At 38.3% G+C, this 260,759-nt stretch overlaps 9 protein-coding genes and 4 long non-coding RNA genes across 25 annotated transcripts in view; 10 read left to right on the forward strand and 3 right to left on the reverse strand.

Moving 5' to 3' along the window:
• The window catches only part of myo1ea (myosin IEa), a 54,195-nt gene extending 48,042 nt beyond the window's left edge, over window positions 1-6,153 (reverse strand). Inside the window, exon 1 of one of the 2 annotated variants that reach the window (XM_053229342.1) lies at window positions 5,874-6,153. In XM_053229342.1, coding sequence (XP_053085317.1) covers window positions 5,874-5,876 — 3 coding nt within the window. In that variant the 5' untranslated portion in view covers window positions 5,877-6,153. The remainder of the gene's footprint in view (window positions 1-5,873) is intronic. The other variant, XM_053229340.1, reaches the window with a different exon arrangement.
• A 7,153-nt stretch (window positions 6,154-13,306) lies between these two features.
• On the forward strand, window positions 13,307-39,115 carry LOC113540816 (uncharacterized). 8 transcript variants are annotated; one of them, XM_053229583.1, is made up of 8 exons: window positions 13,312-13,489; window positions 13,748-14,071; window positions 14,153-14,584; window positions 14,720-14,752; window positions 16,770-16,862; window positions 16,948-16,972; window positions 38,559-38,605; window positions 38,927-39,115. In XM_053229583.1, the coding sequence occupies exons 1-8, from the start codon at window positions 13,438-13,440 to the stop codon at window positions 39,040-39,042; spliced, it is 1,122 nt and encodes a 373-aa protein (XP_053085558.1). In that variant the 5' UTR covers window positions 13,312-13,437; the 3' UTR covers window positions 39,043-39,115. The 8 variants fall into 8 exon arrangements, with proteins under 8 accessions (XP_053085559.1, XP_034155634.2, XP_053085558.1 ...); XM_053229581.1 differs by lacking the exons at window positions 38,559-38,605; window positions 38,927-39,115 and adding exons at window positions 17,074-17,120; window positions 17,442-19,205 and having other exon boundaries at window positions 13,317-13,489; XM_053229582.1 differs by lacking the exons at window positions 38,559-38,605; window positions 38,927-39,115 and adding exons at window positions 17,077-17,120; window positions 17,442-19,204 and having other exon boundaries at window positions 13,317-13,489.
• On the forward strand, window positions 29,269-31,158 carry LOC128317476 (uncharacterized). The gene is made up of 3 exons (XR_008300999.1): window positions 29,269-29,368; window positions 30,169-30,492; window positions 30,573-31,158. It is a non-coding gene; the product is annotated as an uncharacterized LOC128317476 (long non-coding RNA).
• LOC128317477 (uncharacterized) lies at window positions 32,276-32,924 on the forward strand. Its single transcript, XR_008301000.1, has 3 exons — window positions 32,276-32,576; window positions 32,655-32,679; window positions 32,785-32,924. It is a non-coding gene; the product is annotated as an uncharacterized LOC128317477 (long non-coding RNA).
• An 11,289-nt stretch (window positions 39,116-50,404) lies between the features above and the next one.
• LOC113545458 (uncharacterized) lies at window positions 50,405-52,308 on the forward strand. Its single transcript, XR_004577666.2, has 4 exons — window positions 50,405-51,450; window positions 51,524-51,632; window positions 51,717-52,138; window positions 52,267-52,308. It is a non-coding gene; the product is annotated as an uncharacterized LOC113545458 (long non-coding RNA).
• A 4,196-nt stretch (window positions 52,309-56,504) lies between these two features.
• LOC128317475 (uncharacterized) lies at window positions 56,505-60,359 on the forward strand. Its single transcript, XM_053229586.1, has 7 exons — window positions 56,505-56,827; window positions 57,627-57,950; window positions 58,031-58,462; window positions 58,599-58,631; window positions 59,774-59,878; window positions 59,959-59,983; window positions 60,089-60,359. The coding sequence occupies exons 1-7, from the start codon at window positions 56,776-56,778 to the stop codon at window positions 60,099-60,101; spliced, it is 984 nt and encodes a 327-aa protein (XP_053085561.1). The 5' UTR covers window positions 56,505-56,775; the 3' UTR covers window positions 60,102-60,359.
• Window positions 60,360-64,402: 4,043 nt separating this feature from the next.
• LOC128317467 (uncharacterized) lies at window positions 64,403-66,602 on the forward strand. Its single transcript, XR_008300991.1, has 3 exons — window positions 64,403-64,841; window positions 64,922-65,886; window positions 66,208-66,602. It is a non-coding gene; the product is annotated as an uncharacterized LOC128317467 (long non-coding RNA).
• Window positions 66,603-95,721: 29,119 nt separating this feature from the next.
• On the forward strand, window positions 95,722-127,170 carry mtmr10 (myotubularin related protein 10). The gene is made up of 16 exons (XM_026946729.3): window positions 95,722-96,540; window positions 97,050-97,110; window positions 106,189-106,325; window positions 109,606-109,678; window positions 112,533-112,675; window positions 117,665-117,758; window positions 117,897-118,044; window positions 118,859-118,946; window positions 119,260-119,348; window positions 119,719-119,849; window positions 121,739-121,808; window positions 122,317-122,387; window positions 122,528-122,700; window positions 123,203-123,373; window positions 123,555-123,743; window positions 124,495-127,170. Exons 1-16 carry the CDS (start codon window positions 96,484-96,486, stop codon window positions 125,104-125,106), a joined length of 2,307 nt encoding a protein of 768 aa, XP_026802530.1. The 5' UTR covers window positions 95,722-96,483; the 3' UTR covers window positions 125,107-127,170.
• Window positions 127,171-127,431: 261 nt separating this feature from the next.
• On the reverse strand, window positions 127,432-135,066 carry mphosph10 (M-phase phosphoprotein 10 (U3 small nucleolar ribonucleoprotein)). The gene is made up of 11 exons (XM_026946763.3): window positions 134,964-135,066; window positions 133,803-134,481; window positions 133,549-133,697; window positions 133,296-133,458; window positions 131,537-131,678; window positions 131,113-131,180; window positions 130,883-131,020; window positions 129,707-129,817; window positions 129,513-129,620; window positions 129,100-129,330; window positions 127,432-128,530 (listed from the first exon to the last, which is right to left on the reverse strand). The coding sequence occupies exons 1-11, from the start codon at window positions 135,047-135,049 to the stop codon at window positions 128,381-128,383; spliced, it is 2,025 nt and encodes a 674-aa protein (XP_026802564.3). The 5' UTR covers window positions 135,050-135,066; the 3' UTR covers window positions 127,432-128,380.
• An 88-nt stretch (window positions 135,067-135,154) lies between these two features.
• Window positions 135,155-137,618, forward strand: mcee (methylmalonyl CoA epimerase). Its single transcript, XM_026946764.3, has 3 exons — window positions 135,155-135,357; window positions 136,043-136,389; window positions 136,967-137,618. Exons 1-3 carry the CDS (start codon window positions 135,330-135,332, stop codon window positions 137,117-137,119), a joined length of 528 nt encoding a protein of 175 aa, XP_026802565.1. The 5' UTR covers window positions 135,155-135,329; the 3' UTR covers window positions 137,120-137,618.
• A 6,168-nt stretch (window positions 137,619-143,786) lies between these two features.
• On the forward strand, window positions 143,787-239,583 carry apba2b (amyloid beta (A4) precursor protein-binding, family A, member 2b). Of its 5 annotated transcripts, XM_034299800.2 has the most exons (14): window positions 143,787-143,978; window positions 171,898-171,942; window positions 204,257-205,372; window positions 212,146-212,226; window positions 216,231-216,270; window positions 217,066-217,211; window positions 223,547-223,582; window positions 225,431-225,517; window positions 229,550-229,735; window positions 232,643-232,822; window positions 236,533-236,745; window positions 237,618-237,737; window positions 238,295-238,435; window positions 239,222-239,583. In XM_034299800.2, the coding sequence occupies exons 3-14, from the start codon at window positions 204,302-204,304 to the stop codon at window positions 239,291-239,293; spliced, it is 2,373 nt and encodes a 790-aa protein (XP_034155691.2). In that variant the 5' UTR covers window positions 143,787-143,978; window positions 171,898-171,942; window positions 204,257-204,301; the 3' UTR covers window positions 239,294-239,583. The 5 variants fall into 5 exon arrangements, with proteins under 5 accessions (XP_034155691.2, XP_034155694.2, XP_034155695.2 ...); XM_034299803.2 differs by lacking the exon at window positions 223,547-223,582; XM_034299804.2 differs by lacking the exon at window positions 212,146-212,226.
• Window positions 239,584-243,896: 4,313 nt separating this feature from the next.
• sord (sorbitol dehydrogenase) lies at window positions 243,897-250,521 on the reverse strand. Its single transcript, XM_026946808.3, has 9 exons — window positions 250,370-250,521; window positions 250,197-250,230; window positions 248,936-249,100; window positions 248,376-248,535; window positions 248,090-248,208; window positions 247,396-247,461; window positions 246,949-247,127; window positions 246,395-246,516; window positions 243,897-244,418 (listed from the first exon to the last, which is right to left on the reverse strand). Exons 1-9 carry the CDS (start codon window positions 250,421-250,423, stop codon window positions 244,253-244,255), a joined length of 1,065 nt encoding a protein of 354 aa, XP_026802609.1. The 5' UTR covers window positions 250,424-250,521; the 3' UTR covers window positions 243,897-244,252.
• A 4,993-nt stretch (window positions 250,522-255,514) lies between these two features.
• Window positions 255,515-258,438, forward strand: si:dkey-1h4.4 (leucine-rich repeat protein SHOC-2). The gene is made up of 4 exons (XM_053229325.1): window positions 255,515-255,816; window positions 257,335-257,755; window positions 258,060-258,199; window positions 258,354-258,438. Exons 1-4 carry the CDS (start codon window positions 255,655-255,657, stop codon window positions 258,405-258,407), a joined length of 777 nt encoding a protein of 258 aa, XP_053085300.1. The 5' UTR covers window positions 255,515-255,654; the 3' UTR covers window positions 258,408-258,438.
• The last annotated feature ends 2,321 nt before the right edge of the window (window positions 258,439-260,759 follow it).

Here is a 260,759-nt window from a genome sequence, read left to right on the forward strand (position 1 = left end):
GACATTTCATGTTTGGCTATTGTAGTAAGCTCTAAATCTGCTCCAATCTGTCACACAGCCCTATGATCAGACTTCCTAAGGGAAGTGATGCAGGATGACCATTGTCGGTGTGACTCACAATGAGCTGTCCAGAGGTGGCCTGGTGATTAAGACACATTAAGGAACTGCACAAATGTGGAACAAGACTCAGACACCAAGCTCAGGGGCCACAAGTTCACTCGGCTTAACATTACATTACATTACACAGCAACAGATCAGTTATTTAAATTAGTCCCAGATATGCAAACACATCACAAAATCATTTGTAGAAGCATTAAAAACCAAGACTCTGAGTAATCCTGTATTCCTGGAGGTTGAACATTTTCAGGTATTTGGCATTAGTCTACAAACTTTTCTGCTCAACAAATGAACCCTTATAAACGACACAGGGTATTTATAAAATACGTTAAATATCCTGGCCTCCCACTTTCTTGGAAAGCTGCTTCTTCTACTTGATAGATGTGTTAACATAAGTCAGCGCATGCAAATCCAGGCCTGATGTGCTTTTGTGATTGAGGTCAGGACGTGAAACGTGCAAAAACATGAAAACAGTAGTTTTATGTCTTTGGGTGGAAATAAACAGAATGAGGATTTGTTCTGTAGCATACACAGGCTGGATTCTCCCTCGAGACATAACCACAATATTTTCCTTCTTAGTGCTAACAAAGAACAATGATCATTACGTTGTCTGGTGTTCAGAGGTTAAAGACACAACAGCAAGATCTCATCTAATTTTTAGTTTAAGTAAGGTCAGAAGTAGTAAGTCAGATACAATTTTATTATATTAACAATATAGAGTATAATATCATATATTGTTGCATCACTAACCAGAATTTACGTGAAATATATTAATAATTGTCATTATAATTCATATATATTCTCCCACATAAGACAGAAGCAATAATCTGTATATTATGTAAGAAATACAACATAAGGCATGCTGTTATAGGGGAGAAAAAAAATCAACAACAGGGTGGTGTGATACAGTCTGACACAAAGAATACTTACTGTTAACACCACGAAGTTGATTATTTTCCAGTTTTTTAATCTGTTTATTACTAGTTATGTGGAGCATTCACCAGAGAAGTCCCTGTGAATTAGCTGTTAACACAGAATCAAGATTTAATATAAACTGGTGATTTGAATTACAGCTGTCAGAGCTGCTGTTACAGAAAATTAATCAACAATTTCTGACCAGTCGGATTTGAGAACAACACTATGGTATAACTTGGTACAATATCATACAAGGGACTGTTAGCCACTTGAGTTCTTTGGTTAAGTGCTCCTTTAAAAAAAAAAAAAGCAATTTGTCATTTCAAATCTGTGCTTTGTTTCACTCTCAAGAAATTTTGGTGACATTTTTCACATATTTATGGCAATGCAAAGCCATTTTTCCCCTCAACCTCGCCAACCTTGTCTAGGTTTTCCGCAACCGCTGTAGAAAACTGCATTCAAAATTTTCTACCAATTGACAACCAAAACACCAAAACTCTCAAACCAAACTAAACCAAACAATGACAATTTCTATACATAGGAGAGGGAAGGGGGATGGTACAAAGGAACCTTGCAGCTTTCCTTGCAGATGAATCTCTAAAATATCTGGATTTCTGTAGTGCAACCTAATCACAGGCAGAGTTCTTCTGGTCAAGTTTGCCTGGAATGATGTAAATAATGAAGGCTGCAATCCATTATGGGCAGAATCAAACGGTCACATGACTAGTAGTATCTTAGCAGACATTTAACATCAAGAGTGCAACCTTTAATATGGAATCATAGTTTAATCCAAGTGATCTTCTACATATCTGGGACCATACTTGGGACTGGACAGTCTGGCTTTTAGGATGATGATGCATTTCATTTCTGCTCTGAAGGATTACTGCAAGTGTGCAATCTAAAATAGAAACCATGATGCACCAAAACAAGGTGGAGATGCAAGTGGAGATGCAAATCACATGTTGGTACAACACTTCCCAGTATGTCAAAGTGGTGTGTCACAAGAAAACCTGTTAATCAATCATGACTGTGGTTCACTGCGGTCCCTGTGTGGTTTGAAAGCAGGATAATTTGAGGTATTTCAGGTACAAGATTGTCCAACTGTGGATAAGCGGGACAGATTATTTTGCTTATTGCAGGCCAAGACAGAGAATAACCACAATAAATGTTGCAACAAATTGAGTTAGCCACAAAGTTCTGGCTGGTTGAAGATCCAGAGCTGCGTTCCTCCAAGAGAAACACCTTTCCCTGAAGAAAAGCTCCTCTACAGGACACATTCAAAAGCCTACATTGTGTTTTTTTTTTTATTTTTCCATTTGAGACAAGGATATGCCAACCTTTGTTACAAATCAAGAACTACAGTGCAGTAAATAAAACAGTTGTAAGGTCACTGCTTTAACTTCTCTGTCTCTAGAGGAGCACTAAGGCTGTATCTCTGTCCAAAATGAGAGAGAGAGAATACAGACCATATACCGTTTCTGCTATTCCATTATGAAACATGGGGTTTTATGGTTTGGCTAGAAGGAATGCAACCATAATCTCTTCCAGAATATGGCTAGCTTGTCTTAAAAGAGAAGTAGAGCAGCAGAGTAAAAGCTGTGGAGCAAAAAGCCATGAAATAAGAATCTCTATGTTAGGACAGAGCACATAAACATTATGGATACACAGTGTGGAACTATATGTAGCATGTAGCACAGAGTACGCAGGGGAAAGGTTACTGGCTTTACATCAGAAAAGAACTAAAAATGCACACTTAAATACTTAAGGATTTGTTTTAGTTTGTATGAGGTTTTATTTTAAAAAATAAGTTTGAAAATACAGTAGGACTGAGAGAAATGTTATTCTATTCCTTTGGTCATTGAACAATAATGATTTGGCTCCAAAAAAGAAAAACTCTAGGTTTGAATTCAGTCTGATTCATCAGATATCCAGCAAGCTCACTGAAGCCTGGAACTGTTTTAGGGAAGAAGACCAAGAAAAACTTACATACTTGGTCAAAAAATGGTCGCAAAAAAATATGGCATCTCAGCTCCAGTGCTTCATGAATGCCACAGCTCAGACACAGAGGCTGAATTCCTCTTTAGCCCATTGGCAGAATGAGTCAGAATGCAAAAACTGAGTTTTGAAAGTGTGTGTGTGTGTGTTGTGGGGAGATGGGGGAGCCCTCCCCACTGGAGCTCTTAATGCTAAACATATGCTGCCATACTGACCTACTATTCAGCATCCGGAGAAAGACACAGAGAAGGAGAAAAAGAAGACTTAAAAGACAGAATGTGCAAACCTTCTGGTTGTCGTCTCAGACAGCACATGTGACTACTTTTTTCACACACCAAACAGTAAATCTATCTCAGTTTGGCCCACATTTGCCTTTTATGCAGAAAGAGAAAGGACAGGAAGACTGTCAGTTGATTGGTTAGTGCTGGTGAAAGTGTGTAACCTTCACGCATGGTTTTCTGCACCCCTGTGAAGGTCATATTAGTCTTAAGCTCTGTACATAGATGTGGATCCCATCTCTCAATGACGCATCACTGTATCCAAGGACTACTTCTGGTTTTGTAAAACAAAGCAAAATGAACGAATACAATGTGCTGCGTTGAACGTCTAGACGTCTTGTGTTTGGAGAAACTCTGCTCGTCAGTTTGTCACAGACTCAGGAGATTCAGTCACTGATGTGGGAGCTGTATTTATACTAGACATGGACGTTAAGCATTACAGCCGAGTTGGAAACCTATTCCACTTCCTTTGGGTTTCTATCATCAGAATGAGGAGGCTTGTTGAGGAGACGCCAACGCAAAACTGTAGTCAAAACAATACTATCTCAAGACTCTTCTGAGTTAGCGAATTCTGGAGAAGTCCCTGACTGCCATTTTTACACTGTAGCAAAGAAGTGTAGCTCTCTGAATGGACTCTACAAACCTGACTATCCTCTTTGAGGAAAAAAAAATTCTTTCGTTCACCAGGCAGACAAGAACACTCACTTTCATTTTTTTTTGCCATGTCATTCAATACGTTCTAACAAACACTAACCTACGACACATATACAGAAAGGCAGAGATGTTAAATAAGATTACGTACACGGTTCACACCTAGACAGGGGTAGAGCGCATTAGTGATGCATTACCTAACATGTTTTATGAGCGCAGGCCTGAAGGAAAAACCAGTTCTGCAAGTGGCCGAGCTCTTAAAGCAACTGTTGAACTGTATGGATGAGACGGATAGACTGGCTTAACCTGCTCTGTGGTAGGTGCAAAGAGACCAAATGTGAAATATAGCAGCGATGGACAGGAAGAGCGCAATGTGACACTCTGGAGCTGGAGTCATTTGTAACAGTGACATGATCAGAAAGAATAAAGACTATATCCAAAATGGATATTATGCAACCATACGGTCTGGGGATAAGCTATAAACCAGCCATCTCGCATTAAGCCTAGATATACGTTCCTAAAACATGCCTAGAAGCAAATGCAGATGTTCTGTGAATAAATCGATTCCACGTAGCTTTGCACATGGAACAGAAATCCAAAGTCTGTATAGCCTACCCTGTTACCAGAACTAGACACAAGAACTGACGTCATCGTCCACTCATCTATCTATCTATCCATCCATCTGTAAACAAAAAGCAAACAAAACAAAAAGCATGCGAGCAAAAAGCATGGTGTACAAGTTATGGTCTTATAGCCACATTCATTCTGATGTTCCATCTGTGAGATTTGAACTTGATACGATAGCTTATAGTTATAGATCCACATCATCATGGACTGACTTAAAAGCGATTTATATGAGAAATGTGAATTTGTGAATTTTTACAATTATTTTGCAGTGTTGTTATAAGTGTTATTTGCTGTTGTTAGCCTGTGTCTGAATGTTGTCTTTGGGTAACTATTGTGCTGCCCTCTTATTGTCTCAAAATGATTATCGTTAAACATAAACAAACAAACAAACAAAGGAAGGAAGGCAGAAGCAGCAGGAAACTGGACTTGAATACTGCTATAAGACATTTTTAATTAAAAAATTACACACACACACTCACACACACACACATTATATATATATATATATATATATATATATATATATATATATATATATATATATATGTACACACACACACACATATCACATATACATATATGTATGTATATATATATATATATATATATACATACACATATACATATACACACATATATATATGTATATATATGAAAGATTTATTTATTTATACCAGTGTCCCATCAGAGTCTGATCTGTTAGAAAGAAGGAGCCTGTTCAGGTCAACAGGAAAAAAAGAGAAGAGAAGAGAAGAGAAGAGAAGAGAAGGCACAACAGTAGCAAACCTGACACCAAGTCTAAGGCTTTTTTTTTTTTCCTCCACAGAACTGGGTACTGAATTCAGTAAGACACCTGAATAGTCCATTCAGTGATCCTGAAACCCTCAGGCCCCATCCTCACTCCCAAACAGTATCCCACTTTCCCTCAACTGTGGTCCTGATAGTCATTCAGACAGTAAAACTAGTGGCAAAATAAAGTCTGTTTTGTTCCAGAAGGTCAGGCATTTCTTTTTAACCTGTTTATTTAATTTATTATTCTTATATCATAGTAAAACAATTATATAGGTTATATAGGTAGTTCAATCTTCATCTAATGTGGCTAATAAATAAATGTAAGAATAATGGCACTGGGCATTTTTAATGTACAGAGAAATATATATATTTTTTTAAATTGGCGTGTAGGAATTTTTACCAGGAACAGGAACAGATTAATGTGTCAGATGTTTCCTGGCCAGATTCCGAGCACAAAGCCAAAGACACACCAGCAGGTGAGTGGTAAAGGTAACTCACCATAGTTACAGCTGTGACGGATAGACACCTTCCACCAGTCCGGTTCACTGCTTTAACTTCACAGAGTATCCTTTGTCTGTGTCCCTGTCGCAGAAACACAACTCCTCTACGTGTGTGTGTGTGTGTGTGTGTGTGAAGCACAAGCTGTACGAAAGTCCTCTAAAAACCGTCAAAATGCGTCTGAGTTTGTCCTCAGAGGTCCATGTCGAGCAGCAGGTTAGCTGTTGCTAAGGCTGCGCTGTATCTCAGTGAGCACAGCCGCTGGGGAGAGCTCACTTCACCGCGCTGCTGACGGAATCCACATGACGCGACCACTCCATAAATGGTAAAAGCGCTGCAACCGACTGACCAATAGGAGGAGCTGTTGGGTTGTTGTTGTTTTAAGCCTGACTCTAATAAAACACTGAACGGGAGCAATTTATATGTGGATAATTAAAGCAAGACTCTATATAGGTGGGAAAAAAATCATTATTTTTTTAAACAGTAGATTTTATAAAGAAGAATCACAATAAATATTTGCCATTTGATATTCTGATATCTGCTAGCTGATATTCTTACAAGTATCTTTAATATATCTATATCTATCTATCTATTTACATATATATATGTGTGTGTAATATACTATGTATATATATATATATATATATATATATATATATATATATGTAGATAGATAGATAGATAGATATAGATATAGATATACACACATACACACATTTATTTGAATAATTAATAAAACCAAAAATCTAGACTTGTTTTGTTGTTAGAATTAAAACATTTTTCACTGGGAAGACAGTGTAAAAAATAAAGTATAGTAAAAAATTATCTGTCTATCTATCTATCTATTTATATATCTATCTGCTGTCTGTCTTAGACTTTTCTCACCTTTAATGTGCAATTACAACATACACAAATAAAGTGAAACATAATTAGACACTTTTATAGGGAAAAAAGAAAAGTAAAAAACTTGCAATGACCTAGTTGCGTAAGTGTGCACACCCCTAAACTAATCCTCTGTTGAAGCATCTTTTGATTATATTACACTACTCAGTCTTTTTGTAAGAGTCTATCAGTTTGGAACATCTTGACTTGGCAATATTTTCTCATTCTTTCTTGCAAAAACATTATAGATCCATCAAATTGTAAGGGCATCCCATGTGCACAGCCCGCTTCAGGTCACCCCACAGATTTTTAGTGGATTCTGGTCTGGGCTCTGGCTAGGTCATTCAAAAACACTGATCTTCTTTTGGTTTAGCCATTCCTTTGTTGATTTGGATGTATGCTTTGGGTCATTGCCATGCTGAAAGGTGAAATTCCTTTTCATCTTCAGCTTACTAGCAGACACCTGAATGTTTTGCATTAAAATCGGCTGGTATTTGTAGCTATTCATGATTCCCTCCACCTTGAAAAAAGCCCCAGTGTGCAGTGTTCACACTTATGCAGCAAGGTTATTGCAACTTCTTTATTTTTCCTATTTTCCCCCAAAATGTTTCTGATTGTTTTTCACTTCATTTTTTCACGTTGTAATTTCACAGGGTGGGAAAAGTTCTGACATGATTTATCTTGGTTTAATTTTTTTCGTCGCAAAAACTTGCCATTTTAACAAGAGTGTGTAGACTTTTTATATCCACTTTATCTATCTATCTATCTACCTATCTATCTATCTATCTATCTGTCTGTCTGTCTATCTATCTTTCTTACACACAGTATGTCTTTCTATCTGTCTTACACACAGTATGTCTTTCTGTCTCTTACACACAGTATGCCTATCTATCTTTCTTACACACAGTATGTCTTCCATCTATCTGTCTTACACACAGTATGTCTATCTATCTGTCTTACACACAGTATGTCTTTCTGTCTCTTACACACAGTATGCCTATCTATCTTTCTTACACACAGTATGTCTTCCATCTATCTGTCTTACACACAGTATGTCTATCTATCTGTCTTACACACAGTATGTCTTTCTGTCTCTTACACACAGTATGTCTATCTATCTTTCTTACATACAGTATGTCTTCCATCTATCTGTCTTACACACAGTATGTCTATCTATCTTTCTTACACACAGTATGTCTTCCATCTATCTGTCTTACACACAGTATGTCTATCTATCTGTCTTACACACAGTGTGTCTATCTATCTGTCTTATACACAGTATGTCTATCTATCTGTCTTACACACAGTGTGTCTATCTATCGTGTCTTACACACGTTTATTGTCATGTCACATCTACTACTGGAAAACAATGAAATACAAGGCAGAGAAACACTGGCTGAAAATGTTTCAAGAATAAAAAAAATGTATCAAGAATAAAACAGCCAATTATGAGACCTATTAACCTTATGGTCAAGGAAAGTGTGAACACATAAAATGAAGACATTTACAAAGTTTACCACTGAATGGATGTTATATGACTTAAGAAGATTCATAGGTAATGTATTGTCCTGGGTTTCCAGGAATAAGTCCTACTAAAACATTTAATTATGTAGGTAATAATTTCTGGACATTGCCTGTTTGTCCCCATACCATTAGGGAACCACTACAGGTCCATCCACACACTCACAACAAGCTTCTTCCCCAGAACTGATGCTGGTGTATATGGCCCATGTGCTCCCCCAAACACCACCATCCCTGAGGCTGAAGACAAAGACTACTAAACACCCAGTGCAGTACGACTCAGGTGATACATACCTTGGTTCTATTCTCATTGTTTACATGACTTTTGCACACCTGACATTGATGCAGCATCTACACAGTGGTATTTGCACTAATCCACCATCTGTACTCTATGCTTGCTGTTAATTTGAAGTGGAACTGCTACTACATACATGTACTACTGCACAACATGTAAACATGATTCTACAAACATCAGTACTATATCTACTAACTACCTCATCTTCATACTGTTGTTGTATGCACTATGAACTGTATATCGTACGCTTGTACACCATTTCTTCTTCTTTGTATTATATAGTGCATTTTAATTTTATTTTCCTTTGTAATACATGTGGCATCACGTTGTAACTGCTGCTAAACTAAATTTCATTTCCTGTGCAGTCACAATAAAATATCTTATTGCCTGCTAATGGAAAAGCCTTCAAACTCTTCAGCCAACTGAATGTGAATATAAATATTGATATAATAAATCTGAGGCAGGATCTGATTTTAATGAAACACTACAAAACCATGGCAGTGAAAGGAATAAAACTAGCAAAATAACAGCAAAGAATTAGACTAAGGCAAGGCTAGACTAGACTAGACTAGGCTTGGGCTAGGCTGGGCTAGGCTGGGCTGGGCTAGGCTAAAAAACATCAACAGGAATACACACTACTAACAGTAACACAAATATAACAACTTAATGCTCAGGAACAGGGGGAGACATGAAGAGTTTATATGGGGGAACTAATTAGGGGGAACACAAAACAGGTGCACACAAACACAGGAAGTGAGACAGAAACAAAGGAAGAAATTCAAAAATGTGAGTGAGGGTGACCTCTGGCAGTCTGTGTGGGAATTGTCCATGGTGGATGTGACATGATTAAGGCATCTGAATGGATTCCATTTCACATGATTTATTTCCAGTATTACTCACTTCTTTTTATTTTGAGCTCTATGCATAAAGAGAAATAATGATGTTTTTGTCTTTGTCCTTAGTAAATGCCATGGTGAGTAATTTTCACAGTTCCTTTTGCGCATTAGAATGTTATAGTTGTTTAGACTACAGGTATACGTGGCAGGAAAGAGGTTCCTTCATAGGGTTACTGGGTTTACTTTCTGTGACAGGGTGATGAGCTCAGCAATCTGGGAGAACGTCGGAGTAGAGACCAATCAACATGAGCTGAGGTGGTTTGGGTATCTTACAAGGACGACTCCTGGTCGCCTCCCACTAGAGCTCACTGGACAGAGACCTTGGGACAGATCCAGGACTGGCTGGAGAGATTATATCACACAGCTGGCTTGAGAACATCTGGTGATCCCCCTGGAACCAGGAATAGAGATGTCTGGGCTGAATTTCTCAGCCTGATCACTCTCCCCAGGGAAAGTAGCAGGTAAATGAGTAAATGTTTTTTTTAGACACAGTGTTCTTCGCAATATTGTCTTACATGTAAACACTGATACTCATCTGAAATCAGAAACTCTTTTGAAAGACAATATACTCTAAGCTTGTATTAGTCATATAGTCATATATCCTTTCAGAAGGATATAACTGGATAACATTTTAGTGTACTGGATTAAGACAACAATAAGAGTAGTACCTGTGTATATTCCTTTGATTTTAACTTATATGATGGTATAATGTACAATCACCACTGCATTATGCACAAAGAACTGCCTTATACCTTATATGTGGACACAAGTGATAAAAAGAGAAGGAGACAGTATGTTGATAAAAACCTTATAGTGAGTGTGCATAAAACTGAAGTACCTAAATAGCTGAAAAAAGCTCTGGTCAGTTTCAAAAGCATGTGACTGAATGTCCTTGTTTGTATTCGTGGGGGATAAATAAAAGAAGTCACTATATCATTTTAGACTAATTAACTACTGATAGCAGGTAAGCACTCTGTGAAGTGAAATATATATATATATTTTAAATCTCCACATAGCCATTTAATGAAATGATAATATATTTAAAACATTTTAATAATGTTTTTATTTTTATTTATTTATTTATTTACAGCATATAGGGCTATGCACCTACAAAAGTTGGGAATTCATTCATATTTTTGCCTTTTAAAGTTTACGAAGGTCGAAAAAAATTGCTTAAATGAATGATTTGTGTTACTTAATATTACTTATGTCTACTGAAAAATAATCAGTATAAAGTTAATGCATGATGAGTTATTATCCTTGTTAAAGTCAAATTGATGATTTATTCAGAAATTTAAGACTAATTAATGCTGCTATCTACTGCTTACTGTTACCTACTTCTTTTAGGATTATACCCACATTTTGTGACTTGGAGACTGAGGCAGAGCCACCGTCACTGCTGCATGTGGAAAACAATTCCATTTACCTGATCAGGACACTGCTGAACTCCAAGGATCTGTTGGGAGCTGTACAGTGTAGAGAAATGCTCTTGGTTCTCCTCCTGTAACCAGTTTACCATAGACCGGTTTATTATGTATACCCCATACTCTCACACTTGCTGATCACCAGTGAGTTACGACATTGTTATTTACATTTTTGGATTATTATATTATTATTTTTTTTTTTTTTTAACCATAGACTCTTTTTTTTTATAGTTGCATACAAAGTTCCATCTTTGTCATTGGTTGAGTTTTTTTTGTTACTTTAGAATGTTTTTGACAAATATTTATTTATATTATTTAAAAAAAAATAAACCCCATGCTTTAAAATCTTCACGTCACGTCATTGTTGTTATAAGTGCCTGAAAAGTTTGTATTGTCCTACAAAAATACCAAAGAGTTTAGACAATTTAGAAAGTGCAGTCCTGCTGAAATCACGTGCAGTTTACAGTCTGGCATGCTGAAGTTGCAACAGATTTTGTGTAGCAATATGTTCAAGTTATGGGCACAAAACAGTTGTGATCCACCAGATGGCTCTAGCGCTTAAAAAATATTCATTTATTCTCAGTCTTGTCCAGCAGTTGGAGCTTCTCTCATTTTAGGATCCACCTGTGAATGAATTTAGCAATTTATTCAAGGACATGCCAATAAATCCTACAGATATAAATGATGAGGCTGATTTGTTAGGAGAACTCAGTGTGTAAAAATATTTCTGCGTTATGACAAGTTAAAGATGTGTAATAAATAAATAAATAAATAAATAAATAAATAGAAAGGTTATGATATTGTCTCCTCATGATTTGCTTGAGAAACCAAACTTTTCCTTTACCTTGGTTTACTTGGTGAACATCTTGCACAGTTTTTGCTCTATATGTGGCAGTGTACAATTTTTGGCTAATATTCTAATGCTTTCAAACATGAAATACAAAATACTAAATGAAATACTAAAGTAAATAAAATTAAAATTCACTTTTCATTCAATGATTGGGCTAAACGCAGATAATGCTATGCACATTAACAACATTTTACAGAGGAGAGGTATCTGTTACATATGATATACTGTAAGTAACATATACAAATGATATACTCAAAAGAGAGTTCAGTTCACTTTCTAGACATTTTAACATTTGTGAGCTCTCAGACCATTTGTCGTTCAGAATTTCTTCAGAATTTCTGTGTAATTTCTCAAGTATTATGTAAATACATATGCATATCTCTTTATTTATACAGCTGTATATAGAGTAACTAATGCACAAATCTGTACATAAATCTTCTGTTCCAGATTCATACACATTATTATTTTTTATTTTTATTTTTTTATTGTTAAGTCTTATTATTTAAATGTTTTTTGTTCTCATGTAAGATATGTATGTATGTACCAAGAGCACCTTAAAGAAAACCACAACAAATTCCTTGTGTGTCTGCGTGCACACTTGGCGAATAAAGCTGATTCTGATTCTGATTCTGAGAATTGTGATCCCAGCTGTAACGATAAATTATGGATTATATAATTGAAAATGGTTAAGAAACAGAATTGTAGTGAAACCAACTCATGCTTCTTGTCTCAGAGGTAATTGTGATGCTCATGTACTGTAAGTGGTTGGTAAAGACAGAATACATGCATAGACTACATAAATTTCAATAATAATATACAGGAAATATATGTGCTACGACGTGTCTATTAGCCTTTTCTCTGTGAAATGACATAAAATTGCAGCTATGCATGGACAGCAAGCTCTTCAGCCATGAAGCAAAGATAAAGCAGAGTGGCACCACTTTGTTTTCACAAGACACAAATCACATGAATCACATGAATTTTTTTAAAATGAACCACAAATGAACACAAATGTACTGTAATCTGTACTCACACCATCTCTACAGCTGAACCACTGACATAAGACCACATATAGACTACCAGATTGCTAAAACGGACCTAAAATGGGCTTCTTTGTCCATCAAGTGAGAGGGAATTGTGTTACTATTTGTTCCAGAAAGAATTAGATCTGTTACAGGAGACTCTGTATATACTATACAACCCACACCTGGGGATTTGATGGATTTCTTTGTCACACCATTCACCTCAGGAGTAGCAGTGGTTGCATATACAAGTGCACATCAGAGAGGAAAAGGGAGTTAGGAAGTCTACTCAGTTGTCAATGTGCTGGTCAAAATCTATCATTTCATTCTTCTTTAAAGTCATAGTCAAGCAGTGTATCCATTTACAAAAATTAATAAAGTAAAAACTGCTCCACCACAGCACCAATTCACTTATCTGTATTACTACTGTTAGCATAACACACAAGATACACACACACGCACATGCACACACATGCACTCCACGAACGGATGCACACACACACACACACACACACACACACACACTTGCAGCGTGAGATGGAATATATGAGTCAGTTAACAAGTAAACTCACATGCAATGACTTCCGCCTTCTGGGGACCATAAAAAAACTTGCAAAATTTCCAAAATTTCTCACTTCTGTTTTTTTTTTTTCTACACAATGTAAAGCGTAGTAATGGCGTTGCAGTGTTTCATCCTCCTGCTTATTTTTCTTAGTAAATGCCTTGGTAAGTGGATTTCTTACTTTCTTTGTGTATTATCATATTAGCCTATTTTAGATATTGTTATATTCTTTTGTACAAGTTTTAATAATCATTTGAAATAAAATAGACAAGTCATACTCTAGCACGAGAGTCATTTTTTTAAAGAAAATCTTTCTTTCTAAAACATTTTGGGAAATTAAATTTGTCTGAGACATATAGACTGATGTTAATCACCATGTTATGCTAATAAACTTTAATGACATCTTTTTCCTCTTCCCTAAGGACATACTGAATTGATTTATACAGCAAAGGAAGAAGTAAAATTGTTTTGCAGAACCAACACATGGCAAATAAGCACAGAGTCTAACAACAGCATTGATGTGAATTGCACAGTGGAGTGTGTTCATGGTGAACCACTCAAACTTAATAATAACCTGAAGTCCTGCTCAAATAAACATTCAGACAAAGTTGGTGAAAAATGTCCGCTAATAGCAAGCAGTGGATTTTTTCGATGTGTTACTGCTCTGGATTCTGGTTTCTTGTTTCCATTCAAACCGTCTCCCAACACTGTCACCTCATACATAGTCGCTACTGCAAATGAAGAAAGTGAGTATGTTTTTACTTTCTGTATTTTCTCAAAGACAATTCTGTTTTTCAGAATAATCAGCAAAACTGTTTTTCCTTCAGTGACAACCAAGTCTGAGGAAAGATCTTCAGTCGAGCTAACTGTAGGTGAAGAAATACTTTTAAACTGCAGTGTCATCTTTACAGAAGAATATAACAGCAGGGATTTTGTCGTGTACTGGATCAAGACCATTGAAAAGAACAGTAACTGTGTGTATTCTTATGATTTTGACACCGATACTGCTATAAAGTACAATCACCACTGCAATGTGCAAGAAGAACTGCTTTCCAGGATCTCAAACCAAACTGAAGGACAGAACAGAAACATCCATAACATCAGGATCAGAAACGTAACAGAGTCAGATGCTGGACAATATCTTTGTGCCTTACAAATGCACACAAATGATAAAACAAAAGGAATGTGGAAGATCATAAATAATATTACAGTCAGTGTACATAAAGACAAAGCATCTGAAATAGCTGCAAACAGCGCTGGTGAGTTTCAACTACATTTGGCTATACGTGTGTGTGTGTGTGTGTGTATTTAGGGGATGGAAAGAGATAGACATAAGAACCCAGCATGTTGTTGTAGACTATTTTTCCTAATGATATTTAATTGTTTTTACACAGATGACGAATCTTATGGAGACAAAAACAGTACTAGTGAGTTTCAGCTGCATATGATATTACATCTGTGTGTGTGTGTGTGTGTGTGTATATATATATATATATATATATATATATATATATATATATATATATATATATATATCAGGGGCGTTTCCTCTGAGGAGGCAAGGGAGGCAGTGTCTCCTCAAAAAATTGGATGAGAAAGTAATCGATATTGCAAAAATAAAACGACGCAAATATTACTAAAAATGACATTACAAGTATAAAAAAAGTCACTCGTTTTTATAAAGTAACGCTGTCCAACAGCGACACCCGCAGGTAAAGTTACAGCGGAGGCTTGTCTTCCCTCAGCCCACTGACTTATAACAGAGACCCCATAACGCGCCGTGGGTTTAGTGGGGGGTCACTGAGAATGAAAGTCACGTGAGAGGAGGCAACGCCTCCATCGCGCTATGATTGGATATGATCGGTTATGATTGGATATGATCGGTTATGATTGGATGTGATCGGTTATGATTGGTTGTGATAGATTATGATTGGATGTGATAGGTTATGATTGGATATGATCTTTTATGATTGGATGTGATCGGTTATGATTGGATATGATAGATTATGATTGGATGTGATAGATTATGATTGGATGTGATAGATTATGATTGGATGTGATAGGTTATGATTGGATATGATCTTTTATGATTGGATGTGATCGGTTATGATTGGATATGATACATTATGATTGGATGTGATAGATTATGATTGGATATGATTGGTTATGATTGGATGTGATCGGTTATGATTGGATGTGATAGATTATGATTGGATATGATTGGTTATGATTGGATGTGATCGGTTATGATTGGATGTGATAGGTTATGATTGGATATGATTGGTTATGATTGGATGTGATCAGTTATGATTGGATGTGATAGGTTCGTTCGATAAATCCCGCCTCTTGTTTTCGTGCGAGCTCTCGGCCTGAATGGACAAAATGATGACGTTACTGACTAATTATAAAGTAAGTAAACAACTGACCCGCTTAGATATCACTGCTTTGTGTCACATCAAAAATGAAAACTTGATATGGCCTGAAAACGTGATGACTGTTAGTTTTTAGTGAGCATTCAGCTTGATGAAATGAAAGATATATCTTCGTGTCTGTGTTTGTGTTTACAGAGCTTTTATGACGATGACCCGGAAATAAGTTGACTATTAAAAAGAATAGCTGAACATCAGTTCACAAATAAAATAATATTAGTAACACTTTACAATAAGGTGTCATTTGTTAACATTAGTTAATGTGTTAACTAACATGAACAAACAATGAACATTTATTACAGTATTTATGAATCTTTGTTAACGTTAGTTAATAAAATACAGTTGTTCATTGTTAGTTCATGTTAGTTCACAGTGCATTAACTAATGTTAACAGACACGTTTGATTTTAATAATGCATTAGTAAATGTTGAAAATAATATTAAATAAGATTAATAAATGCTGTAGAAGTATTGTTCATTCTTAGTTCATGTTAACTAAAGTAGTTAACTAACGTTAACTAATGAAACCTTATTGTAAAGTGTTTCCAAAATATTGTTGAAATTGTTACTGCAATAATTGTTACTTTAGTTATTATTTTGGAATAAATGTAAAAATGCATAAAAACACTATGAAATGTATAATTAGTATTAAGAATATTAAATAATAATAAAAAAAATAAAATACAAAATAGAATTATATTTGTTGTCTCTTTTTTATGTAATGTTTATATATATATATATATATATATATATATATATATATATATATATATATATATGTATATATACATACTGCCTCCTCATTTTAATACACCACCACACGCCACTGATATATATATATATATATATATATATATATATATATATATATATATATATATGTTTAGGGGTTCAAAAGAAATAGATTTAAGAACATGTTGTAGACTATTTTTCCATAAAACATAGTGTGTGTGTGTGTGTGTGTGTGCCTTCAGTCATTTCTGCCTACCTACATTTTAATTAATGTTTATACACAGATTCCACGGCCTTATATGCTACAATTCCCATATTACTGGCTCTTGCCCTAGTTACTGTGGGGTTTATCTGGAAAAAGATTAAAACCTCACCAGGTAAGAATCTTGTGAAACTACAAAGCCATTTAATCAGATGCTAATACCTATACTTAACAACGCCAACATTTTTTTTTCTTTACAGGATCTCAGGCAGTAGAGCTACAAAGGTAAGCAATGGCATTCATAACCATGTGTTTTGAGTGAACATGACCTCTTCTATTACCTCTGTTGTAACTTATTCCTGCTTCATCATGTTTTCTCCAACCAGCAGAAACCAAAATGGGGATGATACGGAAGACACTGCTGATATGGAATGTAAGTCTTTAGAATTTTATGCCTCGTCTTTTTTTCATAATCATTGTTGAAAGGCAGCATGGTGACGTTCGACTGGGTTTCCTCCCACCTCCCAGAAACATGCCAGTAGGTGGATTGACTCTGCTAAATTGGCTGTAGGTGTGAATGGGTGTGCAAATGTGTCTGCGTGATGGACTGGTGTGTATTCCTGACTTGCACTTAATGTTTCTGAGATTAGAGATCTCCAGATCCAGTGACAACCCTGATCAGGATAAAGCCCTGAAGATGCATGAATGATCACATTTGAATTTTTTAAATGTGTAATCTTCATGTTATATGCAGGTTCTCCGTATGCTGTGGGGAGTGGAGAAGAGGAGATTAAGTTCAGATCCAAGCAGGATACTTTAAAGCAGGAAGCCCAAGAAAAGTCCACAGACATCTATTCAGTTGTGAAGGAGAATGACTTGTATGAACCCGGGGCGTGAGAGGACACTGTAACATTTATGCCAAAAAGGATTTTTGAAGGTATTTACATACATGTGACTTTTTTCTTTACTGGCCTAAAACTGAACACATTTTACTGAAGTGAAAATGGTTTTGATGTTGATAGCATGTGTGGATTACAGTTTAGCAAGCAAAAGTCAGTACAGAAGTTTTAGGCATAAGATCACTGTGATCCACCAGAATGATCTTATAAGTATTCTTTCATCTGGTGGTCTTCCATCTTATTTTATATATATATATACTATATCTTTCATATTTTAAGATTTTTCTAGTGATGTACTGTATGCATTGCCATTGATTTCTGGATTGTCCACTGTTCCAGAATTGTGCTGTTTTTTTGTTTTTTTTTACATTATGAGAACGTTTCACTCATTTGATTCTCATCCCTCAGTGATGTAAATATCATTGCTGTGTGATATTTATGTTTATGAATAATATATGTAGAATGTGTATGTGTATGTATACTGTATATGTTGCTGTGGTCTGAAAGAGAATTTCTGCATTCCTCTTCTGTTAATAAGCTATAAATGTATAATGTTAATGTCTATAAAAGCAATAAAATTAATATGGTGTTACAATGAATTGTGCGTAGACTACAATGTGGTTCTTGTGTGAGAGTGAACGGGATCTAAGAAAGGGGTCATGCTTGTGGTGAAAAGTCACCACAAAACTGTTTTCTTGTTCCTGGAGTGTTACGTCCCGTAATATTGTGGGAGGTTTGTTTTTTTTCTATCCCTTGTTTCGACCATTACCACCTTTAGATCCTGGGATTGGACAACCGACCAGTCGATCTTCCCTGTTAACATGATGACGACACCCACCTCTCTGAACCAATCAGGGACCCTCAGTGTACTATAAGGACGCGGAAATGACGCAAGAGGAGGGCGCGTTTTTCCTGATAGCTCTTGTTTGATTGTCACGCTGTCCATCCTTCCCGAGTTGTTGCAATTGTGATTTGTTAGCTTACTTTGAGTTATTTCTGATCGATCCCTTACTTTACATGTTGTAATTACCTGCCTCTGACTTGACTCTGGCTGTTTGCCCGATTAAGCTGTGATTTGATTCCCTTTCTCTCTTTAAGAGTTGGTGGTTGAATTTATCTCTTGACTCATCGTGTTGAGACAAGGATAGTATGTCACGTGACCTACATAAAGCAACATGTAGAATATTGCTTGTATAAAAACACTAGGATAGGAGCGGGAGCTAATGCTTGTATTTATGTTTTGTTAGTGAGCGTAGTTAGATTCGTTTTGTTTTCTTTTTCTTTGTTTAGAATAGTGTTGATTTGGTTGGAGTTAGTATGTGTTTTGTTTCAATAATTTCTTTGCTTTCAGCTCCGCTCACGTCTCACACGGTGGAGTTTTTTTTTTATGTATATAATTTGTAAATATCATCTCCCTTACTCTTTGACGTTCTATCATCACTGTAAATATGCAAAGCAACCGATTGTTTTGATGGACACAATTCCTCACTAAAGTTTTCCTGATAAGCATTTTCTGGTTTCTGTTTGATTCATTACTCCACACATCTCATTCCTTTAGTAACAGACAGCCTCCCCAATTCTAAAAACATCTTTAATTCTTTTTTTTTATTAATTTATTCTTTGTGTTGACTTCCTACATTCCTAGATGCTAATTTCAACAACAGCAGCCAATTAGGAAGTCGTAACATGGAGGAATAACAGAAAAACACTGAAGACTGAAAAAGTCAGGTCATCAAAAACTCCCAGGATTCTGTGAAGCTAGATAGATAACTGATGTTAAAATAGCATTTTGATTTTACATGACAGAAGGAAAAAATGTTCTGATATCATATTGCCATGTCAATTAGTCAATTAAGCTAATGTGATAACTGAGAATGACTGTCCTTCAAATGGAAAAAAAGTGACAAAATGGCCTTTAGGGTTACTGCTACTTGTGAGAAATCATGATGAAATATACTCTAGAATGCCCTTCCAGTGGAGAATATGTGATGCTGTGATGAGTGAGGTAACATGATGAGGTGCCCTTCTGGTGTTGAAAACAAGACGCAGTGCCCTACTGGTTGCCCTGCATGCAATAAATAAAATGAGAAAATGTGCCTTCTAGAGTGCCTCTGTACAAGTTAATGCCCCAGATACCCCTGTTTTTTTCCCCTCACTGCATGTAGGAGATACCTCTTTAATTTTTTTTGCCCCTGCCCCTTAGACAGCCTGTATCTGCCCCTGCCAAGTTACCTGTAGGTGTGCATCAGTGTTTGAATGTGTGTATGTGTGCATGGTGCAGGGTGTATCCCTGCCTCACCCAAAGTTTCTTGGGATAGTCTCTGCATCCACTGCAATCCTGATCAGGATTCATAAATCAATCACTAAATATTAATAAAAACAGATCAATAAATATATAAATGAAAGAATGAATGAATGAGTACATCCAGTAGTGCCGGTAGAGGTGGTGTGCCATGACTGCACCAGATCTCTGTGAATCTCTGTGAAGTACCAGCAGACAAACATGTAGGATGCTGCTTATGATATCACGACCAAGAGGCCTCATCGAATACTCTTATGATATCTTACATTCACTGCACTGTAATGATTCTGTTCACACAATTGTGTTCACATCAGTGGCCTGGAGCATGTACACTCACAAACTCACACACAAACACACACAGAGTCTATGAAACTATTAACAAGAAGCCCACAAGTTGTGACATCCACTACTAAACTGTGTGTTTGTTGCCTTTATTTTCCGATCAATTGCTCTAAAGGGTATTTACTGCAGGAGCCAAGATGTTGTTCACCACACTTCTTAATTCTTTGTAATTCAAGATCTTTTCACAGAGAAAATCTGAAACATTTTCAACATTACTCACTTCTGTTTTTTTCTTTTTTTTTTTTGCTCAGTGCAGAAAGTCTAATAATAGCGTTGCAATGTTTCACCCTTCTGGTCTTCTTCCTCTTCTGCCTCAGTGATTGCCATGGTGAGTGACTTTTACATTTTCTTTTGTTTATTAATGTTATTATGGTTTAGAAATGATGTTTTATATACAGCTGTATGTATGCAAAAGTTTGGGCACCCTGGCGAAATTACATATTGGATTGATTTTTGAAGTGAAAAGAAGTAAACACAAGCTCTACAGCAAACAATTTAAAAATAATGCTAATGCACAGTTACTTTAAATTTGATGAATTTAATAAGAACAAAATAGTAATTTTGGTAAGTGCAGTTGTAAAGTCTAAGAACTCATTAAGAAATTAACTTGTTAATTGACTCAGACCTTCGGCTGACACACAATAGCCATAGGCTCTTCAAAGCAGCTGGCTGAGGATCTGAAAATGAAGCTTCTTGATGCCTACAAGGCAGGGGAAGGCTTTAAAAACATATCCTAAAAGCTTACCATTTCTATTGTCTAAAATGTAATTAAAATGGCAGTTAAGGGGAACTTTGAAAGTCAAGGCAAGAGTTGGAAGACCAGGAAAACTCTCAGATAGAACTGTCCACATTTTGGACAGAAAGGCAAAGCAAAACCCCCATATGACACTAAGAACCTTCAGGAAGATTCAGCTTACACAGGAGTGGTGGTGCACTGTTCTACTGTGCAGCATTACTTCCACAAAAATGATCTGCATGGAAGAGTCATCAGAAGAAAACCTTAACCGTGACCTCATCACAGATGTGAGCATCTGATGCATGCAAAACAATATCTAGATAAGCCAGAGGAACTGGAAACAAGTGCTATTGACTGATGGAGTAAAAATTTACCTCTTTGGCGACAATCACCCAAGGAGTTTTTGGAGAAAAAAAGAGTGTGACCTTGCCAACTGTTAAGCATACAGATCGATCTACTATGCTTTAGGGTTGTGTGGCAGCCAGTGGCATAGGAAACATTGCACAGGTAGATGGTAGAATGGATTCCAATAAATTTCAGATCTAGAAAATTCTGCAAGAAAATGTGATGCAGTCAGTCAAGAAACTGAAGCTGAAAAGAGATTAGCTTCTACAACAGTGCAAAACATACCTCAAAATTCACTATTCAATAAGAACTACTTCAAAAAAAATGCAAGCTGAAGTTTTTGGAATGGCTCTCACAGTCCCCTGAATGAATATCATTGAAAATATATAGGTAGATCATAAACCTGCTTGTGAAATGTAATTCATGTGGTATTGATTTTCTCTTCAGAACCCAACACGTAGAAGAAGCTCCTGATATGTTGACATGAGGGCAAACTGCGTCTAGAGCACAGGGGAAGTTCTGCTTTTATGAAAATAATGAATAATCTTGTAATACTGCTCTTAAAAATTTCTCATAAATATTTATTTTAAAAACAGCCTATGGAAAAATATGAATTTATTACAGAACATTTGATTTAGCAGTGCTGGCAGGAAGGGGCGTGGTTTAATGGGAGTGTAGAGGAATGAACAAACACTTCACCGCTCAAGGACACAGGGGACTCAGGGTGAGATGACTGGAGAGTGTTATGTTTTGTCTGTGCCCCTGCACCGGAAACAAGGCAACAACCACAAGGAGTCAAACAGGAAATTGGTCACTTTACAACCACACTGTTCAGTTCAGTTCAGCTCTGCTGTCACACTCACATCGGCCTCACTGACTGAGAGGGAGAGAGCAAGAAAAAGAATATTAAATAAGCATTTACAAATGAGTGAGTGCCACGTTGTGCCACGTTCACTTGCTCATTCCCCCAGATGCCCTCTAAACCCCGCCCTGACTTGCCACAGTACAATACAATAAAAATGATAATATCTTACGTTATTGGAGCAAGAGTGTTGTATATAGTGTTAATAAGTTAGGCCATTTCCTTACAAAAATCTTTTTCTCTGCCATAAGGGCATACTGAATTCATTTATTGAGTAAAGTAAGTCCACGAAAGCAACAAACCCCAAATTAGCACAGCAGAGTTTAGCAAGACTATTTATTTAAACTGTACAGGAAAAAATGTGTTCTGATTTAACTGCTGAAACTTGATTATAATTATGATAGTCTAGATTTCTGCACAAATAAATCTGTCAATAAATAATGCCAGTGGACAGTAAAGACTGGATGTTTTTTTTGTCAAGTAAGTTTTTTATTCAGTCATCGAATAACCTTCCAATAATCACAAGTTCCAGTATTAATTTTCTTATATGCACAAAAACTTCCAAAAAAAACAAACAAACAAACAAAAAAAACACATATTAAATGTAACACTCCTTCCCCAGCCTGTTAATATAAAATACAGTGACATTCAAAACAACTTTTAAGTTACAATACACTGCATTAAGGAATAGAATTCCTCTTGAGGTAACAGAAGAAAGGGTCCCAAATCTTGTGAAACTGTCCAATGTTGCCTTTTAAAAGATATCTGATTCGCTCCAAGTGCAGAGTAGATATCAGTTCCTCAAGCCATAGTTTGGCAGCAGGAGGATTAACCTTTTCCCAGAACAGTAATAATAGTTTCTTGGCTGTTATCAAACAATATGTAAGGAATTTCTGTTGAGCGCTGTTCATTGAATATGTATAACTAGAATGTCCTAATATGATGAGCACTGGGTCTGGATCCAAGTTTACATTCAGGACATGTGAAAGCACTTTAAAAACCTCACACCAGAATCCCTGTATTTTATGACAGAATATAAAACTATGAGCTAAATCAGCATTCTCTGATTTGCACTTATCACAAATAGGAGTGACACTGGGGAAAGTCCTATGTAATTTCTTTTTAGAGAAGTGGAATCTATGTAGGACCTTAAATTGAATGAGGCATAATCTAGTGTTGACCGATTGCTTATCAATATCCTCCAAGCCACTCTGCCAAATCTCCTGAGAGATTCCAATTCCAGTCTCTCGCTCCCATTCCTCTCTGATCAACTTTGTAGAGGGGGAAGACTGGATGTTTAAAATGTGTTACTGCTCTATATTATGGGTTCTTTTTTAATTTAAAAACACTGTCACATTCTTTGTCTTTGTTATTTTAAATGTACAAAATGGGGAAATTTTGAATTTTTAACCTGAATTTGGGTAAAATTTAATGGTTTTAAATCTTCTGTCTAAGCCAGAACAATGTTCTATTTTTTAATAAGTAGCAATATATATATTTATATAACAGTGTTGTTAACATGTTATTGACATTCGATAAAGCAAAAGCTACCAGAGTCACTGGAAGGCAACACTAGAAAAGTTTTCAGCACAAGATCACTGTGGTCTACCATTAACCCACCTGAGGCCTCCATCATAAGCCCCAAACTTCAGTTTATTCAAAACAATTTATTCTACAGTGTCAAAAAAATCTGTTACATTTATGGTAAAAACTGGCAGTTATGTTTGCCAGAACTTTACTGTAAAAAAAATAAAAAATAAAAGTCGTAGTGTTTCACTTGAAGCACTTGAACACTTTTGAAGTCTTAAATTCACTTCCCTCTAACGCCATCACTCATAGTTCCCACATCAGCATTCTGGATCATGTACTCTCTCTCTCTCTCTCTCTCTCTCTCTCTCTCTCTTTCTTTCTTTCTCACACACACACATACACACAAGCAGAGACTATTTGTGTAGTAACAAGAAAACCCACAAGTTGTGACATCCACCACTAAACTGGATATGTGTGACTGTTTGTCACTTTATTTTCTGATCAATTGCTTAAAAAGTCTTACAACGTCTTTAAGGTATTTACTGCAAGCTGCTTAATTCAGTTTAATTCTATACGTTTTCATGGGGAAAAGCTGAAACAACATTACTCACTTCTGTCTTTGCTTTTTAATTTTTTCATTTTTATTTTTATTATTTAATTATTTATTTATTTTGATCAGTGGAAAAAGGTGTAATAATGGTGTTGCAGTGTTTTGCCCTTCTGGTTTTTTTCCTCAGTAGGAGCCATGGTGAGTGATTTTCTACATTTTCTTTTGTTTATTAACGTTATTGTGGGTTAACATGACGACACTATGAGATGTACAGTACTGTGCAAAAGTCTTAGGCACCTTATTTTTTTAGTACAAACTTTGTTATAGATTTTTATTTTATGAATTCTACATTATGGAGTTAGTACAAAATCATTTTAGATTTCCAAACATTAGTTTTCCACCACAAAATTAAATGTTACAGTAAAATGTTTGTATGTCAGTAAAGAAAGCAGGATATTATGTAATGAAGGCTGCTGGGTTTCGCTGCAAAAATAAGAAGCAAATGCGACAGTCAAAGTCTCCAGAAGAACTGTGACTGCTTCTGCTAGATCCTTATATAACTGCACAAATAGTCACCTCATTTTTCTTTTAACAGTGAAAGTGTGTTGATTACAATGATATATTACAAATTGTTTATATATTACAACTTGCCCAAAATGCTAAAACCTAATTTACTGCATGTCTTCAGTAAGTTCAGTTTTATTGGCTTCCTGAAAATAATCTGATATTTTAATTAGTGACATTATAGATATGATTTGCTGAGGCAGTTACTTGGTACTGTATATGGTTGAAATTGCATGATATGTGATATGTTATTATTGGTGAAAAAATATAAAATTCTGTTCTCAAAAAAAAAAATAAATAAATAAGAAAAATCTGTTACACTGATGCTGGCCAAGTGACATTATTGAAATGTTATTAATGAAATACTTTTAGTACAAAAGTACTTGCTGAATGATGAAGCTCTTCACACTAAGGCCTTTTCCTCTTCCCTAAGGACATACTGAATTCATTTATACAGCAAAGGAAGAAGTAAAATTGTTTTGCAGAACCAACACATGGCAAATAAGCACAAAGTCTGACCACATCATTGATGTGAATTGCACAGTGGAGTGTGTTCATGGTGAACCACTCAAACTTAATAATACCCTGAAGTCCTGCTCAAATAAACATTCAGACAAAGTTGGTGAAAAATGTCCGCTAATAGCGAGCAGTGGATTTTTTCGATGTGTTACTGCTCTGGATTCTGGTTTCTTGTTTCCATTCAAACCGTCTCCCAACACTGTCACCTCATACATAGTCGCTACTGCAAATGAAGAAAGTGAGTACGTTTTTACTTTCTGTATTTTCTCAAAGACAATTCTGTTTTTCAGAATAATCAGCAAAACTGTTTTTCCTTCAGTGACAACCAAGTCTGAGGAAAGATCTTCAGTCGAGCTAACTGTAGGTGAAGAAATACTTTTAAACTGCAGTGTCATCTTTACAGAAGAATATAACAGCAGGGATTTTGTCGTGTACTGGATCAAGACCATTGAAAAGAACAGTAACTGTGTGTATTCTTATGAATTTGACACCCATATTGCTATAAAGTACAATCACCACTGCAATGTGCAAGAAGAACTGCTTTCCAGGATCTCAAACCAAACTGAAGGACAGAACAGAAACATCCATAACATCAGGATCAGTAACGTAACAGAGTCAGATGCTGGACAATATCTTTGTGCCTTACAAATGCACACAAATGATAAAACAAAAGGAATGTGGAAGATCATAAATAATATTACAGTCAGTGTACATAAAGACAAAGCATCTGAAATAGCTGCAAACAGCGCTGGTGAGTTTCAACTGCATTTGGCTATACGTGTGTGTGTGTGTGTGTGTGTGTGTGTGTGTGTGTGTGTGTGTATTTAGGGGATGGAAAGAGATCGACATAAGAACCCAGCATGTTGTTGTAGACTATTTTTTCCTAATGATATTTAATTGTTTTTACACAGATGACGAATCTTATGGAGACAAAAGCAGTACTAGTGAGTTTCATACATATATATATATATATATATATATATATATATATATATATATATATGTATATATATATACAGTATATATACAGTTGAGGTCAAAAGTTTACATCCCCCTTTCAGTATCTGCAAAATGTTTATTATTTTACCAAAATAAGAGGGATCATACAAAATGCATGTTATTGTTTATTTAGTGCTGACCTGAATAAGATATTTCACATAAAAGATGTTTACATATAGTCCACAAGAGAAAATAATAGTTGAATTTATAAAAATGACCCCGTTCAAAAGTTTACATCCCCTTGATTCTTAATACTGTGTTGTTACCTGAATGATCCACAGCTGTGTTTTTTTGTTTAGTGATAGTTGTTCAAGAGTCCCTTGTTTGTCCTGAACAGTTAAACTGCCTGCTGTTCTTCAGAAAAATCCTTCAGGTCCCACAAATTCTTTGGTTTTCCAGCATTTTTTGTGTATTTGAACCCTTTCCAACAATGACTGTATGATTTTGAGATCCATCTTTTCACACTGAGGACAACTGAGGGACTCATATGCAACTATTACAGAAGGTTCAAACGCACACTGATGCTCAAGAAGGAAAAAACATGCATTAAGAGCCGGGGGGTGAAAACTTTTTGAATTTGAAGATCAGGGTAAATTTAACCTGTAGCCTCTGAAGGGCAGTACTAATTGAAAAAATACGATATTTAGGCAAAATAAGAAAAATGTACACATCTACATTCTGTTCAAAAGTTATCACCCCCTGGCTCTTTCACACATTAAGAATCAAGGGGATGTAAACTTTTGAACAGGGTCATTTTGATAAATTCAGCTATTATTTTCTCTTGTGGACTATATGTAAACATCTTATTCAGGTCAGCACTAAATAAACAATAACATGGTAAAATAATAAACATTTTGCAGATTCTGAAAGGGGGATGTAAACTTTATATATACTATATATATATAAATAGCTGGAAACAGTTTCAACTGCATTTGGCTATGTGTGTGTGTGTGTGTGTATGTGTATGTGTGTTTAGGGGATGGAAAGAAATCAGCATAAGAGCCCAGCATGTTGTTGTAGACTATTTTTCCCTAACAATATTTAATTGTTTTTACACAGATGTTGAGTCTCTCATCCGCTTATGTGTTACACTGCCAATAATACTGGGTGTTCCGATAACTGTTATCGTGGTATATTTACGGAAAAAGTTTAAAACTTCACCAAGTAAGTGTCTTCTTATATAATAATATGTTAAAATCACTATGTTCTGTACATAGGCTAATATAATTGTTATTTTTTTTACAGGATCTCAGGCCATGGAACTGCAAATGTAGGCTACTGCATTCATAATTATATTTGGTTTAAATGAACATGACCTCCATTAATGTCTCTGTTGTCCTAATTCCTGTGATATTTATGTTTCTTCCCTTTGCAGAATGCAACAGTGAACAATGAAACTCCTGATATGAACTTTGAGGCATGAGAGCAGCACAGGTGTCCACAAACTTTTGGCCATATAGTGTATTTATCTTTATTCATGTCCAAGGTTCTTTTGGTGTAACACATGGAAAAGTGTCGCTGTTTTTGTAACTTTTGTAACTTTAACCTTTTGTAATAAAGTTTACATCCAGTTAATTTACGTGTCTGAGTTAAATCTTTGAATCAGCTCTGTTCAGTTTAACATCCTTATGCTTAGAATATAACCCTTATATAACCTTTACAATATGTATATCCACTCACTGAACACTTCATTTAATTATTTTCAGTGTGGTCATCTGCTAGAATGTATGACTCAAACACTGAGAATTTTACAAAGGAAAATACACACTGATGTGCTAACACCCTTCTAGTGTCAAGTCATCACGTGGCTTTATTGTCATTTCAACCATATACAGCTTGTCAGTACACAGTGAAACGAAACACGCTTCCTCCAGGACCATGGTGCTACGTAAAACAACACAGAACAACACAAAACTACAAGAGACTACATACTTTTTACATAAAGTGCATGTGCAGACATGTGTATACAGCACAAAACAGTACAATGACTACCAAAACAAGGACAATAGGCACAGTAAGGTACAGTGCAGCGCTGACTAGTACACAGTTCTAGTAAGAGAGCTGACATCATTCATTGAGCCTTATAAAGAAGTTTTCTGAGTCCTTCAAACTGTGCAAAGTCGCTGTTTCAATCCCAATTAGTACTACTTCTTGTGAGTGGAGTTTTTCTGCACTAGAGTTAGTGAAGACCTCTCTCAGGTCCACTATGGCAGATGAAAGACTGAGCAATTTGGTGTATTAAGTATTGAGTCAAGCCGACAAAGTCATTGAACCTGGATGAATTTGTTGATCTGTCTGCAAGAAAGCATAAAAACCATAGAATACAGTTGATTTAACAAAAATTCAATATAAAACTGAAAAAGATGAATAGCAAAGGCCTTGAATGGTGATCATTTTTGAACTTCTTGTATAAAACATGAAAAAATGTAGAATACAGTGAAAATGTAACTGAAAAACAAAACTGCATAAATAAAATGTTGAATGATATAGAACATTCACTTTTGCCTCTTACTACCCACAATGCACTGAGTCAGACAGCTTAGTGTTGGAGAACAATAAGGTAGAAAGTAACTGACCCCTCTAACAGAGCCACTGGCCCCAGCCTGGACCCACCAGGTCAAATGGTCTCTCTTTCTCTCTCTCTCTCTCTCTCTCTCTCTCTCTCACACACACACACACACACACACACACACACATACACACAAGCAGAGACTATGTGTCTAGTAACAAGAAAACCCACAAGTTGTTACATCAGTCACTAAACTGGATATGTGTGACTGTTTGTCACTTTATTTTCTGATCAGTTGCTTAAAAAGTCTTACAACGTCTTCAAGGTATTTACTCCAAGAGCCAAGATTCTGTTTGCTGCTTAATTCAGTCTAATTCTATACGTTTTCATGGGGAAAAGCTGAAACATTTCCAACATTACTCACTTCTGTCTTTGGTTTTTTTTTTTTTGGTCAGTGGAAAAAGGTGTAATAATGGTGTTGCAGTGTTTTGCCCTTCTGGTTTTTTTCCTCAGTAGGAGCCATGGTGAGTGATTTTCTACATTTTCTTTTGTTTATTAACGTTATTATGGGTTAACATGATGACACTATGAGATGTACAGTACTGTGCAAAAGTCTTAGGTACCTTATTTTTTTAGTACAAACTTTGTTATAGATTTTTATTTTATGAATTCTACATTATGGAGTCAGTACAAAATCATTTTAGATTTCCAAACATTAGTTTTCCAGCACAAAATTAAATGTTACAGTAAAATGTTTGTATGTCAGTAAAGAAAGCAGGATATTATGTAATGAAGACTGCTGGGTTTCGCTGCAAAAATAAGAAGCAAATGCGACAGTCAAAGTCTCCAGAAGAACTGTGACTGGTTCTGCTAGATCCTTATATAACTGCACAAATAGTCACCTCATTTTTCTTTTAACAGTGAAAGTGTGTTGATTACAATGATATATTACAAATTGTTTATATATTACAACTTGCCCAAATTGCTAAAACCTAATTTACTGCATGTCTTCAGTAAGTTCAGTTTTATTGGCTTCCTGAAAATAATCTGATATTTTAATTAGTGACATTATAGATGTGATTTGCTGAGGCAGTTACTTGGTACTGTATATGGTTGAAATTGCATGATATGTGATATGTTATTATTGGTGAAAAAATATAAAATTCTGTTCTCAAAAAAAAAAAAAAAAAAAATAAGAAAAATCTGTTACACTGATGCTGGCCAAGTGACATTAGTGAAATGTTATTAATGAAATACTTTTAGTACAAAAGTACTTGCTGAATGATGAAGCTCTTCACACTAAGGCCTTTTCCTCTTCCCTAAGGACATACTGAATTCATTTATACAGCAAAGGAAGAAGTAAAATTGTTTTGCAGAACCAACACATGGCAAATAAGCACAGAGTCTGACAACAGCATTGATGTGAATTGCACAGTGGAGTGTGTTCATGGTGAACCACTCAAACTTAATAATAACCTGAAATCCTGCTCAAATAAACATTCAGACAAAGTTGGTGAAAAATGTCCGCTAATAGCAAGCAGTGGATTTTTTCGATGTGTTACTGCTCTGGATTCTGGTTTCTTGTTTCCATTCAAACCGTCTCCCAACACTGTCACCTCATACATAGTCGCTACTGCAAATGAAGAAAGTGAGTATGTTTTTACTTTCTGTATTTTCTCAAGACAATTCTGTTTTTCAGAATAATCAGCAAAACTGTTTTTCCTTCAGTGACAACCAAGTCTGAGGAAAGATCTTCAGTCGAGCTAACTGAAGGTGAAGAAATACTTTTAAACTGCAGTGTCATCTTTACAGAAGAATATAACTACAGGAATTTTGTCCTGTACTGGATCAAGACCATTGAAAAGAACAGTAACTGTGTGTATTCTTATGATTTTGACACCGATACTGGTATAAAGTACAATCACCACTGCAATGTGCAAGAAGAACTGCTTTCCAGGATCTCAAACCAAAATGAAGGACAGAACAGAAACATCCATAACATCAGGATCAGTAACGTAACAGAGTCAGATGCTGGACAATATCTTTGTGCCTTACAAATGCACACAAAAGATAAAACAAAAGGAATGTGGAAGATCATAAATAATATTACAGTCAGTGTACATAAAGACAAAGCATCTGAAATAGCTGCAAACAGCACTGGTGAGTTTCAACTACATTTGGCTATACGTGTGTGTGTGTGTGTGTGTGTGTGTATTTAGGGGATGGAAAGAGATCGACATAAGAACCCAGCATGTTGTTGTAGACTATTTTTCCCTAATGATATTTAACTGTTTTTACACAGATGACGAATCTTATGGAGACAAAAACAGTACTAGTGAGTTTCAACTGCACATGATATTACATCAAATACACAAAAAATGCTGGAAAACCAAAGAATTTGGTTTGTGTGTGTGTGTGTGTGTGTATATATATATATATATATATATATATATATATATATATATATATATATATATATATATATACATATATATATATACATTATATATATATATATAATGTATATATACAGTATATATACAGTTGAGGTCAAAAGTTTACATCCCCCTTTCAGAATCTGCAAAATGTTTATTATTTTACCAAAATAAGAGGGATCATACAAAATGCATGTTATTGTTTATTTATTGCTTACCTGAATAAGATATTTCACATAAAAGATGTTTACATATAGTCCACAAGAGAAAATAATAGTTGAATTTATAAAAATGACCCCATTCAAAAGTTTACATCCCCTTGATTCTTAATACTGTGTTGTTACCTGAATGATCCACAGCTGTGTTTTTTTGTTTAGTGATAGTTGTTCAAGAGTCCCTTGTTTGTCCTGAACAGTTAAACTGCCTGCTGTTCTTCAGAAAAATCTTTCAGGTCCCACAAATTCTTTGGTTTTCCAGCATTTTTTGTGTATTTGAACCCTTTCCAACAATGACTGTATGATTTTGAGATCCATCTTTTCACACTGAGGACAACTGAGGGACTCATATGCAACTATTACAGAAGGTTCAAACGCTCACTGATGCTCAAGAAGGAAAAAACATGCATTAAGAGCCAGGGGGTGAAAACTTTTTGAATTTGAAGATCAGGGTAAATTTAACCTGTAGCCTCTGAAGGGCAGTACTAATTGAAAAAATACGATATTTAGACAAAATAAGAAAAATGTACACATCTCCATTCTGTTCAAAAGTTTTCACCCCCCGGCTCTTTCACACATTAAGAATCAAGGGGATGAAAACTTTTGAACGGGGTCATTTTGATAAATTCAACTTTATTTTTATTTTTATAAAATTATTTTCTCTTGTGGACTATATGTAAACATCTTTTATGTGAAATATCTTATTCAGGTCAGCACTAAAAAAACAATAACATGGTAAAATAATAAACATTTTGCAGATTCTGAAAGGGGGATGTAAACTTTTGACTGCAACTGTATATATATATATATATAGCTGGAAACAGTGCTGGTGAGTTTCAACTGCATTTGGCTATGTGTGTGTGTGTGTGTGTGTGTATGTGTATGTGTGTTTAGGGGATGGAAAGAAATCAGCATAAGAGCCCAGCATGTTGTTGTAGACTATTTTTCCCTAACAATATTTAATTGTTTTTACACAGATGTTGAGTCTCTCATCCGCTTATGTGTTACACTGCCAATAATACTGGGTGTTCCGATAACTGTTATCGTGGTATATTTACGGAAAAAGTTTAAAACTTCACCAAGTAAGTGTCTTCTTATATAATAATATGTTAAAATCACTATGTTCTGTACATAGGCTAATTAATTGTTTTTTTTTACAGGATCTCAGGCCATGGAACTGCAAATGTAGGCTACTGCATTCATAATTATATTTGGTTTAAATGAACATGACCTCCATTAATGTCTCTGTTGTCCTAATTCCTGTGATATTTATGTTTCTTCCCTTTGCAGAATGCAACAGTGAACAATGAAACTCCTGATATGAACTTTGAGGCATGAGAGCAGCACAGGTGTCCACAAACTTTTGGCCATATAGTGCATTTATCTTTATTCATGTCCAAGGTTCTTTTGGTGTAACACATGGAAAAGTGTCGCTGTTCGCTGTTTTTGTAACTTTTGTAACTTTAACCTTTTGTAATAAAGTTTACATCCAGTTAATTTACGTGTCTGAGTTAAATCTTTGAATCAGCTCTGTTCAGTTTAACATCCTTATGCTTAGAATATAACCCTTATATAATCCTTACAATATGTATATCCACTCACTGAACACTTTATTTAATTATTTTCAGTGTGGTCATCTGCTAGAATGTATGACTCAAACAGTGAGAATTTTACAAAGGAAAATACACACTAGTGTGCTAACACCCTTCTAGTGTCAAGTCGTCACGTGGCTTTATTGTCATTTCATACAGCTTGTCAGTACACAGTGAAACGAAACACGCTTCCTCCAGGACCATGGTGCTACGTAAAACAACACAGAACAACACAAAACTACAAGAGACTACATACTTTTTACATAAAGTGCATGTGCAGACGTGTGTATACAGCACAAAACAGTACAATGACTACCAAAACAAGGACAATAGGCACAGTAAGGTACAGTGCAGCGCTGACTAGTACACAGTTCTAGTAAGAGAGCTGACATCATTCACTGAGCCTTATAAAGAAGTTTTCTGAGTCCTTCAAACTGTGCAAAGTCGCTGTTTCAATCCCAATTAGTAGTACTTCTTGTGAGTGGAGTTCTTCTGCACTAGAGTTAGTGAAGACCTCTCTCAGGTCCACTATGGCAGATGAAAGACTGAGCAATTTGGTGTACTAAGTATTGAGTCAAGCCGACAAAGTCATTGAACCTGGATGAATTTGTTTGTATGTTTGCAAGAAAGCATAAAAACCATAGAATACAGTTGATTTAACAAAAATTCAATATAAAACTGAAAAAAAAATGGAATAAATAACAAGAGCAAAGGCCTTGAATGGTGAACATTTTTGAACTTCTTGTATAAAACATGAAAAAATGTAGAATACAGTGAAAATGTAACTGAAAAACAAAACTGCATAAATAAAATGTTGAATGATATAGAACATTCACTTTTGCCTCTTAATACCCACAATGCACTGAGTCAGACAGCTTAGTGTTGGAGAACAATAAGGTAGAAAGTAACTGACCCCTCTAACAGAGCCACTGGCCCCAGCCTGGACCCACCAGGTCAAATGGTCTAGAACCGTCACTGTCTCCACTGCATGAAGGAGGTGCGCTTTCTATGTTTCCATACCTGCTATATTGCCTGTAGGTGTGAATGAGTGTGTGTGTGTGTGTGTGTGTGTGTGTGTGTGTGTGTGTGCGCGCGATGCCCTGCAACAGACTGTTTTCCCATCCAGGGTGCATTCCTCAGCCAAAGAGTCCCTGATAGGCTCCAGATGCACCCTGACCCTGTTCAGGATACGAGACTTTAGATGAATGAATGAATGAATGAATGAATGAAACACAGCTGTATAGTTGTTACATGAAATTGCTTTATTGATGTTACTGACTTGGAAAAGCAAAGGAATAATGAGATGAGGTGAAAAGCATTCTGTCCACTACTCTGGGCCAGAGGTGTTGTGCCACGACTGCACCAAATCTCTGGGAATCACCAGAACCAGCATTCAGACAAACTGCTGTAGTAACGTTTCACTCGAAGCACTCGAACATCAGCTGCTGCTCACATCATTTCCCACATCAGCATTCTGGAGCATGTACACTGTCTCTCTGTCTCTGTCTCTCTCTCTCTCTCTCTCACACACACACACACACACACACACACACACACATAATAACTGATGAAAATTCTTGTCATACACCAAAAAAATTCTCATAAAACTTTATCCTGAAAAATAGGCTTATGGAGATATATGAATTTATTACAGAACATGTTATTTAGCACTGTGGCGTGTTGATTTTGTGCTTCAATGTAAAACTCGTCTTTTTATTTACATATAATACATATTTACAAATAATGGTGGTGTTGTAGTAATTATTTTGTCATATGTAAGTGTCTGTCATACTGACAGAAGTTCAAAACTATTGCCTAAATCATCTCCTTACACAAATCTTTTTCTCTTCCATAAGGGCATACTGAATTCATTTATACAGCAAAAGAAGTTTGCAAGAGTAGCACATGCCAAATTAGCACAATTAAAAACCAACAACATTTTATATAAACACTGTTATCTTTCTAATAATACTTAGGCCTCACGTCTCATATCATTTTTACAGAGATCTGCTCATATCATGTTCTTCAGAGGTTTGCCAGACTGACAAGGAAAACTGCTCAGAGAGGGTTTCACACAATCAGGAACATACTATAGCTAGCTACAAGATATAAACACAACTTTATACTGCTACAGGTATCTTCAGGTATGTGTAAATATTATAAAACTAACGCAATGACGTCATTTGTATTTGCAAACACTATTTTCCAGAGAAATACTAGAAAATGCTCACTAAAAAAAAGAAAGAGCCAGTGGTAGAAATGTCAGCATGGTGTTTGAACTCTGGCACAAACTTTACATTACTCGAGTTAATTGATCTCAACTAGAGATGTGCACAATACTGTTTTATTAAATTTATTTTTTGTTAAATCTCACTCACACTGTGAATTTACCTTCTGTCCTCTACTGAGGGCCAGAGGTGGTGTGCCATGATTACACTAAATCTCTGTGAATCCCAAGTATCAGCAGTCAGACAAACATGTAGGGTTCTGCTGTCGTAATGTTTCACTCGAAGCACTTGAACACTTTTGAAGTCTTAAATTCACTTCCCTCTAACGCCTTCGCTCATAGTTCCCACATCAGCATTCTGGATCATGAATTCTCTCTCTCTCTCTCTCTTTCTTTCTCACACACACATACACACAAGCAGAGACTATGTGTCTAGTAACAAGAAAACCCACAAGTTGTGACATCAGTCACTAAAATGGATATGTGTGACTGTTTGTCACTTTAATTTCTGATCAGTTGCTTAAAACATCTTACAATCTTCGAGGTATTTACTGCAAGATGTTGTTCATGGGGAAAAGCTGAAACATTTCCAACATTACTCACTTCTGTCTTTGCTTTTTTATTTTTTCATTTTTATTTTTATTATTTAATTATTTATTTATTTTGATCACTGGAAAAAGGTATAATAATGGTGTTGCAGTGTTTTGCCCTTCTGGTTTTTTCCTCAGTAGGAGCCATGGTGAGTGATTTTCTACATTTTCTTTTGTTTATTAACGTTATTGTGGGTTAACATGACGACACTATGAGATGTACAGTACTGTGCAAAAGTCTTAGGCACTTTATTTTTTAGTACAAACTTTTTTATAGATTTTTATTTTATGAATTCTACATTATGGAGTTAGTACAAAATCATTTTAGATTTCCAAACATTAGTTTTCCAGCACAAAATTAAATGTTACAGTAAAATGTTTGTATGTCAGTAAAGAAAGCAGGATATTATGTAATGAAGGCTGCTGGGTTTTGCTGCAAAAATAAGAAACAAGTGCGACAGTCAAAGTCTCCAGAAGAACTGTGACTGCTTCTGCAAGATGCTCAGTAAAATTTACAGCTCATTTCCTTATAAAACTGCACAAACTGTACCTGAGACTAGTAATTTTTTTAAAGCAAAGGGTCGTCACACCAAATATTGACTTTGTTTCATTTATTACTGTTTCCTGCTCTTTATAGTATTTTTTAAATGTAGAAACATTTAATTTCATTATTTCTGAAGGCATCTTTGTTCTGAAGCATTTCTTTGCATGTGCCTAAGACTTTTGCAAAGTACTGTATGTATATATATATATATATATATATATATATATATATATATATATATATATATTAGGAATGTGCTTAAAATAAATGATACTCTGTCATTAGAAAAGCAGGGACACAAGAAGACATTTTACACTCTGGCTGCTGGAATTTTAAGCAGCATACATGTGATATTTGCATCACACCAAATGATATTCGCCTCATTTTTCTTTTAACAGTGAAAGTGTGTTGATTACAATGATATATTACAAGTTATTTATATATTACAACTTGCCCAAATTGCTAAAACCTAATTTACTGCATGTCTTCAGTAAGTTCAGTTTTATTGGCTTCCTGAAAAAATCTAATATTTTTATTTGACATTATAGATGTGATTTGCTTAGGCATTTATGGGGTACTGTATATGGTTGACTTTAAAATTGCATGATATGTGATATGTTATTATTGGTGAAAAAATATAAAATTCTCTTCTCTGAAAAAAAAAAAATCTGTGACACTGATGCTGGCCAAGTGACATTAGTGAAATGTTATTAATGAAATACTTTTAGTACAAAAGTACTTGCTGAATGACCAAGCTCTTCACACTAAGGCCTTTTCCTCTTCCCTAAGGACATACTGAATTCATTTATACAGCAAAGGAAGAAGTAAAATTGTTTTGCAGAACCAACACATGGCAAATAAGCACAGAGTCTGACAACAGCATTGATGTGACTTGCACAGTGGAGTGTGTTCATGGTGAACCACTCAAACTTAATAATACCCTGAAGCCCTGCTCAAATAAACATTCAGACAAAGTTGGTGAAAAATGTCCGCTAATAGCAAGCAGTGGATTTTTTCGATGTGTTACTGCTCTGGATTCTGGTTTCTTGTTTCCATTCAAACCGTCTCCCAACACTGTCACCTCATACATAGTCGCTACTGCAAATGAAGAAAGTGAGTACGTTTTTACTTTCTGTATTTTCCCAAGACAATTCTGTTTTTCAGAATAATCAGCAAAACTGTTTTTCCTTCAGTGACAACCAAGTCTGAGGAAAGATCTTCAGTCGAGCTAACTGAAGGTGAAGAAATACTTTTAAACTGCAGTGTCATCTTTACAGAAGAATATAACAGCAGGGATTTTGTCGTGTACTGGATCAAGACCATTGAAAAGAACAGTAACTGTGTGTATTCTTATGATTTTGACCTTACTGCTAATAAAGTACAATCACCACTGCAATGTGCAAGAAGAACTGCTTTCCAGGATCTCAAACCAAAACGAAGGCAGAAACATCCATAACATCAGGATCAGTAATGTAACAGAGTCAGATGCTGGACAGTATCTTTGTGCCTTACAAATGCACACAAATAATAAAACAAAAGGAATCTGGAAGATCATAAATAATATTACAGTCAGTGTACATAAAGACAAAGCATCTGAAATAGCTGCAAACAGCGCTGGTGAGTTTCAACTGCATTTGGCTATACGTGTGTGTGTGTGTGTGTGTGTGTGTGTATTTAGGGGATGGAAAGGAATAGATTTAAGAACCCAGCATGACGTTGTAGACTATTTTTCCATAAAAAATTGTGTGTGTGTGTGTGCGCCTTCAGTCATTTCTCCGTATCTACGTTTTAATTAATGTTTATACACAGTTTTCATCGCCTTATATGCTACAATTCCCATATTACTGGCTCTTGCCCTAGTTACTGTGGGGTTTATCTAGAAAAAGATTAAAATCTCACCAGGTAAGGATCTTGTGAAACTACATAGCCATTTAATCAGATGCTAATACCTATACTTAACAAAGCCAAATTAATTTTTTTTACAGGATCTCAGGCAATAGAGCTACACAGGTAAGCAATGGCATTCATAACCATGTGTTTTGAGTGAACATGACCTCTTCTATTACCTCTGTTGTAACTTATTCCTGCTTCATCATGTTTTCTCCAACCAGCAGAAACCAAAATGGGGATGATACGGAAGAAACTGCTGATATGGAATGTAAGTCTTTAGAATTTTATGCCTTGTCTTTTTTTCATAATCATTGTTGAAAGGCAGCATGGTGATGTTCGACTGGGTTTCCTCCCACCTTCCAGAAACATGCCAGTAGGTGGATTGACTCTGCTAAATTGGCTGTAGGTGTGAATGAGTGTGCAAATGTGTCTGCATGATGGACTGGTGTGTATTCCTGACTTGCACTTAATGTTTCTGAGATTAGAGATCTCCAGATCCAGTGACAATCCTGATCAGGATAAAGCGCTGAAGATACATGAATGATTATATTTGAATTTTTTAAATGTGTAATCTTCATGTTATATGCAGGTTCTCCGTATGCTGTGGGGAGTGGAGAAGAGGAGATTAAGTTCAGATCCAAGCAGGATACTTTAAAGCAGGAAGACCAAGAAAAATCCACAGACGTCTATTCAGATGTGATATAGAATGACTTGTATGAACCCGGGGCATGAGAGGACACTGTAACATTTATGCCAAAAAGGATTTTTGAAGGTGTTTACATGCATGTGACTTGATCACTGTGATCCACCAGAATGATCTTATAAGTATTCTTTCATCTGGTGGTCTTCCATCTGGTCTAGCACTCGAAGCTCATATATATATATATATATATATATATATGGGTTATTGCTATTATTCAGTGCCATTTGAGTCCCCAAGACATAATATGGTATATTTTATTTAAAAATCGGATTATACTAATTTCTTTAAGCTTGTTGTATATGATTAACCCCCCTCCATCATGGAACACAATGATATTGTAACCTAGGTGTAGATAGCCATAAATTAACATATAGTGATTACATAAGAAAAATATTGAGCAGAATTTCTGCGTCAATTCTGTCGTGGGTGCTGGGACAATCCACTGATAGCTGACCTCCAGCTTGAGCGTAAGAGAGACAACCCCCCTCGTTTCACTGAGTTACTGTTGCAGCTTCGTGTTGAAGAAGATAAGCAGAGTGCAAAAGAATCTCGTAAGAAGAAGCACCTTGGCGCAGTGAAGCAGAAAGCCAGTACACACGTGTTAGCTGTCAGCTCAATTGAAAGTAACCCATCAGTGGGGAATGACATCACTGAAATGAGAAAGCTAGTCACCGAGCTGCAGAGTCAACTCATTCAGCTAAAGACACAGAAAACTGAGTCAAATGAGCCATCCAGTGATGCTGTTGTCACTGATTTAAAAAAACAAGTTGCCAAACTTCAGAGCCAGCTCACAGGCAGAAAAGCACCACCAAAGATAAAGACTAATGCATCAAAGCTTGGTGCGAAGCGTTCACCAAAGACCAAAGAGCCTGGCAGTCCCTCAGTTGCAGACCAGAAGCCTAGTAACAGACCAAGGCCATGGTACTGTTTTCAGTGTGGCGAAGACGGCCATATTGCCTCTCTGTGTGATAATGAGCCGAACCCGTCAGTAGTAGCTGCAAAGAAGACGCAGCTAAAAGAGAAACAGTCTCTTTGGGACAGTCAGAATGATTCACCCTCTTCTCAACGTTTAAACTGAAGTCAGCCCTCATTGTGGGACAAATGAGAGCTGAAAACAGTGATGGCAGTCCCACCTCTAACATTAAAGACTGGAAAAGTAGAAGATCTTTATCCACAAGATCTAGTGATGTAAGAGTTCCAAAGGGATTGATTGGAGCTAAATACACTGCTCAGATACTCATTGATGGACAGTCTTGTAACTGCCTACTTGACACAGGATCTCAAGTAACTACGGTGTCACAATCGTTTTATGAGAGCAACCTCTCTCACTTGAAGATCCACCCCTTGAATGAACTGTTGGAGGTAGAGGCTGCGAACGGTCACACGGTACCTTATTTAGGTTTTGTAGAGGTTGACATCACCTTTCCAAAATCCTGCTTTGGCTCTGAAATCCCTGTGTCCACCCTTGCATTAGTGGTCCCAAACACAAGATCAAATGAACAATCCAAACTCTTGATTGGCACCAACACCTTGGACTTAGTGTATGAGGACTGCTGCAATGCGAACACAGACCTTCAAGCCCTTCCATATGGTAACAGAGTTGTCCTGAAAGTAATGCAGCAGAGAAACAAGCAGAAAGAAGACAGTAGCTTGGGTCTAGTTATGCTGCCAGGAAAGGAACCAAGGGTTGTCCCTGCTGGACAAAGCTGTGTTATAGAAGGGCTGGCTCATGTCAACAGCCCAGCTTTAGACCGGTGGATTGTGATCGAACCCCCTTCATTGTCTTCCTTGCCTGGAGGCATGCTAGCCACAAGCTGCTTACTGGCAATTTCTGATGATCTCCCTAGAAAACTACCAATTATGATGCGCAATGAGAGTAAGCATGACATCATCATTCCAGCAAAGAGTGTCATAGCTGAAATTCATGCCCTACAGGAAGTAGTTTCACGTAAGCAAAGACCTGATCAACCAGCATGTTCTGACAGTCTCTCAGAGTCTACTGACAAAGTAAAGCTGAACTTAAACTTTGATGGCTCTCCACTTTCAGCTGAATGGAAGGAGAGAATAGAGAAGAAGCTGTGTGCTATGCCCGAAGTGTTCGCTCTACATGATTCAGACTTTGGTCGGACAGATAAAGTCAAGCATCAGATTAGACTGAGTGATGAGACCCCCTTTAAGCACCGACCACGACCGATTCGTCCACAAGATCTTGACGCAGTGCGGAGACACCTACAAGAACTAAGTGAGGCAGGAGTAATCCGTGAGTCAGAGTCGCCCTTCTCCTCACCCATAGTGGTGGTTAGAAAGAAGAATGGAGAAGTGAGACTTTGCATCGATTATCGTAAGCTAAATCTCCAAACCATCAAGGATGCATACGCGTTACCTAATATGGAAGAAGCTTTTTCTGCACTCACAGGTTCAAAATGGTTCTCCGTTCTGGATCTAAAATCAGGCTACTATCAGATTGAAGTGGAGGAAGCCGATAAATCGAAAACAGCCTTTGTATGTCCTTTGGGCTTTTGGGAGTTTAATAGATGCCTCAGGGTGTGACAAACGCTCCCAGTACTTTCCAAAGGCTAATGGAAAGGTGCATGGGGAATATCAACCTGAAGGAAGTCATCGTATTTTTAGATGATCTGATAGTCTTCTCAGACACTGTTGAAGAACATGAGACCCGCCTTCTTCATGTCCTTAACCGTTTAAAGGATTATGGCTTGAAGCTGTCCTTGAGAAATGTAAATTTTTCCAAACGTCAGTTAGGTACTTAGGACACATAGTGTCACAAAACGGTGTCGAAACAGACCCAGAAAAAATTGAGGCCCTAAAGACCTGGCCTAGCCCAAAGAACCTGAAAGAGTTACGCTCATTTTTAGGATTCGCTGGATATTACCGGCAGTTTATCCAGGATTATTCAAAGATAGTAAAGCCGCTGAACGACCTCACTGCTGGGTACCCGCCACTTAGAAAAAGTAATAAGCCTAGAGGGAACAGTGGTGAGTACTTCAAGCCGAGAGAACCCTTTCGAAAAAGGTGGACAGATATCTGTCAAAAAGCTTTTGAAACCATCATTGACAAGCTCACTACTGCCCCTGTATTAGGATTCGCCGACCCCAAGCTACCATATGTATTGCATACAGATGCAAGCACAACTGGGCTAGGGGCAGCGCTCTACCAGGAGCAGGAGGGAGTTATGCGCGTTATAGCCTACGCTAGTCGTGGAATATCGAAGAGTGAATCCCGTTACCCAGCCCACAAACTTGAATTCCTGGCGCTCAAATGGGCTGTATCAGAGAAGTTTGCCGATTACCTGTATGGTGTCTCTTTCACAGTGGTTACAGATAGTAATCCATTAACTTACTTGCTCACTACAGCCAAGTTGGATGCGACTAGCTATCGCTGGCTGTCTGCCCTTTCCACCTTCAGATTTCAGCTTCAGTACCGAGCAGGAAAACGCAATCTCGACGCTGATGGCCTCTCACGGCGCCCCCATGCTGAACCTGTCAATGACTTATTGTCTCAGAAAGAAGAGGAGAGAATTCGTCAGTTTATACACCATCACTTACCTGAGTCTGATGAGTTCACTCGTCTCTCCTCTAAAACTGTTAGTGCAGTTTGTGAGAAGCATCTAGTCTGCTTTCCGGTGAACACCTGCGAAAGGGTTCCCGCGATCCCTCTTGTTGCATCTCTTGCTATGTCAACTACAGCTATTCGAGACAGTTTGGAGAGCTGCAATGGTTTCCCTGTCATTCCCAGTGTGTCAGAGGGAGATTTAAGACAGCAACAGAGAGCAGATCCTGCCATCTGTGAAATCCTCCATCTGATGGAGACAGGGGAGACCCCTACCCCAGCTGTCAAGAAAGAGCTGTCTGATATTCCCATCTACCTGCGAGAGATGAACAAACTTGAGGTGAGGGATAAAATGCTCTACAGAAAAAGGCAGATTGGAAATGAAACTCACTACCAAATAGTCTTGCCTGAGAAGTTCAGAAACATGGTTATGACGAGCCTTCATAACGACATGGGTCATTTAGATTTTGACCGGACCCTTGATCTTACCCGCTCCAGATTGTTCTGCCCAAGAATGGCAAATGATGTCGAGAAATGGATAAAGAGTTGCAGCCGCTGTGTTTGTCGAAAAGCACTGCCAGAGAAGGCAGCGCCTTTAGTGAACATTCAGGTATCCAGACCTTTAGAGTTAGTTTGCATGGACTTTCTCTCAATTGAACCAGACCGAAGTAACACCAAGGATGTGCTTGTGATAACTGATTTCTTCACTAAATATGCTGTAGCAATTCCAACTCCGAACCAGAAAGCTCGAACAGTAGCCAAGTGTCTTTGGGAAAATTTCATAGTACACTATGGCTTCCCTGAAAAATTACACAGCGACCAGGGCCCAGACTTCGAGTCGAAAACAATTAAAGAACTTTGTGATCTCGCTGGCATACACAAAGTTAGGACGACACCATATCATCCCAGGGGAAACCCTGTTGAGAGATTTAATAGGACAATTTTAAGCATGCTGGGTACACTCAAAGCTCAGGAAAAAACACACTGGCGAGACTTTGTGAAGCCGTTAGTGCACGCTTATAATTGCACTAAACATGAGACAACTGGGTTTACACCCTACGAGTTAATGTTTGGGTGGCAGCCTAGGTTGCCTATTGATCTTGCTTTTAATGTTCCATTGAACCAGAGTAAACAGAAGTCTTACTCCCAGTATGTACGAGCTCTGAAAGACCACCTTCAGGAGAGTTATCAGCTTGCTAGGAAGAATGCTGCTAAAGCAGCTGAAAGAAGCAAAGTCAGGTTTGACAGACGTGTTACGGAATCTACCTTAGGTGTGGGTGACCGGGTACTAGTCAGAAGTGTACGCCTAAGAGGGAAACACAAGTTAGCTGACAAGTGGGAGGAAACTGTGCATGTCGTTGTGAGTAGGAAGGGAGACCTCCCAGTGTACACTGTCAAGCCAGAGAATAAAGACGGTCCTCTCAGAACACTGCACAGGGACCTCTTGCTACCCTGTGGGTTCTTGTCAGTCCCTGAAGAAGAACCTTCTGCTGTGGCAAAACCTCAAAGGCCCAGTACCCGTCAGCGTCCACACCCTGACCCTGATGAGCGACAGTCAGAGTTTAACTCTGATGAAGAAGATGACTTTGTCTACTCTTTTCAAGATCCAGTGTTCAGAACCGGAAGGTCCACCCAGGAATTTGTTGTGCCTGTGCCTCCCAGAGAAGAGAATTCTGTTGAGCCTACCTGTCTGGATCCTGTAGTTTCTAGTGGTGCTCCAGGGGAAGCAGGTCAAGCCTTACTTGAAAGCTCACCTTCACCTTCACAACACGCATCTGAGGTGAAACCCATGACTACGAGTGACCGACCTGAAAGAGACAGACCTGTGGAAGAAACAGAATCTGAAACAGTTATAGCTGATGCTGGAAACTTACCTGAAGTTCAGGATGGAGAAAGCACACAGGAACTTAATGATTCTGAAACTCTAGAAAGTAGTGAAACCACACATCAGAATGACACAGAGATTGATGAACGAAGAAATGACCAAGATGAAAATGAAACCCAGAGTGAGGTGCGAAGGCCCTCAAGACGAAGAGACCCCCCCAAAAAACTGACATATCCTGAGTTAGGGAATGCCTTAGTGACGATTGTCCAAAACTTATTCCAAAGTTTAAGTTCAGCCATCACTAATTCCCTTGTAGAACCTAGCTTAACTCCACTACCCGAGCCTCAAGTAGTGTAATCTTTTAATTTATGCAAAGGGACTTGCATAGATTTAAGCAGGGAGGGTGTAACCTAGGTGTAGATAGCCATAAATTAACATATAGTGATTACATAAGAAAAATATTGAGCAGAATTTCATCATTTAAGAAAAAAAATCATAGTAGTGATTAAAAGCAACCTTAAACTAGATAAAAAGGATAAAAACAGTATTTCATCAGATGATAAATTATTTGTCAGTTTGGTTTAATAGTTCTGTTACTTTAAGGAATTGCATATCTGTTAGCCAATCGGAAAGCTGCTAATATTTTTTTTTTTAGAAAAAGAAGCGGCCGACAGAGGGTTGCATGGCGTGTTAAATCCTTGAGCAAATTGAAAGAAAGAAACATAGAGTATTGCTGATAATTATTTTGTGTTTTGAAGTGTTTTATTTAGCGTTCTGTCTATGCTGATAGACTGTGGTTATTTTGAACATTTTCTTGTTAAGCTGACTAATTTTCCGGGAAGAATCGCGAACTGCTGAAGCCCATGCGTCGAGCACATGGACGTGGATGTTCGATGGCGAGCCACCCGCTTGAAGAACCTAGACCGTGAGTTACACTGGGAGAAATCTTCTGCTTATTGAGAGCGTGGACTCTGAACAGTAAGCCGATTGCTTACCGACTTTCGTTGAGCTGACAGTGAATCTCCGCATCGCGGTAAGCGTGTCCTCACCTAAACTGAATTTTCCCTTGGATCATGTGAACACTGTATGGAGTGCCCGGAGCTGTCGCTAGCAAGGCTACCGCGTACTCCCTGCTAACGGACTGATTGAATAGAACTTTAAAATTTTGATGATTGTGACTTCATTCACTACAATGTTGTATGTTACATGTTGAATTATTGAATTGTGACTGGATTTGATATTGCATTTTGAAGTGTTACTTTCCAGCTGTTTTGATGTCGAGATGCTGACTGTAGCTCAAGGGTTGAGGTTGAAATAGCCTAAAATTTGCCAGTAGGAAAGTAGCCTAATACAAACGCTAATTTCATGATTCTAAAGTAGGCCTATGTTGATTTAAAAGAGAAATAAACAGGTAAACCAAAATAGCTTAATATTTAAAAGTAGGAACTAAATAAAAACCTGCAATAGATAAAAATTAAAATTAAAATTGAGCTCAGATAACAATTAGACATTGTAACCAAATAGGTTAAGTGGATGGATAATAAGAAATTCATATTTGTTTTCTTTATAAAAAAAGGGAAAGGTTTGAACTGAAACTATGCATTTCTATGCAAAGGTTTGTGTATTTTATGTTATGTTGTGTGAATGTCTATCTGGTACCAAATTATAGTTACCCCTACCCCTGAGTAATTCTTTTGATAAACAAGCCGGCATTTAAACTTATTCTTGGTCTGTGGTGTTTCTTGTTTATTTAGCCATTAGTAACTGCTCTTCCTTCGAACCTAGTACTGGTCCAACAAACTTATATGTAGTAAGTGCTACAATATGTACCCAGAATGTACTTCCACAAAAACATGACTATCAGGAAGTAGTATCCAATTTTGGAGGGAAATCATCTACAAGAAGCAGAGTAAGCATCACTCTTTCATCAACCTTTTTTCCTAAAATAGTGCACTGATGCGGGAAAGCATAACATGTCCCCTGTTATGTCTCTAAAATGTCACTCCTGTTACTGTCCACCCTGTCACTGTTTTGCTTAGTATTTCTTATTAATTTGTTGTGTATTTATTTGTTTTATACTTTTAAAGAAGATTAGTTTAAACAATATGAATGTAGTTGTGAGGGAATGGCGCCGTTGTCTGCTGCAGAAAAGCAGAGACGCTACAGGGTACGTCGTGATGCAGAGCTGGAAAGAAGGCAGAATATCAGGTGTCTTACTCTTGTTTCTGCACCATAAGACCATTTTGGGTTGTGGTGCCCACTGAGGCTGATCGTGAAACCTGTCAGTGTAGAACTCACGAGAACTTACAGTTCATAGCCAACACCCTGTACAGTCACGGTCTGTTAGCAACAAAAAACCTTGAGGAAATGGTAGATGTGACAATGTGCAATCCCAAATCCAAACTCTGTGCATATGATGAGTGCAAACACTGTGTCACCTCAACAAAAACAATGTTGAGACCTCCTGAAAACACAGATGTAGCCCTTACCCAATGGTCTTTGGAAGGCAATGCCAACATGAATGATGGAGAGGAATTTGGGAAAAGGTCAACAATCGCTGTGAAGAAAAATGTGATGATAACTGAGGATGCACTTGTAAGTGAATTCCATGAGAGGCTGTTCAGATTTAGGCGACACATCTTTAACATTCGATGGCAGTATGGGGCCTACAGACAGCTTAAAGAAAACTTGAGGAACAATGAATGTCTACTACGTGTAGATTTCAGTGAGAACTATTCCTGTAAATATTCTCAAGAAATTCAATCGGCCCATTTCGGAGGGTCACATCAGCAAGCAACCCTACATACTGGAGTGCTGTACACTGCAGATGAACAGTCACCAGTGACCTTCTGCTCCATCTCACCTTCAAGGCAGCATGATCCCCCAGCTATCTGGGCCCATTTCAGCCCTGTTTTAGACATGGTGAGGGAGAGATACCCTCTGATCAATCGCCTCCATGTGTTCAGTGATGGCCCAGCTACTCAGTACACACAGAAGGGCAACCTTTACTTTCTATCAGAAGAGCTTTTCAAGAAAGGCTTCAAAGATATTAGCTGGCACTTCTTTGAGGCCAGACACAGCAAGGGGGCTCCAGATGGTGTTGGCGGTACCCTTAAAAGATCAGCTGACAAAATTGTCCAGCATGGAGGAGATATTCAGAATGCAGATGCCATGTTCCATAAGCTAAGGAAGATGGGCTCTTCAGTGGAACTTTTTCCTGTTGGAGAAGGAGATGTTCAGAGAAAAGTGCAGGAAATGATGGATGCACCCCAGCTTGTGCCTGTCAAAGGAACAATGAAAATCCATCAAGCCATTAGTATCTCTCCAGGGACAATTAAATACTGTGATATAACTTGTCTTTGCCGGGCAGACAGAGGTGTTCTCGACTGTTCATGCTATGGGCTGAAACAGGTGAGCCTGGGAGAACAAGCAAGCCCGTGTAGCAGATCCGATTCTGCACATAAGAGAACTCACACTGGAAACAGTGGGTCAGCCTTAAACGTCTCTATTTATTGCATCTGGAAACACATGGGACACTTCACTAGTAACATTCACCGTGCTGTCCTCCTCCCGCACACTCGTTTTGAACTGGGAGAAGAGAAGAGGAACTCAAGTGTCTTGCCTCGCCAGCGTCTAATCGTGGTCTGAGGCTGACGTAACTCCCGCGCTCTCTCGGAAGGTATAGCACGCAACACAGATAAGTGTCCCACTTGAAAGAAACACCTTAATTAATAGTTCCTAGCCCAAAAAGGAAGTTTTGGGAAGTTCATCACACACACACATATATAAAAAAATAATATTTCTTTCTTCTCAACCGGCTACACCCACATTCCACTGAAGAACCATCACGGCCTGAAGTCATCATGAAAGAAAACATTGGGCAGTGAATCCCAGGAATCATCCCGGAGTGAAATGCATGCATAAGAATGGGACAAACAAGTTCCATTGGCCAAGTCCACGAGAGGATATTAGCTGGTATAGGGATGATCAAATTATATGTCTGATGAAAGAACCACAAGCTTTAAATAGGAGGTCCGTCCAGCTAGAGAAGACAGTGTGGAATTTTCTTGAGAAACACCTAGGTTCCTGGTTTGTTACATAGTTTACTGCTGAAACATCTGTGGGATCTGAGACTGAAAAATGTTGCTGATATTTCTTTTCGGTGCTCAGTGGTTGAAACTGGGGGCTAAATGAGCTGGCTTTCTTTTCTGAAATTGTTGTTGAATTGTTCTGAAACTGATGTGATGTCTGAGATAAGACATTGAAAAATGTTCCTGGTATTTCTTTTGGATTCTTAGTACATTTGGTGGTTGAAGATGGGGGTTAAAGGGTAAAGGAGTTGCCCTTCTTTACAGAGATGTGTTGTTGTTCACTGCTGATGTGATGTCTGAGATCAGACAATGAAAACTGTTCCTGATATTTCCTTTGGGTGCTCTGTACATTTTATTGTTGAAGGCGGAGTGAGGTTGGGGTAAATGAATGACCTTTCTATAATGAAATATTTTGTTGTTCACTGTTGTGATGTCCACCCTGTTACGTTGTGTCCACCCTGTTTCTGCTCTCTCCACCCTGTGTCCTGTGTATTTTTTTTATATTAATTCAATAAAATCAACAAATATTATGCATATATTTCTGGTTACTTGCAAGGAATGAATTGACAAAATGAAATCACTTAAAAATGGGGCTTAATTGTATTGACATCCCTTTTTATTCTAAATGAAATGCGTTAAAATTACATCGTGTCATAAAACATATCATATCTTTTTTTAGATAATGCTTGTTTATTAATGCTTTATTAAAATACAGCTGGAGGGTCAAGTGAGGGACATTTTAGCACTTAGAAAATGTAAATATTACTGCAACTATTTATTTTAATCACTTATTAAAAGAGATGAGAATGTTCAGTAACAGGGGGGACATTTGGCCTATGTCATATGTGAAAAAGTTGGTAAAAATGATTACATCATAATATCCTGAGCTGGACCAATATGTTTTTCCTATAGTTCAATAAGAAAATTTGGCATTTTTTCATGGAATGTTACCACCCCAAAATGGCACCGAATAGTAGGAATGACCCATATACTATATCTTTCATATTTTAAGATTTTTCTAGTGATGTACTGTATGCATTGCCATTGATTTCTGGATTGTCCACTATTCCAGAATTGTGCTGGGTTTTTTTTTACATTATGAGAATATTTCACTCATTTGATTCTTATCCCTCAGTGATGTAAATATCATTGCTGTGTGATATTTATGTTTATGAATAATATATGTAGAATGTGTATGTGTATGTATACTGTACATGTTGCTGTGGTCTGAAAGAGAATTTCTGCATTCCTCTTCTGTTAATAAGCTATAAATGTATAATGTATAATGTTAATGTCTATAAAAGCAATAAAATTAATATGGTGTTACAATGAATTGTGTGTAGACTCATCTTTTGAGAGTGATCAGGATCTAAGAAAGAGGGGTCATGCTTGTGGTGAAAAGTCACCACAAAACTGTTTTCAGAAAAACACTGAAGACTGAAAAAGTCAGGTCATCAAAAACTCCCAGGAGTCTGTGAAGATAGATAGATAGATAGATAGATAACTGATGTTAAAATAGCATTTTGATTTTACATAACAGAAGGCAAAAATGTTCTAATATCATATTGCCATGTCAATTAGTCAGTTAGTTAAGATAATTTGTTGATAGCAAATATATATATAAATATATATATAGAACTTTCTGTTAGCTGTTATCAGCTGTTAGCAAATCACATAGCAAAGAAGAAAAGTAGTTTTACATCTACATTGTTATCTTTTAAAATAAGACTTCCTCCCCTTCCCACTTCCTCCATGGTTGAAAAAACATTATGGTGAAGGTGCCCTTTGGTAGACAAAATTTAATAAAAGAGCCATATAGTGTGCCCTTACACTCGGGAAAACATTTGCCCTAATGACTGTCCTTCACATGGAAAAAAAAAGTGACAAAATGCCCTTTAGAGTTACTGCTACTTGTGAGAAATCATGATGAAATATACTCTAGAATGCCCTTCCAGTGGAGAATATGTGATGCTGTGCCCTACAGGGTTCCCCTATGAGTGAGGAAACATGATGAGGTGCCCTTCCGGTGTTGAAAACAAGATGCAGTGCCCTACGGGTTGCCCTGCATGCAATAAATAAAATGAGATGACGTGCCATCTAAGTGCTCCTATGTGCGAGAAAATATGCCCTCTAGGGTGCCTCTATACAAGTTAATGCCCCAGATACCCCTGTTTTTTTCTCTCACTGCATGTATGAGATACCTCACCCCACAGGCTCTTCAAAGCAGCTGGCTGAGGATCTGAAAATGAAGCTTCTTGATGCCTACAAGGCAGGGGAAGGCTTTAAAAACATATCCTAAAAGCTTACCATTTCTATTGTCTAAAATGTAATTAAAATGGCAGTTAAGGGGAACTTTGAAAGTCAAGGCAAGAGTTGGAAGACCAGGAAAACTCTCAGATAGAACTGCCCACATTCTGGACAGAAAGGCAAAGCAAAACCCCCATATGACACTAAGAACCTTCAGGAAGATTCAGCTTACACAGGAGTGGTGGTGCACTGTTCTACTGTGCAGCATTACTTCCACAAAAATGATCTGCATGGAAGAGTCATCAGAAGAAAACCTTACCCGTGACCTCATCACAAATGTGAACATCTGATGCATGCAAAACAATATCTAGATAAACCAGAGGAACTGGAAACAAGTGCTATTGACTGATGGAGTAAAAATTTACCTCTTTGGCGGCAATCACCCAAGGAGTTTTTGGAGTAAAAAAGAGTGTCACTGTGGGGATCTGTGTTTTCTTGTTGGTGGTTACCTGCACTGATAATCAGTGTGGGGATCATGTGATCTGCATTGTGTGGCTGCTTGTCTTGGGTCACATGAGGCATGTCACATGACACATTAGGAGATTATAAAGTTTGGCTTGTGGAGTTCACGCTCTCTTGCTGCTGCCATTTGCCACTGCAACTAGACTCCCGTCATACAGGTAATGGAGTGACTAGACTGTGTTTTAATCGATATAGGAACTGAATTCTCACGTTCTGTTTTAACTTTATCAGGGTGACTGCTAGAATAATGTGTTCCACTCTTCATGAAGGACACAGGTGACTGCATGGTATTTGAAGGACTTGTGACCTCCTATTGAGTTGCTGGGCTGCAGACACTCTGGTAGTTTGTCTTATGTGATTTCATTTTTTTTAATTGTTTTATATTGGTATTTAAAATGTGTTGATTATGTACTTGTATTTATAGCACTGGAGTGCCCCATTTTATCTTCCTGGGTTATTGTGCTGCGGGGAGTATTGAACACTCTTGCAAAGTAGGCCAATACTTCTTGTATATGTTGGTTTTATGTGTGCTGGTGAATGAAATTGGGGATTAATGTGTATTATTTCTTTTTAAAGGGACCAGGCCAGCCACTGTTTTATTGTCAGTGTACAAGTCTTTTTTTAGTTTGTTTGTTGGTTGTTTTGTTTGCCTTTGGCTTTGTCCTTATTTTTTTTGTCCTTGGTCTAGTGTAACCCTGCCTTGACCAAGCCAGCACGGTGGTCATTGTGTTGGGAGCTGGCTGTTCTCCTCTTTTTGTCTCTGTATAGGTTCTCTGTACAAGGCCGGATCTGCACCTCACTACTGCTCCATTCAGTTGGGGGCTGCACTGAGGGGACACTATTTTGGTGTGTACTGGCAACATGCAACACGGTGTGGTATTTTGTAGTGGTAATTACTGACCTTGTGTGTGCAGTGTTTGCTATGTTGCATGCTTGTATGGTGTTGGGTTTGTTGTGTCTGTCTCTCTCACCAGGGCCTCCTAGGAGAGGAGCTGTGGGTGCCGTGCCGACCCGACCTTGTTAGTTTGAGAAGCTCCAGCCAGTTTCCCTTCGTCTCTTTTTCACATTAGCAATTGTACCTATTCAAAATTGTAATAAATTTGAGCTTGTGTACATGCCTTGTGTAAACTGTTTCTTTGCGGGCAGGGTCTAGAATCAGCCACACTACAGAGAGAAAAGGGGTTTCCCCCGCCCATTTTAGGGGGTGGCGTAGTCAGACAGTAAAGTACATGTCGGTATTCTGCGCGTCAGGTACCACATCACCTTGCCAACTGTTAAGCATACAGGTGGATCTATTATGCTTTAGGGTTGTGTGGCAGCCAGTGGCACAGGAAACATTGCACAGGTAGATGGTAGAATGGATTCCAATAAATTTCAGATCTAGAAAATTCTGCAAGCAAATGTGATGCAGTCAGTCAAGAAACTGAAGCTGAAAAGAGATTAGCTTCTACAACAGTGCAAAACATACCTCAAAATTCACTATTCACTAAGAACTACTTCAAAAAAAATGCAAGCTGAAGTTTTTGGAATGGCTCTCACAGTCCCCTGAATGAATATCATTGAAAATATATAGGTAGATCATAAACCTGCTTGTGAAATGTAATTCATGTGGTATTGATTTTCTCTTCAGAACCCAACATGTAGAAGAATATGAACAGATATGTTGACATGAGAGCAAACTGCGTCTAGAGCACAGGGGAAGTTCTGCTTTTATGAAAATAATGAATAATCTTGTAATACTGCTCTTAAAAATTTCTCATAAATATTTATTTTAAAAACAGCCTATGGAAAAATATGAATTTATTACAGAACATTTGATTTAGCAGTGCTGGCAGGAAGGGGCGTGGTTTAATGGGAGTGTGGAGGAATGAACAAACACTTCACCGCTCAAGGACACAGGGGACTCAGGGTGAGATGACTGGAGAGTGTTATTTTTTGTCTGTGCCCCTGCACCGGAAACAAGGCAACAACCACAAGGAGTCAAACAGGAAATTGGTCGCTTTACAACCACACTGTTCAGTTCAGTTCAGCTCTGCTGTCACACCCACATCGACCTCACTGACTGAAAAGGAGAGAGCAAGAAAAAGAATATTAAATAAGCATTTACAAATGAGTGTGTGCCACGTTGTGCCATGTTCACTTGCTCATTCCCCCAGATGCCCTCTAAACCCCGCCCTGACTTGCCACAGTACAATACAATAAAAATGATAATATCTTACGTTATTGGAGCAAGAGTGTTGTATATAGTGTTAATAAGTTAGGCCATTTCCTTACAAAAATCTTTTTCTCTGCCATAAGGGCATACTGAATTCATTTATTGAGTAAAATAAGTCCACGAAAGCAACAAACCCCAAATTAGCACAGCAGAGTTTAGCAAGACTATTTATTTAAACTGTACAGGAAAAAATGTGTTCTGATTTAACTGCTGAAACTTGATTATAATTATGATAGTCTAGATTTCTGCACAAATAAATCTGTCAATAAATAATGCCAGTGGACAGTAAAGACTGGATGTTTTTTTTGTCAAGTAAGTTTTTTATTCAGTCATCGAATAACCTTCCAATAATCACAAGTTCCAGTATTAATTTTCTTATATGCACAAAAACTTCCAAAAAAAAAAAACAAACAAACAAAAAAACCACATATTAAATGTAACACTCCTTCCCCAGCCTGTTAATATAAAATACAGTGACATTCAAAACAACTTTTAAGTTACAATACACTGCATTAAGGAATAGAATTCCTCTTGAGGTAACAGAAGAAAGGGTCCCAAATCTTGTGAAACTGTCCAATGTTGCCTTTTAAAAGATATCTGATTCGCTCCAAGTGCAGAATAGATATCAGTTCCTCAAGCCATAGTTTGGCAGCAGGAGGATTAACCTTTTTCCAGAACAGTAATAATAGTTTCTTGGCTGTTATCAAACAATATGTAAGGAATTTCTGTTGAGCGCTGTTCATTGAATATGTATAACTAGAATGTCCTAATATGATGAGCACTGGGTCTGGATCCAAGTTTACATTCAGGACATGTGAAAGCACTTTAAAAACCTCACACCAGAATCCCTGTATTTTATGACAGAATATAAAACTATGAGCTAAATCAGCATCCTCTGATTTGCACTTATCACAAATAGGAGTGACATTGGGGAAAATCCTATGTAATTTCTTTTTAGAGAAGTGGAATCTATGTAGGACCTTAAATTGAATGAGGCATAATCTAGTGTTGACCGATTGCTTATCAATATCCTCCAAGCCACTCTGCCAAATCTCCTGAGAGATTCCAATTCCAGTCTCTCGCTCCCATTCCTCTCTGATCAACTTTGTAGAGGGGGAAGACTGGATGTTTAAAATGTGTTACTGCTCTATATTATGGGTTCTTTTTTAATTTAAAAACACTGTCACATTCTTTGTCTTTGTTATTTTAAATGTACAAAATGGGGAATGAATGAATGAATTTTTAACCTGAATTTGGGTAAAATTTAATGGTTTTAAATCTTCTGTCTAAGCCAGAACAATGTTCTATTTTTTAATAAGTAGCAATATATATATTTATATAACAGTGTTGTTAACATGTTATTGACATTCGATAAAGCAAAAGCTACCAGAGTCACTGGAAGGCAACACTAGAAAAGTTTTCAGCACAAGATCACTGTGGTCTACCATTAACCCACCTGAGGCCTCCATCATAAGCCCCAAACTTCAGTTTATTCAAAACAATTTATGCTACAGTGTCAAAAAAATCTGTTACATTTATGGTAAAAACTGGCAGTTGTGTTTGCCAGAACTTTACTGTAAAAAAAATTTAAAATAAAAGTCGTAATGTTTCACTTGAAGCACTTGAACACTTTTGAAGTCTTAAATTCACTTCCCTCTAACGCCATCGCTCATAGTTCCCACATCAGCATTCTGGATCATGTACTCTCTCTCTCTCTCTCTCTCTCTCTCTCTTTCTTTCTTTCTCACACACACACATACACACAAGCAGAGACTATTTGTGTAGTAACAAGAAAACCCACAAGTTGTGACATCCACCACTAAACTGGATATGTGTGACTGTTTGTCACTTTATTTTCTGATCAGTTTCTTAAAAAGTCTTACAATGTCTTTAAGGAATTTACTGCAAGCTGCTTAATTCAGTTTAATTCTATACATTTTCATGAGGAAAAGCTGAAACATTTCTAACATTACTCACTCCTGTCTTTGTTTTGTTTTTTTTTTTAATTTAATTTAAATTTTTTTTAAATTTTCATTTTATTTTATTTTTCCATGAAACACTTGGAAAAGTGTCACTGTTTTTGTAACTTTTGTAACTTTAACCTTTTCATCCAGTTAATTTACGTGTCTGAGTTAAATCTTTGAATCAGCTCTGTTCAGTTTAACATCCTTATGCTTAGAATATAACCCTTATATAACCTTTACAATATGTATATCCACTCACTGAACACTTTATTTAATTATTTAAATTGTTTTCATTTGCTAGAATGTATGACTCAAACAGTGAGAAATTTACAAAGGAAAATACACACTGATGTGCTAACACCATTCTAGTGCTGTAGAGCTGACATCATTTATTGAGCCTTAAAGAGAAGCTTTTTGAGTCCTTCAAACTGTGCAAAGTCGCTGTTTCAATCCCAATTAGTACTACTTCTTTCGAGCGGAGGTTTTCTGCACTAGAGTTAGTGAAGACCTCTCTCAGGTCCACTATGGCAGATGAAAGACTGAGCAATTTGGTGTACTAAGTATTGAGTCAACCTGACAAAGTCATTGAACCTGGATGAATTTGTTCATCTGTTTGCAAGAAAGCATAAAAACCATAGAATACAGTTGATTTAACAAAAATTCAATATAAAACTGAAAAAAAACCCGGAATAAATAACAATTGGAAAGGCCTTGAATGGTGATCATTTTTTAACTTCTTGTATAAAACATGAAAAAATGTAGAATACAGTGAAAATGTAACTGAAAAACAAAACTGCATAAATAAAATGATATAGAACATTCACTTTTGCCTCTTACTACCCACAATGCACTGAGTCAGACAGCTTAGTGTTGGAGAACAATAAGGTAGAAAGTAAATGACCCCTCTAACAGAGCCACTGGCCCCAGCCTGGACCCACCAGGTCAAATGGTCTCTCTTTCTCTCTCTCTCTCTCTCTCTCTCTCCCTCACACACACACACACACACACACACACACACATACACACAAGCAGAGACTATGTGTCTAGTAACAAGAAAACCCACAAGTTGTTACATCAGTCACTAAACTGGGTGTGTGACTGTTTGTCACTTTATTTTCTGATGAATTGCTTAAAAAGTCTTACAACGTCTTCAAGGTATTTACTCCAAGAGCCAAGATTCTGTTCGCTGCTTAATTCAGTTTAATTCTATACGTTTTCATGGGGAAAAGCTGAAACATTTCCAACATTACTCACTTCTGTATTTGGTTTTTTTTTTTTTTGGTCAGTGGAAAAAAGGTGTAATAATGGTGTTGCAGTGTTTTGCCCTTCTGGTTTTTTTCCTCAGTAGGAGCCATGGTGAGTGATTTTCTACATTTTCTTTTGTTTATTAACGTTATTATGGGTTAACATGATGACACTATGAGATGTACAGTACTGTGCAAAAGTCTTAGGTACCTTATTTTTTTAGTACAAACTTTGTTATAGATTTTTATTTTATGAATTCTACATTATGGAGTTAGTACAAAATCATTTTAGATTTCCAAACATTAGTTTTCCAGCACAAAATTAAATGTTACAGTAAAATGTTTGTATGTCAGTAAAGAAAGCAGGATATTATGTAATGAAGGCTGCTGGGTTTCGCTGCAAAAATAAGAAGCAAGTGTGACAGTCAAAGTCTCCAGAAGAACTGTGACTGGTTCTGCTAGATCCTTATATAACTGCACAAATAGTCACCTCATTTTTCTTTTAACAGTGAAAGTGTGTTGATTACAATGATATATTACAAATTGTTTATATATTACAACTTGCCCAAAATGCTAAATCCTAATTTACTGCATGTCTTCAGTAAGTTCAGTTTTATTGGCTTCCTGAAAATAATCTGATATTTTAATTAGTGACATTATAGATGTGATTTGCTGAGGCAGTTACTTGGTACTGTATATGGTTGAAATTGCATGATATGTGATATGTTATTATTGGTGAAAAAATATAAAATTCTGTTCTCAAAAAAATAAATAAATAAATAAGAAAAATCTGTTACACTGATGCTGGCCAAGTGACATTAGTGAAATGTTATTAATGAAATACTTTTAGTACAAAAGTACTTGCTGAATGATGAAGCTCTTCACACTAAGGCCTTTTCCTCTTCCCTAAGGACATACTGAATTCATTTATACAGCAAAGGAAGAAGTAAAATTGTTTTGCAGAACCAACACATGGCAAATAAGCACAAAGTCTAACCACAGCATTGATGTGAATTGCACAGTGGAGTGTGTTCATGGTGAACCACTCAAACTTAATAATAACCTGAAATCCTGCTCAAATAAACATTCAGACAAAGTTGGTGAAAAATGTCCGCTAATAGCGAGCAGTGGATTTTTTCGATGTGTTACTGCTCTGGATTCTGGTTTGTTGTTTCCATTCAAACCGTCTCCCAACACTGTCACCTCATACATAGTCGCTACTGCAAATGAAGAAAGTGAGTACGTTTTTACTTTCTGTATTTTCTCAAGACAATTCTGTTTTTCAGAATAATCAGCAAAACTGTTTTTCCTTCAGTGACAACCAAGTCTGAGGAAAGATCTTCAGTCGAGCTAACTGAAGGTGAAGAAATACTTTTAAACTGCAGTGTCATCTTTACAGAAGAATATAACAGCAGGGATTTTGTCGTGTACTGGATCAAGACCATTGAAAAGAACAGTAACTGTGTGTATTCTTATGATTTTGACATGTATAATGGTATAGAGTACAATCACCACTGCAATGTGCAAGAAGAAGTGCTTTCCAGGATCTCAAACCAAACTGAAGGACAGAACAGAAACATCCATAACATCAGGATCAGTAACGTAACAGAGTCAGATGCTGGACAATATCTTTGTGCCTTACAAATGCACACAAATGATAAGACAAAAGGAATGTGGAAGATCATAAATAATATTACAGTCAGTGTACATAAAGACAAAGCATCTGAAATAGCTGCAAACAGCGCTGGTGAGTTTCAACTACATTTGGCTATATGTGTGTGTGTGTGTGTGTGTATTTAGGGGATGGAAAGAGATCGACATAAGAACCCAGCATGTTGTTGTAGACTATTTTTTCCTAATGATATTTAATTGTTTTTACACAGATGACGAATCTTATGGAGACAAAAGCAGTACTAGTGAGTTTGAACTGCATATGATATTACATCTGTGTGTGTGTGTGTATATATATATATATATATATATATATATATATATATATATATATATATATATATATATATATATATATATATATATGTATGTATATATATATATGTATGTATATATACAGTATATATACAGTTGAGGTCAAAAGTTTACATCCCCCTTTCAGAATCTGCAAAATGTTTATTATTTTACCAAAATAAGAGGGATCATACAAAATGCATGTTATTGTTTATTTAGTGCTGACCTGAATAAGATATTTCACATAAAAGATGTTTACATATAGTCCACAAGAGAAAATAATAGTTGAATTTATAAAAATGACCCCGTTCAAAAGTTTACATCCCCTTGATTCTTAATACTGTGTTGTTACCTGAATGATCCATAGCTGTGTTTTTTTGTTTAGTGATAGTTGTTCAAGAGTCCCTTGTTTGTCCTGAACAGTTAAACTGCCTGCTGTTCTTCAGAAAAATCTTTCAGGTCCCACAAATTCTTTGGTTTTCCAGCATTTTTTGTGTATTTGAACCCTTTCCAACAATGACTGTATGATTTTGAGATCCATCTTTTCACACTGAGGACAACTGAGGGACTCATATGCAACTATTACAGAACGTTCAAACGCTTGCTGATGCTCCAGAAGGAAAAAACGTGCATTAAGAGCCGGGGGGTGAAAACATTTTGAATTTGAAGATCAGGGTAAATTTAACCTGTAGCCTCTGAAGGGCAGTACTAATTGAAAAAATACGATATTTAGGCAAAATAAGAAAAATGTACACATCTCCATTCTGTTCAAAAGTTTTCACCCCCTGGCTCTTTCACACATTAAGAATCAAGGGGATGTAAACTTTTGAACGGGGTCATTTTGATAAATTCAACTTTATTTTTATTTTTATAAAATTATTTTCTCTTGTGGACTATATGTAAACATCTTTTATGTGAAATATCTTATTCAGGTCAGCACTAAATAAACAATAACATGGTAAAATAATAAACATTTTGCAGATTCTGAAAGGGGGATGTAAACTTTTGACCGCAACTGTATATATATACATAAGAGCCCAGCATGTTGTTGTAGACTATTTTTCCCTAACAATATTTAATTGTTTTTACACAGATGTTGAGTCTCTCATCCGCTTATGTGTTACACTGCCAATAATACTGGGTGTTCCGGTAGCTGTTATCGTGGTATATTTACGGAAAAAGTTTAAAACTTCACCAAGTAAGTGTCTTCTTATATAATAATATGTTACAATCACTATGTTCTGTACATAGGCTAATATAATTGTTATTTTTTTACAGGATCTCAGGCCATGGAACTGCAAATGTAGGCTACTGCATTCATAATTATATTTGGTTTAAATGAACATGACCTCCATTAATGTCTCTGTTGTCCTAATTCCTGTGATATTTATGTTTCTTCCCTTTGCAGAATGCAACAGTGAACAATGAAACTCCTGATATGAACTTTGAGGCATGAGAGCAGCACAGGTGTCCACAAACTTTTGGCCATATAGTGTATTTATCTTTATTCATGTCCAAGGTTCTTTTGGTGTAACACATGGAAAAGTGTCGCTGTTTTTGTAACTTTTGTAACTTTAACCTTTTGTAATAAAGTTTACATCCAGTTAATTTACGTGTCTGAGTTAAATCTTTGAATCAGCTCTGTTCAGTTTAACATCCTTATGCTTAGAATATAACCCTTATATAATCCTTACAATATGTATATCCACTCACTGAACACTTTATTTAATTATTTTCAGTGTGGTCATCTGCTAGAATGTATGACTCAAACAGTGAGAATTTTACAAAGGAAAATACACACTAGTGTGCTAACACCCTTCTAGTGTCAAGTCATCACGTGGCTTTATTGTCATTTCAACCATATACAGCGTGTCAGTACAAAGTGAAACGAAACAAGCTTCCTCCAGGACCATGGTGCTACGTAAAACAACACAGAACAACACAAAACTACAAGAGACTACATACTTTTTACATAAAGTGCATGTGCAGACGTGTATACAGCACAAAACAGTACAATGACTACCAGAACAAGGACAATAGGCACAGTAAGGTACAGTGCAGCGCTGACTAGTACACAGTTCTAGTAAGAGAGCTGACATCATTCACTGAGCCTTATAAAGAAGTTTTTTGAGTCCTTCAAACTGTGCAAAGTCGCTGTTTCAATCCCAATTAGTAGTACTTCTTTCGAGCGGAGGTTTTCTGCACTAGAGTTAGTGAAGACCTCTCTCAGGTCCACTATGGCAGATGAAAGACTGAGCAATTTGGTGTACTAAGTATTGAGTCAAGCCGACAAAGTCATTGAACCTGGATGAATTTGTTGATCTGTCTGCAAGAAAGCATAAAAACCATAGAATACAGTTGATTTAACAAAAATTCAATATAAAACTGAAAAAGATGAAGAGCAAAGGCCTTGAATGGTGAACATTTTTGAACTTCTTGTATAAAACATGAAAAAATGTAGAATACAGTGAAAATGTAACTGAAAAACAAAACCGCATAAATAAAATGTTGAATGATATAGAACATTCACTTTTGCCTCTTAATACCCACAATGCACTGAGTCAGACAGCTTAGTGTTGGAGAACAATAAGGTAGAAAGTAACTGACCCCTCTAACAGAGCCACTGGCCCCAGCCTGGACCCACCAGGTCAAATGGTCTAGAACCGTCACTGTCTCCACTGCATGAAGGAGGTGCGCTTTCTACGTTTTCATACCTGCTATATTGCCTGTAGGTGTGAATGAGTGTGAGTGTGTGTGTGTGTGTGTGTGTGTGTGTGTGTGTGTGTGCGCGCGATGCCCTGCAACAGACTGTTTTCCCATCCAGGGTGCATTCCTCAGCCAAAGAGTCCCTGATAGGCTCCAGATGCACCCTGACCCTGTTCAGGATACGAGACTTTAGATGAATGAATGAATGAAACATAGCTGTATAGTTGTTACATGAAATTGCTTTATTGATGTTACTGACTTGGAAAAGCAAAGGAATAATGAGATGAGGTGAAAAGTATTCTGTCCACTACTCTGGGCCAGAGGTGTTGTGCCACGACTGCACCAAATCTCTGTGAATCACAAGAACCAGCATTCAGACAAACTGCTGTAGTAACGTTTCACTCGAAGCACTCGAACATCAGCTGCTGCTCACATCATTTCCCACATCAGCATTCTGGAGCATGTACACTGTCTCTCTGTCTCTGTCTCTCTCTCTCTCTCTCACACACACACACACACACACACACACATAATAACTGATGAAAATTCTTGTCATACACCAAAAAAATTCTCATAAAACTTTATCCTGAAAAATAGGCTTATGGAGATATATGAATTTATTACAGAACATGTTATTTAGCACTGTGGCGTGTTGATTTTGTGCTTCAATGTAAAACTCGTCTTTTTATTTACATATAATACATATTTACAAATAATGGTGGTGTTGTAGTAATTATTTTGTCATATGTAAGTGTCTGTCATACTGACAGAAGTTCAAAACTATTGCCTAAATCATCTCCTTACACAAATCTTTTTCTCTTCCATAAGGGCATACTGAATTCATTTATACAGCAAAAGAAGTTTGCAAGAGTAGCACATGCCAAATTAGCACAATTAAAAACCAACAACATTTTATATAAACACTGTTATCTTTCTAATAATACTTAGGCCTCACGTCTCATATCATTTTTACAGAGATCTGCTCATATCATGTTCTTCAGAGGTTTGCCAGACTGACAAGGAAAACTGCTCAGAGAGGGTTTCACACAATCAGGAACATACTATAGCTAGCTACAAGATATAAACACAACTTTATACTGCTACAGGTATCTTCAGGTATGTGTAAATATTATAAAACTAACGCAATGACGCATTTGTATTTGCAAACACTATTTTCCAGAGAAATACTAGAAAATGCTCACTAAAAAAAGAAAGAGCCACTGGTAGAAATGTCAGCATGGTGTTTGAACTCTGGCACAAACTTTACATTACTCGAGTTAATTGATCTCAACTAGAGATGTGCACAATACTGTTTTATTAAATTTATTTTTTGTTAAATCTCACTCACACTGTGAATTTACCTTCTGTCCTCTACTGAGGGCCAGAGGTGGTGTGCCATGATTACACTAAATCTCTGTGAATCCCAAGTATCAGCAGTCAGACAAACATGTAGGGTTCTGCTGTCATAATGTTTCACTCGAAGCACTTGAACACTTTTGAAGTCTTAAATTCACTTCCCTCTAACGCCTTCGCTCATAGTTCCCACATCAGCATTCTGGATCATGAATTCTCTCTCTCTCTCTCTTTCTTTCTCACACACACATACACACAAGCAGAGACTATGTGTCTAGTAACAAGAAAACCCACAAGTTGTGACATCAGTCACTAAAATGGATATGTGTGACTGTTTGTCACTTTAATTTCTGATCAGTTGCTTAAAACATCTTACAATCTTCGAGGTATTTACTGCAAGATGTTGTTCATGGGGAAAAGCTGAAACATTTCCAACATTACTCACTTCTGTCTTTGCTTTTTTATTTTTTCATTTTTATTTTTATTATTTAATTATTTATTTATTTTGATCACTGGAAAAAGGTGTAATAATGGTGTTGCAGTGTTTTGCCCTTCTGTTTTTTTCCTCAGTAGGAGCCATGGTGAGTGATTTTCTACATTTTCTTTTGTTTATTAACGTTATTGTGGGTTAACATGACGACACTATGAGATGTGCAGTACTGTGCAAAAGTCTTAGGCACTTTATTTTTTAGTACAAACTTTTTTATAGATTTTTATTTTATGAATTCTACATTATGGAGTTAGTACAAAATCATTTTAGATTTCCAAACATTAGTTTTCCAGCACAAAATTAAATGTTACAGTAAAATGTTTGTATGTCAGTAAAGAAAGCAGGATATTATGTAATGAAGGCTGCTGGGTTTTGCTGCAAAAATAAGAAACAAGTGCGACAGTCAAAGTCTCCAGAAGAACTGTGACTGCTTCTGCAAGATGCTCAGTAAAATTTACAGCTCATTTCCTTATAAAACTGCACAAACTGTACCTGAGACTAGTAATTTTTTTAAAGCAAAGGGTCGTCACACCAAATATTGACTTTGTTTCATTTATTACTGTTTCCTGCTCTTTATAGTATTTTTTAAATGTAGAAACATTTAATTTCATTATTTCTGAAGGCATCTTTGTTCTGAAGCATTTCTTTGCATGTGCCTAAGACTTTTGCAAAGTACTGTATGTATATATATATATATATATATATATATATATATATATATATATATATATATATATATATATATATTAGGAATGTGCTTAAAATAAATGATACTCTGTCATTAGAAAAGCAGGGACACAAGAAGACATTTTACACTCTGGCTGCTGGAATTTTAAGCAGCATACATGTGATATTTGCATCACACCAAATGATATTCGCCTCATTTTTCTTTTAACAGTGAAAGTGTGTTGATTACAATGATATATTACAAGTTATTTATATATTACAACTTGCCCAAATTGCTAAAACCTAATTTACTGCATGTCTTCAGTAAGTTCAGTTTTATTGGCTTCCTGAAAAAATCTAATATTTTTATTTGACATTATAGATGTGATTTGCTTAGGCATTTATGGGGTACTGTATATGGTTGACTTTAAAATTGCATGATATGTGATATGTTATTATTGGTGAAAAAATATAAAATTCTCTTCTCTGAAAAAAAAAAATCTGTGACACTGATGCTGGCCAAGTGACATTAGTGAAATGTTATTAATGAAATACTTTTAGTACAAAAGTACTTGCTGAATGATGAAGCTCTTCACACTAAGGCCTTTTCCTCTTCCCTAAGGACATACTGAATTCATTTATACAGCAAAGGAAGAAGTAAAATTGTTTTGCAGAACCAACACATGGCAAATAAGCACAGAGTCTGACAACAGCATTGATGTGACTTGCACAGTGGAGTGTGTTCATGGTGAACCACTCAAACTTAATAATACCCTGAAGCCCTGCTCAAATAAACATTCAGACAAAGTTGGTGAAAAATGTCCGCTAATAGCAAGCAGTGGATTTTTTCGATGTGTTACTGCTCTGGATTCTGGTTTCTTGTTTCCATTCAAACCGTCTCCCAACACTGTCACCTCATACATAGTCGCTACTGCAAATGAAGAAAGTGAGTACGTTTTTACTTTCTGTATTTTCCCAAGACAATTCTGTTTTTCAGAATAATCAGCAAAACTGTTTTTCCTTCAGTGACAACCAAGTCTGAGGAAAGATCTTCAGTCGAGCTAACTGAAGGTGAAGAAATACTTTTAAACTGCAGTGTCATCTTTACAGAAGAATATAACAGCAGGGATTTTGTCGTGTACTGGATCAAGACCATTGAAAAGAACAGTAACTGTGTGTATTCTTATGATTTTGACCTTACTGCTAATAAAGTACAATCACCACTGCAATGTGCAAGAAGAACTGCTTTCCAGGATCTCAAACCAAAACGAAGGCAGAAACATCCATAACATCAGGATCAGTAATGTAACAGAGTCAGATGCTGGACAGTATCTTTGTGCCTTACAAATGCACACAAATAATAAAACAAAAGGAATCTGGAAGATCATAAATAATATTACAGTCAGTGTACATAAAGACAAAGCATCTGAAATAGCTGCAAACAGCGCTGGTGAGTTTCAACTGCATTTGGCTATACGTGTGTGTGTGTGTGTGTGTGTGTGTGTATTTAGGGGATGGAAAGGAATAGATTTAAGAACCCAGCATGACGTTGTAGACTATTTTTCCATAAAAAATTGTGTGTGTGTGTGTGCGCCTTCAGTCATTTCTCCGTATCTACGTTTTAATTAATGTTTATACACAGTTTTCATCGCCTTATATGCTACAATTCCCATATTACTGGCTCTTGCCCTAGTTACTGTGGGGTTTATCTAGAAAAAGATTAAAATCTCACCAGGTAAGAATCTTGTGAAACTACATAGCCATTTAATCAGATGCTAATACCTATACTTAACAAAGCCAAATTCATTTTTTTTACAGGATCTCAGGCAATAGAGCTACACAGGTAAGCAATGGCATTCATAACCATGTGTTTTGAGTGAACATGACCTCTTCTATTACCTCTGTTGTAACTTATTCCTGCTTCATCATGTTTTCTCCAACCAGCAGAAACCAAAATGGGGATGATACGGAAGAAACTGCTGATATGGAATGTAAGTCTTTAGAATTTTATGCCTTGTCTTTTTTTCATAATCATTGTTGAAAGGCAGCATGGTGACGTTCGACTGGGTTTCCTCCCACCTTCCAGAAACATGCCAGTAGGTGGATTGACTCTGCTAAATTGGCTGTAGGTGTGAATGAGTGTGCAAATGTGTCTGCATGATGGACTGGTGTGTATTCCTGACTTGCACTTAATGTTTCTGAGATTAGAGATCTCCAGATCCAGTGACAATCCTGATCAGGATAAAGCGCTGAAGATACATGAATGATTATATTTGAATTTTTTAAATGTGTAATCTTCATGTTATATGCAGGTTCTCCGTATGCTGTGGGGAGTGGAGAAGAGGAGATTAAGTTCAGATCCAAGCAGGATACTTTAAAGCAGGAAGACCAAGAAAAATCCACAGACGTCTATTCAGATGTGATATAGAATGACTTGTATGAACCCGGGGCATGAGAGGACACTGTAACATTTATGCCAAAAAGGATTTTTGAAGGTGTTTACATGCATGTGACTTTTTTCTTTACTGGCCTAAAACTGAACACATTTTACTGAAGTGAAAATGGTTTTGATGTTGATAGCATGTGTGGATTACAGTCTAGCAAGCAAAAGTCAGTACAGAAGTTTTAGGCATAAGATCACTGTGATCCACCAGAATGATCTTATAAGTATTCTTTCATCTGGTGGTCTTCCATCTGGTCTAGCACTCGAAGCTCATATATATATATATATATATATATACCCATATATATATATATATATATGTATATGGGTATATATATATACCCATATATATATATATATATATATACCCATATATATATATATATATATATATATATATATATATATATATATATATATATATATATATATATATGGGTTATTGCTATTATTCGGTGCCATTTGAGTCCCCAAGACATAATATGGTATATTTTATTTAAAAATCGGATTATACTAATTTCTTTAAGCTTGTTGTATATGATTAACCCCCCTCCATCATGGAACACAATGATATTGTAACCTAGGTGTAGATAGCCATAAATTAACATATAGTGATTACATAAGAAAAATATTGAGCAGAATTTCTGCGTCAATTCTGTCGTGGGTGCTGGGACAATCCACTGATAGCTGACCTCCAGCTTGAGCGTAAGAGAGACAACCCCCCTCCTTTCACTGAGTTACTGTTGCAGCTTCGTGTTGAAGAAGATAAGCAGAGTGCAAAAGAATCTCGTAAGAAGAAGCACCTTGGCGCAGTGAAGCAGAAAGCCAGTACACACGTGTTAGCTGTCAGCTCAATTGAAAGTAACCCATCAGTGGGGAATGACATCACTGAAATGAGAAAGCTAGTCACCGAGCTGCAGAGTCAACTCATTCAGCTAAAGACACAGAAAACTGAGTCAAATGAGCCATCCAGTGATGCTGTTGTCACTGATTTAAAAAAACAAGTTGCCAAACTTCAGAGCCAGCTCACAGGCAGAAAAGCACCACCAAAGATAAAGACTAATGCATCAAAGCTTGGTGCGAAGCGTTCACCAAAGACCAAAGAGCCTGGCAGTCCCTCAGTTGCAGACCAGAAGCCTAGTAACAGACCAAGGCCATGGTACTGTTTTCAGTGTGGCGAAGACGGCCATATTGCCTCTCTGTGTGATAATGAGCCGAACCCGTCATTAGTAGCTGCAAAGAAGACGCAGCTAAAAGAGAAACAGTCTCTTTGGGACAGTCAGAATGATTCACCCTCTTCTCAACGTTTAAACTGAAGTCAGCCCTCATTGTGGGACAAATGAGAGCTGAAAACAGTGATGGCAGTCCCACCTCTAACATTAAAGACTGGAAAAGTAGAAGATCTTTATCCACAAGATCTAGTGATGTAAGAGTTCCAAAGGGATTGATTGGAGCTAAATACACTGCTCAGATACTCATTGATGGACAGTCTTGTAACTGCCTACTTGACACAGGATCTCAAGTAACTACGGTGTCACAATCGTTTTATGAGAGCAACCTCTCTCACTTGAAGATCCACCCCTTGAATGAACTGTTGGAGGTAGAGGCTGCGAACGGTCACACGGTACCTTATTTAGGTTTTGTAGAGGTTGACATCACCTTTCCAAAATCCTGCTTTGGCTCTGAAATCCCTGTGTCCACCCTTGCATTAGTGGTCCCAAACACAAGATCAAATGAACAATCCAAACTCTTGATTGGCACCAACACCTTGGACTTAGTGTATGAGGACTGCTGCAATGCGAACACAGACCTTCAAGCCCTTCCATATGGTTACAGAGTTGTCCTGAAAGTAATGCAGCAGAGAAACAAGCAGAAAGAAGACAGTAGCTTGGGTCTAGTTATGCTGCCAGGAAAGGAACCAAGGGTTGTCCCTGCTGGACAAAGCTGTGTTATAGAAGGGCTGGCTCATGTCAACAGCCCAGCTTTAGACCGGTGGATTGTGATCGAACCCCCTTCATTGTCTTCCTTGCCTGGAGGCATGCTAGCCACAAGCTGCTTACTGGCAATTTCTGATGATCTCCCTAGAAAACTACCAATTATGATGCGCAATGAGAGTAAGCATGACATCATCATTCCAGCAAAGAGTGTCATAGCTGAAATTCATGCCCTACAGGAAGTAGTTTCACGTAAGCAAAGACCTGATCAACCAGCATGTTCTGACAGTCTCTCAGAGTCTACTGACAAAGTAAAGCTGAACTTAAACTTTGATGGCTCTCCACTTTCAGCTGAATGGAAGGAGAGAATAGAGAAGAAGCTGTGTGCTATGCCCGAAGTGTTCGCTCTACATGATTCAGACTTTGGTCGGACAGATAAAGTCAAGCATCAGATTAGACTGAGTGATGAGACCCCCTTTAAGCACCGACCACGACCGATTCGTCCACAAGATCTTGACGCAGTGCGGAGACACCTACAAGAACTAAGTGAGGCAGGAGTAATCCGTGAGTCAGAGTCGCCCTTCTCCTCACCCATAGTGGTGGTTAGAAAGAAGAATGGAGAAGTGAGACTTTGCATCGATTATCGTAAGCTAAATCTCCAAACCATCAAGGATGCATACGCGTTACCTAATATGGAAGAAGCTTTTTCTGCACTCACAGGTTCAAAATGGTTCTCCGTTCTGGATCTAAAATCAGGCTACTATCAGATTGAAGTGGAGGAAGCCGATAAATCGAAAACAGCCTTTGTATGTCCTTTGGGCTTTTGGGAGTTTAATAGAATGCCTCAGGGTGTGACAAACGCTCCCAGTACTTTCCAAAGGCTAATGGAAAGGTGCATGGGGAATATCAACCTGAAGGAAGTCATCGTATTTTTAGATGATCTGATAGTCTTCTCAGACACTGTTGAAGAACATGAGACCCGCCTTCTTCATGTCCTTAACCGTTTAAAGGATTATGGCTTGAAGCTGTCCTTGAGAAATGTAAATTTTTCCAAACGTCAGTTAGGTACTTAGGACACATAGTGTCACAAAACGGTGTCGAAACAGACCCAGAAAAAATTGAGGCCCTAAAGACCTGGCCTAGCCCAAAGAACCTGAAAGAGTTACGCTCATTTTTAGGATTCGCTGGATATTACCGGCGGTTTATCCAGGATTATTCAAAGATAGTAAAGCCGCTGAACGACCTCACTGCTGGGTACCCGCCACTTAGAAAAAGTAATAAGCCTAGAGGGAACAGTGGTGAGTACTTCAAGCCGAGAGAACCCTTTCGAAAAAGGTGGACAGATATCTGTCAAAAAGCTTTTGAAACCATCATTGACAAGCTCACTACTGCCCCTGTATTAGGATTCGCCGACCCCAAGCTACCATATGTATTGCATACAGATGCAAGCACAACTGGGCTAGGGGCAGCGCTCTACCAGGAGCAGGAGGGAGTTATGCGCGTTATAGCCTACGCTAGTCGTGGAATATCGAAAAGAGTGAATCCCGTTACCCAGCCCACAAACTTGAATTCCTGGCGCTCAAATGGGCTGTATCAGAGAAGTTTGCCGATTACCTGTATGGTGTCTCTTTCACAGTGGTTACAGATAGTAATCCATTAACTTACCTGCTCACTACAGCCAAGTTGGATGCGACTAGCTATCGCTGGCTGTCTGCCCTTTCCACCTTCAGATTTCAGCTTCAGTACCGAGCAGGAAAACGCAATCTCGACGCTGATGGCCTCTCACGGCGCCCCCATGCTGAACCTGTCAATGACTTATTGTCTCAGAAAGAAGAGGAGAGAATTTGTCAGTTTATACACCATCACTTACCTGAGTCTGATGAGTTCACTCGTCTCTCCTCTAAAACTGTTAGTGCAGTTTGTGAGAAGCATCTAGTCTGCTTTCCGGTGAACACCTGCGAAAGGGTTCCCGCGATCCCTCTTGTTGCATCTCTTGCTATGTCAACTACAGCTATTCGAGACAGTTTGGAGAGCTGCAATGGTTTCCCTGTCATTCCCAGTGTGTCAGAGGGAGATTTAAGACAGCAACAGAGAGCAGATCCTGCCATCTGTGAAATCCTCCATCTGATGGAGACAGGGGAGACCCCTACTCCAGCTGTCAAGAAAGAGCTGTCTGATCTTCCCATCTACCTGCGAGAGATGAACAAACTTGAGGTGAGGGATAAAATGCTCTACAGAAAAAGGCAGATTGGAAATGAAACTCACTACCAAATAGTCTTGCCTGAGAAGTTCAGAAACATGGTTATGACGAGCCTTCATAACGACATGGGTCATTTAGATTTTGACCGGACCCTTGATCTTACCCGCTCCAGATTTTTCTGGCCAAGAATGGCAAATGATGTCGAGAAATGGATAAAGAGTTGCAGCCGCTGTGTTTGTCGAAAAGCACTGCCAGAGAAGGCAGCGCCTTTAGTGAACATTCAGGTATCCAGACCTTTAGAGTTAGTTTGCATGGACTTTCTCTCAATTGAACCAGACCGAAGTAACACCAAGGATGTGCTTGTGATAACTGATTTCTTCACTAAATATGCTGTAGCAATTCCAACTCCGAACCAGAAAGCTCGAACAGTAGCCAAGTGTCTTTGGGAAAATTTCATAGTACACTATGGCTTCCCTGAAAAATTACACAGCGACCCGGGCCCAGACTTCGAGTCGAAAACAATTAAAGAACTTTGTGATCTCGCTGGCATACACAAAGTTAGGACGACACCATATCATCCCAGGGGAAACCCTGTTGAGAGATTTAATAGGACAATTTTAAGCATGCTGGGTACACTCAAAGCTCAGGAAAAAACACACTGGTGAGACTTTGTGAAGCCGTTAGTGCACGCTTATAATTGCACTAAACATGAGACAACTGGGTTTACACCCTACGAGTTAATGTTTGGGTGGCAGCCTAGGTTGCCTATTGATCTTGCTTTTAATGTTCCATTGAACCAGAGTAAACAGAAGTCTTACTCCCAGTATGTACGAGCTCTGAAAGACCACCTTCAGGAGAGTTATCAGCTTGCTAGGAAGAATGCTGCTAAAGCAGCTGAAAGAAGCAAAGTCAGGTTTGACAGACGTGTTACGGAATCTACCTTAGGTGTGGGTGACCGGGTACTAGTCAGAAGTGTACGCCTAAGAGGGAAACACAAGTTAGCTGACAAGTGGGAGGAAACTGTGCATGTCGTTGTGAGTAGGAAGGGAGACCTCCTAGTGTACACTGTCAAGCCAGAGAATAAAGACGGTCCTCTCAGAACGCTGCACAGGGACCTCTTGCTACCCTGTGGGTTCTTGTCAGTCCCTGAAGAAGAACCTTCTGCTGTGGCAAAACCTCAAAGGCCCAGTACCCGTCAGCGTCCACACCCTGACCCTGATGAGCGACAGTCAGAGTTTAACTCTGATGAAGAAGATGACTTTGTCTACTCTTTTCAAGATCCAGTGTTCAGAACCGGAAGGTCCACCCAGGAATTTGTTGTGCCTGTGCCTCCCAGAGAAGAGACTTCTGTTGAGCCTACCTGTCTGGATCCTGTAGTTTCTAGTGGTGCTCCAGGGGAAGCAGGTCAAGCCTTACTTGAAAGCTCACCTTCACCTTCACAACACGCATCTGAGGTGAAACCCATGACTACGAGTGACCGACCTGAAAGAGACAGACCTGTGGAAGAAACAGAATCTGAAACAGTTATAGCTGATGCTGGAAACTTACCTGAAGTTCAGGATGGAGAAAGCACACAGGAACTTAATGATTCTGAAACTCTAGAAAGTAGTGAAACCACACATCAGAATGACACAGAGATTGATGAACGAAGAAATGACCAAGATGAAAATGAAACCCAGAGTGAGGTGCGAAGGCCCTCAAGACGAAGAGACCCCCCCAAAAAACTGACATATCCTGAGTTAGGGAATGCCTTAGTGACGATTGTCCAAAACTTATTCCAAAGTTTAAGTTCAGCCATCACTAATTCCCTTGTAGAACCTAGCTTAACTCCACTACCCGAGCCTCAAGTAGTGTAATCTTTTAATTTATGCAAAGGGTCTTGCATAGATTTAAGCGGGGAGGGTGTAACCTAGGTGTAGATAGCCATAAATTAACATATAGTGATTACATAAGAAAAATATTGAGCAGAATTTCATCATTTAAGAAAAAAAATCATAGTAGTGATTAAAAGCAACCTTAAACTAGATAAAAAGGATAAAAACAGTATTTCATCAGATGATAAATTATTTGTCAGTTTGGTTTAATAGTTCTGTTACTTTAAGGAATTGCATATCTGTTAGCCAATCGGAAAGCTGCTAATGTTTTTTTTTTTAGAAAAAGAAGCGGCCGACAGAGGGTTGCATCCTTGAGCAAATTGAAAGAAAGAAACATAGAGTATTGCTGATAATTATTTTGTGTTTTGAAGTGTTTTATTTAGCGTTCTGTCTATGTTGATAGACTGTGGTTATTTTGAACATTTTCTTGTTAAGCTGACTAATTTTCCGGGAAGAATCGCGAACTGCTGAAGCCCATGCGTCGAGCACATGGACGTGGATGTTCGATGGCGAGCCACCCGCTTGAAGAACCTAGACCGTGAGTTACATTGGGAGAAATCTTCTGCTTATTGAGAGCGTGGACTCTGAACAGTAAGCCGATTGCTTACCGACTTTCGTTGAGCTGACAGTGAATCTCCGCATCGCGGTAAGCGTGTCCTCACCTAAACTGAATTTTCCCTTGGATCATATGAACACTGTATGGAGTGCCCGGAGCTGTCGCTAGCAAGGCTACCGCGTACTCCCTGCTAACGGACTGATTGAATAGAACTTTAAAATTTTGATGATTGTGACTTCATTCACTACAATGTTGTATGTTACATGTTGAATTATTGAATTGTGACTGGATTTGATATTGCATTTTGAAGTGTTACTTTCCAGCTGTTTTGATGTCGAGATGCTGACTGTAGCTCAAGGGTTGAGGTTGAAATAGCCTAAAATTTGCCAGTAGGAAAGTAGCCTAACACAAATGCTAATTTCATGATTCTAAAGTAGGCCTATGTTGATTTAAAAGAGAAATAAACAGGTAAACCAAAATAGCTTAATATTTAAAAGTAGGAACTAAATAAAAACCTGCAATAGATAAAAATTAAAATTAAAATTGAGCTCAGATAACAATTAGACATTGTAACCAAATAGGTTAAGTGGATGGATAATAAGAAATTCATATTTGTTTTCTTTATAAAAAAAGGGAAAGGTTTGAACTGAAACTATGCATTTCTATGCAAAGGTTTGTGTATTTTATGTTATGTTGTGTGAATGTCTATCTGGTACCAAATTATAGTTACCCCTACCCCTGAGTAATTCTTTTGATAAACAAGCCGGCATTTAAACTTATTCTTGGTCTGTGGTGTTTCTTGTTTATTTAGCCATTAGTAACTGCTCTTCCTTCGAACCTAGTACTGGTCCAACAAACTTATATGTAGTAAGTGCTACAATATGTACCCAGAATGTACTTCCACAAAAACATGACTATCAGGAAGTAGTATCCAATTTTGGAGGGAAATCATCTACAAGAAGCAGAGTAAGCATCACTCTTTCATCAACCTTTTTTCCTAAAATAGTGCACTGATGCGGGAAAGCATAACATGTCCCCTGTTATGTCTCTAAAATGTCACTCCTGTTACTGTCCACCCTGTCACTGTTTTGCTTAGTATTTCTTATTAATTTGTTGTGTATTTATTTGTTTTATACTTTTAAAGAAGATTAGTTTAAACAATATGAATGTAGTTGTGAGGGAATGGCGCCGTTGTCTGCTGCAGAAAAGCAGAGACGCTACAGGGTACGTCGTGATGCAGAGCTGGAAAGAAGGCAGAATATCAGGTGTCTTACTCTTGTTTCTGCACCATAAGACCATTTTGGGTTGTGGTGCCCACTGAGGCTGATCGTGAAACCTGTCAGTGTAGAACTCACGAGAACTTACAGTTCATAGCCAACACCCTGTACAGCCATGGTCTGTTAGCAACAAAAAACCTTGAGGAAATGGTAGATGTGACAATGTGCAATCCCAAATCCAAACTCTGTGCATATGATGAGTGCAAAGACTGTGTCACCTCAACAAAAACAATGTTGAGACCTCCTGAAAACACAGATGTAGCCCTTACCCAATGGTCTTTGGAAGGCAATGCCAACATGAATGATGGAGAGGAATTTGGGAAAAGGTCAACAATCGCTGTGAAGAAAAATGTGATGATAACTGAGGATGCACTTGTAAGTGAATTCCATGAGAGGATGTTCAGATTTAGGCGACACGTCTTTAACATTCGATGGCAGTATGGGGCCTACAGACAGCTTAGAGAAAACTTGAGGAACAATGAATGTCTACTATGTGTAGATTTCAGTGAGAACTATTCCTGTAAATATTCTCAAGAAATTCAATCGACCCATTTCAGAGGGTCACATCAGCAAGCAACCCTACATACTGGAGTGCTGTACACTGCAGATGAACAGTCACCAGTGACCTTCTGCTCCATCTCACCTTCAAGGCAGCATGATCCCCCAGCTATCTGGGCCCATTTCAGCCCTGTTTTAGACATGGTGAGGGAGAGATACCCTCTGATCAATCGCCTCCATGTGTTCAGTGATGGCCCAGCTACTCAGTACACACAGAAGGGCAACCTTTACTTTCTATCAAAAGAGCTTTTCAAGAAAGGCTTCAAAGATATTAGCTGGCACCTCTTTGAGGCCAGACACAGCAAGGGGGCTCCAGATGGTGTTGGCGGTACCCTTAAAAGATCAGCTGACAAAATTGTCCAGCATGGAGGAGATATTCAGAATGCAGATGCCATGTTCCATAAGCTAAGGAAGATGGGCTCTTCAGTGGAACTTTTTCCTGTTGGAGAAGGAGATGTTCAGAGAAAAGTGCAGGAAATGATGGATGCACCCCAGCTTGTGCCTGTCAAAGGAACAATGAAAATCCATCAAGCCATTAGGCTCTCTCCAGGGACAATTAAATACCGTGATATAACTTGTCTTTGCCGGGCAGACAGAGGTGTTCTCGACTGTTCATGCTATGGGCTGAAACAGGTGAGCCTGGGAGAACAAGCAAGCCCGTGTAGCAGATCCGATTCTGCACATAAGAGAACTCACACTGGAAACAGTGGGTCAGCCTTAAACGTCTCTATTTATTGCATCTGGAAACACATGGGACACTTCATTAGTAACATTCACCGTGCTGTCCTCCTCCCGCACACTCGTTTTGAACTGGGAGAAGAGAAGAGGAACTCGAGTGTCTTGCCTCGCCAGCGTCTAATCGTGGTCTGAGGCTGACGTAACTCCCGCGCTCTCTCGGAAGGTATAGCACGCAACACAGATAAGTGTTCCACTTGAAAGAAACACCTTAATTAATAGTTCCTAGCCCAAAAAGGAAGTTTTGGGAAGTTCATCACACACACATATATAAAAAAATAATATTTCTTTCTTCCCAACCGGCTACACCCACATTCCACTGAAGAACCATCACGGCCTGAAGTCATCATGAAAGAAAACATTGGGCAGTGAATCCCAGGAATCATCCCGGAGTGAAATGCATGCATAAGAATGGGACAAACAAGTTCTATTGGCCAAGTCCATGAGAGGATATTAGCTGGTATAGGGATGATCAAATTATATGTCTGATGAAAGAACCACAAGCTTTAAATAGGAGGTCCGTCCAGCTAGAGAAGACAGTGTGGAATTTTCTTGAGAAACACCTAGGTTCCTGGTTTGTTACATAGTTTACTGCTGAAACATCTGTGGGATCTGAGACTGAAAAATGTTGCTGATATTTCTTTTCGGTGCTCAGTGGTTGAAACTGGGGGCTAAATCAGCTGGCTTTCTTTTCTGAAATTGTTGTTGAATTGTTCTGAAACTGATGTGATGTCTGAGATAAGAAGAAAACCTTAACCGTGACCTCATCACAAATGTGAACATCTGATGCATGCAAAACAATATCTAGATAAGCCAGAGGAACTGGAAACAAGTGCTATTGACTGATGGAGTAAAAACTTACCTCTTTGGCCACAATCACCCAAGGAGATTTTGGAGTAAAAAAGAGTGTCACCTTGCCAACTGTTAAGCATACAGGTGGATCTATTATGCTTTAGGGTTGTGTGGCAGCCAGTGGCACAGGAAACATTGCACAGGTAGATGGTAGAATGGATTCCAATAAATTTCAGATCTAGAAAATTCTGCAAGAAAATGTGATGCAGTCAGTCAAGAAACTGAAGCTGAAAAGAGATTAGCTTCTACAATGGTGCAACACATACCTCAAAATTCACTATTCACTAAGAACTACTTCAAAAAAAATGCAAGCTGAAGTTTTTGGAATGGCTCTCACAGTCCCCTGACTTGAATATTATTGAAAATATATAGGTAGATCACAAACCTGCTGTTTCCCCCTTGTGAAATGTAATTCATGTGGTATTTAATTTCTCTTCTACAACCCAACATGTAGAAGAAGCTCCTGATATGGTGACATGAGGGCAAACTGCATCTAGAGCACAGGGGAAGATCTGCTTTTATGAAAATAATGAATAATCTTGTAATACCACTCTTAAAATTTCTCATAAATATTTATTTTAAAAACAGCCTATGGAAAAATATGAATTTATTACAGAACATTTGATTTAGCAGTGCTGGCAGGAAGGGGTGTGGTTTAATGGGAGTGTGGAGGAATGAACAAACACTTCACAGCTCAAGGACACAGGGGACTCAGGGTGAGATGACTGGAGAGTGTTATTTTTTGTCTGTGCCCCTGCACCGGAAACAAGGCAACAACCACAAGGAGTCAAACAGGAAATTGGCTGCTTTACAACCACACTGTTCAGTTCAGTTCAGCTCTGCTGTCACACCCACATCGGCCTCACTGACTGAGAGGGAGAGAGCAAGAAAAAGAATATTAAATAAGCATTTACAAATGAGTGTGCCACGTTGTGCCACGTTCACTTGCTCATTCCCCCAGACGCCCTCTAAACCCCGCCCCGACTTGCCACAGTACAATACAATAAAAATGATAATATCTTACGTTATTGGAGCAAGAGCGTTGTATATAGTTTTAATAAGTTAGGCCACATGTTTGAAGGCAAATATTCAATTCATACTGAGGTACGAGGGGCTCTTTAAAGAATTTAATTTGCTAAGAACAGCTGAGACATAAAGTTTAAGTAAACTTTATTTTGGACACAAAGACTTATGTTGGTCAATTGATATTAACCTGATGAGCCGTAGCCTCAGAACTAGTGCATGAATTATCCTTACAAAAATCTCTCTCTGCCATAAGGGCATACTGAATTCATTTATACAGCAAAATAAGTCCACGAAAGCAACAAACTCCAAATTAGAGTTAAAAAAACAAACAAAAAACAACTATTTATTTAAACTGTACAGGAAAAAATGTGTTCTGATTTAACTGCTGAAGCTTAATTATAATTATCTATGTAACGTGGGGGTTGACAACAGAGTTGGGGATCCAAATGCAAGGCTTTTATTACAAGCGTGGTCAAAACAGGCAGGGTCGAGTACAAGCAAACAGTACAGACAAAGGCAGAGACAAAAGAGTAATCCGAAACACAGGCAATGGTCAGGGCAGGCAGCAAAGAATCAAAAACGAGGAGAACAGTCCAAGGGTCAAAACACAGGTAAACTAGGAGACACGGAGACACGGAATGGCTATAAACACAAACACATACAATAATCAACAACCTAGGAGCAGGTGTGAGCAACTTTTATACAGAACAGGGAGAACACATGACAAAACCAACCAAGGAGAACGACACACGAAACAAAGGAACCAATCAGAACATGACACACAAACAAGGGTAGCACATGACACAGGTGGGGCAAGGAACACATGGGAAATGGAGTCCTGAGAACAATGGCAAGAGTCCGGGGTGGAGTGCCCTCTAGCGGAGTCCATGGGCACTCCAGCTGGTGATCGTAAAATAGCCCCCCTCCTAAGGAGTGGCTTCCAGACGCTCCTCAACAGGAATAGACATGAGTCCAGGAGGGGGGTGGAGCGGAGGCGGAACAGGGGGAGGGATGGAGGGCTAGGTCCATGTGGAAGTGGAGGAACAGGGGACTGAGGGGGCTGAGCAGGGTACCAGGGCGGAGCAGGCGGAACAGAATAGCACCAGGGTGGAGCAGGTGGAGCTGACGAGCACCAGGGCGGAGCAGGCGGAGCTGACGAGCATCAGGGCGGAGCTGAAGGGCACCACAGCTGAGCAGGTGGGTCCGAAGATCCCCACGGTGGAGCAGACGACCACCACAGCTGAGCAGAGGAGAGCAAAGATCCCACAGTGGGGCCGACAGCCACCACAGCAGAGCTAACAAGGCAGGTGCCCACCAACGCGGATCAGGTGGGACTGGCACAGAGAGCTTAATAATGGCCTCTGCGGTTGAGACAGGACCGGCTGAGAGTTCAAAAACGGCCTTCATGGCTGTGACAGGACAGTCAGAGAGTTCAAAGACGGCCTTCTTGGCCGGGACAGGGCAGGCCGTGACAGGACAGGCAGAGGGTTCAGAAGCGGACACCGCCGACTCGGGAGGTTCTGCAGTGGAAACTGCCACCTCGGGAGGAGCTGGAGCGCCAACGACTTGGGAGGTTCTGCAGCGGGAGCTGCCACCTCAGGAGCTGATGCAGAGGCCGACGACCTGGGAGGTTCTGCAGTGGGAGCTGCCACCTCAGGAGCTGGAGCAGGCTCTGGAGCGGATTCGAGGACTGGAGCGGGCTCTGGAGCCGATTCGAGGACTGGAGCGGGCTCTAGAGCAACCTCATGGACTGGAGTGGACTCTGGAGCAGGCTCAGGAACAGATTCACGGACTGGAGCAGACTCGGGGGTAGATTTACAGACTGGAGCAAGAACAGAGCAATATGTAGCCCAAACACACAGGATGGCGACCGCCATTACAGGGAGCACTGAGGATAGGGGAAGTGTCTCTGTGACGACCAGTGCTGAAGCTCCTGGAATGCCTACTGTACGCACCAACATCAACGGTGGGTCCGCCAGACTGGACACCAGCCTCAAACGCCCATGGAACGCCTTGGTGTCTTCAAACGCAACATCCATGATGCTCAGGAATACTGGAGTGGCATCCGTGATGGCTGAAGACTGAGGCTTGACATCCATAATGGCTGGAGGCTCTGGTGTGACAGGCATCTTGGGAAGAGGCTCTGGGCAGGTAGGCATCTTGGGAAGAGGCTCTGGGCAGGTGGCCATCTTGGGAAGAGGCTCTGAGCAGGCGGCCATCTTGGGAAGAGGCTCTGGACTGGGGATCACAGAACAAGAAGGTGCAGAAAACACAGGAGTGGTGACCATAATCACAGGACCTGCTGGTGGCCATGATAGGTCAAGCTCCGCTGCTGCCGGAGCTTGCCGCTGTTGCCCCCCCCCAAAAAAATTCTTTGGGGCTTCAAAGTCCTCTGCCTCTCCCACAGTAAAAGGAGAGCCACATGACAACAGTGCATAGCTCATAAAGTCTCTTAAACTGCAGTTAAACTCCCCTCCAGTTAACAATTATTTCATTGGCTCATTGAGTCCAAAACGGAACAAGTTCTTAAACAAAATCTTATCATATACTGGTACTTGATATGACAACTCACAGAATTGATGAACGTATTCCTCAATGGATAGGTTATTTTGCCGAAGGTGCAGTAGTTGATCGACTGGGTCCATGATTGGCCTGGAATGCTCAAAAAGCCGCTGGATCCGGGTGTGGCTGATTATTCTGTAACGTGGGGGTTGACAACAGAGTTGGGGATCCAAATGCAAGGCTTTTATTACAAGCGTGGTCAAAACAGGCAGGTTCGAGCACAAGCAAACAGTACAGACAAAGGCAGAGACAAAAGAGTAATCCAAAACACAGGCAATGGTCAGGGCAGGCAGCAAAGAATCAAAAACGAGGAGAACAGTCCAAGGGTCAAAACACAGGTAAACTAGGAGGAGACACGGAGACACGGAGACACAGAGACACGGAATGGCTATAAACACAAACACATACAATAATCAGCAACCTAGGAGCAGGTGTGAGCAACTTTTATACAGAACAAGGAGAACACATGACAAAACCAACCAAGGAGAACATGACACACGAAACAAAGGAACCAATCAGAACATGACACACAAACAAGGGTAGCACATGACACAGGTGGGGCAAGGAACACATGGGAAATGGAGTCCTGAGAACAATGGCAAGAGTCTGGGGTGGAGTGCCCTCTAGTGGAGTCCATGGGCACTCCAGCTGGTGATCGTAACAATCTAAGTCTAGATTTCTGCACAAATAAATCTGTCAATAAATAATGCCAGTGGACAGTAAAGACTGGATGTTTAAAATGTGTTACTGCTCTGTATTATGGTTTCTTTTTTTAATTTAAACTCACTGTCACATTCTTTGCCTTTGTTATTTTAAATGTACAAAATGGGGAAATTTTGAATTTTTAACCTGAATTTGGGTAAAATTTAATGGTTTTAAATCTTCTGTCTAAGCCAAAACAATGTTCTATTTTTTAATAAGTAGCAATATATATATTTATATAACAGTGTTGTTAACATGTTATTGACATTCGATAAAGCAAAAGCTACCAGAGTCACTGGAAGGCAACACTAGAAAAGTTTTCAGCACAAGATCACTGTGGTCTACCATTAACCCACCTGAGGCCTCCATCGTAAGCCCCAAACTTCAGTTTATTCAAAACAATTTATTCTACAGTGTCAAAAAAATCTGTTACATTTATGGTAAAAAACTGGCAGTTGTGTTTGCCAGAACTTTTTTTTTTTTTAAATATTTTTGTCAGAACAAGGTACATTGAAAGTTGGAGGGGTACATTCTTCTCTATATAGATTATTAAAGGATCCCATTTTTTGTAAAACGTTCTAGTTGATCCTCCGAGAAAATATTAGATTTTTTCAGTTTTTAGAAACAACATTACATTACTAAGCCATAGTGACAGTTTAGGTGGCATTAGTGATTTCCACTCTAAAAAAATTCTTCTTCTAGCTATTAATGTTGCAAATGCCAAGGCATCTTCTTTATCTTTAGTTATGTGAATGTCGTCATCTGTGACTCCAAACAAAGCCATTATTGGGTTAGGGTGAATTCTTAAATTAAATGCAGAGTTTAAAATTTCAAATATTGAAAACCAAAATTGTCTCAGTTTAGTACATGACCAGAACATATGGGTTAGATCTGCCTTAAATGCATTGCAATGATCACATGTTTCATCTATATTTTGTTATATTTTAGCCAATTTGGTTTTACTATAGTGAATACGGTAGAGAACTTTCATCTGAATCAGAGTCGTGCACAGGATGAAGTCTTATTTATTCTGTCAATAGCTTTATCCCAAGTGTCTTCGGATATGTCAATTCCCAACTCTCCTATCCATTCTGTTTTGATCTTCTCTAGTGATATATTTTGGAATGTCATAATTAAGTTATATATTTTGGAAATGAGGCCCTTGAGGTGTGTAGGGGTCTTAAGAACCAAGTCCAATCCCGATTCATAGGGCATTTGAGGAAACACAGAGCAATGGGCCTGAATAAAGTGACAAACCTGAAGATATCGAAAAAAATCTGACTTTTGAAGATTAAATTTTTGAATCAGATCATTGTAATTAGCAAAAATATTATCATTTAACTATGCCCAGGTCCTGCCATTGCTTGAAAGTAGCATCTAGCTTGGCAGCTGGGAAAAGATGATTATTACATATGGGGGTTTCCAAGGAAAAGTCTGTGAGTTGAAATGCTTGTCTAAACTGATTATATATTTTGAGAGTTTAAATTACAACTGGACTTGAGGAAGACTGCAATGGTGAGAATGGCGACTTCATTGTAATCAGCACCGCCAATGATGTTGATTTGCAAGATTTAGCCTCCTCTTCACACCATTCTGTATGTGGGGATTGAAACCAATAAACAATCCCCCCCCCCCCCCCCCCCCCCCCCATATAAAGGAAGACAGCAACCTATTGGTTGACTGAAAAAATTGGAAGACTCTGAAACAAATACATCTGGGTAATACATTCATTTTAACACCATTGATTTTACCAGCTAAAGACAAATACATAACACTCCACTGTTGGAAATCTGATTCAAGTTTTTTAAGTATGGGATTAAAATTTGCTTTAAACAGATCAGTATATGAATGAGTAATATTTATTCCTAAGTATTTAAATCCTGATTTTGATATCCAAAAGGCAAGTCTGTATCTGTAATCTGATCTGCCATATGATTTATAGGGAAGCATATACTTTTAGAGTTTAATTTATAACCTGAAAAGTACCTGTATTCTTTTAATATTTTCACAACTTCAGAGACACAATAGTGGGTCAGTTATATACAATAACAGAGTGTCAGCATATAGAGAGGCTTTATACTCTACACCCATTCTTTTAATTCCACTAATAGACTGTGATGATCTGAGTACTGACGATAATGGCTCTATAGCCAAAATAAATAGCAAAGGGCTAAGGGGCATCCTTGCCGTTTGCCTCTAGACAAGGAAAAATATTGTGATACTAGCCAAAAATGTTGACATGAAAGAGTCATCATGTGGAAATTCTGAACTGTACAGATCTGAATAATATTTATGAAAAATAGAATTAATTTCCTGGGGATCTACTGTAGTTTCTTGCGATGTTTTCCTAATCTTTGGAATATGCCAAGATGCTAATTTACTTTTTAACTGTTGAGCAAGAAGACGGCCTGCCTTTTCACCGTGTTCGTAAAACCTGGCATGGGCAAAAACTAAATCACGTTCTGTTTTTCTTGTTGATAATAAATCATATTTTGTCTTAAGACAAAGTTTTTCTCTATATAGTTCTGCCGTTGGGGCCTTAGCATACTGACGGTCAGTTTTCTGTATAGATTCAATAAGTTTCTCCCGTGTTTTTTTCCTTTCTTTATTACGTGAGGCAGAGTACGATATTATTTCTCCCCGTATTACAACCTTAAATGTCTCCCATAATAGTGATGGTGATATAGAATCTGTTTTATTAGTTAGTAGAAAATTGTCAATTGCACAAGATATGAATTGGCAAAAGTTTGCATCTGAAAGTAAAGGTGTGTTTAGCCTCCATACTGGTCGTGTTGGGTAGTTATAAGAAAAACAAATATCAAGAATTACGGGGGCGTGGTCTGATTCGACAATAGCAGAGTATTCTATGTTTTTTATTGCTGGGATAAGCCTTTTATCAGTAAAGAAATAATCTATCCTTGAGTACGTCTGATGGACATGTGAAAAGCAAGAGAATTCATTTTTATCAGGAAAAAAAAACCTCCATGGATCCATACAGCCAATTTGAGTCACATATCCAGCAAAAATCAGAGACATTTTTAAAAGAGGTACAGTTTTAGGGTTGGAACGATCCATAGCTGTATCCATCACACAATTCAAATCCCCACCAAATATAAGATGGTAAGTGTTTAAATCTGGTAATAAGGAAAATATTTTTATCACAAAATTAATGTCATCCCAGTTGGGTGCGTAGACACTGACCAGGACTACTGGTGTGCTGAAAAGATGGCCAGATACAATAATGTACCGCCCATGGGGATCGGAAATCGTTCCAGATGCAGTAAATTGTACTCTTTTATGAATTATAATGGCTACACCTCTAGCCCTATGGTTAAAGCTAGAGTGGTAAACCTGGCCAACCCAAGTTTTTCTAAGTCGGTTATGATCTTCAATGCGTAGGTGTGTTTCCTGTAGAAAGGCTATTTCTGTTTTTAGTCTCTTAATATGTGTAAATATGTATATATGTAGCTCTTTTCACTGGTCCATTTAACCCTCTAACATTCCAGCTAACAAAGCACACTGCTGACCCTCCGGTACTTTTCACTTTATTATCCATATCTGCCATTATTTATCAACAACTGTCTGTATGCCCAAATATTGTATCCACGATAAGATGTATCCTCTGTCTGTGACTGGGAGGAGGGAGAGGGGAGGGGAACGGAGGAAAAAAAAAAAAAAAAAGCAAATATCCTTGATAAACAATGAAAACTATAATACATTCTAGATTTGTCCATTGAACGAAGACAAACCGCAGCTCACAACAATCTCCCGATAATCCAAGTCCATATATGTTTCATTCTTTTCCCCAGAGCTCCCGAAGTAATCAAAGTTAAGCATAAAATGCAAAATCAAGCATACAAATAAGTGTATAAACAGGTCTGAAGCACTATTAATAAATACAATACTGCATAATAACAAATAAGTGTATAAGCAGATCTGAAGCACTATTAATATAGTACCGCATAATAACAAAACTATAGATGCAAGACATCAATTTTTTGCCAATCTACAGTGGAGCTGTTCATCATGAATACGATTGAATGGTCTGTAAATTAGCTCAGCTAAATAAAGTGCATTGTGTAATATAGTAGACCAATCACTTAAAGTGTTTTAAACCTTATCATATATGAAGTCAGTGACATATTCAATGAATGAAAATAAGGCGTCAAGGAAGAAGACATATAAATCACCTTAAAACAGAAGGCGCACACCTATTGCTTGAAGTTAGACCTAATATTCAGGATCTAGGATCAATAATACAACCAATGAATTATAAAAAATAAGGCATTGCAATTATCAACACAGAAAAAAACATATAAACCCTTCTAAAACAGAAAGTGCACTTAGAAATAGGGATGTCTTGAAAAGGCTTTTCCAGTTATCATGGTGTCTTAGGCCTACCTAAAAGTCAACATGTCTCTTCTGTAATTCACAATATCGTTGCAATGATACCAGGAGTTATTCACGTGTAGCAATCCTCTGATCGTAACACTGCTGAGCTTCCTCAGGCGTATTGAGGAGGAATGTCTTGTCCTCATGATGAACTCGTAGCTGTGCTGGATGAAGCAACTGGAATCGCACATTCTTCTGCCATGGACTCTTGAATCAGAGCTGAGATGTCTTCTTTTATTGAAGCTCGTTGTTTTGTTAACTCCATTACCAGCTGGCTCATAAAGACACCGTCATTATCTGCAGGGATTTCTTCAGATTTCCCTGCGCTAGCCATCGTTGCTAATTTGCTAGCTATGCTGCTTCTCGAGTTGGCGGGGCATTTACTGCTCATTTGAATAATAAGTAATAAGGGTGGACACAAAGCAAATCAGTGCATATTTAAAACAGAAACCTGCAGGAAATGCAACAAAATTGGACATATACAAAGAGCATGTTGATCTGATGTACCAAACAGTGAGAAAGACAGACAGTACAAGGCTCAGAAAAAGAAAAGCAGGAATGTGCATGTTATCGCTCAGAATTCAGACGAAGAAAGTGATACTGTGCTGGCAAATTTGGAAATTTACAGTCTGAAAAGTGACTTGAAGCAAGCAGTTTGGCTGATGCCACAAATTAATGGAAAAATCATCCGAATGGAGTTGGACACAGGCTCCGCTGTATTCGTGATGTCACAGAATGAGTTTGAGAGACATTTTGACAATGTTAAGCTAAAGCCATCACCTGTTAAACTAAAAACATACACCGGGGAGCCTATACTTCCCATTGGGGTAATGCCTGTTACCGTTGAGTACAATGATCAGCGGAATGAATTGGATCTGTACATAGTACAGACAGAGGGGCCAGTACTTTGGGGTTGCGAAAGTTAAGGTTGGACTGGGAATCCATTAAAAGTCTGCAAGTCACAGTTCCTGATGCATGGAATACTCAAAAGAAACTGGAAAAAGTGCTGGATGGTGCTGTAACAGTGTTTCAACCAGGCATGGGAACCTTGAAGCATATCAAGGGAAAAATAACACTGAAGGAGGACGCAGTTCCCAAGTTTCATAAAGCACGTCCTGTTAATTATGCTATTCACCAGAAAGTCGAAATTGAGCTGGATCGATTGGAAGCTGAAGGAATACTATCCAAGGTTGACTGGAGTCCCTGGGCAACTCCAGTTGTTCCTGTATCCAAGAAGGACGGAAGTGTAAGACTTTGTGGAGATTTCAAGGTGTCTGTCAACCTCGAACTGCATGTAGAACAATATCCACTACCAAGAATAGAGGATATCTTTGCCACACTTTCTGGTGGTAGACACTTCAGCAAAATCGACCTGGCGGAAGCATATTTACAGATGGAAATGGAGGAAGACTCAAAAGTGCTTCTGACTATTAACACACATAAGGGATTGTATCGTTATAACAGGCTGGTTTTTGGCATTGCCTCAGCGCCCGCTTTACGGCAGAGGGCTATGGATCAAATGCTTCAAGGCTGCCCTGGTACTCAATGTTACCTCGACGGCATCATCGTTACAGGTGAAAATGACAGTAGACATTTGGAGAACTTGGCACGTGTGTTAAAGAGACTGGAAGATTTTGGGCTATGTGCAAGACGTGACAAATGTGAGTTCTTTAAGAACCTGTATATTATACAGTAAAAGACCTTTGTTTATTTACAGTAATGCAGGCTACAATAAAAATAAAGTCACATCTGTAAATTGAAGATCAGATTTTTGCTGTAAAATTAACAGCCAAAACTTTTGTTTGCTTTTATAATGTTACTGTAAAATATGCAGTATTACTGTACATTAAACTGCATTTCTGTAAATTTTAAGGTAAAATGCTGGAATACTGTATATATATAATCAAGTCAAGTCAAGTGGAGTTTATTGTCATTTCAGCCATATACAAGTACATAGTGAAACGAAACAACGTTTCTCCAGGACCAAGGTGCTAAAAATATCAGTATTTTTCTATAACTACAGTCATTTTACTATGAAATTCTGGCAGTTGCAAGACCTGTATTTTCTGTAAATAGAAGTAAAAAAATAAAAGTCATAATGTTTCACTCAAGGCACTTGAACACTTTTGAAGACTTAAATTCACTTCCCTCTAATGCCTTCGCTCATAGTTCCCACATCAGCATTCTGGATCATGTACTCTCTCTCTCTCTCTCTCTCTCTCTCTCTCTTTCTTTCTTTCTCACACACACACATACACACAAGCAGAGACTATTTGTGTAGTAACAAGAAAACCCACAAGTTGTGACATCCACCACTAAACTGGGTATGTGTGACTGTCACTTTATTTTCTGATCAATTGCTTAAAAAGTCTTACAACGTCTTCAAGGTATTTACTCCAAGAGCCAAGATTCTGTTCGCTGCTTAATTCAGTTTAATTCTATATGTTTTCATGGGGAAAAGCTGAAACATTTCCAACATTACTCTCTTCTGTATTTGTTTTTTTTTTTTTTTTTTTATTGGTCAGTGGAAAAAAGGTGTAATAATGGTGTTGCAGTGTTTTGCCCTTCTGGTCTTTTTCCTCAGTAGGAGCCATGGTGAGTGATTTCTACATTTTCTTTTGTTTATTAACGTTATTGTGGGTTAACATGATGACACTATGAGATGTACAGTACTGTGCAAAAGTCTTAGGTACCTTATTTTTTTTAGTACAAACTTTTTTATAGATTTTTATTTTATGAATTGTACATTATGGAGTCAGTACAAAATCATTTTAGATTTCCAAACATTAGTTTTCCAGCACAAAATTAAATGTTACAGTAAAATGTTTGTATGTCAGTAAAGAAAGCAGGATATTATGTAATGAAGGCTGCTGGGTTTTGCTGCAAAAATAAGAAGCAAGTGCGACAGTCAAAGTCTCCAGAAGAACTGTGACTGGTTCTGCAAGATGCTCAGTAAAATTTACAGCTCATTTCCTTATGAAACTTGACCTTACTGCTATAAAGCACAATCGCCACTGCAATGTGCAAGAAGAACTGCTTTCCAGGATCTCAAACCAAAATGAAGGACAGAACAGAAACATCCATAACATCAGGATCAGTAACGTAACAGAGTCAGATGCTGGACAATATCTTTGTGCCTTACAAATGCACACAAATGATAAAACAAAAGGAATGTGGAAGATCATAAATAATATTACAGTCAGTGTACATAAAGACAAAGCATCTGAAATAGCTGGAAACAGTGCTGGTGAGTTTCAGCTGCATTTGGCTATACGTGTGTGTGTGTGTGTGTGTGTGTGAGTGTGTATTTAGGGGATGGAAAGAAATCAACATAAGAGCCCAGCATGTTGTTGTAGACTATTTTTCCCTAACAATATTTAATTGTTTTTACACAGATGGCAAGACTCTCATCCACATTATGGAGTTAGTACAAAATCATTTTAGATTTCCAAACATTAGTTTTCCAGCACAAAATTAAATGTTACAGTAAAATGTTTGTATGTCAGTAAAGAAAGCAGGATATTATGTAATGAAGGCTGCTGGGTTTTGCTGCAAAAATAAGAAGCAAGTGCGACAGTCAAAGTCTCCAGAAGAACTGTGACTGCTTCTGCAAGATGCTCAGTAAAACGTACAGCTCGTTTCCTTATAAAACTGCACAAATTATCACCTCATTTTTCTTTTAACAGTGAAAGTGTGTTGATTACAATGATATATTACAAATTGTTTATATATTACAACTTGCCCAAATTGCTAAAACCTAATTTACTGCATGTCTTCAGTAAGTTCAGTTTTATTGGCTTCCTGAAAATAATCTGATATTTTAATTAGTGACATTATAGATATGATTTGCTGAGGCAGTTACTTGGTACTGTATATGGTTGAAATTGCATGATATGTGATATGTTAATATTAGTGAAAAAAATATAAAATTCTGTTCTCAAAAAAAAAAAAAATAAAAAATAAGAAAACCTGTGACACTGATGCTGGCCAAGTGACATTAGTGAAATGTTATTAATGAAATACTTTTAGTACAGAAGTACTTGCTGAATGATGAAGCTCTTCACACTAAGGCCTTTTCCTCTTCCCTAAGGACATACTGAATTCATTTATACAGCAAAGGAAGAAGTAAAATTGTTTTGCAGAACCAACACATGGCAAATAAGCACAGAGTCTAACAACAGCATTGATGTGAATTGCACAGTGGAGTGTGTTCATGGTGAACCACTCAAACTTAATAATAACCTGAAATCCTGCTCAAATAAACATTCAGACAAAGTTGGTGAAAAATGTCCGCTAATAGCGAGCAGTGGATTTTTTCGATGTGTTACTGCTCTGGATTCTGGTTTCTTGTTTCCATTCAAACCGTCTCCCAACACTGTCACCTCATACATAGTCGCTACTGCAAATGAAGAAAGTGAGTACGTTTTTACTTTCTGTATTTTCTCAAAGACAATTCTGTTTTTCGGAATAATCAGCAAAACTGTTTTTCCTTCAGTGACAACCAAGTCTGAGGAAAGATCTTCAGTCGAGCTAACTGAAGGTGAAGAAATACTTTTAAACTGCAGTGTCATCTTTACAGAAGAATATAACAGCAGGGATTTTGTCGTGTACTGGATCAAGACCATTGAAAAGAACAGTAACTGTGTGTATTCTTATGATTTTGACACCCATATTGGTATAAAGTACAATCACCACTGCAATGTGCAAGAAGAACTGCTTTCCAGGATCTCAAACCAAACTGAAGGACAGAACAGAAACATCCATAACATCAGGATCAGTAACGTAACAGAGTCAGATGCTGGACAATATCTTTGTGCCTTACAAATGCACACAAATGATAAAACAAAAGGAATGTGGAAGATCATAAATAATATTACAGTCAGTGTACATAAAGACAAAGCATCTGAAATAGCTGCAAACAGTGCTGGTGAGTTTCAACTGCATTTGGCTATACGTGTGTGTGTGTGTGTGTGTGTGTGTGTGTGTGTGTATTTAGGGGATGGAAAGAAATCAGCATAAGAGCCCAGCATTTTTCCCTAACAATATTTAATTGTTTTTACACAGATGGCAAGACTCTCATCCGCTTATGTGTAACACTGCCAATAATACTGGGTGTTCCGATAGCTGTTATCGTGGTATATTTAAGGAAAAAGTTTAAAACTTTACCAAGTAAGTGTCTTCTTAAATAATAGTATGTTAAAAATCACTATGTTCTGTACATAGGCTAATATAATTGTTATTTTTTTTTTCAGCATCTCAGGAACTGCTAATGTAGGCTATTGCATTCATAATTATATTTGGTTTAAATGAACATGACCTCCATTAATGTCTCTGTTGTGCTAATTCCTGTGATATTTATTTTTGAATAAATGAATGAATGAATGAATACATTCTTAGCTGTACCTATATAGTTAGTGCTTAGTAGAGTTTCTGTAATAATTTGTTCATGAGCAAAAATCGCTCATCACACAAAGTTAAAATCATAGCATGTAGCCTGGATTTTACAGTATAATTAGGGGTGTAACTCAGTGACACTATCTGTATCTGTATATGTTTAGTGCTACAAATGTAGTCATGGTCTAAACCAGATTTTTAGACCAATTTTAGATTTAGATTTTTACTCAAGTAAAGTTGTGTATGTGACTGTTTTTAAAATCTTGATTGGACATTTATTATTTTTGTCTGTACCTGCCCACAGTATTTTCAAATGAACTTAGTTGCCTCTATTTCCCAAACTATATACAAACTAGTAGCTTAATTTAAACCAGCACATCCCTGGCCTGGCTGTTTCTACATTCATGACAAGTTCATGAATGTGTTCTTTCTTCATCCCGCAAGATCCACATCTGACCACTCCATCACACCCAGGTGAATGTACAAACCTCTCGCTCAAGACTTTTTTGTTGTGTTCCCCAGGTTCCATTGTAAACCAGGATGCCCTGTTTTCTGTTCATTTTGAATAATATATTTGTATTCAGTTACATCTCGATTTGGAATGTGTTATAAAGCATAGTGGCTACTTTGATTGTTAAATCATTAAAACATGATTTAACAAATCAAAAGGCAGAAAATATATAATAAATTATGCTACTGTATAATATTTATATGAAGTTGCTTTATTGATGTTACTGACTTGGAAAAGCAAAGGAATAATGAGATGAGGTGAAAAGTATTCTGTCCACTACTCTGGGCCAGAGGTGTTGTGCTACGACTGCACCAAATCTCTGGGAATCACATAATATATATTTACAAATATTGGTGGTGTTGTAGTAATTATCTCACTCCTTACACAAATCTTTTTCTCTTCCATAAGGGCATACTGAATTTATTTATACAGCAAAAGAAGTTTGCAAAAGTAGCACATGCCAAATTAGCACAAAGTTTAGCAACATTGTTTATTTAAACTGCTCAGTAAAATTGGTTTTTCAGTAAAGGTTCTGGTTTAACTGCAGAAGCTTGATTATAATTATGATAGTCTAGATTTCAAATAAAGTTGATATTAAAGATTGGATGTTTAAAATATGTTACTGCTCTGTGCTTTTTCTCATTTCAACTTTCCCACCACTGCCACATCATAAGTCCTTGTCATTTCAAATGTACAAAATAGGTACATTTTAATCTATCTGAATTTGAGTTAAAAAAAAATTAATGGTTCTGACTTTAATGGTATTTTAAAATTTTAATTAAAATTTTAAATTACTCAAGTTAGCCAAAAGCTATCAGAGTCACTGAAAGGCAACACAAGGCAAGTTCTCAGCACAAGATCATTGTGGTCCACCAGAGAGTGCTAGTGTTTATTAAAGGTATTCACCATTAATCCATAAATTAACAAACTTCAGTTTATCAAAATTTAGATTTTCTGTCATACTACAATGCACTGTAAAAAATTTACTGTAGATTTTACAGTAATTGACCCTCTTGCTATGTAGGTCAAATGTTCAGAAAAGGAACTGAAAGCTGAAGTCCAAGTTACTCCAAGCACAAGAAAGCATAATATATACAGTTTTAGAAATCAAAGAAGGGTTTCAGGTAGAAGCTGACAGCAGCATTAACAACGGTAAATTGCTTCATCAGATACACACACTAAAGCCAAATGCTAGGTGTTTTAGATAACTTATAATATATAATTATAATATATAATAATATAATCTTATTTGTGAGTACTAATGCGAGTCACACAGAGACTGGGATCAGTCAGTTGTTTGCAACATGGCAAAAAAAAACTTGGTTGTGATATATTTGCACACTTATACAACTTGTTAGATTGATATGGATCTTTGACAGCTTGTTGGAGGGAAAGATCAAAAAAGTCACACAGCTATGTAGCTACACCTACCTTTATTTCCTATCACAAGATCTCTATCATGTTTTTAATTTACAATTCCTTCATTATTTTAATTTACCAACAATTCTTTCATTTTTAGGATCATAGTAGTAATATTTTTATATGCAGGATCTCAGGCTATGGAACTGCAAACACATGATATAGCGTCCATAATTATATTCAGTTTAATTTAATATAACCTCCATTAATGTCTCTGTTATTCCCAATTCAGGTGGTATTTATTTGCTCTTCACTCTGCAGAAACCAACTTGGAGAAGACACTCCTGATATGGACTGCGAGGCATGAGAGCAAGGTTATAAATAATATGAAAAAATTTGCATTATAAAAACTGTAAAATAAAAATGTACTTTGTTGTGGTGTGGAGGAAGAGTGTTATAACTTATATTTAAATTAGGCCAAATGTTTTAACTCAAATAGTCATATTGATGCATTAGAGTCACAGAATTTTGGCTTGTGAAGAACTGCTGTGACATTATATTAAGAAATAAGATTTACTTTCGACTCCTAGTCTGATGTTGGTAAACTGATATTTGCCTGACAGGTCATAGCTTGAAAACTAGTGAACTACCAAGCTTCTTACATTTTTTTTCCCTTTTCCATAAGGGCATATTTTATACATTTATAGCAAAAGAACTCTGCAAAACCAACAAATGCCAAATTAGCACAAACTTTACTAACACGTTTAATATGTACTGCTCAGTAGAATGTGTTCCAGTTTAACTGCCGAAGCTTGATTATAATATCCTAGATTTCTACACAAATAAAGTTGGTAAACACTAGGCAAATTTTCAGCACAAGAACACTGTGCTCCACCAGAGAGCGCTTGTGCTTAAATAAAGGTATTTACCATTAATCCACCTGAGTCCTCCATCACAAATCACAAACTTCAGTGTAGTCAAACTCTGGATTTTCTTTCTCACAACAGTGGATTACCTCTTACACTGGGTACATTATTACTGTAATTTATGCTATACATATAACCTGATCACAGAGGAATCTGTAAGTAGCTCTTGGAGCAATCAGCTGCCAAATAAGTGGAATTTTTTTCTATGAGATTCCAAATCCAGCTCACAGCATCACAGACAACACAATAAACAATAGCAGATATATGTATGTATGTATGTATGTATGTATGTATGTATGTACACACCAATAAAAACACGGTTTATTTATTCCCCCCTTTTTTAGTATAAAAACACACATGAAGCTGGATTTTGTGGTTGATTTGTGGACATCTGTGTATAGTCATAAATTCGGATGCTAGATGGTCTGGCTCAGTGCTGGACTCCACAATCTTTTGGGTGTCTGTTATATTGTGTGGTGAAGATATGGCACTTGACCAAAATAAAAGGTAAACAATGCAAATTACTTTACAATGCAAAAGTCAATAATGGCAAAATAAAAGACACACTACGCCAAATGGTATTGATCTTATTGTGAGCTGTTCTAGATAACGTCATTGTTTTTGTAGGTACTAATGTGAACGAGACAGGGCTTAGGATTGGTCAACATGGTGAAAAACATGTTTGTGATATTTTCCCACTTCTACAACTTGTCTGGGATCTTGGACCGCTTTTAGGAAGCTGACAGTAGCTGACAGTCTTAAAACTGTATTAATATACAAACACAAATTAAGTGAATGTTCGGAAGATATTTAGGCTCATGTAGGTTTAATTATAACCGCTTTTGTGGCTGTGCAGTGTGTCCAGATTGTGCTTCATGACATAACTCAGAAAGGAGAGGGCATCTAAAGTTAATCTACATCCTCTGATGAGGTAAACCCCTCCATGAGTCGTAAGAGATAACTTTAGAGAGACCATGTGACACCAGAAAGTGTTAACCAGGTAATGTCAACACATTATAAAACATGTTTAGATAGAACAAAAGTCAAACAGGCATGTAGTTAGGCCTAACTTAATTTCATACCACAATATCTCTATCATGTTTTCAATTTAGAGATCCTTCAGTACACCAGTGTCAGCTTTAAGCTGATGAATGTGTGGATTCGGGCCCTCACAGCCAGACTGTGTAACAGTTTCTTCCCCCAAGCCATCAGACTCCTCAATACTCAGAGACTGGATGACAACACACACATACTCATACTCAACTGAACACCATCCCACTCCCTTTGCAATTTTTTGCACATTTCTGTATTGACTACCTGCAGTTTTGCTGCTACTGTATTTATAAAAATATTGTATATAATTTCATGTCATTACTATACTCTCTACCTGGCAGCTACCCCAATAACTGCTATGTCCATATATGGTATAAGCTTATTTTCTGAATACTGTGTCATAGTATGCAATGTTTACATTCACAGCATTTTATTATATTGTTATTCGTTTGCACTACTGTTATATCTGACACTTTCAGACTAGAACTGTGTACTGGTTTCTCTCTTACTGCACCTATTGTACTGTCTCGTGCTGTTTGCACACGTTTGCATGTGCGCTTTATGTGGTAATGTGTAGTCTCATGTAGTTTGTGTTGTTTTATGTAGCATCATGGTCCTGGAGGAATGTTGTTTCATTTCACTGTGTACTGTACCAGCTGTATATGGATGAATTGACAATAAAGCCACTTGACTTGGATATTAACCTGTAGCCCATAGAAGTTAATATTTTACTGAGTTTGGAAAAAACTATCTCTCATAAACACACACTCTTCAGAGCTGTCTAGTGGACATGGTGTTTATTAGCTATACTGTCTTGTGTAAGGATGTGGGTGATTAGGCTGTCTGATTTACTGACTACCAAGCTGGCTGGTGTTGTACAGGTAGAATACCCGGATGAGAGCGCAGTCTCTGATTTGTCCTGACAGCTTTGGGGCTCAGCAGACGTCACAACGTTGCCAGGTTACCGACATACACATAATATAACAGAACAGAACGTACGCACAACGGTCACTAGCGTCGCCAGTCAGTTAGGAGAGATAGAATTATCGTTGAGGAAAATAGAGCGAATATTATTTTAATAAACTAGCGATTTATCTATCGAAATATTTTTTTAAGTAAAAATAATTACAAATAACTTAGGAACTGTTTCCTCTCTATTTGGTTTCCGCCGCCCTTTTTACAGGCTGGCTGACGCACTGGATTATGGGATATGTAGGACAGTGTTGGATACATGTATGCTGCTTATAAAAAAATCAGCCACATGAAGCTACCACATGAAGGTCCAAACATTTAATACTTGACTTCTTGCATTCTAACCCAGCCATGGCGAGAAGTATGTTACGTTTCGGGGACACACCCGAAATCCATTCATTCCCTGCATTAGGGATTGATTTCCGTACCCAGCTATGGCGTCCCGCCTCCGAACTCTATCAGCCAATCCACAAGTAGCTCATTTGCTTAAACCCCGCCTTCACTCCTGTCTCCCCAGCGCGAGAGCAGCACGCTCGCGCACTCCCATCGCTCCTTTTTTTTGTAAACATGGCTGCGACATTGGCCGCTGAAGCCGACCTCTCACAAACATAAACTATTCATTCAGCAGCAGCAGCAGCGGGAGGAAGGAGTAGCAAGATGAAGTACCGGAATGGTGTTGCATTGGCTCTTTTCTGAAAGAGGACAAGAATAAGAAGAAGAAGATGACCACCAACTGCGAAATATTGACTTTAACAGCGACTGAGCTGAAAGGCAAAAAGTTTTAGCGGTGCGAAGTTTGACAGCCACTTGGCTTGCTAGAGAGCTAACTTAGCCTAGCAAACTATTCAAGCTAGCATGACTTTAGACTAGATATTTAGTTACATTTGGAGGTGAATAACGAGACCTTTGGTTACATTTCGAGTCAGTTGTGTTAAAATAATTTAAAGAGCAGAGCTCCTAGCTGAAGCAGCTCGCTAATGAGCACAGGGCTGCTCAGGGACATCACCACTGTGGATTTTCTTTTTGCCATTTTGTTTTGTTATTTAAGTGAATGAATGAATGAATAAGGTTACTCCTTTCTCCTGGGAGGATGGATTTGATGTAACACCGTTACATCATTATCCCAAAGTAGGAACTTAGCAGGGACATGCAATGGTGCTGATACAATCCTTCATAATCATCCATTGCCAAAGTTTGTTTTGCTAAAAATACATCAGCTGCTCTGCTTTGGATATCAGCACCTGTGTGTGTGTGTTGGAAACATGTTTTCTCCAAAACCTCCGAAGCCGACATTTACATCCTATCTTTCCCCACTTCAGGTGAGAAGCATTAAAAAATTATATTGCAGGTCTTTAGGTTAATATACAATTGTTGGTGGTGCAGCTTATAGTATTTATTAACAATTATTCAATACTTATTTATAAAAAAAAAAAAACAGACTGAATTGTAAATAAAGGTACCAGACGCTGGGGTGGTACCACCAAGGGTACATGTTGTGTACCTTTAACATATCTCTTTCACCTGGAAATGTGAAAATAATTCCTCTTTAAAATCATTTAAGATACATAATTGGTCTTTAAGGACCACTGACGCACCTTTTAAAACTTTATTTTTTTTTAAAGATAATTAAAAGTACAGCACATGCACCTTTCCAGGTTTAAAAAAAGGTACAAATGAAGTACCCTTGATGTACCACTGCAGCGACAAGGAAAAGTACCGGTTGATACCTTTAATTCTCAGAGAGTGGCTGCTAAATGGTTATCTGTTTTAATCTCAGTTTTAATTTCCTAATGATTGTTTTATGTTGTTTTAATGCATGGCCACACAGAGTGATGTGAAGAAATATCTTCCAGTGTCTACCAAGAAACTGGAGGCCAGACTCTTACCAGGTCAGTTCTTTAACACCTTATATGCTTTATAATCTCTGACTGGATCTCAATGTGCTGTTTTTTTCTGCTTTAAAGGGAGAAAGCTAGATATGAGACTGGAATTCTAATTTTTCGTAATGAAAGTGATTTCATTTCAGGCAGGTAGAGAAGTTTCATTATAACAAATCATCGATCCTGAGGTTAATTTATTCAGAATAAGCATAATTCCATATATTGTACTTGATGTCTTAGCAAGATCTTTGTATACGTGTCCACTTCTTCTGACCCCCCAGACTCTACGTGCAGTGTTATGACCCTCTCTGTGTAAATTCAGTTCTATTGCCTTTCCTGCTTTTTTGCTACTGCGGCCAACTGGGCATAATGCGTGCTTAATTTGTTTAACAAAAGGGTTCCTGTGAATGTGAGGCAGGCTTGTTCGTTGCTCATTGCAGCATTGCCCCACCCTATGAGTGTCTGGAGTACATGTGAGAAGGAGAAAGAGATGTCAGACGTCTTAAATGATTAATTGAATAAGATATTCGCAATCATACTTCCTGCATGCTTCCTGTGTACGGAACGGCGTCTTATCCGGCCCGTTTCCTACACTTGTGCGGTCTGTGAATTTTTTATGCTTGGTCATAGATAGAGAGCGTCTGATCTGCCCCGGTGTGTTATGTTTGAGGTGGGTTTTGGGTTGTTTACAGAAGGTCTGAGCTGCACAGACTCTTCGTAGGAGGTTTAGGGCTGTGTGGGTTGGGTGCATGACTGTGAACAGGGCAGGTGGGAAGTCATCTCAATGCCATCGCTTTGCTTTGATGTGTAGGCTGTGAGTGTTTGCACCCTATCTTCTGTAATCAGTAAATCTGTAGTTATAGACTGACTATTAGCTCCTTTTGATATTGTCTACGGAAGTGGGTTTGCTGTGAGAGGCAGTGAGTTAATTACCGCTAAATGCTTGCTCAGATATCCTGCATTTTCATACAAGCAATAGTGCATTTTATCTCTAATTTAAAAGGGTAACAAGCATAAAATTTTATTGCTCCCAGTTGATTTAACTAGGGGTGTGTATTGATTTTTTCTGAGATGATCCACTGTGTATCTTTGTACTTGATCAATGATTTAAAGTACCCAGTGAGTATATGATTTAGAGGCGTTATGATGCTATAAGATGTAACCGATTGTTATTCATTATTTTGCAAACAGCTTACAGTATAAAAACCTTTGAAAGATCATTCCTTAATGGGGGTGCTCTGATGAGTGGGAGGCCACACCTCCTTAGCTGAGATAAGGTACAGAGGCTACACCTCCTTCACTGGGACTGACAGGTTTAGAAGCCACGCCTCCTTCATTGGGGCTAACAGGTTTATAAGCCACACCTCCTTCATTGGGGCTAACAGGTTTATAAGCCACACCTCCTTCATTGGGGCTAACAGGTTTATAAGCCACGCCTCCTTCACTGGGGCTAACAGGTTTATAAGCCACGCCTCCTTCACTGGGGCTAACAGGTTTATAAGCCACGCCTCCTTCATTGGGGCTAACAGGTTTATAAGCCACGCCTCCTTCACTGGGTCTGACAGGCAGAGAAGCCACGCTTCCTTCACTGGGGCTAACAGACCCAGAGTCCACGCCTCCTTTCTTGTGACTAACAGGCATCGAAGCCACGCCTTTGTTTTTTGGCACAGAGAGGGAAAGAGAAGACACGAGAGAAATGCACAAAGCCAAGGGAAATTAAGCAGCCATATGATAAACATGGAGACTGGTAGAGTGAAGATTTGTCTACTGATTTCTTAGAACGGGTGTCGTGTTATGACTTTAAATCTTTCATAAATCTGACTTTTAAGTAATAAAGCTGGTTTTGGAATTTCCCATGTTAGGTTTTTTGTTACAGACATTTACCATAGCTGTGTCACCTCACCCTTTCCAGCATGGCCTTGAAACATGATCCGAATAAATTCAGTGTCTATGATGCCGTGGAAATTAATAAACGAGCAGCAGCGTCAGGCTCCTGTTTTCCTGGAAGTTTCAGCTTGGCACTTGAACAGGCTGGATACACTGCAGTCGTACGTGAAACATCAGACTGCTCTGAAAGCTCTGGGCTTTTAGGCGTTCACTCCTTATAATTAAACAACACAGCTTGGATCTTCCCTGTTTCCAAAATAGACACAGGCCACATATTTTTGCTCTTGTGGCTAAAACGTAAACACACGGATCCCACCTAAATACTTTTACCACACTTCTGGTGACTGCAATGGCAGCCTCACCTCACCGGTTATAGTGTTGTTGTTATTGTGTCAGCCATGGTGTGCAATATATAGCGTTTAAAATACCCGTGCTGTTGATATCTGCTGTAAGATGCTATTATTGGTGTGAGAGCAGAAGGACAGTTTTAGTAATAGCCTATAACTCAGAGATGTTAAATTTATCACAGTTCAAAAGAGAAAACCTTGTCACTTCTATCACCAATGCTCTCTGCTCATTCTTAATGATGCATGAATTGATTTTAGGTTCCTGTCTAGTCTGCATTAGAATTTGGTCTACATGGAGTAGCAGGTGTCCACACAGAGAACAGCAGCTGGCTTTTGAATACAGAACGCACAATGCCCATTTATGGTCAAGTCTTCAGCCTTAATCTAGCTTCCTTATAGAAACTTGCTTTTCATTAATCATATTACCTTTGCCATGGCTGGCTTGGATGGCACATGTAAGTCATTCCATCAGTCCAGAGACTGAACAGCAATGTGTGTTAACCAACAGATATTTCAGGTCTGTTAATCCTAGGCTTGTTCGTTTAGGTCTGTTAAACTATCATAGGTCCATTTTTAAGTTAGAAAAACTGCATATGCCATCTCAGTGTGATTGAACTAGAATAATTGAACAAGATTGAACAAGAAATAGGGATGTAAATGTTGAAGGTTCAGTGATCTGACTAAGTAATATTGACCATAATTACACACCCATAGGTTCTTTACCATAGCTAGTAAGACAGACAGATTCATAAACACACTTGAGGCTAATGCAGCCATGTTTTCAGGTACCGTCAGAAAGTTGAATTGTGTCCATATGCCTAATATTTCATACTGTTTGTTTGTACAGTTCTCACGGAAGTGTTATTTGAAGTTTTAACTGAACTGTTGTCTCCAAATGGATTGGTTTACATGTAAGTTGAGGTCTGTACTATTTGCAGTATAGAGTGAATCAGAAGACATCCTGTTTTACCCCATCACTAAATGTGTAACTTTTTATAAAGTTTGTATCTATATTTGGAGAAAGGTTACAGCTATTGCGGTTTCTTCCGTGTCAGAGTACGTTCTTTACTCCTAACAACAGCATGAAGTCACTGTGTCATCTTTATAAAGTCTGCTTCTCTGCATTAGCTTTCCTGTAAAGGCAAGTGAACTATCCTCTGTAATAATCCATTCATTTGACAGTGTCTTTTATAGGGCATATGTGATTATTTTATAGGAAACTTTTTCTTTTTGTTTAGTAAATTATTTGCTTTATTGTTCTTTGTTTTGCCATCTATAGTGTTTTCTGAAAATTGGAACTGTCACATTTACGCTTCCTCTTAATATTATATATATTTTTGGCAACAGGGTCATGTTCACACTTCCCATGCTCTTCCAGCTTTCAGTGTTGTTTCAGTAACCAAATATTGCTAAGGAAATAAAACTATATATAACCATCAGTATCAAATGCTTGTAATGTTAGCTTTAACCAGTTCCCACTACTGTAGGTGTCACTCTGTCAGCACTATGACAGCAAAGGCAATTCTACCAAAGAGTGTGAAGCCTGACACCACACCTTTTCTGTCATGGTCTGATTATAAGATTATAAGATGTGCATTTTTTTGTTTACTTTCAGCAGGTGCTTTGCCCTGTAAATTTTTCATTTGTCTAATGTTGTTGTCTGCTTGCAACATCCATGCATCAAAACTACCCTAAATGTAATGTTAAATCAAGCACTTCAGTTTGTTTGCGAATGAAAACACAGTGGCTGATGATGTATCACTAGCTATAGTGGTAATTTTTTGTCCAGCAAGGGTCTCCAGTAAGGATCAGATTGTAGGTTATGAGTCTTTTATCGTAAAACAGCCGTGCGTACATGACTAATGAAGCATGCAGCCTGGCTTGTCAGGAATGGTGTGGGAGGTACACGCTTGGAGAACAGAGCACCCTAAAGCATTTTTCAGTCATTCCTGTGGGGGAACCTTAGAGATTCTATGTACAACCCTACAGCAGAGGTTTTCCAAAATATAGTTATTGAGCTTATAATATTATACTATAATATACTATATATTATAGATGTTATTATTATTATTATAAATTGTTAAACTTCCAGGAAATATTCCTCAAGTCATAGGGTGCTACTATGCAGTATAATTACAGTGGACATAAATATGGCTTGTGTTTAGCAGATAACATGACAAATCACATGACCGTTAAATTCCTGTCTTAGAACAAATAGAGACTTTGCCACTTCCTTAACATGAAATATGCTGCATGAAGGGAATGTGAAAAAGGAAACCTACCTGTTAGACCACATGCTAATAACCATGTAGCTCATGAAACTCTCACCTTATGTAACACTTTCTAACAGCATGCATGTTAAACATAAAAGGCACAGCAGGACTCATTCTTCAGGTAGCTACACTATAGTTTTGGTATTCTTCCCATATCAAGGACAACAGAGAATGCAACACAGAACATGCATGTGAGCATGCGGATATAAATTTTCTTAATGCGTGTTGCTGTCATGACTTTGACATTTCACGTTACCACAGGCTTGCAGAGAGTAGGCTGAGTTACTGTGATGTCAGTAACGGATCTGTAACAGGTAGTGGCTAATGCTGAGCTGCAATCTCAGTACTGTATTGAAAATCAGACATTCTTAGTATATGTTGATCCAAGCACTTGTCTCACCATCCAGATGCTAGTTTTTTTTTTATCAAAGAATGCAGATATTTTATTACAGATGTGACCAAAATACTAATTTCGTGTACCTTACCATTTTCACTGACTTTCTAGTGAACTTTTACTGACCCCCAGTAGACTCCTTTAATTACCGCTTCACACTTTCCATCAGGTGAAAGACATTTTTAAATCACTGAATCATTGTTGTAGAAGTGTTACACTTGAAGTACTTGTGATAACATGGCCAAGAGGCCTCATCAGACACACTTGTGATATGTTAAGTTGAATGCACTGTAATGCTACCATCTTTACTGCCGCATCAGCAGCCTGGGGCTACTAATTAATAGAGCAGGAGGCCAGGCTGCTGATTAGGCAACATCCCCACCCCCTACGCACATTCAAAAGTCTGAGAGCAAGCAATACCTATAAACAAGCAAACCAACATGTGGTGCTGTCAGCTGAAGAGGAAACTCGGAGGGGGTGCGTGGGTATTTAGTGGAACCAGACGAGAGATTCTCATCTTCTTTGAAGTTACATGAAGTTGCATAAATGAACAAGCGATATGGGCAAATAACATTGTGAGAAATGCTTCCATAATAATTATTGCTTTATTATCCAAGTTTGCTTTTGCATAAGATAAGAGAATATTTTCTCTTGCTTAAACATTAACTATTAAAAATAACATATGTAGGTGGACTAAATAGCAGCAGGAAGTGGTAAATCTAACTGCTTTCAGTTACTGATAAGGCGAGACCATTCTTGAACTATACATTATATTTTACCAAAGTTGTAAGACTGGCCTGTTCTCTAGGGTTTTTTTTTTCTTGCACAGTTATCCAGTGAGAAGGCTGTATCTAGGCTATAATAATGTATATATTTTTTTTGTTTGTTTTTGATATTTTGAACAAAGTCAAAGGTGGTCTGTAAAGCTTGGCAGCTGTGAAATGTACTTGGAGATAACTCAAGGTATAACAAAACTGTTTAAATGAACTTGGACCGTTTCTCTCAGGCCATTTGTCATGAAACTGTACAATGTAGGGACAACTGGCATGGTGTAAAAATGAAAATACAAGTAAAACAGAGTTGCAGTGATTTTTTTCTTTCTTTCTTTTTTTTATGACCATGACAATATGCCCAAATATAAAGTATAATGAAAAACTAGCACTGAGACAGGACTACACAAGCAGTAATAAATAGAGGACATAAAAGCAATACATGTCCAGTGTTGAATTATGTCCTGAACTGCAGTACCCTTCTCTAAAGAGTCCCAGCTTGCATTGTAGGTCTGGGCTCTATGGGCCTCTGCTGCTAACAAACACTCTTCTTCTCCTTAAAACTGAAGTACTTACAGCTGTGGGAACCACACCCTCGCACTATTTCTGTTTATGGTCCCCCCCTTGCATTCCCCAAGACAGAAAGACAGAAATACAAGCTCTTCTTCCTTCTTTTGGATCTGATGTGGACTTCTTGGAAAGGAAATGAATGTGTTCCAAGAAACTGCCAGAGAGATGTAGCTTCAGTTTCTTGGGATTTGCTGGATTTGCAAATTGAAGATATTTTTACCAAGTAGTTCAACAAACAGATGCAAGTGTTTTGACGCAAATGGAGACATCTTGGAGTCAACTTCATGTTCTGTTGTAATGCTTGTTCAGTTTTTAAATAAATCGATCTGAGAAACAGGGCATTGTTAGAAGAAAAGATCCTTTTGAGTGTTTTAGTTGAGAGCATGCTTTGTCACATTAGTATTCCACATTAGTAGTAGTTCTCTTTTCGAATATTTTAAACTTCTAGTGTGTGTCTTAATTTTTTCAGCATTGCCTTCCACTGCTGATAGATGTACATCTGGCTAATGGCTAGGTGAGTTGTGGGGTCAGTCTTATTGGATTTCTTGGTATTCATTAGTAAAATATTGTGCCTCAGTGAATATTAATCAATGATCATAATATCATGCATAATACAGGAAGGAAAACTCTTACAGTTATAAAAGTTATGTTGAAATACGTGAAAATAGTGAGGAGCCCAGCAAATCCGTCTGTTTTTTGGCCACCGTCTTCATGCCCCACAGATCCTTAAAGACCTGCAAAGACGTGGCTACACCTGTCTTTGATGAACTCTGCTTCTTTTCAAGTTTGTGAAAAAGCACACATACACACAAACACAAAAAAAAGTTAAGTTGGACCTCATTTCTCTGCAGAAAGTGCACAAATGTTTGTCCCAGATGCCAGTGCTGAATGCCTACCACAAACTGAGATTTGCATGATCTCTCCCACAATGCTCCATGATCCAACCTGCTGGATCAGATTCAGCTCAGTGACTCACTGGCTCCCATTGTGCTGTAATACTGACTCAGTTCAGAGCTATGGGTGTCCCAGAGGCATGAGCCTTGTGGCAAAACACACATTATGACCTTTTTTTTTTTTTTAAATAATACATTATATGTATAATGAGATATTATATTTATATTTAGTTTGCTGTCTTTTTGCTGTCTTCTGCTAGGATCAGCCTCAGATGCTGTGTCCATGACTCACAGAGATATATCTTGTACACTTTTCTGGCCACAAGCTACAGAATCTTGAAGATTGCGATCTGATTGGCTTTTGGCACTTCTGTATGCCCATTTCCAGTGGGAAGCCAAACGTTTGAACGCTGTGACACAATTAACTTTTCAGGGGAAGTTAGTTACCGAACTGCAAAAATTTTTTCAAGTTTTGTTTGAAATGGTTGGTGGTGATTAAACATAATTGGCTGTTTAGAGTCTCATTCAAACAGCCTCTTTCTGTGATAGTAAGAGGTTCTTGACCATGTTTATCAACAGAATGGACCAGGTTCTAGGTCTTGCAGGACTAACATTTTGCAAACAAAGCACAACAAAATATTAGAGCCATGTTCTGAAAAACAAGCTCAAAAGTGTTTTATTTAACATTTACAAAGAATTTCACAAGGATACATTAGTTACCTAAGTTGCTCATTAGTTACTCCTTATTGTGAAGTGTATCAATATGAGCGTTATTGCGGCAGTGACCTCATATTAATTGTGTATGTGTATATTCTGTGCAGCACTCATTGCTGCGTGGAAAAGAGTGTGAGAGAGCCACTTCCCTTGATTTACTGATCCATGCTGATGTGTTTCAGCTTGTGCATGCAAAATCAGTGGTAATTTGAATTACCAGCTGACAGTCAATACAGGTAGCAAGCACTGGCATGTATGTGTCTCCCACAAGCAAATTTCACCATGTACTAACTTTAACAATGTGCAAAACTGCCAGGTTGTGTGAGTGATTCTCAGGAACAGATTGAAAGGTTCTTAGATGATTTATTGTGCAAGAAAATACAGGGACAGATTGACAGAGGCGATGTTAAGCAGATTTTTTTTTTTTTTTGCTGAAGTTTGCTATAGTAGTGAAATGTTGAGCTCCAGAGGCGTAGTGAGGTCAGACTCTACTACTCATTTGCTGTGTCAGTTTCTGTCCCAGCCTGAGGTATTTCCATTGTAGCAGTAGATTCCTGACTCAGGGGTGGAACAGCAGGCTCATTAACTCTGCCCTCCAAGCCCAGGAATGCACATATCACCTGTCAGCAGGAGAAAGCGGATAGTTTACACTTCACCTAGGGAACCTGAACAAGACACAGGACATAAAGGACACACAGACTTCTCTTTCTCAGCCATATTTGATGGCAGACAATATTCCGCTTCCACTGTGTTGGATTAGGATATGAAATGAGTAAAGTGTACGCTTTATACAAGATTCGATACATCACTGACTTGAACTAACCCAGTTCTGTTCATAGTACGGACCTCTGTCTTTGGCTTTGTAGCTTTATAGCTTTGTCTTTATAGCTGTGTTTGCTGTCTCTGCTTGACGAGCATTCCAGTATCTCATATTTTGGTATTTCGCTTGCTCCTATCACCTGGTGCAACTTGTCAGCTTCATATCAAGTAATTCATGTGCCTGTACTTGAGCAGGGAAAACAGTGAGGTAGTGCTTGAGGGAAACTGGAAAACCAGGTTTGAGAAATGCCGCTGTACTGTTATCTATCACCTAAAGGCTTTTCTGCATTATATAGCCTAAAGGTTATAAAAATCCTTCTCCTGCTGTTCTCTCTGATCTGTTTATGATCTGCTTTCACTCATTTCTTCATGTGACTTTTGGATGTTCTTCTGATTCATGCCCATGCTGCTTCTCCACAGGGGAGATTGTGGTAAACGAGGCAAACTTTGTGCGGAAGTGCATTGGGGCAGACAGCAGTCAAGATGACCTGTGGGGAAAGCTCATCTGCACCAACTTCAAGGTGTCCTTCGTTACTCATGACTCCTTGCCCCAACAGGTAAGCAAGAAATCAATTAATAAAGTTGTCCATATGTAGTTATATGCAACCATACTAATACTAGGTAGGACCCCTATTTGCTCTCAAAACAGCCTCAGTTCTTATAGTGTGGATTTCAAAAGCTATTGATAACATTCCTGTGAGATCCTGATCCATGCTCACATGATTGCATAAGATAATTGCTGCAGATTTGTCAGCTACAATTTTATGCTGTGATTCTCCCATTCTAACGTGTCCAAAAGGTGTTCTTTTGGATTCAGATCTGGGGACTGGGAAGGCCATTGAAGTAAACTGAACTCATCGTCATGTTCATGGAACCAGTTTGAGATGACTTTGCTTTGTAATTGTAATTGTAGCTTTGAAGGGATGCACATGGTCAGCAATAATACTCAGAAAGACTGTCTTTCAAATGCTTGATTGGTGTTAAGGGGCCCAAAGTATGCCAAGAAAACTTTCCCCAACCATTGTACCACCTCCACCAGCCTGAACTTTTGACACGATGGATTGGGTCCATGGATTCATGCTGCTGATGCCTTCTGACCCTACCATCTGCATGTCGCAGCAGAAATAAAGATTCATCAGACCAGCTAACATTTTCCAATCTTCAACTGGGTTGAAGTTTTGGTGAGCCTGTGCCCACTTCAGCCACAGATTTCTGTTTTTGGCTGGCAGGAGTGGAATCATGTGGTCTTCTACTGTTGTAGGCCATCTGCCTTAAGGTTTGACATGTTATGCATTCTGAGATGCTTTTCTGCTCACCACAGTTGTAAAGAGTGGTTATGTGAGTTAACAAAGCCTTCCAGTCAGCTAGAACCAGTCTCTTCTGACATCTCTCATCAACAAGAAGTTTCCATGCTCAAACTCTAGAGACTGTTGTGCATTAAAATCCCAGGAGATCAGCAATTTCTCAAATACCAGCCTGTTTGGCATCCACAACCATGCCACGTTCAAAGTCACTAATGATTGATGTGAATAATAACTGAAGCTCTTGACCATTTGACTAATGTGCCTAATATTTCAATGGTGTTTATTTATTTAAAGAAATCTGTATTACAATAAGAGCCCATTTATACATGTAGGACCCCATTAGGATCTGTTTAAGTCTAGTCCAATGCACATATACTATGTCGTGTGTAGTCTAGTTAGTGTTCTTACTAGCATGGCCCCAGTGCTAGAATGTATTAGCGATGCTATCAGTAACATAGCTCAGATATCTTTAGCCTCCCTGTGCTCTCTCTCTCAGGCTTAGCAAAGTATTTGTTTCTTGATAACTGACATAGTCTGTTAGCTAGCTACTAAGTAGGCTATGTATTACTCTTTTTCTAGACACTTCTTTGTGACAGAGTAACTATTTTCACTGTTATAAACCACATTATTTCATGCTGTCTCAAATACCATGATGTGTGAATTAATTATTTCAAGCACTAGGGCTAATCAGCATAATCGGGCTATTAACTATCAAAATCTTAATGAGCTGGGGCTGAAACCCACCATCTTAGCTGTAGACTCATAATAATGCAGCGTTTATTACACAAAGGTGAAACGTTTATTTATATAGCCCAGGTATATTTCATTCCATCAAAAAAACATTTTATTTATTATTCTGTTAAAGTGAAGCAAAGCACTTTGTTTACAATTTGGCTGTGAATATAGCTCGGGATTATGGAGAGAGGGAGAAAGAGAGCCAGTCACAAGTGGACAACCAAGATGGATGACCACTTGTGATTGCATTTCGTCAGTAGCAGGGTTGCCAAATGTGCTGAAAGCCACTTCATATCACTTCAAACCCCAAATGCCAAAATATTAACCAATACCAAAAACGCAAACAAAGTGTAGCCTATGTAACTATCAACTATTAAACTATTATTAAACCTTGATCAAGCTTCAACTGGTCCATTACTGCAGAAGTGTTCTATTATTAATATTATATTTAATATTCAAACATAATGTATAATACAGTATTTATTAATGAAGCAGTACTAAAATCATTCAATTTCCTTAAATTGTTATTTTACCAAAGTGTGAAAATACTGTTAAAATACCTTCATACTGTAATGAGTGGTATTCAAAATGCTAACAAGAAGTGCACGTATGAGAAGAGTTCAAAATTACAATAATGATAAACATAAGATGAAGTGGTCTTATACGTTACAAAAGTCCAACTGACAGGTGAGTTAGAAAGAGAGTGGCGAGGGTGTGAGATGGGTAACACACCTCACTGCAGTCGAGCTGTAATAAGAGACAGAATATGAATATAAATAAAATAGTTCCTCATATCCTTATAGGCCTGTGTTTCATATTTGTGGAAAACTCAGTAAACTACGGTCCACTGTCTGAACTGTGAAATGTAGGACTGGTTTATGGCTTGTTTTGAGATATTTGTAGGGTGGGGCTCTTGCGTAACTGGTTAAAGAGCATTGTGTTTACTGTGTGCTATCAGCAGACATTTTAGACAGAAATAACAATAGCAACCTACACAAACCTACAGTTTTTTCAGTCACTGATTTTCAGAGGCTTTTGCCTTGCCTCCTGTGGATGTCTGTGAATCATTTTAAGAGCTGCTTATTACAGTGTTTTTGTGTAAATGGATCCAGAACAAAGTAAGAAAATGATTAACCATCATTTGGTTATTCTGCTGTTGGACTCGAGTGAGACATCTGTAAGGCATACCATTTTATTTACTGATTGACCAGTTATGTAATGGTGGCAGAGCTTCACAGTATCACCAGAAGAAATCAGCTGAGAGATGCGTGATATGGACAAAAATGCAGTAACACAGCATGTGTACTTAAATTACGTTTTAATGAGTAACGATTGCCCTGCATTATTACCAGTTCCTAAATGTTTTATGGGCTGTAGACTCATTTGCATTCTGCAGCCTTCTGAAGTGTCAGGATTTTAAAGGTCAGTATTGCAGTAATGATTGTTGTGCAGCCCAATTAAAAGAGTCAATTCTTGGCTAATTTATTTATTAGCTAATTTATTTAGTCAGATTGTGTTTCTCTTGTTCAGTTAAGGTTGATTTTTCTTAATGGTGTGGTTAATAAGCATATTCAGTTAGACAGTACTGTGTATGTAATAAAACACATACAATATTGCTATACTGGACATTCACAATATTGTGACTGTCTATTTGGGAGAAGATTGTTCCTTCTAAAGGACAACTATAAAATATAAAGGATTATATGTGTATTTCTCAGACAGGTGCAAGAAGAACTGCATAATATTTTAACTCCCATTGATCATATTGTGTTCAATTGTTGTTTGTTTTCTTGTTCAGAGGTTCCAGTGTGTCCACCGCCTCTTGGGAGAACACGATGTCCCTCTGGCGTGTGTGGAGCAGGTCGTGACTGGTAAGATGGTCTCAGTAACTTTAAGCTCCTGTGCCTCCATGTTAATTTCCCACTCATCATGGAATATTACATCTTTTAGCCCTGCAGCTGTTTATTTGTAGCTACTGACATTAATTTCTTTGCTACAGACATGTGTGATGCAAAACCACAAATCGCAGCTAAATGAATGTAATTTCACTTGTGAAATTTTGCTGTCAAAATGCTAATGTGACTGGACCTTAAGTGTGTCTTCTAGGTATAGTGGCTAATGGACACTTCAGTTGCCTTATTATACAATTAATCTTAATTCCCTCATGTTCCCAGCTGAAAAGGGCTGATGTTTAGCTTCACTGTCAAAGGCTGGAAATGGTGCTGCTCAAGTTCCCACTTGCCTTATTATAGCTGGCGTTATAATGTTTGACTTGTCAGGTATGAGGCTTCATCTGAACCAGACTATATGTAACTATTTGTAGAGTCTTTCTGGAGCCTCCTATTCATCATAACTTCTAGTGCCATCTTTTCATAGCCTTTGAATTATGAAAACAAACAGAAAATTGTCTTTTGTTTGTTTCTAATTCAGACCAAGTCTAAATCTGACTATCCAATAAATCAGATTCTGTGTCTTACTATTTGCTCACTTACTGCTCCCCTGCTTCTTTTTGACACTAGTGTGTAGGTCATTTTTTCCCCAAAAGTATTTGTTCTGGGCTAACAGGAGAATCTAAACTAATAAACAAATGTAAACCGTGAAACCTCAACCCACAACATAAAAAAGGCATCAGTTTGACAGGAGAATATTGCATCACAACCTGTTTGGATGATGGGCTTTCCCTCCCCCGTTAGCCAAACTGTTTTAAGATGACCTGCTGATGAGATCATTGGTCCAGACCGCGGCCTTGAGCTGCAATGCCTGGCTGGGATTAAGCTTGTTTATGTTAGATCGTTGCCGCCGCTCGTTGCTGACTTAGCCCCCCCAAGGCCTGAAGCCCTGTGTCGAACTGATAGAGCGTGAAACTGTGTGCGTGTGCGCGTGTGTGATTTTCCCTGCTGTCTGTGTGCCTGAAACAAAGGTCCATTATGAGTGACTCAAGGCTTGGCAAAAACATAGTGAGTGCTTTTCATGGTCAGGCTGCCGGAGTGAAGGTGGAGTGTGGGCCACTGAAAACCCATCATACTGTTCCTCTAATGCGTGAAAGCCAAAACTAGAAATATGACCTGACATTTTAAGACTTCATATGACTTACAGTTAACTCTCTCTCTCTCTCTCATATATATATATATATATATATATATATATATATATATATATATATATATATATATATATATATATATATTTCACTTTTGCTTGACACAGTGCAACTCTCTAGAGTAGTTGAAGTAAAAACAGTAACAATAAACACTGCATTTGCAAAGCCAGCATTATGAATGACCCCTTCCTCCCCCTTAAAAGCTCTTTTCTACCCCAGTATCTGCCAGAAGGTCCCGAAGCATTTGGTCTACTCTGCAACTCTGCAAATAACTGCAATTTAGTATAAAATAGCAGAATTTAATCATATCATGGTGCCAAGATTGCAGTGTGTCCTCCCAAAGTTAAAAGGAAAGCAGTAACACATAACGCTGGTTAAATAAGTAGTCTTGTCAGTGATTGTCATAAGCAGCTCATAAGAAAATTGCGAAAGTGAAATAAGAAGGCCACAAAAATCTGGCTTGATAAACACGCTCAATGCAAAATGCCTCACTGGTTTGTTTTGAGCGATACTGCGAATGCAGCATGATTTGAACGCTTCATTTACTCATTTCATCGATTTAGGCATTGTTTGATAATTTGGAATTTAAAATTCAGTCCATAATATTAAACAAATTAATTCCCTCTCACTACAGGCTGACTTTTGGATCATTTTAAAATTCACACACAGCTAAGCTTTCTGCTGTTGTTTCTCCATTTTTTTCTTCTGTAGACTTGCCAAGTGTGGTACAGTGTCTATGGTCATTTGTCACTGGGATAGTTATTGAAACAAGTTACAGAAATGAATTGAGATCACGATTTTAATAAAACCTATTTTTTGTGCAGCTATCTTGCTTCTTGTGCTTAGATCTGTTTCACAATGTCATTTTATGTAGTCCTTTGTGCTATGCCCCTATATTTTTGGGTATTGGACCATGGCCCAGGAGAAACTACATTTTTTGTGCTGTAATAAGACCATATTTCAGACTGTGCAGCTGAAATAATCATCTGTTCACATCTGTTCAGTCTTTGTAGACTTTAATTTCCCACCCAAAATGCCACACTGACTACTACAAAATTGCAGCTCCATTTCTGAAGTCTTTTTTTTTTTTTTTTTTTTTTTTTTTGGACTTATAAATAAAATTGGACTTTTTTGGAATATAAATAAAAAAAATAAATAAACTTTGATTTACAAACATTTATTGGGTTATTCTGATTGATTATTGCAGTCAATTACGAGTGCCATTTCACTGTAAAATAACCTGTCTAAGAGCAGTTTGAACATATACTGTCTTTTAGGAACTCTGCTGCTTGGCTGTTAAAGGGATGTGGTCTAGAATGTGATAAATTCATGAGAATACAAAAAAGAGGAACTGAGTAACTTGGTTTCTGTCCTCAGCCCACAGAACATTATTTTTGTGTGTAGCCATTTTGGCCCAATGAGAGAACTTCCTTTTTTCCTGCTTGTTACTACTTTTTTACTGAGCTGCATGACGGTATTGAATGCTCACAGATGTAATAGGTGTAACGGGTCCATTTTATTGCTGTTGTTTCAGCACCATTGTGTGCGTTTGTATATATGTTGTGTGAGTATGTGTGTTTTCTCACAACATTAGTGCTAATGTGTTTTTCTGTTGTTCTCCACAGTGAATGATGCAAAGGGTAAGCAGAAGGTTCTGGGCTCCAATAAGAAACTAAAGTTTAATCCCACTGAGTTAATCCTGTACTGCAAGGATTTCCGGATCGTCCGCTTCCGCTTCGATGAGGCTGGACCCGAGAGTGCCAAGAAGGTACGCGCACACACACACACTCGCACGCATAAAATTTAAAGTCATGCTGATGGAATGCCAGCATGCTTCTGAAAATTTATGCATTTGTAAACATGGTGCATTTTAAACCAAACAAATACACCCCATATACCTTGTGATTTGTGCGGTGGATTAGTGTGAAAGAGGATTTAGAGCTCAGCTGATGGCTTGCACTAATCATACAGATAAACGGTGAGCTATAGTTTTTGAGTTATCGTTGTAAATATTTGGTTTCTCTCATGGTTGCCCAGCTAATGACACGGAGCAACTTTGTAGATTTCCCCTGAAATAGTGCATTGAGCTGTCCAGTGACACAGCAAAAAAGACAACTCGGGTCCTTTCCTCGGCTCTTGAGAGGCTGTGGAATGGAGTGGATTACAGTTTGTGTGCTCCTCCAGTCACTCTTTCCTTCATCCTGCCTCTCCATCTGGCTAGCAGTGTGTGGCTGAAATAAGCACTGTCTGTGTATGAAGACGAGCCAGTGCTTTTCTCCAGCCTACACGCCTGTCTGGGGCCCAAATGTTCATTTTCCTTACTTGAAAAAATGTCCAATTTATTAAACTTGTTTAGGATATCTGTCTTCCAGTCCTGAAAGAAGCCTTGCTTGTTTCTCAGTTAAAGGTCTCTTGATATATGGGTTCAGCTGTCTTCTTTTTTTTTTCTTTTTTCAGTTTTGTCTGACTAATCAGCTTCTTTCTTTTCCCTTCTCTTGAAACGGACTTGAGCAGAAAAATGCGTTAAATATATCCTCTAAAACCCTCCAAAATCTTTCTTTTTCATATAAGTAAAGTATTTAAAGAAATGTATTTCCATTATGTTATATTTCAGACCAATATGAGGGGAGGAATGCTTCATGTTGAAAGATCTATTCACACAGGGAGACCCATGCTCTCTGACTCACACTACCCCACCAAGGCCGTCTGGTTGCTTCATAACAGCTGCTGTTGCCTGGAGAATTTTGTGTAAAATTAACATAAACATTCCTCACAGTAACCCTGACTCACCAGTTGACAGAAGCAAATAACAATCTCCATTTCATCATTCCTTTAGCATAACAGCTTCTGATTGGCCATTCCTTCAGCCTGACTCAGAGCAGGGATGAAAGAGTTCCACAGTATGTTAGGAATGGTTCTTAGTCATTGTGAGGAAGGATGAAATGCTATTTTTTTCCCCCTGAGTTAGAGAGTGGTTACGTGTTCTCAAAGCGGAAAAAAACGCTTGTTTCCTTTCAGCAATGGGAAAAGGCAGTACTGACTCACATACCATTTGTGTGAAGTAGTTTTTCACCTGGACTTAACCAACAAACGCTGGGAGCAAGTAAGATTGCCACAGCTTGTGAAGACGAGTGGAAGAGGGAGGGTGGGAGATGTAGAAGCAGGAAAGCAAAAGCGAGGTGGCGGAGTTTGACGCAAGTCGAGCGTGCCAGCTTCTGAGAAATATGTGAAGGAAGGCGAGATGGGGGCGCAAAAAGCAGGAAAACAAGAGGAACAAAAAGGCCATTGAGGACGGGGCTCACTTTTTGATCGCTCAGCAAACACAGACGCATTTGTGTTGCAGTTCCGTTCCAGAGCCTCTCGGAAGCCTCCGGGACAGAATGCTGATCTGTGGGGCTTTACGTGTAGGGCAAGCAGAATGTAGCTCACCGGCACACACACACACACATACATAGCCAGAAAGCATAGTGTTCACACAGCACGTGTGAGTGATCACAGTGTTAGGGTCATTTTTCAAACACTACAGTGAATTTTCTACTCAGTTTGCTCCTAGTGATAACTCTAGGCAGTTCCTTCAACTGTACTTTTCTCTTAATACTCAATAGGTAGTAAGTTGCCCTTTGCCCATTTTTGATACCTAGGTAATAAAAATGCTGTCATTCCAAATAGATACGTGGTATTTTATATCATTTTTTTCAGCAGTGATGATGGATGGATGGATGGATGTGCATTGACGATGCACATGAGCCTTTTGCTGTATGACCAGATTTATGACTGGTGTAGGGAGTAAATAACAAAACATATGATTGGTCAAAAAGGTCTTGTTTGAAAGCTGTGGGCCTGCTAATTTCTGCCTTAAAAATAAGACAGCATATGAATAGAAATACAATTTATAATCCCAACAAAATAACAAAAAGTATATATTTTTACTGCAAACTGTGAAACTGCGAGTGGATTTCCAATTGGGATTTTTTTTCCACATTAAACCACAGACCCTTATAACAAGATGCAATTTCAACAAAGTGTCTACATCAAATAATCCATAAATTATTAAGCAACAAGTATGATGCCTTTCATAGTGCTGGCGCCATCACAGAATTTTAAAGGCTGCTATGAGATCTCTGAGTGTCGAGCGATACCCAATACCTATCTGATACAGCCTACTCAGTGCAAGCTTTCTAAGTAATGCAAGTCCTCACAGGCATTTTTCTAAGAACTTGGAGTTGTATTCACTGTACACCAACTTGAGAGATAACTGGAATGCTTCACGGGCGTATGTTTGGTGATGACGTTTGCTAGAACTTTGCTCGCTAAAAACCTCAGTGAAGTTGCACCCCATTATTTATAGGCTATGATGTTGCTAGGCCTACCCTAAAATACCATTATTTCCTGTTAGTGCTAGGCATGAACAGGTCCCTATGCACATCTGATTAAATAATGCAAAGTTCTAGTTTTCTAGTGCCAAAGGTTTCAACCTTTTACCAATCTGTCGAGTTTTGGTGAGCTTGTACCCACTGTAGCCTTGAATTCCTATTCTTGAGTGACAAAAGTAGGTCCTGATGTGGTCTTCTGCTGTTGTAGCCCTCAAGGGTGTTGAGATGCTTTTTTGCTCAGCACAGTTGTGAAGAGTGGTTATTTGAGTTGCCAGTCTGGCCATCCTTCTCTGACCTCTCTCAACAAGGTCATTTCTGACTGCAGATCTCCTGCTCTCTGAATCGTTTTTGTTTTTTTTTGACCATCCTATACAACACTCTAGAGAGTGTGTAAATCACAGGAGCCCAGCAGTTTCTAAAATACTCAAATCACCACATCTGGCACCACCAACCATGCCCGCTCAAAGTCACTAAGATCACATTTTTTTCCCCAATTCCGATGTTTGATGTGAACATTACCTAAAGCTCTTGACCTGAGCATGATTTTATGGCTGATTAGATAATTGGTGAGTGTATATATGTATTATTCTTGAATGACGTCATGTGTCTGATATTGATACTCCGTATCTTATGAGTACGTCCCTTCTGGAAATCCTTCTCAGTTTGCGGTGATCTAAGCTGCCGCTGTATCTGTAGAACCAGTGAAATATCTAGCTCAGGTCCTGACTTTCAGGTGTTTTGATGTTTCATTCCATTGATATGAATACCTCTATGTGCAGTCGCACCTGTCAGAGCCCTGTTCATGTTTTTAGTCTGTCTGTTAACAGGGTTTTTTCTTGGATTTAGTGTGCATGTGTGTTTTCTTTGTGTCAGAGTGGAATGGCTATGTGGGATATAATCACGCATCCCGTGTCTGGCAAAGGGGGTTGAGTGTAATTACTGCATACAGCTAAAGAAGGGAGGTCCATGTTTTTCTTTGTGACAGATGGAAAGAAGCCAAAATGTAATAGCTTATTATGCTGAGGAAATTACAGAGCTGCACAGCTCCCCACACACACACACACACACACACACACACACACACACACGTGTGCACGTGCAGCCACACAAGTGACTGCACCTCGTCTCCGTCCTGCATGAATAACATACATTGTGCAGTTTTTTTTGGTGTCATAACCAAAATAACAGACACCATTCTCTGTGCACGCTATTCTCCACCCTGGTGTTTTTCTATACAGAGTCTGAAAGCCCTCTGTCTGCACTGTTTCAGCCTTCAGACAGACAGCAAGATGAGCCAAATAGTCAGAAAAGAATACCTGATTATTACTGGACATTTCATTTTCACCTGTCTAAAACTTCTGTTAATCAATACTTGTTTATCAGTTTAAAAATAGAGCTTTACATTGACTATTTTTTTGTTTAAGTAACACCTTTAAGTAACACCTCAGAGAGCACGAATGATTTAAAAGCTCAGCTGTGTTGAACATCTCAGCTGTGAAAATAAATTCCTTGCATTAAATGTCCAGGGTTTGTAGTGAAGTCAGGTCTGCTGGTCAGCCAGAACTCAACTTGGACTGTTGAATGTTTCCATGGTTGGCTCAAAGCCTGTAGCAGCAAAATCCATTACGAATGAATAAACAGAAGAACTGAGGGACAGGTGTGCCTTATGAAAGAGAGAGATTTGAATAAGTCCTACATCGTAGACCTGTTTGAATTTTTTTTCTTTCTTGGTGGTCAGCTGGTGTGGCTAATTTTGCGGTGAATATGTGATATGAATGAAATGGTGTAAGAAATAAAGGTGTTCATGGACATTGCTAATGCTGCCATGATAGGCTGCAATAATGGTGGGCTTAGCTAAAGTTAGCTAATAGCCTAACACAAGATATCGGGTTTTATTGACTATGGTGCATTAAATTACAATCTCTCCATTCATGTTTCATATCTCTGCTCGGTTGCATACTGTGGACACTTGCTTGTTTATACATCCATCCTCCATCCAATATCTAAATATTTTTATATTTAGCATTTAAAAAATTTACTCAATGTGCCTGTGGATTTTTTAAAATTTTAATTCAGAGATAAATGTGTATGAATAATCTAGACTTATAATCTAAAATGTGGAATCTGTTGATTTAAAGTTATACAAGTTATGCATTAAATCTGTTTTATACATAATTTAGACAAATCATTGATTGGTAATTGTAAATACAAAGTTTATTTGAGCCACTGTTGTGCAGTCCTATGTCAGTAAAGTTGTAAGAATAATGCAGTGATGATTTAATTACAGTTAAGAAGATTGATGAAACTAATTGTTTTTTTATGTAATGCTCATTGTTGAGATTACGAAGCCCTGTATGAGATCATGTGGCTCTCCTGTGCTGTAGGTTTGCCTTGCTATTGCACACTACTCCCACCCAGCCGACAGTCAACTGCTGTTTGGGTTCGAGTACGTTGGTACATGCTTCTACGGCTCCTCAGGTAATTCAAACACACGCACACAGACATACACACGCAGCAGTCTCACTCCATTTCCCACAAATGAGCTGGCAAACAAGATCAGTAGAGCACTTCATGTAGGCCCAGAGTGAGTCATTTTTTACTTTTTTTCGTGTGTAGGTGAGAAGGTGAATGGAGTGGACTTGGGGAAGCGTGTACAGATGGCCATGTTTGACTCCTCTTCTGACTGGGACAGAGAGATCAAACGCACTGGTGCCTCAGAATGGAGAGTGTGCGCCATTAATGAGGAGTATTTGGTGTCCCCCAGGTGCGTGCGCCTGTGCCTGTGTGTGCCTGTGCATGTGCCTGTGCATGTGCCTGTGCATGTGCATGTGCCTGTGCATGTGCCTGTCTGTGCCTCAGTGTCTATGTGCCTTTGTGTGATTATGTCTCTGTCTGTGTGTGCATCTGTGTATCTTCTTGTGTCTTTGTCTGTGTGTCTATCTGTGTGTGTGTTTCTGCATCTGTCTGTGGGTTTTTGTGTGTATGTGTACACATATAGCATGCACTGAATATTACTTTCTGAACAGTGTGGATTATTAGAAAAATTAGGATTAGGAAAAATTAGGGTAAGCTTAGCTCATTATGTACATAAATCTTCTTTTAATGAAAACAACATTATCTTATGCAACAGGCTTATTACAAGCTTATATAACAGCTCCATCTGTGATGCATGATAATGTTTCACTGCTGCTACTGACAAACTTTCAAATGAACATCATAACCTAAGAATGTTTTTCCATTACGTGTGAACTAGCCCTAAAAAGTGCTACAATTCACCCTAAGTAAGTTAAGTAGAATTGTAAAATTGTAATTAGCATTTCCCAAAGATGACACAGTTAGAACCAGTTAAGATTTGGAGCAAGTACTTTACATAGTGCGTATGTGTTTTTTTTTTTTTTCTTTTTCTTCTTCTTCTTCTTCTTTTTTAAAAATAGGACAAAGAGAAACAGTCTTAGTGACAGACACTTTACCAGGGCCTCACAGTCCCTCTCTTCATCCTGTTGCTGCCTGCTAACAGTGAAAGTAATCTTGTCTGTCTTGTTTACGGTCTTAAAAGGGTGCTGTGTTTTATTCCCCAGTCTCCCGGAGTTCTTTGTGGTTCCATCTTCCTTGGCAGATCAGGACCTGAAGCAGTACGCCTGTTACTTTAAAGCTCAGCGTCTCCCGGTGAGTGCACAGCTTCGCTGTCCCTGCCTTCATTGCTGTCCTTAGTTACAAAGTGCTCTCCAATTAATGTCAAGTGTGAGAGAAAGTGCAACTTAATGAGCCAAAAAAGCCAAGCTAGAGAGTATGTCATCAATTTGTAGTTTAAATGATACACATAATTCAGGAAGATTCAGGACATTACTGTTTTATTAAGGGTTTCAATTTCAGCTGCTTCTATACAAGGAGCAATGTTTGGCTTGTACCATAAAACTAATTTTGTGTGTGTGTGTGTGTGTGTGTGTGTGTGTGTGTGTGTGTGTGTGTGTGTGTGTAGTTATGGTGCTGGAATCACCCCAATGGGAGTGCCCTGGTTCGTATGTCCAGCATCACTGAGCCCCAGCAGCAGAGGAAGCTAGATCAAAGGTATGGAGAAAGGCCATAGGTGAGGTGAGAAGGGAACATGTTGGGGAGAGAGGAGAGTTGTCATCTGTTCTCTTACAATTCGCATAAACATAATAAATAAAGCAGATTTCAGATAATAGGCCGTGGGAATGCAGGAAGTCTGAATTCATTTTCCTCAAGTGTTGCATAGCAAGTGTCTGTTTCCAATTTATTTTGAATCTTGCAAAGAGCATGTCTGCTCAAACACTTAATCTTTTGGCACAACAAACAAAACCAGTTGGCAAGTAGTCTGAGTTGAAACACAATGCTTCAGACATCTCCAACAACATGTTTATGATTTCATACTTATATATATATTTCTGATGACAAATCTACTTCTAAATTTTGACAGGATTTGCAGCGCAATAATCAAAAGCCACCCGATGCGCAGCAACGTCCTAAAGACAGATTTGGACAAGAGCCTGCCAAGCATCCAGGAGATCCAGACTGCATTAGTGAAGCTGCGGCAGATCTGTGTGATTGGTGAGCAGAGTAACTCCTTGCTTTCGCTCTCAGCCTGTCTGTTTGCCCTGACTGTTTGCCTTCCAGAACAGCAATTTGAATATAAAGGGGATTTAAATGTCTAGCTTATTCAGCTGGCCCAGTGTTTTCATATTTCTGGTGCTCAAGCACTGATGCACTACACATTTTAGTGTTTTTCCTGTTCCTGACACACCTAATCCAACTCATCACCTGACTATGACTATGATGATTATAACTATGTGATCATTAATTATAATAATCTGATAATCTATTTATGCCTTATTGTGGAACTGTCCATTAAAAAAAGCACTCATATTTCATGGATTACATACTTATGCACTTGTACTATGTACTTCCTGTTTATGGCAGTACCTTAGCTCAGTAGTTCCTAACCCTGGAGTACCTTTTACACTGGATATACTTGTTTTTGTGAACAAACTACTTAGCTAATTAACAAGCCCTTTCTAAGTTGGGTGTGTTAGAGCAAGGAAAACACCAATATGCGCAGACATGTCCCTTTCAAATGGAAAAAGGTGTTACACTGGATTTACTGGATTTCTTGGTCAGAATTGGAAAAGCTGCAGTAGACCGTTGTCTTCTACAAGGCAGCTCTATAGCTGTGTCACTGTTATGTCCATACCAGTTGTTTATTAGGGCAACAGAAGCATTACTACACAGCCAAGCTTTGTCTGCCTTAGCATGTTTTATCAATGAAGTCAGCCTTCCCTTAGTATAAAGACTGGTAATTTTAGATAAAAGCACGTCATGGACCTGGTTTCTCACTCACGTATGTGCAGAATTAGCAGGTGGGTGACACCCAGCAAACAGGAACCAACACTAACCAAAACTAACCAACACTACACGCTGTATGTTTGCACTCACAAATGGAGTGTGTGAAGTTAAAGGCCTGAAATACACCCGATGCAAACACAGACTACACTGGATTATGCTGCTGTTGCAATATGACTACAGCTGTTTTTCTTACTGATTCTGGCTACATTTGTTCATTCAGAGTAGTCTAATAAAAATACGTATCTAGCTTCTTAAATATAATATGTTATGGCCTAAATCATTTTTAAGAGTATATTTCTCATTTTGTCATCTGAGTGACATCAGTAATTTACTGCAATTATCAACACCTATGGTGTTTCTACCATACATACTGTACAGCTATCAGATTTTATTTAAAATTGCACAGTTTTTAATTCAGTATTACTGTTAAAAGCAAAACAACTCATCTAGAAGTATTCAGGTTAGCCACATCAACATTTATCACAGACTTTGTTTAGAATCATTTTCTTTCTACTTCTAATCAAAGAGAAATGATTACTTCTGTCAGTGAAGCTGTTTCATAGACCAACACCTGTCAGAATCACTCAACCCTGTTCTGCAGTTAGGTTCTATTGGATTTATATGCTCTTTCAGATTGTATAATAAAATTAGACTGGCCTTATATCAGTAAAATTAACGGCCGTTGAGGGAATACTGATATACAGAGGGTTGACACATTAAAGGAAAAAACAACACACAGTGTCCCTATTAAGGTGTTACTGCCAGAACACAAGCCATCAGAAAAGCTTCAGGGTACTTTGGCATCAATTTATCAAGTCTTTGGAACTGTACTGGAGGAAAGAACACCATTTTTCCTAAAAGATATTCCCTCCATTAGTGCTTTAATGGTGGTGACACAGAGCACTGTCTAAAGCATCTGTCCAAAATCTCCCATTCTTATACCTATTCAACTTGTGTTTATCAGAGAAATGGAGTATAAGTGTGTGTGTCTGTGTGTGTCTGTGTGTGTCTGTGTGTGTCTGTGTGTGTCTGTGTGTGTCTGTGTGTGTCTGTGTGTGTCTGTGCGTGTCTGTGCGTGTCTGTGTGTGTTTTTGTAGAGCCGTTCGTGGAGTCTGAGGAGAAGTGGCTGTCGTCCATGGAAAGTTCACGGTGGATGGAATACGTCAGGTATGAATAAACACCATACATTTGCCAAGTGACTAGCTGGCTCCCTCACAGCCTCGTGCTGGCAGCACCACTCTGACACCTTCCTTTATTTAGAGGAGTCACTGTGGGAGTTTAAATGCCAAACTGAACTGAGTAGATGATGTATAAGTTGCTCGTTCTTGTCGTTGCATTTATTACATGAAGGGCTGCCTGATAATGGCTAAAATGATCACAGTTAGTTTGCTCAGTATTGAAATAACAATGGTCACAATTAGGAACATTATTTTAATATAATTTCATATTTCCATAAATTTATGTTTTATTTCTGCATCTTTTAAATGCTGAATAGAAAAACAATTAGATTGAATAGTGTTGAATAGATGGATGGATAGACATGCATGCCACTACAAAATGCAGAAAGTCATTTCTTCATAGCTCCTGATTTAATGCACAAGCAGTAATGGCCAGTATATTAACATTTATTTACAGACAACTGTTCGATTAATAAAAACTATGTGATGTTTTTTAGAGCATTTTTGAGGCATGCAGTGGAGGTCATCTACATGCTGGACGGGAAACAATCCTCTGTCATTCTGCAAGGTTAGAGATGCTCAGAGTTGCTGCTGGATGTTTAAATCTGTGATGTTATAATAATAGTAGAAATAGTGCTCTGTCTGTCTCTGCTATTCTTACCTCTGTCCATCTTTTGTAATTTTTGAACTATGGGCTTCTCCCTGCAGAAGAAGAAGACCGGGATTTGAGCTGCGTCATTGCATCTCTGGTGCAGCTGATGTGTGACCCTCATTGCCGGAGTCTGGCAGGTTTTCAGGGCCTGGTGCAGAAGGAGTGGGTGATGGCTGGCCATCGCTTCCTCGACCGCTGCAATCATTTGAAGAAGAACGACAAGGAGGAGGTAAGAGTCTGGAGACAGCTACCAAACTGACCCTGAACTGCAGGAGTCCTGAGACAGCTAGCATGTTGTACCTGAAGGGCAGGAGTGATGAGATGGCTAGCATGCAGTTTGGCTTTGATTTCAGTGTTAACAGCAACAGGGAAATTGTTTTCCTAGAACACACTAGTATAAGAATGGAAAATGAAAATACCTGTTGTTAGAATAATTTAGTCCAAACCTGTGATTAATTTGTGCATAGAAACCATTTTGGTTTTCACAAGAAAACAGAAATGTCAAGAACAGACCAATGCTAGATTAATATCTTTTAACCTGCTGAATCTTGTTGGATGTCTCGTCTTGTGTATGTTGATACTAAGACCTACTACAAGTTCAACTAAAAATGTTGCTTATTGACATGGACATAGATTATTCTTAAAACCAATCTAACACCAAATCCTTAAAAACTGAATGTTAAAACTGAAAGCCTGTATGTTCAGTACAGCCTCTGTCCTCTCTTGTGCAGTCTCCCCTGTTTTTGCTGTTCCTGAACTGTGTATGGCAGTTAATGGAGCAGTACCCAGCAGCCTTCGAGTTCACAGACATGTACCTCACGGTGCTGAGCGACAGCATGTGGGTCCCTGTGTTCAGCACTTTCCTTTTCAACTGCCCACGACAAAGGGCTGAACACAGCAGGGTAAGATGATTTGGCAACATGCTGTCAGCTTTTTGAGACACTTAGTGGACTGCATTCTTCTGTTCTCTTCATTTTATTTATTAAGATCAACCGTTTTTGAGAAGTTTTTTAACTTCTGTTATTGTTCTTAACTGTGCCAGTTTCTCTCGCTTTATCTGCATTTCTCTCCTTGTTATATCAGGACTTTGCCCTGAGTAAGAGTATATCCCTGGGAAAGGACAAAGTTCTTCAGTTCCCCCCTGTGTGGGACTGGTCACAGCAATTCAGCCAGAAAGATCAGGCCCTCTTTAACAATCCTCTGTACGTGGGCAAGAGCGCCCCCTGTGTGCACAACGGCACAGTGCGGACATTCACACACAGACGTAGCAAGGTGAGGATTGTTTGATAATGACTTACATTTTTCTCATTTTCATATGAAAATTCATATGGCTTCTCAAAGTAGTGTAATATTATACTCCGAAACATTTTCAGGTTTAAAAATTTGTAGATTCTAAAATATTTCTTTTACTGTTGCTTGCTATCAAAGAAAATAATACGAACGTAATATTTTATTGAACATCCAACTAGATACAGTTCTCTTTAAATTCTTAAAAGAATTTTTAAAAAATTCACAGTATGATATTTGTACAGTCCAAACCATGGTTTTTGGTTACAACTGCTTGCATAATCAAATGGGATGAATATTTCTAATAGATTTTTTTAAGGAAAATAAGAGAATAAACAACAAAACAAGATAAATTTAGCACTCAGTTTTGTGCAAATAGTTTGTTAATTTTCACCTGATATTCTTTAAAAAGTGGGCTACTGTGTTTTAAAAACCTTGTAGCATATTCTGGAGGGCAGACAACTGGAAATATCATTATTGTTGTTTCACACACTAGCCTCGTCACCATTTCTGATTTACCATAGATTTCCCTACTGTGGTATAGCAGTTCCCTTAGTTTCAAATTACACCCATACCAACACAACTGTGGTGCTCCCTTTTCATTGATGGTGACTGTAGAGGGGAGTTGACCAAATTTGCTAAGCAACATTTGGGTACCAGTGAGTAATTCAGACAAAATATGAATACAGCAGGTGACCATATGATAATGGCAAATGGTATGCATCTCTTTTGGCAGAAAAACTACAGTTCCACGCTGCGAGGTCTGCCTTCAGATCTGAAGAATGGCGGTCTGGCTGTCCTTGATACCCTGCCACGGCGTAATTCTCTGATGCCGCGACTGCGTACGGACGTTGCACAGGCAAATGAGAGGCAGGAGAGCCCTGCCGAACGCTTCCTGCAGGACTGGCTTTCTCGGCCAGCCGACCTGCATGGTCTGCTGCTTCCGCAGCTCCTGCCTTCCCATCTGCCCCTATGGAAGCTCTACTTCCTGCGCTGGGTCCCTGAGGCCCGCATTCCCAATGGTGGCCCCATCACCACCTTCCACAAGCTCTCTGTGCTGGTGGACGAGATCGAAATTCTACAGAACCAGCTGAGGCAGTACACAGGAGGGGCGACTCCTGCACTCAGTCCCAGCAGCACCCAGGATGAACCCAGCAAAATGTACTTTAGGGCAGGATTGTCTCCAAGCGAGTCCCCTGCTCCACCTGAGTACCTCAGCTCCTCGTTCCCCTTCTCCCCCATGGGCAATCTGTGTCGCCGCGGCGTCCTGGGTACTCCTCTCAGCAAATTCCTCAACGGAGCCAGAATTTGGCTGTCCACAGAGACGCTGGCCAATGAGAACCTCTGAAAACCTGAAGCCTGCTTAGAGACCTCCGAACAGCAACTGGATTGGTGTTGTGTCATCATGCATGACTGGAAGCCTCTAGAATGTTCTCCCTTATTCACACTGGTCCATTTGGCTTCCCAGTTCTTTTTGAGAGCCAAATGCCAAAATCAGAATGTTGGTGGTTAGTTGCGATGGAGTATATTTGGCAGTGGACAAAGAAAAGTCATGGCTTACATTCAGTGAGGCTGTGATGTTAAGATAGAGATTCTTTTATTTCTGTGCTGGTTTGATTTACTGAAGCACTTAGTCTGAGATTTAGTCTGATGTCCAGTAGGCATGAGCCGATATCACAATTCATATCACCATAACTGCCCAAACGTTTATGGTTTAAAATATTATTGCAATTTATGTAATTACTAAGAAATTATGCCTCAGTGGGAGATGTTCCTTTGTTCTGTCTACTCTTGAACTCTCATCTAATGAATATTGCAGTATGGTGTATAAATCGGTACATGCCTATTGTCCAGAATTTATTTGCCAGTCTTTGAGTGTGGTGGGTTTTTTTTCTTTTACAAAGCGTCAATTTGAATCCACACATTCTTCTACATAGTTTTACTCTTTCTAAACTGCCAGTACTGATTAATTTCATGTGGTTTTTTTTTTTTTTTTTTGGGAGTTACAGCATTAGGATTAATGATGAAAATAGGACTGTAAATTAAGCCTGTGGTAGAAAAATCTTTTAACACTTTTTATTTTAGTATGTATAGTTATATAGATTTTGTAAGAGGCCTTCTGGAAAGGTCTAACTGTAGGTAGCTTTTATTAAAATTGTGAATTGTATGGGTAATGTCAGGGATTGCCCACAATAACCCCCAAAATGCAGGTGACAACTGTGCACTCACAGTGATATCTAACACACAGGCTGGTCCTCATCTGTTAGATCCCTCGCCCAACAGAAGCACAGAATAGCTGCTCTGAATAACTGACTACTGCTCCAACCAATCAGCTGGTTGAACTGGTACAGCAGTCGAGTGCACCGTATCCCAATAGGCACATAGTGAATTAGCTTTAGATCAGAAAATCCAGTTTGTAAAAGTAGGTTTTATTGGGGAAAAACAGCACTTGTTACCTCTTTGTTTTCTTGTTTTAAAAACCTCTTCTTTTTAACTGGACAGTCATTCTCTTTTGTTTGATCTATAGCCTTCTATAAAGACGTGAATTTATCTTAAATGTAGATCAGGGTTTGGGACGGGGGTGGACGATATGTTGATACCAATATCACAATACATTGTCGTGAAACACTTTTCTTGAAAGTATCTAATTGTGTTACTACTCACAGTAGCAAGTAGTGTATTGGATATTAATATTATTTTTTCCCCTACTTTTTCTTCCTAAAAACTTTGCTGTTGAATAGCAAATATTTGAGGTTTTTTTTTTAATTTAGTTGACCTACTAATTTGTTGACAGCATTAGTGAAACAATCGTGCATTGTAAGAATGCCTTCAAATATTGTGACGTTTTTTGACATATTGCCCACCCTTATTTTGTGAACTTTATTTTTTACCTTTTATTGTCTTAAATATGGTACTTTTTCACCCATTAATCCTTAATAATAATTTTGTGATTAGTTTATCACTAATGCAGTGCACTCGAAGCTGTTGACCACAAAAATTACTTGATCTTAACACATTTAGGGTTTTTCACTAAACAGCGCTGATATTTATTCAGATATGCAAAGAAGCTGAACCAGGGTTATTTATTCTAATCCTGTGTGCCTTTTTGAAATTGTGGCCTTGCTATTCAGTGGATGTTTTTTTTCTTTCTCTCAGGCTGTAACATGCCGGCACTGCCTCCTACATCAGTGGCTAAACTCAACATAATTCCAAAGCTATGTGTGGTCATGTGTAGAGTTGTGTTATGTGTAAGCTATGAGGTGGTCAGCTGGGCTCCTGTACATCTAAAGGGCTCTGATGAACTCCTGTGGCTACTATTCTCATTGCTGCGGGGCCTGACTCTGAGCCGCTATGCAAGACATGATGCTTCTGATTTGTTTCCTTGTGAATTAAAAATGGGTTGACACTTCAACTTGCTAGTTTACTTTTTTTCTCCGATTGATCATCTAATATCGGACATGGTACAGGCTCTCTTGCACCCTCATACATTTTTTAAAAACACTTCGAAAGCATTATACAAGTTGTTGGTTTAAATGAGAGTATTTGCTCTTGTCTAATCACTTCTACATTTTTACATATTTTGTGTATGCGAGATCAACAACAGCTAACTAATGCTTGACTCAGTTTAATGTGTGTGGTGGTGTTATTAAAAATAAATTTCATTGCACAATAATGAACAAAATAAAACCACCAGATTAAGAATATTTATAGCCTATATCCAAAAACATAAATTCAAGACTTAAATGTTCCTCCTTTTATTTCAAGGCCTATAATTTATAATGAAGAAACTACAGATCCACGAGTCTTAATGCAACTACTTACTCTCATGCTGAAACTGTATCTTGTGTTCAGCATGCTGTAACACCCCTGATTTAGCTCATCAGATCTTTATCCATGCTTTTGTGAACCGGGGTGGTTTATTACTTACCTGAGCTAAGTTTCCTAAAAGCATCACAGCACTAATATCATTCCTAAATGATTTAGAAAGCAATTATCTCCTTGAATAGTTCATACTGTTTATGTAAGGCATTCACGGGTGTCACTCATCAGAGCTGCCTACTCTAGGACACCATTAAATTTCAATTTAATGGCTGATGGTCCAGGAAAAAGTGAAACTGTGGGGGAAGAAGCTACACTACAATGCTTTTACTGAATGTTTTACTAGCCAAAGCACTGCGCCAATAAAACATTTGATAAGGATAAAATCTTGCGCTCTATGGTCCTTATATACTGCAGGCTTAAAGGTTTGACCCTATTTAACCTACCACTACATGACTTTTCAATGTAAGTAATCTGGATTTTGTCTTGTAACTGAGAAAAAAATCAGAATATTTTTTTGGTGAATTGAGACACGTGGGCTGAGATTGTGATTTCTAAAACAGACCCCAGGTATCTTAAAGCACATGTTCAGTGCACACGGCTTTGTACTGCAGTTTCTCATAGTGGTTAAATTAATCAGAACACAACAACCACACACCAAATGAGCCATATGAACCATATTTTTTTTTTTTAAATATGACAAAACCATTTTAATATAAATGACCAGATCATGTGGAGACCCAGGCTCGATTCATTCTCATCTTATAAAGAGAAACTGTACATGATACACAACACAATTAGAACTATAACTTCAGCTTGCTGGCAGAAACCTCTTTCTGTTTCTTCTTTTTGGCAGCCCGATCCTTTGAGCCCTTGATCTGACTCCTGACTTGGTCTTGAAGTTGGGAGAAGAAGGCTTGAGATGAGCGCAGGGCTTTGTCCATCCCATCATCCTGTGAGGTGCGACAACAAAATACATCCAGCATCTTACAAGTGTGTATAACATGAAGAGGTGTAACACAAAGTTGAAGGGCTTGGTTAGGAAATTAACTGCAGTCTCACTGGATTACAACTATACTGCTTTAAATTAAGCTTAAATGAACCAGATTCTAGTACAAATTGATGACTGTGTTGCCATAATCCTTAACCTCTCATGATAATTTTCATGATCTGACACAAAACCACCAAACCATTGGCACACAGCAGGTGGTAGAGATTTGTGAGAGTCAACTACAGTCTCACCACCATGAAATACATTACATTTAAACACATACCAAATGGAGGAAAAAAAACCCCAGAAAGTAGAGGTTAGTAAGTATGGTTTCTTTCTCTGGTTATTTAACTACAAATAAAAACTAATAGTCCTGGCAAGAAATCTGCTATCTCGGGCACGTGGGCTACTGATTTGTTCACCTCGTAACAAACGCACCTACCATCACTACCTTATATAAAACATCACACAATTTAATAGGAGAAAAATCCCTGACCAAAATTTCACTAAGAGAACAAAGCAAACACTAACCGTGAGTAATTTGGCTTTCCCTCCTTTGGTAAGTTTTCTGAGAGTCTCTTCCACTTGGGCCTTTGACTTCTTCTTGATCTTTCCTTCACTTGCAGCTTCTTTAAGCTTCATCCTCTTCTCACGCTCCTGGATCTTCACCCGCTTCAGCTTCTTCTTCTTGCGTCTCTCCCGTTTCTTATCAGTGGCTGTTTTCTCAGAGTCACCGAGAATGTCTCCAGCCTTGTTCTTCTCCTGAAGGATCAGAATTTAAGTAGAATTTAAGTGTATAGGAAAGTGAAGTCTAGTCTTATTTCGGTAGAGCAGTGACTTGACATCTCTAATCCAAGTGATCTGCTCATTTCTTACTGAGGAACTAGAGTAAAAAGACTTTCCATTAAACCTGTCAACAACAAGAAGCAATGAAAAACACCAACCTTGACTTCCTCAGGAGCCAAAAGAGTGGCGTTGCTGACGCTGACTGGAGCCACTTCCTCCATCGTGATTGAAGGCAGATTGGACACTATCTTCACCTCAGGAATATGCTATAAAAACAGACAAAACAAACCGATTATGTGAACAAAAGATCATTTGGCCCAAAGCTTAACAAATCAGGGCCACACAGACTTACTGGTTTTGGTGTAAAGTGGAAGTTGGAAAGCGCATCCAGTTTGAGGAAGAGTGAGTCCATAAGCTTCTGAATTTCTACATGAGCTGGATTCTCCTCCTCCTCTGTCTTTTCCTGAAACCCAAAATAAACAACACTTAATATACTTCTAACTTGACACCTTCAGTACTGGCCAGAAAAAAAATCATAAAAAAGGCTGGTAGGTTTAAATGCAGCTCTATAATATATTATATAATAGTATCATGTATTATAACTCAAACTTAATGGCATCAAGTGTTTGGCTAACATTTTGCATAGTAGCTGCTGTCTCAAACCTACCAGCGTCACACGTACACTTAGAGCTATGTTGAAAATTGGTGTAGGTTTCTGGTCAGTTTATTTTCTTTATGTTTTATATTTTGCTCGTATATTTAAATGCAAGGTGACAGAGCAGTGAAGCAGCAGAAATACTGTATAGTAGCTTTGTGCTGCATGTTTCCAAATGTCAAAGCCTTAGTTACAAAGCTTTTCATACAGATGTTGTACCTCCCCACACTCCCTTTCTCACACAATAGGACTAAATTTATCATTTTTGTAACTTGTGTCTAAATGTTTTGTAGGCCAAAGTTTCAGCAATGCATGCGTATGTTGATAAAACTCCACAGAAGGCAAAGCTCAGAGATGGCTGAAAGTGCAGAATGATGACTTAATGGCAAACGAGAGCCTAATATATCAGCCAAATCAGCCACTGCAACGATTCAGATAGCATAAGCACAGATTGACACTTCCTTCGTTTATAGGGAGGCATTTCTTTTGTCCTAACTTTTTAATCATTAATATGAAATGACCGTATTACACAAAATGGTCAGTAAATTTGTGTGTAACTGAAATGCATAAGCAATTTTAAACTTGTAAATGTAATCTGTATATAAAATTGCAGTAACTCATGCCAATTATATAATCTGAAGCCGATCAATAGAGATTTCCATTAGTGAGTCTCCTTATCTGTAAATCAAGAGCTCTCCCAACTCTTCAAGTAACAGGATTTTTATGAATACCAGATTTCTTGTGTAAATGCTCCTGTGAATGAGGAATTACAGATAAATGTGTTTTGTGCAAGTCCCAGTATCCAAAACCCTTCAAATACACATTCCTGCTGAATGAGATTATTGGAAAAGCTGATGTTAAAAAAGAGCTCACCTGGTTCTGCTTGATGTACTCCTGTTCGTAAACTTCCGCCAGACTCAGCTTGCTCTTTTCATGGTCCAGTGTCAACCTTTTCTTATACTCGAATACCTCCTCCTTTGGCTTCTCCTTCCTCACAACATCGTCCCAGGCCTAACACACAGCCACAGTTTAATTAAACGGTGCACAATGGCGGTGTGGTTACATGTTTATTTTCCTAGTATGAAGGATAGAAATGCACAAACCTGGTCTTTTATTCTCTGCTTGATGATCTCTTCAAGCTGCAGCGTCATCTCCTCCGTGACAGCAGGAGCTTTAGGAAGTAAACAAAAAATAAAATAAAATAAAAAGTGTAATCCTTGAAACAGGATGTGTTTAATGTCTGATGTATTCTTTGAAATTAATGTAACTAAGTAATGGAAATCTCATATACGCAAAATCTTTTCCCAAACGTTCATATATGTGCTTCTAATGACATTATTAAGCTATAAAATCTCATGGAAAAGATATCATTTTAAAAAATAGCACAGACATACCTTATTTATTCATTTACATTTCAAGTAAACTGTATAACCTATTAGCCAGTGCAAACACAAAGAAGATAATGGACACTAAATACTAAACTGGATTTTTGCTGAACTCAGGCAGTGAGGCAGAGAGAGGTCTTACCTATCCTGGACGCTTGATCAAAATCCACATCCTCCTCTAGCATGCTGTTCTCTGGCCGAGTCTGTGCCGTCACCTCTCCAGTCAGCTGCCATGGCTTCTCAGCCAACGCTGCCTTCTCCAGCTCAGTGATCTTCTCTGCCATCTGTTTCACATTTAATCAATACGCCATTTTTTTACAACTCTACGCCAGTATAATACGCCAATATAATAATCTGTAAATATAAAGTCTGTTAACGGAATAGTTTGTCGGAACGACAACCAAATGTACGCTTTTGCACTGGAACCACAAGGCTTGTAAAGCTGACAAGTAATGAAAGTTTTTTCTAATAAAACGTACAGCTTTTTCCAATAAAACTTATTGCAAACATAAGCCACTAATACGATTTGGAGCAGAAGTCATGTACTCGTTTCTTGGGTCCACGTCCTGCACATTTAGCCTCGAAATCTCCTGCAGGATTTTATGCATTAAATTATAACTAATTGCTGTAAAGTAATATAATACAAGGTATAATATAAAAGTTAATAATATAATAATATATAAAGCTATCTTTTCCAAAACCTACCGTACATTTTGTTCACTAAAACCCTAATGGGTATTTTATTCAATGTCAAAAATACAAAATCAAAACCTTTCCAGGATTTCCAGAGCTACGGGAAGCCTGAAAATACTTTCCATAAATATGAGTAAATCATTATATACTTGCTTTAAACAAGAGCATTAAGCTAGGTATGTGGTGAATATGAAAAGTGATCAAAATCATAAATGAATGGTATTTTGCAAGGGGGAAAAAAACAACTGAATTGTAATAAGCCTTAACTGTTCTGAAAGAGAAATGTACATTTAAAATAGCTTATTGTTTATGTCTTACCTCCAGCCGATGTAAAAGGAACTGAATTGACCAGTTTGTTCAGATTGAGGTAGGAATGGAAGAACAGACTTTAAAATACTGGGTCTGGAGCAAACCAACTGACTGACTGATTCTGAGCCCTGATTTTCAACATATTTACAAATTTAATTTCAGAGTGTATCTATATTATTTCCCACATTGCTCTTGGTTTTTGGGTGCAATTCTGCCTTATCGAGTTGATCTTCTGTCATCTATCGGATGTGCGTCCTGCTTTGCTGGAGCCTTAGCAGCTCTTTGAATACAAGACTGGACACCTCTGTTATAGACTTTGGGAAGTAAGGCCTGGTGTATGGTAAAATGTCTTAAGCTGCTGTGTGTCATTCATTCATTTATCTTCAGCAAGCGCAATCTTCAGAATGCTGGGTGTGAGGCGGGAATCGCAGTGCATCATGCACACATACACGTTCACACCTAGGGTAATTTAGCGTAGCCAATTCTCCTACGGCCATTTTTGCAAGGTGGGAGGAAATCGGTAAATTCTACACAGAAAGTCTGCACACACAGCAACCCAAGCTCAGGATCGAACCTAGGATCGATCCTGCTGTGTGTGTGTCATCAATTCAAACTACCCAGGTTCTTGTTGTCTTGTGTAAAATAAGTACCAAATTGCATAAAGGCAAAAGATTAGTTTGTTTGTCCAAGATGGCAGCCCCAATAATGTTACAGTGATATTTGTTCATGTTTACAGACTACAGTAAACCACATCAGCATGTCTGTGGACGTCACTGATAATCTGGATGTCGATATTTATGGAAATAAATACTTCTTAGAGATGTCCATTGTTTGTTAATTACATAAACCAGGTACCATATCAGACACTGAAGATGTCTTGAAGATTCCCTTAAACTTACCTTTTCCTGTCTTTTCTCAAATGCTGACTTGGTATCTGGCTTTGTTGCATTTTTAGACTTTCCACCCAGAATGTCCTCCACATCCTCTCCTTCACTCTCACTGGGGAGGTCAAAGGTCACCTTGCGCAAAGCGTCTCTGGCTTTCTGGCTCTCAGCGTCACCTCTACACAGTGCAAAAGAATCACGCTAGCCTTCATAAGCACCAAATACAGCACAATATTTTCAAGAAAAAACCTCATTTATATACACGTACTCTTCAGAATCCTCTCCGTCCATGTCCTCTTCATCCTCATCCTCCTCTTCTTCTTCAGGTGCTGACTCACCTTCCTCATCTGACTCGTGCTGAGCAGGATCTTCATCCACAAAGTAATCTTTGTATTTCATATTTCTGGAACCTTTCGACTGCAAAAGAAAAAGATGCAACTTTAACTCGACCTGGTAAACAAGTTAACTGATCATTTTAATAACCAGTGTGAGCTCAGTAGCTTATTTATTATTGCATCTCACCTTTTTCTTACTCTTTGATGCAGAAGGTTTATCAAACACCAGTTCATCATCCTCATCTGAGGGCAGGTCCTGAAAGTAGTCAATTTCCTCACCAGCAGGTCCCTTCCCTTCCCTCTTGTCCATATCATCCAGAAAAGCCTCCATTTCTGATAGTTTAAAAAATTGATCGTCCACTTCTGAGACAGTCCTAGATTTAGGTATCTTGGTTTCTGTTTTCTTTTTTTGCTTGGATTGTTTTTCTAATTCATCAACATCAAAATCGATATCCGAGTCCTCGTCGTAAAGCTCCTCATCATCGTCGGATGCAGATGACTTGGGCTTAAGTCCGTTTTTTCTTTTGTCACCATTCTCTTCCTCCTCATCATCTTCCTCCTCCTCCTCCTCATCATCATCATCCTGGCCACCTCCACCATCCTCCTCCTCCTCTTCTTCTTCCTCTGTTTCTTCTAAAAGAGTCAGTGTGTCGTCTGTGACCGCCTTGCTTACTTCGTCCTCAAAGAGAGCGAGCACAGCCGTATTCTGAAGCTCGAGTTCCTGCCAGATCTGTTCCTCGTCAAAGTTCTCCACAACCAGCTGGTCCAGCGGACTCCCCTTCCACCCTTTCCGTTTATGGGTTTTGTGCAGATCATACAGGGTCTTTGTGAGGGATGTGAAGTCTGCTGCCAAGCCATCCTGTACACTGTAATGGAGTGAGAGAGAGAGAAAGAAAGATCATTTTTACACACATGGCTACTGATTTATGCAGTATAAAAGCATAACGCAAGCGAAATTTCAAACATGAAGGTCTCTACTGCTGTTAATTACTAAGCACCAGCTAAGTAGTAGACTCTATCTAAAGTAAAACCTAAAAGAAACTACTTAAATGACACAAAAAGCTTCACCATCTGCATGGGAACGAGCTTCGTGTCCAATCTGAGAGACATGAACCGAAGGATAACAGATGAACTCTTGTTTTTCTTACATAACTAATTCTGTGACACTGATTACTGCGCACTGTCCAGGTCATTAAATAAAGTTAATAAACAAAAGCACAACACCCCACACAGGCTAACATAGCTAGCCATCATCATATAATGTCCATAATTACACTGTTCCAGACGCCTTCATCATATTATATTTGTCTGAATTATTTAAAAAAAACACAATTCCTAATTTTCTTACTTTAAAAACAACTCGGGCTGCGCTGTACTGCAGTTTAAAATCTGTAAACATTTCTCCAGCGTGTCTCTCACAGTCCCATTCGCCATGGTTGCACACGCGTGGGACCCGGAGTGCACGCGCTAAAAATGGTCCCCTGAAACAAAGCAGAATCGAATCGTTCCGCACGGATTACCGAAGTACGAGTTTAATACAGTACCTTTATATTTTCGTAAAATGCCGACATATTTTATACGGCATACGAGATATTATGCACGTGTTTCCAATTTTATAATCAACACTGTACGCGGTTTGTTCCTGATATTTATTTAAAAGGGTTGCTGTATGTAATTATTTAAATAAAGTTATTAGGTTTTGTATCAGGAAAACATGGCGGCCTCCTTCCTGAAGGTTGCAGGTAGGCTAAATAATAAATAAATGACTGTTTTAAACCAGAAACTTTAATCTCCGACGAAAATAAATTTTAACTTAAACATGGTACAAACGTTATAAATACGTGTATATAAGTATAGCAGCTTGTATATAGGTTATAGTAATAAAGACAGGTGTATTAGCAAACAACACCCACACACACCGGCCATTTTTAAACAAATGACGTATACCATGGGGGAAAATATTGAATTTTTTTTATTTAATAGATATATTTTATAAGGTATATACTATTGGCAACATAGGGAGTAAACTATACCAAATATCTAATTCACATGTTCCCAACCCTGAGTCACTCCAGGACCAGGAGTTATTATACATAATAAATAACACTGTCTTCTGAGGTCTTTTCTCACGCTTGATTGTGGTGTGTTGAGCTTGAACAGAAATCTGTGTCTCTGTTTGTTACATGGAAGGACAGGATTAAGCCACTGGACCTAAATGGAACATATGCTTCCAAACAGCCTCTTATAACCTTAATAATTTAAGATTGAGCTTAACTGTTGTTTAATAAATATTGCGTATGAAGGATTTTCATTTTGATGAAAGTCTGATCTGAACAAAAGGTTCAAAACTTTCTCCCTGCTCTAAGTGAAATGCTAAATAAAACTAAAGAAACTAGTGTTCTTGTTTACATAAACACTCTTTTGCAGCGACGTGTATCTCAAGGCATGCTGCTCGCCAGTCCCTATCAGCGAGAACGTTCTCTTCATCGTTACCTGTCAGTCATAGTGTCCCTCCGTCCTTATGGAAGTTGGGCAGACTGAACCATGTTGCGATCGCTGTACCAGACTTGGAGAAGGCGACGGCTTTGTACCGGGATGTGCTTGGTGCCCAGGTGAGCGATACTGTGCCCTTGCCTGAGCATGGCGTTTACACCGTGTTTGTGGAGCTCGGCAACACCAAACTGGAGCTCCTTCACCCTCTGGGAGAAAAGAGCCCCATAGCAGGCTTCCTGCAGAAGAACAAAGCTGGAGGAATGCACCATATCTGCATCGAGGTGAGCCGTGTTTAGGGTGTTAACAATTCAACACCAACTTATCTAATGTGAAAATGAAATATAGTACCAGTATATTTACATCAGATACTTTTATCCAAAGCCACAGAGAGACAAACTTAATTTAAAAATGGGTCAGAGAGCAGCACATGCTCCAGTCATAAAGTCATCAGTAGAGTGTAAAAAATCTCTCTACAACTGTTTTCCAACTTTGGTAGACGTTACAGGAAGAGGCCACAGCAAATATTAATCATGAGGTGCCAATAATTTTGTAATCAATGTTTTGCAGGACAAAAATTGTACTTTTTATGTTTGAAATAATAATGGCTAAAAATAAATCTATACAAAGTCTCCATATGTGTAAACTTAACATATCAGCAATTGTATTTCCTATTCATTTTTGCTTTTCTTTTTTTTTGGTGAAGGGTACCAGTAATAATGCAGTTGACTGTAAAACTGACCAGTCATAATCGAGTGGCTTGCACTTTTATAAGAGGCGAAATGACCTTGTAATGTTGTGAGAAATGTTTGTAGTACTGTTTATTAATCAGTTTATTAATCTGATGTCTTCTGCTTATAGGTTGATGATATAAATTCAGCAATAGTGGATCTGAAGGCAAAGAAAATCAGACTGCTTTCTCCAGAGCCACGGATAGGTGCTCATGGCAAACCTGTGATGTTCCTCCACCCTAAAGACTGTGACGGGGTTCTTGTCGAAATAGAGCAAGCGTAGTAATCAGCATGTCTCTTTAAAAAAACTCCACACAAGAGTGATAATTGATGTTACTAATGAAGTTGAAAAATTGACATAAGCTAAAGGTGTTTTCTTTCACACAGATCTATAGTGTCTGATGTACATATGACCTTCCTTATATGTAAATTATTGGATAAATTATGTGATTTGGCTTGTAATATTCTATATCATTTAAAATGTTATATCAGTACGCTAATGGGTAAAATTCAGAAGAACACTAGCAGTCTAGCTGTTTTTAATAATAGTGCCAGTGGTAATGGAAATTGTTCCCATTATTAATCCACCTCCTTTACATAATGAGACCTAGGAGACAGCACATGTGACCTGACCGATGACACGCACATGTATAGTAATATCATGATAATATAAACATTTCACTGTTGGATGCACTAGCTCATCTTCTTCTCATTTTCTTGAAGATATTATAACGTTCCTGCCGTTTTTGTGATTACAAAAACAAGATTGTTTCCATCATTCAGTATAAGTTCATTTAGAGTATTCATTCCTAACAGTAATGAATGAAATGCACAACAGGCAACACAAGGGTTTTGAAAGATGAAACTGTTCCACTCTATCCATCCTCTTCAGTGTCCAGACTTCAGCTCACTGTCTGCACAAGAATGAGTGTGTTACTGGGATACGATTTGGACCATTTCCATCTCTCAGATGTCTCTCCTTCTATTGCTCACTCCATAAATCACTTCCCTTTGGACACAGCTGGAGGAGGGAGATTAGAGACTGATGTTTTCTCTCAATTTCCTGTCTGTGTGGTTTCTGCTTGGCTACTTTGTTGACTCTTTTGAATTATTGGGATAAAAGGGTCTGATTTGCAGCTTCGAGTCATCTGTGGCATTTCGGTTCCTTTGGCAGGATGGGAAAGAAACTGCAAACAAAGTTCTTACTCAGTCTAAGAACATTTATACAACAACTGTAGGCTACTTTGACTGACATGCATACTGATCGGAAATATACGTTTACTCATTTGGTAGATGCTTTAATCCAAAGTGGCGTATAAGTGAGAGGACAGTCCAGGTATACAGGTGTAGGTTATGGGCCTTGCTTAAGAGTTCAGCAGTGGTGCTCTGACAATCCTGGGGATTTAAGCTCACAACCCACAGACAACAGAAACTTAACCACTGATCCAGCACTGCCATTGTTGAATTTCAAGTAATGGTAAATTGATATGGTTAAATTTGCATTTGCATATTAATTTGGAACGTGGTCGACGTAGTAATGAATCTTACTAGGGCACAGCCCTGTTGCTCTTTCATGCAAGTTACTTAAGATTAATAGGCTTTATTGTGCCGTGTCATTTTTGGAAAAGTTTTCCTCATTTAAAATACCAATTACATAACTACAGAACCCGAAGCAAATGATCTGCATCATATCTGAATATACAGTATATTCTGAGCTGTGAGGATATTATATATCCAATAAGTGTTATCTTCCATTACAGCTTAATATGGAGAAATGGATATTATTTAATTATAATGTGGCTAATATTCACTGTATCACACTTCCATTTTCAATTTTTTGGGGCTTCTCATAAGACAACACATAAAAATCAGATTTTATTTCTTAAGTTACAAATGCTTTAATAACTTCACTTCTTTCCATGATCATCTAATTCGCTATCAACCCTCCCACACCCTCAAACCTTCCACGACCAGCTTGCTTACTGTTCCTTTTCCTAAATTCTGTAGTTGGTGGACTTCTCTAGTGTGGCTCTCCACTCTTTTTTCCAATTATAATTATGATCTCTTCACATTTAAAACTCACCTGTTTTTACTCTCAGACCTTTCAACTATTCTGAATGTAACCTCTGATATTTATTGTGTACTTTCTGGTTGTTACCTGGTAGTTTATACAATTTGTGTAAAGCACCTTCGGGTCATTTGTAATGCACTACATAAAGAAAATGCATTAATCATTATAATAGTTTTTTCATTGGTAAGTGTGACCTATTATGTCAGGAACTAAAAACATACAAGCATACACAGGAGCTGAAAGAAACCACAAAATACAAACTAATCTTTGTCCAAAACTTGGTAACAAGTTAACAGTTGTTCATTATTATCTATTATCTAAAGGCTCTTTTCTACAAGCTGTTTTGACTACTTCAGTTCTTCGCCGCCGTAGTGCTTCACGGCGGGATTCTCCTCATTTTTGCTGGCATAAATTGGTGCGAATAAATAATTGGAGCTATGGAATGCCTACAGCATGGCCCTAATCACGTTAGTCACACTATAAATATTGCCTAGCTGATGTGTTGATTGCTTCCTCTTTCTACTGATATTTATCACTAACAATTTGTTCTGCAGTGCAGCTGCCAAATTGTAACACACTCTCTGTGTTCCCATTTGTTGTTATATAGTGATAATACATTATTTTTGAGCTTGGAAAATGATTCTTGTGCACATTATGCAAATATTACATATGGTGTCTTTCAGTACAAATGCTCTTAGAGCTGACAGTACTCAAGCATGAGCAAAAGTTTCCTAAATGTACTGCTCTGTATTGTGTCTGAACATCAATACAATGAGCTAAGCCCTTGTGCTGAGTCCTAATCAATCGTCTGTAATGTTCCAGTAAATAACTTGGACTCAAAATTGCACAGGGAGAACGTGTTATGAAGTTTTCTGGCTACAACCCTGCACTATATACAACCAGGGTCAAATCATGATAAATCGCACAAGATGTGTCAGACATGTGAAGCCTGCATACTGCATCCTAACCCTCAGTGTATCCTGATATATGATCCCATAGCGACACTGCAGTAAAAACAAGATTTACGTATTCTTTTTTTAAACTAAACGTACAACATTATACCTTTTGAAAAGGAAAAAGTATACCTGAAAACAGCTTTATACAAATTATCAAGGCAAAATGAATGAACATGGAGTCAAATGACAATTAAAATAAGATATGAAAGTCTTCAGTCTCAATAAAAAGTTTGAAGGCAGTGTTTATAGAAGGGAACATGGCCATAAATCCAAGCACAAAATTAAATACAAAATCTACAGTCATGTCACATCTGCCTAAGATATTTTAAAGTATGTGTGGAAAGTGTATCTTGTGTAACAATATACATTAAACTGACAAATCTTGACGTTATGAAATGCATAAACTCTGGAAAACAGAGTAACAGTGTAAATGCACTTCTTGAGACGCTTAAAAAACATTTTTTTTGTTATCTTGTATGTGTCTGATTGTAAATTAGTAGCAAATGAGGCTTACAGAGAACTTTTGCAGGCCTAGAAAAACAGCAATAGTTTTTGTGTCTTCTTAACGAGCCTCAAACCTAATGGACATGGATTTGTATCCATTTTACAGCCTAATGTTTTGAGTGAGCTCATGAGAAGAGAAACGATTATATGCTTTACGACAACTTGGGATCAATATGTTTTTACATTTGGTTATGTAAAGCCATTTTGTGATCATTCAGAGAGCCACCAAATAAGCAATGAGCTTACAACCAGTGCCATAAATGGGCATTATTTCCATTTGGTTGTGTTTTTAATATGATCCATAATCTTTTAATAAGTCCCACTTGTGAGAGCAATGAAGGAAACAAATAACGAGATGCTACAATAATGTGAATAGAAAAGAGGACTCGCAGTGGTGCAGTGCTTAGTGTTGCTGTCTCACAGCTCCAGGGTCCATGGTTTGATCCTGAGAACGGTTAACTGCCAGTAGGTGAACTGGCTACACTAAATTGCCCCTAGATGTGAATGTGTGTGTGCATGGGCCCCTGTGATGGACTGGCATCCCATCCTGGGTGTATTCTTCATGCCCAGAAATCACTGCAGTCTTAGAACATAGTATATTTGGGTGTGATTTTAGACACATACTCTCAGGAAAAAAGGCACTAAACTGTACCACTACTTGTTGCTGGGGTGGTACCTTCAAGAGTACAACTTTTTTTTACCTTTAGTGTGTTTTTTCAACCTGGAAATGTGTACCCTATAGTGTACCTTTATCTAAATGGTAATTACAGTACAATTATGTACCTTAAATCATTTTAAAGGTACTATCCACATTTCCAGGTAATGGATGTATATTAAAGGAACAAAGGAACGGGAGCCACCCCAGCGCCAAGAAAGAGACAGGTTTAGTACCCCCCCCCCCCCCCCCCCCCCCTTTTTTTTTCTAAGAGTGCATTTCCACACCCTAATTTTATACTTACACTTGTATTTTTCAATTTGAGACTGGGATAAAACAATGACATTGTGGTCATTTATTTGTTAGATACAAATACAACACAACATTTTCTAGTAGTTGAATACAAAAACAGACCTCAGGAAATGGCTCCATCTGACTGGACTCAATTTAGCAATATCAGCTACAGAGGCTAATAACACATACGCCACAATCATACTAAATAACCTAGTTTATATATTGTTTTAACACATTTGGTTTTAGTAGTATGCAGTTTGAGGAAAAATGACTTGTTACAGGAAAAAACCTTATGTAAAAAGGTTGCCAGTTCAAATATCGTTTCTTGTCAGAGCCGTTAATCTTCTGAATCAGGCAACCAGCATGCCCTCGAAGGTCAACCCCACCTATACTCTCATCTATCAGTTCAAATCACCCTTTCAGCACTCACACAGCTGGAGTGCACACCTGTTCCCACACATATACTGATATTGCACTATTTTGTTTGCATTACTTTACTGTGATGTTGCACAAAATACATTTGCATAAAATGTATTTGCACACTATTATCATGATTGTACTGTATCACATTTTATTTTATTTCAGTCATTTTCATGCCATGTAACAGATTTTCAACTGGATTTACTCAGGGCTTTTTTTTCCAAGCCATTCCTTTGTAGTTTTTGGCTCTGGCTCATTGTGCTGCTTGAACATATATTTTTACCCTAAATGCATATTTCACACAGCATGATGCTACCACCACCGTGTTTTATCATAGGAATGGTTTTACCTGGATGTTGGGCTGTATTTAGTTTGAACCAAACATTATGCTTTGGACTGGGACCAAATGGCTCAACTATAGTCTTGTCAGACCACAAAATCTTTTCCAAAAGCTCTCAGATTTTCTAACATGGCCTTTCTTCATAGAGGCCTGTGAAGAGCTGATGATATTGTTGATGTCTGCACAGCTTCTCCTATTTCAGCCAGTAAGCTCTGTAATCCCTTCAGTGTTGTAGCTGGACTCTTGGGCAATTCTCTGACTTGTCCAAGAACTGCCCTTCTTGCCCGAGCACTCAGTTTGGCATGATCTTGGTAGTGTCTGGGTTGTGCCATATTTTTTCTGCTTTGTTATAATGGAATTCACAACCTTCTCCATCTTTTTTCCTCCTAACAACTTCATCTTGACACTTCACAGGCAGTTCTTCTGTCTTCATGACAGCAGGATTGATCTTTAGCTGTGAGACCTCCCAAAGTCAGAGATATTTATTGTGCACACATACAGTTGGACAGAGGTGGATTTAAAATGAACACAGCTGTATCCTATTTAACACAGAGGAAAGGGGGGAGGGGTGAAAATTTGATCAATTATGCAGTTTGTAGAGTTTTTATTATTTTTTTTAAAAGAATTCTGAGGACATCTAAATACTTTATTTTATTTCTGTAGAGAGTTTCAAAATGAGCCAAAAAATTAAAAAAGCTTAAATTTGATGCTGCAATACAGCAAAAAGAGAATAATCACCGGGGATGAATACTTTCTGGAGGCACAGTATGATGTAAATCACCTCGAAATCATTACTGTAATTTATCATTAATCATAATCCTATGAGAGTATGTTGCTCTCTAGACTGTTTGCCATTCGTACTGCTGCATGCCTCCGGTATATCTTTACAAACTATTTATACAAAATCCCAAGCTAAAAAAAAATTTTTGGTGCCAGACTTCAGTGAATGCCTTAGCTTTCTTAAAACTATTTTATTTGGTTTTTTAATCTCCAAAAAAAATCTTTATCTTTTTTTTTTTAATAGCTGCATCATGCAACAATCCTAAACCATGTAAATGTCAAAAATATGCTGTAGATAGTTCATATATACATAGATACATACACCCCCATATATATATATATATATATATATATATATATATATATATATATATATATATATATATATATATATGTATGTATATGTATGTATATATATATATATATATATATATATATATATATATATAAATAATTTGGGGTGTCAACATTAAATATTTTAGATCTGAAGTTTTTTTAAAAATTTAGAAACACACTGGAAAATGGTTTTTAAAATGAAAAATTATTATTATTATTATTATTATTGTTAGTAGTAGTAGTAGTATTTTACAAATTGTATTTCTATATAGGTACATTGTATATAGCCCTTTTAAAAAAGTAATATTTAGAAAGTCAATATTCATGTGATGCAATTTTAAGTAATTAAAAACACCTAAAGAATATGTTTTGAAATAATTTTGGAATGAAAGGTTTGATATATGGAGGTTTAATTGTGTTATTTAATATACTTTAGATCGGAATCGCACACTGACTCTAGCTGTACGATGACAATAAAGATAATTTTACTCATAATTAGTTTCAGCGGTCTGGTGTTTCTGGCCAATCAGAATGGCGCACATTTAGAGAGGGCGTGGCTCTGGGTGTTTTTTTTTTTTTCGGGGAACGCGGGTGCGGAATAGTGTAACGGTCGCAGCGCGCGCAGGTTTATTAGCTGCAGCTGCCGCACGCGCTGGTTCTGCTCCTTTAAAAGCGCCGCTGCTCCGTTAAGCATCTCGGGACGCGTCCTCTCAGCGGAGCGGCTCCTCCTCAGCAACAGCTGCGGGCTTTTATGTGAAGATAACAGCAGTAACGACGCCCATAAAGGTAACGCGGTATTCTATGTGTCTGTCTATGAAACTAAAGGTTTTATTGTAGCGTGTGTGTGTGTGTGTGTGTGTGTGTGTGTGTGTGTGTGTGAGAGAGAGAGAGAGAGGTCTGCAGCGTCTTCAGGCGGCTTTATGTTTGTACATTAGCCTTAGCCTGGTAATGTTCCGTGATTAGTGTGGGGTTTAACCCATCACTGCTTTCTCTGTTCAGTTTATTTTAGCTCATTTACACTCACAGGCTGTGTGTTAAGTGAATTTCCACCCAAATAACCTGAAAATGACTGAGCATTGTTATTAAGTTTATTGTTTTTTATGACTATTAGCCGCGAATGAACTATGGCTTTAAACTTGCTGTTAAAATGTTTGTTAAATTTTGGTGTTTTTCTCTGATAAAAACACTGCGACTCTCCCAAGTAAACATGGAGTCGCCTACTTTAATCAGCTTTAATCACTGGTAATATTTATAATTAAATAAAACTTTATTATTTCAGAATCTATCATCAGTGCTTAATCTGTTTGGTTTAGGATTTTAACAAATGAAGTTGAATTGTTTGTTGTTCCAGGATCTGAAACATGCTCATTAATATCATATTTAATTTCACTTGCCTGGTTGCATTATATAATAATTAGTATAGAATAAACATAACCACATTAATCATTATGTATCTGATATGTAATAGATGATATAGAGTTGAAGTCCTTGTTGTTTTGTTTGTGTACCTGTCACTGAGTGATTATAACGTGTAATAGCAGTGTTGTAAACACACGCAGGGTTTAATGACTGCTGATACAAACAACATTCATGCAGCTTTTTCTGTCTTTTGTGAACTGCATTGTCTTAAACGATGTGCGAGTGAGAAGGTGATCCATGTGGGAACCACACCTTCCGTCCATCCACTCAGTGTCGTTCACTGAGAGGTTTATATACAAAATAATGCAGAAGTCTGTAGATTTTATATAGAAATATAGCTCTATCTTCATGGCTATCATGTAAATATTGGGGGAAAAGAGATGGAGTCGTGTGGAGAAAAGGAAAGAGAGAACGAGATGAGAATGCTGAAGAGATACTTGTCCTACGCATGTGTGTGTCATGTTCCGTTATCCCACTGGGTGGATGTGTCTCCACGATGGTAACCTGCTGTTAACTTGGCCAAGCTGCACCGCGCGCACACACACACACACACACACACACACACACACACACACTCCTCCCCCCAGAGCCCTCGTTATGTCTCTCTGTGCGACTCTGATGATAAAGAACACACCCCGAGTCACATGAGCGCATCAAGACGTTATTCATGCACCAGCAAGGAGCAGTAGAATTTTAAATTGGGCTCTTGTGGGAGAGAGAGAGAGGAAAGGAAGACAGACAAGAGGAGAGAGAGAGAGAACGAGAGAGAGGAAAGGAGGATAGAGGAGAGAGCGAGAGAGAAGAGAGAGGGGGGAAGGGAAGAGAGAGAGAAGAGAAAGGAAGAAGAGAGAAGATGTGGGGAGCAGGAGAAGAGAGAAAGAGAGAGGAACGGAGGATAGAGGAGAGTGCGAGAGAGAGAGAGAGGGGGAGAGAAGTGAGAGAGAGGGGGGGAGAAGAGAGAAGAGAATGGAGGAGAGAAAAGGAGAGAGGGAAAGAGGAAAGAGAAGAGGATGGAGACAGAGAAGGAGAGAGAAGAGAGAGAGAGGGGGAGGGAAGAGAGAGAGGAAAGGAGGATAGAGAATTCCCTTCTTTCCAAAAGCATTTCACTGAATTTTCCAGGAAAGAATAAAGTGATGTTTTTTCCCCTATCTGAAGATGAGTCCTGGTTTAAAGTATCCCTGAGCTCAAAAATCTGATTTTTACATGGTGGCTCATTCTGAATAGGTAGACTCTTTTTAATCAAATTTGTTAACACACCACAAAATTCACATTTTCCTATTTAAAACAGAGTAACTCAACTGTAAAAGAAATTGATTCTGGGAGTGTTATGTATGAGCTCAATTTGTGTTTTCTCAAGATCAACTTCACAGCTTTAAACCTGTTACATCTGAGATTAGAGGTCGATGTGATACCTGGAAACTTTTAGCCACAGAACCTGTGTGTGTGCTTGGATATCTAGCTAGGTATCAAAAGTCACACTTGTGAAGAGCAAAATCTTTTAGCCATTTATTGGGTGAGTTTAGCTAGTGTTATATAAATCCTTGAAATACGGTGATGCAAATCAAGACTCAGATATTGAAATTACGCTTGCATCTATCATGTGGCAAATGCGAGCTACCTTAATAAAAGTTAACTAGCTGGCTAGCTATTTAGGATGAGAGGTTGACAGGATGTAAGGAATGAAACAGCGCCCCCTCTATAGAAGACTCTATAGAGTCTTCACTCACCAGTCTCTGTTTCTCTCTTCTTGAAGTTAATAAGACAAAAAAACGCAGCTGAGAAACTGCTTCTGTCCTCACGACCTTCACGTTTCAGAAAAACTATACTAGCTGTTAAAAGTCTCTTACACCGGACACTCCTTCCATAGTTGTTAAATAAACGTCTCCATACAGAAAACTTCACCATAACGACTATTATACGTTTTTTTTTTTTAAATAGCAAGTTTTTAAAACTGCTTATTATTACTCATAGACTATGTGGCGTTTCCACCATACAAGTTCCTGTAAATGAGCTGTATAGAAACGATAATGTATTTGAAATGAGCACATTAATTTAAAGCTGTCATTAGAATTACAGCCGGCATTACTGTCAGAGCTGCTGTCGCAGAAACTGAAACAAAACCTTCTGACCAGTCAGATTCAAGAATTCAGGAACACTATGTTATAAGCATATTTACACTGAGCAGCCATAACTTTAAAACCACCTGCCTAATATTGTGTAAGTCTCCCTTGTGCTGCCAAAACAGCTCTGACTTGTCGAGTCATGGACTCCATTGACCTCTGAAGCGGTTCTGTGGTATCTGGCACCAAGACGTTAGCAGCAGATCCTATAAGTCCTGTAAGTTGCGAGGTGGGGCCTCTATGGATCGGACTTGTTTGTCCAGCACATCCCACAGATACTTGATCAGACTGAGTTCTGGGAAATTTGGAGGTCAAGCCAACACCATGAACTCTTTGTCATGTTCCTCAAACCATTCTTGAACAATTTTTGCAGTGTGGCAGGGCGCATTATCCTCCCGAAAGAGGTCGCTTCCATTAGGGAATACCGTTCCCATGAAGGGTTGTACTTGGTCTACAACAATGTTTAGGTAGGCGTTATGTGTCAAAGTAACATCCACATGAACACCCTTTTGGCGGTGGACAGAGGTCAGCATGGCCAATCTGACCGTTCTGTGGCTATATACGCAGCCCCATATGCAGCAAGCTGTGATGCAGTGTGTGTTTTGACACCTTTCTATCATAGCCAGCTTTAACTTTTCAGCAATTTGTGCTACAATAGTTCTTTTGTGGGATCTGTTCCAGATGGGCTAGCCTTTGCTCCCCACGCGCATCAGGGTACCTATGTCCCTGACGCCAGTTCACCGGTTGTCCTTCCTTGGACCACTTTTGGTAGTTACTAACCACTGCATACTGGGAACACCCCACAAGACCTGCCGTTTTGGGGATGCTCTGACCCAGTTGTCTAGCCATCACAATTTGGTCAAAGTCTCTCTAATCCTTACGCTTGCCTATTTTTCCTGCTTCCAACACATCGATTTTGAGAACTGACTGTTCACTTGCTGCCTAATATCCCACCCCTTGACATGAGCCGTAGTAGTGAGCTAATCAATGTTTATTCACTTTAGCTGTCAGTGGTTTTAATGTTATGGCTGATCAGTGTATACTACAGTTAGTTCAGGTACTGCTGTGATTACCTGCAAATGGTCGAATCACAGCCATGCTGATATTCAGTATAGGCGCACTCTTGCTCATGCGATAATTATGGTAAAGGTGTCAAGATAGTGCAGGGAGTAGCAGTTAATTGAGTATTAAAAAAACAAACATTAAGCCATGCATTTTTTTCTACCGTGATTATGTGTAATGGATGTATCTGTGTGTGCGTCTGTGGATGCCTTGCAACGGACTTGTATCATCCAGTGTGTATTCCCGCATCACCACCAGTGTTCCTGGCATTGGCTCTGGATCCACTGCAGCTCTGACCAGGATAAATTGAAGATGAGTGAATGAACGAATTATGTATAATGGTTTAAAATAACATTTAAGAGGTATTAAGGGGACATTTATGTTTAGGGTGATTTTTAAATTCCAAGTGTGTTGCTCTGCAGATGTGTGTGTTGTTGTAGCCCAGAGCGACTGTTCTGTACAGCAGGGTAATGCATGTGTTCATTTTGTAGCACTCAGAGCAGCGCAGCTGGTTGTCCTGGGAGTGTGTGTGTGTGTGTGTGTGTGTGTGTGCATTCAGTGAATTGGATCCATGTTATTGAGGTCAATTTTTCCAGCTTCTATTGCTTGTTGAAATACAGCACTTGAACGCTTTACAATCTAATATTAAAGTGCACTGTATTAAATCATGCACTATTATTTATTAACCCTCAAACAACAGGCCAATTAGCCCTTATTATTAACTGACAGTACATTATCATGTATATTGATAACACCTGATACGTTATCCTTAATACATCCAAAACCACACCCAATTAAATATAGTGCACTAGTTAGGAAGGTTTATGATCCTGTCCTAAAACATGGCATAGAATCTGCTCTTGAATTCCCACAATGCATAGTAGTAGGTTAGTTTTTGGACACTGCAGTCTAGAAGATGCAGAACAATCATAATGCAGTTTGCAGATTGTAGGGAACAAAGGATAGGTGCCATTTTAGAAACACGGTGGTATGGTGTTTGTGACGTCTTAATTTGTCTGAAATGATTTTGCAGTAATTTTTCAAACTTAAGGCAATGAGGATTAAATTGTCTTAAAATTGGAAGTACATGGACTTAAATTTTATGCTGTAAAGAATCATAAATCAATGCTCCAGCATTTTTAAATGACCCAAGGTTGTTAATCCAGTGAGATTTACTCTCTTGGTGGGCGATATGACAAAAGAAATCATACCACGATTCTCAAAGGCATTTCTACAATATGTATCATGATATAAAGACTTGCTCACAAATTGCCAGCAGTGCAGTAGGGTTGGATTTAAAAACAAGTTAATGTTAATGTCCACTTTTTTTGTAAAAAAAAAAAAAAAAAAAAAAAAAAGAAAAGAAAAGAAAAACAATTAACACTGAAAAGGAGAAAAATATTTAAAAAATTGTAAAAATATTAGGTACAAATTTTTAACTTCAAATCAGTTGCAGTCCCATCACCAAGATTACAAAAAATCCACTACATTTCTACATTTTTTTTTTCTAATTAACATCTAGCTATAGCATCCCAACAAATAAATACTATTATTTCTCAATTTACATCAAAAATCCTACGCTTTGGCATTTTGTCTTTCAGTTGATTAATGGTTGCCTAAACAGGTCAAACATTGCAGAGAATCAGCATGTAAAAATCTAAGAAATGTTTTTCAGACTTTCGGGGAACTGCCACATTTGCTCTACAGAGATCAAATTTCCATTAATATGTGTATACTGTGAGAGATGCTGTCATTTAAGCATCATGATATATACATTTTTTTAGATATATAACCCACTTCTCTATAGGTATAATGCTAAGAGTAAAACAGTTGTTATTATTATTGAGTTCCTGGTACATACTTACTGTGTTTTGTTGCTATATGACATCAGAAGAAACTTATGGCATTGATTCGGTGCATCCTTTCTGCCACTGAAACACAGATACTAATTTTTCTTAAGTTCAGGAGGTTAAATATGGAGGGAAGCTATAGTTTGTAATCTCAGAGTGTTGTAGAAAGATGAGTCTTTGGGAAGGGAAGGGCATTAGAGGCTGTTAGCTGATGAATGTCGTCGTTTAATCAGGGCCTTAAGAGCTGGCACTTTATTAACCTCACTGCCAGGATTCTCTGATTCTGCTCCAACCTGGCTCGCTCAGAATTTCAATCAGCGTTAAGGCTGAATCTTTTTAGCTGGGCAGTATTTCAGAATACTTTGGCATTGCTTTTAAACCTACTCGTGTGTGTGTGTGTGTGTGTGTGCGCCATGTTATGTTGTTTGCTTAATATTCTTATTTGGAGCTAACAAGGCTCTCTGGAGGCATTTCTCTCTTTGTACATGTTGTGAATATGCCTGTGCTGATATTTTAAGTTTTTGAAGTTTGACCTTATGATATATGTTTTTTAATCAGTTGATGATACTGTAATCAGTACAAAATTACAAATTATTCATCAGTCAGAGTTCTGTCCACCATGTTTTTCAGAGAACTCTTGTCTCGTGACAGAATTTTGGGATTGACTTCTCCAAAAGGGACAAGAAATTGTAGATGACAGCAGTCCTTAAGTGACTATATTATGTCTATTACCTCTAGTATATATCTAGTATATCTCTGAAATGCATGGTGATGAGATTTTAAATATATAGTGTGGTTAGTCAGGGTGGATCGCCTCTCTGCTTCTTTTATCAGAACTTTGTATAGCTCCAGAGCTCACAGTTAGTTTGAGAATTCCCTTACCTTCAGATACCTTCTTTCATTTCTTTATTTCTTTGCTCTTATTCATGAGGGACTGATGTTTACTTTTGACATGAAAGAGCAGCCAAATGTGGGTGAATACCGGCTTCTTTTCAAAAGCACTAATGAAATTTGGCAGCTGCAATTATGCACTTGGAGCGAGATGGGCCAATTTAGAGCAGTGTCTGCCTGGTCTGATGTGTAGTGGCTTTGATGTCTTGGACAGACGCTCTTTCTCTCCGTCCCAGTCTGCTACTGCAATGGACTGACTGCTTCCTTCAAGGACAAATAACCTTTGTGGAGATTTAATTATTCAGTCAAAGTTATTGTTCAGTATGTTCTCAAGGCTTTTATGGTTTCACTGCGCACAACTGATTAGGGCTGCCCAGAAATTGTATTAAAAACACAGTCTCGATTTATTTCTCAGTGCTTTGATTCAAGAACAGTGTCGATTCTGCAGCATTCACACTTATGGAGAAAATTCCAAGCCAGAGTGAAAGCATAGGTGAAATAACGTGAAATACGATACTCACAACGAACAGTAATATGAACCAACTTTAACAGCAATCCACAGCACTGTGATTCTGTTCAAGATTACAGCAGTGAAACAGCATGAAATTCTATACACAAACAGTAGCCTGTTTGCTTTTCATTAGTGACATGAGGAAAACGCTCCACAATGAAAAGCAAAACCTTCATTGCATTGCTCTTACATGGCTTGAGGTCTTCAGTAAAAAAAACAGTCAACCGGTCAAGTCAACTTTTCCTAAAAACTAAATGCTGACTTTGAAACAGAAGCAAATGTAATTCTTTGCTGCATTGCATTTCACTTTCATCAGTAAAGGGAAATTGTGCAACACCGAAATGCAATTGCCTTAGATGTACCACATGACCTCTCACGCACACCTGAAGTGCAGGGACTCAGCATGTCTGCAGAAGAAAAAGAGGAGAAACAATAACCTGAACACCTGCTTGTAGTGAGAAGGAACATGTTTATCATAAACAGATGGTTAATAATATGTGCTGAATATTAAATTACTATACGAATGTCAACTAAATGTATGAAATCAATGAATGCGGCACCTGAGTCATGGCTGCACTTACCGTCTCTCTCAAAACCCGATTGAGATGTATTACCATAGCTTGTGTTTATCAAAACCATTTTTTACCCATGAGTGGCTTATGAATCGCTATCATCAAACGTACAGAAAAATTGCCATTACTAATTATTTGATGAGCCATTAACAATGCTGGTTCCTTTTTAACTTCAGGAGGACACACTGTGCTCTTGGCACCCTAATGTGATTAAAGTTTTATATGAAATAGCAGTTATTTTTGCTATTGAAATACAAATGTACCATTATTTCAGTCATTCAAAATGGAGATGAGCTGTCATTCACAAATATTTGATAGGAAATATGAAAGAGTAATGTAAGAATTTAATAAACATACATATTGTTCCTTAAAAAATTTAACTTAAAGAATCATGCAGCCATTGACTTGATGAACACTGCAGTGGAAAATTATGAATATTATGGCTCACAGTCATTTTTACATTATTGAATTCTCATTCAGTTTGGTTTGTATAGATTATGAGTCATGTTCAAGGTTTAACTTTCTTATTCTTTTTTTTTTTTTTTTTTTTGTATTTGCCCCTGAAATCTCCATCACTGGCCTTGCATTCCAATAGCATCAGTTAGAAATGCTTCCTACACTCTTGTTTCTGAGGTCTGCAGTTATTACTGATCGTCTAATGAACTTAACTTGATCTGGCAAGCTGTCAGAGTAGGAGTGATCTTAAAGTTGTCACAGAAAAGTCAGGAGAAAGAAGGAGAAATCGAGACCAAATCGAGGCCAAAGACACTTTAAAACAGTATTGAAACTCAGGGTGAGACACCAGTATTGTATGTGCTCTAAAACAAAAGGTGTGCACATAAAGAACAGAAATATTGTTCATGTATTTATGGCCATATTTGTCTTTGCCATTTATAGTAGACCTTTCTATAGTATACCTTTCTGCACATATCAAGGTATGGTTTTTCTTCCCTATCACATAACAGCTACCGATCTGGGAAGGTGAAGGCTGAGATGCTGACACATGCCTCCTCATAGACATGTGCAGCTCTGCTCATGTAATGTCACAGGGCAGCTGAATGCACTTGGAAGAAGGCACTAAGTTTATGCAAGCCCACCAACACACGCGATTGGCTATTGTCACTATAATTGTTGGGGGAGAGAGCAATGCCCTCATTCTCACCCAGACTGTGGCTTATGCTTTTTTGGGCTCCTGGCCACTGATGGCTGTGGCATTGTCAGAATTCAAACCTGAGAGTTATTACTCAATTTGTGTATAAGGTGTATAAGGCTTCACCCTATTGTCTGGATATTGTGAGTTCAAATCCTAGCACTGCCAGAGCCATCTACAGCCAGGAGTCTTAGAAAGTATTACTGGCCCTGGTGGAAAGGATGGCATTGCTTCCCTCTCTGTCATTTAATGTGACACAATTGCAGGTGTCTGGAACTGGAGGCAACATTATGTAAATGCGTTGTCTTTTAATTAGGACTGTTCCAAATATAATTGTCAGAATCTATGGCTTGGTCAAGGCACAGGCAGACACAGTTAACACAAGCATATCCATAATCATTATCCAAATTCAGGTCAGACAGGAAAAGGTCATAGCACGATTATAACCAGGATCTAAGAATAAATGAGTACAAGAAACTAGGAAATAACATTATGAAGATCCTAGAGAAACACAACAAAGACAACTTTCAAATAGAGATGTGTGTATATACATAGACTACACACATTACAGAACCAGACAAGTGTGACAAACTAAACGTAACTTAATTACAAGGAACATGTACAAACAATAATCAGGCTGCAGAGTTAGGCAGGTGCTGAAGAAACAAAGAAGTAAATCGGATCCTTTCATGGCAGCTGTGGTGTTAATCTAACAGATAATGAAGCTATATTCATATTCTGGCTGTGAGTAATGTGAAGAAGCAATGCTGACTAAGAAAGAAAAAAAACTCTACACCATATTTTAAAACCCCCTGAAATCCATCACATTGGGACAGGCAGCTGAAGTTGCATTTTCCACACACATGTTAACATTAGCCTCAACTGAGCAGTGTAACCTCGCCTCCAGACATCAGCATTCAGACGGTGTTTGTGCCTTCTCTCAAACGAAAATGCCTGGCAGAATTCGTGAGCTTGGCACTAGTCTGCCTTACTTGATAATCACAGCTATTTCTTGCAAAATTCACCTTAAAAAAGGCAGAGCTATCAAGCCTGTAGGCTCGTGATTGGTAGAGAGAAAGATGTCTACTGTATTCAGATTACAGCTCCATGATCTAGTTGATATTTAAGGAACGTCTGGACTTAATGCTAATTTTTAAGCCAACTAATGTGAAGTCGTGATATTTAGCATCATATTTTGGGTCGAGCAGAGTTTTTTAATATAATTATTAGAATTGAGGCAGAGCACTAATCTATTTCTCTCTTTGTTGCTGTCAGGCAGCAGAGACAGTGACAGTTGCAGATAGTTTCCAGGTGTAGACAATCATCATGATGGTGAACCTGATCGTATGAGCGGGAGTGTATTGTGGATGTTGTTGTTTTGGGCAGCCATGTTTGTAGGCCGCGATGCAGGTTGGGGGTTATGGTTTTCGGTGGCCCTGTTTGTAGGCTGCTACACTGATTCTGGCGTTGACGTGACAGTTGCAAGGTCTTGCTAGCTGTTTTGCCATATTCAATCTGTGTTGCTTGATTTCAGTGTCTGGATCATGCCATTTATTTTCCTAAATTTCAGCTACCCAGTCTGACCCTGGGGATACAGCTACTGTATATGATCAGCTACTCATTATTAAGAAACAGTGTGTTCTCAGGTGAAGCAAAATTCAGGACTGCAAAGTTTCAGGACATTGAATGTATGGATATATATAGAATTAAATCAACTTGAGCCTTCAGATGAAATGGTATACTTGTATGTTTATGTGTATGTGTATGTATATGTGTGTGAGGGTGTGTTCTGCTTCCACACAGAAAGGGAAATACACGCCTCTCACATGTATCTCACTCACTTAGAATGAGTCATGTATCTCAAGTAGAACAGTTCCCACTTGCCGCAAATGTCTGTTGTTTATCTGTCGAAAGAAATGCCTGAAACAGTACAAACTGTCCTGACAGCCTCCAAGCAGTGTGGTTCAAGTGTGGAAGAATTACACAATATTGTTATCGCAGACCCTTCAAAATATCAGTTTTTTTTAATAGCATTATTAGCATTTTTAGTGCTGTGTTTCTGCTCCTAAGATCAAGTTGGTTCTGTTTGGCAGGTTGTGTAATACTGATTTTTCTCTGATAGTGATTCACACACTAAAACACTGATTAATGGGTTAAGCATCTAGAAGAAGTTATTAAAAAAAAAAACTTAAGAAAGGACCTAAACTGATTAAGTGGCACTGTGTTTTTATGTATAAACAACTATAATGCCTTCTAGCAACAGATTTAGACCTTAGTTTCTGCGGGACCAAATGATCAATTATGAATCTTTGGCCATGTCTACAGTAATACAGGACACATTTTTTGAGGTTTATGTTTTGGCCTTAAAAGCAGTGCATAAAATATCAATGTGCATGAAAAACCTTTTGTTATGAGAACAGTGTTTTTAAGTGTATCCATATTAGTGTGAATGTTACTGCAACTTTTTCAAGACCTTATTCAAATTCTATTTGTAAATGGGAATTCAATTGTATTTGCAGTTGCATTTTCCTTGGGTGTGAATAATTTGAGACATAATTCAAATTAAATTGCAAAACCTGTATTTAAATTTGCATTTTCTTGCACAGCAAACAGTGGCTATACAATGGCTGCCAAAATTAAAATGCAAATTTAAGTTTACTTGATATTTCATTTTCAATGTCAATTTCATTTGCAATTTTCAATTTCAGATTGAAAATGAATTTATTAATAGTAAATGTAATAAAAATGTAATAAAAATGTGCTATTTATGTTTATGTTTGTTCAGCTTTGTAGATTACACAACAGAAAAAGAGAGACATTTTCAACTGTCCTGATGCATCATGAAACTGACTATACATTACCGTTGCTCTTCAGTGGAGAAACTACTAGCATTTCAAGTTTAAGAATATTACATTCTGTACACAAACATGCACACACAATATTCACACACTCAGAGATATTTGCATGCATGATTCTCCATAAGAGAGCCATAAAACTAGTGGATTCCCCTAGTGAAGTTCATCCACAGCCCTCTTTGACATATCGTTATGTGGATGGTCTAGCATTTTCTTTTTAAAAAAAGTAACATTTATCTGTTATTGTCATTGTTCATTGGTCACTGAATATTGCAGCATTAAAATACCATGTAGGGATTACTGCACTGATATTTCACACAAGCGTAAACCAATACCATGGTCCTATTTACTGGCTGAGAAGTCGGTGAAATTTTGAAAAACATGGCAGACAGAATGGTCACCTAGAATGCTCTAACTTAAAAAGAATGTTTTTGTAAGGTTGTATTTTTAAGTACAAGCTGATGATAATATTAAACCTGTGATAAAGGTTAAGCAATTACTGGGATTTGAAAATTTAACACACGCACATGTCAAGTCAGAAGTTTTTATGTGCTTTAAAAGTCTGTGCTGTCTTTCACTGAACTAATTGAATTTCTGTTGTAGAGTGTACTGTAGACTTCTGATGAGTGATAGTGCTGTGCTGTTCGTTATAGAGGTCGCTAGATCATTTCAGAAGTGCTGACTGCGCCGTTCAGTGCCCGCGTTCACTATAATATTGAGGTCAAGGAGGCTGATACCTACATCCATAATGTTCTGTTTCAGAATGCAGAGGCTAGGCTTCTGCAGAGTGCTGCTGTTAATTAATTAATCTCTGGTATATGATAATCCTTGTTAGTTCCAGTGATAGAGGAGTAGCCCCTGTACCTGTCAGATTTAGTGAAAGAGGTGTGGCTCCTCAAAGCTAAAACATTTGCCTATTTCACCCTCTCAGTTTGCTGGTCCAAAGGTTCTTGTCCAGATCTCCACGCAGCAGTGTTAAGACAGTGTTAAGAGGTGTGTTACTTACACAAGCCTAACCTTGTGAAACTCATCCACCCCTGCAGCCTTGCTGCTATGAAGGTTTCTAAACTCATCCACAGAAATGGACACCAAGGCACCAGAGATTTCTGACACTGTCTGCTGAAGGAATGGCATGTCCACTGGGTTATGGAGTTCCCCCAAGTGATCTTTTCATCATTCAACAATATCCCCAGTAGAGCTCAACACTTCTCTGCTCATGCTTAACAGAGCATGTGCATGGTCTCATCTTCCCCTCCTGAGGCGTTAAATGAGTTGTCAGACCATCTTGAGGCCTTTCCATGGCCTCTCCAAAGTCCTCCCATGCCTGAGCCTTCACTTCTGCAACTCCACTTGCTGCAGCCCTTCAGGCTGTCCTATACATCTCAATTGAATCAGTAGAGCATTACTTTGAGAGCCTGTTTCTTCAACTTGATGTCTTCCCTGACCACTGGTGTACACCAGAACATACCTGGGTTACCACCATGCACTGAAAGCCTTCTGCCCAGGTCCCCTGGATTTCCCAAGTAATTCTGTCTGTCGCCCTCAAATAGTCGAACAAGTGCATGTCCAAAACAAATGACCTAAAGTCTGATGATACAATCACAAAATTTTATCATTGACCTTTGGCCCGTGTTGCTCTGGGACCTAGTACACTTTGAGCAATGTTGTGTTTAAACAGAGTCTTTTTTATTGCCAAAATGTGGCTTGCAAAGAAGTCTGCTCGGGTTTAGATCTGGGAGGCCATCTTTCCCAATCGCGCCCCTCCAAATATCTGTCATACCCAACAGTCCCCAAATAGCACTATAGAGTCAGCTCTACCTACTCCAAAAAGGTTGAATACTCCAAACTGCTATTTGGTGCATATGCACAAACAAATGTCGTCATTTTCCTTCCTGAGAATCACATAGTGGAAACCCTCTTGTCCACTGGGAAAACCTCCACATGCGAGAGCCTGGGACTAGTGAGTATCTTCACACATGGTTGAGGCCAGTCTCCGGTGGGAACTTTGAGGTAGGAGAGAACCGGCAATTAAGAAGTTTGGGACTGGAGCCATACTGTGTGTGGATGTAAGGCCCGGCTATATCAAGTTGATACCTTTCATCACACACTAACATAGGCTCTTCGCCTGCCAGTAAAGTGACATTCAATGTTCCCAAAGCCAGTTTCCATTGCAAGAGTCTTAAGTCTGTCCGTCGAATACCTGCTATCCAACTAGCATTGCCCTTGACCCCCAGCCTTGCAGGTGGTGAGCTCAGAAGATGGCTCCATGTCACCATTTCAGGGTACACTTAATCTTTTTTCTGCTTATGATAGGGGTCTTTAGGATCACCCTTTATCGCCCTTTATCCTTTATTCACCCTTCCCCGCAGATCTGTTCACCAAGGGTGGCTTTACTGGGAGCAATAAGGGCTGAGGTTTAGTGAAGTACATAAGTACCTTCACTACCATGAAAGGATCAATATCAAATCATAATATCAGTTGCATCAACTAAATTACAACACTTTTATATGTTGAAATGTAGTGACATATACACAACCCCAGTAAAATGAGTTTTTCTCAGTTCCAACATTTATTAGATAAATTTAAATATTAGAGTCAGATAAATTGCTTAGGCAAAGTACAGATATATTGTTTATGCTATATTGTTTAGGAATATATCTAGGCATACATTAGTACATTACTCATTCACAATTTTCTGTATTACCAGCTTAGATAGTCACTGTTAAGCATGTGTTCATATGATTGGTCAGATCAGGTAGAGAGGTGTACATTAGCATTTAAATGAGCTAACTTATTTTCACTGAGTTCTGTTATTATCATTTGCTCATGAGTAAGTCCATCCTTGGCAGGCAGATGTGTTGAGTTGGAATGAGATGAAATGAATCCATTTAACAGGATGTTTCTGCCTTCATTCTCCACTAGATCATTGCTTTCACTAAGCAGTGGTGGCAGAGGTGAAGCAGGAACATTTCTCCATGTCACAATTACTTTCCTAACTCGTCTCAGTCGTAATGGTTAAAGATCAGTCTACTCTTTCTCCACTATACAGGAGATCCACATTCCCAGAAGTGTACGAGCTAGCTGGGTTATTACTTAATTCACATCATGATTTAGGGTTATTTTAGAAGCAGAAGGTGAGACTGACTGCTGGTGGTTCATTAAAAGAGCAGACACTATGAAGCTTTTCATAACCAATTCAGTTGAGCTCAGATGCAGCGCTCACGTCGTGAGCCCATTTCTCAACAGTTTTGTACAGTGTTTTTAAACTTTTGTGGACCTCCCATCTGGTTAACAGAATTATTATATTGTGAATTTCATGGGGTGAAACCATTTTTTCTTTTCTTTAACTTTTAGACATATAGCAATAATAATATCAATAATAACATTAATAACAATAATAATAGCAAATTAGAAAAAAATTCTATCAAAGTTTTATTTCTTTTATTAAAAAGAAAACTCACAAAAACACATTTTCAGTTTCCGTTTACTTTTTTATTTAAATTGCCAGGATACTAATAATTATCCACTATAATTGAACCAGCACAGCTCAACAGCTGCGCTCTAGAATAGTCTTATCTTTGCTTGGTACAATAAATGTGGTATTAATGTGGGATAACACGTCACCCCATATGTGTAAAAGTTCAATCATGATCATGTGTGGGATTACTTGTGTCTTGCTATGATTTGCATTAAGTAAATCAATAAATTAAACAAAAAAATATATTTTTAAGTCAGCAGTAACCGAGCTTTTACCGTTACTGGGGGCTGTTACCCTGTTAACTGTCGCTGGGCTCAAGCCTAAGTGATGATATTGCCAGTGTGTTTAATATTACTGGATATTATACAACCAATTATTGGCATTTTTCTGTTTGAGTGAGCTCAGTATGATGACAACTCTGAGGCCTATTGATGTCATGCAGGTCTTTTCCTGGCATTTCTGTAACCAGATTCCACTCCACTGTGTTCCAGTAATGTTGGGTCTTCCTGCATGCTGAATCACTCGATGAGATCTTGATGCGTATCTTGTTTCATTATAATTGTGGTGTAATACCTGTATGTAGAGCAAGGAATATGAAAAAAAATCATTGCAAGATATATTTTGGTTAAATACCTTAATAGCAATGACGACAAATTCAATTACAAGCCTGCTTTGTTTTGTTTTTACATGTGGTGATTCATGGCATACACAGTTAATTTAATTTTAATAAGACATTAATATGACATGAAACATTTAATTTGCACATTAAACAGTAAATCATCTGCATTTCTTTCAACAATTTTAATCATAAAGGCAGGTTTAATGATATACAGGCACATGTTTAGTGACAAAGCAGTGAAACTACACGTATTACAGTACTGTGAGTCAAGGAAAACTTGCAACAGAAATGCAAGTAATACACATAACCATGTGCAACATGACTCGCAGATCATTTCAGCAGATCAGATAGATTTTCAGAAATGAATCATCATCATGCATTAGGGTATGATGCTGCGGTAAGTGTGGCCTTGTTTGGTGTCTGTGTTCTGCTCTGCAGGTTTCGCTAGACCTGTTGTTTATCTCCAGCCTCTTTATGCCTCTGTTAGGTCATTATTAGAACTCAAGCACTCAGGCTATTCACTGGGCTCCATCATTAGCAGCCCTGTTCCTGTGACTGTGTGTACCATTAGCATACAGATGAGGCAGGGGGACTCACACACCACTCATCCATTGTCCTGAAATCAGCGTTCAGAGCAAGACTAACGAGGACTCAGATATACATTACCAAAGAAATCAGCTCAGGCACCAAAAATGGCTTAATTTGCATTTGACATTTTTGTCTCAACATCTTTATAATTAATGCTGCTTCAATTAAGCATTTTAAACGAATGATATTGCCATCAGGGTGGCATGGTGGTGTGGTTAGCTCAGTTTACTGTCTCTATGGAGTTTCTCTGCATGTTATCCCTGCAAGCACATTCTGCATCAGTTATTTTCACATGGCATAGCAAATATAGCCAGTTATGTTCGTACATAGATTGTGTGTAGTAGGAGTATAAGGATTCACAGATTTGAAACAGTCCAGTATTTACAGTACAGTAGTACTGATTCAGAACAGCATGTATGGGGCAACATTTCGGAGGTGATGGTGACTGAATAGATCCAGGCTTCTCTGAAATGGTAAAGTTCAATATCCTGGAAGGACATGTGGCCTCTGTGGCTGTCAGTCTCAGCTGGCTTGGGCCCCTGGCCACGGATGACTGTAGCTCCGGATAATAGGGTGAACGCTGTTCTGTTGCTCCACTTGGGAGCCCTGCAGATCAGATTGTTTATCATGTATTGAGTTACATTGTATAACCTCTGAAGAAGATACACACACCACTAGTAACAAGACAATTTTCTTGTTTTCATTTGCTTTAGCTTATATTTTGCTAAGTTGAACTTAACAACTTCTTCTAACACATTCACATTTTGTTTCATGTCTGTGTTCACCAGAGCGTATGGCTTCTCTATGACATCTTGTAGTTTATAGCTGTTGCTCCACATTGAGGCAATGAGTCCTAAATGCAGGAGATTATGCAGGTTTATTCTGGTACTTTTTCACTCGAGTGTCCTCTTTACATAAATGCTAAAGGATCATTAAAAACCAGAGGTATGGCCAAAATAAGGAACCTCAGAAGACAGCTGACTATATCTCTCCTCCAGTCAGAGCACAGGGGATGCGAATATTAGAAGGCATTGATGATAAGAATACTGTTGAGTATTGTGTGATATGGCATGTGATACCAGCCTAATTTAATGTGTTTTAAATTTGAGTTAGCTAGTCAACTAATTAACTAGTCAGCAAAATTTGTGTCAAAGTCAAATTGACAGTTATCCAAAAACCATGTGTTTATAATCAGTTTTATTAGAGTAAGAGGAGAAATGTGATCTGAATTTTAACCATCTTTGCTTCTTTCTTCCTTTGATCTCTCCTCTCTCCTCTCTCCTGTCTTCTCCCATCTTCTCTTCTCTTTACTTTACTCTTTCCTCTCCTCGATTGATTGAGCTTGATGAGGTTTGTGTGTGCATGTGGATATGTGTGTGTTTGTGTATGCATGTTTCTGACAAAATCCAAATTTCTGCTGCCTTCAAATGAAATCCAATTTGGTTTTGTATCTTCGAGATACCTGAGAGAAAGAGTGTCCAGCAGAGCCTAGGCACTTTGCTTTAAGCCCTATCTTGATGTAAAGTGCTGCTTTGTTGTCTGTATGAATAGTGTCCATGCCCTTTGAGCTCTTGAGGCTCAGCATGACTGACATTTACATTGAATATTTAAGCTTCCGGATTATGTAAAGTGTGTGAGGTTAAAAAAATGCATCAAGCAGTTGCCTGGTATTTTTTATTATAAACCAACTGCATATTCGAAGGTCTGTACATAAAGAAACATTCTGCTACTGCATCACAAGTACTTTTCATAGTAAGCCTATGAAATGACTCTATCTGATAGTGTGTGTTGGGATGAAGTGTCAAGTATAAATATGTCGTCATCGTAGAATAGTAGGGCATTGTTCATTCAGTACCATCTTAGTATCTCGAGTTGGTACAGATTAACCTGACTGAGCGTAGGTCTGGCTCTCATCATGACAGTGATATCATCTTTGCTTATTTACTGGCTTGGTATTTTATTACAGAAATAAAATAATAACAATTTATTGTAGTAATTCCAAATATACTGAATGTCTTACAATCATGGATTAATAAATGAGACAGGTCTCTGTATGACATGCAGATGAAATTGTTTTAATGACATCTCTGACACCAGGAGCTGCTGTAAGAAACCATTCTGCCCCCGGAGTTTTCCTTTCCATTCCTTCTGCTTCATGAAAGCGTTGTATGCAGTGCACTATGACACATGAAGTGTTCAGGATGAGTCTTGTGATTGTTTTTGATGTTTTGTCTGGATCGACTTGAATGCAGTGAGGGGGTGTTCCCTTGGGTCAAGTGTACGTTGACAGAAGAAGTAAAAGTGTGTGGAGTGTGTGAGAAGGCTGAGGCGAGACGCTTTTCCCAGCATGGGCGCTTTGTTTCTTAGGGTGGCACCTCCTGAATTCTGATGAGCATATTAAAAGAAGTCATTTAAAGTTGAAAGATAATGACTTGAAAATAATAACGGGAGCTGTCGTGTCAGCAGTGGATAGTGTGCAGCTTATTTGTCACCCTTGGTTTAGCTCTAATCTAATTCTGTACCTCTTTAATGGAGGGCCTTTAACCTCAGCACCTGACTCTGACTGGCCTTCATCTCTACACTGCCTCATCTGTCTAATACATGAGCTACATTATTGTTTATTACATTTGATTCAATAAGAACATGAGTGCACATAAAAAGGTCAGGTCTTTATTGTGTGGGCAGATCAGCATTCAGATTCTCATGTCTAAGCTTCAAGATACATTTTATCATGGTCTACATTTGTATCTTAACATTATGTTTGAAAATGACATGCTAAATATCATAGTACACGCTTTTATTAGCTCTAGTTTGCTGGTCTGGTTTTTGGGATAAAGCATCCTTTGTTCTAGTGTGTCTCATTAGGTATACACTGATCATTGGTTATATGATCTGTTGTGATACTCAACACACACAGTATTATCACTGTGAACACATCACAGCTACCATTGCATTCAGCTGCATAATGGCTGCTCAGAGGCTGAGTAGGCAAGCCAGTGTTTGTGGTCCTGAGATAAAGTCTGTCTCATTCAGAAGACACAAGAACAGCTTTCTTCTGAGGTTCTGTATTCCGTATAAATTTAAAGGAGCATCAGATTTGTCCTTCCCAGAGAAGGCAATAACATAATTTTTTTCCACGACATACGTGGTGGAGAGAACTGTAACTAAGGAATAGTTTAAGGTGTTATTTTATATTGTGATATACTTGTAAATATGTGATAAAAGGTTAGAAGATTATCAAGATATGAATATTTAATATCAGTCTAGTCTGAGTGATTCATCCAGTGTGTATCAACTTGACCAGTCACAGCATGTTTCTTACCCTTGTGCCTAGAGTAATTTCCTGCAAGGCATCTTCAGTACGTGTGTGTAATGTAGAGCAGAATGTTTATGCAGTGTTCACTAAGGGACAACCAGCGGCCTCCTAACCAGCAAGAGAGAGAGAGAGTAAAATATCAGAGAAAGACTCTGTGAAAGCTTTTAAAATGAAAGGTGTTTTTATAAAGGAAGCCTGGAGCAGGAGAGATTGATGGGAATAGATTTCCTCTCTCCAGCAATGCCTGCTTGGCTGGACACCTGGCACAAAATCAGCTTCAGTGAACGATGACTGCAAGACAGCAGCCGGGGGAAAAGAGAGAGAGGGAGGAAGGGAGGGAGGGTATTGGAGGACAGTAGCAGAGGGAGAAATAGAAAGCACAGAAAGCAGAAATATCAAATTCCATGTAAGCTACAAATTAAATTGTCCTCCAAAAAAGATGTGAAATAAACCACATTTCTCTCGGCTCCATAGCATGTATGAAAAAGTTCATATCCAGCAAAGCTATCATTTCCAGGCACATGCTGACAAATAGTTATATGATATATTGCAGTATTTCAAACGTATGTATTTATCGTGGACAGTTAAAAGCAACAGCATTGTCCTTGCGTTCCATGCCTATTTTGATTAACCCTTTAAGGACAAAGCCTAAAAGTGGCCACCTGGACACACCTCATTTTATTCTGGTCCCATCAGGCGTTTGTCCCTTATCACATGACAGCTACCAGCCAGGGAGGGTGAAGGCTATCACATGCTTCCTCCGAGACACATGAAAAGAGCCAACTGCATCTTTTCAAACTGCTGCTCATGAAACATCAGGGGGTGGGGAACACACTGGGAGGAAAGCGCTATCCACCCACTTCCGCATACATGAGCTGAAAGACGCTTATCATTGGCTAGGCTAATTGATAGGGGAGAGAGCTATGGATGGCTGTAGCATCATCAGGACCTCTGGATGATAGGGTGAATGCTTTTCTGTTGCGCCACTCGGGAGCCCCACACCTTGTTTTAAAATGTTTGGTTATTTAGTAGGCGTTTAAATTTAAGGCTTCCACACGATATGATTTAATTCATAAGGCAATGATTCGATATTTGATGATACCACTGAATCTGCTACGATACAGTTCAATTTAGTAGCCTTCGATCGATATGTGACCGACTTTATTCAGAATCTGGGGTAGGTGTATTATTAATTAAGGAATGATGATGACATAGAGAAGGACTATTTTAAGTATTAGTTACAGGCAAATCACCTTACTACCCTATTTACACATCAGTTTAAAAATATTTGTTTTATATACCAGTTGTATGACAATAATAATATATTTAGAATCAATTAGAATTGATAATAATCAATATACTATTTGTTGCCTGAATTCATTTTATTGGATGATTTTAAAACGATACATCATGATTGAACATATATTTGGACTGGGGACCCTTGAGCTGTGATGTGGCAATGCTACCTGCTGCACCACCATGCCTCCCTGTGTAAACAGTCTTATTTATATCTAAACATTGCCAGAAGCTAACACACAAGCCTTTTGTAATACAAGGTATAATACAGTTGCTTCAACAGCACTCGAGAAGTGACAAAGTATGATGAAGCTGAATTCTAAATGAGACGCTGAAGAGTTTCATTAATGATTGATGTAGTATTTTTTTAATGCAATATCAATAATATGATGGCGATATTATGGTGACATGAAAATTTAATATCAGCACATACCTTTTTTTGGAATTAATGGCCATAACTGTGAGTAAACGGAGGCAGAAGAAATAACCATTCATTAATATCAGTTATTGTTCGTATATCAGGGAGGGTGAAAGAGGAGAAATGAGTGGGTGAGGGAGAGAATGAATGGGAAAACAGCAGGAAAATGAAAGTAGCAGAGTGAGAAACACAAACTGGGGGAAGCAGATGAAAGAGAAAGGAAGTGGGTGGCACTGGGAGAAAGAGATAGACAGGAAAAGATTGCTAGATTACTGGAGAGCAGGGGTAGTCATCCATGAACATGGCCTTTGAGTCTTTGACAGAGCCATCATCACTCATCCGTAGCACACTTTCTGCATTTTTATGTACTCTCTGTACGTGTATGTACATTTCAGGGTTTGGATACAGGCCTTATGTTTGTCACACAAAGGTCTGACTTTGTATCTTTCTATATTAATGGCAACTCCATCATATGCAAAGGCCACTGGGTCACACAGATGACTGATGAAGTCATCACTAGTCTTTCCAACAAAGCAGCTGATTGTAAATACACTATTTACAACCTGTGTGGTCTAATATGCATTCTCAATATACCACACAGTCTGCATTTTGTATTATGTTGTACATTTTGTGTTCTTTGGAACAAGTAATGGTTTTGTTACAGGAAGGTTATGTATTTTTCTATTTATCTTATAGTTTGATAAGTTCATTCAGTGCTTTTTAATTACAGATATCATATGTTTTATGAAATGTTCCTAATTAGAATCAAAATATTCATTTGTAAAAAGCAAACAGGAGTTCAGAGCAGCATACAACAAACATATAATGTACATATAACATTCGAAGAGTTCACTATGATGTCTAAACTGATTTTTAAACAGTCCAGGATTGTGTGTAGATAAATAATCTGCTTCCAAACATGCTTGTATTTCAGCACCATAGACAGCTCTGTATTTCATGTTGCATACCACTGGATGTACTGTAAAACTGAATACATCTCATATCTGCTGCCTGTTGTTGAGCTAAACGATTAAAGCACATGAGCTGAAGGAATGCAAATGAGATGTGAATGTTTTCCTGTAGAGTGAGATTGTCACAGCTGTAGTGTGAGAGGATGTTGCACAGTGTGTGTGCGTGTTTGCGTGTGTGTGTATTTGAGAATAGCAGTGCCTCAGGCGGGATCTGACACTAGAGAGGATGGAGCCTTATGAAGAGCAGCCAAGTCCCTGAGAGATGGCTTTGTGTGCATATGTGTTTGTAATATGACATTTTGTGTGAGAATTATTATTATTATTATTATTATTATTATTAGGTTTATAACATGTCTATTTTAAAGCAAACATATTGTGAATGTGTGATGGAGCATGTTGTCTGGGTAGTGTTCCTCTAGTGTGGGTAGTGTGTCTCTAGAGTTTGTGTGTGTGTGTTTGTGTGTGTGACTGTGTGTGAAAATGTAGTGTTTTTAGTCATATGTGCACACCTAAATGTGCGTGTTTTGTGTCTCTATGCTGCATGCATATGTAATTAATCTAGGGATGGGCAGTATGTAAGGCATAAACTATGATGTTATCGTTACAATGCCAATTTGTTTTATTCCCCTTATATCACAGCAACTTGTCAACTATTTAAAATTAAAATGATTTTTAAACTTTATCGTTACATTTAATGTTGTGGAACATTTAATGTTGCAAAACCAGTCCTCAGTCCTCAAGACATTCCTGTGGTGGAAAACTGGCAGACTGTTACAGCACACAGACACTGGAGACTCCTTCCCTAAGTGTTAAATACAGTAAATGTCTAATTACAGAAAGCTTCACCATATCATTGAATATATCTTTTATTTTCTTAAATAACAAGTTTTTTTAGCACTACTGTTTTGCTGCCAGTTGGTTAGCAAACATATATATATATCGTGATACATATGTGTCGTAGAAATGCCGTATCACTTGGTCCTAAATGAGTCTTTATGTGTGTGTTTTTCAGCAAATTTATATTGAGTGTATGTATGCATGCTGGGTTTGCAGGGCATTTGTATTGTCTTATTTGTGTATGCTAGTAGTGCATATGTATTGTGTGTGTGTGTGTGTATTTATAGTGAGTCTGTATTGTGTTTGTAGTGTGTCTGTATTGTGTTTATAGTACTTCTAGAGGCTGATTCAGCTTCCTGATCATTACTTGTGAAAGCCCCACAGTGTGGAGTAAACCCATTAATGCCTTTAGAGTACATACTAATAGGGCTCTCTCTCTTTCTCTTACTCTGTGATTTGATGCTGCTGCTTCCCCTTTAAAAAGCGCTGCAGGTTGTTTTTGTCCTCCCTCTGCTGAACTGCATCGTCCCCTGGGAGGCTGAGTCAGGCAGCGCCCGCCGTTCTGAACACTCCACCAGCTCTAAACACGAAACACACTTGCTGTTTCTGAAAGACATACATGCTCTGCGTTTACATTTATCTGCTCTGTGTTACACTGAGGGATGACAATAGTATTATATGAGCCCAATGATATACTTTATTGAGAGTTGACTGTGTGAGAGAACGGCAAATGAATGATACTTATATTGAGAAATCAGGGTACTAAATAATAAATGATGCAGGTAGACTAGCTAAATTGACCTTAGTGCAAAAATTGACTGTTTCTATGTGTTAGTCTCAGCCTGTACAATACAGCTGCACTAATTAAAACTAGATCAATGGAGAATGGATGGATTCAGGCCTCTGTATATAGCTGCAATAGAATAACATACTGCTCTTGGTTATTATTAATAATTATTTTATGTAGAAACATTATCAAATGTGTTTCTTTTTGTACTGTGCATTTCTCTTTTGCTCTCTTTCATCCTTCTCTGTGTTTGTCAGCCCAAGTGAACAATGTGTGGCCTCTATGCCTGTCAAGTCATGTGAAGAAGAATGATTGTCAGTCATACAGGTCGGAGGCAGGAATTGAACCCCCACCCCTGGAGGTGTGAGGCAAACATGCTAGTCACTAAGCCATTATGCCCCCTCTATGACTGTCAGTCATAGTGAATAAGGCGTGGCCTCTGTTTCTTTCAGTCACTGTGAATAAGGTGCAGCCTTTGTTCCTGTTAGTCACTGTGAAGAAGGCATGGTCTCTCAGTCCTATCAGTTTGCACAATGCTATATCAAATTGTATCATATAGAATGGGTATATATATATATATAAAATATCAGTATGATGTATTAGATCAGTGTTTTGTCTTGGCCAGAGGAATACACATCTACTAAAAATGCTGAAACAAACCTGCTCATTCTGTAACTAATAGTGGTGTTTTTCACTGTTATCTGTTTTTTTTATTGCATGTCCGCTGTTCACAAACGAAGAATTATGAGATCTTTGTGACATTATTATATCAAGAAATGTACAACTGTGTCAATGAAATATTGAGGATGGGCAGGCTTTTTTACACAGTGTGCTAGTAGATATGGCCTCTTTTGACTCTGAATAGACTCTTGATGTCTACTTGACAAGAAACTGTGAAAGTGGACTTCTCTGACACCACTCATGGACCGTCTGGTGTGCTGATGGGTGTCAGCTTGTCCCTCTTTCCTCTGTGTTCTCCTCCTGTCTGCTCAGGTGCTGTGATCCTGAAGAGAGCGTTACACTGACACTAATGCAAGGATCTGTGCTACTGCTCTCGTAATGGAGGAGTGGTGAAGATGAGTGCTGGGAAGAAATAAGAGTGAGGGATTGTGGGCGTGGATGTGATGGAGAGAGTGAGGAGAGGAGAAGGGGAATTTCAGCATTTTGGCATGGCACATGGCATCTGCCATTTGTCATGATTTGGGCAGGAAATTGCCCTTGGTTTGTTTTCCAGATGGCAACTTTCTTCCAGAAAGACTCAGAGGATCCAGCTGGGCAATAGAGAGAGAGAAAAAAATCTAGTGGCTCTTTTTCCTGTCCTATGCAGTTCTCTTGTTCTGTTGCCCAGTCTGCTGTGAGAGCATGGGCATTGTGCCAGTCACTGAGCTAAATCTTCTTGCTCTCATTCGTCTCTGTATATCCACAGATCTCTCGATGCTACTTTTCTGTGCTGCTGCTGTTAACCTGTGTGTTACTGGGCTTATGTAAGTGATTGGGTGTCATGTAGCTAAGGGTTGGGGTAAAGACCTATAACAAAGCAGGATGTTCAAAGAGTGTAGTCCCAGTAACAAGAGAAGGTAGTACAGTGCAGGTGAGATTAGGTGAATGCATCTTTGGGACTCCAAAACATCTTGAGTAGTTGTAGTCATTGTGCTGGTGTGTAGTGCAGATTGTAAGGAGTGCAGAAAGTGTGGACAGTGGGTTTGGAAATTGTTTAACCCTTCCGTTTTTGCACACTTTTTGTGTTACAGATTTCAGTCAAAATGGATTAAATTGAGTTTTTTCTTCTTTTTTTAAATTAAAAACTGAAATCTCTCATTTAAATAAGACCCTTTAGTCAGTACTTTGTACCTTTTCTTTTTAATTAACACAGGAAATAAACTGACCGAATACAATTGCAACAAAGAAGTTGCTTGTTTAAATTATAACAAGCCAGGAACCGAAAAAAACGGTTTGGCACCAAGTTCAGTTGAACGTACATGAATTTGCCTAAAAACCTGAGCAAATCAAACCAAGAGGGTGAGCCATGCACTCTTCTTTCTGGAAATAAGAACTAAAATGAGGGCATGCTGCTACTGAATTGCATTTTCTATTAATGTAATTTTGGACCACCTGCATGAGAGCAAAAACATACTTTGTGGTTCCACTTCATCAGTACACCATACACTACACTGGTATAGGTTAGCGTCATGTTACATGTTTTATGTAAGTGGCTTGATATTATTGTGAGAGTCTGGTCATATATGTGAAATACTAACGTAAGCATTTAAAGAGCCCTGTTATATTTAGGCTGTTTTGCTTGTTAAGATTTATATATATGTATAGGATGCTGCTTTCATACCGTTTAGATAACAGTGCTACATGTCAGTTACCAAATTTCAAGATTTTTTTTTTGTCATTGTTTAATTTTGTTAAAAACACACACAGCTATAATTTATATAGCATGACTCACCTTGATTAGTATTTCACAATCTGGGTCATGGGGTCCCTTGCTTTAATAAGTTTTAACATGATCCTGCTCGGAAACCCCAATTTTGACCATATGAAGAGTTACTTATTGAAAGGATGAGTTGCGACAAGTGTGTTAGAGTGGAAAAAACTACAATATGCAGAGTATCAAGAGGATTGGGAAACACTTAATTAGAAGTTTAACGATGCAGAATGGTGATAAGCTGGTGAAGAGGAAGAGTGTATGGTGGCTTCACAGCTGGGAGAACACTTACATGTTACAGTGCTTCTGTGTGCTGACAGAGCCTCAGTGTTTAAATGGAGATATTTTCCACCGTGCTGGTGACTGCACTGATTACGATATAGGGGCATTTTCCTTTTGCTCGTATAAGTCTGTAACCAGAGCCAACTGTTGTCTTCCTGCTGCTGGAAGGCTAAATCTCTTAAGATGGACATGTTAAAATGACACAGCAGTAATTAGGCATTCAAATTCACAGGGAAAGTCATCCAGGTCTGCAGGGGATCAGCTTGGCCTTATCATGCGGAAAACATCTGCTCAGTCGTATCTGTCCCTGCAGGATAACAAACATTAGTGTCAAGGTAAAGGATGAGCAGCAGGTTCCCCAACAGAAGGTCTGGGGTGTGACGGCCCTCTCTCCTCGTTTTCCTCATGCTGTGGTAGGAGAATAAGACAGGTGAATGAATTACAGTTTTTGTGAGCAGGTGCTCAGTAGTCTCCCCATGCATGTCTACTGTACACAATAAACCCATCCCTTTAACCCAGGTCTACTAAAGATGCTGCTTCGAGATGGAGAGGAGCTTTGGCTAGTATAATTGGCAGCAGTTTCTTGTCAACATGTTAAATAATCTCTCTAGACATGTAAGATATTAGTGCTGAAATTGTGTCCAGGTCTAAATCTATATGTGCCATGGCCTTGCCAAGAAATACTGCAGGCGGGGCAGGCTAGGGGTGCTGCAGTGATCAGTTCACAATGAGCCTTTGGGTAATGGGCAAAAAAATCTTAAAAATTGCACCACAAGTCCAATCTCCTTGACAGTGGTTAGACCTCACACAAATAAATTCACTTGAATGGGAACGGATGCAAGAATGTGAAAAAAAAAAAAAAAAAAAAAAAAAAAAAAAACCTTAGCTTCCATTAGTGGTTAACTTTACTTTGTGCCAGAATTGTCTAAGTGAACCTCCCCTGCAAATTTGTGTAGCTTGGAAATGATCTCTTTAAAAAAATAAATAGAGGAATTAATTACTATGGAGCAGGTACACTTGACATTTTGCTTGCTTTGTTCTTAATACTAAATTTCAGCTCCACCTCAGTAAAGAAAATATAAGTCTACTACTAGACTTATGTTAGAAAATTATGTGGATTATTGAAACGTTTTGTCTCATATTTCTGAAGCTGAGTTTCTTATAGTACACCCCACACTGATCTGATGGATCAAGTGTGTTGCCACTTTTGAAGGAACAACTCGTCTCTTACACTCTTTTTGCTTTGTTCCAGGTTTGTGCTTGAAAGATAAAGAACCCCTTCATCTAATAGCTCTTGGTAAGTGTAAGCTATATGTTCTGCATTGGAGAGATTGGTACAAATAGAATGCACAAATAGTCACATAGGACTCCTTATTTTAGCAGCAGTGTTCCTTAGGAAGTTAAACGGGGTCTCAGCTAATCTTGGTTTCACTTTCAAAGCATTGACAGCAACTGAAAACCTGCTGTGTGATTTTAATTATGGCTTGATTATTTGCCTTTACATATGTAACAATTTCCTTTTTCTTTTTTTAAATTTTGCAAAACATGCAACAAAGTGACATTTATGTGATGAAATTATTACATTATCTAGTGATATAAAGAAAGCATGCTACTATGTGCATATTTTCTGAATTGGCCATCTAATTTTCATTGTGCTGTAATTCTGCAGAGTGAAAGGTTATGACAGTGCCCTGAAAAATGATTGCCATTCCTTCATTAAATGAGCAAAAAATGGTCGTATAAAATAAACATTACACACAAGAATACGAAGTTTCCACTTGAGGAGCTTCCATGTGTAATTTTCAGAATTATATTTTTCTGAAAAATATATGTGACAAAATTATTAACATTCCTAAGCAACGTTTTAAATAAAAACAAACAAATTGTCATTCTTGGACAACATTTCTTTTCATCCAGGAAAAAAATATAGCAAAGTTAGAAACTTTAAACGCAAAACAGATAGATGGTTGCTGAGAGCATCTTACAAAATACAGCTTCTGAACTGTACCAAGTGTCAATAGAAATATAATTGGCATCAGGTGATGAGACCAAAATCAAATTTTTTTGTCATCAGCATATTTGGCAACACAAGGGGACTGCATAAAAGGAAAGGCGCCTGATACCCCATTCTAAAATATGGAGATGGATCATTGATGCTTTGTGGCTGTTTTGTGGATGTGGTTGGTTGGACTTTTGTGAAGACTAATGGCATTATGGATTTTACTAAATACCAGGATATTTAAGCCCAAAAACTGGCTGACTCTACCAGGAGGTTCACACTTGGCCATAGATTGAACTTTCAACAAGAGGATGAGTGAAACGCGCTACCATATCAGTACAGAAATTGTTAAGGAAACAAAAACTGTACAATCTACCTGTATGTTTGAGCTCAAGTGATCACTTTTTACCTTTTCTTCTTTCTTGAATATTGGCTAATTTTATAATTCTGGACAGCACGGGCAGACAAAGGTAATGAGGGCAAATCCATAACTGTTAAACAGGAGCAGGTAGACAAGGGTATTAGCTGGAAAGCACTCGAACTAGACAAAAGAGGATCTATAGCTTACTGAAACAGAGACTGTTCATATATCTGTGTGCTGATGTTCTTATACAGAGTGTTTGCAGTCGTATTTAACACTCTTATTAAGAGTTAGAGTATTGTTGTCAGTGTTGCCATGTCTGCGGTTTTCAGGTGAAATTATGATAAATATTTTAATGTGTGGTTACTGCAGGATTTTAATTAAAGACAGATGATGAATTTCCCCAGCTGACTGGTAATAATTACTTTACAAGAGAAACACAAATTTAGTTCATCTGGTAAACACATTTCTATGCACGTACTTTGACAGTGTTCGATGAAAAATGTTTCCTTGATCCCAAATGAATTAGCTAAAGTTCTCTATTCTCCGGTTTTGCACTAAGACTACTATAGCTAACAAGTAACAGAGTTCTATTTTACTTAAATTCATTTCAATAGACACATGTTTAGTTCCTCAAATTATTTGCTTGAAACATAATGTCAGGCTATGTAAGGTATGTAATGTAATGTAGTCTGTATAATTTACAGTTTTCAGTTCTGTCTCAGACTTGAAGTGACAGGATCTAGGGAGTTGAGGGAAAAAAAAGGGTTCTGGTTGTCCAAGATGGCTGCCCCGTAGTGTTATAGTGTTGAGCTACACAGTGAGATTTTGTTCATGTTTAGGTTCTAAGGTGATTTTTTTTTTTAAAGTGGCTCTTCTTAATGATACAGTATCAGTGTACACCATCTCAAACCACATGTTCATTAAGTCTTCTCAGTGACATTAAATGCATTTTAATAAGAACTTGCCAATTAAACACCAGCATTTGGGTTATAGCTTTAAACTACACAGACAGTGATTATGTAACTAACAAGGTGTGTGTGAGATGCTAAACAGGTAGTGCCAAGGTAAGGGTGGAGGTCATCTGGACATATCAGGATACTGACAGGGGCTTGTTTGCCTTCATGCAAGCTGCTTGTTTGCTTTAATACAATTTTAATGCTTGAATTTTGGAATTGTGCGCAGAGATCATGCAGCAAACATTATACAGTAGCTAAACCAAAAATAATTATGTAGGATTAATGCCCTGAATCTGTAATCTGTTATTCAACACTGCAGCACTCCTGAAAAAATAATAATGGCCAAAAATGATATTTAAAAAATATTCCCCCTACACCAAATGTAGTTGATCATCCAAGAAATGTTTGGTGGCAAATGTCTGGTTTTTAAGTCTTGTATTGGTGCTATAAGGCTAAAGTAGCCAACAAGTAATGAAATTACATCCTCTAGTTTAACATGATGCCAAACTGGGAGCTATATTTTCTTATAAGATTTGGTAAAAAAAAAAATATATAGATATAAACCTATAATGGGTAGTAAAAATAGAAGTATTTCTATAGGTATTTTCTTAACCTTAGGTAGGATTTACGTTTTAGATAACTCCTAATGTACTTATTTCCAGTATTGGCCTCATAACTAAAGTGAAAAATGAAAGAAGCAAAGTACCTATGGGGTTTGGAAGAAAGCCTGTTTCTTTAATATTCATGTACACATGTCTTGATCTGATCAGGCAGCATTGTGTTTTGAAGTGAAGGCGAGTTTTTTTTTTATAGAAGACTTAATGAATCTTCTATCTTTTTTGAGGTTGGGATGCTGAATGTGTTTTGTTATCAGACAGAGCTGCTCTTGTCCAGACCTTTAATGTGCTTTCATAATGAAACTTGTTTGGCTGGGTTTTGAAGCTGCACTGATTTTATCAAACCAGAAGCCTGTGAGTTTATGCAGCAATGCAGTGTTTCTCAAGATGGAAATTGACCAGATTTGTTTCAGTCCCTGTGTCTATTGTGTGGTGAGATATACAGATGCAGTGAATCTTTGTACACTACGGTATGCTCTTGATACACTACAGTATACTCCTGTCTCCACCTCGTTTATGTGCTGTTTTGGTTAAACAGCACATGAATGAGGTGGAGACAAGAGCATACTTTTGAGTTTCTTTGAAGATGAAGAGGGTGGAGGGAGGAAAGCAAAACAACAGCTGAGCAACTCCAGACCACTGCTCCCATCTCACCAGCAGCCAGCCCACCTTCATCAATTATTCATCCTTTTCTTCACTGCATAATTTATAGCAGTGCTTTTTCATCCGAGTCCTGGGCACCCCAGCATATGCATTGCATGGTATAAGTTTTCATGCTCTAAGTGACCTTTTTCTGCCTTTTCATTGCTGTCAGAAAGGTGCCACTCTTTGACTGTCAAGAAACAAATGCGAAGACAAACACACAAGCAGTATGACAGTCACCAAACTGTTACCAGATCTTCTCTTTGGAATTTCAATAGTTTAAACAGCAAATCACATCTGAGTCATGCCAAGAAAGCATGACCCAGATCTGGTGGATGGATATTAGAGCTATCACTGTTACTCAGATGTCACTGAACACAATAAAGCTGTAATCTGCTAAAAGGTGAGAGTGATAGTGTAACAAATGGGAGTCAGAAGCTGTTGGGCATAACCACATATTGTTTTTGGGGAACCATCCAAGAATCAGACACATGTGTTCAATACTAAATACAAAAACCAAGGAACTGGATAACAAAGAAGCTAGGAATATATGAAGACACTGAGGAAACTTGCACAACAAAGAATTGCACAACAAAGAACACAGACAAGCACAGAAGTATAAATGGAAACAACGGAGACAAAACAAGAATAATTATAAAGGACAGTGGTTGTTTTCAGGGAGAGCTGGAGCAGGAGAAACTGAAATTATGAAAAACAGGAAATAGATGTGAAGCAAACAGGATTCTAGCTGTGTATCATATTATAATAATATACTCTATATTAGACTAGTTATATACATATACCCCTGGTGTATATGTTTATGTCCCATCCAGGAATACACCCTGGATGGGACACCAGTCCACTGCAGGGCACAATACCCACATACATTCAGACCCTCATATAATTTGCCATCTGAGAATTAGGGCTGCACCCCAAACAGTGCACTATATAGTGAATAGGGAACAAATTCTGACTCACCAGCAGTTTGGAGACAAAGACTGCAGTGATGCTGTCAACAATAGCCATATTGGTTCTATGTGTTATCTAATAAAGTCTCCTCTAAATGATGAGACAGGTCAGTGCAAAAAAAGTGCCAATGGTACATTACATTTATTCGTATTTCTCAAGCATGCTAGAAAGTTAGGTGGCATTTGTCTGCTCACTGTGATTCTCACTCTTTGCAAGTTGAGCAAAAAATTTGAGAAGAATTGCAGCTTTCTTTTGATTAAATGGAAACGCCTGTAACACAGTAAGAGATTAGCATAAGGCTTCCTGGATATGCAGATTATAATCTTTTAAAAGCACACTGTCAGTGCCTGCACATAAATGTTTTTGTACATAATTATTTGTAGTTGAGTTTGATGGCATAGGCTCAGCTCTGTTAGATGAGACTCGACATGGTAGAATATATCCCAGCCACACTTTTATTTGAAATTATATAACGGTGGATCTAATACAGAATGTGTATGCAGTTATATATAACACTCTTGTTAAGAGTTAGAGTATTATAGTAATTGTTGCCAGGTCTGCAGTTTTCATATGAAACTGGGCTAAATTTTTTAATGTGTAGCCGCTGGAGGATTTTACAGACTAATCGAAAGAGGAGGATTTTTAATAATGACTTTTCCCTCATGGCTGGAACTAATTACTCCGTCCACCATTTCTAACAGATCACTGCTTCAGGGGAACTGACTGTTTAAGCTCCTCAGTCTGTGCTGTGACAGCACAGAGAACTATACATGAACATTTATAGTCAGATTGGAAAAAAGTATATAGATTATGTACAGTATCTATATACTGTGTTCTCTGTCAGGAGTGGAACCCAATGACCCAGTGCTGTTGTACCTGATTCTCATCAAAGTTTGATGCAATGTTTGATACTTTTCTGCTTACCATGGTTGTAAAGAGTGGTTATTTGAGTTACTGTAGCCTTCCTGTCAGCTTGAACCAGTCTGACCATTTCCCTCTGACCTCTCTCATCAGCAAGGCTTTCCGTCAGCAGAACTGCTGCTCGGTGGATGCTTTGTTGTTTTTTTTTGTGCCCCATTCTCTGTAAACTCTAGAGACTGTTGTGTGTGAAAATCCCACGAGATCAGCAGTTTCTGAAATACTCAAACCAGCCTGTCTGGCAACAGCAACCATTCCATGGTCAAAATCACTGAAAATCATTTTTCCCTATTCTGATGTTTGATGTGAACATTAACTAAAGTTCTTGATGTGTATCTGCATGTTTGTATGCATTGTTCTTCTTTTACATGATTGGCTGAATGGATAATTATGGCAGCAGGTACACCGCAGTCTATAGGTGTTGAACTTATGACAGACGTGTTGTTGCATCATAAAATACAAGAGCCTATCATGTTCCAATATTCAGATCCTCTGATATTACCCCATTTTACCAGGACAGGGGGGTGGGGTGTGTGGGGTTGGCGGCATTTACATATTCGTAGTGTCTGGATTTCTTGATGAGGGTAAAAGTGTATGTATATGATTTGAAACTGATTTGCCAGGTAACTGCCAGGTCAAGCAATTTATTATTTATTATAGAAAATATGGCACTGAATGCTGGGGTTATGCACTTACAGATAAACCCTAAATTCATATGTTGTAGAGCTGCAGTGTGCAGAAATAAGCGATTGGAAAATTTGCACTCACTAAATCACTTGTTGCCTTAATACTCTGAAAAAAAGGAAAGGAAAGCATTGGAATGTAATTATTAGATTGGGAAATGACCAGAAATCCTGAAAGAATCAGAGGAGCAAGAAGAATCCGTTAGCTGTTCTTTCCAGCTGGGCGAGTTTTGATTTTAAACCTACACAACCCATATATGAGATCTGCCCATCACTTGTCAAATTTAAAATACAAGTCAGGCTTATTATATTTCTCCTCCTCCAAGCTTGCTATGGTCATTGCAGTGCAGCTTGGGTAATTGTTACAATACCTGCTGCATTGTGGACTCTAGATTGGTGCTGTTATTTTATGTAAATGGATACAGTTCTTGTCTTCAATTTTGTTCAGAGTGCAGCATCATATTGGCTCAAAGTTTGAAGGAAAATGTTGCACTTGCAAATGAAGTTGTAATGAAACATTTGTATAGAGATTGTAATGTAAATGAGAGGACAGTTTATATTTTGTGCTGTGCCTGCAAGCAATTTACATCTTTTTTGTTAAAAGCGGATGATAATGATAAGGAAGGCATGTGTACTGGATAGATTATATAAATGAATATTAGTAAAATTAAATTGCATTTAACTTTTACAATCCAATCTGTTTCTGTAAGGGTATTTAATTGTAATCAAGTGATTGTTTACCATTTTATTTAAATACTGCCTACTGAGATGTGTGGGAATATCTAAACTTAAATGCCCCAGAAACCTTTCCTGGGTTGGGGAAGACTGGTTTTGACTCAATTTTTCTTTCTCTGTCTTGCTCTCAGCCAGGTTCATGATTGATTGCACACCAAAGAGGATTAGCGGTTGAAAAGAACAAGGATTTGTTAGTCGCTTTGCTTGTGCCACCAAAACTGGCAGGGTGTTGCCCTTCAGAAATCAGTTAAGTCAGATAGCATTGGCATCTAGCTTCAGATTCAGCCCACACACTATTTCTAAACCAGCACACATAATCTCCCTTCAAATGTTCACCATTCATCTGCTTTACACAGATAGAGAATCCAGGATGGCAGTGAGCATGTCCCTCATCCCTTCCCATCTTCCTCTAATCCACCTGTATTCCAGCTCTGCTTTGATAGACAGATTTGACATTTGAGTCAACATGCTCTCCAACTGTTTAGCCTGGACTTTGTGCTCTTTAAAAGGCTCATAAATAACCAGCAATACAGAGATTTGGTTATTAAATCACCTGCAATGGTGAATAGCTGAGGATAAACTGATGATACGCTTCCTGCAGTAATGATAGGCTCAGGCTCCTAATCCTCCATGCACTTAGTGCAGAGCGCAAATTCAGTGTCAGGAGAAGAGAGCAAGTTTGTTGCATGTTCTTACATGCATAAAAAATCAATTTCTTTCCCTAGTCTGTGCTGGCAAAAAGCCATGATGCTCTGTCACATTGGCAGTGTATAATGGAGCTAGGTATGCTCTATTCAAGCAGTCTCTCCCAGATGTGTGTGTGTGTGTGTGTCTTTGCCTATATGTGTGCTCTGGCATACTATCATATTCTGCTTGTTCAAAGCCATTTAGGCAATTTAGTTTTGCCAAGCAACAAATGTCACTCTAAATGAATCAGATCCCTGCGGAAAGTCATACACAAACAGCACGATAATTTGATATTTCAGACCATGGAAAGTGTTTAGTCTTTTCCTGTGGTGGCTTCAGCTGTTATGTTTTTGCTAAAAGCTAATAGGGACTGTGTCGCTTCAGATGCAGAATGCCATCAGATGTGCATATTTTTATACACATTTTTTTCTGTGTTTTGCATATACACAGTTGTAAAACTGAGCAGAGAAAGAACCAATCAACTTTCAGCAAAATTGTCACATTACCTACCAACTGGTGATTGTAAAAGTCATGAAATTCTTTGTCTTTGCGTAGCATAGAAGACACTGTAAGGCCGCGCTCTGGATCAAGCCTGTTGTGGAGGTGTAAGTCATGATAAATCAGTATTAATTTATATTGTGATATTAAAGGAATAATTGAGTGACTTTGCATGGCTTGTAGGAAGCATGACATCTTCTGATGAAAAAGTCTTCCCAAAAATAATTTTTTTCAGGAACACATAAAAAAACCTCTTTTTCATGGGGAATATCATACAAAATTATTCCAGAGTAACAGAATTTACACGTTTCACCTTAGAAATAAAAATGATCTTTATAAGACCATCATTAGGGCTGCACAAAGTTATATTAAAATTTGCGATCTCGAGTTTCACATACTCAATGTTTGGTCCATTTGAATCGAACCCTGGTGCGTTTTCCTTTTTGATGTGGTTCGTTTGTGCAGGTGTGAACACAGCAGTCACACTTGGGTGCAGAGGAAAATACCACAGAAATGTGATGTGTTTTGGAGATTTGGACTGATGAATATATAATGTTATATAATGTGATATAATGGAATGTGATATACAAAATGTTTTAAAATAGGCTTTTCTATAATTATTTAGTAATATATTGAGTGTAATTCCTTGTTCTCTGTGCTAAGGTGATTTTTATGATTTTTATTTTATTCTACACACACTTGGTATAGGTTTGCTTTTTTTCCATCGTTGTATTTTTGACCAGTGACTGAAGGACACCCCCAGCCAACATTTTTTGCTTTTTGGTGAATTTAACTATGTGCAGTAAGAAAACAAAACAAATCAAATAGCAAACAAGCCAAAAGTGTCAATTTCGCTGTGATCTGTACTCAGCAACTGGATTAATAGGTGTGAAAGCATCCTAAAATAGGGCATCACTGTTCTCCCTAGGCCATTGACCATGGATGAGAAGGAGAGAAACATTGGAACGCTAAGCTTCCAGTGAATTTTAAAATGATCCAAACTCCTGAACAAATTTGTCTAGTCTGGCTAAATTTTTTTAACATTATGTATATTCCTAATACTAAACAAACAAAAACTAAATGAACGAATGAATGAATAAAAGAAAGAGGCACACGAGTCATTGTTGTATCCGCTGTTTTGAATGATGCAGGGTCACCATAGTTTAAATGACTTATTTGTTTTTTATTTGAAGAAATGGAACCAGCAAGGTTTATTTGAAAATGTAGAGATATTAGAAAGCAAAAATAGTGTGACCAGGCAGGATTGGGCAAACTTTCTGCGCGAGTGGGCGGGAGCGGGATTGAAAAACAGTTCCACACACCTCTACCTCAAAGCATTCCTTCCAAACAACCATCTTAAAATAGCACTGAATCATACACTGTTCGTCCTGGAAGTGCCGTTGCTGTCAGACTCCATGAACTGCTGCAATTTTTGTGTCCACCCCCTATTTTTCACAAATCATCAATCTCAAAAGTGTCTCCAACTAATTTCCATTGCTACAGAGGTTATTGTCACGATGACTAATTTTCTGGCCAGTGCTGATAGAAGCAGTGAGTCTGGATGCCATTTTCAGTGATTTTCTCTGAGCCGGAATAAACCAGTCGGCATGTGGAGAAAAGGATTCAGTGTTGTGATGTTGGAGGGCTGTGTTTCTACCTCTTTTTCTGCCCTCTTGCTTCCCACCAGGGAGCCTCACATTCTCACAGCTGCTGGGTAGGTTATAGTGTGAACATACACTGATCAAATTCTTTTCAACACATTGCATACAAACAGCAGTAGTGCCACACAGCTGCCTGCATGTACGAGTACACATGTCACAAATACCCCCTCTACAGCTACAGCATGGTTCTGAGCATGACAAGTGTACCTTTTGTTTACATTGCCTTGTGTGTTTGTTTTGGACCTGTCTCCACTCACTGGTCTGTTACCTAATGTATGCTGAGTTCAGCCCTTTAATTTGTCTGTTTCTATTCTATTCAATTCAATTCAATTTTATTTGTATAGAGCTTTTAACATTGGATATTGTCACAAAGCAGCTTTACAGAAATAAATACATTAAGGATATAAATTTGAAATGTATGAATTTATCTCTAATGAGCAAGCCAGCAGTGACGGTGGCAATGAAAAAGTCCCTGAGACGATATGAGGAAGAAACCTTGAGAGGAAACAGATTCAGAAGGGAACCCATCCTCATCTGGGTGAAACTGGATAGTGCAATTATAAATTATTCCCTTCTATAACTGTGTACTACATGGTCAAAAAGTGCAATTGTGTAACCAGGAAATTCATTATTCACTTGAAGTCTATTTTGTTGAAGTTATCAACTGTTCACTGATGGAGACTTGAATGCAAGGCTGCATCATAGCAATTGTAGTCCTAAGCCATTATAGCAAAACTGTTCATATCAATTGCAGTCCAAAGCCATCTGCATGGTTTTCAAGTGGTACCATCCACAGTAATGGGAGGGTGCGACAGCATCCAAACATCCCAGTTCGCCACAATACTCTATGCCCGTGAACCCTTCGGATGTGCTCCTTTACCTAAGAAAAAAACTATTCACAACAGGCTTGACTAAACAAATATGTTTTCAGCCCAGACTTAGACACTGAGACTGTGTCTGAGCCCTGAACACTAATTGGAAGGCTGTTCCATATCTGTGGGGCTTTGTAAGAGAAAGCTCTACCCCCTGCTGTAGCCTTCACTAATCGAGGTACCAAACAAATAGCCTACATCTTTTGATCGAAGTAGGCATAGCGAATCATAAAAGACCAAAAGTTTGCTCAGGTACTGTGGTGCGAGACCATTCAGTGCTTTATAGGTCAAAAGTAGTATTTTATAATCAATACGAAATTTGATTGGGAGCCAATGCAAAGATAAGAGTGATGTGGTCATATCTTCTGGTTCTAGTAAGGATTCTCGCTGCTGCATTCTGGAGTAACTAGAGCTTGTTTATGCATCTACTTGAACAGCCAGACAGTAAGGCATTACAATAATCCAACCTAGAAGTAACAAATGCATGAGCTAATTTTTCTGCATCATGTAGTGACAATATATTTCTTATCTTATTGTCTGTTTCTTTGTCTAATCACAAAGTCTTATCATGCCTTTGAATCTTTAAGTCTGAGCATATTTCTCTGTGACTGTGTTTCTCAGTTCTCATTATGGATTATCCTTGTTTGTTGCTTCCTTCTTGTATTCCTACACCTCCGACAGACTACGAGTATGATTATTGGATTAACCCTAATAAACAGCACGCCCTGCTTCTTACTCCCACATATTACACGTTTGCTCACAAATCTATCCATAATATCATGCTCATACATTATATCAGTACTTAAATAGGACAAACTGCCTAATACTGTCACACAAAATGGGGCTATATGAAAAAATATTGCAAAAATATTCACTCACACTTGCTCACTTTCAGTAACTGCTTTATCCTGGTCAGGGTCGCTGTGGATCAGGAGCCTATTCACAGCCTTGTCCATCTCAAGGCACAGTGCAAAAATATTTTACCACAATAATCGTTATGTGATGATAAGTAGTCACATGGCCATCACCATGTATGGAGACTCTTAATCTGAAGAACACTATCCCAACTGTGAAGCATGAAGGTGGCAGCATCATGTTGTGGAGGTGTCTTGCTGGAAAAGGGACTGGTGCACAGAAGATAAATTTCATCATGAGGAAGGATGTTTATCTAGAAATACTGAAGCAACCCCTCAAAACGTCAGCCAGAAAGTTAAAACTTGGTCACAGCTGCGTCTTCCAGCAGAAAAATCATCTTAAGCATACCTCCAAAGTTGTAACAAAATGGCTTAAAGACAGCAACATGAAAGTATCATGTTGACCCTCAGTAAATTAAAAATTTTGATTATCAACTATTTCTACATTATAGCTATTGGAACAAATTTCATTTCAGAATAACAATTTTATCCTTTTATATTTATATATAACTGAGGCCAAAAGTTTATATACACCTAGGCTAAAGATATTCAATCCCAGTTTTTCACAACCATACATTTCTTTTGTCAAGTCAGTTGGGGCAGCTACTTTGTTCACATCAAAGGTAATTTTAAAACAATCGATTAGAGACAGATTTATTTCAGCTTTAATATCAGAATTCCAGTGGGTCAAAAGTTTACATACACCAAGTTGACTGTCTCTTTAAACAGTCTGGAAGATTCCAGATATTGATGTAATGACTTATAGAAGCTTCTGATTGGCCAAATGTAATTGGCCAATTGGCTGTAAAAGGGTCTACTTTTAGAGACAGTGCTTTTTTGCCCTTGATACCATGGGAATATCCAAGAAACTCAGCCATGACCTCAGAAAAAAAAAAACATGTTCGGTTCCTCCTTAGGAGCAATTTCCAAATGACTGAATCCAAATATAAAAGTCTTGGGACCACACAGACACATTGTTCATGAAATTGATACAAATTAACTCCCAGGAATGAACAAACTTTGGTTCCAAAAGGTTCAGCTGAACCCCAAGACAACGAACAAAGGAGCTGACGAAGGAGTTGGAGGCATCAGATACCAAATATGTACATCCACCGTTAAGCGAATCCTACATCAGTGTGACCTGAAAGGCTGTCGTTCAGGGAAGAAGCCAGTACTCCAAGACTGGTATAAAAAAAACCCAGACTGCAGCTGATCACCAGCCTTTTGGAGGACAGTTCTCTGGTCATATGAAACAAAAATTTAACTGTTTGGCCATAATGATCATCACCATGTATGGAGACTTTTAATCTGAAGAACACTATCCCAACTGTGAAGCATGAAGGTGGCAGTATCATGTTGTGGAGGTGTCTTGCTGGAAAAGGGACTGGTGCACAGAAGATAAATTTCATCATGAGGAAGGATGTTTATCTAGAAATACTGAAGCAACCCCTCAAAACGTCAGCCAGAAAGTTAAGACTTGGTCACAGCTGGGTCATGCAGTCAAACTGTAATTGTAAACGTGTGCACAAGTGTGTGTGTGTGTGTTTGTGTGCATCTTCCTGTATATATGTATGTATGTAATATTTAAACTCATGTATACTTCAGCTCCAGAGAGAGGGCTGTCAGTGGGTCAATGCAGCAGCTGTGTGTTGTTGCTGTTTTGCTGTGCTGCTCTCTTTTTTCCGGCACCAAATACTCTCCTTCCCCCTTCCAGCCTAGACCTATTTATCTAGCTGGATATTTGGGTATTGGCCTGAGCACAATCTAACACACAGGGTCTATGAACACATTTAGCTTTCATTGGTAAATACAAGAAAATATAGATTGAGCTGATGTGTAAGTGGAACAGGGACAGAGAAAGAAAGAGACAGATTAGACAGAGGAAGAGGAGACAGTCATACAGAGAAATAGACTAATAGCGCTGGTAGGCTAACTGTGGCTTATAGCTTCTGTAATCATTGCTCTGCAATATGACAGAGAACTCTAGGGAATGGTCCTCACTCTGTCTCCTTCTCTTCCACTTCTGTCCATCCCTCACAGTCTCGCTCGCTCCAATCCCACTGCCTCTGCCCCTGTCTGTGTTTATTTCTGTCTCTGTGCTCTCAGTCTCTCTTTCTGTATCTGGCTGTCTCTCCCACTTTCTCTGCACTTATTTTTGGTTCTGTCTCTTGCTTTCTTGGTCCATCTACCACTCTTTCTGCATGTCTCTCTTTCTCAGTGTCCATCTTTCTTTCATTCTTCTTCTCCCTCTCACTGTAGCTCTCTCCTTCTCAGTTTCTGACTCTGTCTCTCGTGTCCCCCTTCTTTCACTGTCTCTCTGTATCTCCCCATTCTTTGTGCATATGTTTCTCTGTCTAGTCTCTGTTTATTCTGTCTATTCTCTGTTTCTCTGTCTATTCTCTGTCTATCTGTCTGTTTCCATCTCTATCCTTCTCTCCCTCTCTCTATCTGTGTCTCACTCTGGTTCCACTGTGTTTTTTTCTGTCTCTGTCCTGCTTTCTTTCACTCTCTATCCCTTTCTCTATCCCTCTCTCTCTCTCTCCCTCTCTCTCTCTCACACACACACACACTGGCTCTCTCGGGTTCCTTGTTCTGTGTGCCGTTATATCCCATATCCCTCTATGACTGTCTCTGCTGTTTCTCCATAAGCACACAAGCCTACAGATTTAGTAGCACCGTTACTCTAAAGGTTGGATTTTATTCTGTAATGGTCATGTAGTTGTAAGACCACCAACAGTAAAACATCTGCTGTACAATGCCAGTACTATTGCCCAGACAATCTCTGCTGCTCTTCAGGCCCATGTTATTAATGGAGTACAGAGTTTCACCTTCCTGCTGCCATATTATAGGTGTAGTAATTGCAGATGGATTGTCATGCTACACTTGTGTATAGGACTGTAATACATCTTGTTTTCCTTTCTGATGACTCAGTACACTAAAAGGTCATGACTACTACCTATGTATGCTATGGGTGGACTCTTGGAAGTGAGATGTCAGTGTGATCTTTCTCTCATCCTGCATGATTATCAGCATTTAAAGTGTTAGTGACTGGTGTGTACTGAGATAGACAGGACATGTTCAGTATTGATATGTCAATAAACGCACTTAAGTCTGCCATGCCAACATACATTATCTGCTCAATGGTTTGAAATTCATGAGTAGAACGTACGCAAGGACAGAGGCGTAGTGAGGATGCAGGGGGAAATAAATAACTAAAGAAGGTCATAGAGCTGCGTTATCATGACTGATATAATAAATGATCATAAAGATTATTTAACGCAGTACTGAAATCACAATTATCACAAATATTCAAATCTTGGATCAATAAAAAAATTGTTTTATTGCACAAAAAGGCAACCGAATAGACTTTTTTTTCCCTTCAATTTGCAAATGGTCAATAAAAAAATTCAAACTTTACTCAAGTAGCCAACTATAGCTCATGAGTACCATAGCTAGATATGTTTAATTCACTGAGAAAAAAAACTGTAACCATCATTAAGATATGATTCATTGTGCATCTCTAGAAGATCTCTTCCACCTAAAGTAGATTACAGCACTGATTAGTGGGTTTTTTTCCAAATGCAGCCCACACAGTGTAAGTCCTCCTCCAGACTAACAGGTTCTGAGAAGACATGCACATTGAGCAGAATGAATGAAAAGGAGCAGAATGAAAAGAAAAGAGATGTAAGTTGTTTGATCAGAAGATAATCTGTTCAGCTCCTGTGTGCCTTTAAGTCAGATTCAGAAGTATAGGGTATGCAGAAACTGAAGAAGCAAGGTCTGTGGGTCTAGGGTCTGTGCAGAGTTTCACATGTTTTCACAGTCAAACACAGAAAACAAACAAACAAACAACAAAAAAAAACTAAGAGTTACTGAGGTAAAAATTAGGGTTAGCTTTAGGTGTAGCATAGCATTAACTACCTGCAATAATAATTATGTCAGTGGAAGGCCCTCACAAGGATAGTAAGTAACACAAACGTCTGTGCGTGTGTGTGTCATTGTTCCCAGTATAGGCTCCACAACAGTGACCAGGTTAAAGCCCTTACTGCTTATAGTATTATATTATTAAAAAGAAAAGAAAAGTAACGTGATCTGTGTGTGAAAACATCCTAGAGGTTACATATAGTGTGTTTAAGAGAGTTGCCATAAACGTACGCACAAATGCATAAAATAGCTGTCAGGTTTTTATGTGTGAGGGACAGCAGGGTTGGGCACCAAAGTCATAGTCCCTAACCTTCTTTTATCTAATAGCAAAACTACACCCGTGTGTAAGCACTGAATTTATGAATATGCATATGGAGTGGGGTTGATGTAAAATTTGCTGCATCAGTTAAATATGCTCTGGGCTCCTCTTTCTGGTTGGCTTTAATTGTCTAAATGTCATAATTTTTCTTTGTTAACAAACTGGAGGAAATTAAGTGTATCAGGTTGCCTGTGGCTGTTTTATATATATTTTATGTAAATGTATGATCCCTCAGACTTTACTTCTGTTTTACCTTTCCCCCTTTCTCTCTCATCACTTACCTCCCACCCTGTCTTCTCTTGCTTTCGTGCATGTTCTTTTCCATTTTACTCATTTCTTTCATCTCTTTCTCTTTCCTTTTCTGCTTCCTTCTCTCTGGTCATGGTCCTTTGCTTTGAGATGGAAGGATAAGACCTTTTCCAGCTGCTGCTGCTGACAGGGGATGAGCTTGTGTGTATATTTTGGGGTGGGGGTGGTTGTGTTTGTTTATGACAGAGAGAGAATGACAGATTTTTTACAATGTCTCATCACCGTGTTATCAGCTTCTCTGAGACATTCTCTTTCACTCACCACACTAAAGGCAGGTAAAGAGGCACTAGCTTCCTCTATGCTCTGTTCACTTCTTCTCTTATCTTTTGAGGCCATCTGTGGTTTTCTTGTGTTGCTGAAAATGTGTAGTCTTGATGAATTGCCTGGTGAGACACATCAGGTATATATTGTACAGGATGGAAACTTTCACTACCCAGTACTCCTCACACCATCTGTAAGTTCTCTGAGATGGTCAGGTGGGGAATGAGAGGAAATAAGATCTGTGTCTCTCTCTCTCTCTCTCTCTCTTTCTCTCTCTCTGTGTGCGTTATGCAGTAGATGATATGGCAAAGGTTTTCACTGTGCATTTTCACTATACACTCTAGGTATCATATAATTATTTTTCTGGAAATGAGAGCAGCTGTGAGTGGGATGGGAACATGGGCGTGTCTTTGAATCCATATATCCATATATGTTGCATTTTCACACATTTTGATAGCCAAGTGATTAAAATGATCTAACTGAACAGGGATAGGTGTAACTTAACACTGGAGATGATGAAGAATATAAGACTCAGTTAAGACACTGTCCAACAGGGCTCTATTTCTTTATATTATTGTCTACTTTTCTGTATGCCCCAACTTTTTTTTTTTAATCAGAAGCTGATCTAAATACTTTCTAAAAGCATCACTTTTTCATAGTAAATTGTGTAATAAAATGTATTCTCTGTGATAAGGCTACTAATTAGCACAATATGAGCAAGTTTCAGATGTTTGCATCACACACAGTGATATGATCACATTATTGTGTCATGAATTTATTTCCAGAAAAATAGCAGTGATAGTGAGGCTCTACACCTGCTGTAGCTGTCATTTAAATGACCAATTTAAAGCCTGTGGAATCACGCTACTGGGTTTACTTTCTTTTTCTTTCTAATGGCTTCCAGTGAAGACACAATGTAGTTTTCCAAAGCATCCATTATACTGTGATTACCACAGGCATTTATTAACTTGGTTGGATCTGAAGCTGGATAGGAAGGAAGCATTGTTTCCACAGTACAGCATTCATGTACAATTCCTGTTGTCAGCAAATTACTGTAACGTCATGTCTTTTCCAGTGTTCCAGGAGTCAAGCCATATTTATTTGAGCATGTACCTGCAGCTGGGAACTGAAGTGTTGAGTGAAATGCTGAGGGTAGGCATCTCAACATGTCACGATAGTAGTTTACAGGCTAAAGTACTATTTGGATAAGATAGAATTTATTTATTATATATTCTTATGAGATAAGTGATCGCTGTATAAATCACAGAGTTGGGAGTGTCTTCATGAAGTATACATGCTTGTCACACTAAAAATTCCGTAGATACTACATACACCACATTTTAGTACAAAATGTTTGTTTTGACCTTTATTATAAGCACTTGTTACAGTATGCATGGCTAAGCAACTTGTGCTTGATGACAAGTCACATGACCATACCATATGTAGGCTATACTTCTGCTAGGAACTCAATAACTAACCTAAAAATCATGGAAGTCTTGCTTCTCTAAAAAGTCTTTTTAAATGTCACCCATATTTATTGTTCTCTTTTTGGTTTTGTTTTGGTTTTGGCAGGAGATGATAGAAAAGAGTGCTTCTTGGAGTGTCTTTATATTGAAACAAAGCGCAAAACCTCTTTTCCTGCAGGATAAAATGAAATATTTACTGACATGTTTGGATGGGATATATAATATATTACTTGGAGATATTTCTGCTGGTCTTTTATAGTAGAAAAATTATGGTGTAATGTTTTCAGACATGTACATGCCAAAAAGAAGAAAAAAAAAACTAGTTGACACCGCTAGTTGATAACAGGATCTGTGTATTTAGTAAATCTCTTTAATAAAACATGCAGTTGTTTAAGGTTAAAGAAATGCCAACATTACTCGTGATATAAAAAGTATATCAAATGTAATTTATTACTGTAACCTCATTGTATTGCCCACCCTGCTGTTATTTCGTTGTTTCCTTTTTGTTTGTTTCTGTTTAAGAATTCACAGTTTGTCTGTGTATTGCTTTGCTCCCTGAGACCTAATGTGCTACCAAAAACAGCTCTGATTTTGCAAAGGTCTCGCATTTATATGTGTGAATGTGTTCCTGTAACTTCACAGTAATCGTTCAACTGCACTTTCTGATTCACATGAGTGCAGCCATAACTGTAATCATCCTAATATTTGCTTAATAATGGAGCTCTAATGACCCACGTGTGAAGAGTGTTTCCAGATGGCTCAACACCACCAGTCCCACTGTCTCTATGTGTGTGTGTGTGTGTGTGTGTGTGTGTGTGTGTGTATGTCTCACTGCCTCGCCTCTAGGGTGCTTTGGTCTTCCGCTTGTAAGATTGATGTAGGGCATCGGGACATTATTCAAGTGGTAATGGAATAGATTGTAGTATGGTATCAATATTTTGGCCAGGTGTTTGGACAGTGGATCTTTCTCAGCAGACAATAACACTGACATGACAGTGTGTGGTGCTACAAAAAACAAATAAGTAAATCATGAGTACATCATGAACAAATTAGTGTGTTAGACAAGTAGGCAAGTAGAATAGTAATTCTATCTTTCTCATTCCATCTCGTCTTTCTTTCACGCCTTCTCTCTTCCTCTCTCAATAATGGTGTCTCTCTTTTCCTTCTCTCTTCTATCTCAGTATTGCTGTGACTCTACCCCTCTGCTCTATATCTCACTCTCTGTATATGCATAGCTTTCTTTCTCTCTGTTTCTCACTATTTGTCACTCCCTATACGCTAATCAGGAAACAGACTGTAATTGTAGGCAGAAACAGAGGGACAGAAAGAGAGTGAGTGACAGAGAGAAAATTCTCAATGTAAGCTTGATGTGAGCAGTGAGTGGTGAAAGCTTAGGCCCTTTCATTAGCATGTTAGCCTTGGGCCCTTAATTATAACCATAATACAGCAACCTATTTTCCCATCACATTTTAATTCACAGTTCTCCTTTTACCTGGAGGCTTGGAATATGAAGACATTTCTTACTCAAACTACGCATTTAGTTGCGAGATGACACATGGCTGAAGTTAATGAAACATTATTTCTTATTTATGTGTGAGGCTGCTAAAAGCAAAATTCAGTTTAGTTAGCTTGAGCACAAAGAGCAGCGGGGGCCGGCCTTGAGCCTTTCAGAGAGGCCCCAGCAGCGTGTGGTCGCTTTAGGAACAAACACTACAGACCGATGAGGGCCAACGAACGAGTGCTTCTACTCCCTGCAGTGTGTGGGAGTAAGGCATGAAAGCGGCTACAGAATCTCAATGAGACTGTGTCCCTCTTTTCACATCCAGGGAGAGAAATTAGACGAGTTTGAATCTCAAACCTCATTGCTGCATACTGCCACCAAAAGGATGCTCAGCATTTTTTCATAAGAATTTGCATCATACATTTGATTTTGCAGTGTTTTGATTTGTTATTTAAGAAGCACAAATTCTAAAGTGTGACTCAGTAGCTGTAAAGTCCTTGAGGTCTTTTATGTGGCAAATAAACAGCTATGAGCTACAGTTGGGTCTGTCGTTAGCAATGGCTCAGGAGAAAGGAGAGAGAAAGAGATTGAGAGGAAATTATAAAACTCATGAAACTCTGAGAATTGGCCAGCTCCCTGAAGTTATTACATGAGGAGAAAGAAAAGGATAGTATGGCCAAGATTCCATGGCAGAGTGAAAATCACCACACCAGTGAAATATAATACAAAAATTGTATTGCTTTTCATTTGTGACACAGTGTGCCATATTGAAATGCAAAACTTCCATTGCTTTGCTCTTACAGCTCTTGTTCTCTTTAATGAAAAACAGCTAGCAGGGGATTGCTTTTTAAGAATTAAATGTTGTGTCAGTAGTAGAAGTTGTGTCAGAAGTGAATGTAATGCACCTGTAAAATCAGTCCATGCAGCTGCATTTCAATTTGCTGTGCAATTCTGTTTAAGATAGAAAAGCAAGCCCAATGCAGAATGCAGAAAACATACCACACTGAAAAGCAAAACACTGTTATGTTGTATGATCTCTTTAATGAAAAACAACTTCCTTTTTAAGAATATGAAAAGATATAGCTATAATTTTATATATGCTGTACGTGCAGCATTAAACATTTGGTTTGTACTAATGGCTGTTAAACTTGTTTTGAGTAAATTAGTAATGGCAGTCATGTCGTGTTGGTAAGTCTTGTTTAATGACCTAATAGTCATTGAAAGCATTTTAATCTGGATTAAAAAAAAAAGTCTATGGTGCAATAACTGTGAGACCATGCTCTCATAACAAACATATAAAGAAGCATATGTCAGATTGATTACATTTGTGGGAAATTATTAATTGCATAAATTTTATTTTTCATCGGGTCATTCCCCTGATTTGATCTTCCCCCGGTACTGTCTGAGGTCCAGAGGAAATAGAAAATGAGATAGTTGCATTCAGATCACATTTAGACTTTCATTTTCATATCCCATGCTTACATCAGCACTGTGGATATGAATGGAGCATGAGAAATGAACACACTCTCCTGAAGATGTACTTCATGTATTTGTCTAGTAGAAGTCTAATTTTTCCAGCTGACTACATTTCATGACTTTAATTTGCTTTTTAATGACTCAGGCACGCATGATAAAGCAGCCCTATTAAGAGGCGCTGTATTCCACTGGCTCATGATTGCTGATGCCACTGGATTCAGCATTCTGTCCACCTAAGGATTCATTTTGTAGGTCAGGAGATGCTTAGAGACACATTTTTCCAGTTAGCTGCTGTTTAATTGCATCACCTGTGCAAAGTTCTGTCTGTCTGGAAAGAAAGACACAGATGACCTTGGATTCATTAATATCAGAACATATCAGCTATGCCTTTCGTACAGCGTGGGACAATATTAAGGGAGCATGAGTGAAAGTAATAACAAGGAATCAATAAAAATAGATTTGGTGAAGACGCATGCAAAGTAATAATTGAATTGATTAAAATGCATTTGGATTTAAAAATGAGTAATATGCAGTTTTTTGATTTGATTTTAAAAAATGATTTGATCACCAGAGCAAAGATTTTATAAATTGGAAGCCACATTTATCACTGATCATGTTCTGTCAAAGATTTACTATAGCACAAAAAAAGTCAATGAAAAAAATGGGGTAATTAAGAAGTAATCTGGATAATAGAAAGTATTCATCTTTTTGTGCTATGAGTGTTAAAAGAGCAAGACAACATGAACAACATGATGATAAATGGTAAAATATGGCATGTTTGCCAAATTGCACTGTTTTAATTAAATAATCTTTACATTTTATCAAATCAAATGACTCTTTATTTCCTTGCATTTTTACCAAATTTACCAATTTCCTTTGTTACTTCGTCCACTCATAAGCAGTAAGTGGGTTTATTTTATGATATCAGGAATGCACAATATTTTTTTTCACGTTTCATTTGGTGGAGCCTAGATTGCCATGTTTTTTTAGACTTGGTTTGTTCTTCCGATATAAAATTCTGTCCCAATAAGAAGGCAGGAGGTTTGAACGGTTCAGTCGTAATATCATTCTTTGTTGAACCTGCTGTCTCTGATCACATTTGTGGAACAACCCAGAACTAAAATCTTCCTGCTCAAGCTGCTCAATCCATACAAATAGGTGGTGGTGGGCTTAGTGTTTAGGGAGTGCTGGCTGGTATTTCTCGTTCAACTGTATTAGGGGAAGAACCAAAACTATTTCATCCCCAACACTCTGACTGAGGGAGCATGATTTAAGATGTATTTATATGCCGAGAAAGATAAGCTTTCAAATTTAATTTAAATCCCAGAGCAGCAGCATTTCATTGATAGGAAGGTCTCCCTCTCTTCCTGTGATTGCTTTGTGATTTGTGAAGCTTTTGGGAGTTGGTTTCTGTAAACTGAGTAGAAGACAGTTATGTCTGAGAAAGTGGAATAAACCAGGGCAACTTGAGCTCATCACTGTAGTCATTCTGTTATACACATGGAGGTTCTCTGAAGCCACTTTATGTTTCATTTTAGAAGCAGCCAAATGCATATTACTCCTTGTTGTAGTCTTTAACAATCGAGTAGCTGAGTGAGGCTCTGTAGAGTTACATATGAATGCTTTTGTTCTGCGTATGTGCACTGTCGCTTATTCACCAGTTTGGTGCCGGTGCCTAATCTCGAACTGTTCCACATGTTAAACATGACAAAGGAGCAGGTTCTCAGCTGGTGAACATGGTTCCATTCCTGCACAACAATTGTGCTGTTAAAAAGAGCCGAAGAAATGGTAATGTCATAAGCTGTTGGCATGGAAAAGCTCAAGCAGCTCAAGTATTTTTTTTATTATTGCCAATAAAAGAAAGGCACTTAACACTAAGTACAGAAATCAACACCTGCCAGCATTGCAATAAAGCCCTTGATTGACTAAGGACTTGTGTGTAAGAACGCTTACAAACTTGATAACACCTGCAAAAACGTAAAAGCTGTTTTTCTTCTTTCATGTGAGGAAAATAGCATTTCTTGGCTATTTTGCATTTTTTTAAACAGTGTGCAATTTGAAGCATTAATACCTAATGGTGCAAAACTCAGGGTAGTGTCAATGCAAATTGATTAATTTTGCACTCACATTGCAATTTACTAAGCCTGAAAGTCACTTTGGGAGCAACAGGTGTATGTGCAAATTAATACATCCAGAGACCATTATTAAATTATGTATTAAATTTGCAGAAATGCAGCCAGTTATTAAGAAAGTTATACAGTTAAGTCTTAATAATGAGAAAGATTATCTAAATCATGTAAAATAGTAAAATAATCAGAAAGTCTTCTGAAATTATGACTTATTCTTTCTGTGGTTAAGTTTCATATGAGACATTCATCATGTATTCGCAAATCCAGTGCCATCAGCATTTTAAACAGAGCCTTCAATAAGATTTTCTTTCACATACATACCTCTCATGTCATACAAATATCAGGTTTACAGTCCAGATTAGTTAAACTTCAGGGGAGCTAGCTACCAAGCTGAGCTGCAGGGCGAATCCGAAATAGCTTCTTACAGGCCACATAGTGCACTAGATAGGTTGCAGAAACCACTACGTAGGGAGTAGGAAGCCATTTGGGATTTAGCCTACTTTCTGGTCTGATGATTACTATTACCATAGAAACAGCAGTTTGTATTGTTTAGCCTTTGTCCTGCTTGTTATTGGGAAATGCACAGGTGCCCTAGCAGGAGCAACATGAAAAAATATGTTTTTTGTTATTTTTGGAGCTGAAGACCAAATTGTTTTCTTAATTTTTTGTAAGATTTTAACAGTTATTTCAAAACTGTTTTTGAAAAATCATTTTCTCAGTCTGTTTGTAATATATCAGTCCCTCCTCATTTATGAAACTTGGTCTTGTTTGACTGGAAATAACTACTCAGGAGCATTGACGGCCTGGACCCAGACACCTACCCTGGTTGTGTGCCCCCCCCCGTGACTTCAGGGCTGTGGCCAGATATGAAATAAAATGTACAGCCAAGTTAGCTGATTTTGTGCCTGATGTTGAGTCGTCTCAGATGAGAGGCTGTCGCCCTATCGTCAGGAGATCAGGCAAGATCAACTTAGGGAGAAAATGAGTGAAAAAAAGATGAGGAACTGTGAGGTGCACTTCTGGCAAATGGTGCATTACAATGCAATAGTGGAATCAATACTTGGTCAAACCTCGAGTCTAACATCCAAAATGTTACTCCCTCTATATATACAGTATATATAAGCTGTGAGCTTATGCAGGTCACATTCCCTTGTGCTGCAGTGTCACTGCATCCCTCTGTGGTTTCCTAAACCTCTTAGTCTGTGAAATTTGACGATGCTGCTCACAACACCAAGGACAAGTGCTGATTAGTCTTCATCTGTGCCTGGGAGATTCATCCTTCTGCCTTTTTTCAGTTGAGGCAGCAGTAATGAGGACGCCTGTCAACAATTAGTGAAAATATTATCCATAGTGGAGGCATAATGGCGAGATCAAGCCCTTATTAGTAACATATTCTTCTTCTGCCAGTTAGAAGTCAAAACATTTTCTGATACTTTCTTACCTGATAATGTTTGTTGTTATGGTGGCCAGTTATAAAACCACAACAATCAATTGTAACAATTGTAAGATGTTTGTGCAACGATGATTACATTACATACTCTCATCATTATCTTGCAGCTGTCATTTTGCTCTGATGTTTTTGAGAAGCTGGGATCTGGTCTGAGAGCCACAGTGTTCCAGTTGGAGTCTGGCAGATATCCAAACCATCTGCACATTTTCATGTTCACACAGACTTTTTGCAGGATTACTGATGGGCTGCCTCCCCCGGGGTCCATTTTATGATCAGGAAATGAGAATAATCATCATCTAAATACTAAAATTAAATTAAAGTAAGGATTATTGAATATTATGGAACTTTATTTTTACAACCACACTGATCAACCAGTAGAAAAACAGCTCCTGGACTATATTAAAAATATTCTATTTTTACAGTTAGCGCAGTTGTGTCTTGTAAGCACTCCTGTAAGAGTGTTCTTGTACAACATTCTTGCTGTGGAATCCAATTTGCATAGTGTGAACACTTAAGCTGCAATTATTTTTCTGTCTAAAATGGTTGCTTGTGCATAAGCTACAAGAGACAGAGCCAGCAAAGGTTGAGCTGTTTATGGAAGCTTTGTTTTCTTTTTTAATTAGTTTTTGCAGTGTAATTTGTCTTCTGGTTTGACTTCCTCCTGTTTCATAAGCGAGTGAGCTTGGCCTTCAGCATCAGCTCATACAAACTGTACAGAATTGTGCTGCCACTCAGCTTAGAGTTCAGCTTTGAGCTGCTTTCATAGACTTGGCAGAAAAATCCTTAATTAAATGCACATAAGAAGCCATAAACACCCTTCAGTGCCTGAAAGTCTTGTTACTCCATTGTGTGTGTAAACACTGTGCACCACCTCTGGATATAATGTAGATAAATAATTTGTAAAAAAAAAATAAATAAATAAATAACAATAAAAAGCAGTATTATAAATGAAGTTGTGATCTATAGAGAAGCTGATGTTTAAGTGCTAAAAATGGATTCCTGTTTTTTACTGATAGACCAGCTTCTGATATTTACAGTTTGGCAGCAATAATTTCAAAACAGGGTGTATTTGGGCACAGTTTGGCAGCTGTGACTGAATTGATTCTGATGTCTCTGGTAAAGTCTGATAAGACACACAGCTCTTTTTATTACTGCCGTATTTTGAAATCTAATCAATTGAATTTGCTTCAGCAGTGCGTTGATCAATATAAACAATATTGAAAGAAACCGATCTCTATTCACATGCTTAGGGATCTTCTTGATGGCATGCTTAGGGATCTTCTTGATGGCATGCTTAGGGATCTTCTTGATGGCAGATGTGTGTGCGAACAGGGGCAGTGGAAACAGGAGAGAGGAAGCAGGATGGCCACTGATATCACCTTTTAATATTTTATATATTAATATATTATTTGAATATTTGTTAGAATTAATGAATTTATGGTCTTTATGCGATCACAGTGGCAATGTTTATGATAATCTGACTTGACAGTGCATGCAAACGCAGAACTGAATTTTCCACACAAAAAGAGGTTTATCAGAGTGGTTCAGACATGCCATGGATGCACTGTCACTTCTGGTGTAAAATGGGCTCATAGTATTAGCAAACCCAAGATTCATGAATTGTGTCCATTGTAGCTTCCATTGTAAGATAGAGGTGTTTGACCAATTACGATAGAGGTATTCTGACCCATCCCATCACTTCTGCAGAAGTTTTAACCTCCCACAGTTATTTTTGTTTGCACCACCCTCTGATATTTTCGGACAAACTTAGTTGGGATTGTTTCTCAGAATATAAACAAATAACTAATTTAAACCACCGTGATCCTGACCAGGATAAAGCAGTTACTGAGGATGAATAGAAGCAGTAAATGTACTGCACCATGGTGCAAGCACCATATACACACCATATACACATTCATGGTAATACACATTGCTTTTCTTTGTCCTGACAGCTTCGTATCTGACTGCAGAAAGTAAAAAAACGCCCCCCTCCTGTAGGTCCTGCAGGATCCCAGTCCCAAGCACATCTCTAGCTCAAGACTTTTCGTGGTGTTGTAGTGAACTTTATTGGAAATGTGTTATCTCTTTTTTGTCTCACAAGTTTCTGACTTCCTGCTCCTAAGACCATTTTCATTTCAATGCACACCTTTAAATTTTGCTACTCTCTACATAAAAAAGGTAGATGAGGCATTTCTTCTTCATATTTTCTCACGGACTTAATGTGGTTGAAGAGCATAATGAATATTGGCACTTCAACCAGGTTAACCAGGTACTCAAATATCTGTGTAAAGTCCTAATTTTGGCCAAGTGAACATTGTCTATATCAGTTGTTCTACAATGTAATTGATTGTAGTTTGTGATCACATAGCCTGTGTTTTTGCCATTTTACTTCTATATACAATTACACATTACATTATATACATGTACAAGCAAACATGCAGTCCTCATAGCCTGCTGGTGAGGGTTCATACCTATTTCTTCCTTTACAACAATGATACATAATGAGAAATAGTGTCCCCTTGTGGAAAATCTTCCTTCTGCTAAATATGAATGTGTTAGTGAGTGAGCCAGGTCAATGAAGTTACAAAATATAGTGAAGAAATCTTCCAGAGCCTTGAGGAAGAGCAGCTGATTGCAGCAATGTTTTCTCTACCTCTCTGCAGTGCCACATTTTCATTTGTCATTCCAGCACGAGATCAGAGAGGCTGTAAATCCTCCAGAACTTTTATGGCTTCTGTAGCTGTTAAATTGAAATCATGCATCACAGTGCAGGGCTTTAATACACTAGGCTCTCCTTTTCCAGAATGCTGATGAATGAATGTGTGTTTGGAAATAAGCTGCAAAAGTTTCTCTTCTTGTGGTTTGGGGTTTTTAAACAGTGCTCTAGGAATTAAGGTGGGATGATTTCAGGCATAAAGGAGCAAGAAATCAGAGTGAATATTTGTTTACTTTCTCACTGCCTTTTTTTCTCAAGGTGTTTATGAACATGTGATTATTTAGTAATACGCAATTTTCAGGTGTAATGTGGTGATGATTTTTACTCCTTTTTTTGCAGTGTGCATATGGGTGTCTCTGTATGTATATTTACAAGGTGTTGTGCTAATTGGATAAAAGGAAGAATTCAGTCACAGACATTGTGTCATGGTTTTGCTCACAAATGCTTTGTCTTGTGTATTTCCTGATTTTAAACTTGCTGGCGGAGGTGTGGCCTCTTTGTGTCTGCCAGTTCCAGTGAAGGAGGCGTGGCCTCTTTGTGTCTGTCAGTCCCAGTAAAGGAGGCGTGGCCTCTTTGTGTCTGTCAGTCCCAGTGAAGGAGGCGTGGCCTCTTTGTGTCTGCCAGTTCCAGTGAAGGAGGCGTGGCCTCTTTGTGTCTGTCAGTCCCAGTGAAGGAGGTGTGGCCTCTTTGTGTCTGTCAGTCCCAGTAAAGGAGGCGTGGCCTCTTTGTGTCTGTCAGTCCCGGTGAAGGAGGTGTGGCCTCTTTGTGTCTGTCAGTCCCAGTAAAGGAGGCGTGGCCTCTTTGTGTCTGTCAGTCCCGGTGAAGGTGATGTGGCCTCTTAGTGTCTGTCAGTCCCAGTAAAGGAGGCGTGGCCTCTTTGTGTCTGTCAGTCCTAGTGAAGGAGGCGTGGCTTCTGTTCTTGACAATCTTAGTGAAGGAGGTGTGGCCTCTTTGTCTGTCAGTTCCACTGAAGGAGGTGTGGCCTCTTTGTGTCTGTAAGCTCCAGTGAAGGAGGCGTGGCTTCTGTTCTTGTCAGTCACAGGGAATGAGGCATGGCCTCTGTGTTTGTAAGTTTCAAAGGAGGAAGGAAGTGTGGCCCTGTCATTTCCAATGAAGGAAACATGGCTTCCGTGTCTGTCATTCCCAGTGAAGGATGCATGGCTTCTTTGTGTCAAAGCTGCCACTTTTATTAAAGCTGTTATTTATTGAGCTGTTGCATAAAAAACATCGCATTGTATTGCATAGTAGTGCACTGTTTCGAAATCAGAAGAAGGGATATACACCCTAACTTTGACTATGCTACTCAGGTGAATTTAATTAAAGACCTTTCATTTACATCCACTTTCCCTGGCTCCTGTGCGATGCTTATTCATTCCTAGGGCAAAACCTGAAAGTAATTTGTCCTGGCTCTATTGTAGGACATTTTTCATGTGGACTGGCTTTAATCTTAATTTTATCTCATACATATTTTTGTGTCATTTTATTTTAAAGGCATTTTTTTCATCAGGACAGCTGAAATCCTGAAGAGGAAATGCTCTGAAGGAGATGAAGCATTTCAAAGCTATCTAATCTGATTTGATCAGAGAAAGTGCGAAATGAAAGAAAGCCTCTTACTCAGAGGACTCAACATTGCAGGAAGGTGGATGGTGTCAGCGTTCCTTTTGGTGATGGACCACTTCTTACTAGAGACAATCAGAACACCATCTGACCCTTTTCTCTTCCTCATCTGGCTTCTCTTTCTTTTTTTAACCCCTGCCATTATTTTTTGCATTAAAACAAGTAAACCAACTCTTAAGGGTTTCTGGTAGAGGTTAATTGGTTGGTTAATGATCTCTTCTGAATCATTTCAGGGCAAAATAGCTGTGACTTTGTGGTCTATTGTAAAGATAAATGACCTTAGTTTTTTAGATGGCAGGTTGTTGACCAGTTTCTGCTAATTTAACCATGTTACGGGTGTGTTTGATGTTATATTCTATATATTTTATATATAGCTTATACTATACACCCTAAAACGATTTTGGGATTGAAGTCAATTATTGTATAAATTCTAGGTGGTTGTGGGTTTGAGAGTTTAGGAATAAGAACTTGTATAAATAAAATCCCGTGTAAGACTAAGCTCAAACAGAGGTCACTGTTCTTTGAATTGGTTGTATGAATAAAATAACCCTGCCTTGTAAACACGCTTTCCAGTTGTGAAACTAAAAGCAATAAAACTAAAAGTACAATGCCATTAATAGATAAATGTGGGAAACACATGGTGTTTAGGCACTTATTTAGCATGTCTGAACCATTTTAGTTTAATGAGATTACTGTTTTTCACAGGGGCCAACAAATTTGAAAACTTTTTAAATACAATTAGGATTTGTAGTACTGTGTACTATATAATTAGAGCTCTGTAGAATCAATACATTTAATACATAAAGTATAAAAAATTGATTCAAAGTTTGATCTCAGAATAAAAAATCATTACACCCCTAGTAAGAGATATTTTGTTTTTCCAATTAAACCAGTTAATGAGAACACACCTCTCAGATGGGATTCCATTGCTTCTTATTCCCTCTCTCTCTCTCTCTCTCTCTCTCTCTCTGTTTGCTTTTTATTATGCTTTCAACAGATTGCAGTACAGTCGATAATCATATGCCTTGCCAAAGAACCTCCTTCCTGTAACAAACCACAACTTTAGAAGGTTAATTTTTTTAAATTAAGTTGTTTATTTTATTGGAATTGGGCCAACGAAGTTAAGAAAATATTGAGAGTGGGATCAAACAGATATAACTGTGGGAACAGGCGAGAGTGTTGTGCACTCAATAGATGGTATTGTTCCTCTTTGTAATTATTTAAAAATAATTGAATTGGTTTCCTTAATTGCATTAATAATTGAAATCTACAGTCTTTACTGGTTGATTAATTACATGTGAATTTTGCCTTATTCCTTACACAGAGAACATCTTCTAACTGCTATCGTTTACCTCACTTGTGATGTAGGACTTGACTGGAGTTTACAGACACTGCAATTCTGAATTTTATGCTCTATTCATTTCAGTCTCCTCTGCTTCCTTTTGTGTTTTATTTGGAACTGATGTCAGGATGCGATCCTGGTTTTACAGAGCAGGTGGAATTGATTTTTCATGCATGTGCTCTCAGAGTCAATTGATATGGTAATGTATTCCGATTCGGTAAAAGCCGTAAAAATGTATGCAACATAAATTTTCTGTTTGCCGGTGTTTTGGGTTCAAGAACTAGAGTGGAATATTGGCCATATATGTAGATACAGCATATGGAACAAGCAACATGTATTCACACCACATAGAAATATTTGGTAGATATATGCATGGCTCAAATATGCTTCCAAAGGTTATACATTTTACTGAAAATTATTAATATGCATATATAATTCCACTCTTTCTTCTCTGTTGTTCCATCGTGGTCTTAATAGGCAAAAAATATATACAGTATATATGTCATATGCTCTGTCTGAGTCACTAGACAAAGCTGCAGAATAGGCGTGGTTAATGTATTCAGGAGTGAACAAAGAGGCAAAGGGTCACGGATCCCCAGGGGTGGTGTTTAGCTTTTAGTTATGCGATTCAGAGCTAGGATTGGCCAGGACTTTAAGAGTGGGAGGGATGTGGAGTGGCAGGAAAATGTGGGGGGGGGAGGCTTCAAGGCATAACAGTCAATCATCTCTACATTGCTGCTTACTTCTTTGCACGTCCATGTGATACCAGTATCCAGGGGAAACAGGTAGGACAGTGAAGTCTTATTCACCTGCGTGATTTGTAGGTGTTGTGGTATTGGGTGGCACTGCACAGTGATTGAAAAAGCAGCTTGAGATGTGTGATTTCCCTGGAGAGCTATTTTTTTGAGGTGTGTACAGAATGTGATCTAAGAGTGGTGACATGCTGTGAAAGGTGATACAAGTAATATGACAGAGCTTGGTCAGAGTGTAAAGACTCTGTGGAGTGTTAGTGTAAGTGTGGTGTGTAAGTCTGTGTCTTGGTATGTGTGTGTCTGGGGTAATCTCTGTCCTCCCCACGTTCATACTTTGTGCAGGCATATGGGTGATTATCAGCTGTAATATCTGGTGATGGAAGGCATAATAATGGCACAGAGCGAGAGAGAGAGAGAGAGAGAGAGAGAGAGGGAAGCAGTGGAAAGCAGTAACAAAAGCCCCTCTGAGAGTCTGCTGGTGGAGATGGCACAGTAAGAGTGTGTGTGTGTGTGTGTGTGTGTGTGTGTGTGTGTGTTTATTACAGTGTGACTCAGAATACAGAATGTGTTCTTGTTCTCTTTTTCTCATTCATTTGGATTCGATTAAATAGTGTGTATCAAGAATTCCTAACCTAATTTATCTTCTTACACTGATATTGAAGCTTTTTAAATTAGGTACAGTTTATCACCATACACGTATAACACAGCAGAAACTCTGCACAGTAAGAACTTGCACATAAATTCACTACAATCACTGCCACACCCTTTCCAACTGGAATTCTTGGATACAAGATTAATTCTGCCTCTCCCGCCATGTCATTCCCCAGCTCACTGTGCTTTAATCAATTATCCACCAACCCTGTCACCCACTCTAGTACCAGCAAGTACTTAGACTACATTGATTGTATGTATTGATGACATTGTCCTGCATATTTTAGGCTATTCTAGGCTGTTAGAAAAATAAATGCAGGTGTTTTTATTTTGTCTGAATGCAAGGTGGTGTCCAGCCCCAGTGCTATGGACGTGCCACGCAACACATGAACCTTGTAAATGAAGGTCTGTCCAGCTCAGTAATAGTAATTGATCAGTCACTGAGCTGTTAAAGTGATCCAGCATCCTACCGTGTAGGAGTGAGGCATTGCTGCTTGGCTGTGAGGATCGATGGGATTCAACAGAGCTTGAGTCTATGGGTGTAATTTGGTCTCATTTGTTATTGTCCGTTGTTGTCTAGGCATTTGGTTTTGTGTTATTTGTTCTATCTTTATTTGTTTTTTGTGACTTGGCAGCATGATTTTCTAAACGGGGTCATGGCTACAATTAATTTAACTTGACTTATCACTATCAGTGGTGAAGTTGAACACACTCTCTGCTAAGGGTCTGATGCACAGAGATAGAACCATCTCAAAAGACTCTGGAGTGGTGCATCTGCTTAAGTGTTTATTGTATCATCAGGAAATTGTGAGCTTGAATCACAGTGATGTCACAGCCATTTGTGGTCTAAGAGAGCATAATTGGCCCTGCTCTCTGGGTGGAAGGAATGGTGGTGCTAACCATTCACAGCTGGTTGTTAGCTTAGGCACACAGATTAGAAGCATTATTACATGTTCAGCAGTTCAATAAGATGTGATGGCTTTATGTGGCTTTCACTCTCTGGTAGCTTAGGGTAAGTGTTTTGTGTTTAACATATACCTAGAGGGTCAAATATTGTACAGCGCTCCTGGAGCAATTAAGCGTTAAGGGGCCATCACTGGTAGTTTTCTAGACCTAAGATGTGAGCTCACAAATGTGTGCAGAAAACCCTACTCATGGTAATGTATTTTATTTTGTGTCTCAGGACTAAAGATCACCAGTGATGGAAGGCCAGTGAGTGGCTCTCTCTATGGCTCAGAGGAAGAGGCCTGGGGCCAGCAGCAGCATGGCCTCAGCAGAGCTTCACGCTGCAGCACCATGCCCCTGCCCTGCCCCTTATCCTAGCAAAGAGTGTGAAGAGCGACAGGACTCTGAAACCCCCGTACCCCCTTACTGTGACCAGGAGGAGGTGGACCTGCCCAGCAGCCATCCTGCCACCCCAGATCATACCCACTCCAATTACCATGGCCATCCAGACAGCCTCGATGGAGACTCGAGCTCTGACTACGTCAACAATACCTCAGAGGATGAAGAGGACTATGATGAAGGGCTGCCTGAAGAAGATGAGGGAGTGACATACTACATCCGTTATTGTCCGGAGGATGACAGTTACCTGGAGGGGATGGACTGTAATGAGGGCAGGTATGGGCATGCTGAGCCACCCCCAGACACAGACGAGTGCCAAGAAGCAGTGGAGGAGTGGGTAGAGGGTGAGGGTGAGGTGCGCTGCGAAGTTCTGGAGCAGGACTCTGACCAGCAGATATATGACGGGAGACCTGAACCAGTCCTTGATCACCATCCACACCATCAGTACCAGCACCAGGACCAAGTTCTTCCTCAAACCCAGGAACAAGAGGAGGATGATGAGGAGAGTGAGGAGTACTGTGCTAATGAAGAGGACGAACCAGAGGAGGAACAAGACAGAGCAGTCTACACAGGGGACTACTATGCCCCAGAGGACAATGGGAACTCCATGTATGCAGGCCACAAGGTTGTAGAGGGTGAGGTAGGTGAAGAGACAGAGGAAGACATTGATCAGATTGTGGCTGAGATTAAGATGAGCATGAGCATGGGCAGCCTAAGCAGTGGGGCTGATCAGAGCCCAGAGGAGCTGGCACCTGTTCCCGCGTGTTACCAGGCTGAAGCTGAGCCCAAAGCCGAACCAGCACCTTACCCCCCACCACACCGCCATGACGGCAGACCCAAAACTCTCAACATCCCCCCTGCTGGGCACAACCCACAGCCACAGAGGGGCTCGAAAGGGCACTTGCACACCCCGGAGGAGAGGAGGAGATGGGCACAGGAGCAGAACAGGGAACAGGTAAGAGAAGGGGGTCACACACAGCTAAAAATAAGACCAAACATTCTTCCAGATAGTTAATGAGGTTGTGATTATCTCTTCATTGAGAGTCATAGCACATGATTTTCTTCACATTGTCTTTAGATGGCTATGCCTGTTTCAGACATCATAGCAGTGATAGCATTACTGTTACGGTTGTGACAGCTATGACAGTCAAGTTTTTCTAATAGATTATCACCTTCACAATTTTCACAAAACTTCACTTTTCAGTGGTTTTCTAAGCTAAACAAGCTTCATAATTACAAGTTCATAATTATTAAGTATTAAGTCAATTTAAATACCATCTCTTCCAAACATCTCCAAACTGCTCAGTGCAAAAAAAAATCTTGGCTTTGGCTGGGCTTCATAAATGTGTAGATGATTCATATGAGCAATTATTTTGTAATGTCTTAATTATACTGTGATGGATTTGTGTTCCATCTAGGATATATTCCCAGTGTGTGCCCTGGGAATATATTTTGCTTTGACAGAGCTTTGGGCTTTGGGCTCTATTTTTCCAAATAGAGCTTTTCAGCATGCTTTGTACAGGCAGCAGAAAAAAAAACTAAATAAAACACTGTCCCAATATTTCAGGGCTTTCGCCTCACTCAGGTTCCTCAACAACTTCCAAGCTTATGCTCTGGCATATGTGGGTATGCGAGTGTGATATGTGCAACCAGGGGCATAACCTGGCCTGGGCATTCAGGGCGGTAACCCCAAAGATTTTTTTCTTTAGCCCTGAATAATTCTCCACTTGGAGAGGTTTGTCACTATGTAACTGAACGCTAGTAAAAGAAGACAGCAGTGTTGTAATTTTTGTATCTTCTGTGAATAGAGTGTTGTATTTTATCTTCAGTTAACAGAGGCAAAACCATTCAGACAGGGTTTACTGGAAAATATGTGGAAATACTTGTGTGTTATTGGCTGACAGGTCTCAATTCTGCCAAACGCTAGCTCACACAGTCAGTTAGTGTGAGGGAATTTTTTTTTTAAATTCACAATAAAAATAGACTCGAGTGAAAACTAAGTTCACTTAAGATAATTATTTAATCTCACCGAACTATATATAATTCAAAAGATTCTATCTGAATATTTGATATTTGACCACTGTTTTACGATAGAAATGCTACAGTGATTATAATTCCTTGATTTGTGTGATAAGTAACCATGAAAACGTGCAAACTCAAAGCGGGAGTTATGACCTTATTATGAAACATGCGATGAACAATAATTTGCACATTTGGAAAATATCGTTGTATTCACATATTTACTTCACATGTGGTCAGCAATAATGATCATTTCTTTTAAATTATCCACTCTGACGGATGTTTAAGTGGTGAAAAAATTTCAAAATGTGAACCGAATATGTTGTACACATCACATACATCATACATATCATACACATCATTTTCGGGATAAAATGGGTATGCAAGTTGGCAGTGCCTCCACCATATATTCAAAACCTTAAATTGTAATCGAGGAATTTTTAAAATAATCTACTCAAATTTAATCATGTAATCGTGACAGCCCTACGCTCATGCTGAGCCAGGAAAACAAGCTGTGTATATGCATATATGGGTTCTAAGTTACGTGAACATGATATGAGCAGAGCATACGGACAGCTAACATACTTTGCATGGCATTGTAGCCAGCTAAACCGAGTCGATGGGTTGTAACAATACTGAAGTAGGCTAAATTTAACCAGATAATATAATTTTTAAAAGACAATTCAATCATTGTCTTCATTTTATATTTAATATTTTCTCATGTTTTACCATTGTACCATTGAGGTGGGAATTGTGGTTCATATCAAGTAGGTCCATCAGCAATGAATTTGCAACCAGATTATGAAAATTTACTTGGTTACGTTGAGTAGTTAGCCATTTATCAACTCTCATTTGTGAAATTTCCATTGTATTATGGGTTTTGAGGATTTTTCCTTCATGTAGGCCTAGTAATAATGGTACTAGGTATCTGATATGATGCTGGATTGAAACATTGAGTGGCTGGATTATTCATTTGCAGATTATAAGGTAAATCAAATCCAAACCCTTCCTTCCTTCTCCAATTTTCACATTTTTAAGCAATTAGCCCTCACATGCAAGAAAAAACTGCATAAAAATGCACAGAAACAGTCTATTTAGAAGTACGTTTTTAAAAGTTTTTTTGATGGAGAAGAATCTGAGCTCAGCTCCAGATCATTCACAGTACAGCTAATGCCCCTGTGTGTGAGACGTCTGTCAGCTCTGTCCTCCTCTCTCTCAGGTTTATGGCATTCTCTTTTTCTCCTGAAAGGGCCATGATCACACACAGGTGAGAATCATCAGTCTTACCTACCGGTTCAACTCACCTCCTCGCCGTCTGCAGCTAACGCTCAACCATGCCCCCACTGCCACATACCACCACCACCTGAATCAGACCAGGGGGCCATCTGGCCTGCATCTGACTCTCCCTCCGCCCTGGCAGGAGAGGTAATCCACCACGACCATCTGTGCCCCTAGCCTGTGGACCACCTCGACCTTGAATGGCTGAAGTGCCAGATACCAGTGAGTGATCCGCACATTGGTATCCTTCATGCAGTGGAGCCATTGGAGTGGGGCATGATTTGTACAGAGGGTAAAGGGTGCCCCGGTAGGGGTGAGGACCACCCACTCCTTCTTTATCATGCTGTACTTACTGTCCCTCCCGTGAGCATTTGGCTGATGTCCTCCCCGTCTACGACCTGGGGAAAAACAGCCCCCAGCCCTCTGACAGTCAGTCTGCAGAACAAGAGGGAGAGAAAAGTCAGGAGAATGCAACAGTGCCGCCCCAACACACACACACACACACACACACACACACACACACAAAATCGCTTTTACCTCTCGCACGGCTTTGTCCACTGCTCCAGACCTGCCAATCATTAATGATTTTGTCACCTAAGTAGGCAGTGGCATATGTGCTGTGTAGGCAGAGTATTCTGTCTACGAGATGTTGAAATGTTGCTGGGGCTGCAAACAAACCAAACAGACGGGTGAAAAATTGGTATAACCCAAATGGAGTGGAAAAAGCCATTTTTCTTGGGATGTTGGAGTCATGGGAATCTGCCAACACCCCTTGGTTAAATCCAGTCTCAAATAAAAGCGAGCCATTCCTAACCGCTCATCAATGTGTGGCATTGAGTATGTATCAAATTTAGACACCACACTGACTTTTCACACCGAATCAGTCCACACAGAATCAGACTGACCTGTCAGACTTGGGCACCAAAACCACAGATCTGCTCCAATCACTGTGTGACTCCTTGATTACCTCCATGTCAACCATAGCCTTGACTTCCTCCCACACTATCTTTTTCTTGTGTTTCGGTGAACGATAGGGGTGGCCATGTACAGCCATGCCTGGAGTCTCAATGTGGTGCTCTATGAGGTTTGTGCACTTGGTTAGGGGTGAAAACACATTGGAAAATTCCCCTTGCAACATGGCAACCTTGCTATCTAGAATGCCAAGAACTGGGCTCCACATGGGACCAGGGTGGAATGAGCTCAGTTTTTTGAGGGCATCTCTGGTCCCAGCTCCTCTGTCTTTGAAACCACAATTGCCAGAGTCACAAGAACCACCTCTCTCCATGGTTTAAGGAGGTTGAGGTGGTATATTTATAGTGTTTTGTCTCTATATGTTTGCTTGACCTCATAGTTTACTTCTCAACTCGGTAAACACTGGTGTGAATCAATTTAATCCCTAATAATTTGTACAATTTGCAAAGGGTGCATGACTTGAAAGTGCCCTGGTCAGTCAGGATCTCTTTTGGGATCCCAAACTCGGGCGATAACTAGGAAGTGTGACTTCACAATGCTTAATAACTGAAAAATACAGATGGGATAGTATGACATTAGGCTGAATTTGCTGCCCATCAATTATCCTCATGTGCCTCAGGGTCTCGCTGTGCGACTGCTTCAAGGAGAAATCCCCAGAGGGGATCCTCGCAAAGAGTGGAGGGGCAGAGTCCTCCCCAGCCAACACTGCGCATGTTCCACACTGTGCCTCACTACTGCAGGACCCATCCACAAACATTTCTCATAATAAATACCCAAAACCCTGGCCAATTTGTCCCAAGAATTAGTGGATGGGTGAGGTGAGGACTAACTGACTCTACCCTGTGCCGCCTCTACTCTGTTGCAAAAGCCAGTATTCTGACAACAGTTAGCACATAGGGAATTGAAAGTCACAGTAAATATTGCTTTTGAAAAATCACAAGGGAGTACATTCAGACAGTTCAGTTACTCTTTACGTACTGATATTGAGTTTAGTGCATTATGTAATGTAACGGAACTGCGTTTTCATTGGGTTCATATTCTATACGGACGTGTGTAATCTACATTAACTTCTCCACAAATAGGTCTGTTTTTTGGAACATATATATCATTCTACTGTTTTATTGTACTTTCTGAAAATATGTTTCAGTGTATATTCACTAAATTGTAAAGCCATTTTTTCTGTAAAGAGGATTGGAGGTGCAATATGCAATCTTCTAAAGATTGTACTTGTGTGATTGTCTGTGAAGGACAAGGGCAGTGTAATCAAAGTGCTTTCAACTTACCTCAAACCTGTAATTTATTGATTGATGTCTGGTAGATTTTACCTAATGCAGCAGGACAAACACACAACATTTTTTTCTTGATTTTGTCTTTTATTATTTAGAGACAGAAAGGATTATCTGTGTTCATCATTTTGCTTGACAAGCACATTCATAGGACATATCTATAGTATTTATTTATCTAGGGCTGCACAATATATGCAGGTAGGATTAGTGATTGTAATATTTGACAAAGTTCTCCTCACTTTCCAGAAGTTAATAAAAGATCTGCACAGAGATGAAACTCCTATCTCTGTGGTGCCACAGAGTCTTTAAACAGAATTGAAAATAAATGATGTGGACTACCAATACTCGAACCAGTCAGGACAAAGAGGTGTCTCCACTTGCCTGTCAATTCCATAAGCTCTTCCTTCTGCAGTATCATTCATGCTTTCTTCTCTAGGGATGCTGTGTTTTGAGGGCATGGCTCTGGAAAGAACACTGAATTAGTTTGCGTTATGAGTTTCAAAGCAGCAATTTTTTTTATTAGCAACTAATCACTGACATCACCATACTTATAATTGCAATATTGGCGTATTCAGTACTGACATTGCAAAAGCTTGCAATATGCAAATGTGTCTCTAAACAATCTACTATTCATTTATAGTGTTCTGTGACACCATCTCTGATGTTACAGCTAATTTTTCTGTGGGTGTTTTGATAAATCTTTTAGGCACATTAATACTGCTTTATCTGTAACCATGAAACATCATGGGTTCATCAGTTATTGTGATGCATGTCGTAATCTCAATGTGTAGCAATTTAGGTGAATATTCATGAGCGTAGGAAGTGATATCACTGTTTCTAAAACATCTGGTTGCTGATAAACATCATACAAAACACTAGTGAAAAAACATTAAATAACAGGATGTGCAAATTAAAATTAGGACCATCTCGTTCAGTTGTTGGATGTTCCCTTGGGCCAGGAACAAACTTGCTTTCAGAAATCAAAGTGTATCAAATAACAAAAGACAAAGCACAGTGAACAACTTGAACACTAATTTCAGGATCCGGAGCAAACTCTTTAACTCACCTAATGTGAAATGTTACATACTTAAAAGCGGACGTGACACAAGTCATGAACGATATCAGGGTCTAACAGATATTTTAATCTAGAGGTATGAGTTGCATGCCATTGACTAAGCTGTCGAATACTCAGCTGTGTTATGTATTCATTTGACAAACAAGAAAGCTAACCAGCTGGCTAGCTAACTCATTCAGCCATAACAGTATGCTTGGAACTTCCGCTTCCTTCTTAGCAGTGAGCTATGTTGAGTACGTTTTAGACAGTGTTTGACTGCTCCATCTTCTCCACACGATTGATCATTTATTGTGAATTTTTGTATGTCTTATTTGTTTGCTTTTTTAGAGTCAAGAAATATCAGCTAGTAATATTGTTTTGACAGCTTCACATTTAAAATGGTGCCACGGGAAATGTTCTAGGAACAGACATGCGCCGTAACTAAATGAATAACTAGTTTACGTCTTTGAAATGGTCTATAATCACAAGATATACACATATTAGTATATAGTTCCCCTGGCTCAAGTTTAACCCTAATCTGTAAGCAAGTAATTTCAGTTAGGCAACTTGTTTGAGATTCTGGGAGCACAGCCTGTTCTGCCATGGACTGGAAAACACCTTGCTACATTCTCAAATCACCTTGCTTCACTCCTCAGAAACTTTTCATTTCTGCTAGATTGTGACCACAAACAGGTGTAAATAACCCGACCACAGATTTATTATTGGACATGCAGTTATCTGTCCATGATAACATTCAAGCTTCAGGAAAGGTATATATACCAAGAAGCTGTTGCCTTCTTTTTTGCTGTGTGTTGGTTTTGTCGCATAGTGAAATTAGTGTAGCTGTGACTGGGGTTGATATGGGTCAGACCATTCCACTGAGGAACAGGCCACAAAGGGCTTCCTACAGGAACTGTCAAATTGCTTTTTTCACTTCTCCTTTTGATCTTTTCTATTCTTCATCTTTTGTCATCTGACAAGCTTTGTATTGCTTCTCTGGAATCCAGAGTGTTTATATCCCTGGAGGAATCACACTGAAACTCATCTAGTGTGCTGATGGGGTCTTCTTCCTGTTTCGTTTCTCTCTCTCTCTCTCTCTCTCTCTCTCTCTCTCTCTAGGTGTCAAACAGTGCAGAGCAGCCAAGAAAACAGCAACGCTCCGATCTCAATGGACCTCTGGAGAACAACAACGTCCCTGAGGTGGATCCATTAAATTTTGACCTACAGAACCACTATGATTCCTTTAATCTACTTTATTCATAATGCATATCATCAAGGAAGAACGTCTGTCTGCTTGTAGAATAAGATAAGTAACATGAGACAAGTCTTAAAGGAGCAGTTTGTGATTTTCTCTGCTGCCTGCAAGGTGAATTGCAACTGAAATGAAACACAAGCAATTCTTCTTCCCCCTAATAAACCACAGACTCACTGTTGAAACTACATATATCTCATCAGTTGCCTTTTAATGAAATGGAGCATAGACAAGACGTTCTGTGCCAGGTGGAGATAGAGCTATTTCTGAGCCAGAAAAATTTAAACAAAATGCTAAAAGTAACAACCTAGCTTTATTCATTGAATGGCAAATCATAGTTTTTTTTTCTGATTATTGTACAATTATAGACAAATTGAAGGAAAAACCAACATAAAGTGTCTTAGAAAGGTGTTAGACCACAGTTTGCTGGAAGGAATAAACACCATTGTCCAAAAGATATTCTTGTGTTTTGGTGTTCAATATATATACTGAAACCTTTTAGGTTGAGTGAGTAATAATAAAAAAACAAAATAATGTGGTTGCATAAGTGTGCACACCCTTAAACTAATACTTTGTTGAAGCACCTTTTGATTTTATTACAGCACTCCGTCTTTATGAGTCTGTCAGCATGGCACATCTTGACTTGGCAATATTCACCCACTCTACATTGCAAAAACGCTCCAAATCTGTCAGATTGCGAGGGCATCTCCTGTGGACGACCCTCTTCAGATCACCCCACAGATTTTCTTCTGGTGAAGCCATTCTTTTGTTGATTTGGATGTATGCTTTGGGTCGTTGTCGTGCTGAAAGATGAAGTTCTTCTTCATCTTCAGCTTTCTAGCAGAAGCCTGAAGGTTTTGTGCCAATATTGACTGGTATTTGGAACTGTTCATAATTTCCTCCACCTTGAATAAGGCCCCAGTTCCAGCTGAAGAAAAACAGCCCCAAAGCATGATGCTGCCACCACCATGCTTCACTGTGGGTATGGTGTTCTTCTGGTGATGTGCAGTGTTCTTTTTGCGCCAAACATACTTTTTGAAATTATGGCCAAAAAGTTCAACCTTGGTTTCATCAGACCGTAACACATTTTCCCACATGCTTTTGGGAGACTTCAAATGTGTTTTTGCAAAATTTAGCCAGGCTTGGATGTTTTTCTTTGTAAGAAAAGGCTTCCATCTTGCCACCCTACCCCATAGCCCAGACATATGAAAAATATGGGAGATTGTTGTCACATGTACTACACAGCCAGTGCTTGCCAGAAATTCCTGCAGCTCCTTTAATGTTGCTGTAGGCCTCTTGGCAGCCTCCCTGACCAGTTTTCTTCTCGTCTTTTCATCAATTTTGGAGGGACGTCCAGTTCTTGGTAATGTCGCTGTTGCGCCACATTTTCTCCACTTGATGATTATGATCTTCACTGTGTTCCATGGCATATCTAATGCCTCGGAAATTCTTTTGTACCCTTCTCCTGACTGATACCTTTTAATAATCAGATCCCTCTGATGCTGTGGAAGCTCTCTGTGGACCATGGCTTTTGCTGTAAGATGCGACTAAGAAAATGTCAGGAAAAGCCTACTACAACAGCTGAACTTTATTTGGGGTTAATCAGAGGCACTTTAAATGATGGCAGGTGTGTACTGCCTCCTATTTAACATGAGTTTGAATGTGATTGCTTAATTCTGAACACAGCCACATCCCCAGGTATAAGAGGGTGTGCACACTTATGCAACCACATTATTTTGTTTTTTTATTTTTACTCGCCCCCCCTAAAAGATTTCAGTTTGTTTTTCGGATGAGTTGTACAGGTTATAGGTCACATTAAAGGTGGAAAAAGTTCTGAAATGATTTATCTTGGTTTCATTTTTTACATCACCAGAAACCTGGCATTTTAACAGGGGTGTGTAGACTTTTTATATCCACTGTATATATACTAAGGTTTAGGCATAAAGATCCCTTCAAAAATAATGAAATTAAATGTTTCTACATTAAAAAGAAATACTATAAAGAGAAGAAAACAGTAATAAATGAAAATGAAGTCTATATTTGGTAAAAAAAAAAAAAAAATATTAGTAGTCACAAGTACAATTTGTGCAGTTTTATAAAGAAATTAGCTGTAGATTTTACTGAGCATTTTGCAGAACCAGTCACAGTTCTTCTGGAGACTGACTGGTGCACTTGCTTCTTATTTTTGTAGCAAAACCCAGCAGCCTTCATGTTTTTTTGTCTGAAAAGTAGCCTCTTACGTAATATGAGCCTTTCTTTACTGACATACAAACATTTTTTACATAAAATGTAAATTGTAAAATGTAACATTTAATTTTGTGCTGGAAAACTAATGTTTGGAACTCTAAAATGTTCTAGAGTCTAGAATTCATAAAATTAAAAATATATAACAAAGTTTGTACTAAAAACAAATAGAGTGCCAAAGACTTTTGCACAGTACTGTATATACACACAATATATACATATATATATACATTTCTTATTTTTCATCGATCCATTCAGTGAGCTTTTGTGCCCTGTGAAGAATGGGGTTCGGAGTCATCCCAAAAGGGACCACTTCCATCAGGATTGAAATGTTTCATCATAGGATAAAGGTGATCAGTCCGAACAATTTTGTATTGATTTGAAGTGACCCTTCCTTGTACCTAAGGGTACAAGTGGAGCCAAACCATGCCAGTAAAATGCGCTCACACCATAACAGAGACAATAGTTTTTCCTTGAATTTGTCATCTGTGTGTAATATGAGGTGTATAATTATTACAGGCATCGAAACACTTTTTAAAAATTACAAATGGCACCTTTAGCTAGTGTTGTTTGCTAGTGTCTTGTTTTCCTGTTTCTCGGTGTTATTTGAGCAAAGAAATTACATATCTCACTGTTGATGTAGGTAAGAGACCTTTCACACACACACACACACACACACACACACAAGTTGGCTTTTCTAGATTAAATAGCTGAAGAAAATCAGATACTTTGGTCTCTTAGAGTTATACAGTGTAATGTGTTAATTTCAGCTACTGTAGCACATGTTGGATGAGCAGAAATTGTTCGAGTAGAGTCATTCTTATGGGTAATTGCCTTGAGAATAATTAGTGTGTCATTTGTATTCAGATGCATTCAAACAAAGTCTGCAAATTTGGCTCCTCACCGAGCAATATCTCTATTAAAGCTGCTGGGTGTTGTATTTGACTGGAGAGGTCTTCATCTTCTCAAGGTCCTTTCTGTGAGTGCTCCACTGGTCTGTCTCAATTTGTGGGGTAATTTGCAAAAGCAGTGTCCTTTATTTTGTTTTTCAGGATCCTGTATTTTATGTAGCACTTTTTTTCTTAGGTAGCTTGGGATGCAGAACTTGGTATACTTTATTTTTATGCAGTGTAATCTAGTGGGGAGGTTTCTAGGTCACTGTGCATGGATCTGAGAAAAGAGAAGCACAGCCAAGGACAGATGGCTGTTTATTTCTAAGAAGCTATACATCTCTTCCTGCATGGCCTTTATTTAATTACCCTGACTGATGCAGCTTTGGGGCTCTTCTCTTAAACTGCATTTAATGGGCATGGATACTCTCTCAGTGCTGACTTTCCATTTGGATGGCTGTTACAAATGATTGCTATTACTCAGTCCACTGCGGTATCTCTCACTCAGAGACCTCACCACAAACCTGTAGAGATCAGAGGCTGAATAATTGACATGACCCTGTATGTCTTGTGCGCTGATCTAAGATCGGCTGACTTGGTCATGGGCCGTTCACCAATTAGAATTGAGTATTTGTTCTGTATGTTCACCAAGGCTTCTTGTTTCCATTTTGTTTTGTTGGAGTTTTGTCCTGATGTTTTTTAAGTAAAAGAAAAGCAATGAACTTGTTAGAGTGTTTTAATTCAGTTTTAGTAGCCAAGCTCATTATACACACGTTTCGTCTTCATTTATAATTTGGATGTTTCTTCTTGTTTCCCAGCCATCAAAGAAGACAGCATCTTTCCCCAGCTTTGTCGATGGTGAGTGGCCACTTTGTACTTCCCTCTTATCTGCCTCCAGTGATCTGTTCAAAAGGCAAAAAATACTTCAAATCATTTCATCTCTACAGCAAAAATAAAATGTAAACTACATGGGACATAGTGCCATAATAAAAGAAGCAGACACTGAAGAAAAGTCATTTTTATGCATTTTTTGCATAATGACTGAGAATATTGTAAAATGTTTAAAAAATGTTTTTTTTTGTAGATGAGGATATCTCCACTTGAAGATACCTCTTGAAGAAAACCCTTTATAGATTGTAACTGTGTTCCTTAGCAGCATGCACATGAGAACAAGGACAATTGGTGAAAGCAGGACCCTAGAAACAGAACTGAAAGAATAAAAGAGTAGCTTATTTCCATTTTCTTTGCACTTTTATTACAAGGATGCTTGCTTTTCACACAGCCGGGAAAAGCTAATTGATATAAGTTATTTTAGCCAGATGGTGCTAGGATTGTGAGATCTAACACAACTACTTACTGACTGCTCATGTTTTTTGGGTTTCTTGGGTGTTACAGAATTTACACCTCCAAATTACAGTCAATTTAATCCCAGTGGTTCTGTTTTAGCAACAGCCATAATCCCACTCCCATATCTCAGGTTGCCATATTTTATGGACAGTAAGTTTTGAGTTTAAGACTCATAACAGTTATACTGCTTCCTAATGCTTTAAACACTCTAGGTCTAGCAGAGATGAGGTCAAGGTAAAGGTGTTACATGTTACATGAGGTAAAGTTTTCCAGCATTTAATCTTTTTTGTGTTTGAATTCAATCAGTGCCAGGGCCGTGTGAGCCTGAGGACCTCATTGATGGGATCATCTTCGCTGCCAACTACCTGGGTTCCACACAGCTGCTGTCAGAGAGAAACCCATCTAAAAACATCCGCATGATGCAGGCACAGGAAGCCGTGAGCCGAGTAAAGGTACAGAGTCAGACTATACCAGTTATTTCAGAGAGCCAAGAATACAACGAGAGTTTTATTAATGTGCATATTGGTGGTGGATCAACATGATGCATTATTTTTGCTGAGACACCCAGAAGTGGGTAAAAATGATGGGTTCTGTCTGGGGTCAGACAAATCTGGTTGACTCACCTGAGCCTGCAGCTGAAGTAGCGCTAATTTTCCTGTTCTTCCTACCATGTCTGGGTCCTTGAGTGACACTCTGAAGCCCAAAATGCTCAAAGGGCATCTAAGGTGCAGAGCCTGTTTCCTGTCCTTCCTTTACAGACCTCTGGTAAATCATGGTAAATCTGGTAAATTTTGTTACAATTGTATATCCCTAACTAAGCTAACTCCTGCAAATCTATGGTGTGCACTACTTGAATATAAAAACATTAATATAATATATTGAATATAAAAACAAATAGTAGTAGTATTCTCCATGTGCAATCAGATAAATTGTGTGCACAGTTAGTGGGCATGTTGTGAGTGATTTACAAAGAGTAATTGTCTGAATGGTGTCACATGTATACTAGGGGTGATAAATAATATTTAAATGAGGCATTTTGCTTTAAGATTCAAAATGAAACTCAAGTAAAACAGTGATTAAAGGCAGTGAGACATGAGTGTTTTCTGTTAATAAGGTATATGTGAAAGTAAACCTCTTGGCTTTGGAGGTGTGAACATGTGGTGAATATCTAGTATTTACTGCAGCAATAAGTCATAATTTTGGCAAATATCCTGATTGTTTTGAGACACTAAGTCATGATTTAGATAAACTTTCTCAATAGTAGAGTAAATTTCTTAATTTAGTGTTTATCCAGAAGAAACAGGCTTCCCCAAGTGTAACACCTGCTGTTTGGTTGTACTAATTTGCGCACTCAATTGCTGTCCTGGAAGAGGCTTTTAGGATTAGTAAATCATACTGTGGGAGCAAAATTAATCGATTTGCATTGACATAACCCTGGATTTTGCACCTTAGGGTAAAACTGCATATTCTTTAAGGCAAACCCATAAAATGGACAAGACGTACTATTTTGCTCATGTGAAAGACTTAGTAACAATGTGGAGTCCCTGATAATCCTGTGTGAGGCTCAGAGGGGACAGGGCTTTTCTGTTTTATTACTATTGTAAGAAGGAATTTAAAGCTGGAGCTCTCTGTCTAAACCTTGTTCTGATTCAAACCTATAACCTTTCCCTCTTTCCCAAAGATTGGCATTGCTTGCATTTTCCAGTGGCTCTGTCACGTAATATGGCTGAGTCCTATTTTTATGAGTTGTGATGAGATTTGTTTGTTTACACCCCAGGAGCTGTTGTCTAATCAGTGTTTATGGGATTAGTAGTGGCAGGGTGTAATCTCCTTCCTTCTCTGTGTGCTAGGACGACAGCATTTTAGCTGCCACGCTCCATGCCAACTGCAAGTGCATTTGTGAATGCTTTATGATGCCCTGCTGCTGAATCAAAGTGACTAGTTTGTTAGTGGGTTTTTCTTCAGAACTTTTTATTTGATGTAGAAAAGCATGAAACTTGGATATGAAAATGGATATATTCTCAGAATCAATTTTAATTAAACAGGGGTTGCCAGATTGGCCAGCATACATCAGAGATCCCAGGGCTGTTTATCTTGCCAATGCAGTGTTAAGCTAGGGTCCGAATTAGCCCTTTGTGAGGAAACACACTCTGTGACAGATGGGAAGGAAACCAGCTCCATGTGGACCCCATAATGTGAAATCTGGCACACAGAGATCAGGATGCTGGTTACATCTTTGTTTTTACATGCCTTTCCCCATGCATCCACTTTCTCTCCTCCGCTGTTTTCTGGTCTTGCCTGTTTATGAGTTCAAGCAACTGCAGATAGGATGGGACAGTAGGACCAGAGTTACCCTTATTTTAACTAGTTGTACGCTAGGTCCCTGCCCATGTGTCCTGCACTTGCTTGGTCAATTGTCTGATTCAGTGGGTTATTAACACTCCATATGCAATGCTGACATGAACGGTGGCAGCACAATGTCAGCAGCAGACTGAGCAAACCATGACAACAACAGCAACAGTGTCGGAATGTTTTGAAAAGATCAACATATGACCTGTGACGTCTCTATGCTACTCTACAGCAACAAGTATGCTTGTCAACATTATAACATTACAGATCAACATAGAAACCTGGTCAGGTTTGTTAAAGATTGGCCTGCCACATAATGCATATTGTTTTTAATTCCTGCAGATGCACAAAATTACACAGCGAATAGTACCTCTCATATAGCAGCTGTGTGGAACATGTTTGTGCAGTTAGACAAGAACTATATGCAAACCCTAAGAGTGTGGATGTGTGTCAGTACTGCAGAAGTAGCCCTACCTCTAAGCAGACTCACACTCTCAGCTCCACAGGGGGTGGAGCTTTACAGCTGAAACTCTTCCACTGGACTCAAATCTGCAAATCTGCCTCATCCATCAAAAGCCATTCCAAATGAAACCATGGCAACGCTTCACTGCCACTCCATCTCTCTCTCTCTCTCTCTCTCTCTTTCTTGCTCTCTCTTCTTCTGTTTTGATGGACATTAACATGGTCAGAACACCAGTCTGCATGTGAGAGCTGAAACTACTTTCTATCAAGCTATGAAAAATTTGTTTGCATTGGAGAAAAAAATGTTTTTTGTTCATGCAGGCTTTGTGTCCATCAGTGATATAGGGGATTTTCTCATCTTTCAAATGGCCTTATACATAAATAATAAGGGGCTTTTAAAGCAACATCTCTACTCTGTTCTCACTAATTTTTCTGTCACTCTCCTCTCTCTCCTTTTCTCCCTCATTCTCTCTGTTTCTTTGTATCTTGCTTTTTGTCCTCTCTTTCCATTTCTGTTTTTTTCCTCTCACCACTCTCCTTCTCTATCACTCTACCACATTTTTTATTTTCTCTGTATTTTTTTCTCTTTGCTACATCTATCTTTGTCTCCCTCCACTTTCTCTCTCTAATTTTCTTTTGGGCTCTTTCTGTCTCTCACTTTTTTCTATCTTGTTTTTCTGTTTCTTTCTATGTCTCTCTCTCCCACTCTCTCTTTCTATTCTTAAAAGTGTGCACTCCACTTAAGCTCTATTTTTCCTACAGCAACCCATTAACACTGCATCTTTGCCTGTTTCTCTCTATTACTGGGTTTCCATTCAAAGTTTCATTTCACAATCTTTAACAAATTTCTAAAAAGTTACCAAAAGAAAATGCGAATGAATTTGCCTTTTTTGTTAATTACGGTCATGCAAAATTCCTGAAGGTGTGAAAGTGATTAGGAGGAAAAAAACTACACCACCAAAGTGCACAGCTGTTTTGAATAATAAATTTGAAAAATAAAATAAAAAAAAATAAATAAATTTGACATTTGATATTCATTCATTTGTCTTACATATCTACCTTATCCTGGTCAGGGTCACAGTGACATTTAATGTTGCTCGGGTTAATTAAATCAGGTAAAACTTTTATTTGAAAAAAAGTCTCTATCACTCTTTTTTGCATCTCATCTTTATTAATAGAGCAACATTCCCACCTCAAGCAAGTGTAAAAACATTTTTTTTTTAACGTATTTAGTTTTACATATTTGTTTTCAGAAGTTTGGACTTTTTTTTTTATTATTTGTATGAATTCAGATTAATTCTGATGTCTATTGTATGCCAGCCATGAAAACAAGACGTGGCCGCTTCAGGTCTTGAGTGTTCAAGCTGCACAGACAAAAGCTTCATGTTTTATTGAACTGGACCCTTCAGCCAGTGTTGATGCAGTATTTATGCAATGCTTATTGCCTGCTCCTTCTTATTTCTCCAGTCTCTGTGTCTCATTTCGTCTCTCTCTCTCTCTCTCTCTCTCTCTCTCTCAGTCTATTTCTCTCAGGAGGGTTTTTTTTGTATGGCATTGGCAGAGAGAAATACGGTAGAAATGAGAATGTATCCTCTGAATGTAAAATAATCTCAGCAAGCTTTGGCCCTGTAGGCTGTTTTGCTGTTTCTCATACATCTAAATAAAGAGGGAGAATGAAGCTGCGCTTATCTAGAAGCCAGCCAAGGGTCTGCAATATGAGGGAGTGGACATGAGTGTGAGAGGCAGGTTCATGCCCTCTGTTAAATGGAAAGAGAGAGAGAGAAAGAGGGAGAGGGGGAGAGAGCTGAATGTTTTTGAGACGTGATGTGATTACTAAATGTGTGTACTTGTACAAAGATGCTAACTTGGGCTATTGCATGAAAAACAAAGTTGCAGAGGAGCAAGGGTGTGTGTGCATAATGCACACATAATGCATGCCGGGGGGTAAAGCAGAGTAAATTATTTTCATAATTTACTCTGTGTGTTATTCCACTTACACCACAACAATTTGCCAACAATTACAATGTTTAATTTATTAATGTGTGAAATGTTGCACATTTAAACAGTTTATAGTTAGATTTAATGTTGTGGAACATCCAAGACACATGTTGTTCTCACTTATGTTATAGCCGCAGTAAACAGTCATACTAACAAAAGATGTCAACACATTAGGGATTAAAAAAATTCCATTTTTATTATTATTCTTAGATTATGTGGAGTGTCTGCTGTACAAGTCCCTGTGTATGAGCACTATAGAAAAAATAACATATTAGAATGAGTGCGTTAATATTAATCAGTCGTTCATGTTACAGCTAAAACTACTTTCCAAGCCATGCTGTTTCATATATATACACACACACACATCGATCAGCCATAACATTAAAACCACCGACAGGTGACGTGAATAACATTGATTATCTCATAACAATGGCACATGTCAAGGGATGAGATGTATTGGGCAGCAAATGAGCAGTCAGTTCTTGAAGTTGATGTGTTGGAAGCGGGGAAAATGGGCAAGAATAAGGATTTGAGCAACTTTGACAAGGGCCAAATTGTGATGGCTAGATGACTGGGTCAGAGACACATCTCCAAATTGTCAGGTCATGTGGGGTGTTCGCGGTATGAAGTGGTTACCTACCAAAAGTGGTCCAAGGAAGGATACCACAGATTCCACAGCACACCTTCAGAGGTCTTGTGGAGCCCATGCCTTGAAGGGTTTTGGCAGCACAAGGGGGACCTACACAATATTAGGCAGGTGGTTTTAATGTTATGGGTGATTGGTGCGTGTGTGTGTATACATATATATATATATATATATATATATCTCAGTAAATTATTCACAATCCTCCAAGCATAATCCTCTTAATAAGAATTACGATGTGATCAAACAATAGGCTCTATGTTGTTTTATTCATCTGTAGCAAACATTATGCTTACAACACATTTATTTTTAAACCTTTGTGATACAGGAGGTTGTTTCTTTCTGTTTCTGAATGGCTAATCCATTCACAGCGTAATTCTGTTCCGCTAACTGTCATATCAGAAAAGTTAGAAATCGTAAATTCCATATTTATATGCTCAGTGCTTAAAACTAATTCACTTTTTGCACCAAACTTTAGACACTCGAGTGCAGGTCAAGTGCAGAATTTTTAATATGTGTGGAAACTTTTATTTATCTATTTGCTCAGAATGTTGAGATGTCAAGTACTTTTGTGCTTTTCCTACTTTTCCCTCAGTTCTGGGTTACATGGGATTGGACAGGGGTGGGTTCTAATGGAATAGTTGGCTTCAATTGACTGAACAAGTATTTCCATTGTTTCTTTATTCACTTTGTCTGAATTACCAATAAACAGAATGAAAAACACTGAGGTTAAGAGATTCAGTGCAGTGCTGCAGAATACTGCATAACAAATAACAAGTAACATTAAATGCTAGTTTTATGCTGGAATGCTCTGTAAACTCCCCTGTGACAGATTGCATCTGTGTGATCCAGACAACAAATACAGCATGGTATCTTTATCAAACAAACACCATTTGTGTTGCATTTTAAGCGTGAATTCGGTGCAGTAAACAAGGTGTCATACATACTCAGGCTGCCTCATAACAGATGAGAAATGTTTGAATCAAATACGTATTCAGCATGCATAATCCTTCTTATCTTTCCCAGCTCAAATCTGAATGTAGAATATAGTTAACCTTTTCCTGCTCGTGTTATGATGGTTATCAACCCCATATTGGCATATCACGTGAATTAGTCTGTCTATACGGGAGCAAAAGAGCTCCTGTTTAGTTTGGACAGAACATAGTTGTGTCATCACATGGATCTCATGGATCAATTATTGCACACCTGATGTTTGGCTGTGTATGTTTACTTTCCTGTTTGTTCTAACATGGTTATTTGTTTCTTTTGGCTTCCCACCACCTCTTTTGCCCCTCCCACATGTGACGACCCCCGTACTACCCCAACGCTACACAGAGAGTTCAGAAGGCAGCCAAAATCAAGAAAAAAGCGGTGTGTAATCAAGAGCTTGCACACTAAAAGCACACTAACCATTAAGCACCAAGAGAAAAGTCAATCACATCTCCCTTCCTCTCCCTGCATGTCAATGAAATTTCCAGCACCATTTCCATCTTTTTCACCCAGCATCAGTGTGGCATTCACATCATATCATCTGAGATATAAAACTATTGAAAACTAGAGAGAAAGCTTGGTAGTTTCACACTAATTCAGTTGTCATGGGTCCTTATTGAGTTTCGTGATATCAGAGGTATGAATCACACACAGAAGCTGAAATGGCAGGAGGTTTCTCACCATGCAGGAGATCTGACGGCGGCTTGCAAACAGGATTTTAGTTATGGAAATGTTTTCTTACAGCAGAAATGATTATGATTGGTTTGGTTAAGGCCAATTAAAAAGGACAGAAGGTAGGAGTTGACCGGAGGCCAAGGGAGTTGACCAGAGGCCAAGAGGAGAAAGCATTTCTTTTCGACTTCTAAACTTTACTTTGACTGTGAGTGAAATTTAAATTACCATGCACTAAAAAATCCTAACTATTCTATTACATGTCAATTTTCCATTCAATTTGATCACATGTAATTAACTAAATTATGCAAGTGTTAAAATTTAATCTAAATCTAATCTGATTTATTTAATGATGTCTTCTGCATTTTCTATTAAGCAGATTAATGTTGTTACTTAGTTGTTTTTGTTTTGTTCTGTTTTTTTTAATAAAACTTACTTACATATTTGCAGAATGGTAATGAGGGTCAAGTTTTTAGTGTGTTATTAGAAATCCCCTTGTTTTATAGCTACAGTGATTTACTTAGTGTAAAAAAATAGCAGGGAGGCAAAGCTAGTGTGATATGAGAGAAAGTAGCTAGCTAAGTGGTTTTGCATATAATTATTTTTTACTATACTTTTGAATAAATATCTGCTAGATAATAGTAAATTGTAATAATGTAGGCTAATACAGGTTAATTCCGAATGAGATTGGAGAGTACTTTTGCTTTTCGTTTGGTCGCTTAGTGATAATTTCAATAATTAAAACATCTTCAAGATTAAAAGACAAATCCAGTTAATTAGTATTCACAGACATTTCAAAGGGACCCTGATGACCAGAAACTTTTATATACTGTTACTGTACTATTCTATTTGCCTCATCCAAGCCTAATCCAATTATATGAGAGTGATTTTGATTGAGAGAGTCCTGTGTCTTATGATTTACTGTAGTGGCACTTTGGTCTTTTTCTAACCAACCATTTACTGTGCCAGCCCCCCCAAATCTTCCCTCTGTATCCTCCTGTGTCATACCTATCTATCTATACATCTCTCGATTTCTCTCTTGTATACAGTACACAGTCATTTCCTGCTTGGTTGCTTTTATGTACGTTAGCAGTTTCAGTTTTTTGTTTATTTGTCTTTTTATTTGTTAATATCTTCATTCCCTAAGCATGTGCTCAGTGTTTATTAATGTAGTAAATGGCTGTCTGACTATGCTATGTGTTCAGATATATTCTATAGTCTGCGATTGTTTCAAAATCCATCCAGTGATTTTTTTTATGATTTTAAGCTATTGCTGACATGCACTGCCATTTCATATTTTACACAGCATTCTCCATTCCATTTCCTGTCCTATTTGGAATATTAATAGCTCAATTTACTTCAGCTCCACATATGTCCTGGCCCCCGGAAGCCCAGCCTGTGTTAGTCTCTGATTTATGAATTAGGCATTTAAAATGCCTTCAATGGAGGCCAAGGAGCATTTTATCTTCAAGCCCAGTGGTCTTTATAAGAGGTTCTCAGGGCTCCTGGGTGCCAACTGGGAGCATTCTCTCATCTGTACTTTGTGTTTCTCTACAGAACTCTGAAGGGGACACACAGACGCTGACTGAGGTGGATCTCTTCATCTCCACCCAGAGAATCAAAGTCCTCAATGCTGACACACAGGTATGCGAAATAATGCTTTTTGGAACTATTAAGTAGAAATCCTTAGTGCAAGCAAGTCATTGACATGAGAGACAAATTAAATTCATTTATTGAAATGCCAAATATGTTGGAATTCAGCCATAACAGTTAATAAGTGCAGCTCAGAAACACACTGTTCAGAGTAAATGGACAAAAGCAAAACAAGAGGTGCTTGTTAGATAATGATTATATTATTATTTTTTTAAATTATTATTTTACTCATAAGATTAGACACGTACTCTTTAATTGGGCTGACTACTCCCCTGTATGTGCATTTTATTTAGTCTATTTTTTTAATAGTTCATCATATTGCATTAAATTACTATTACTCTTATTTATTTATCTGTGTAATTCCTTTACACTTTTGAGCAAGCTGCATACAAATATTCCAATGTACATATTTATTTACGGGGGGATTAGTTCTGAGGGTTAATACTGCAGACTCATTTTCACCTGTTGATGGCAGAGCTTCGCTGCAGTCTATTAAAAAGACTCTCACATATTGATGTAATTGCAGTGTAATCCAGAATGTCTTGTGTGTCATCAGACACAGGAGCTTACCATGATGAGAACACTGCTGAAATGAGTGTCTGCATTATAAATGATCTTTATGAGTATAAGATACTGTACATCTCCTAGGTTTTGCCTAGTACACGCTAATACAGTTCCCTCCAGATTTATTGTATAAAATTACTGATTTTTTGATCTAACAGAAAATCAGTCTGAACTACTTTTTAAATAACAGTATTTTCTTTCAAATAAAAAATGCTTTAATGATTGACACCCCTAAGATATATTTAAATATAAATACAAATAATTTGTCTTATGCTTTCAGCTCCCGTAAGCAGTTAAAAATACAGTTAGAAATTCTTGCCAGGAATTGGACCCATGAGCACACTGTCTCCCAGACAGTGAGGACGATGCTGAAGGAGGGAAAAACGTGTCCAAAGATTACAGTTTTATAATTGCACAGTTTAGCTGATGCTTGTGATTATCAGGTTTGGAAAAAAAAAATCAACTGTTAAATGCCACTTTCATAACAACAAGCTGTTTGGAAGTCCTTCCTGAGCGCAACCCTCAAAATGCAAAACCTGAACTTCACCAAGCGTCATTGGAACTACATTTGCCATAGTGTGTTGTGGTCAGATGAGGCCTTTTTAGTTGTGAACACCATGAGCATGTTTGGCAACAAAAGGGGACTGTATATAAAGAAAAGCACCTCATGCTCCACTGTAAAATATGGAAGTGGATCAGTGGTGCTTTGTGGCTGTTTTGTAGATTTGGTTTGTGTATTCTTGTAAAGGCTGATGGCATCATGATATTTCAGCCCAAAAGCTGGTTTTCTCTCCCAGGAGGTTGGCAGACTTGGCCATAGATAGATTTTTCAACAAGATGATGACAACAAAATCTCGATCTCTGGATTTGAACACTGCTGAAAACCTGATTGTATTGAAGAGGGTAGTCCACATGCACAAACCTATACATATGTGTCAGTCTTTATATCTCTGTATGGGTGGGTTGTGTGTGCGCTCTCAGCAGAACAGCAGTGTGTGGGCAGCCTGGCACAGACGTTCTGCATTTCTGTATGTACTGCAATGCAGTGTCTCTCCCTGCCTGACACAGCTCTGTTTCCTTCACACACTACACAAGAGAGGAAGCATGCACCAACAGACACTGCAAGTTCCCAGACCTGCCTCATTCTTTTTCATCAAGCAGTAGTCTAGATTATGTCCTGCACTGTAAGTAATTTACATTCCCATGTTCCTTAAAGAAGTAATTTGCAGGAATAGTACACAGTTAACATTATGTTACACCCACTGGTGAAGTCATCATCGCTAAAAATGTATTTACAGGTGCACCATATCCCCTAAAGGAACAGTTGGCATAGTTGCAATTCCAGTAAAAACCCTGAGAGGTCCACCTGACCCCGCTGGCTCTGTGGAAGCTATGTATGCCTTGCGGGTTTCCTGTGAGGGTGGAGCTAATTTCTGTGCCAGAAAAAATGTAAACAGCCTGAAATGATGAAACAAGCCAGAACAATAACACAACAAAACTAAGAATCACAGTTTTTCTAAGGTATCTAAGCTAAAATTATATGATTATAGAAACACCTTTCAAATGAGCAGTTTAATTGTGTAAAAAAAATAAAGAGGAAAAAAAATATTTCTGCATTGTTTTGTCTAAGTCAAAATGGACACATTTGACCTTTTTTGAACTCTGGTTTATTCTTAACTCATGAAAATTAGCTTGTTTCAATTTAAATTCTCAGAGACTAATGTAAAAGGAAAAAGGTGAACATGGAGACCCAAGTGAGGATATTGTTTTACAGCAGCTGGATCTTCATTCATAAAACACACAGAGGCAAACTCCTCTTTCTTTTTGTTTGTAGGATTGTGTGGTTATTTTCTATACAGTTCCCATACAGAGCGTTCATGCATCCTTTGGTACCAAATAATTCTTTAAGGTACCTTCAGTAATTCCATAATACAATTCTGTGGCATGTATTGTAATGTAATTACCATTATCTAGATCCTCATAGTAGTTACATTATTACATTATTTTAGTTACATTACAATTAATTGTGGATAATTGATGAAATGTCTTACTTTAACACTTGCTCGTGTTACTTGTAGGTTGCCCTTTATGTTTGCAGAAGATCTTGTCTGCTTCCAGTACTAAGATGTCTCAGGTGCTGAATTAAGGCAGGAACTGTTAGGTTGTGTCCCGGGGTCCGTTTAATGTAAAGCCAGGCACTTTGTCCCTGACGGAACAACAGAGCTGATTAGGGCAGCTATTGTCCCCTCTTGGCCTGCAGCCTAGTGTGTGATCAGAATGAAAATGTATGGATCTGCTCTGTACTTTCTCTATCTGGAAAAGGTTAAAGGCTGTGTGTGGCTTGCATGCACACACAAATTAGATCATTCACTGTGCTGACTGAGTAATGATGTTCATCTGAGAAATGCTGCTACTACATGCTGTTAACTGACCCACATGCACCTTGTTAATCAGGTTAATACACAACAGGTGTTGCCGTAATGTATGATGATGTAATGAATGCTTTACTGTTTGCCAGAAAATCAGAGATGAGCTCAGACTGGGCTTTGTGCTTGTGATGTCTTATGAACTTCAACAGTCGATATTGCTATTGAAATCTGCTGTCCACGTGAGGAATTTATGCAAGATATTTAATGAATAACTCTGCCAGACCAGTAGAAGATTACCAAATGGCATTGTTGTTCTCACTAGAAATGGACTAGCTGGCATGCAAAACAGATGAACTCTTCACTGGAAAAATAACATCAAACATAAAGTATATGGTGTAATTGGGGTGCTGTTTTTTTTTTTTTTTTTGTAAAATTTGTAGGTAAAACCAAAGGAAATTAAATTATTCTTTGAAATGTAGTTTGAAATGTTATTCACATATTCAACATTAATTCCTTGGTAATTGCACAGATGACATTTAATTTAGTGTAAATTCAGTGTAGGTTACAGATGTCAGATAATATTTAAGGAAAAAAGCACGACTAGTTGTGGGATTATAGGAAAATAATCAACAGCAGAATATTGTGATGCAGCCTTGATGCTCAGTTGAGAGGAAAATTATTTGAATTAAAATAATTAACAATTAAAGTAAAAGTAAATCGTATGAAAAATGGATTGTTGTGGAGATTACCGTAGTCAATGCACCAGGTGTGCTTCTTATCAATGACACTGGATAAGGAACCAGCTCATCTCCTTTGTTCTAGTGACCATGACAGTGTTGAATAGTGGTAGAAAAGAACAGTGTTTTCAAATTGGAGCAAGTAGGATTCTGGACTGCAAGAAACAATATGTAATTTGAGGTTGACGTAGGCAGATTTCTGTCCTGTCATTCCATGTGTGGTAGACATGATAGAAGCATAATGTTAGCCTGGTGGGGGGAAAAAAAGCTTGATAACAATGACAAGGATATAAATATTATGGATGTCAGAAACAGAAGTGACTCTGTCATTATGGCTGTTGTTGTTTCTACAGGAGACGATGATGGACAATGCCCTGCGCACTATCTCATACATCGCTGACATTGGAAACATTGTGGTTTTGATGGCACGCAGACGCATGCCGCGCTCGGCCTCACAGGACTGCATTGAGACCACCCCAGGTGCTCCAGAGGCCAAGAAACAGTACAAGATGATCTGCCACGTCTTTGAGTCCGAAGATGTAAGACTAACAAGAAAAAAAATTAATGACATGGATGAAATTTGATCCCACTTATTGGTATCACTGGCTACAACTAGCATATGAGAGAATGTGAAAGTGTTATTATGCGTGGTGTTTGATGTGTTCTTTATGTCATCCAGCATGCACCAGCATGCTGTTGCTTGTCATTATATCGCAAGTTTGCATGGTTTCTCCTATACACTGAATATGGAGATCCTTTTCTGTCAAGTTAATTGTACATAAATGCAGTGATGAAATCGCAGTTTTCTGGACTGAAAATCCATAATAAGATTTGTAAATCTGCAACTATGATAACATTTTCCAAAAACTAATCTGAATTCATTTCATTCATTCATTCTTCTTTAGTATCCACTTAATCTTCTGGGTTCTCTATCCCCTTTCCACTTCCCAGAAGCATGCCAGAAGGTGAACTGGCTATACTAAATTGCCCCTAGGTATAAATAAGTGTGTGAATATGTGTGATGCCCTGTGATGGACTGGCACCCCGTCTAGGGTGTAATCCTGCCTTGTGCCCAGTGGTCTGGGATAGGCTCTGAATCCCATATGACCTTGGCCAGGATAAAGGGGTTCTGCAGTTTCTGAGTTGAATGAATGGCCAGTGTTCATGCTGTGATTATAAATTACATCTTCACAGAATTACATTACAAATTTACTTGAATTCTCCATTTACAAATAGTTGTTACACTGTTAACACAGAAGATTAGCCCTTAAGGTTTTTCACTGAGACATCCCACTAAACTTTTGAGGGTGGAGCCAAATGGATGACTGCAGAGAGCTGAAGAGGCAGGGTTCTGCCCCCTTATTATTATTCTGCCTCATTATTACCAATAATTAACCCAGAATTTACCTAAAACTAGAAAAATTTCTTTATCTTTCTTCGTTATACCCCCTTTTGCAGACCTGTGAATTAGTTGTAGTTAGAGCCGATCATGCTGCCGTTAGCAAGCAGTTCATGTAGACTACAAATCTATGTGTCAGACATACTCTGAAAGCATATTTATTTGCACATAACTGCACATATGAAGTTTGTTAGTTCATATCACCTAAGTTTGTGGAGGTGTGAGCAAAGATGTTAAGTTTTACACATATGCCCGAAATCCTGTGACTGGGAAGCTCATCGCAATATGGATGCTGTGTAAAACAATATATCCAATTGTATGCCACATAATTATGTCATGGTGGTGAAAATGGATGGTAATTTTCATGCATTGCCACTGTCGTTGCCAGTGCTCCTTGAGATCAATAGAAGGAGGTGATTTTTTTTTATAGATAACAGTGAACACTGCTTTGAGAATCATAAAATGATGATTCTAGCACTGCCTTTATGTATGATACTTGTAACTTAATTGCAAAACAGAGATACGGAGAAATCCAGTCTCAGAAAGTCGCTGTGCAGTTCATAAATCCTGCAGTATATAATTATGGTGTTCTATCCGGCTCTCCTCCTCAGCACAGCTGCTGCTCACTCTTACTGACTCATTACCCTCTCTGATGTACAGACCAAGTGAAAAAGTTTGAGTGTGCCTGTGTGCTATTAGATGAGTCATTCAGGCTGCATCCTGCACTTTCACATTTGAACAAAGTTATTTTTAGTCCCATCAGGGCCTCCGACACCATTCAGCTGGCTGTGCAATAATTCGCCCGTGTATCTGTTGCCGTTCTGCAGGTGCTGAGTCGACCATTCGTGCGCTGTCCAGCAGCCTGGTTTCGTGTGTTAATCAGATCACACTAGCATGTTTCAATATTATCTTATGTTACAGAGCATGTCAAAAAGAGATCAATAGAAAAACAAGCATGGCAATGAGGCAGCATCTGCAGTTGTTTATGATTTTCCTTGACACTGATTTCCCCTTGTTAAAGAACTTAATTATGTTTAAAACTTTTTACTTTGTGTAGGCGTGTCCTCAAAGAGAATAACTGGTTTGTAATTTAGACAGTACACAAGTGGGTAACAGTATTAAACAGTATTAAAGTATCGGTAGCAAACCACTATTGGTCTGAAATGCTGGGTAGGTATTGGATCAGATGTTTTATTTTTGACAAATCTTTTCTTTTTTTTAATATAATACACATTGACTGACTCATCACAGGTCTTGTACATAAACATAGCACATCATGTCATGACATTAAAGTTTTGCAAAACAGAAGCTTGAATACAACGTTATTTTCCTGTGTAAAAAATTATACATAAATGCAAATATTAAATCTTAATTATATAAATCACTTGTTCATCAAGCATGAAGCATGTTGACTGGAACACTTCATCTTAAAAAAGCTGAGGGGGTGGGGATGAATGTGTGATTTTCCAATGTCAATTAAATTGCCGAAATTTGTGTGTTAGTGTTCACAATTTTGGCTTTGAATTCACAAACAGTAGGCTCAGCTACTGTCAGAATACCAGTGTCAGATCAGTATCAAATACTGGCCAATCAGATTTGTGTGTATACACAAGGCATCCCTGCTGTCAAATGTAAAAATCGATGAAAGTGATCCAAGCCAGAGTAGTGCCATCAATCTAAAGTCAGCCAACCCAAATGAGATGTGACACATCTCATCTTTTATACTGAGCACCATTATATAGATTTGATTGAGGTCTGGTCAGCTCTGGATAAACATAGCTACATGCTACACTCATCTGCTGTGTACAAAATGGCTTTTTTTATGAGAACAGGCAGATATTCGCTACAAATAATGAGAAAATGAAAGTCTCTACATTAAAGAGAAAATGTAAATGATAAAAGGCACAGTTCTTCCAGTACCATGCAAAATTACACAAACTCCTGTGTAACTCTGTGTCTTAATACTTGCTCATTCTAAAAGTCACAGACTGATTTGGCCCATTTTGTTGAGTGTTTTGTATCTCTTCTATCCTCTGTTGTGGTCCAGGCCCAGCTCATAGCCCAGTCCATTGGTCAGGCGTTCAGTGTGGCCTACCAGGAGTTCCTCCGAGCCAACGGCATCAACCCAGAGGACCTGAGCCAGAAAGAGTATAGTGACATCATCAACACACAGGAAATGTACAACGACGACCTCATCCACTTCTCCAACTCAGAGAACTGCAAGGAGGTCAGGCATATTCCACACAATTCCACAGAGTCTCTGAATGGCTCCATATTGGAGCCTAGTAATATTAAAAATGATCTTCCTTCATTTGAGTGTGCTATAAAGGAAAGGGCCATCAGAGAGAAAGCACTGGGATGTTGGCTCTATAAACCTTTTATAGACTGGTTTTGTTAGTATTCCAGCTTATCATACTTCATCTAGCTTGAAAGTTTGAGATCTGTACATTAAATGAGACAATATACTCATACAATAAGCTGGGCCAGCATTATTTTAGTCATTTTTTTATAACTAAGACATTCTGTAAAAGCAGGTACTTGAGCAGGAATAACAAGTCTGGAATCTGGATCTGGGCTTAACACTAGCTTCTACACCTCCAGAGCAAAGCTAAGCATCAATTGGGTCATCCAAATCCAAACATACTGTAATTTAAATTGAACCACTATGTCCTTTGGGGAGGTAATTATCAAATTGTCATTGACTGAGATCCACTAGCCAAAGGAAATGACTTATACAACCTCAGTATAGCCTTGTTTTCAAACTGAAATAGACCTATTGAATAAGATTTGTTTCAAACTGCAAATCAATACAACATCCAGAAGTTTGCTTGAGGAACAGAAGGATTTAGTACTCAAGACAGGACCCTTCACAGTGCTTTATTTTAGACCTTCTATCCTGTGGCTGTTGCACTTCTGGGATTGACATTAGGGCAGAACTGCATTGTTTTTGATGTGCAGTAAAACACCTAGGCTAATATCTTTTAGGCTTAGTGTGCGTCAGCCTCAGTCAGCTGTGAAGCTTGTTGGTTATCATGGCTGCTGGTACAAATATCTCCTTCTTACTCTGTAGTATCTCCTTCTTATTCTGCAGTCCTTTCAGTTCTAGAGAATTGTCAATGAGCTGCTGTGTCCAGTTTTTAGTCGATTGTGTTCCTTAATTGCCTCACATTGTTTCTCTTCAGAGCAGAAAGTACTTTAGCACTTAACACTACTCATTACAAGTCTCTTTTTCTTAGTTTCACTTTCTAAATCTCTGTTCACTGACTCTGCCTTTCTTACTGTGTCTCTATAATGTCTGTCTCTCAATTCAGTATAATTCTTTGATAACATTTTTTTGGCCTTGCTGCTTCCTGTTTTATTGTGTGAGAACAAAGTGATAATAGCAGTAAGAACAATACTAGGAATACTGCTAACAGTAATAACAAAAATAGTAGTGTGATAGTGTGAAGTAGTATTAAGTATTGTTTTAAAACATAAAATTCACATCTGATTGGAATTATCAGTAACATCATTACTGGTGTATTCATTTGCAAACCCACCAACAGAACAGTTTGATACTCTGAATGGAGCAAATTATCTGTAATCATTTTAGATGAGTTGCACAGATATCAGCGGTTATTCACTCTCTGTTTGTGGCAGACTGTTATTATACAGATAGTTCAGAAATAATAGCCATTTTTCTCTGATAAAATTATGATAAACTGCAGTTTTTATCTTATAGCAACTGGGGAACTTTTGGGAGTCGATTTGTTAATTTATGAATACAAATATTCATTTTTAAACACATTTTTCACAGTGAAGCACAACATGATTTCTTAGTCTTATTATCAATGGCTTCACAATGATCACATGGACTTTTCTCTCTCTTATGCATATCTATTTGTATTTGTCCACATATAGTCTTATGCAATATGTTGCGAATTTGTTCCAAAATATGAATAGCATACAATATTTTATATTTTTAATATGTTGCATCTTTTATGGGTGTTTTATATCTCTGATATATAACAGATACATTGTCAGGCAAATTTTTTTGCACATCTTTCCTTTTTCTGAAATTGTGATTTCCAGTGAGCCCAAACACATAATTTGGACAGGACAGAGTGTGTGCAGGAATTAGAGTTGCTAATGGATGTTTTTACTAAACGATTAGCCATAACATTAAAACCACTGAAAGGTGAAGTGAATAACACTGATTATCTCGTTACAGTGGCAATTGTCAAGGGGTGGGATATATTAGGCAGCAAGTGAACAGTTAGTTTTTGAAGATGATGTGTTGGAAGCAGGAAAAATGGGCAAGCGTAAGGATCTGAGCGACCTTGACAAGGGCCAGATTGTGATGACTACACGACGGGGTCAGAGCATCTCCAAAGCGGCAGGTCCTGTGGGGTGTTCCCGGTATGCAGTGGTTAGTACCTACCAAAAGTGGTCCAAGGAAGGACAACCGGTGAACCGGCAACAGGGTCATGGGCGCTCTGATGCGCATGGGGAGCAAAGGCTAGCCCATTTGGCCTGATCCCACAAAAGAGCTACTATAGCACAAATTGCTGAAAAAGTTAATGCTGGCTATGATGGAAAGGTGTCAGAACACACAGTGCATCGCAGCTTGCTGCATACTGGGCTGCGTAGCCGCAGACTGGTCAGATTGCAAAAGCTCCTGCAGTGGGCACGTGAGTATCAGAACTGGACCACGGAGCAATGGAAGAAGGTGGCGTGGTCTGATGAATCCCGTTTTCTTTTACATCATGTGGATGGCCAAGTGTGTGTGCATCGCTTACCTGAAGAAGAGATGGCACTAGGATGCACTATAGGAAGAAGGCAAGCCGACGGAGGCAGTGTGATGCTCTGGGCAATGTTCTGCTGGGAAACCTTGAGTCCTGGCGTTCATGTGGTTGTTACTTTGACACATAACACCTACCTAAACATTGTTGTAGACCAAGTACACCCCTCCATGGCAATGGTATTCCTAATGGCAGTGGCCTCTTTTAGCAGGATAATGTGCCCTGCCCCACTTTAAAAATTGTTCAAGAATGGTTTGAGGAACATGACAAAGAGTTCAAGATGTTGACTTGGCCTCCAAATTCCCCAGATCTCCATCCGATCAAGCATCTGTTGGATGTGCTGGACAAACAAGTTCGATCCATGGAGGCCCCACTTTGCGCCTTACAGGACTTAAAGGATCTGCTGCTTGGTCAACGTCTTGGTGCCAGATACCACAGCACATCTTCAGAGATCTTGTTGAGTCCATGCCTCAATGGGTCAGAGCTGTTTTGGCGGCACCAGGGGGACCGACACAAAGTTAGGCAGGTGGTTTTAATGTTATGGCTGATCAGTGTATATTGTTTCATTATTGTCACACATTTTTATGTGACATTGTTTTCCTCAAAATAAACCTGCATTAATACGTGAGCATTTTATTAGTCAACAAACTTCTTTACAAAACTAGGTGTCCAAAAACTTTTGACTTGCAACATACCCTGGCAATTAGTTTTTTTAAAAGATCCCCATAACATTTTAATTTGATATACAGTAATAGTCCCAGTGTTTCATATAGTCTTTATTGCACTGTCTTATATTTGCTTTACTCTGATTTGAGTTTGGTCAGCAGTATTGCTCGCAACTTGCTGCGTCTTAGAGGGTATTGAATTTTTCTGTTTCAGAACCAGCTGATTGAGAGGCATTCTCACTTCTGGACCTCTGAATATGTCTGAAAAATCATGTATATTTGGCTTAACTCTATATGCTCTGGACGGTGCATTCTTTGAACGTTTAGTGTATTTCTGCATTCTCCAATTTAGTCTAATTTAGTAGTTTTGTGTAATAGGGTTAAAATGTAAATTTGCAACATATGAATTAATTAATGTAACAAGGCTGTGAAATATTTTACTGCAGATTTTTGTTAATTGAACAAATGTTGCCCCTCTCTGGGCCCCACAGCTGCTGTTGGAAAAGCAGAAGGGTGAGATTCTGGGTGTAGTAATAGTGGAGTCTGGCTGGGGATCCATCCTGCCCACAGTGATTCTGGCTAACATGATGAACGGAGGACCAGCTGCACGCTCAGGGAAGCTCAGCATCGGAGATCAGATCATGTCCATCAACAACACTAGTCTGGTGGGGCTGCCACTCGCCACCTGTCAAGGCATCATTAAGGTGAGCAGGGGTCACGAGGTCACAGGGCCAGAGGCCTTCAGTTATGTCACTTTGGCTGTGGCCATTCTGAAGTTATCATGACTATACCCTACTCTGAAGCCTTCACCCTTTACAATGAAAAAAAATACATAGATATATGCTATGGGCTATTAACCAAGATAGTGATAAAACATCATGCACTTATAAAGAAGTGCTGCAGAACTTATTTTAGCTGTTTTATTCATTTTAGTTACAATTTCCTATTGTAAAGACCTACATTTATAACACGACAGCTACCAGCCAGGGAGGGGAAAGGCTATCATGTGCTTCCCCTGAGACACATTGTCAGCCAACCACAGCCATCTGCATCTTTTCAAACTGCTTGGAGGAAAGCACTATCTGCCCTCTTCCACATGCATGAGCTAGTGTTGGTTTGATTAACAGGAGAGAGAGAGAGCATGTCATCCCTCCCACCCGAAGATCATGGGCAATTTTGCTCCCTTAAACTCGTAGCTACGGATGGCTGTGGTATTGAACTCACGATCTCTAGGCAAATGCTTGTCTGTTGTGCCACTTGGGAGTCCTAGAAGTAATTACTTTTATTGCTAAAAGTCTTATTGGTTTACTGCAGCTCTCCAAATGGCTGCCATTGGCAGTCCCCCATCAAAGTGGGAGGTGTAGGCTTTATCAATTCATAATTGACTGCAGCCTTCATAAATTACTCATTTTGTTGTGCATGTACATATTTAGTCACATAAATGAATGGTGAGTTTAAGAACAGGTAATGAAGATAAAATATCTATACAGTAACTTTAATGGACTATACCAGTGTAATAATTACTAAATCCTGCAGTTGGTATACTTCATAATCTATGCTTTCTTTGATCCCTCAGGGTCTGAAGAACCAGGTGCAGGTGAAACTGAACATCGTTAGCTGCCCTCCTGTGACCACAGTCCTCATCAAAAGACCTGACCTCAAATACCAGCTGGGCTTTAGTGTGCAGAATGGCATCGTGAGTAGCAGAGCACCAACCTTTAACCCCTCCCAATAACCAGGAGTTTTACTGCTAAAGTAACAGCAGTGGGATTTCCATCCACCTGTTTGTGTGCAGATTTTAAATTTGCAATTAAGAAAATGGAAACTCACAACCATGTGTTTGGTTTCAGTGTCTCCAGAAATGTTTTCCATTACTTTTTTATTTGTTGCACATTTTGATATAACTGAATTTTCACATAACAGAAGTTGACTGAAATTACTCAAAGGTGCACAATGTAATTTAACAAATAATGTTTGCAAGCAATCCAATTCTACAGTAACATGAAAATAATCATACAAGGGTCAGAAACCCCTGCTTAATGCAGTTTGACAAATTCTTTAGCAATATATCTGCTGTATCATATTGATACTTCATGAATATTATTGCTGTATTGATTCTTATAATATTGTCACTTGGTTTTAAGTAGTGGTGAAGTCACTGTAACACTGAAACTGCCAGATGCAACTGAGTATTCAGGTACTAACACTACAGTGTTGAATTCATAGTGTGTGTATGTGTGTGTGTGTGTGCAGATATGCAGTCTGATGCGTGGAGGTATAGCTGAGCGAGGAGGGGTCCGGGTTGGCCATCGGATCATTGAGATAAATGGCCAAAGTGTGGTGGCCACAGCCCATGAGAAGATTGTCCAAGCATTGTCCAACTCTGTGGGTGAGGTGAGGATAAACTCAGTGCTGTTTCAGATTCACAGGTCTAGAGTGTGTTAGCTGCTGGGCCACCAGTTTTAAATTCTGGCATACATCAGACAATTTGCTAGAAAGTACCTCCACACATTCTGATACAGAACGGCAATACAACATGAATGCTGCCATTATGAATAAATGTTGACATTAGATAACTGTTAGATATATTAGCTTATACTACAGTGTGGTTAAATTCCCGACTCTGATTAAATCACAAGACGTGCATTATTTTTGTACAACCACACAACTCGGACAGTAGTTCCAGCTTTACGCGCTTGTTCTAATAAGTTGTTTCTTAAGTTATAGTAACAGCTCATACACTAGGACTTGCTTGGCAGGCGCTGCACATAATCTAAGGCTAATAATAAATGTAATAATAATAAATTTAATAATACATTTGTTAAGTGTTGCTTAACAAAGAAAAACATATAATCATTGATGTGGAGACATTTATGTAACATTTATGGAAGGAGTCTGCACTGTTAGCGCTTTGCAGCAGTGACGGTATTATTTTCATCTGTCATGTGTTCTTCCTTACCAAGAAATTGCACACATATTTATTTTATTAGGCCAAATAAGAGTTAATTACAGTTAAGTACAGTTTGTGTTAAAATGTTAAAACCATGACCTTGTATCTGTTGATAATTTCTGAATGATTATTAATCTTAGCTATGGTATACTTCATCATGATTAACTTCCTGGAACTTCAAGCATCGAAACTTAGCATGAACTGCACATTCGTTTTTCTCCCCTGAACAGATCCATATGAAGACAATGCCAGCAGCCATGTTTAGGCTCCTAACTGGCCAGGAGACTCCTATGTACATCTGACTGAATGAATGATGTCTGTGGCTTATTTAAGACTTTAAAAGGACACATCTCTGTCTAAGGATCTCTGTCTTTTGTCAGATCATCTCTCTTCTTTTGCTTCACAGATAATAACTTCTCTCTTCTTTTGCCCTAACCCCCATATAACAGTTGGCCATTTTGTAATGATTCTGTGGATTTTGTTTGTGACATCGTGTGTATACGCAGTGGGCATTCGGTCAGATGATAAAAGACTGAGCCAATGCATAATTTTTTCTTATATGCAAATAAAAAGGGGAGCTCATGTACATTTATTTCAGCTTCCCTTTCAGCTCTTTTATTTATTTTTAATTATCGATAAAGTGTCTTGCTCCTGTCTGTGAACTCTGTTGGAAAGTTTGTGCTGTAAATATTTATTCATTCTGTCAGAAGATAGGAAAAGCAAAGCCAGGGTGAAAAGTCCACCCATGTAATGCCCAAAAATAGCGAGAAGGGTGGATATATCTGGATTGGGAAGAGTTGTGCCAAAAAACTCAGCTACACAGCTTTTTAAAGTAAGCTCCTGTTAATAAAGTACTGTCTGCAAATACAACAGTAATTTCATTTCAATAATTACAATTTTTCTGTAGTACAAGACGTGTTTTGCTTTCCCTCTAGCAGGTGCAGAGAGTTTTACAGTAAAGCCATGTATAATTTTTATCTTAGTCTGATGTCATTCTCAGTATAACACATGAATATAACCCTTAAAACTAACTGATAAATGACATGAAATTACAAGCTTTGATAATTATTACCCCTGTAAACAAAATGTTGTAATAGAAGAAGCAGAATGCAAGCAGAAATCACGAAATTCAGATGTAAACTTCTACTCTTGAAAAGGCTGAAGAGGCATTATAACTTAAGATATTGAGTTTGGTCAGTTAGCGCTGTAAGCATATCCCAGCATTAGCATATCTCATAGCTGCATGACTCAGCCAGGCTGATTTTTTTGTTTGTTTGTTTGTTTGTTTTTTTTAGATTTTTTGTCTACAATTTATTTGTGTACAAGCTTTATCATTTGTTAAACATGACTTCAGACACTTCATGTGTCACCATCAAACTACTGCAGTGGCTGAAGTATCAATGGTACAAACAGACTAACTAGCATATTGCTATTGGCCTATTGCAGAAATAATAATGTGCACCTCTAGTTGCCTCTCACATTATAAGTTGCAGCACTTGCTAGAGGGAAAAAGCACATCTTATAGTCTCTTGAGCAGGCAGAATTTAGGCGAGTGCAAAATCTACACCAACTTACAAACTACAGGGTGTCCCAAAAGTCTCCATACATTGGGGACTATGTACGCCAGCACCATATCGGTTGTGCCTTTGTCAGTGGATGTTCGTGGACGTCCACTTCTCGGTTGGTCCGCAACACTTCCAGTCTTTTTTGAATTTGTTAATAAGTCTGGCAACAGTGCGGTGTGTGATGTGCTTGCCATGTTTCCTGTTATAGTCCATCGCATCCTTGCAACAGCTTCCCGATCCAGCCATGAGAATGATTTCAATACGTTCTTCTTTTGTCAGAGGCATTCTTAAAGGCTATCGGAAGAAAAATATATAACTAAGTATGAAAATTTTGGAATACATTTTGCTAAAAAGTGTTAATTTCCCCAATGTGTGGAGACCTTTGGGACGCCCTGTAGATTGGTGTGAGACCCATATGCTTCTATTTTAGATTATTTTGCTGGGCATTTCATAAGATATACTTCCACAAACATACCCTCGCATTAACTTGTTACTTTCAGTGATATTGGAAATCTGGTGCAATTGTCCAGCACTGAGTTTAATTAAAATGGGTTGTCACTCGAGAAAAAATACAGTTAAACTTACTTAAAAACTGTGCAGCTGCTTGCCATATATATATATTTTTTAAAGTTGTAACACTTTAAACTTTCCTTACAGTGAATGTTGATTTGACTGATACATATTTACATAAACATATTGAGGGCTATATTTGACCATGTGTATATACAGGCATTACTTCAAATAGTGGATTGTCAGCAGTAGAATGTTCATTGTCAGCAATGTTCATATCGATGACTTGGTAACTTTTACTTGAATTTACCGGGGAAGTTGAGAGGGAAGTCTAAACTAACAGTTTTCAATATCTCAATAAGCAAATAAGACCTGACATTGCTAGATATATTAATAGCTACAGTTAACCTCAACACAATATATGGCACAATGAAATGGCTTTTCTACTTCATTACAAGAATATACCCCACCAATAAATCTTTAGGAGGTTATAGGTCAGAGTTTGGAAGAATAACAGAACTGATGTATATACAAAGTAACTCCTAACTGAAGGGAACATTTTTATATTCTGATTCATCACCAAAAAATGAGTCATTTTCATTTGGTGGGCATTAAATCAAGTGTTTTTTTAAAACATGGCAGTGCACAAACCTTTTGTAACCTACCACATGTAAAACACAATTATCCCACCATATCATAATAATACAATAAACCTAACAATCACCATCATGTAAATTACTTTTATTTGAAAAGCATACACACTGTATCATATCTGAAAGTTTATTTTTATGTGTTTTATGTCCATTTTTGTGCGTGCTCGACAAAAACTCATTCGAGTTGTGAATGTAAACGTGTTGTTAATAGTGTGTCCATTACCTTGCGCAGTATTAGAATATCTGTACATAAACACAAATGTTGTTTGGTAAAAGTGCCCAGATTAGGATGGCACTTACTCTATTAACACTCCCTCTCTCCACTTTGGGCTTCTGCCTTGAGGAAATAAATTCACACTGTGATCTGCCTTACTGCAGAGTAAGCTTTGGGGAATATGATAAAAGGTAAAATGAGGAAAGTCACAAAGATAAATAGTTACCTGTTTGCATGCAGCCTCAATGTCAAAATGGCAAAAAAAAACAAAAAAAAACAATAACAATAAAATGTAACATAAGCCCTTGCTGGACTCTTTGTGCTTTTGATTCACAGTTGTTGGAGCTGCTGTAGGCCCTGTGTGATCAGGTGAAGTAGAAGTTTGGATCCACAACAGTGACAGTGTTCCAAACCTTTCATTCACTCATTTATCTCCTACTTTTCCTTATGATCATGTCATTATATGAAATGTCATTACATGAAATGCTTGCATCACTGTTTGTAGATTAGATTTTTGAATCTATGTAGCTCACTCTTGGACTCAGATACAGCTGAGGACTTTTAATCCAGTTTTAAGGAATGGGCACAATCAGAGATGAGTTTAGGGGCAAAGCCCTAATCTCTACTACATCTAAAGGGTATATATGATTTTCAACATGTTTATTTGCAATGAGAAAAGAACAGAAATAATTTATATAAAACTCACTTATAATGCAAGTCTAAGGGCAGTCGTTCAATTCTGCTTTATATTAAGGTTCCTTTATCAGATATTATTTAATTGTGGTGTCCAAGCCATGACCTTGGCTATTAGTACACTTTAACTAACTTAACACCTTTAATTGAATTTTTTTTTTTAAATAATAAACCACATAAGCCAAATAATCAACACCTGCATTAATTATGTTAAGACCATTAATGAGTAAAGTTAAGCCCACAATGACCAGCATTTATTAATGAACTGGGATGTGGTTGTTAGGCTGAAAAGTTCCAATATTTAACCAGAGTTAAGTAAGTTATCAACATTTAGGAACATGCCATTATTTAGTGTTGGTAATTAATGTGAACTTATGTATGGATTGGACATGAAGAGAAGCTTAATGTAAAGCATTAGCAAAAATGTTTATACAAAACCCTGAATGTGTTTGTCAGTTCGTTAGTTGAAATGAATTGAAGTTAAAGGAGTGTACCTCACTTTTGGTCTGATGACATATGGATGTCACAAAACCTTTGGGAAAGTCTAAGTAACTGGAATTATTTTTTACTGTATTGCTCCCCTGTTGGAAAGTTGGGGTAAAACTTTAAAAGGAAACCTTTGGCAAGAGATTCTCACATCTGTCTCATTCTAAGTCCTTTATAATGTAAAGTTGTAGTTTCAAAATTGCACCGATTCTTTAAATAAACACTGTTTCCTCCACCTGAGAACGATTCCACACAACACCACTGTTGGCATTTTGGCACCTCTTAGTACAGTGGAGTGTGTTGAAATTGCTGTCTGTAGTAATCACACACATTACAGAGACAGTAAATAGAGATTGGTTTAAGAAAATGCTGACATATTTCTTTAACAGTAGTAAATTTTAGATCCATATCTGGAAACATTTCTTAAATAAATGCATTTCAATTTCAGTTTCCAACCTGCAAATTCACAAAGGTCTCTCTGAGATGATAACTTGGCTTATCTTGGCTTATTACCTGCCTGTCTTCCTGCAGGCTCCAGAGACCTCTTAAGATAAGTGGAGCCTATTCTCATAACAGTTTGCAGAGTTGAACCCTACTCACATCTGTAGTCATGGCAACCTATTCTGATCTTGCCAAAATGAAACCCATATTCCTATAAGACAGACTGGTTGGGTTGTGTTCTCCGCCACCGTTACTAAAATAAGCTATGCTTCACAATTACCTATGGATCTCTGGACTCCACTTTGAGAACCTCTGCTGTAAAAGACATGAAGCTGAGTCATGATGATTGCTTGTGATAATTTATTACTCCAGTATGTAGAGTTCTGTTACCCCCTGGTGGTTATAATCACAACATACAACAGCTACCAAAATACCCTTCATTCAAGTGTGTATATACACACTAAGTCTGGTGTTTCATTCATTCTCTTATAAAAGGAATACAAGTGGGAACAGACCAAACCAATTTACACTGTATTAACTTTTGCAGTTTGTATGTTGTAGGCTTAACTTCAGCCCAAAGATACTGTAATGCTTGATTAATGCTTGATTAACTGGTTAAGCAGTAGTAATTCTAAAATAAACATTAGACTAGATTAAATTGATTTATTGTTGGGAGGATAATGAGTAAAGCTCCTTTTCTTATGGGTTCTGGTCATTTTTGTCACATTTCAGCATGACTTTGATCCCAATGCCCTGTCTAGTTGTCTCAAATGCCTCCACAGCTTGCTCCAGTGGAAAGCGGTGTGTGACCAGTGGCTTTACATTCACACGCTTAGAGGCCAGCATAGCAATAGCGATAGGCCACCTGGACAGAGAACAAACACAAAACAAACTTAATGGTGCATTATGTAATATCAGTGGAATAATAGGTTAAATGGGTGGAGTTGAATAAGATTTGAGTGATTTTTTTTTACTCATTTTGATTGCCCCCATTTCCACCCATGTACACAAAGTACTAGAATAAGCATTCTAACTAGGGTTATCATTAGCACTTTGATATCCAAACGCTTGAAAGCCAAATGACAACTCTATAAACATGCAACTTCTCCTCATAATGATTTATGATGTGAAAGGGCACTGGGGGCGTGTCTATAAAATGACTGACAAGAGCCCAATCTAAATACAAACATTTTTTCAGCTATGTAATACACTTGTTCTGAGACGATGGCTTAATATATATATTTTTTTCAACATGATTAACATAATTAACATAAAATACACATTATTAGTACTAGTAAGAAATAAAAAAATATCGGACTATTGCACCTTTAACTGCATTCAGTACACTCTGTATTGAATGTTACATTTACAGTTTTCAATAAATGTGGTTAATTTTGCTTCATTTGTTTTAAACTGCTGCGGTTTGCATGAGGCTGCCACATTTTCAGCCTCATGCAAACCGCATGTCTAAATCAAACACCTGTCTCAAACCAAGTCAAGTTGTTCAGTATCTCAGACTTGCTTGTGCTTTCTGACACAGTATATAAAATGTGGACACTCACTGTACACGTGCTGAAAAAGGACAGCCATATTAAATCCACGCTCGCTTTCTACCCACAGTGCAGATGCTTCCAAAGGTTAAACTATATTAAGTTATTATTATTAACATTATGCCCTGCACTGACTGAAGGTCCATCAAATTATATTACTGGAGTTTAGGCCTGTTAATCATTCATATAAAACAATTTAACTGCTGACTGCTGTCAAAAGTACAAAAAGCAGAATTGTAGAAAAGATCTGAATGATAATATACACTTGTCAGCCACTTTATTAGGAACACCTGTACACCTGCTCATTCATGCACTTATTTTATCAATGCAATGCATAAAATCATGCAGATACTGCTCTGGTAATGGTCACAGATTCAGGTAATTTTCACATCAAACATCACAATGGGGAAAAATATGATCTCAGTGACTTTAACTGTGGCATGGTTGTTGGAGCCAGACAGGCTGGTTTGAGCATTTCCGAAACTGCTGATCTCTGCTGGGATTTTCACACATAACAGTCTCTAGAGTTTAAACAGAATGCATCCAGTGGGCGGAAGTTCTGCAGGAGGTAATGCCTTGTTGATCAGACAAGTCAGAGGAAATTGGCTAAACTGGTTCAAGCTGACAGGAAAGCTATGGTAACTCGAATAACCACTCTTTACAACCATGGTAAGCAGAACAGTATCTCAGTATCACCATTAGCTACAGCAATTATGTAATGAACTCATGTCAACATGGACCAGAATCTCAAAGGAATGCTTCCAACATCTTACGGAATCCATGCCACAAAGAGCTGAGGCTGTTCTCAGAGGAGTGCTATCCAGTATTAGTATGGTGTTCATAATAGTGGCCAGTGAGTGTAGTTCCAATCTGATTTTTCTGTTACTTTATTAAACTGTTCATGAACAAATGGTATTACTGAGACAAATTATGTCTTTGGAGGCAAGCATGTGATGATTTAGACATGCGTGATGCTAAACTGGCAGCTTCTCTACTGTACAATAGCCATGTAGGTCCAATGCTAACTAAAATACTAACTAATGCCAAGTAGAAAAGTAAACTTCATACACTTATCACATTTCATTGTTTATATACATTTCATTGTTTTTTATTCCAGTTTTCATTTAGTGATAAATGTTAATAATGAATGAAATATTTGGGGCACTAGAGTTCACTGATTCTTAGCATTATTTTGGAATATAAAGCTCTTTGAGGGTTTAGCTTCTCATCACTGAGAGCAATCTGTTTTACTGACATTGATTATCCGAACATTGTATACTGTTTAACTCACGTGTTGCAGTAGCGGAACACGCCTCGGATGTCCACTTCTCTGACTGCAGCGGTAACAAGAGGCACTGTGACCATTTCAGCACCAAGTCCGACCAAAACAACTACACCTCCAGAGTGTGTGGCCTGTACACATACATAACACACAGAGTGCATCCCGCATCGACAAAAAACAGGTCTCTCAAAGTTTCTTCTTAATGTACTTGGACTTTTCCATGCCATTGTCACTCATTCATATGCTCCTTAATTACTGGTGTATTAAACCTGCTTTGTCAGGACAACTGTCAAAAGCATTACATGAATAAATTTAGCCTGCTATCACTAATAACTTAATAGTTTAGCTAGAATCCAACATTGCAGTGGCGCCAAACTGGAGAATGCTAATAATATTAATATCACATTATATAACATAGATAATAATAATAATAATATCTATGTTATATAATGTGATAATATTATTAGCATTCTCCAGTTTGGCGCCACTGCAATGTTGTAGTAGTAGTAGTAGTAGTAGTAGTAGTAGACTGTATAATGATTGTTTTGACATATGGTACTCACATAGATTGCTGTTTGGATGCTGTTCTCGACACCGGTACAATCTATGGTGATGTGAGGCATGCACCCCAGCATGCCATCCACACGTTTGGCCATTTCCTGTGGTGTATCCTCTCGCTTGACAGGAAGAACAAAGTCAGCACCTAACTCTTTAGCCTTGGCCAACCTATCAGCAGAAAGGTCTGAAAGGTACAAGAAGACATCAAATGAATGGATGGCACGTGACTCTGCAACAGTTTTGCACATTTTTATTCTTTCCTGTTTGAGTTGATATCCAAATTCTCATATTCATGTTGCTCTAAAGATAGTAAATAATTACTAGGGTGACTCTGAGGAGAATTATATACATAGTGCACAGTAAATTATTAGCTTACAGGGAAAATAGAGGTTTAGCTCAGTCCTTCGTCAGCTCAGTGGGGATTTTGAGTACACTGCAATGCTATACCTTACCGCTTATAAGCACTTGAGAGGCTCCCATGGATTTAGCTACCAACAGAGTGACCAGGCCGATCGGTCCTACAGGAAACAAAACAGAGGCTGTTTAAGGAATTGATTCATATTACTGATACAATGTGTGTGTTAGCTTTGGATAGTGGGAAACGGCATCTCCTTTAAGCTGGTTTATACTGAACTATATCTTAAATAGAGACTGGCACCAATTCAATTCAGTTATTTAAAAAAAAACCTCAACTTAAAAAACTCAAACCCCTAATTAAACAGAAAGAAATGTAAGTGCTACCATACAAATCAGAATTTATTGTGTGGACTTCACTATAAAACTGTCTGAAGTCTATTTTTAACCAGGCACAACTTAGTGGTAAAACCCAGTATACTAATTTGGTTGGGTCTAAACCAGGTGGTCAGAAATACAAGTGCCTGCATTGAGGTGGATGGAGCAACTACTTTGGTCCAAAATTACCTAAAAATTACACCACTTCTTAAAAATGACATTGTTTCCTCACTTCTGACCATTAATTGAAGACTGTGAAATCCTGTTCCATCTGCCTTATTTTTGTATTTGCACTATGATCATGAAAAATGGGCCCTTTAAGTGAAACATTCTACACAAAATAGAATGATACTCATCCCATGTTGTTAATGTAATAGTAAAACCACTGCAGGCTCAGCAGAAAGGGGTATTAACCTGCTCCACAGATGAACACAGAGCTGCCCAGAGTAACTCCGGCTCTCCTGCATGCGTGAATCCCCACTGAGAGCGGCTCAAGCAGAGCCCCTTCTTCATAACTCACATTATCAGGAAGTCTGCACACAGAAATGTAGATGATTACCTGAGACGCACATCAATACAAAACCTGACCTCTGCTTGCAATAGTCTTGTGGCTCAAAATTTTAAAAGCAGCAAAAATGTGTCCAAAGGTGGAACATTTTGAAGAAAAAAGTACAGTGCATGACATTTTGGGGAAACTGACTTGTAGCAGAAGTTGGCATTATGTTTGTAGTATCTGCAGAGGTTCCCGTCATCAGGTGGTGTGGCACAGAAGAATATAGTGGGTGATAGATTGTAGCGGCCAGATTTGAAAAACTCATCCATTTCTCGGGGGACTCCAGGTTCAATAGCCACCCTGTCACCTAAATGGACAACAAATGGCAAAATAAATAGGATTCAAAAGTGATTTATCGTGATGCTGCATATTATGGACCATTGGGAGAATTAAAAATTCTTTTGATAACTTTTATGAGGCTCACTCTAGGCATATTGCATATCATTTGTTAACTATTTACACAATATTCAACTTTGCAACACTAATACCACTGAAGGCTCCAAAAGTCCAATATCTAACCGATACAGAATTGTCATTATTATTATTATTATTATTATTATTATTATTATTATTATTATTATGCGTGATTATCCTGACCAATCTTATACACTATATATTGTGGTTTGGTTGTATAAAACCAAAAAACATTAATCATTTTGGCCTAAACAGTGCAGGTTAATCTTGAATCATGCTTTTCTACAGCAAACCTGGTTTGAGGTGAGTGACTGCAGATCCCACTTTGACCACTCGCCCTGCTGCCTCATGACCCAGGACCATCGGCTTCTGAACAATATAGTCCCCAATCCGTCCATTCTGCCAGTAGTGCACATCAGAGCCGCAGATCCCCACCGAGTGCATCTGAAGTAAAACCTCTGAAGGTCAAACAAGACAAAACACAGAACTCATCAGTTAATTACCATGTTTAACGTGTACGCAGGAAAATCCCCAGACTCTGCTGGACTCATTAACATTTACAGATTTAAGACAGACAGAAGCGGTGGTAGGCAAACTCTATCACTGTCATTAGTAGCCCTGCTCATTGTTTATATGCTACATGCTCTCTTTTGTTCTGTTGCACATAATGGGACACATTAGTGCTGAAGACTTTGTTTTATTCAGCAAATACAACCATCTGTGTCTCTTACTGCATTTGTTTATATTTCCCTTGTTCAGTAATGAATACTCAAGAATCTTCTCTAATATTACAACTCCAATTATACCACAGAACTGCTGAATTCTTGAATCTCTACATAAGAATCTAAGTCAAATAATAAATGGATAACTAAATCATGTTATTTAACACAAATTTTTTTGTTTGGTTGTTTGTTTTTTGTCTTATTTACTTCAGCAGAGAGAAAAAAACAGGAGCTGGTGAGGGAACAACTGTTTATAGCTGCTATAACATGAAAACAGGAAATCATTTGTTTCATGGACATTCCATAACATTATATTTAAAAAAAAAACAAAAAAACAAATGGATAAAAAGCATGATGTGTCCTTCTTTAATAAATGAAATAACTGCTGACAAACTGCTGTATAAGAGGAATAATGCACTTGGTAACAGCCTGTCAGACTGTATCATACCAGCACATGTGGATTATTTTATGTTTTATTCCTTACTTATTCAGTTATCCAGGAACAAAAGAAGAAGTACTGAGAATTATGAGAAACTCATAAGCACTGACATAACTTATAATTCTAACATTATACTCTCATAACACCCGCCTGTAACTGCTGCTCATTTTCAAACAATAATTCATAGTTTAAAACCATACCTTATGAAGGAAAAAATGTCACTAAATTCTGTCTAAATAATTCAGTGCTATCAGCCCATAGTCAACTTCCCTCTCAGGAAAACCGCCCAGTTTGGCACCACTGCATGCAGTCGAGGGGCAAAGGGCATGTTGATGCATTTACAGTGTCAGCTTTCACCGTTAGGAAAATGTGTGTATTAGTGTTTGATCATACCATCAGCTCCAGGCTCTGGTATGGGACGTTGTTCCTGCAAATAACCACATTAACATTAAATAAGCACAGCACAGTGGTTCAGTGCCTGAAACACATCTTTCAGTACAAACTGTTTATTCTTTAGAGTAAGGTTAGTTCATTAGGATAGTTGGGTTAAAACGAATTTATCATACCAGCCTGAGATCGCCTTTACTGTGCAAGACCAGGGAAAGGTTGTCTTTCTCCATTTTCTCCCTTTGCTCACTTCAGTGTTTTATGTGAAGTTGCTTTAAAAACCAGCAGCGACTGCGCGCGACACTCCCACGCTCTTATATTCCGAGAGATCCCGCCCCCTACACTGGGATTGGCTAATATATGCCGCCCCTGCGCCATGATTGGTTAGTCTGTAGAACAGCTCGCTTAAGACAACGTTTACGTCACTGTAACAACAACAGGACTTTGCGGAACTAGAGTGGCAGATGACTTTTACTTTTTCCTCATAGTATATGGAAAAAGTAGCAGAAAAATAAAATTTCCAGTATTTCTTATTTATATGTTTTTTTTTTTAAATAAATATTTATAAAGGGGGCAATCCCTGTTTTACATTTTAACTGGTTCTATTCATGTAACCAGTAAAATTGATATTTCCGTATCTAGGCTACCTGCTATGCCACTAGCCAATCATGACCCGGGAGCCAGATGCTAGTAGCCAATGAAAGTACAGATTATCCGAATAAGATGGGGAAATAACGGTCATATGACTTGCACCTCCTTCTTCCACACGTCCAGGTTTTGTAAGCAGCCTGGTTTAAAGCTGGCGATGCTCTTATCATATAAAGCTGTTGTGTCATGCCTCAGGGTACAGTCATAACAAGTTCCACACAAGGAAAATAAAAGGCCTATACATTTTCACTTGGTTTAAAGCCCAAAAGATTATAAATAAATAAATAAATAAATAAAAATAAAAAGGAAATAAATTTGACCGGAAATGCTCAGACTGCGTAGCCATGGTGACGCCACTTGCCACCGTCGCTTCCTGAATAGTTTTGTGTGTGTCTTACGGATTTCAGGGTCCAAGATCACCTTGTCTCATACAGTTTTCACATACAACCTATTTTTGTGAATTCAATCCCTAATCTTAATGTCGTCCTCAGTGCAAATACTGAAAAGTTATGTTACTGTGTCCAGACATACCTGGGCATGTAGGTCACACAACACACACTGGAAATGCTTAGACTTGGACATAAATGAGTTATGAGTTATGATTTATTACTCATGCACAGCTGTGTACAATAAATTCAAGCAGTACTAAGTGTGCTGTAAGAATCCCGAGTAAGAGCTTCAGAGACATTTTTGATTTCATTAGAGCTTTAAATTTAAGTCTGTAGTATCCAGGTGAAGTTCAGTGATTGAGACTTGAGCATAAACTGTTTATCAAGTACAATCTTTAGGCTATCCAAGTAAGAACATCCACAGCCATCTTTAGGTTATCCGTGTGGCGCCATCTACAGCAATCTCATGGTGATCTTTAGACAATCCATGTGGGGCCATCCTCAGCAACAGCGGGTGATTCTCTGGCTCCAGGCAGAAAGAGTACACAATATGGGGAAGCATCTCATCATACACTCTTGCAGAGGTGCTCTTCAGATGAGTTAGGGGGTTAACTCTTTTTGCACCAGTTTTTACGATCCCTAAACAGAATGACTAGTTTGTAAGAGGAATAAGAGGAATTTGTAAGTTCGTTCACAGTGATGCGCATAATTAAGATAAGTTGCTTGAGCCCCTGGTGTTTGCAAAAGTAAAAACAAAATTCACTACACTCTGGACCTGAGAGTAAAACTCCACACCTTGGGCCAAATAACACAGGAGAATTTGTGTCAGGCCCAAGAGTGACAGTTCCGAATGTATGACAGGTACTCAGGAATTCACACCGGGAGATGAAGTGCTCATCAGTTTTAAATTGCTCTCTAAGTAGCAAGAGCTCTTTGAGGTCACATGCTGAGTTGAGGAAGTAGACTATGAGGTCAAACGAAAGGATAGAGGCGATGCACTGCAAAATATACCCCCTCAGTCTACTGAAACTATGGAGAGAGTCGGTCCTTGTGGCTTTGGTGAAAGTGGTTCCTGAGAGGGAGGAGCTGGGACTGAAGGTGTCCTTAAAAGACCCAACTCAATCCACCCCAGCCTCCTGTGGAGAGCACCTTTCTCTGTCCCAAAGAGCACAGGCTGCCAGCATACAAAGGGAATTTTCTGATGCAGTTTTACTCCTACCCAGTTGCACAAATCTCATAGGGCACCACATTGAGACTCTCCCAGGCGTGGTTGTATGCAAACGGCTATATTGTTCACCTGAGCACAAGAAAAATGTAGTTCAGGATGAACTCAAGGCTATACTCAACATTGGAGTAACCACTCCTGACTTCTCTTTCCCTTGTTCCGTAGACTGACGCATCAGACAGAGGGCTGGTGGCTATTTTGTCCCAAGTGGTGGAGGAGAGGAGTGCCCAGTGCACTACATCAGCCGGAAGTTCTCGTTAAGGGAGAGCAAGTACAGTACAGTGGAGCGGCACCTCTTTGTGGCCACAGCAGATGGCTGTGCCAGTTTTGCTCTTTGCAGCGTAGGGGTTTGTGGCAGCGGGGGTATGGTCAAGTGTCGGCTGGGGTCTGAGAGAGTAGGTAGGTTGAACTGGCAGGTAACGAGTGAATGTTCTTACCTGTGTGTTATTTCCTGCAGCCTAGTTATATGGTTTCCTTTCAGTAGACGCTGTGAACCAGAAAGAGAAGAAGCACAGACATGCACTTGAACTTGAGTTTATGCACTACAAAAAAAAAGAAAGCATAAAAGAAACCCGAAGCTCTGTCAAAAATCACCTGTCCCTAGAGTCTTTTTCACACACACACACACACACACACACACACACACACACACCAGGTTGTACAAACATATTTGGTAATTTGGGACATGTTTTCATTAGTTTAGGCTCCATCCACAATTACATGTTTAAAATTATTTATCTGTAGCATACTTATTAATGACATCAATAAATCACATTTTGATAACAAGATTTTTAAAAATCTTATCCAGATTTGTCATCAACATATTATAATATTGTATGCACACAACAGACTAAGAAAAATGTCCTAAATACTGTATTAAGATGTTGGCCTACATAAAATTTGTTTCTTATAGTTTTTCTAATAGATCCCACCTGCTACACTGGGATTCAGCTGAAATGGTAAAAAAAAAAAAAAAAAAAAAACATTGTTTCCCAAAATAATTCTGTGGAGATGTAACTTCACTAACATGAGAATGGCCAAGGATAAAAATTGTACTGCAGCCAGCCACTAGAGGGCATCATATGTATTGATACTTCTGATCATGGCTTACTTCTGATCTTTCTTGTTTTTTTGTTTTTGTTTTTGTTTGTTTTTTCTTTAAAAAAAAAAAAAAGATCAGAAGTAAGCCAAGATCAGAAGTATCAATACATATGTATCAACCCGCCCATATACACTCACTGAGCACTTTGTTAGGAACACCTGTACCCCTACACATTCATGCAATTATCTAATCAGCCATCATGTAGCAGCAATGAAATGCATAAAATCACACAGATGCAAGCCAGCAGCTTCAGGTAGTGTTTACATCAACCATCAGAATGGGGAATAATGTGATCTCAGTGATTTTGACTGAGGCATGATTGTTGGTGCCAGACAGCCTGGTTTGAGTATTTCTATAACTGCTGACATCCTGGGATTTTCAAGGACAGCAGTCTCTAGAGTTTACACAGAATGGTACAATAAAGAAAAACATCTGGTAAGCAGCAGTTCTGCAGACAGAAACACATTGTTGATTAGGGAGGTCAATGGAGAATGCCCAGACTGGTTTGAGTTGACAGGAAGGCTACTGTAACTCAGATAAACACTCTGTACATCTGTGGTGAGCAGAAAAGCATCTCAGAATCCACAACACATCAAACCTTGAGGTGGATGGGCTACAAAAGCAGAAGACCACTTTGGGTTCCCCTTCTGTCAGCCAAGAACTGAAAGCTGAGGCTGCAGTGGGCACAGACTCACCAAACCTGGACCTTTGAAGACTGGGAAAATGTAGCCTGGTCTGATGGATCTTGATTTCTGCTGAGGCACACAGATGATAGGGTCAGAATTTGGTACTAACAGCATGAATCCATGGACTCAACCTTGTGTCAACAGTCCAGACTGGTGGAGGTGGTGTAATGGTGTAGGGAATATTTTCTTGGCACACTTTGGGCCTGTTAATACCAATCAATCATTGCTTGAATGCCACAGCCTATATGAGTATTGTCGTGGACCATGTTCATCCCTTCATGGCCACAGTTTACCCATGTTCTAATGGCTACTTCCAGCATGATAATGCACCATGTCACAAAGCAAAAGTCATCTCATGAAACCAGTTCGACAATGACTACATTCACAGGCATGTCAAATTCCAGTCTATATTCGGGTTGCAGCCATATTCCAAATATGATTCCTGTATACGTGGTTGTTGTAAGTATGCCTGAGGACTTGCCATTCCTAAATACCTAGCCTACAGCTAAGCATCTGTTAGCACCCACAATTCCTTGTGGACTGAGCATGAGTGTATATCTCCTTTCAGTGGATTTTCTGAATAAGGTGTTTACATGCAACAACAGGGGGTGGGAATCGGAATCTGAGGAATCAGAATATTGTCTTAATCTGAATCGGGCAATCAGATTGCAGCGTTTACATGACTCAGTACTAATTAGAATATTGCCAAATTCTGATTAATATCGGAATAGTGATTTGCATGTAAACATAGCCACAGTTCATTGTTCTTCAATGGTCTTCACTGGATTGGAATTCTGTAAAACACCTTTGGGATGTGGTAGAGCAGTAGATTGGCAGGGTGATAGTACACCTGAAAAATCTACAGGAATCTCAAGGTGCAATCATGTCCACATGGACCAGAATCTCAAAGGAATGTTTCCAACATCTTGTGGAATCCATGCCATGAAGAATTGAGACTGTTTTGAGAGCAAAGGGAGGCCCTATAGGGTTTCTCTATTTAGTCTTCCTGACATGCCACTAACCAATCACGGCCCGGGAGAGTACTGCTACTAGCCAATCAAAGCACAGTAGGCGGGTACTAGTTGTGTATTGTCTATCGAGGCGGGATTTTCCAGAATAAGGTGGGGGAAACAGGGCTCATATTTCTCCCACATATTCCGGTTTTCTAATACCTCCGGGTACGGCCATGATATACCAATAAATAAATAAATAAATAAATAAATAAATAAATGTCTGTTGTTTTGCACTTGGCATGTTGTTGCTTATAACACGCTACACAGTGCCACAGTGCCATAGTATCGGACCGGAAATTGTCCAGACTGTGTAACCATGGTGACGCCACGCGAGCACCGTCAACATTCACATCCTGTTGTAGATCCACTGTCACCTCTTGGTGATTTTTTTACGAAGCCAAATGAATATAGATGATATACTCGATGAATGTCAAACCAAGAAATGGGAGTCTTTAAATATCAGTCACCGCGGTTTAGTTTTACTGCCTGCACGCATTTCAGAGCTGATAACTTTAAAGAAATTATTCCTCAACCACAACCATCTCATTTTACCCCCTGAAGAGGTAAGAAAGCAAGCGAAAGAGCTGTTTTAGACAACTATCACTGCTTTAACCTACATTTCTTTACAATACCAGAGAATAAAGCGTTATATTTAGGTCTAGTTAATAAATTAACAATACTTAAACATTCCCAAAACGCAGTTTAACTTAATACACTGATCTACGAACAATAGATTCTGTGCTGATAATGAGGTAAATCAGAGCAGTGCCAGAAAGTAGGCCTGAGGATAGGATCATAAGATGGTCAGAAGTTCACATATGCCTTGCAGAATCTGCAAAATGTTAATTATTTAAAAAATGAAGAGGGTTCAAAAAAATTGCATTTTGTTTTTTATTTAGTACTGCCTTGAATAAGGTATTTCACATAACAGATGTTTGCGTATAATCCACAAGACACAAGATAACTGAATTCATGCAAAAGAACCAGTTCAAAAGTTTACATACGCTTGATTCTTAATACTGTGTGTGTTACCTGGATCAGTGACTCTTTTATGTTTTGTGATATTTGTTCACGAGTCCCTTGTTTGTCCTGAGCAGTTACACTGTCCAGTGTTCTTCAGAAAAATCCTCCAGGTCCTGCACATTCTTTGCTTTTCTTTGACTTGACTTTTCCAGCATCTTCTGCATATTTGACCCCTTTCCAACAGCGGCTATATGATGTTGAGATCCACCTTTTCACACTGAGGACAACTGAGGGACTCGTACACAACTATTACAAAGGGTGCAAACATTCACTGATGCTCAATAAGGCAACACAATACATTAAGAGCCAGGGGGGTGTAAACTTTTGAACAGGATGAACGGTGTAAATCGTTATTATTTTGTCTTCTGTCCTAGCTGTTTATGAGTCCCTCAGTTGTCGTCAGTGTGAAAAGATGGATCTCAACATGCTCAGGACAAACAAGGGACTCATGAACAACTATCACAAAACATAAAATCAGTTGTTGATCATCCAGGTAACACACACAGTATTAAGAATCAAGCGTATGTAAACTTTTGAACTGGTTCATTTGTGTAAATTCAGTTATTATTGTGTCTTGTAGACTATATGTAAACATCTGTTATGTGAAATAGCTTATTCAGGGCAGTACTCAATAAAAAGCAAAATAGAATTATTATGATCCCTCTTATTTTTAAAATTTTTGTAAAATTCTTAACATTTTGCAGAATCTAGGGTTAGTGTTATAAGAAGTAATCGATCTATTTTCATACAAACCATGAAGTTCCCACTACTTTTCCTTGTTAAATATTTCTGTAAATAATTAATTTAAAAATGTTTTTTATAATCTGACTTCATTAAGCATCAATACCACTACTATCACTTTGACCATCACTAAATGAGAGCCAACATTTGACCCATGTGCAAGACCCTAAACTGCTTAGCTCTTTGCCTGGATTAGATTTTACATCATTTTATCCAAAGGTCACTTTAGATAAAAGCGTTTGCCAAGTGAATAAAAAAAATTGTAAATATGATTTTGATTAGCCTGTATCTTCCTATATTACCCTAAACCTTTGCAGATTCTGCACCTTGATCAGCTTGAAGAACTCATCCTGGATCAAAACCAGCTGACTGTGCTTCCTAATAACATCAGCGCCCTGAAACACCTGACATACCTGGGAGTAAACCACAACCCACTCTCCGTCCTCCCTGAGGCTTTGGGAGAACTTGGAGAACTCAGAGAGCTCTGGGCCATAAACTGTGGACTCATTTCTGTCCCACCATCTATTGGCAAACTCAGCAAGTTGCAAAAACTTGGTCTGAGTAACAATTCCATCACGACTTTGCCATCACAGTTTGGGAGCCTCAGAAGTCTGCAGTGGTTGAACTTGGCTGATAATAAAATAGAGGATGTACCAGAGGATTTGAAAAACTTACAGTCACTAGTCTTCATCAATTTGAATAAGAACAGCTTCAAAAAGATTCCAAAGGCACTCACAGGTTAGTTTGCAATATATGCAGGACCAGTTTCCAAATAATAAGAGTTTTCTTCAGACAAATATCAAGAAAGAAAGGGTTATAGAAAGAAATAAATTGTATAAAGGTGTGAGTCTTTATGTGACACCTAAAAAAAAGAGAAATCATTAGTCACCTAACAGGTGGGCCTAAGTGTAGTCAAAATAGACACGTAGCTTAACATACTGCATCTTCATTTTTTCCTCTCTTGTACATTTTTGTAGATAAATCGCTAGCACAAGGCTTGCAGATAGCAATGTTTATTTGTTATCTTAAATCTCTTTTCCAGAAATGCCAAGTCTTCAAGTTCTTCTTCTTAACTTCAACAGTGTTACCTCACTGGAGGACGATTTAGTCCTAGGTTTCAGCAGACTTATAAAACTTGACCTCAGGCAAAACCCATTAACGCTCAGACCACATCATTGGAAGGTAGGAACATAAAATGCTGTCTAAAGTGCATGCAGAGCTTTTTGTAATGTACTATCTTATGATTTTGGGCCTGTAATTGCTTTTCTACCTCCTGTGACTAATATTTTAATTTCTCTCTCTCTCTTTCTCTGTGTGTGTGTGTGTTTTATTGCAGGGTCTGGATTTTATATTGCTAGGCAGCACAGAAACTGCAATGGATGATATATGATAAATACACAATAAATCTGAATTGTCCAGTGTTTGATTTTCACATGAATGATTATAACAGAAGGAACTACAGTGAAAGATATATAATAAACACACAATGGAGTATAAAAGAGTCATCGTATTGTGGGTAAATAAATCTTTAATTGGTCTTGCAGGCTTAAATCTTGAATGATGAATATATTCCTCTTAAGAATATGCTCACTGAGAACATTGAGAACAGGTTAAAATATAATATTTCACAGAACTAGGTGTTGTTTTCCTGGAAATATATAATGTCGTAAAATATAATCGAGGTTTATAAAGTGAAGCATTACATAGTTATTAAACAGATATTAAACAGTGTCAGTAGACTGCAGATGGTGCTGTAGTGTAGGTCATGACAATATGATAGACATTACACCTTGATATTAGAAGTGATGGGCAGATTGAAGTGCCTTCATTTTAAAGCTGATCACAAGCATAAATGCCTTTATTGTATTTATTATTATATATTATTTGTGTATTTTATTTATTAATAGATTTATTATAATAACAATATTGTCATGACTCTGTAGTTTAAAAAAATTACCACATGCACACCTGTATCTGTTCTCATTAAGCAGTGTTTTCTTCAAAAATCAAATACCTTCACTGTGAAGGTGCTCACTGCAAATTAAAGTTAAGAATAAAGACAGTTGCCCATATCTTGCTTTCCAAATGGGACAAATACTTCCTACATAGAGTGTTTCTTATCAACATGTAGCATGATAACAGACGTGTATTTGGTATGTTACTGTGTATGTTGATTATTGGTATATTATATTACTAGTTATTGGCACATCCTTACACAGTTCATTAAAGCCTCTACATTTAAAGTTAATTAGCTGATGCTTCAGAAAAGACAAAATTTTCTGACCTGTGATACCTCCTTGTTACAATAGACTATTTTTTTTTTAACAAAGCCATCACATGTTCACTTCCCATTGCTTTATGCAATTTCATTATGCTATTAAAAAAAAAATAGATATTGCCAACATCCTGTTTGCAGTGTGTGTCTTTCTCCACAGTAATATTTCTTTTCACAGTAGTAGTAGCTCTCATTATTTTACAGCTTTTGTGATATAATAAATGAACTGTGAATAAATTGTCAAAAAAAAGGACGTGTATCTGTACAAATGCATGCATGACAAATAGATTTAATTCTGTGACTATACTGGATGATTTCTGACAATTATACTATATTTGTATTTAATTTAAACCTTTAACTGAAAGCTTCCAGGTATTATGGAAAAATTCTTGTTGTAATTTTTAACACCATGTGAATCACATATTGTTCCATACATGATGCATATCACAATAGGTCTATACTGTAGGTTTCTCTTTCATACAAAACATTTACACAGTGAAATGCTACAGTATGGCTCCCTGCTCACTTTGACTAGAGTTACAAACATTGATAATTCATGAGTTCCCCACCATTTCTCTGAATTTCGGTGTCTTGTATGGAAGGTCTCACTAACGATTTAACTACAAGTTTTCTCTCTTAAAACCACTTGGCTTATCAGACAACTAATACTCACAGTATACTGTACAGTAAACTGTATGTTACACAGTCCAGTCTTCACTCAAATCACCATCTGTACCACTTTTTGTCCATAAATAAAAGTGATTCTAGTACAAGCTGGTTTTACAGTGGATTTAGTGGGCAGGTTTATTGTCAGTTTGGGGAAACAACTGTCAGCTGTAGTTAAAAAAAAAAAAAGGAGAAACAGAACCATAAAATACAAACACCACAGTGTGATTTACATCCTGAGAAACTTACCTGTTGGTATTTCACAAGTGACACAGCAGGGATTTTGTTTGACTTTATATTGCTATTGGTGAAGCTTAGTATTCTTATAACTGTAATATTCTTATGTGGCCTGTGAACTGAACTTCTGCACAGTACAGTGGAGTATCATTTATGCTGTGCTGAAAATACATACAAACTCACACACAGGACTAACAAACAAAACGTCCCCGTTTTCTAGTTGCCTAATGATGATCACAGATTGTTAGATTGGCCAGTTTTGTTTATCCATTGGCCATAAGGAACAATACAGAATCCACAGACTTCCATAGTCTCTAGTGTGACCTTCAGAGGTGTTCCTTTATTACAGTGCTGAGGATTATTATTTATATTACTTATATTTATCTAGCCACTGAGGAACGTTTAAATGGCAGAGCACATGCCTTAGCATTAATTATTTGTTTGAACTGTTTTTTTCCCTTTCTGTCATTTTTTTTATTATTACTTACGCAGAAATACAGTCCATACTATGGTTCCGAATTGAGCGCGCGCCTTTTACTACCTCTGTAGTGGTCGTAATACATT

This window comes from Pangasianodon hypophthalmus, chromosome 25 (genome assembly GCF_027358585.1).
Source record: "Pangasianodon hypophthalmus isolate fPanHyp1 chromosome 25, fPanHyp1.pri, whole genome shotgun sequence".
Lineage (NCBI taxonomy): Eukaryota > Metazoa > Chordata > Actinopteri > Siluriformes > Pangasiidae > Pangasianodon > Pangasianodon hypophthalmus.

Coding starts and splice junctions, on each gene's coding strand:
- LOC113540816 (XM_053229581.1), top strand. CDS start 13,438: ATGGCGTTGCAGTGTTTCATCCTCCTGCTTATTTTTCTTAGTAAATGC. Junction 14,585..14,719: donor AATAGCTGCAAACAGCGCTG/GTGAGTTTCAAC, acceptor GTTTTTACACAG/ATGACGAATCTTATGGAGAC. Junction 17,121..17,441: donor AGACACTGCTGATATGGAAT/GTAAGTCTTTAG, acceptor TGTTATATGCAG/GTTCTCCGTATGCTGTGGGG.
- LOC128317475 (XM_053229586.1), top strand. CDS start 56,776: ATGGTGTTGCAGTGTTTTGCCCTTCTGGTTTTTTTCCTCAGTAGGAGC. Junction 56,828..57,626: donor TTTCCTCAGTAGGAGCCATG/GTGAGTGATTTT, acceptor CTCTTCCCTAAG/GACATACTGAATTCATTTAT. Junction 58,463..58,598: donor AATAGCTGCAAACAGCGCTG/GTGAGTTTCAAC, acceptor GTTTTTACACAG/ATGACGAATCTTATGGAGAC.
- mtmr10 (XM_026946729.3), top strand. CDS start 96,484: ATGTTTTCTCCAAAACCTCCGAAGCCGACATTTACATCCTATCTTTCC. Junction 106,326..109,605: donor ATGACTCCTTGCCCCAACAG/GTAAGCAAGAAA, acceptor TTTCTTGTTCAG/AGGTTCCAGTGTGTCCACCG. Junction 118,045..118,858: donor GAGTATTTGGTGTCCCCCAG/GTGCGTGCGCCT, acceptor TTTATTCCCCAG/TCTCCCGGAGTTCTTTGTGG.
- mphosph10 (XM_026946763.3), bottom strand. CDS start 135,049: ATGGCGAATGGGACTGTGAGAGACACGCTGGAGAAATGTTTACAGATT. Junction 133,698..133,802: donor CATCAAAGAGTAAGAAAAAG/GTGAGATGCAAT, acceptor TTTCTTTTGCAG/TCGAAAGGTTCCAGAAATAT. Junction 133,459..133,548: donor GACGGAGAGGATTCTGAAGA/GTACGTGTATAT, acceptor TGCACTGTGTAG/AGGTGACGCTGAGAGCCAGA.
- mcee (XM_026946764.3), top strand. CDS start 135,330: ATGGCGGCCTCCTTCCTGAAGGTTGCAG. Junction 135,358..136,042: donor CTCCTTCCTGAAGGTTGCAG/GTAGGCTAAATA, acceptor ACTCTTTTGCAG/CGACGTGTATCTCAAGGCAT. Junction 136,390..136,966: donor TGCACCATATCTGCATCGAG/GTGAGCCGTGTT, acceptor TTCTGCTTATAG/GTTGATGATATAAATTCAGC.
- apba2b (XM_034299800.2), top strand. CDS start 204,302: ATGGCTCAGAGGAAGAGGCCTGGGGCCAGCAGCAGCATGGCCTCAGCA. Junction 216,271..217,065: donor TTTCCCCAGCTTTGTCGATG/GTGAGTGGCCAC, acceptor GAATTCAATCAG/TGCCAGGGCCGTGTGAGCCT. Junction 237,738..238,294: donor TTAGTGTGCAGAATGGCATC/GTGAGTAGCAGA, acceptor GTGTGTGTGCAG/ATATGCAGTCTGATGCGTGG.
- sord (XM_026946808.3), bottom strand. CDS start 250,423: ATGGAGAAAGACAACCTTTCCCTGGTCTTGCACAGTAAAGGCGATCTC. Junction 250,231..250,369: donor GTAAAGGCGATCTCAGGCTG/GTATGATAAATT, acceptor GGTTATTTGCAG/GAACAACGTCCCATACCAGA. Junction 247,128..247,395: donor CTCTCAAGTGCTTATAAGCG/GTAAGGTATAGC, acceptor TGTACCTTTCAG/ACCTTTCTGCTGATAGGTTG.
- si:dkey-1h4.4 (XM_053229325.1), top strand. CDS start 255,655: ATGAATATAGATGATATACTCGATGAATGTCAAACCAAGAAATGGGAG. Junction 255,817..257,334: donor TCATTTTACCCCCTGAAGAG/GTAAGAAAGCAA, acceptor AAACCTTTGCAG/ATTCTGCACCTTGATCAGCT. Junction 257,756..258,059: donor GATTCCAAAGGCACTCACAG/GTTAGTTTGCAA, acceptor TCTCTTTTCCAG/AAATGCCAAGTCTTCAAGTT.